The sequence below is a fragment of the Oreochromis aureus genome, linkage group 13, assembly GCF_013358895.1.
Source record: "Oreochromis aureus strain Israel breed Guangdong linkage group 13, ZZ_aureus, whole genome shotgun sequence".
Classification (NCBI taxonomy): Eukaryota; Metazoa; Chordata; class Actinopteri; order Cichliformes; family Cichlidae; genus Oreochromis; species Oreochromis aureus.
In genome coordinates, this window is record NC_052954.1 from 11,563,250 (window position 1) to 11,771,254 (window position 208,005).

The window sequence follows — 208,005 nt, forward strand, 5'->3', positions numbered from 1 at the left end:
CTGGAGATGCCTTCAGGTGCTTCCTTCAAGCTCCTACAAACTGATTTGTGCCAAAAACTGGTTTCCGATTCTTCTGTTTTTATTATGTCTTTTTTCTCATAAATAGACTATAGTCAACAGGAGTCACGAAGGGGTTATATATAAAACGAAGAAACGACTTGTTCTGCAAAAAATCTTTATGACTCCGTCTTATTGCATCAACATCATGATTATAATCCAGTCCCTTTTGGCCAATTAAAATATCTTTATAGAAGTGTGATGTTAGTTCTTGACATTTTAATTTTAACGACACATTTGACTTGCTTAACATCACAAGGTGACAGGGCTCAAAACGATTTGCTATCATTCATGAGTGGTATGTTTAGCAGATTATTAGTCATTTGCAGCAACGTAAATACCTCCAATTGTGTTTTTATTTCCATTATTATTTTTTTTGGCAAATACCAGAAATCACTTTTCGGCACGACAGGTTTTTAGATGCTTCTTTTGCTTAATATAGAATAATTACAACAGCACAGCCACACTCAGGTAGATAAATGCTCATCAGAATCTGGTTTCTTACTTTATGATTTAGGCTATATGATACTATTGCTTCGATAGGAAATGCGCACAAAACGAGTCAGTGATGCTTGAAGCAACACTTGCCGTATGGCTATATCTCTTTTGCTTGTCCTTTCCACAAATCTGTAAGCGGTTTGCGTCAAATTTAAATGACAGCGCTACCTTTAATTTGCCATTACACAGTATTGCAGTGTTACAGTAATGGGGAAAGTAATAAAGAAAGCAACATTGGATTTATAACCTATCATACTGGATTGTGTACTCAAAGTATAAAAGTATGATCATGCATTTATGTCCTTTCAGTCTGTTGGACATTTTGCAAGTCGGATTTTTATTTATACCTATTACTGCATGGTTGGTGGAGCTAATTTTCTGCACTGTTAGAGAACATGAATATATTGCATAATTGAAACAGTTAGGGTAACATATTTACATCACTTTTTACTGACTGACCAGAGGCGCATGCTCCCCCGACAAGACTTGAACATGAACTTCCACGTGTCGCGAGCACGCCACTTTTTCACCGCCAACTGTCTGTCCGACCGCACCTGAAGGCAGCACGAGAGAGGCGGTGCCTTTGTGCTGACGTCAGAGCGGGCCGGTCCTCTGGCAGGGCTGGCTGAGCACACTCTGAGCGGCGCCATCCATTACCCCGGGAAGGAGAGCTAGCTTGCAGAAATGCCTCCCAAAGACCTCGACCCACCCCTAAATGCTGGTCCGTGGGCGCACGTTGTCGTGTTATTCCACTGACACACGAGGCAGAAAAGGACATGAGTGCGATAAAATGGCTGGGTTTTGAGTGTTTGGTTCCTCTGGGTATCAGCGTGGCAGCGGCGGCGGGTCGTTTCCAAAGTTGTCGATTAGCAGGGCGCGTGAAGGATCGGTATTAAAGGAGCAGTACGCCTCCTGTATCCTCAAAACATGGAGAAGCCGCAGAGCGAGCTGGACCGAGACCGACAGTACTGTGAACTTTGCGGGAGGTTTGATAACCTTCTTAAGTGCGGTAGATGCCGCAGCTCCTTCTACTGCAGCAAGGAGCACCAGAAGCAGGACTGGAAGAAACACAAGCTCATTTGTAAGGAGGCGGACAAGCCGCAGCTGCCTGCACAGAAGCCCGAGCAGGCTCCGCAGCCTGGGGACGACGAGACGCCTGAGAAATGTCGAGAAGAGCAAAGCTCCGAGGAAGCGGACAGTGCAAACACAAGTACAAACACAAAAGCACTGAGAATTGAAGTGAGAGCTGGACATAATAGGTCTGACAGCACTGCCACACCTAACGGACAGAGCAGCTTATCCCCGCAGAAACTTGCCTTGGAGTGCATAGTGCCGTGCATGAATAAGCACGGCATCTGTGTGGTGGACGACTTTTTAGGAGCAGAAATCGGGCTGGGCATTCTTGAAAATGTCAAGGCCCTGTACGAAACTGGCAAGTTCACGGACGGTCAACTGGTGAGTCAAAAGAGCGACTCCACTAAAGACATCCGAGGTGATAAAATCACGTGGATCGATGGCAAGGAGCCCCACTGCGAGAGGATCCAATTTCTAATGAATCGCATGGACGACCTGATTAGACATTGTAATGGCAAACTGGGAAACTATACGATAAATGGAAGAACAAAGGTAAGTACGAAGCACACGCGCACACTGCGCATCTACTGCATTCATCCCCCAGGAGCCAGAGGCTTGCTGGTGTGACACCTGCCACACACACACTACAAGGTCAGGAAAGCAGCAGTACTCTGGCTGCGTGGGGATGAAATCAAAAGTACCGCAGATTTCTAACAGGGATGCATCATTCTGCAGAAGCTTTTTTCCTCCCACTTTGTCGTTAAGGTGCTATTAGGTGTAATAGATCAGCCCTGTTTGCTAATTAGATTCGACTTTGTGGGTTAGAGGCTGCCGAGTCCTCTTCTGGCTTTGCTCTGAGTCAGAAAGGTGATTGCTGGTGCTGCTCACATGTTAATGGTTTTGTTTTGGACGCATGAAGAGTGTGCACAGACAGCGCACGTGTTCGGTCGCCATGGCAATAGAAAGACACCCTCAAATCATTGCTTTAAATAAACGCAATACCTCAACCAATAAGAAAGACTAAATTTGGATAGATCACGTGTCTGCAGCATCTTTGAATCAAATGAAATCCAGCTGAAATCTAATGAAAGCAAAGCACGAGGCACATTGTTGTCTCGTGGCTTTTTCTAGCAAGCAGCTGCAAGCATATGCCATGCTGGACTGTTTATTCTAGCCTAAAATGATTTAAAAAAAAAAAAAAAAGTATATTAGATGTGTAAATACTTGAGCTTTCTGATGCCTACAGAATATATTCCTAAATCCATATTATCCATAGATTACTGCTCAAATCCAGTCCTCATTTCTACAGGCTGCACTCAGTTTCTTAGTTATTATGCAAAGTAAATGCACCTAAGACAAAAACTGCTAAAATCTTCCCTCCATTAAGTGTGTATTGTTCATATTTTGGATGTGTTTCGTAGCTGTTTAATTATGTTTGGTGCTCTATTTAAAATAAACGTGATGGGGAAAGAATCAGATATAGAAAGCACAGTCTCCAAATCAGGGATCAGATTTTGCTGAAAGCACCTTAGTAAGCAGTGAATAGCAGAGCTATTATGTTGTGACAGACTGCGTTAGTTTCAGGAAGGTCATTCTGACCAGTGAGATGACTAACACAGCTAACACATGCTGCCACATGCACAAACAGCGAAGACAGTCCAGCTCATCAGAGTGTATATATTGCATTCATATGTTTGTACTTTAGCTTTTGTTTTTGGTAAAATGTGAGTGATGTGAAGAAGCTGCAACCATGTGGCAGAAACCAGCCCGAGGCCCCATTCTACTGGGAATTTACTGCAGCTCACTGTGACCTCTGACATCGCTTTAGTGGTGACAGGTTGTGGTGATAAGTTCAGTGTCACGCACAGACGTATTTGGTTAGGCAGCATTCCCATACTGAGAAGAAAACCTGTGTGTTTCTGGGGGAAGAGGAAGCTGTGGGTAGCTTCTGTTTCACTAAAATGTGTTTTCTAAGAACTTGTTTTTAATTGTCGGATGTTCTCATTTTTTCAGGCTGAGCTGCTAGGGTTCAGAAGCTCTCCTGGCACCTGGTTTGTTTTTTCCTAACTGTTAGTGCTGTCTAGTGGATAAAGATGGTTGCGTGTGACCTGCGACTCTTGACAGATCTGGTCACCATGGCCTTATAGCATGAGACTGCTTCAGGAGAGGACGAGGTGCTTTCCGGCTTTCTCCTCTTTCTCCTCTTCTCCTGAGGGAAATTCTCTGAAAGCTATAGTCACTATTAACTAGAAGTTTAGCAACATCACTTTGAATCTGGCTAGAAGCAAAAAACACTAAAGCAACGGGCCTTTTATTATAATATTAGAGAAATAAACCAACTTTGTAGTCACACAGTTGATGGAGTGGATGGAGCCATCACAAATATCTGCTCTCTTGGTTGAGAATAAATAAAAGCTGCTGGACTGTGAACATTTTTTTAATGATTTTAGTTAATATTATAATCTTGATTGTTTAATATAATTATTTATTAACCTAAACATCAAGCTGTTTGAGATTAAATCAGTTTTTCAGAGCGATTGCTTTAGTTTTTAAATCTAATTCAAAATGAAAAATAAATAAATCAGTGAATAAGAGGTGAGTGGGGTGGGGAATACGTGGCCTAGGTTTATGGCTAAACTGACAGGTATTTTTGACCACAAAGTCTTTTTCACAAGGGTTAGGGTTTTCTGCCTACACCACAGGAAGCTTGCTGCTGCTGGTGGAGGCTGTGCCGGCTGTGGGCTCGTACACTTTAGGAGACCTGCACAGAGGCCGTGAAGTGAATAACAAAGAGCTGAAGCTCACAGCTTTACTTTCTCCAAATGAATCACTAACACTTTGAAACTGGTTCAAAGCATTGCAAACCAGCAGGTATTTTTACTGAGATATTGGAGTAGCACATAAACTTAAAGGTCATTTGGGAAAATGTAGGGGTTTTTTGTATCGTTTTGTCCAAATTGTGTGTAGATTAAACATGATTTAACTTCAGAGTTAACAAACACCATATAGTGAAATCAGCACATTTTTTAGAATAGTTTAAAAATAAGTAAACATTATGACATTTAAAAAGGTCAGATTTCTTGTAGAAGTGTTATTAAAATCTGGTACATTTTTTTAAAAAAGGATTAAAAAAAATTTAAGGTCTTATTAACAGTTATTGCATCTAATGGTCTTTTTCTTTATGCCACTTAAAATAATAATTTTTCCATCCAGTTAAAAAATTAAAAACAAATAAATAAATAAAAAGTTAAAAATTCAGATTATATACATTGTGTGTATATATATATATATATATATATATATATATATATGTATGTATGTATATATATATATATATATATATATATATATATATATATATATATATATATATAAATAAATAAATTTCATCTTAGTAACTTGAAATTTCAGTTTATCATATCAAAAGTTTAAGTTACTAAGTTTAAATTTTGAGATAAGTTTGACTTATACATGGCAAAATACATACAATTTAACAATTAAATGGCAGAAAGCAGCCTTTCGTAGCTCTTTGAGTTTTACCACAATTTCAGTATTTAATATCCTGATCTGTAAACTTATTTTATCTTTTTACTCTTTTGCATATAAAAAACTCCTTTCTGACAAGCTTTAAGCAGTTTTGAGGACTTCTTTGATCTTTGGCCTTGAGATGTGTTTGTCACATCTTTTTAGAGGGAAATAACAGACTATACCAGAACTGGAATTAGCGCTTAAAAATGATACACTAAGAGTAGTCCCTGATCTACTTTTGTTACATCATGTTCTGTTATAACAGCTCTTGACATTTAAAGGATCTAGTGGTGAAACAGCCCACATTCGATTGAAGTCTGTGGCCTTCACTCGCTCCAGGTACTTGTTTTTCTGTGCTGGCACAGCTCTAGTTGCCGTACGCTGTTATTTTTAGGTTGCTTCTCCTGTCCAGTCGGTCCCCCCTCTACTCCCCCCCTCGGCTGTTTCTTAGTAGGCCTAAATGTTTTGGAGAAAGCACATTATTTCAGGTTGTGCTGTTGATCCACGCAGCTGGCCGCTCACTCACACTCTACTGAGAACTTGACTTCCTCGCCTACTGCCCTAGTTGCCTTGGCAAACACACGGCTGGACTGTGACCAGCAAATATCAGCATGACTTGCACAAATGGAAAGGGCGCAAGTATCAATGGCTCAAAGGGATACGACACAATGTAAGCACAATTCGCGTTGGGAGAGACAGAGGAAAAAGATTTTGCCCAAATAGTTATTAAATGCCATTGTTTCCATTTCCCCCGTTCACTTGATAACACTGTGGGAAGTTGCAGGCAGCGGGACATGTTTGTTTCTTTGCAGATCCAGCATGTTGAATGCTCTCTGATACCATTTAAACATTATCCGGAAACCTAAAGAAGCTTGTAGCAGCAACATAATTGTCCTGTTACTGACTTATTCCACGCTACCGTTAGTCTGTCTTACATTATAAACACCCTTCCTGCTACTTTTCAAAGCTGACATTATTAAAGTTATGCCGTTCACATGAAACGTGATAGCTGTGTTAAGCATGCTGAAATATGACTCAGTACTGAATTTAAACACTGTATATACTGTAATGCGGTCCCACAGCGGCTCAAGTTATCAAATATAATGCAGCCCAATACACACGAGGGAGATGTTGCTCCTGATTTGTTTGTTTTTTTGGTCCTTTTTTTTCATGTGATAGTCAGGGCGCTGCAAAGCTACACATATCTGGATTCCAGCTGCATTACTGTCTCAAACATGACTCTTTATTGTGAAAAACAACGGGTCAGCTGTGGAAAAAAACATCCCCCTGTAACATAACTGTAGGCAAGCCCTAGAGACAACAACAAATAAACAGTTTTCTGGGCTTTCTTTCTTTTAGTGCTTCCTTGTGTATGCGATAATTTTAAAAGTTGTTTCAGCAAGGAATACAAACCAGAGACATCCCATAGATATAATTTAATTGTGTGCATTTGCAGGTTTTGTTAGTCTTAGTTGTCTGTAAATGCATTGTAGTTTGGTAATAGACTGTTAGATTAAAGATAAACATTTAGATATGTTGTGTTTGCTTTTTATATTGTCTTTGGGCACTAATTGATTCATCAAGAACACATTTGTAAATTGTCAAGAAAAGGACGACTTTTAAGGAAGTTTAATTGAAAAGCTGTTACTGACGTAGGCTGTGAGCATGTAATACGGTATGCGGTATTGCAATTTTCCGTTGTTTTTTCAAAATCTTTTTCTCATGCTATGAAAGCATCTACTCGGTTCATTCATTTCAAAGCTGTTCAACTTAAACAGGACAGAACTGGACAGACCCCTTCCCTATCAACAGAGTTTGACAACAGTGTTTTGACGTTGTTGGCAGTTATTTGCTTTTGTCATTTGTTCTGTCACAGAGCGACGTGTGGACATGTGCTTTCAGAAGGAAGTTGACCGTTGACCTAAATCTTAAAGCTCTACAGAGCGAGTAGACAAGAGGAAGTCATGTGACAGTGGTCCTCTGAGCGCTGGGGCCAGCTATACGTTATGCTATAGGCTCCATAAGGTGCTCTTTCCGTCGGCCTACAGTACCAGCTTCACTTAAGTGCAGCACCTTTCATGCCTGGTTTTATCCTGCTTATTGTTTAACCATCTCACTGTTGACCAGAAATAGTCCAGGAATTAGTCAGCGCTCAGGCTCACCCATCGTGGTCACGTATCCCCTCTCAAAGCCTGTAATCCATCTGTGGATTTCTTCAAATGCTCATGATACCATTCTTTTAATTAAAACCATAGCGTGGTCTAAGCCACGTAGAGTGATTTCTAAATCAGTGTGACATACCAGAGAGAGGGATGAATGCATCTAATTTAATCCAGCATTCGTTACAGTGTTGTTTTCTTGAATAAGTGCTCATTGGTTAAAATGAGGCTGTTAAAATCTACATTTTATTAAAGCTTTAAGCGCACATCCATCCCTCTGTTTCCTATCACAGCTGTCTAAGAGCAACACCTGGCCGTGATCCAGGTGGAGCCCTGAGAAAGAGCTCTTTGTTTTTTACTACTTGCAACCGTGGGCTTGAAGACAGGAAGGATTTATGGTGGGTGGAGCGTGATAGTAATGGTGGTTTTAAAAAAACAAATTAAAGCATAATTAGAATTTTTTTAAAATAGAAAACACAGCCTCAGGGGATCACAAGCTAATGTATTTCAAGCCCTGATAAACAGGATGGTTGTGTTCAGGAAGGGCATGTGGCATAATGTCAGTGCCATATCAAACATGAACATCCATCCACTGTGGTGACCCACAGTGGAGCAGATGAACATATTTTTGCAAATTAGATACTTTAAAATTATAATTGCCTCTTTGCAACAGTAAATGAAGGCTTCAGCTGTCATTTAAGTCATGTTTAATATAGCTGTAGATTTCACTTTCTGTATTATTACTTTGAAAGCCAATTTGTTAACTCATATCTTGACATGTTCAACTTAACATATCAACATGCTGCATCACCCAGTTTCAGAATGAGTTCACATGGCTCTCACACAGTTGGTGGAGTGGATGGAACCATCAGAGGTCAGATAAAAAATATCTGCTCTGTTGGTTTTCATTGAATATGAGTCGAGGCTCTTGAACTCTGTGAAAAATCATGATTTTAGTCAATATGGTAATTGTGATTATTTAATATAATTATTTATTAACTTAAACATCAAGCTGTTATTGAGATTAAATCTTTTTTCTGCGGGATTTCCTTAATAAGCCGGTCGTGCACCTCTCGATTTTTGTAACGTGTCGCGTTTTGCTGCCCCAGCTGGGTTGAAGACTCAAGTGTTCAATCATGTCAGTTTTTATCACCATTTTAAGGATATTTCGGTACAGAGGATTAGAGGTTCACTGATTGTACGTGTTCCTATATCAGCTCTGATGTGATAGTATTGTCTGAGTGGAAACACCGTTCTTTCAGGAGAAGACAGGAGCAACTGCCTGCGCCTTGACGACAAGCATAAATAGACATGGCTTTAAAAGCCGTTAACAGCGACTTGCACGGCAACCATGGGTGAACAACAAGGCGCTGAAGCTGACAGTTTTTACTTTCTCTAGATAAATCTCGTTGACCGAAGGCTCTCTTTTAGTCCTCGTGGCTGGAGCTGCACTAAACAGTGAGTGAGCTTGAGCTTTAAAAGAAAAGGGTGGCTCGATTTATGACACAAGAAAAAGCGAGAGCTTTATAGCAAAAATGAATAGTAATAAAGAAAAGTTATCCTTTTTTTTTTTCCCCTATTGGTTTTATAACTTAGTTAATTGCACTAATATGAAAAGACAGCCTGACTGATTGCAGGGCAGTTTTGGTCTGTCACTGGATCCCAGACCTGAGTTTACTCCAGGTGAAACTTAAAGCAGCTCACAGAGATCAGCATATGGATTTATCTTTAGTTCGCCAGCGGGAGAGTGTGCTGAGATATACAGCGCTTTCAAGTTTAAACAATTTAAACAATTCCTCTCACAGTATTTGCGTAACAGTACCACAGAGTGCGTTTGTGTTTCCACTGCAACATGTGGAGGTTAAAGGGTAGTGTCGCTGCTGCATACGTCCCTCAATTGTTCACAGCCTGCCATAAAGAAGAAAAGAGTAAACTGGGCCATTACTTTAAACAAGGATTTCCTCCGAGGCAGCACCACTCTCGGACAGATAAAGCAGTGAGCTATCCTGGGCCAAAACCCAAACTGCTGTGGTTCCCACACTCCTCTGTGCTACAAGGTCTCCATCCCAACTGTTTGTACTCATGTTTGGATAAGCATCTCTTATGTGAAGTGAGCGGACTCCTTGCAGCTTTTCCATTTTTCTCCACCCCAGTTCAAGGCTCACATCCTGAGTTATGTGTCGACACAGGGTGAAAGTTCCCTAATGTCATGTGTAGATGCATTTGATTCACAGGTCTGTTTTAAGCAACTGTCCTTTATGTTTAAAGCTGTAACCAGCTTTTAGTTTGAGGACATGTTCTGGTAAATATATGTCATTCTGCTGAATTTATTAGTTATTTCCTTCTTTCTATATAGCAGCACTTTAAATGTTTGCATTAGCATTTCTTTTACCAGACAATGCTTAAGGCACCGTAGCTTACTTAATGTATGAGCTACAAAAAACAACTTGGGTTTATTCTCTCATTTCCCACTGAAATGTAATCATATATATATATACCTGAAAAGCAGAGAGTTGTCGTGGAAAATAAATAATGGGACTGTTTGTCGAGAGCAAACTGAGAGAACAGCTGAAAGGATGTTCAGGGATCAGAAGTGAGGAACAGCAGGGTGAAAGTTTACACGCTGAAACACTCTGAACTTTCCACGAAGCTGTGGGCTTTTTGGAACGTGTCCTGAATCTTTTCAGGCTGGTGAAGATGAAAGTACTAGCATATTCTCGTTTTAAGTAAGCTGTCATACAGTTTATTACAACCTACCTACTCACACCACAAAGTTGTTGTTTTGGGGGGTTTTCTTTTTTAAGTCTTTTTTTAATAACAAGAAAGATCCAGATTTAATTTATTCAGAGGTCAGCACAACACAAAACATGTTTATTTCCCCCACCCAAATCATATTTTCATACTTATTCACTACATTTTTTCCTACCTGGTCATTCATGTCTCACCTTGGAGCCCTCCCCTCAATGTGAGAATCACTCATATAATCCCAAATATTCTCTTATCTCTTCATCTCTTTAGTTCCACATCTAATATCGTCTACTTTCTGTCAGTGTTGGAGCAGATAAAGAGAGATTTACCATCCCTCTAAAACTCTGTTATTTATCCACTACATTGATTTGCAGTAAAACAGTAGTCTCTGTTGTTCACTGTTAAATTTGTCTTAATGCTCTCATAGTATTATTTTTTGTCATCTTCACTGGTCACTAGCAGATGTAAATTTAAAGTAAAAGATAGGCATGTTCCTTAAGACGTAAAGTGCTTGTGCTCTCCTAGATAAGTATTTGTATTTTATTTGATCAGAACAACTTTTTTGTAAAAACAAAAGAAAGAAGAAAAAAAAACAAAGATTGATAACCCAATTCTTTGTTTGAATGCTGTTCAAGGCTGTAATGCTTAATTAATGCTAATCCCCGTGCACATTCAGAAGCCCTTTAAAACTGCACTGTTAGCCATACTACTGCAAACTATAAACTTCCCTTATATGCCAACACAGTAGTCTGTAAAAATTCATAATGTTAGTTTCCAGTCTAAAAGTACCAGATAAGTAACCCTTCAATTATTAGCTTTTATTATGCAACATTTGAAGGCATGTGCTGCAGCAGCCAATCCCCCCCCCCCAGTCTGTGTTTGGGTACCAGGCTTTATTTGTTTATGTCCTTGGCCTTTATCAAAGACCCATTTATTTAATTGACTGCTGTTTTTGTTTTGTTTTTTTAATCAAGGAAGTGCATGGTTTGGTACTAGTTGCAGGTTGTGCGTGTTTGTAATGTCAGTTATTTTCATGCTCTTTTAATATGCATCTGTGAAATGAAGCCTTCCTTTCCTGTGGCCTCAGCGACAGCCTCTGAGCTTTCTTCTGTGACCTCCTCTCGCTCTCTGCCTGTGAATGCCCATCGGCTTCAGAAGCCATGCCTGTGGAATGTAAACAAACAACACCAAGAGTAAGGTCAGCCTCCTAATGAGGGCCGCGGAGGAATGCGGAAGAATAAGTGGCTAAAGGAAGGGAAGCTCAAATAGGTATAGAGGTTAGGGGTGAAGAGAGTGAGGAAACAAGTGTGTTAAAATAGCTTTCATTTGAAAACATTTACTCCTGTCCCGACTATATTAGCAGTAACTCTGTTAGACAAAGCAAATGGTATTGTGGGCTACCTGAGTTTAGTAGTACATGTTTTTTATTGTGGAAAATCTGAATTTTTTTCCTTCCCAACTACTATTATTATTATTATTTATATAGTTGTTATTATTATTTTAATACAGATTCTTACACTCCGAGGATGTCTGTATTTTGCATTTTCATAAATGTTTTAGCTAAAACATCTTATTCTCTGAGGATTTTTGTTTTTGTATAGAACAGCAATCCATATAAGTTTAGCTGTTATGCATGTCATGTTTTTTTTGTAACAAGAATAATCACAAACCGCTCTTGCATTTGTTATATAGCATGTGCTGATGTCAAGCTTTCCTGGATCTGATGAAGCATTAGAACGTTTCTACAGCTGTCTATTTGAGGGAATTGAAAGCTAAAATGCCGCGTCGGGGGTTTTGCAGAACGCCCAGGCTCTCGCACCTCGGCTCAGCAGACGCACAAACACACATATGCTTCCCCTACCCTCACACACACACACACACACACACACACATCTCATTCCACACAAACATGCTTTTCCTAGCAGCCGCTGTTTACCCATCTCCAGCCTTGCAGCACGAGCCCAGCAGTTGAGGGTGGGAGGGGTGACATTGCCGAGGATCAGCCAGCCCTCCTCACGATCTGCACGTAGCACAACCATTAAAATACTGCTCCCTCTGGAGGGAGGCCAAGAGTCAAAGTTTACAGCAGTTCACTCTTGTCTTCTTCTCCAGCCCCACCCCTATGCTTTCTCTGTCTGTGCCCCTCTACCTCTTTCTCTGCCACACACAGACTCACACAAAGAAAAAAAGCTTACTGGATTGCGACTTACTTACAGGAAGCCCTTTGTCAGTTTGTATCCCCAACCCCCACCCCCCTACCCAGCAACTGTTCTTGTCTTGTTAAACCCACCCCGTTTATATATATAAAAAAAGATAAAATTCATGCAGCCAGAGCTACCTCCCCCATCTTTATGTCAGAGTTTTGTTGTTTTTCAGCTTTAAAGGCCCTGATAATGTGCATTCCAGCGGTAACCTGCATCACACAAAACATGTGAACACAATGTGGACTGACGCAAGTACCTGTGATCAGACATGTAGAGTAAGAAGATGCCGACGTGGGTCTGATGTCATTTTATTTTAATGCTCTCACTCTGGCGTTAAAAGGCTTTGCACGCAAAGATTTACAATTTTTCTGTAGTGCAGTGAAATAATCATAAAGTTTGTGCATGTACAGAAGTATATGTACCTGTTCAACTCTCGGATGTTCATTTTGAATCCCAGCACCTTCAGTCTTTTATTTGTTGAAAGGGTAGCTTTAACTTCTAAATGTGCAAGCATAGATGCTCTATAATATTTTACTTGGTAGAAACCCTGAGGAAGAAGTTTAGTCTACACTGAGTGTTTATAATAATGTTGCTATGGTTTATGTTGATGCAAGTTCTTGAAAGAATGTGGATGAACTTGCCTTTGTCTGTCATATCGCTGCTTAGACACTGCTTAACATGAGGGCTTATTCCACCCTGTGTTTGTGCACGTTCACCACTCATCTGAAAAGAAAACACATGCTGTTTGGTGTTCAAGTGTCAGCTGTAAGTTCCAGTGCAAAAGCTCTGAGGTGTCTGCGAAATCTCTGTTGTTTTCTGTATCACAGTCCTCAGGGTGGTGTGCGAATCACTGCTTGTGTGTGTCTTATTCCTGAAGGGCATTCGAGGGAGCGAGCGTGCTCCCTCGATGTTTACACCAAGAAGTTTACAAGAGCTCGTGGAGGTTCACTGCCAACACCCAAGCAGACCATGCAAGTCTTAGTAGAGAAGGAAAAGACGAGGGGAAGTTGCAGCATGATATCTCCGGTTTATTTTCCTTGCCAGTTTAAAGTTTATAACGAGGCAGCTGTGTTTAAGCAGCTTGTGCCTTGTGTCAGTCTTGGTGCAGGTGAGGCAGCACTACAGTCAGACTGTGGCAAGGCTTTCTGCTACTTCCACATCACGAGCCAGCAAATCCAATTCGAGCTCCTTTGCCAGCTCCCGTTCCTCCCTTCTTTCTGTCCTTGCAGTACAGCTTTTGTTTGACACATGAGCTGTAGAGACTGAATGCCTACATTTCTGCTGTTGTCACTGCATATCTGTTTTTACTAATCAGGTTCTTTTTTTTCATGTTCCTCTCTTCAGGCAATGGTGGCATGTTACCCCGGAAACGGGACGGGATATGTGCGCCATGTGGATAACCCTAACGGCGATGGACGGTGTGTCACATGCATATATTACCTTAATAGAGATTGGAATGCCAAGGTATGGTAGTGATGTGTGGAGGACCTTCTTGTTATCACCATTTGATTCAAGACTGATTTGAAATTAGAGCCCTACCGATACCTGGCCGTTATTGGTCTGTCGCAGATCTTTAACGAGTTTGAGCAATACTGGAAGGTTGATTTTAAGAAAGCAACCGCATCGTTTTGAGTTATTTTACGTGATATTTTTGGTTTTAATCTCAATCCTGGACCATCAGACATGACTCCTGTATTGGTCGGGCTCTATTTGAAATTATTTGTAAAATAATCATCAAAACAAAGTCATCTGTCATGTGTTTGTGTGTCAGGTCTTCATAACTTCTGACTTCCTGCCACAAGCATTTGACCAGTCAGTGCAGTTGTTGTGTGTGTGTGGCACTGTTGTCACCCTCCACCCTGCTTTATTCCATACACCACACCCGTACAGAGTTCATGATAGTGGTTACGTGTAGGTAAATGCTGTGTGGCCACTCTCCCTTTTTCATATTTCCCATTAAAATGCAGAGAAGGAAAAACACCCCATACTACCTTCCACGTTTCTTTTTCTTGTTGTTGTTTTTTTTATTACAGGAATTTTCATATAGTGGTCAAATTAATGGAACTTTGTGTGATACTGTACTTAAAATATATCCACTGAAGTCAGTATTATCCTAACTTTATTTTTGGATGTCCTACTAGTAAGTTGAACTGCCTTTCATCTTTACAATTGCCTAATTCTTTGAAGGTGTTGGAAATGTTGTCTTGAGATTTTTGTGCATATCAACAAGATAACGTCATGTACTTACTGCAGATTTGCGGACAGCTCTTTCATGGTTTGATCCTCCTCATCCACCACATATCAAAGCTGCTCTGTTTAATTGCTGACTGTAGAGGCCATTTGGGTACAGGGAATTCAGTGTTATGTACAAGAAACCAGTCTGAGATTATATAATATATATGACATCGACATCAGGAGATGGGTACACTGTGGTCACAGAGTGAAGGGCATGGTCAAAAAAATAGGTAGGTCATGACATTTAAATGAAGCTCAGCTGGTATTAAAGGGGACAAAAGTGTGAGACATGAAACCGTCTCCCACACCATTACACCCCCTCCTTGAATCTGCTGCTGGAGCCCATCTGCTTTAAGGCTGACATGTTGCGCGTTCAGTGTGATGTAACAGATGTGTGATGTAACGGGTGGTTATTTGAGTTACTCGTTCTGTCAGTTCGACCCAGTCTAGCCGTTCTTCTATGACCTTTGCCATCACAAGGCATTTTTTATTCATTTAACTGGATCATTTTTCCTTCCAGACATTTCAGTAAAGCCTAATGTTGTGCATGCAAGTGTAAGTAGATCCTCAGTGGCAATATGCATTTAACTGCAATGTGCTTCAAGAGTTTGACCTATTTGTCATTAGATAAGCAGTTGGGGAACATACCTTCTAGACAGGTTCCAAGTTTCCATAACAGAAGGCAGCAACTGTAAAGTGGATGACTTTCATGTTTCTTTGAGGAGACGGTGACATGACACCAGTGCTGGGGCGGTATGACCTGAATTTGTATCGCAGTGTTTTTAGGATTCTGGAGGTTTGCAGTGATATAATCATCAGCGTTTTTTAGTCTTTTTACAGGAGCAGGCCTTTATATATTTTCACAGTAAGTCATTCTTCTGTCAGGAATGTGCAGAATAAAAAGTGTTTTATTGTCATAATATTGTCAAAAACTACATAAGCATAGAGTTTTGTTTTTTTTAAATGAATAATAAAAAAATAATCTACTCTTGGACTATCTTAAAAAAGTTATGCATTTGAAAAAGGGCTCTAGAGGCAGTTTTCAACATAGACTGTATATAAAAGATGGTCCTATCCACCATACCATAACCTGTTGCATAGTGAAGTCCTGGGTTGAAGCCTCAAACAGAGCATTTTCACTACTTTTTCAAACAGTCAGGAATAAATGGCGGATCTGACAGTGAAATCAAGATAAACCATTCCCTGGTTTATCTTCCATTCTGACTGTAGTGAGGAACATAAGCTACTAATTGAACTGCACTTTGTGGTCACTGTGACCTGAAACTAGCGACTGAGCTCATAAAGTCATGCACAAAGTGTTTATTGAGGTCGAAGAGCAAAGTAATCATTTTTCTACAACTGAAAGTCTTTGTGCAAGGCGCTTGTCGTTGGCTGTACTTGTTCAGACCTGGAAACTGTGTCCAATTTTTATGTATAGTAAATGTTTCAGTTCACTGTATTGCCACATTTTGGCTTACTTTTTAAATGATTGTGATGTTAATTGTTAATCGTGTCAGATAAAACACCTGTTAATAAAATAATCATGTGAATTATTATTTGTTAATCTAATATAGTTTTTTTTTTTATAAAGAAGGTGCAGAGATAATACAGTTCCCCTCCCAATATGCTCTAAAATGCATATAATATAATATGTATAATCTCTGGGGAAAACCATGTTAAGCGTTGTCTCTTCACCGATACAGCGATATTTGAAAAGATCATATTATGCATGAAATTAGGACTGGTATACCGGATGTGCGGCTATATCTGCTAGCATTACAAATCACATGAGTAAACAAGAGGCTGACGTCCACACTTCCTTACATAGTTGACCTCCAGACCTGTATATGAAAATGACATAATTACAGGAAACTCTGTGCTGCTTTGAGATGCAAGTTTGCGGCAGAAAGCAGGTCATGCATGAGTCTGTGTTCTCGCTGTGATTTTTTTCTAAACATCTATCACTGAGCAAGCAGTGAGGTGAGTGGAATGTGAGAGGAGACAAAATACACGGCCGAGTTAACAGTACTTTTACATTTAATTGCAAATACTGATACTGTGATCGACCCTTTTGCTGGTCACTTATGTACTGCTTTCGGCTGCTTCCTTATTCATAAGGGGTCTCCACATACAACCCTCAGACCCTCAAAGGGATTCCTGGTTGTTTTAGCATGTTGCTGTTGTTCATCTGCATTAATGCGGTTTCTGTGATTGTCAGGATGATTTACTTTGACTTGTGATAACAGTAGGTACTTTTTTTCTTTTCTTTTTTTAGTTTATCAGATGTCACTACACCTTATTCAAAGCAGCAGTCTTCTGAATCTGACTTGCAGCATTTATGTTGTATTATCTATTCTCTGAGCACTTCCTCAGCAGAATCGCCTGTTTTCTTATCTAAATAGTAAATCTTTTCCTGTTAATGCGTGTATCAGTCATGAGGTAGGTCGTGCTGCTTTTTTCATGCGCATGCTTTAGTTGTTACAACAAGCCATGTGCTAGATTCCTGTTGGACATGTGAATAATTACAATCTGGCCTCTGATTGGCTATTATTAGGCTTATAGAATGTGGTTGCCTGGATACCGGGGCCTCACTATGAGAGAGTGACATGGCTTTGGAATGTTCAGGTTCAGTTGTTCCAGTTATTTACCCCCCAAATTTATGTTTCTTCAGCCGCCACGCCTTCTGTATAAAATCACTCTGAGACTTTGACATGTAGGTGTCCATCTATCTGCATGGCAGTAAATAAAATGTTGATTTAATATTATACACTCATTTACCAGTTTTGTAGATGTGAATGATTACTTTAACCCATGTTACGGGGGAAAAAAAGAAAGAAGGAAACACCACTACTGGAAAGGAGATAGACACAGGCAAGCAAATGTAAGAGAAAGGAAATGACTCAGCCGCTTCACTGCATATACGAAGTGCAAAGTATGCTTAAATGTTTAACCTACAACCCATATATTTTTCCCTCCTTTTGGAGTCACTTTAAACAGTAAGCTAAAGCACTTTGCAACTGTAGGGAAAGGAAAAGCTGCCTTTCAGAAACCTCAGCATTTTAGTGTCTGCCAAGGTGAGTTGAGAGGAAAGCAAAACAACAAAATATGATCACTGAGAAACAAGGAGCCTTACGAACAATAATAAGGTTAAATTCTTGTGTTGTAAGATTTGTTAAAATGGAAAGTATAAAGCCTAATCTTTAAAATATAGACGAGCTGGGCTGGTTCCCCAGTAGAGGAACGTGATGGCTAAAGGTTCTGCCTCCAGTTTTATTTTTGGAAACTCTCTGAACCACAAGTCTGCACTCTGACAGTTGTGTACTCTATTGGAATAATGTGAAACTGCGAGGCCTTAAAGATGCAGCTTTGTATGCACTGAGAAGAGTTTTAATACAGTTTCTCGATTTAAAGGGAGCTTATGATGGGAAGCTTTTATAAGAAAATGTGATCTTTTTGTTCTAGTTACTCTCAGTTCTCTGTTTTTTCAAAGCAGCCTGAATTAAAGGCTTTTCAGAGAAAGAGGCATGCAAACATCCTAAAAACATGAAAATATAAAAGTTCAGTTAGGAAGTAACAATGCACCAACAATTTTTTTTCACTGTCTTGTGACAGTATGTTCCATTTTGTTGACAGTGTTGCACAGGTAAGAGAACACTGTCGTCGAGACCGTTACGTATGAGACAAAGAACATATTCTTGTCAAAAATGACTCCTGAGATTTTTGGTAGTAGCAATGAAGGCCAAGGTAACATCACTGAATACACATGTTTAGACTGTGTGTCCCTGAGGTTTTTGGCCAATATACTTAGTTGGCTTTAGAAAAAGAAAATTACAGGTCATCCAATTCTTTGTGCCTTAAGATGTTTTTGTAGTTTAACCAACTGATTTGTGTGTTCTGGTTGTGTGTTTGAGTCTCATCTGCATGGAAATAGAGATTTATGCACTGTTTCTTTGTAACATTCCCTAGGGGAGCACGTTTAAGGTAGAAAGTATCTATCCCTAACACAGAACCCTGTGGAACTCCATGGCTACATACAGGAAAGAATCATCTCAGACATAAAAACATGGGGAACTTGAATTATTATGTTAACAACCTGTGCTGTGTCAGTTTATCTAGTAGGACAAGTACAGAGATGAGTACAGTAGTCTGAGATTGTGACAAGATTGTTGGGTGGCTTTTACCATTTCTGTTTCTGTGATAAATCCTGAACTAGAGAGACTTTAATGATACAGCTGTGAGAAAGATGTGATGTTAAAAATGGTCACAGTTTTATTTGTAAAGATGTGAAGTCAAGTGATCATTGGTGGTGTCAGTCTGGCTACAGTGCTGTTTTTTTTTTTTTCTTCAATCAGCAATGAACAATATGGAATTCTGCCATTACTAAAGGCATATTTTTCAGTGTTGTGATACTTTTGGTGAAATTCTTCCACATTAGTAAAACTCCCACCTCCTGTGCAGCTGTATTGCAGCTGTCTGAAGTATTTATATTTTGCAAGACTAGCTACTATTTTTAAAAGTTAATATGCTGTACATTAGTAAGAAGCATGAAGTATCCATACATGCTTTTTCTAGTATAATTATTTTACTCAGGGTTCCAGGGGATTTTATCTTCCTCCAGCCTACAGTGGGTGAGTGGTGAGGACTGGTCCTGCGTGCGTTAACACCCACGCTTGTAGTCGCCACTCCTATCATTCCTGTGAGCATGTTGCAGTAATCACCGCCACCATCACCAGTACTAAAGCTAAAGTTATGAACCCTGATTTACAGTAAATGTTATTTTAAATGATAAACATTCATACTGGTATCAGTGCAAGGTGCTGTCAGGCTTGGTGAGATTTTATTTGTTTGACTTGGACAGGGTGTAAAAACATCACGTCCCTACCACAGTTTCCAGCACCTACTCAAAAAAAAAGTGTTTCATCAGCAATCTCAGTATTAGTAATTTCATAACTCTGTCATTGATGGGAAGCTTCCTTTTATGAAGAAAGTTAACAGACTATTAATACTGAGAAAATTCTGGTAATGTGGTCGCTGTCTTTGAAATAATCTGAAGAAGCTCAGCCGTCCGTTAAAGCAATTTGCACAGTGCACCCCAGTGTGTGACTCAAGCTGCACATGAGTGGGTGTAATGGTGTGTACATATATATATATATATATATATATATATATATATATATATATATATATATATATATATATATTCTCAATGGAAATTCAGGAGGAGGATTTTGATTCGAGAGGGTTTCATTGCAATTTATAGAACTACTGTGCCATGCATTCAGAGAAGACCCAAAACAGGAAGGCAGTTCATTAGTAAATGAGCAGAAAAATTCATTGGCACTTATTTTGCTGATAGATAAATCCTTTCACTTTACTTAACTTTAAGCAAAAATCCAAATCCTGCTTTGGTTTCAAGCTTCTGAGACATCAGTCTTTGCTCCTTTGTCTTCATTAACTGAATTGTATATTTGGAGTTTTAACTGTTGGCCTTAACTATTGAACATAAGGACAATAGTTTGTGGCAATCTGTTGATGTAATTAGCTGTAATCAATAATAGAGAGTTGCACTGGTGATCCAGAGCACAGCTAACTATTGAATATTAATTCCAATCATGTCTTGGGCTGTTTTTCTACTTACATGACTTTACTGACTGGCTGAACTACAGGATGGACTCCAAGCCCTGATTTAATTCTCAGTTGAAGTTCTATATTTGAGGATAGCCTAAGAGTCTAGAGCCATGCTAGCCTTTGTTGCATTCAGCATCAGTTCAGTTCAGCTCCATGTGGGTCAGGAGGTTGTGCCCTTTAGGCAAAGGGTAATCCTGCTTGGGTTAATCCATACAACCTCATCTGCATAATAATGGTCAAGCCAGATGGCTGCCCCTCCCGGAGCCTGGTTCTGAAAGTACTTCCTGTTAAACCGGAGATTTTCCTTCCCACTTTCGCCAATTAGGGTGTCATGGCCGTTGACTGATAGTTGTGGTTTTCTCTCCATTATTGTAGGGTCTTTACCTTAGAATATAAAGTGCGTTGAAGCAACTGTTGCTCTGGTTTGGCGCTGTATAAATAGAATTAAATTAAAATCACATACATGGAGTTAAACTGCCCTTAAAATGAGTGGTCCCTGAGCTCGTTGGCTCAAATTGCAGGGGAAAACCATTTCTCTCATCTTCTTTGTCGCTATTGTGCTTTATTTAGTTTGGTCACACCATTGGCATTCCCCCTCATTCACTGTACATGGGAATAGCATTACATTAGGGTGTGAGCCTTTATACTGTGCCAGTTTGCGTGTGAAGAGAGGGCTATCATATCAGCTGTGTGAGAGTTTAAGCGGCACGCTTGCAGCAATCTGCTTTTTCACTCCCCAGCTCCTTTATCCAGCCACAGCAGTTTTCCTGTGGGTTATTCTTCCTATCCCTCCACAGGAAAGCCGTCCCCCGCTGCTGCTTCCTATCCTGAGCTTTCCTCCTTGCCCTTGGAGTTGGACAGCCCTTTTCCTTCGACACTATCGTTCCATGTTGATAACTTAAAAAGCTTTTAAGTGTCTGTTTTATGAGTAGTACATGTGTTTATTGGGAGGGCCTCCTGTCTCTGAATGGTTACCTGTCAGCGTGGATGAAGATTAAGTCCAGAGATGTGATCACTGCAGAAGCTTCACATATGTTTGCTTCCTACGGTCTCGCTTTACCTTCCTGCTATTGCTTTGTCCTGATTTGTATACATAATGGGGTTGTTTATTCATGTTCTGCTCTTCCAGGAACATGGAGGCCTTCTTCGAATCTTCCCAGAGGGAAAGGCCCAGTTTGCCGACATAGAGCCAAAATTTGACCGTCTGCTTTTGTTCTGGTCGGACAGACGGAACCCTCACGAGGTTCAGCCTGCTTACGCCACAAGGTCAGTGTCTAAGTGTGTCCGTTGCACATGCTCAGACAGTCTCGTTCTCTTTTACGGGAGGCTCACTTCGCCTGTTCCATCTTCACAGGTATGCCATCACCGTGTGGTATTTTGACGCAGACGAGCGAGCCAGAGCTAAAGAAAAGTACTTAACAGGTAGGATTTAACGTATCAACTGCACAGTCTTTGCTTCTGGGTATAAACCCCTTTGTGATGTCTTACGTCATCTCTTGTGTGTTTGTTTCCCTTGCTTGCAGGTGCGGGAGATAAAGGAGTAAAAGTTGATCTCAACAAATCGTCAGATCCCAGCTAGTGGGATGCACGGTTCCCCTGCAAACAGCCATTAAGTGCTCTGTCCTAAGAATGTGGCCTATAGTGAGCGTGCGAGTGTGTGTTTTCTCTGTCATACAGCAGACTTTAGTATGAGTGGGTGGAAGATCCGAGAGAAAAAAAAGACAAATATCTGATGATTTCTGTTCATTTTCAGCCAACCTCTGCGACCCAGCGGACCTTGAATGTCATAACATTGTACTGAAAGGGATAGTATGTTGTTTTTGCTCTATTTTCTTTCACCTCTGGTGAAGTAAGCTTATGTTACAACTGACATTTTCAGCCATTTGCTTTGAACAGGTATTAAGCTCAGAGAAAGTCTTCATCTTTTTTCTCTTTTTTTTTGTTTATTTCTTAAAGGTACAGTGTTCTGCAAATTTGTCATGTGTTATGCTTTTCACAATGAATCAGCTGTTATCATAAGCTACTGTATGTGCTTATGTTTGCAGTCATTTCAGAAATTATCTAAAATTCAGTTTTCTGACAGAACGTCTTAGTTTAAGTTCTTCTGCAGCGCAGTAGATGCGCTTTTAATGGGGGCTTTCGTGATCTTGTTTGGATACATGAACTAGCACCAACTGATCATTTGTATTTTCATCATCACAATGTGAATATGCGCAGAAATGCATCTTAAGGCTACCTGAAACATGATTGCTGAGTCAGTTTATTTATGCATACCAACCAGCCACACTCTGCATGAGCAAATATTTTTAAAGCATGTTTAATTTCTTTTAATTCAGTATGTCTGGACTAATCAGTATTTGAACTCTCTAAGCGAGGTGCCTCTTTAAAAAAAAAAAAAAAAAAAAAAGCATTAACTGTGTTGCTAAAAGCACATTTCAGAATTGGTTTTATTGCAAATCGTCATCTTCCAATGTTGAACAGTCTTATGCAGCTTTTCCTCACATTATTCAGGCTTAACATGAATTATCAGACTCAACATCAAGTTTGCAAGACACATGCTTAGACAGTATCCTTGAAAAGGACTTGGTTTTTATGTGAAGTACTGGTTGCACCATATACAGTACAAAGATCTGTGCTGCTCCCTGCAGGAAACTTGCTGTACTGCATCTTTTTTTTGTTTGTTTGTTTGGAGGTTTTTTGTCCATAGATGCGTTGCTGGCTTCAAATTGAAATGAGCATCTATTTTTGGAAATAAAAATAAAAAATTCTCAGTTTCAACAATTGATATGCTGTCTTTGTGCTCTTTTTGTTTTTTAGTGATTTTACGCCGTTCCGTTCTAGAGAAGAGCTGACGTGTCTGTGCTCAGAAGTGCTCTCCTTTTCATCACAGCTCAATGGGAAAATGTGTCAGGGCTGCAGAAGCTGTTATTAGTCACTGAGCATGATCATTATGTAACAGTCGTCATGGGTTCACCTAAACCTATTTGTATTAGGTAGGGTTTGAAGATTTGCCACGAGTAATATGAGTAAAGGTGACATAGCTAAAATTCTGAAACGTGTGATACTGGAGTTGCAGTTTAAAAGGACAGAAATTAAAATGCTCCATGACATTAAGTACAGATAGATTAGATTTGAATAATAGTAACTGGCTTTTTTTCCATTGTTAAACCCACAAGTGCACACCGCCAAATTTCTGAGGCAGTTAAGCAACCACAAACTGTAACATCTGCGCCATCATCCTGTCATGGGTGAAATGAGGTTATTCTAGCAAGCTCTCTTTGGTTTCCATCAATGTGGTTATCTCAGCTATCCAGTTTTTTCTAGTCATCTGCAGATACTGCGCTGAAATCTCCCTTACTGTAGAATGATTTGACACAATGTTGAGGTTCGTTTAAAATCAATTCTATGGCTTCAGATCTTTAAAGATGACCCTCCACGCTTCTAATAGCAGAGAGGACAAGTCCTTGTTGTCAGGTGTTTAAAGAAAACAGATCACTCCCTAAAGAGAGTTTAATCATCAGTACCCAATCTGGAACCTCTGATTCAAATTTCATAGATTTTTTTCCCCTAAGTGACAACAAACCCTTGTGAGTTCTCCTTTGAGTGTTTCATCATCATTAATAGAAGCTGGAGAGGAAAGCCATCTCTTTCTGTTTTCTAGCAAGACCGTTGAAGTATCTTTACAGTTAGTTTCTTGTGCTTATCTAGCTTAAGGCACTGACATTTATGTACTGAGAATTACTAGAGATTCCTAAAAAGACATCCTCCTCATGTGTTAATGTCATAGACAGAGAATCTGTAGCTGCCAAAGCTGTAAGAGATCCACATAGAAACTATTCTGGTGCGATATTAAAACTAAACTTCATTCGTACAGTATTTTTCCTTTTTGTTTTTTAATATGAAGTAAATGAATATCTTCTCTATATAAACAAATCTGTATGAAAAAAGGAAACTTGTTCATAGATGTTACATAAAACAGAAATACAGTACATATTACAGAGATCAGGAAATATATTAAGTAGTATTCAATATAAACCTTTACGAGCAGATCAGGCTTTGTACAAAGAGTGTGCAAAATCACGTCCCTTTACTGGGTCTGTATATATACTGGCAACAAAAGTCTATTAGTTCTTTAGACAAAATAGAAAATTGGATGTTTGAAGTCTGAAGGGCACTTTGATCCCAGTGTGCCTTGGTCGGTCAGTCAGTGTGCAAAACTTTACAATTTTTAAAAAAACAAAACAAAGCCACAGGTCCGAGGGAGTCATCATGAACTCCTGTCAGTAGTGGCTGAGCTCCTCTGGAGGAGGAGTGAAGTTGTAAGTGTCATCGCCGATGTAGGCGCCGATGCCGCCGCTTTGGCTCCCCCACTCGTAACTGTCAGCGGCGAGACTAGAAAGTCAAAAATCAAAACACTTTAAGCGTCTCATGAACATTTTTTTCCTGTGCAGCAGTTTCTAGGGAACAGGTCATGGCACGCTTACCTGGCTTGGATGTTTTGAGGCATTACGCTCCACGCTAGGTCATCGTCACTGTCGTAACGCCGCGGGTTGTCAAAGAAATAGGCCCTAGAGGAGAAGACGTGACCAGGAAGCCCAGTGCCACTCTGTGGCACAAGCCGAACAGAAAAAATAATCAGAAGACGTCAATGCAAACACTCAAAGGTAACTGTCCTCCTTATAAACCTGTGTTGTAAACCTGTGATCTCAAGGACGGTTCCTGACTGGTTTAAGGTAACTGCTGGCTCACCCTGTCCAGTTTAGGCTGTCGAACTCTGAAGAAGAAAACGACAAGAGATGTGGGGAGCAGCTCCCACACGAACAAGATCACTCCGAAGACGATGTAGCCGGTGTCGCCCAGAGTCGACTGTAGGTCTGCCTGAAAGAAAAAAGAATGATGCATGCATTTTAGAATAACATGAGAGCAAAAAAGGGACACGTGCAAGTCTTACTAATTTCTGACCAGCTAGTCTGAACAGTCAAACACAGCTAACTGGCTTTTAAGAGATAAGAGATAAAATATTTAAAGGAGTTGGAAAACAGACTGATTTCTCTAGAACTCGCACTAAAACCCACTTTTTGTTACATATTTGCAGCAGAGCAAAGAAACAAAAAAGTAAGCTTTAGATGAGCCAGTCTGAGCTAGCATAGCTGCTTCCCCTTGTTTCCACACTTCCTACAGTCTCTTTGTGAGGTATCGATTTACTATAGAGAGCAATCATTCTTCTTATCCAGTTTATCCAGTTAGACAGGAAACCAAATGACATTTTGGGCCAAAGGCACTCAAACTGTTAACATGACCCATCGTGGCCCCCTCCCCCGGTGATTCACCTGGTCTGAAACGTTGTACCAGTCATAGTCAAAGGAGTTAATACTCTTGTTTGAGAGCGCCAGCACCACCAGATTGTAGCAGGCCCTGGATGCGTACAGAAGGATGACGATGGCTCCTATAACTGTCACCTGGCACACTGATGTCCCCTTCAGTTTAAAAACAACAAAACAGAATGACTCATGAATTCATATTAGGCTGAAAATAAGACGTAAACTGGTGAGATGTCAAGAAATGGCTTAAAGAAAGTGATCTAGATCGTCACTAAAAATATTATGTGCTTCCCCTTTCCACGCTTCACCACTCCACTAAGTTTCATAAAACTGTGCTGCTTGGTTTTTTGCATCAGCATGCTCAAAACTTGGAAAACAGACCTCCTTCGTGCACTGGATGAATTTCTGTATCTTTAATTAAGGTGTGATTGGGACAGTTGGGACACACAAGAAGCATGTCCACACTATAACGAACCTTAAGCTTTCGTACGCACCGCAGCACAATTTGTCACGCACAAGAACGATGCCCAGTTGCTAGGGAACGATCTCTACGTGGCAAGCACGAATTATGTGCAGAAGTGACTCTTCACACAAGGGTGCACAATACCTTTTGATGCTAGTGACGCACCGGGTGTCAAATCAGCCGTAAGTGGCAGTGTTCAGGAAGTGTTCAGGAAGTCTACACCGCACCACTCCTGCCTGACTTTGAGTTGCAGGACATCTCACCTTGGACTCCAGGTAAATGTTGGCCAGCGACATCTTGGCGATCTTGTAAAGACACAAGGCCAGCGAGATGGCGCACAGGACGAAGAGCGTGTCGTTGATCGCGACCCTCACTAGCACGATGGTGTGGGCTTCTGCAGAGGACATCCTCACCAGCAGGGCGCACACCAAATTGACAACTAAAAACACCAGGCTGATGAACAGGAAGGTGAGATACAGTGGCAGCCTGGTGGTGAGGAAACAAAAACAGGCAAAGAGTTATTAACCCCAAAAATTGCTATTAAAAAGAAATAAAATAAAGAGTCTTCTTAAGTCCACCAGCTGGTCTTACCTGTACTTCAAAAGCTCCGGTGCATATTTGGACTTTGCCTTAAAAATAACCTGTGAAAAGGAAACAAACACAGTTTCATTCAAATGAGCGATGGCCTTGTGTCAGACTGCTTTCACTTCTCTGTTCTTGCTCTCCGAAATGCACAAGACACTCTGATTAAACAGGAACCTCAAGGCTGTAAAACGATTTAGAGCTGAACTTCGGATATGCAATGGTCACACAGCGCAGGGCCTCAGAAGCTTTGAGCCTCGCTTCTCGTTCGCAACTGTGACTCACATCAAGCGCAAGAGGATTTACGCTAAAAATAGGCTTCAGGCAGAGGCCAGAGGAGCTATTATTTAGTATCTGGATTATGTAAGCAGTTGAAGGAATGATTCACTGCATCCCACTTTTTCACCTGATGTGAATGGGAGTCTGTTGCACTGAGAGCAACAGGTAATATTCAGTGGACGACTTACTTCCTATATAAATCACTGTTACAGTGGCATGTCAAGCCTGGGGTCATGGCCTGTATCCTGACAATGCCACTCTCTAAAATTCAAAATCCTGAAAAATAAAAATAAAATAAATAAATTGAGCCATCCATCCAGCCACAATGGGTGGGTGTATGGCTCTGAGTTCATGTGCATTCAAAGATGCTCTGCAGGCATGACAAATTAAGAAAATTATGACATGAGGTTTATGGACCAACATTATCAAAATGTGTTGAAACTGGCCAACTATTTCAATGCAAATGAATTTTATTTATATAGCACCAAATCACAACAACAGTCTCCTCAAGGTGCTTCAGAGTGTAAGGTAAAGTCCCAACAATAGTGCTATGAAAACCCCAACAATCAGATGACCTCCTGTGAGCAAGCACCTGGCAACAGTGGGAAGGAAAAACTCCCTTTTAACAGGAAGAAACCTCCAACAGAATCAGGCTCACAGAGGGGCAGCGATCTGCCTAGACTGGCTGGGGGTTATACCTAGAGCGACCAGGTGGTCCACCTTTCTCCCCGTCCTCCCATCCATGACAGTAGTATACACAAAACAATCACATACATCAGTGTTTTAAAGCAGCTCTCAGCATTTCCACATTATCCCACTCAAATCTACCCTTTGCCCCACATTTAGTTTGTTTGCTCGTTCATTATCACACTGTAAGTTGGATGTTGGACTAACTGGTTTATAAACCAGCCGGGGTGTGACACTTTTTTTTTTTAGCCCAGACAGAGACTTCCCTCATTAATCAAACACTGTACACACGAAAAAGAAAAATAACGTGACAACATCTGAGCAACTCACCTGCGCAAAGTACAGGTTCATGAGGCAGAGTGTGAAGAACTGCAGGCAAACGGGGAAGCAATAGAGCAGCCAGAAGGGAAAGGGCCCCAGAGTGTTGGCTGTGATAAAGTTCTTGAAGTAGAAGGAGAAGAGCACGGTGCGCAGCGCCGACCACAGCAGGCACAGGAACAGGAACACAGTCTGATAGCTGAAGCGCTTGTGTCGGTACCGCAGGACCAGCCAGAGCTGGATGTAGATGAAGATGAAGAGGAGAGAGTAGAAGACGGTGTAGACCACCGTCAGGCCCAAAGTGACGTAGGGTGGCACGGCCGGGCTCAAAGTAGGCAGGGGCTGCGAGTCGTCCGACGCCCAGAGCCCCTTCTCCTCCGCCAGAGCCTCCATGACCTGCTCTCTGTGTCCGGGGTGAGAAGAGGGGGGGGGGTAATCACCGCCAGCTCCTGCGGCTTCACAGAGCCAGCTTGTCGGCTCTTGTCTCTCTCTCACGCCCGGACGAAGAGAGAGATGGAAGCCAGGGCGAAAACAGGAGAAAGGGGGAGGAGAAAACAAGGCTGTCAAGACGAGCGAGGAGGGAAGAAACGCAGCAAGTCCAACTTCCTGCAGCCGAGCCGGAGAGTGAAGCACATGATCAGCGATGAGAACGAGCCGTTTGTCAGGAGAGAGAGCAGGAAGCCGCTCAGAGTTGCAAGCAGGAGCTCCGAGAGAGGACCAGCCTCCTCCAGCGCCCCCATCCGCTCCGTTCTGCGCACTCGTTTACGCGACGCTACGCATCAGCTGACGCACGTCGCCGTACCTTTAACCCCGTGGAGGGGTTTCCCACCGCAGCGCCGATCCCGGGAGAGTTTACATGTGTTTACCTTCAGTTCATCAAGATGAGTGAAATAAAGAGTATAATTAATCACGCAGGGGGGGCTGCCCTCCCGGTTCACACAGTTTAACGACAAAAGTCAGGATCTTTAATCAGTTTTTATTTTTCTTTCATTTTGACTTTTTGAAATTTATTTATTTATTTTTAACTCCGTTTAGTTTCAGTTCCTTTCCAGAGTGGAAAGTAACTAGTTTTTGATGTCTTATAATTTTTTAGTTTCAGTTTAGTTTTTAGTGTTTAAAAAATGTTTTTACTTCGGTTTTTATTAGTTTCAGCATTAGTTGTTTTCTTTATTGTATTCCTGTTATTGTATGGAGAGAATGTGTCAGGGTTAAGATTCAGGAAAATCTGCAAAGGTATTATACTGAAACAGTGCAATGAACATGTCCGCCAAAGCCTCATCAGGTAAGTTCTGATAATAAATTTAACCAAATTAACAAATCTAAAACTGAAGCTTTGTTTATTTATCTTATTTTATTCACATCTAGTTTTAGTTTTAGTTACTGTAATAACCTCATGTTTTGAACGACAACGTGTAAATGCCAGATCAACATTACGGTTTAACATTTTTATGAAGTTTAAAGATTTATTATACGCTAATTAATGAATTAATTATTCTTAATGAGATACATTTACATACAAAAAAAGAGGAAAATGTTATTTTTATTTAGCGTTTGGTACTTGTCCTCTTTACAAGACAGAGCCTCAGACTTTCGAGGTTATCTCATTTCAAAATACAAAAATGTATTTGTACATTTAATAGATTATTGCAGTCCAAAGGTCCTTACAGATGACTGATAAGCCAATCGTAAGACAGGGCAAAAATTGAAATTACAAAAAGGACACAAGAATTGAATGAGGTCAATAAAGTAATGATTTTTTTCCTCTGATTGGCTGCAACTTGCAAACAGAAGGTTTGAACCGCAGATGCTTTGCTCACAGTCAGAGGTGTTTGCCTCTTTCAGGACGTCGCTATAATGTGTCAGGTCACAGGACTTTCTAACATTAGCTTTGCCTCTTAATTCACACTGAACTTCAAAAAACCTGGATTTAGAAACCTTACTGCCTGTAACTGGAATGAGCTCCAACATATACAGAAATAAATAAACATGGAGCTACATTTTCTGATCTTACCAGAACATTTTAAAATGATCTATTTATGAATCTGAAATCATTATCATGCATATTTTTTCTCAACTATGTATAATGTGTCTTTCTATTTCTATGTACTTTCTTTCTTGAGCTCAGTGGGACAACCTGGGTAAAAAAAAGGGTGTAATACTGATCATGATCTAGATCCCAGAGCAGAAAAGGCTGTCTGAACTGTTGAAACCTGAGGTTTTGACTCTCTGAGAAGGCACTGACGTCATTATTGTAGACTTTTTCGATGTTTCATATGAATATGCAGCACTGTAACAGTATGTTGATGACACAAAATAAGAAAAAAGTACGATAGGTTGACTTTATGGTATAAATACACTGTTTATATAGTTAAATTATCATAAAGAAACAGCCAACTTTGGCGAAATTCAGACTTTTAAATGGTCAACAAATGTTCGAACTAATCCTACAGAGGCGATCGTTTCCTGACTTTTAGTTCCTGTTATGAGTCATGATCCAAAAATACTGAATCCTACAGCTTTGATGAAGCAGATCGGTTCTTCATTTGACCCTTCCTGCCTCGAAAACACCCACATTTTTAGAACTTCACAGATACATTTTGCGATGTAGCTTTTCCATTTAAAAAAGTAAGTCCCATGGCTTTCATGATATCATCAGGATTATTTTCTGCCACATTTTAAGCTACATCCTGAGTTTCAGAAGAACTTATATACTTTTCATACATTGAATAGTCCACCTGGTCACAAATAAAACATTTTTTGTTTATTAAATTAAAATGAAATAAAATGTAACATTTCCCTGTAATTCCAACCACAAGTCACAGAATTCAGTTTATGACCCAATCGGTTATTTATCCAGTGTGCACAGAAATCTAAGGGACATTTGTTTGTTATGGTAAATATCCTAGCAGCAAGGTTTTGGGTTCACAAGACCAGGGCATGTGAACACGAAGAATGTCAAGGATGGAGGTCACTGGGATCCATTAATCTTTTAGCACATGGGGACAGTGCCAGCCAGACACCAAACAGGATGCCATCAGCTACAGTACCTCCCCCTTGGCTGTGAAACCACAGGTTGGTACTCTCCTATATCAGAGATATGTGATTTTGTGTTTGGCCTGTGTAAATGCAAAGATAAATGCATATATTTTTACTTCAAAAATGCATAATTCAACCAGAGGCTTAATTACGGCATGTCTTAATTAGGCCAGGTCAGTGCAGTTTGTACAGAGTGCTGAGGTGCACTGTCCTGCTGTTGGGGGATGCCATTGCTCTGACATGGAGTGGGAGGTGTGGATGGATGTCTTAGTCCATTCCAAAGTTTAGGTGGGTGGTAAGTGTCAAAGTAACATCTACATGAATGCCAGGACTCAAGGCATTTCCCAGCAGAACATTGCAGTAAACCGACCAGTCAGTGGTTTCACTGCTGTGGCTGTGTACTGTCAGTGTATACAGATAGCATAAAACCTCTTTGTACATGGTATATATCGGTTTCTTTGTTCACTCAGAATTACTTCAGCTTGGCTGCAGTCCTTCATATTGCCTGCATCTTTGGTTTCATCTGTAACAGTATTGGAGTGATAATGAAATAGCACTTCAGTCTGATTATCAGGCCACAGCGTCCTGTTATAGACACATCAAACACCAGCCTGCTGGTTCCTAGGCAACTTGGTCAGAGAAAGCAGACTCGCTCAGACAGTAACAAGTCAGAGCTAATGGCATCACCGGCTCTGATGTAAATATCCCAACAAGGGTCTATTGTGTCTCACGATTCAAACGCAGAGAGATCCGTTTTATTTCCTACAAACACTGTACTGTTGTGAATTACATTCTCTTCAGCCCATTTATAACAATATAAATCTGTGTTGAGGAAATACAAGTGCACTCTGTTATTTAAATATGGTGCATGCATATTAATTTTGAAGCCATGTGAATCTGTGAGGTAGGTATTCAGAAACCACAAATGGAAATCCCTCAAAATGACCACGAGGTGGCGCCTTTTAGCTGTAGAGAAACAGAAAGACATCGGAGGATACTGTGTTGCTGATTTTGGAACCACAGCATGTTTGGTGCTGTGAAAAAGTATTTGCTCTCTTCCTGATTTCTTCTTTCTTGCATATTTGACACACTTAAATGTTTCAGATCATCAAACAAATTGTAATATTACCCAAAGATAACCTGAGTAAATACAAAATGCATTTTTAAAACAAAGATTTCATTCATGGGGCTACTGGGGGGGAAGGGGGGGGGCTACTTGGCCCTGTGTGAAAATGTAATTTCCCCCACCTTGACCCTGTCCGTCAGACTGAAGTAGACTAAAAGATCTCAACATCTGAGATCCCTTTGGAAGCATAATTTCTAAGGTTTTGGGACTTCAGTGAAGCATGGTAAGCGCCATTATCTACAAATGGAAAAACCTTGGAACAGTCTTAAACATTCCCAGGAAAGGCCAGCCTATCAAAATTATTCCGATAACCCTTTAATGATTCATTCAGGATGTTACAGGCGATAAGAGGAAGTAACAAAAAGTGTCCAGGTCGGAAAAAGGAGACGAGGAGGCAAAAGGGTTACATTAAAGAGTTTTATTAAAGTTTCTATCAAATACTCGACTAAAAGAGGCGGACAAGCCGCTATCACCATTTAAAGAAACAAAACAAAACTCAAGCGTTGGTCAGTAAACTGAAAAGTAACTAAAAAGGATTAGTTGCCAAACACACTCCTCTCCACCAAGAAGGAGCAGAACACACACACAACTCACTGCAACCACTCACGTGGCACTCTGGCCCAGAGCTCACCTTTCTCTGGGCTTAAATACCTTTAATTGCTGATGTGAATGAGCTGTACAAAAGAAAAAGGTGGCACCTAAGGCAGGAGAGCTGGTAGGACACGCCCACACAGGCAACTGCAGGAGGAGGCCCTGCTAGGGCCGTAACAAGGAGGTTACAAAAGAACCTAGAACAACATCTGAAGAACTGCAGGTCTGTCTCACTTGTGTCAATTAAGCTCAGAGTTCATAAATCAACAAGTCCACCTTTGACTGGATTTTTTTTAAAAGGGGGAGTTTTTTGAGTGGCCTAGTCAAAGTCTGGACTTACATCAGATTGAGATGCTTTGGCGTGACCTTAAACAGGCCGTTCATACTCAAAAACCCTCCATTGTGACTGAATTAAAACAACTCTGTAAAGAAGAGTGGCCCAAAATCTTCCACAGTGACATGAAAGACTCATTGCCAGTTATCAAAAATGCTTGATTTCAGTTTTTGCTGCCAAAAGTGGCCAAATCAGTTGTTAGGTTTAAGGGGCAATTACTTTTTATCATGGGGCCAGGTAGGTTTTTCCCTTAATAAATGAAATAATCATTTTAATCATTTGTATTTCCTTGGGTTGCCTTTGTCTAAATGTTTGATGATCTGAAGCATTTAAGTGTGTCAAATATACAGAGGGGAAAATACTTTGTAAATGATAAATTGTTACTACTTGTTAGGTCAAATTTACAAAGAAAACCTAGCAGCTCAGAGGAACAGAAGAAATATTTCATTGTGCAACGTTAGAGTCATTTACACAGTCTCAGCAGGTTTGAAGAAGAAGTTAATGTTGGGTGTTTTATCACAACATTAGGCAGCTTCATGAATCACTGTCTTGTTTAAAGAAATCTCATCCTGGTGGTATTTATGAGAAAACCGCAGAAACATTGTCTAAACATATCATATACTGTGGAAATCATTCTAGGTCTTGGAGGTAATTTGTCATTGAAGATACTTTAAGTGCTACAGCGGTGGGTGAGTCTGCATTTTGGAATGATGGTAAACATTTGCAAAAAGCCTTTGTGGGGGACCGTGAATACCAACTGTCAGAGCACTGTGGACCAAAGGTTGGACGGTTCACTAAGCATCTCAAAAACAGCTCCAAGTTGAAGCATATTACTGTACCGGCATGCCTCTCATTATCCCAGCTGGAGATGAGTCTGATAGCCTCAGCACATGCCTCAGATGATTAGTGTATGGTACAGTGCTTTGTGATATTGTCCTTTACATAATGTTTCAGTCAAATCGGGCATGGGGCTCTGTTGCCGGTTACTGGTCCATACTCTGATCGCCCGCTGGCCTGTGTCCAAACCTGCAAATACAGCTTCAGTGTTGTCCCTCCGGAGACAGTAGCCCTTCTATTAAAAGCACTTATAATCTGCACACAGCTGTCTGTTTTCTACTGTATTGGCAACACTGCAATAATCTGTTTGAAGAATTTTAAATAAAGGATCTGCAAATGACCTTAGCTCTTCTCAGAGTTTAATTTGACTCAATCAAAGCGCCCCAAAGCATGCCATCATTAAAAAACAACAACAACAACAGCACCATACCATTTGTTTCAGGAACATTAATGAAAGCAAAGCATGGGCTACCTCTCACTGAAACTCCACTGTGACTTAGTGACCGCCCACAACTTCTTCTACAACCACTGAGTTCGATGTATCACTCGCGCCTTTAACGCAGGACTGCTTAGCTCCCTCTGAAAGACGGACCATGGGTTGGAAGGAGCAAGACTGGATCGCTTGTCTGAGTTTTCTCGGATTTGTGGTCTCGGTACAGAGCATAAGTCGAAACGAGCTTTTTCCTTTCGGTCCGAGCGCAAGAGACCAGTTACTGGAGCCTGGGAATGATCAGACGTATCGACTGGATCTGAGCAAACCGATGTTGTTTTATGATGGCACTTTCCGCAGCATCTTTGTAAGTTAACTCTTAACCTTTTTTCCCAAGATGATTATTATTATTAACATTAATACACTTGCGTTGGCTTTACTGGTCACCGACCGTCCGTCGTTCTTGCGCAATTGCGCGTTAGCCAGAAATGGAGTAAGTTTAAACAGTTCCTGGAAGTTGCAAAACGGAGCTCCAGCAGGGTATCACTTTTTCCTTGTCTGTGGAGTATTTGTAAATACTGGATTTCTTATCGCAGATGCGGCTGTATCATGTCGAAAGCATGTGTTCACGCATTTCTTTGTTTCCCTCGAGGTTATCATTTTACTGCTGACACCAAATACCAAACCTTATTTTGCAATCCATCCCAAAAACACCCAGTGAAGAGACAGAGAACTTTACAAAGTGGTCACTGGGAGGTTTATTTCTGGAATAAATCATGTAAAACTGTATGATTTACAGTAGAATATTAGAATATTAACTGTTGGCCTGTAGCGCTTTTAAAAAGAAGCCGCACCATTGTGTGGAACGGACAAACAACCCTTTATTCCCACAGTTCTGGTTTCAAAGAAAAGTGCTACATCTCTGTTTCAGTGCTGCGTGCGTGTGGAAACTGTGCCATGACGCAGTAATTACACTTACAGATGCATTCGTCAAAGCTTTGCTGATGTTTTATGCATAAAGATGTTTCTACCAAGCATTCAAGCTCTTAAAATGAAGGTTTCTTCTTTAGTAAAGCTTGCCATTCATTCCACAGTAGCCTGTCCAGTCTCAACCCAGTGGAGGCTGTCTCTGCACAATCTCCATTTAAGGAGATTGTGCAGAGACAATGATTAACATGATTAACACACGAGCCTGAAGCTTAAATGAAACACATGAATGCAGTGTTCACCAATTAGTCTGCTGACTGCCTCCAGGTTAACCTTCCATTACCCACCACAAACATATTTCTGCGCTGCAGTCAAGATGCCCTCAAGAGTTTTGTTTTCATCTGTGAGACCGTCTGCCCTGAACTGTCTCTGCCCTGGGGTGGGAGGTTGATCCTTCTCACTTCATGAGTATGATCCATATTTTACTGAGCACTTACATGTTAACCACTAACCTTAGAGCTCTTTATCTGCAGCACCTCTGTGAATAGGATCACTGATCATTTTCCCAGATCTACCCTCCATTTTGGCAGGAAGTTTCTGTAATGACATTTAGTGCGCAATCTTTAGGCTCTCTGGGGCTACTCATCGGGGGCAAGGACAGGAAACCTTTTGTTTTTTCCTTTGGTCAGGAAGTGAAGGAGCCCCCATGTCCAGTGTGTGTCTGGGCGTGTTTTCTTGACACGAGCGCTGCTTTCTTTCTTTTTACGAGCCTCACATGTGTTCCCACTGCAAGTGTGTAAAGACTGTGTTAAATGGCATCTTGTTTGTTCATTAGCACAGTAGTGGGACATAGCTGCTGACTCAAATCATTAGTGTAATGAAGATCAAAGTGGGTCAGATTGAACTGGGATTGTATCCCCTGTGAAACAGTTCAAGTTGTGTCAAGAATAAAACTGTGTCAAGAATAGCAGGAATTTCATTTCAGTTTCTGTCTTCTAGATTAATGATTTTCGCTTTTCGTTTCAGATTAATACCAATGGGTTTGTCGCCACAAAAGAGCCAGAAAGCGAGCTGACGTATCTTGGCAAAATGCCCCCAAATTTTGGCATGATTGCAGCTCTGCAAGGAGACCTGCACACGAGCGATGGCGTGGGGAAAGTTTTCTTCCGAGAGGACTCCAGTCCTGATATTCTACGCCGCGCTGCTGAGCACATCAACAGGGCTTTCCCTGAAGACGACGAAATCAATCCCACCCATGCTGTGGTGGTCACCTGGGTTGATGTCACCACCCATGGACTTGAGAGCAGAGGAGATAGCGGCATCAAGAAGGTGAGTGTCACATAGTTATTCAAGTAATCTAGAGTGGATGTGGTCACTGACAGAGTCTATAATGTTTTGTTCCTCAGAGAAACACCTTCCAGCTGGTTATTGCATCTCTGGAGACCACCTCATATGCTATTGTCCTCTATCCAAGGGATGGGATAAAGTTTTCCTCCATGCTTGTGGGAGACACTAATGTAATCATGCATGCTGGTTTCAGTAAGGGTTTGGTCCAGGGTTTCTTCGGTTCCAGCAAGGGACCATACTACCGCACCACCAATGATAACGAGCAGTCCGTGAGGGCTTTAGCAGAGTAAGTCAGACGGTAACAATGACGGTTCTTGAAGACATGTTTTCTGCCCAGAAACTTAAACTTTTCCTCCCACAGGGAGACGAACTCTGGCCTGAGGGGTGTATGGGTGTACGAGATTGGGACTTCTCCCTATTTTTCCAACGTGGCTCCAGGTGAGGTCCCTGAGCTGCCCACTGAGGCTCCACCACAAGAAGACGCTGACGCTTATGAGGAGTCCAGCGCTGCAAGGAGGCCGTTGTACACTGATGGACAGGTGGTAGCCTTCTCTCCTTATCTGCAGGAACAGACTGAAATCCACCCAGTTCAGTTCCAACCACAGAACCGGGAGGTGGTGGAGGTGGATGATCCAATTATAAATGTAGATGGTGAGTTTATGGTGTTTTAATCCAACGAGTGTTTGTTAGTGAGCCGTTCACCCACACTCACTGATGGTAGCAAGCTTGTTTGCAGCTCTGCTTCCTGAGCCATGTCTATCGCACTGTATTTTGAGAGTGAGAGCGTGTCGTATATAAATGTTTATTGTGCTTGTCTTATCAGCTGTTGCAGCCATGGTATTCTTACCGTTCCTACCGTTTCCCATGTTTTCAGTGTTCTCGTACAACCTTGGCAGCTGTGCAAACAACAGAAATAAATGCTCCAAGTTTGGTGAATGCAGGGACTACGCCAACGGATACTGCTGCCATTGCATCTCTGGCTTCTATGGCAACGGGATACAGTGTGTGGCAGAAGGTACACGCAGAAAAGCGTTTAAATATGACATTTTTTTATTAGCTGGTAGATGTGGAAACATAAGAAGAAATCTTAGCTGTCTTGTTGCAGTTTCACATGCAGTTCTTGGATAAAATTCATTTTAAGTGAAGTGGGTTTGCATGTCTCTGTGAGTAACTTCGATGGGGTGGGTGTGTTTTTGTTTTCTTTTGGGGGGGTTTGCAGGAAAGCCACAGAGGGTGAACGGCAAAGTACACGGAAGAGTGTTTGTGGGCAGGTCTCCTTCTCCGGTGGAGTTCGCCGACATCGACCTCCACTCTTACATTGTTGTGAATGAGGGCCGAGCCTACGTCGCCATCAGTGACCTCCCGGAGACCATTGGGCCCTCGCTGGAGCCCCTGGTGTCAGTTAGTGGTGCGATTGGGTGGGCGTTTGCTCTGGAGCACCCGGGCTTCAAGAACGGCTTCAGTATCATCGGTGAGTAAGAACAACGCTGCAATGAAGATATCTCATGATGTGACATTCAGTAGCTTGTCTTGTAGTTTGTACAGGGTTTAAAAAAAAAACCTAGTGGGAAGCATAAATTTCTGTAAACAAATGTCAGCACTGCTGCAAACACAGCTTGCATACAGCTGCAGTCTTCCGCACTGTCTCCCTGAATTCCACTTGCATTACCTCAGCTGTAACAGAAAGCCACGAGACAAAGTTCATCCCAGGCCAAAGTCTTAGAGTTAACATCCTCTTCTCTGGCCTCTGCAGGGGGGGAGTTCACTCGACAGGCTGAGGTGACCTTTATGCCAGGGAATGAAAAGCTGATCATCAGGCAAGAGTTTAAAGGCATCGATGAGCACGACCACCTGATTGTGAGCACCAACCTGGACGGTCAGGTGGCCGAGGTGCCTCTTGGCTCCACCATAAAGCTCGACCCGTATTCTGAGATCTACCAGTACAACAACAACTGTGAGACATATCTGGAACAGAGAATCAATATTTCACCACCTTTTCTGATTTTGAACGAGACATAAAAGAATTGAAAAAAGCTGAGTGTTTGTAACGTGTCCATCTCACCTTTCAGTGATCACCTCGTCGTCCACTCGGGACTACGTAGTGACTCTGCCGGATGGATCCAGGGAAACCAGGAGATATCAGTGGCGTGAGACCATCTCCTTCAACGGCTGCTATCATAGCGAGACTTTGAGAGACATGAAACCTACACAGATGCTAAGCATGGACCACATTTTTGCCATTTACGATCCTGGACAACGACTCATCCGGTTCGCCCTGACCAGCAAGATCGGGGACATCAATGGTGAGAAGACTTTTTCGTTTTCCTGCCTTTGGTTTGAGCTCACTTCCTTCCTCAGGAACAACATGTCCTGACAGAGAGATTATTTTGACCAGACGGGCTTTTTGTTGCTATTGTTAAATGGTAAAAATAGGTATGTTTTGCTTCAAAAAACCAAAACAAAACCTGTTTAGAAATAAAATTCACCTTTCCTTCTCAGGAGGGCAGCCGGAGGAGAACCCATGCTTAACCGGAAGACACGGATGTGACACGAATGCTGTTTGCAAAGTCAGAGAGGGAGCAACGTTCACTTGCCAATGTGCTGCTGGTTTCAGCGGCGATGGACGCACATGTTATGGTAAGAACTGCATATTTAATCATGTAACAAAGAGCAGTTAGAGTTTATTTTCTGCTTTTGGAAAAATCTGTTTCCATATCTTTCAAACTCATCATTAAAATCAACCGATTTTCTAAAGCCTTCCTTCCTGACTAGGGAACTGCACAATCATACAATTAGCAGGGGGAGTCCCATAGGATAAACAAAGCATTTCCGACTCAGAGACCAGGTTAACAGAGCTAGTTCAAGCTCTATACAACCGAATCTTTTGCATTAGAGACCAAACAGGAAGAGGAAGGAAGAATTTCAGACAGATGCTATCATAAAAGTATTAGGAACTCTAATCAGGCTCTTTTCTTTGATCCCAAAACATTTCATAATGAAAAACTTATCTGGCAAAACCAGACTTCTCTAACTCTGACCCAATCCAAGACTTTTTAAATCAAGTCATTTTGTTTATATGACTCAACGTCACATGTAAAGATTCCCAGGATTTTACGTACATAAAAACAGGAAAAACGCACTTGGACAGAAAGGCGATCTGTCCAGGATGTACCCCGCCTCTCATCCTATGACAGCTGGGATACGCTCCAGGCTCTTCTGTGACTCTGAATTAGATAAGCAAAAGACAGTAGACAGATGAAAAAAAAATGTTATGAGTTTAGCATATCATCACTATTTGTTTCTTTATTTCTTATTATCAGACAACGATGAGTGCAGAGAGGATCCTCAGCGCTGCGGCCCTAACGCTATCTGCAACAACCAGCCCGGGACCTTCCGGTGCGAGTGCGAAGAGGGGTATCAGTTCGGTAGTGATCAGAGAACCTGCATTAGTAAGTGGTTTTTGTGTGCTGTAAAGTGCTATTACATATCAGGCAAACCTCACCTCGTTCTAGGGAGGTAGAGGTGCAAACATAACCTGTAATTAAAGCTGCAAGCAGCGATATGAGGGCCCTCGCACCCCGGCACGTCGAGCCAAGCCCAACACCTAAAACCAGCGCTTCCGATCTGATGTCACATTGATGGAATTCATGCATTTAACCACCAGCTAACATTTCATCTCATTCAACCATTGTTATAGTCGTCCCACTAGGTGGCGCTCTAATCATTATTGACAAATGGCATAACAATCATTTCCGAGGTCAAGTCTCATAACGCCTGCGACCTTTGAGAGAGATTGGACATTGTGTTTTTGAGTGACAGCAGATTACTGCTTTTTGGCGAGTGATTGAAACTCCACGTGCCGCCATGACCACCCCGTTTCCCTGAACGTAAAAAGCTTCGCAATTTAACATCACAAAGGTCTTTAGATTCCCCACCCTGGAGATCGGGTCAATCTGAGGAAATCCCTTGGAGGAGTTCGTCAAAGTACGTTGCCTGAAAAGAGGGAAAATGTCGCAGAAATTACACATTAATTTTAAAATGTCTGACTTCCTGTTGGATTTGGGATATTGCTCCAAGAGACTTTTTGTACATCTTGATATCTTCCATAAGCTTACCAGGTTTCAGACTCATAGATAAAACACAGAGCAGGGGCTGTTGTTTTGAATATTTGTAGGGGCGCTGTGGAGCCATTTTGCGCTATTCAATGAAAGTGATCACATAACCAGAAAGCCCTCATCACATTGGAGGTGTGGTCCAAATTTGAAGACTTTTAAAATTTCCAAGCCCCTCAAAAGCCACTTCATTATTCATGGTGAACTGCGTTGCCACCAGGGTGCGCCGTTCAGTTTAAAGTCACAATTTTCTCACTGAAGCATCATGAAGGATGGATGGTGATATTCACCGCTTTTGAGGTGGCCACGATGAACCCGTGAAAATCAGTACAACAAAATGAAAGACACGACATTTCCTGTTGCCACTAGGTGGCGCTCTACGTATTCCTGACAATGGGCACATCAATCTGTTCAGGGCGGGTCTGACATCATCCCTTTAAAGTCTGGTACTGGTCAGACTGGATTTCATTGAGTTATACTAATTTGTTTCTTCATGGCGAGACATCAAAGTTCGCCATGCTGCAGGGGTCACACCCTTTCGCGAAAACTCACAGTTTTCGCTGTAACCCAAGACCAACTCCTTAAGGCTTTCCTGGAGAAATTTGAGGCTGCAAATGTCACGCATCACAATACTATACCCCAAAGTGTAAAACATGACACTTCCTGTTCCCACTAGGTGGCGCTGTCCCTGGTGTCAAATATGGCAGTTGAAATATGTTCAGGGGTGGAGCCTTATCATATGTGTGCTCTTTGGTCCACGTCGGACCATGTATGAGGGAATGAGAGACAATAAGATTTTCATGGCGAGTCATCGAAATTAGCCGTGGCGCCACGGCCTCACCGTATCACGAAAACTCAAAAGCTCCGCAATTTAACATGGCCCAGGTGTGTAGTTGGCACTGTCCAAATATGAAGTTTCTATGACAAAATCCCAAGGAGGAGTTCGAAAAAGTTCGAGGCATGGAAATGGCAAAATTGGAGCCAAAATGTCACCTTCACTTCAAAATGGCGGACTTCCTGTTGGGTCTGCGTCAATGGTCCCATTGACTTTTTTGTTCGTCTTGGCATGATACACATGTGTGCCAAATTTCATACATGTAGCTCAAAAGATGTGTTCGTAGGGCTGCATTTAACAACGCATAGGTGGTGCTACAGAGCCATTTCCCAATGCACATATATAAAACCATTAAAATACAAAATTTTTCACCAGACCTGGCATGTGTGCAAAATTTCATGAGTTTTTGAGCATGTTAAAGCCCTCAAAAAGGCAATTCATTTCAATGAAAAATAATAATAATAATAATAATAATAATAATAATAATAATAATAATAATAAACAGAGCAGATACAATAGGGCCTTCGCACTCGAAGTGCTCGGGCCCTAATAAAATTCATTATAGTATGAAAAAGTCTGTGATGATTATTAAACCGTGTAGCAGCAGCAGCACGGTGGCTGTAAAGCATTTTCTGGCATGCCCCCAAAGATCCAACTTGAATTTCAGTTAAATAAATATTAAACTGTATTCATTCGTCTTAATTTCACGCCATATTTTTCACCCTGTTCCCCAACTTAAGCAGTTCTATCCAAAACCAGTCAACACATTATTTTTCTCACGCTGATAGCATTTCCCAGAACTTGTCCTGCTTCTCCTCAGAGGTTGATCGACCCGTGGACCACTGTGAGGCAGGCACCCATACCTGCTCACCCCACGCTCAGTGCAGCTACACCGGAGGCTCGTCCTATGTCTGCACCTGCCTACAAGGGTTCACGGGAGACGGTAGAAGCTGCCGAGGTACTGCAGACAAACGCACTGCTCTCAGAATGTGTGCAAGAAAAATAGACAAAGTAGGCTTATTTGTAGTTTTTAGACAGTGCAACATAAATAACATTTTTAGCATTTAATATCACAACTTGGCTTAGTTTTTTCATTTGTTTGTTTGTTTGTGGGTTTTCTTTTTTGCATGTTAGTCCACCAACCTGCAAGAAGCAATGTTGCATGTTTTCTATTATTAAATTAGTTTTAAGGTAATTTTACAAACAAAAAAAGACTTAAAGGTTGTTGGCTGCATGTGAGAATTTGCAGTTTTCCCTGTTCCTTACATTTATAAAATAAAATTCAACAATTAAATTAAATAGCAGGAGCTTCTAAAGCAGGGGTGTGAAACATAAGGCCCATGGACCAGAATCAGCCCGGCAAAAACTCCACTCCGGAGTTTTAAAAACACAGTTTTAACTTTTCTTACTTTAACTTCACTTTATTTATATTTATTTAAGTTTTACAGCTTCCCCCCACCCCGCTTCATACTACAGCAAAGTCATCTATAGATACACAATTAAATGATGGAAATTTCCTGTTTTTTTACTATCTACTACAGAAATTTATGGTTTTGTTTTTTTTACAGTGAGTTCACAGAAAAGGGCTTTGTTTTCTGAATGAAACTTTGAATTTTATAACTACAGGACAGTCTGGGCAACGATTTTACACATTTGTCATGTAATTTCACTGGTCCAGCGCACTTAAAATCAAAGCAGCTTTAAGTGTGACCGGTCAAAAAAGAGGGACATGAAGAAAAATCTGCTGAAAGTAAGGACTACGTTCAGTGTGTCCAAAATCACTTGATTCACCAAATGCATCCTTAGGAATTATTTGAATTGTTACACCATCTGCTGAGGACTGTGGGCGGTGAGGTTGGTTGCATAATACACCAACAGAGACCGAAGAGTGAAACATTAAAAACAGATGGGAATTTCATGTGTAGAGGTCCCGAGTCTGGGTGTAGGGTTTTTTGGAGGGGTTTTTCTGGTCTGGGTCCTTCCATTCTTTCCACATGTTTGCTTGATTTTCTGCTATTTGAGGAAAGTTTAAGTCAAAGGTCCACCCAAGATCTGCTGCATGGATCTCCACTCATAAAATGACAGAGAAAGTGTTCATATTTGATTTTTTTCTGCTCTCTCATCCTCCATCCATCCATCTCGCCATCATCTCATCCATCTGCCTGAAGACATAGACGAGTGTCAGCAAAGCAGGTGTCACTCAGACGCCGTGTGTTACAACACTGAGGGATCCTTTACCTGCCAGTGCAGACCGGGTTACAGCGGAGACGGTTTCCAATGCCTTCCTGGTAGGTGAACTCTCTGAATTGCACCGCTTTAAACATAGCGTTATTTGTTAGCTGGCTTGGCTGCACATTCATTCTGGGGGTTGAAAATAAAGCCTGTGTAGTTACATGTTTGTTTTGGAGGTCCTTCACTGGAGCTCAGACAGCCGAGTAATAGTTTTTTGTTTGATGTAGTTTCGCAAAATGGGTCATTTTCATTCACAGCCTTGTAGCCGTTTAGGCCGGAGGGGGTGTTTGGAAAATGAATTCCTCGCCAGAGTATATTGGTGCCAGCTGGAATCTGTTTCTCATTCCCTTCTGGAAAGCGCGAGGAATTTGTCATGCCTTGTGAGGGATGTGAACTTCATGTGTAGCTGAAATTTAAATTAGAAGACTCCAAAAAGATAAAAGAAACAAGTTCGGGGAGTTTGTTGCCGGTTGTATTTGTTAATTTTTGAGTCTTTCTTTTCATATTTTTCTTCAGGGAGGCCAAAAACACGATGTGAGGCTCACAGAGAGAGCGTCCTGGGTGTGTCTGGCCCACGGGGCCCGCGGCCTCCTATTGGCGCTTACATCCCCTCGTGTGATGACAACGGTCAATATGAGCCCATGCAGTGCCATGGAAGCACAGGACATTGCTGGTGCGTGGACCAAAATGGACAGGAGATCTCAGGGACTCGCACCGGACCTGGCAGCAGACCGATGTGTGAGTAAATCACAGAAAGAGGTTACAATGTCACTCACAGCGGCGTTAAACAAAAACTATGCAAGCACAAACACTTCGGGAGTTTTGATGAACTGATTTGTGTGCGTCTCAATTAGGCATCGACCACAATACTGGGCCGTCGCCCATCGGACCCCGGCCACGGCCCGATGTGGATGCCCTGACCCCAGGAACACACCTGCTGTTTACCCAGAGCGGCAGGATAGAGCACGTTCCTCTGGAAGGTTACGACATGAAAAAGAACGATGCCAAGCCCGTCCTCCACCTCCCCGTAAGTTCATCTTTAAGAAAGGAGTTATTTCATTCATTTTTATATGGCTTTTGCAGCAGTTTTATTCTTATTTTTAAGTTAAAGCCACAATTTCCTGTCAGGATTGTTTACTTAATTTAAATAATATACAAGAAAACAGTCACAAATAACTGCGCTCTCCTGTCCTAAAACTTTCTTCAGCTCTGGGATTTTTCCCATCTGCTTCTTGCATCCAAAGCTTGCACTTTATTGCGGACACATGGTGACATTCACGCTAATTGCGAACATCAGTCAGACAACTTTACAGTTGCAGTCTGCTTTTCTTGTTGCACTGATTTCCAAAACAGCTGGCATGAAGTCTGCTTGAGCTCCTCACTGTGTGACTCAGTTTGTTTGGATTTAAAGTCTCGACGATACCATCCAAAAAGCACATCTGCTCCACGTTCTGGACCGTTGTTGTGTGACGAAAGCTGCACTTCAAAGGTTCGTTGTTTGCTCACACCCTCCTTCGCTCCACAGGAGAAGGTCATCATTGGTGTAGCCTACGACTGTGTGGAGAAAATGGTGTACTGGACAGAAATCACGTCTCCCTCCATCAGCAAGGCCAACATCGAGGGGGGAGAGCCCACGTCCGTCATTAGTTCAGGTAGTGTTTTCTTCACGCTACTGGTTCCCCTACATTTTGAAAGAGGAGGTTAAAAAAAACAGAAAAATGCACTCTCTTAACAGGTTTGGAAAGCCCAGAAGGGATTGCGATCGACCACTTGGGTCGAACAGTGTTCTGGACGGATTCCGCTAAGGATCACATCGAGGTGGCGTCTCTGGACGGGTCTAACCGACGTGTCCTCATAAACACCGACCTCGTCAACCCCCGAGCCATCATCGCTGACCCTTCCAACGGGTGCGTTACGATTTAACAGCCTGTTTATTGAACATAGTTTGAGTTAAACAGCACTCTCTGTGAAAATCTACAATGCTCATTTACTTTAAAGAACAGGTAACATTCACAAACAGACTGATATTCAGTGTTGCTGAAAATCACAGCAGACTCACTCTTCACCTGTCCTCCAACAGTAACCTATACTGGGCTGACTGGAACCGTAAAGCCCCCAAGATTGAGACATCTTACATGGATGGATCCAACAGACGGGTGCTGGTTAGAGACAATCTAGGCCTGCCAAACGGCTTGACTTACGACCCTCGCAGCTCACAGCTTTGCTGGGCAGACGCAGGTAGATTTCAGACGGATGACTCATCTGTGAAACGGTGTCTGCTGTGTGCGATCAGTGCTAATTACAGTCTCTCGCCTGCAGGCACGCATAAAATGGAGTGCATGGATCCGGGTCGGGGTAGTCGCAGTACGGTTTTGGAGAGGATCCAGTATCCTTTTGGAATGACAGCTTTCGGGAATAACATCTACTACACCGACTGGCAAAGGTTTGATTATTATTTTAAGAATGTTTTTGCAAGTCTGCCTTTTTAAATGGTGAAAAAAAATAAAAAATAATAATAATTCTTACAGCTGGAGTTTGTTTATAAATGAGACCCACTGGTGTTGTAGCACCCAAGACACAGGGTTTTTACTTTTACCTGTGATTCAATGTGTCAAGGCAGAGGAAAGAGAGGGAAGGTTAAAGGTCAAAAACTGCCCACACTTAACCACGGCCTCTTTACATTCTCTGTGGCAGGGCTCAGACGCTCCCACACTCAAAATTGTGGCGCTTCCTCCACATGTGTCCGGCTCTGTAAGTTATTTATTCCTGAGCAACTGCAGAAAAAAAGGCTTTTTATGTGTATGTGTGTGTGTTAGTGTGCACATGAGGTGAGGAGGAGTCCTAAAAAGTGACAGCTGCTTGCAATTTCTCAGCCCCAGACGTCTGCGAGTGACCTCCACAGGGCCTCCCTCTGATCTCGCCAGGGCCACAGAAAGGTTGAGAGGAGGTGGTGTGGTGTGGGTGGTGCACACTTAAACAGTTTACAACAAACTATGTCATGTTGTGGCTAAGAAACCCACCCTCATCCCCCTCTTTGGCCTTACTCAGTCTCAACAGACTTTATAGAAAACATAAGGAGGCTGGACGGATGATTGCTCAAGCTCAGATAGTCCTGGATTTCTGAACTCCTGCGCTGACTGTGTTTGCAACAGGGATGCTGTGATTGCAGTGGACCGCTATGCCAGCAGGGAGTCAGATGAGTTCCAGCCTCAGAAGCGGACCAGGTTATACGGGATCGCCACAGCCTATGCCCAGTGTCCTGCAGGTAGGAAGTTGTGATGACACATTCCCCTTCAATTCTCCCTCTTCACATGCGTGGCATCTAACCCTGATGTTCAGCTCCACTTTAAAGCCGCACGCAGAAACTGCTTGACCCTTGTATATTTGGGGGGTACCTTTGAGCCCAACATTATGCGCTCCTTTTCCTCTTTGGGACCGGGCTGACCTAGTTGTGACCGTGCAGGCTCTTTAAAGAATCCTTTAGAGCACTTTGCAAACAAAACAAACAAACAAACAAAAAACACAAGTACAGTTCTTAATCTTTAAGCAGCTGGGGGAATTCTTCCAGCTTGTATTTATTATCAAGCAAAGGAATGACTAATGGCACCAGGCAACATCCTCTCTTCTAGATAAGGCTAAAGCCAGGGAATGCAGAGTCAGGGGAGAGGGGCCTCCAACATCTGGAGATTGCTACGTGCTTCCTTTGGATGTTTTTAGTGCATTAATAATAAGCAGTGAAGAGGCTATTTCCCACTGATGCCTGCTGTAAAATGTTTCCTTTGTCCCCTCCGTCTGTCAGGACAAAACTACTGTTCTGGAAACAACGGCGGCTGCTCCCACCTCTGTTTAGCAACACCAAACGGCCGTTCCTGCAAGTGTCCCGACAACGCGGCTCAGGTGGGCTGCGTCGAGAGAGAGTACTGAAAGGAGGCGTCCAGCGCTCCCAGAGTGGACAAGTTTTAAATCTGGAGCCACTCAGCATGACTAAATTCTAACTGCTGCAGAACCAGAACCACCTCTGAAAAGCAGAGGTGAACTTACTGTGCCTTTTTTTTTTTTTTTTTTTTACTGCTCACTGTTATTGTTATCTACATTTTTTTGTGTGTGTTACATTTCCCATTTATAAAATCACAATGAACTGTAAGTAGAAACACTACCATGGTGACCTTTTTCCTGAGTGCACAGAAACTGAGAATGAAGCTCGAGGGAATGCGTAATTCTAATGTGAACTTTATCAGAGCGGTAGATGACGTCATCTCATGCACTACTGCACACTGAACCTGGGCTTTTTCTCAGCCAAGTGTTATTGTGGAGCAGGGTGGGGGGTAAAAAAAAAAAGCTGGTGGGATGAGTCTAGATGCTGGGCGGAAATGAGAGGGAATAAACATTTTTCTGACACCGTGGGCTCCCGAGTTTGTTGCTTTACAGCGACACCTTGTGTTAGGTAAGTGAATTACAAATATTCATATCTGGTGCTGTTGCGGTAGGTGTCGCCATTGTATAACCTCAAAAGGGGGATGCCTTGTGATATACAGTACCTGCCATGGTTGAATAAATAACTTGTCTTGCAGATTTATATGTATGAAAATGTAATAAATGTTTATTCTTAAACAATTTCTGCGCGACTTTTATCGCAGATGACTTATACACAGGTGCCATTATACACCATTTCTTCCAACAGGCTTATTTTTAACAAGCTGTGTGTGTAAAGACCGTCTGGGTGTGTGTGTGTGTGTGTGTGTGTGTTTCTTGTCACATGACTTATTTTTGCGTCTGCTTGGATGATGCGTCTACTTTCTCAAAAAGGATCAAGAAAAGCTGCCACCCACGCAGTCTGTGTGCTGGAGGGGGGAGACACGTACGTCAGTGGTGCATTAAGGGGGCTTTTAATAAACCCGGAATATTTTTATCATAAAGACTTGAAACCTGATTGAAAACCTGCTTCGAGCCAGTAGTCGTTACTGTCGCTCTCCAGTGACTTGTCCCATTCACAACGCCTTAGGGGTATATCATGATATAACTCTGAGACAAATCTTCATTTCGATCTCACAAAACAATGCTATGACCATAACTGGAAAACAAAATAAAATTGTGACATTTTCTATCCAAAATATCAGTGACTGTCATTGTCTAACAATAAAAAAGTCTGGCCATTAGTGCTGTGCAAGACTGCAAAATTTGGTACTGAGTAAATTAAGTAAATTATTAAGTAAATATTGGGACAGTATTTTCAGTATACTGATACTTTAATCTATAAAGACAGCTTATGTTGGGGAGATCGTTGTGTCATGATTTATTAGAGAAATCATCATCACTTTGCATGGATCATGGAATCACTGTGGTCTTTTACTTTCCACAATACTTTAACACAACAAACACACCTCTCAGCTTTTCATGTATTTTGAATCTGAGGTTGTGTGTGTGTGTGTGTGTGTGTGTGTGTGTGTGTGTGTGTGTGTGTGTGTGTGTGTGTGTGTGTGTGCTATTGACTATAAATAAAAAAGACCTGACGATCAAAAAGGTTCAGATGTTTTTCAAAGTGCATGTTTGATAGAAACAAAGTATTGATACAATCTTGCTGGTATTGATCTAATACCAATACCAGCGTTGGTATCGATACTATTGGCTCAGTCCGCCTACCTCTACTGGCCATCTGTCAAGCCACGGATAAGGAACAGCAGGGGAAAATGTGACCATAACGAAGCAGCTAATTCTGTTGTTCATAACTGTGACAGATGTGCTTGTCTTGCTTCACTGATTACCAGCTGTCCATTAAAATGTATGAATAAGGGGGAAAATCATTCAGTGCCCTGAAGCCCACAGTAATGTCACCATAAAATAAATAAAAGCAGCAAATCCTTGTGTTTTTTTTCACTAAACACATCAATCATTCGTCATTACGCAAAACTTATCTTAGTCGATTCGTTTAATTTTATAAGTAGGTCACCTACATTTTCATACTCGTAATAACCCTAATCTGCAAGAAAGATAACCTAACGCTGGGATTTTTAGACAATTCGTCTCACTTTGATATGCACAAACAAGCAAATTACACTTTAGGAAAAAAATGAATTAGCTTGCCAGTCTGTTGTGCCATCTACAGAGCTTCCCCAAACGCACCACCATTCCCTGGGCTAAAAGCTTTGATTGATTGGAAAATGATTTGCGTGTTATCCAATGGGGAGCAGGACAGGAGTCAGTGGGCACTCCACGGACCGTGAGCGCTTAATAACACAGTGGTCATTTGAACCCTCAGACAAGTCTTTGAGGAAAAAAGCCGATCAGTGCATAGAAAACGTGAACTTAAGCTAACTGTTTGGCTTTCAAGGGCTAAACAGTGGATAAGTCAATGACATTTTAGGTTTTGTTCGGTCTACTATTTGTTTGTTGTTGTTTTAAAATATATCCATAGCATTACGCACATATTACGCACATATTAAGTCTTAGATCGCATGAATCACATGAATAGTTTCCAAGCAAATAAATCGTGAAATTAGTGTAGCTGTTTGGGTGTTATTACAAAATATTTGCTATGACTTTTCTTTGGATTCTAGGAGGTTCTTCGCAGCCAACTAAATGGGCTGTATTGTAAAGGGAGTTGTCTTGCAGTCAGAGCTGAGGGCTAAAACGACCCATTATATTCAGTGCTGGATGGATGCTAGCTTTAGCTGGGTTAATTTGGGGGAAAACGAAGGTATGTCATAGAATTAATTCTTCTTAGTAACAGGTAAATATCATACATGTAAGAGATATGTGGCTATACCCATATCACCTGCTTGTTTTGGGTGTTTTTGGAGATGTGTTGGTCGCTCTCTGATACAGTTTTGACAGCTGTCGTACACAGGACGGTGCGATGCAACAACCAGCAGAGCAGAACCGCTAACGTTACGGCTGCTGGCTAAAGAGCCAAGAACTCCGGACTAGCTACTTTATTCGTTAAAAAACGCTCATAAAGTCAGTCGGTACTGCTTATCTGAAGAGAATATGGCATTTATTTGGATATTTTTGTTAAAGTTACCGAAGCTGCTGGGTTGTTTCTTTTTCGGTCAAGCTAGCCACAACTATAAACACGCTAACGGAGACGAACTTTCAAAATATATCTAACTCTTTCGTTCTATGCAAAGTATATGTATTTTAAGTAAAGCCCAGTTCCGAGGAGGGGAATAGCCACATTACAGAGTTACCATTTGCAATTTATATATTTCTTTTATCTCAGTATGAAACCTAGATGTCTCTGCATTTGAATTTTTCCGTAACATACTTGAAACGAAATTTTATATATAAACGTTCAAATTGCATTTCAAATAAACGCATTTGAGAGTAATTAAAGCTTTTAATACTTGCTGAATACAGTAAGCATCAAACTTGAATATGTTATTTTCAGTTTATTTGAGATTGGGGTTATCGATATTCATTTACTGCAATATAAATGTGGGCGCTTTTATTTTGAAAACACAATTTTTCGCCGGAAATGGGATGTGTGTTGCTGCCTAAAGACTTCACGCAAAGACTTCTGTCAGATACCTAGCTAGCTAGCTGTCTGTATGGCTAGTGTCCGTTTTGTTTTGGTAATGCCCCAGCGTGTCAAACTCGCTTGGGCGAAGTTTATGGTTCAGGTGCGGGTTTGTTGTTTTTAACTGTTAGTGTATCTGCGTTTGTTGACAAAAGTGAATGCGGCTTTGCCAGCTAATTCTGCTTTGCTAACCCATCACACTTTGTATTTTTCAGCAGAAGCCCAGTTTAAAAGTGGCAGAGCGGTGCAGTGAATGAGGAATATGCTATGAAAGACTCCGAAGAAGATTTGGGGCTTTGTTCGGGTTATCCTGGGGCACTTCCAGCCACCTGGAGGATTGAGAAGGAACCCCAGAGGAGACCTTTTTGATTCCTACCTTCCTCAACCAGACTTGGTGTTGTACCTGGAAGTGTGGACGACATGGCCAGTCCACAGGAGACGGATCTGTGCTATGCGTGGGAAAAGTACATGGACTGTAGACTGCAAGGAGCCGATCTCCAGGTATGGCGCTGCTGGCAGGAGTCTAACATCAGAGATCATTCTTTGGGTGGTGGTGCTGCTTACTTTTTACAGGAGCAGGTCCTTAAAAAAGATGATGTCATTGTACTTAGGGAAAGGTCTGAAGACAGCCATGTGTCTTGTTTATTCTGATGGAGACAAATTATTTGTTTTTAATCATGATACAGTTGCAAAACCGGTTCTCTCCAGGATTTCATTCAAAGGGCTGAGTCGATACGAAGTTAGTGTGCTTTCTACGCTTGAATAGCAAGAGTTTGTTCTGTGGCAGGTGCTATATGAAAGCTTTTAACCTTGATAAACTCATGAATAAGGTAATCTTATCCAGAAATATTTTGCTTCTCATTTTTACCCTCGCTGTGCCGAGGTCAGTGTTCACCTACACATTTAAGCAAAATGCTCCAGTATGAATTTTGTGCAGAATTATACATGATGCATATGAAAAGGATGTAAGGGGGAGAGTCAGTGACTATCAAAGAAAATGACTTCCCATGAGTTTTTTGCATATACCTTAAACCCTCTGGTTTACCTTGGAGGTCCCCAGATATCACTTAAGTGGCCAGAAATGTGGCTGATGCACACCAGAGGTCTGCGTAGGCCCAGCATTAAGTCACTGCACAGAGGTGGAGGCAGGTGTAAACCACAGATTATTCACTCTTGGCGCTGCATAAAGGTGCTTTGCTTTCTATCTCATTGTATCCTGTGCATATGTGGTAGTGGTTCTGAAATCTGTCAGATCTCTGTAGCTCTTTCATCCCCCTCTTTCTGTCAGGGAATGAACGGCATCCAGATCACGAGACTTGGATTAGGTTCAGACTGTGGCTCTAAGAGTACACACTTGGGCGCACACAGAGGCACACTCACTCATACGGGTAGCCAATTTAGCCATTATGTACCCCATTACTTTTGATTAATCATGTGTGATTTGTCCTTTTAAAGACAGACCTACTATCATTTTTAAAGCTAATTAGTGTTGAGAAAGCCTTGAGGGTTTATTCTCTCTCGGAAATAATGACTTCCTTCCTCCATAGTCATCATGTCTTTGCTGGTGTAGAATGCTTCATTGCTTTGTTAATCACATTGGTCTGCATTATGATATCAGCAGGAGGAATGGTGCTGGCTTTTTCTCAGTTGTTGCAACACTTGGTGTGTGCCAGGCAGGCCCAGTCTTTCTATTACTGGTAACTTTTGTCACTTGTGACGAATCTCATGGGACAACTGTGTGCGCTCCTCCACCTGTCAGCTTCCCAGTGATCAAAGTGCCATGCAAGTCTGTGTGCAGCGAGATGGTTAGGTGAGCACAGTTGTCCTCTCCTGTGTTATGATCCTGTAACTTGCCCTCCTGATCGAGCCTGCAGCACACAGATGCAGCTCATTCCGCCAACCCCGTCAGTGCAAGAGCGTCTACTTGCCATCCTTTTCACCCAAAGTGACATCTTCTGTTCATGGTAGTCAGTCTACAGGTAAACACAACAAAGCGATCATGGGAAATGTCCAACCGTTGACAGAAACAAGGCTCTGTCGTGCAGCTCTGCATCCATTTCTGTGATCACACCTTCTCGAGAAGCGGGGAGGGCAAACACAGCTTCTCCCGCTGCAATCAATAAGAGAGCACAAAAAAGGTGTGAAATATACCGGTGTTGCAGCAGCTCCTTACTTTTATCATCTTTTATTCATGCCTCTCTGGTTTTCTTCTTAAGGTGTTTCAGGACTAATTTCACACCCTGTATTTCCATCATTTGTTCACAGCGCAATCAACGTGGTCATTAACATAAGTGCTGGGTGGGCTAACCCTGACCGTTGTGTTCCTCTTTCTGTTTCCTCTTGTGGCTCAATCGTCACTCTCTTCTGTGAAAGCAGACAATGTGAGTTTGTTTATGCTCCACATAGTCACAGATTTTTATGAAGCTGCAAAGACAAACACATACAATTTCTCTATGATTTATATTTATTTATTTATTTTAAATGCCACAAGGATGACTTTGTCAGACCTTAGATGTGGCCACTGAAATTTGCATGCTCATCACTGGTAACTTGAGTGTTCTTAATGTGGGTGTTAGTTTTTAGTGTCTCAGAGTTATGAAACTCAACAAATGTCTTGCTTCTTTGTAGCCAGAGAGAATTATTTCACTCTCATCTTTAGTTGAAGTTATTTTTGCTGTTGTTGAGTAGTCGTGTGTTCTCTTTTGGAGGTTTTGGGGGCGTTTTTAGCCCCACAATGGGACTGTGACCTGTTCAGGGTGTACCCCATCTCAAACCCTATGACAGCTGAGATAGGCAGTTACTAAAAAAATCAAAACTGGTTAGAGTAAAATGTTTGGATTGATATTGCTGCCTCTTTTTGCCCCTTGTCACTTAGTTTCTCCTAGTTTGCACATTATATTACCCTTTAGATGAGAGCAATATGGCATAACCACAGCCACTTCTTGTGCTGAATTGGTGGTATTTACCAAGGGCGTGCGCATGTATCCTAGCTTCAGTATAACAGGATTACTGACATTAAGCCTTTCTGTGCATTCATTCTTATGAAGCCAAAGCTGCTGAATTAGTGTGATCTGCTACAAAGAGGATATTTCGAAGGATCCGAGAGGATGCTTTTCATTCAGTCCAGTCTCTCTGAATCTTGATGAGCAGAGTCCATTTAGCAGAATGGCTGCCTGGTGAGGAGCCAGGCAAGAAACCAGGTTGCTTGTTGATAGTTAAGTTTCATTATGAGCTAACAGGATGTTTCAAAACACCAAAGTGAGGTGTTTGTAGCACTTCTGTTTTTCTTGCTTTTTGGCACAAAGGAGGTTCAGCTAAGTGATCTCTTTGCTTGCTCTGTATGAATCCTGAACTACTTAAAATTCCATTAACTGAACCAGTTGGTCTTGAATTCATGTTAAGTCCGCTTGGCTTTAGCTTTTTTGCATAAATGTGGATAACCAGTCTTTTCCTGGAGGGTGGATGGACACATCTTGTGAGTTATGGTTTTGGCAGTTTACAAATTATGGGCTGTAATGTTAATTACACTGTCTATGCAGTGTCAATTAATATGTGACAGCAGATAATTTTGTTTAAAGCTGATAAAACGGTATGTTTGTTTTGTTTTAATTGTTTTTATTAATTATTTTTTTTAAATTAGACAGCCACACATTCCACCCACATCACTTGTTTTTACCTCTCTGAGTTCTGTTCTGTGCATCTCATTCATACTGTGGTAAAGCACTGAATCCTTGTCTAAAGAAGATTAAACTTGTCGAGGAAAGCATGAGGCAAAAATGTAGTGAATACTAAAAGGAGAGTAAAGATGGCAGTGCTGCTTCACTTTCATCCCCAGTGTTTATTATTTGGTTTGTCAGGACTGAACAGTGAGGGGAAAAAACTGTGCCATCCTCGTATTTTTAGAATATTTTGGTTAAAGGCTGTGCTGTCAATGTTATTTTTGTGATTGTATTAACTGAGACCTTATGCTGTGCTGTTTGTCTTGCAAACGATTGAGCTCATAGCAGTACAGTGCAGGAAATGTAATTGTAGCAGTAAAAATGGAAAAATAATTAATTATAGTATTTTCTTTTCATTTTAGGGTGAAGTACACTAAATGGTCTATACTAGGCCATTTAACTAGGCCATAACTTATTAAAAGGCATATATCTGCAATGCTATATTTAGTTTAACCCTAGTTTACTCACTAAAGAATATTTGTTTGTAATTTTTGAACTGTGTGTATCTATTCATGCAATGTAAGTTCTTATCGATGTATCTCATTCATCTTCATAGTAGTCAGAAACGAATGTTCAGTTCTTTCTTAACGTAATTTAGATTAGTGATTTTGAAATTCATGTGAGTAACTGAAAAATGACAACCACCAAGTTTATGTTGGAGAGTTCTCGATCTTTATGCTTTCAGTGTTAGTAATTCCTAACCTCATGTGGTGGGGGAGCTTCTCAGAGGTTGTTCTTTCATACCTAATGTGTCAGAATTACGTGGACCAATAAGATGTAATGCATTTAGAGACCACTTCAAGATCTCTTCTTTTTTCTTCTTGTTTTAGACTTATCCCACAAATAAATCAGATCACTGAGGTCCAATGAATGAAATTATTAGGCAGAGGTGGACTTCAGTCAAGATGTAGACGCATCTTCAGCGTCACTGATTGAAGTAGGACACTCCAGAGCTTTTTTGCAAGCTCATCAAAACAGACTGGTAATAGTAATATTACATTTAGAGAAACGCCTAAAAACTTGATTTTACTTTTTCATAGGCCCTTTATTTGTTATGCCTTGTTAATACTGATTTGGACGGCGTTTTACCTTCGGAACTACCTCTTTTTTTGATGGCGTAGATTCAACCACTTGCTGAGATTTAAGTCCATATCAACGTGGTGGCATCACATAGCTGCTGTAGGTTTGCACATGCATGATGCAAATCTCCCATTCCACTATGGAGGCCATTTGACTTCAGAGAACCTATTGTCAAGAAACCAGTTTGAGGTGATTTGAGCTTTGTGACATGGCACCTCAGTTTCCCATTCTTAGCTGACAGGAATGGCAGTGTGGTCTTCTGCTGTTTTAGCCCGTCTGCAACTAGATTTGATGTGATTTGATGTGCTGTGCATTAAGAGATGCTCTTCTGCATACTTCAGTTGTAAGGAATGGTTATTTGAGTAGCTGTTGCCTTTCTGTCAGCTCAAAGCAGTCTGGGAGTTTTCCTCTGACTTCAGGAATCAATGAAGCATTTTTTTGCAAAGAGAATTGCTGCTCACTGGATATTTTCTGTTTTTGTGGTTGTGTGGTAAAATCTCGGTAGCTCAGCAGTTTCTGAAATACTTAAATGGGCATGTCTAGCACAAACACCCATGTAATGATCAAAAACTGAAATCTCCTTTCTTCCCCATTCTGATGCCCAGTTTAATCTTCAGCAGCTCATCTTCAACACGTCTGGATGCCTGAATTCACTGAGCTGATGATGTGATTGGGGGATTTACTTTAATGAGCAGTTGAACAAGTTTATCTAACAAAATGCGTTTTCCAGTGCACCATTTCTGTCCTTCAGTGCTGAATAAACAATAGAAGTTTTAGGGTTACTCATTTCTAACATCTGTCAACACAGTAGATAAATCATTTGATCCTCAGTGATTTGCCGATACATCACTTTTAAGTGATTCACCACTGAATTTTAATTCAAGTGCTACAGATCATGCCGGATCTGATCATGCTGTCTTGTGATCATCACACTTGGACAGGCTGCTGTTGGCATTGTTTATCATCGCAATGTTGCTTTGTTAGGCTTGCTGACTGTCCATACACTTGTTTCACATCTGCTTTCATTGTTCTTCCCTTTAGCTTCAGCCTAACTCCTACTCGCTCTGGTCTCCGGGGCTGTTCCAAACCACTGGCTGAATGGATGAATTATTCATCTCTCTGGTTTGGGGTTGAGTCAGATCCCAGCCATTGCTATGCCTCAGCTTTTTCCACCCGGTGGCTTGTTATTAAGTCAGATTCCTCCTCAAAAAACACAGTCTCTCAGGCCACTGGGGAAGAGAAAGGCCAGAGCAGGTTGCTTGGTTTGTAATTTTGACTTAACACCAGCTTGCGTGCTATCTCCCTGTAATGAAAACAATGAAGCAGAGGGTAACACATTTTCATTTCCTGCACAGTGGCTATGCTCAAACAAAGGTCACTGTTTGTGACAGCAAAGATCTGAGAGTAGCAAAAACACCAACATGCTACCTTTTTTTTGTTTTTGTTTTTTGTTTGTTTTTTTTAAATTGTGGCTTCCTGAGTTTTTGCCTGGGTCTCATTGGACGGGGGGGGGGGCATTTTATTATGTTATTTATGATCTTGTGTGAAAGGATTCTGCTCTCTGACTCAAAGCGGAAATGTGAAACGTTAGGGGCTTCTCATGATGCTCATCACCCAAATGTCAAATTAGATCAGCTGGGATCTCAAACTAAAAAAAAAAAAACAAGATTGCATAACTAACGCTACACATCCTCTCTCATGAGGACAGGATCACATCGCTTTCAGCGCCTCTGCCAAGTTGTAGACTGCCCAATTATCCAAGGAAAGCTTGAGAAGAAAAGTCTGTACAAGCATGGGTGACTCACCCATCACACTCCCATGACTAGGTCTCCCATGATCACCAATTGGATAAAGACACAAGTCACAGCAACTGTATCAAAGCAATTATGGAAAGTCAGTCTCAGCTGGAATCATGTATACCTCCCATGTAATGTAGAGAAGGGAAGTCGGATTTGAATCTGTTATTTTTACTTAAATGTGTGTTACTTTTAGCAAATTAATCTTAAATGTGTGCAGTGGCAGTCCACAAGAGAAGATGAAAGGAAAGGTTGACATAACCAAAGTTACCTGTGGTTAAGTTATGTTAATATATTCTACTGTCGCAAGCTATAAAACAGAAAGTAACACCTTAAATAAGCGATAGTAATGGAAATCTGTAGCGGCAAGTGTCAACCAACCCAGATAGCCTGCCGACGTCTACATGACAAATGAGCGAATAAAGAAGTTGGTGCAGAGGAAAGGTCAGAACTTTCCTTTTGTTTACAGAGATGTGTTCAGTGAGCTTTGTGAACTGCTGATTTCCCTTCTAAGCTGCATTAATCGCTATTGGCAGTCTCTCCATTATCAAATCACGCTGGCTGCTTGGTGCTGAGTGCATTGTAATATTGGATTAGAGCCTCGGAGGAAAAAACAAACCTTTGCTGGGAAATTGCATGTTATCTCGAACCATTCAGTTTCCCTTTCCCATATGAGGAATACAACCAGAACGCAGGTACACAAGATAACACGAGGACAAACCGAGTCATTTCAGATCCTCATTTCGGGAGATTAATTTAATAGACGGCGTGCACAGCTCCAGCATTGCTTCAGGGCTTATTTATCAAACTAATAACAGTTTTGGCGAGCTTGAAGCTTTGATCTCCTGCCAGTCACCCCCTCTGTTTATCTTTGCTCTCATCTGTTGCTGCATTTATTTCTTTCACCTTTACGCTATTGTCCACTCTCATGTTTTTCCCCCCCTTGTCCTTTCCTGTCTCTCTCATGATCCATGCATTTCTTTTTCTTCCCTTTCCCTTCTGCTCTGTATGATGTTGTCCAGCCCCCTGATGTGCAGTGACCCCTCCCCCATCCACCCATCACATCAGTGCTTAGGTGGGTTGTTGCCTCAGCTGTTGAAGTGTCACCCTCTCTGCCCCTCCCTGACCCTGGTGAGTGTGGTCAACTTTGCACCTTCATCATCTGGTACCTCACAGTGTAAGACACCTGCTTTTGACCATATGACACACGTGTAAAATCTGTTTCATACCATACATAAGCTAACAGAGTAAATAACCTCCTTTTGACAGTTATGACACAGGAAGGAAGTTGACTTCTCGCCTAAACGTAGGGTAACAGAGAGGCGATGCCATAAAATAGCCTCAGTCCCTGTGCTAAACGTGATGCTTGGCGTCAAAAGCTGAGGTGTAACAAAACTTCAGGCACCTGAATAACCGATGTGAAACTTTTCTCCCTGTTGTGTTTCTCTCACAGCGCGTGAGAAAATCACACTTTCACTCTAAATGTTGCCAAGTTCGCTTGTTAAAGTGATGCTTTACATCACTTGACTTTATGGTTTTGTCATGTCGTACTGTAAGTTGCGTAATGATAAAAGACTGTTTTGCAATGAATCTGTTCGAGGTGCTTGACATAATCTTTAATACAAAGATAAAGATCTTTTCAGACTATCGTTGTTTTGATGGGGTTGGGGGATTCACGGGCTAATACTGGACTCGTGACAAAAATGACGACAAATCAAAAACAAGTGTTTTCTGCTTTTTCTTTCCAAAATTTGCTTTTTTTCCTTCAGGTCTATGCTGATTCTGTTTCCTTCCACATAAAATCTTAAAATTTAAACTCATGTGTTTATCACATTCTTGTTTTCCTGCCAACAGTTTGTTCAGTGTGTCAATTAAATAACAAGAAGCTTTTGCCAGCAATGTTTACTTTCATGCTTGATCGCATGTGCATGCATCATACAAACAAATATGGACCCACTTTTGAAAACATTGCTGCTGCAGGAGTTGTGGTTCAGACCTCCACAGGGTATATTAACGTGTACTTTAAAAAATTTACTTGAATCAATATATTCCATGCATGTGAATTATCTTTATTTAGAGGATTTAAATGTGGCTTTATACTATTTTTAACGGACCAGTTGTGGGGATTCATTTAATAACCATACCTTCCAAAAAGCAGTGTAGGGGTCACCCTAAGCTTGTAGATCTTGTTGTGTAATGTAATATGTGGTGTCTGTTCTTTGGCTTTGTGACCCAGACACTTGGGGCAGCTGCATCAGTCAGGGATCAGTGTTGCCCGAATGAATCCAGTCAGCGGTATCAGATTAGCGGAGGCGTAAAGCTAGCTCCTGTGTGGCATAGGAGACAGCAGTACGCTGGCTTAGTGGCTCACCCGTCTGTCGGCAAGGTATTAACACACTACCCTGGAAAAGTAATGCAGTTAAAAGTGGTCAGATTACGTGTCTTACCGGTAAGAAAGTTCCTGTTGCCTTCCAGCTCTAATGACAGATTTGTGCTTGGCGGTCAGGCTCTGACTGCTGCACTGTGACAAAACAGATTTCATCATTATATGGTCTTTGTTTCCCCACACTAATAGATGCCTCAGTACTATTAAGGTTACTACTTTTATTGCTAATATTGTTAATTGTGAACTTTCATAGTGCTCTCCAGTAGGGCAGGCTTTTTGTTCAAAGTGTTAATGCTTCACTTTGCTAATAAGTTTATGGAGTTGGGGCAAAGATTATATTAGAATATTAGAAAGATGCTAAAAAAAAGTGGTTATTTTCATCAAAATGGCATTAAAAATATTATATCTACAGGACTTGTAATTTTGGTAACTTATTTTTCTCTTTGAGTGTGTTTTAAATCAGTGCTTTTTCATTCCAGTGCTTTTATAGTAGGAGGTTAGAGAGGAGAGAGAAAATATACTGGCTCCCAGCACTTTATCTGACCTGAAAAATCTATATTGGAGCAATACGCTCACATAATGACATTAGAGGCTTTTACATCACTATTGAATGGACTCTGCTACCATTTCGAATGATTGTAAAACCTAAAAATGTTACAGTAGCTGTCACTTTAAAAGAAAATGCTTTCAGGTCCTCTTTGTTTTAGCACATGTACATAATAACCTGGGTTTGATTTATGTTGCTACTGTTGTGTCTCATTTGTGTGTCTCTGTGTGTTATCAGGTCAGCCTTCAGAGCCTGGAGAATTTCCTTTGTCTCTTCCACTACGTGCAGCACCACTGCAAACACAGCAGCAAAGATGCACTGAAATTCTGGTAAGGTCTCATCACTCTGTCAGTGTCTTAACACCTCATTATAAGACATTTGTGTCACTTTGCCAGGATAAAACCTATGCATGAAATGAGCTTTTGAAAATCTGGTGCAACAGTGGAATCATAAAGACATATTTATTAGCATTATTGTAGGCTAATAACACAATAACTATAGTTGTGTCTCAAACTATGTTGTCAAAATCAAACAATCAAGTTTAAGAAAATAAACAAGGCCACATGCAACTTAATGTATATATTCAATTCAGTTCAGTTTTATTAATATAGCGCCCAATCACAACAGCGGTCACCACAAGGCGCTTTATATTTTAACGTAAAGGCCCTACAATAATACAATGGAACCAGTGTGTCATAGATTGGATGCAGTGCCTGCAAACATGCAGGAACTACAGTTATTTTAGTCCTCTTTTTCTCTGTTTTGGCAAAAGAATGGCAGAAATGACACATTTGTTTATATCCTTTTATGTCCTGCCTCTATAGTAGAGGTTTGAGGAATTATGTAATCATGGTGCATTAGCGTTTGGAGTACCTTACTGCATAGATTTACATACTGATGAGGAAAATTGTGGGACTTTAGGAACCTCGAGTACCTCTTGTTTGTATTCTGTTGAGTGTGAGTAAGTCGGTCTCTCACACACACACGCACACACGCAGTCTGCCTAGAATTAAGTGGATGCATTAGCATTTGCAATCCACATGTTCCTTCAGCTGAAAAATCATTGTTAAAATACCTAAAATAATGTCCTTGTGTAAAGACGAGCTTGAGGCGTTTTGATGTTTTGCTCTGTGAGATCACTTACTGAACACTAATTTGCTTAATTAACAGAGCTTTTTTATGTGAAAATGAAGCAGTTGGCTAACAGATGTTAGAAACAAGACCTCTTGCTACACTGCTTCTTACATTGGACTAGGTTGTAGATTTGCAATTGTGTGATGTTACTGTGGTTTATTTTAAACCGGCAGATGCTTACACTTTTATAAGTAATATTGTTAGAGGAACATGATCACAGAGTAAAGTAATACCTTTACTGCCTACATGCTTACATGTGAGCAAAGAGTTGTGCCAAACCTAAAAAAAGCATGTTTATTTGAAGAGGCAACGTCCAGTATACATATAGTTAAAAAACAAAAAAATATAAAAGGAAAATACTTGGACTGCATTTTGAAATAAACTCCTTTTACTTGAAATTGTTTAAACAAACGTGAGTAGAAGTGTTGTTTCTTTTTTTTTGTTGCAAAACTAGAACTGAGAGAGGAATTGAAAAATTCAACTGTAAGACTTTTACAAAGTTCTGAAATGATACAGGAAGATTAGTGACTGTAGTACCGCTAATCCTCCAATCACAGTGACAATGTCCACGGTCTAAAAGTGAAAAAGAGATGTCACGGGAGTATCGGTGATGGTCTGGATTTCTGTGACTCAGACAGTGCTAAGATTACAGTGTCAGTCTGTATTGATAATGGCCAAGAAGTGAAAAAAAGAAATCCTTATTTGCTCTTTGGTACAAAATTGCAAATTTTACTAAATGAAATAAAAGAAGCTGTAGACCAAGATTAAAAATGTAATTAAAAATTAAAGAGATCTGAGGCAATCTGTTATAATAAAAATTTTTAAATGGCTTTATTCCAGCTGCATGGTTAACCTAAGATATATAGGTGCTCCTTTAGGTCAATAAAAGCATCTTAACTTCTATTAAAACTAATTTACTAAAGAGAGTGCATTGTAGTTCCTTGATTTCTATGCGTATACCCTGCTCAAAAAAATTAAAGGAGCTCTTTGAAAACACATCAGATCTCAAAAAGAAATCATGCTGGATATCTATACTGATATGGACTGGGTAACCACCAAACTGGTCGTGCAGATTAACAGGTAGCATAACGCTCTCCACGGCTTCTCCTGACCCTTTCACATCTGTCACATCTGCTAAGGGTAAACCTGTTCTCATCTATGAAAAGCACAGGGCTCCAGTGGTGGACCTGCCAATTCTGATTTTCTATGACAAATGCTAATCTGCTCCATGGTGACAGGCAGTGAGCACAGAGCCCTCTAGAGGACGTCAGGCCCTCATGAAGTCATTCTGTAGCTCTGGCAGTGCTCATCCTGCTCTTCTTTGAACAAAAGAGCAGATATTGGTCCTGCTGATTGGTTAAGGACCTTTTACAGCCATTTCCAGCTCTCCTTGACTAACTGCCTGTTTCCTGGAATCTTCTCCATGCTGTTGAGACTGTGCTGGGAGAGACAGGAAACCTTCTAGCAATGGCACATATAAATGTGCCATCCAGGAGGAGTTGAACTACCTGTGCAACCTTCTTTAGGGTCCATGTATCTCCTCGTGCTACCAGTAGTGACTCTGACCGTAGCCAAATGCAAAACTAGTGAAAAAACGGTCAGAAAAGATGGGGAGGGAAAAATGTCAGTGTCCTCCACGTGTAAAACCATTCCTGTTTTGGGCCTTGTCTCATTGTTGCTCCTCTAGTGCACCTGCTGTAAATTTGATTAACACCAAAGAAGAAACTGATTAACAACCTTGTCTACTACTGAACTGACCAGATCAATATCCCAGAAGATTAATTGACTTCATGCTGTACTCTGATTAAAATGTGCTGCTCCTCTTTTTTTTTTTCCACGTTAAACTGAATCAGGTTGAATTTCAGGAAACGCTTCAGTACTATTACCAAAAAGTATTTGTTCAGTCAGAAGGAGTCCAGCATGTTTTAGACAGGCTAGCATACTCCTGTTAGTGAAGCACACAGGTGGGAATGCAGTCGCATCATTAAGTGCTGTTGAGACGACACCACGAATGCCTGTGGTGCTGGATGACAAGGTGACTCCCATTCTTCCGAGCACTTGTGAGAAGGGAACACAATGATAACAATGATAAAATCAGAGTTTCTAAACAAGATAAAAAAGGAAGACCTTACTACCTTACCTGATCCAGTAGAATGCCTATGGAGAATACAAACGAGAACGATGACGCAAAACAACCCTCACAAAAAAAACAGTCCTTTAAAGATATCTGTTCAAAAATCTGTGCAATGCTTAGACCCTCCTCACCGAAGAGGATTGAATGTCCCATTAAAAATCCAGAAAACTGCACAATAGAGTAATGAAGTGTGTAATACTACTCTGGATGCACGGACTTCTGTTGATTTCTGTGTAAATCTGTGTCAAACGTATAAGCCCGGAGTCCACTGTCCCGATTGTTGTTGTTTACAAGCAGCCATGAAAACTCACTTAAGTCTTAATTGACAGATTTAAATTCATTACCGTTTTTTTTTTTTTTGCATTAAATTTGCATTAATTATCTAATCTCATATTGTTTGTAGTAGAACCAGAACTACAGATGCAGGAGATAAACGGTGCTGACAGTCTGTTAACAGTGCACGCCACACAGGAATCCTTTCAATGACACTGACGTTTTTACTCATAGATGAGGGGAGCTGTATTTGAATATTATCCAATGCATGACTCAAATGACAAAGCTGAACAAAGCATCCACTGTAACGATAACTGGGTTTGAGTGAAGAACGTCACAGTTTTTGGCCTGGGGATAAACCCAAAATTTGACATCTGCTGTGGGAATCTTTCATGGAAATCGTTTCGAAGTACTGAATTTCTAATTAAGGTCTTGTGGTAGCAGGACAAAGCAGGTGAATTAGATCAGATATTGATGACAAAGAACTTTGAAAAACAAAAACAAAAAACAAAACTGTAGGGTACTTTCTATTAATTTACAAACCTGTACTAAAGTTTTCTAAATTTCACAAAAACACAGGCTGAGCTGTCACTAAACTCTCTTAAACACGGTGGCTGAAAACTGATGGTATATTTGCAGGGCTGTCACATTGATCATAGTGATGATTTTGAGCTATTAGCATTTCTTGATCTCTAATAACATTGGAAAAAAATGGTGCATGCAGATTTTTCAAGAATTTGTTAGACCAACTGTCATAAAAAAAGACAAATATTTTAGCAACCTGACAAACACTTGTTTAAAGCTTCAAATTTACATTGTTTATTAGGCAAATAATAAACCAAATTTTTATATGCAAATTTGAGTCGGCACACTGGATTTCTCAGAAATTAATCAAGCATAAAATTCAGCCACTAAAAGAACATTTTCTGTTCAGAGATGTAATTTGGTGTCTTAATCAAACATCCCGAATTACAGTTTTTTGTTTTTTTCAAACAGTCAATTTGAAAATTCATGGATTAAAAACAGTAAGTAATAGTAATACTTTAGCATTACAAATGTAATTTTGAATCAAGTGCTTGCGCATACTGGTGAAGTCACCACCACCAGAAACATAACAAAATGATATTGTCAGTATTGTTTTGCCAGTACTGTACTGTTAATTTAGGGTAACTGTGGCGTAAACCTTACACTGGGTGGTGGTGTAGTATTTTGAAACACTGTACACGAATTTATCTGCTTCTTTTAAAAATTATTCAGTGCTTTGAACTTTGATCAAATATTCAGTGAAATGAAAAATGCTGTGCACACACTACTAATTACAGTAAGACGTGTTTGAAAAATGTGAGATCCAAAAGTTGTTTGTCAAATTGAGTGGCTTGAATTAGGAATTAGGTAACTGAAGCAATTTTTGGCAAATTCAGCAAATTTAGTCAATGAGCTGATATATTTACTCATGTACCGAAGGTTCAATTTGAGATTTATAAGAATTTAGATTCGTTGCAGCTGCATTATGCAAGCCAAATTACATGCAAATTCATGCAGCCAGTTATGAGATATAAATGCTTCCAGGTTGTGGTGCCACCTATTAGTGAAGCACAGTTTGCTTTATTACATGAGACTACTGGAAAAAGTCCTGAACATCTCTAGAATTTAAGGTTGAAATCCCAACGTGTTTACGAGTTTTTGAAAGCGTTTGAAAATGAAAGGAAATGAAGGGAAAATAAAAGCAGCTCAATGTGGGCAACCTCAAATATTCAGAGTCAAAATGGTAGCGAATGTCATGATTCGGCTGTGTGGCAGGCAGGAAGTGGACCCAAACGCAAGCTCGCGGAGGCAGGAATAAACTCAAAATGCAGCTTTATTGCTGGACAGGAAGACCATACAAACTAAACTGGAAACTAAACATATTGCACGGAGAAACACACGGCCATGAATGAGGGAGAACGCGACACAGAACTGAGGGAGACGCAGACATAAATACACAGAGGGTTAACGAGGGAAGTGGGAATACACGGGGAACACAGGTGACACTGATAATCATAACGAGACAGGGCAGGAGTGAACACAACGTGACGCATACTGACGAGGGACTGCCAAAGTAAAACAGGAAGTGCACAGAGGTTCAGACAGGCAGAGAGAGAGAGGACAGACATAACGGGCTGGGGAAAAACATTGAATGAAACACAAGGAGGGGAAACGAGGGCTCAGAGATACACAGAAGGGCACACAGGGGGTAATCAAATAAGGAACATTTTGGCAGAACCTAGGAACCATGGCATAATGAAAGAACAAAAGTACAAAAACACATGAAAACTCAGAATACTGGGCCAACGTGGCCCAGGACCATGACACCACCCCCCCCTCAAGGGCTGGCTCCTGACAGCCGAAACCCAAGAACCGAAAGACAAGAAAAAACAAAACAACCCACCCAGGGGCGACCGCACAAAAGTTCAGTTCAGCCGTTCTGGGGGCCGGCCACGTGAAAAGTGGCAGTGGCGACAGAACGGATCCGGAGGCCGGCCACGTGAAAAGTGGCAGTGGCGACAGAACGGGTCCGGAGGCCGACCGCGTGGAAGACGGCGGCGGCAGCTGAGCGGGTCAGGAGGCCGACCGCGTGGAAGACGGCGGCTCTCAAGCGTCGGGCGTACTGGTCGAGGCTTGGTGGGCACAGGACCAGACGAGGTGGGACCAGACGACGGAGCTGGACCAGGCGACGGCGTAGGCGAAGCAGAAGCCGAAGCTGGACCAGGCGTGGGCGAAGCAGATGCAGGGGCCGGACCAGGCGTGGGCGAAGCCGATGCAGGGGCCGGACCAGGCGTGGGCGAAGCCGATGCAGGGGCCGGACCAGGCGTGGGCGAAGCCGATGCAGGGGCCGGACCAGGCGTGGGCGAAGCCGATGCAGAGGCTGATGCAGAGGCTGGACCTGGCGACGGTGAATTGGACCCTCCAGCGGAAACGAGGAGCGGCTGGAGAGGTTCGCCTGAACCCCCAGCGGAGACGAGGAGCGGCTGGAGAGGTTCTCCTGAACCCCCAGCGGAGACGAGGAGGTGCTGGCCGGGCTGACCAGAGCCACCAGCGGAGACGAGGAGGTGCTGGCCGGGCTGAGCAGAGCCGCCAGCGGAGACGAGGGACGGCTGGAGAGGTTCTCCTGAACCCCCAGCGGAGACGAGGAGGTGCTGGCCGGGCTGAGCAGAGCCGCCAGCGGAGACGAGGGACGGCTGGAGAGGTTCTCCTGAACCCCCAGCGGAGACGAGGAGGTGCTGGCCGGGCTGACCAGAGCCGCCAGCGGAGACGAGGGACGGCTGGAGAGGTTCTCCTGAACCCCCAGCGAGAAGAGATGCAGAGCCAGCAGGTGCGGAGACCTCTGGCTCAGCGGACGCTAACTGTAGCTGCACAGGGCACGCAGTCGGCTTGGGATGCAACGGCTGGGGCTGTGCAGTGCAAACAGTCTGTCCAAGCTTTGTCAGCACCACGCAGTCCTCAGCTGGCTGAGTGGGCTCACAAGAGCTTCTAGCAGAGGGTGGCAGTGACTGAACAGGTTGCAGAGCTACTAACTGAGCTGGTGACAGAGTTAATGACTGAGCTGATAACTGAACAGGCAATGGAGCAAGAAACTGAGGTGGCAACAGAGCGAATGACTGAACAGGTAATGGAGCTGATAACTGTGCAAGAGACTGAGCTGGTGACAAAACAGGAAACTATGCTAATAACTGAGCTAATGACTGCGCTATGGACAAAAGTGCAAGTTGTAGCGGTGGTTGCAGTGATGGTGGATCAGCAGGTAGTTGAGCTGGTGACTGAGCAGGTGTCTGACTCTTGGCTGCTCTCCTCCGGGGAGCAGGAACGGGTGCAGGGCCTGGCCGAACACCAGCCTTCCCCACCCGAGGAACAGATACGGGTGCAGGGACGGACTGGGCTCTTGCAGCCTTAACCCTGGGGGCCGGCGTAGGTGCAGGAGCTAGCTGGACCTCTGCCGCTCCCACCCGAGGAACTGAGACGGGTGCAGGAGTCGGCAGGGTCACAGCTGACCTCACCCGGGGAACCGGAACAGGTGCAGGCAACAGCTGGGTGTCCATCAACCCCACCCGAGGAGCAGGTACGGGTGCCGGGATGAATGGAGCCTCTGCCAAGCTGGAGACCGATGCAGGGACCAGCCAGACCTCAGCCACCCTCACCCGAGGAACTGATACGGGTGCAAGGGAAAGCTGGGTCCGCGCTGCCCTGGGTACAGGAACTGGAGGTGGCGAGCGGAGCATAGGAGCAGTAACAGTCACTGGGTGAACAAGATTATTGGTGCCGAACTCTGTTTTAGGAGGTCTAGGTTTAAAGCAAGCAGGTCCTAGAAAATCCACTGCTTTTAAACTCTCCAGGATAGAGCTAGCGGTCCTGGAGGAGATTAGCTTAGAGACAGTCACAGAAGGAGTTTCAAAACAGACAACATCACTAACTGTCTCTTGAGGAACGGCGTGCTGTCTAACACAGGTCAGGGACGGGAGAACGCCAGAGACAGTTCTTTTCAGTATCTCGGATGAAATGAAAATCATAGGTTGAGAAACAGAATCAATTTTCAAACAGTCCATAGGTGAAGCGACACGGCTGGCCGACTCAGAACTAACTGGATGGGGAGCCACACAGTCCAGGGACGAAGTAGCACCCACAACAGTTTTCACAACAGCTGGTTCAGAGGAATAGTGAACAGGATCAGGCATGCATTGCCGCGGGTCACAGAACTTGACCTGATCAGCCAACTCTGCAACGCTTAACCCCAGTCTCTTGGCTAGCTTAACAAAGGAAGCGGCCATCTTGTTATCACTCACTCGAAAAACTGAACGATTAATCACTGGTTGTGGAGCTGACTGGGCCACACTGGACAGGTCAAAAGACAAAACTGGTTGGAACATGCAACCGTCACTAGAAGGAGCATCAGCTACAGAACACACAGTCTCAGATGGTTTGAGCTCCTCAGCATGCACTGTTATATCTAGGGCTGATGATGGTGGTGGTGTGTGGCTGAGCTCAGACTGGAAAACCTCAGAGTGTACAGGCTGATTAAAACAGCTCTGCGGGGCTACAATGCTGGTAGTAGTATGTGGGTGAGTCTGGTGTAGGATAGCAGTCTTTGGTTCAGCTAACTCTACAGGTGAAACATTCATACTGGCTAAATCAAAGGAAACACTGTGAGCACTACAAGAATCTGATGGCTCAGGAATGCAAAGATCACTAGTGAGAACAACCTGTGAATAATCTGACACCGAGGTGCCTCGCTGAATAGTGTCTTTAGAGTCCAAACACAAAACGGCAGAATTGTCCGAGTTAGGCTGCACAATAGGCACGGAGGGCCAAACAGTACTACTCACAGTGGGGGATAAGTCATGGAGTCCGGGATCAGAAAGCTTGGGCGGAGTGTGTGAAGCACAGTCACTCTCTCCCACGGGTGCAGCCTGCTTGGCTGTACAGGAGTGACGGCGGCGTGAACGCCGTTTCCGCCGAGAAGGGGGAGGAGACGAGCCAGGCCGCGAATCCTCCAGCGGACCGGGCTGAACGTCCTCCGGCTCTTCATACTGGAGCGGCAGCTCCGGGCGAATGCGTATGGTGGAGACGAGGAAGTCCTGGATGTGGGGATGTAGCGCGTTGAACAGCCATGGGAGTCCGGACACCATCCTCTGTAAACGGATGGCTATGGTCGCCCGATATTCTGCCCCTGGCAGCGCTGCCCACTCCTGACAGTGATACTCCACCGTGTAAATTAAATCCTCGCGGAGTTCAGCGGAGGGATTGTGAGCTGCTGGGTCCATGTCGTGGTCGCGTTCTTCTGTCATGGACCGGCTGTGTGGCAGGCAGGAAGTGGACCCAAACGCAAGCTCGCGGAGGCAGGAATAAACTCAAAATGCAGCTTTATTGCTGGACAGGAAGACCATACAAACTAAACTGGAAACTAAACATATTGCACGGAGAAACACACGGCCATGAATGAGGGAGAACGCGACACAGAACTGAGGGAGACGCAGACATAAATACACAGAGGGTTAACGAGGGAAGTGGGAATACACGGGGAACACAGGTGACACTGATAATCATAACGAGACAGGGCAGGAGTGAACACAACGTGACGCATACTGACGAGGGACTGCCAAAGTAAAACAGGAAGTGCACAGAGGTTCAGACAGGCGGAGAGAGAGAGGACAGACATAACGGGCTGGGGAAAAACATTGAATGAAACACAAGGAGGGGAAACGAGGGCTCAGAGATACACAGAAGGGCACACAGGGGGTAATCAAATAAGGAACATTTTGGCAGAACCTAGGAACCATGGCATAATGAAAGAACAAAAGTACAAAAACACATGAAAACTCAGAATACTGGGCCAACGTGGCCCAGGACCATGACAGCGAAGGCTTTTTGGGAAAGGTTAACTGTCCTCAGAGACAGATAGGCTACGTTCACACTGCAGGCGAAAGCGCATCAAATCCGATTTTTTCGCCCCTATGCGACCCGTATCCGATCTTGGTATGACAGTGTGAACGGCACAAATCCGATATTTTCAAATCCGATCTGGGTCACTTTGGCTACGTTCACACTGCAGGTCTTAATGCTCAATTCCGATTTTTTGATCAAATCCGATTTTTTTTTGTCTGCTTGTTCACACTACACATAAAATGCGACATCAAACGCGCTCTAGTGTGAACGCTCAAAGCGGCCCGCATGCGCAAAAGAAGACGTCACACACAACGCGCTCTGTTTAGACCCAGAGCAAACAGTATTGTTTGACTGATGGCCCTTAATATAAAGACTTCGGACTTTATGTTTCCAGATTTTTGCTTTAAGTTATTTTGTTATTTACATAATAATGCAAATAACCTAATAATTATCCTTTTTGCTGTTTTAGAGGAGCGGTGCTTCAAAGGATAGTTGCAGATTTCTGTCAGAATCTGCAGAAAATACAGTAAAAATAAAATGTTCACATTTCTCCAACGTTGTCTTCCCAACAGTTTCACCGGATGGTAGGAAATCGTTCGCGATGTCCTATGGGGCGCTTCTCCGGGGCTGATAATTGGCGTCTGTCTTGTGTCAGTGACGTAAAAGACGGATTTAATGCGACTTGACCGTTCACACAGCAGTCGCTTTCTAAAACATCGGATACGTATCGGATTCAGTACCACATACGAAAGTGACCCAGATCGGTTTGAAAATATCGGTTTGTGCCGTTCACACTGTCATACCAAGATCGGATACGGGTCGCATAGGGGCGAAAAAATCGGATTCGATGCGCTTTCGCCTGCAGTGTGAACGTAGCCTTAGAAAGCTTCTGTAAGGAGAGGCAGATCTATACAAAGACACAATTTTAGACCTGGCTCACAAAACCAGGTGTTGCAGCTGGATTTTCTAAAATGTGCCGCCCTCTTTTCTCTTTTCTTTAGCCAATTCACTTCATCTACTTTCTTCTTGTGACCTTATCTTTTTCTGAGTCTTGCCGGCAGTGAATATCTACAGCCCACTCCTCTTTCCGACAGTGCTGTTTTTTTGTTTTTTAATATTTATTCATTGTGTAAACCTTATGGCCTTAATTAGAGCCAATATTGAACTTACAATAAATTAAAAAATAAACATGTTTTTTATATTTAATATGTTACGGAAATGGTGTTTACTGATTGGAAAAGTATAATTAGAAATAGTTGGGGAAAAATTTAATTAAAATTTGCATTTCAAATTCATCACCGTGCAAGGTTAATTTGTAAAGATGAAAGCAGCAAAAAGTTTGAGAAATATCTTTTTTTTTTTTTTGTAAAGTTTCCCTTATGGCACCTTCTCTGCGTATCCTCTGCAGGGCTCTGTGTGCATTAAAGAAAACCTCTCAGCTGTTGTAGTGGAGGATACAAACGCAGTTACTATGAATGATGGTTGAGGTCTAGTACGGGGCACTGGAGGCTGATCAGTACACTCAGAGGGCCACTCCCATCGCCATGTGACATCACATGCTTTCATGTGATACGCTGATCTACTGCGAATCTGGAAAGCTTCCATTTGAAATTCCAATTTAATGGAATTTGTGCTGCAGAACAGAAAATTCAGTCAGTAGTCATGTGAGATGGTATGCAGATACAGCCAGCAGAGCTGCAGTCAAGCTTGGAGCACACAAAAGATGACTGGAAGGAAACTATTTGGCCCAGTAACATTTGGTAAGATAAGAAGGACTGTGCATGTTGCAAAGGTTTGTGTCAGAAATGGGTGTTTTTTTTGTTCTTTTAAATTAAGTACATGTTGAAGATTTTATTAACCAAGCCCTCCTGTGTGTAGATTATCGTATTGTAAGCAGGTTTAGATTAGAGGTGAAATGTAAACATCCAAGTGTGAACACTGAGTTATTGGTTCTGTGTGATGGAATTAATCATGTCTTGAATTCACGTTGTGCTGTGTTACAGGAATTGTTCTGAAATGGTGATTGAAGGAGGTGTGTGGCTCACAGCTTATGGTGCACGTGGTTGCGGCAGTCATGCACATACAAGCCTGGAGCCGCTCTAAATGGCTTTCTTAGTAGAATAAGCGCAGTTTCCTGTTTGATTTGTTATCAGTACGAATCAACAATTTTATGTTTGATCGTAATGAGCGTAATTGGAGTGTTGATTTGTTTTGCTCGTTTTTACAATGCCTTGTATAGTCTGGCTGTCTCAGGGGGGTTGGGTTTGGCGGTTTTTCATTCATCGCATGGTTTTATGTCGTAGACCTGACGTCACCAGTGGATTGTAAAGAGAATGCGGTTTTACAAAACAAAGGCTGAACTAATGTGATTACATCTTTGTTTTGTCTCATTGGTTGGAGCTTGTTCATCTGGGAAAAAAAAAACGCTCCATGTCTGAAGCTTTTTAGTTGATCTTACAATTATGATAATTAATACTACAAAGCTACACGGCCATCTCAACATATTATGGCAAAAGGATTATTTGTTTGTTTGTTTTTGGAATGTTTTTTTTCTTTTTTTAGAGGTAAGTGAGCACTGTGGTATATCTGTATTTGCTAAAATCAGATATTCACGTGCTTCCTCATGTGCCATTGCAGTGTAATTGTTTTATTTGATACTAAGGACTGAACTCTTAACCCATTAGTTTTTCTTTAGGTCACTTTCATAGTTGAGAGTTTTCCACTTACATGTGTTTTCTTTTACTTTAGAGTAATTTACTATCGTTCTACTGAGCGAGTTAAGTTACAAACACACCAATAGCAAGGTGTATTTTACTGTTTGTCCACTAATGCTCGTGAAGAAGGAAACCAGAGTTTTTCAGTTTCATAATGCTACAATCCAAAATATTTATGAGTGTTTTGATGTGTTTGTCTTCTGTTATAGCTCAGACATGAGTGGGGCCAGTAACACACTGGCACGGGAGTTCTTGACTGATGTGCATCAGCTCTGCAGTGCGGTAGCCCAGAGAGCAGAGGCACGGGAGGAAGATGAGGAGGAAAGTCACATGGTGGCTCTGGGCGAGTACCTGGTCAGGGGACGGGGCTTCCTGCTGCTCAGTACCCTGGACTCGATCATCGATCAGGTAAGGAGAAGTCAAGTGCACCCATCCTGACTTTGATAATAGAAAAAAAAATCCTTTATGTATTTAATTCCACAAAAAGTTAACCTTTCTGTGCTGTAGTTACAGAGAACCCACAAACATTTATCATTTATGCAGCTTTGCCAACACCAGCGTATCAGATTCAAATTTCTCTTCACTTGCCGCCTTTTGCAGCATCTAATCTCTTGATCAAGGGGAAACTGCAGATAGACTTTGCATGACAGAGATGAAATATAGTTAAAGCACATGACAGAAATGAAAGAATGGAGATATTTAATGATCGCAGTGCACTAAGCCCTCAGGTAAATGTCCATTATGCACTGATAAGACGCGATAACATTTTAAGAGTGAACAAGATGGGATTTAGTTGAGCATGCTGTATATTTTAAAATTTCCTGGAGTTTGATGGTTGTCAGTAACTTTCTCTATGCTTTTTTAAGTGCCTGGAGGTGACTACTGTTGTGATTTGTCGATATATAAATAACGTTGGATTGAATTGACTGCTTTTCTATGCTTCTAGAACCTTTATTCACATTAGGGGACTTCCAGGCTTTATAGCCAATTCTTTTACTGCCACAGAGCCAGCATTTTCTGTTTGTTCAAAGGCAATTTCGGCTCCTACAATACATCTGTTTCTAGTGTTTGCACAACTTACAAGATGGTTTTATCATAAGAGGAAACTGGCGATGCCCACACGCAGTTGATGACATGAATGATTGCAAAGAGACGGTCTTTCTGCTCCTGCTATATGCAAATTATTGAAGTCTTTATAGAATAGATGAGTTGCACTTAAAAATGCATGTGCGCGCGCACAAACACACGCACACACACACGTGCACACACACACACTTGTAATGTGTGTGTGCATTTTTAAAATAAATCATAGAGGACAATTCCTCAGCAATTCTTTGTGATGTGGTCTAAACGATATTAGTACATAGAAATAAATGAAGGCCAAAGTTTCCTACCCACTGTCTATGAGGGTAAGTTGAAGCCTTTATTGTGGTACTCGTGTTAAATAGGATGTGCCTCTTTTAGACACAGTTTTTGTTTCCTCTCTTAACTGGCACCAGGCTCTGACAGAGTGCTGTGTTTTTTCTGCCTACACACTGGTGTACCAGTCTTCAACTTCACCTTGGAGCCCACACTAGAGCGCACTGTGTGTTTTTTATATATTGATTTGGTCTGTGAGTGTTTTTTGTGTGAAGAAAGCGTTTAGGGGATTTTTCATTTGTTTATTTGTTTATTTATTTTTAATCCACAGTGGTTTTTGCAGCTTTCACATGACTGCTGGAGCGCTTCCCCTTAATAGTTGGTTTGAGAAAAAGATTTCGGGGAAAATGACCTGTGGACGTTATGGTGTTGTGAGACATGTTGCAACTGCTGAGTGGACCTTTTAAAATGTGTATATGATAGAAGGTTCATGCGAGACACAAGTGATTAAACAGGCTGCACATCAGCAAAACTCAGAACGCTCTAGAGTTTCATCGCCATTGAAAAAGTCTTATATAAAAACAGTTTTGGTGTGATGCAAGTACCACAAGAAATGCAATCTGGCTTTTTAATATCAAGCAGTTTCTTGAAAAAAAAAAGACCTGTTTGTCAGTGTCCCCACTGCCTCCTGTTATTCATATCTTTTAGCTAATTTAAAGTATATTTTCTATTTTTGTCCAAGCCTTCAGTGTAAAGCATTCATGTGCAGCTGTGTGCATCAGCAGCGTCCCAGGTGGAATAAAGCCTTCAGAGACACATTACGAAGAACTTACGCTTTTCAAGCAAATCAGGTTTTAAATCCTAGATCTAGTGTGTGAGAAAATGTATTTTGAGTAGTGTTTGTTCCACTCGGTTGTCATCTCCTCCCACACTGTGTCACCTTCAGTCGGTTTAGATGATTCAGATCTACTCGGTAAAATCCTCTTTAACAGTAGAAGTGTAATTAGTCGTTACATTAGCAGAACAGGAGTCCTGTAGTCAACCATATTACATCCTATTGATTTGATTTGTTACCATCTCTTTGATTTCACCTTAATAGTTTACCTTTTAAATGCTTACTACATATACTACAGCTAGAAAAAAATGTATTGAAGGTGGTGAATCTACACTGAAGTGCCCAATAAAAGTATTTGTGAAAAATTGCAGAGTAATACTAACAGAATATCTGGTGAAGATACTGCTGGATGAATGACCTGCATTTAATTACTGAATGTCGGTGTGAGTCATTTCTGTCTGCAAACAGTTAAAGTTGACACACCCATCGGAGATGTTCTAAAGAACAGAACCATCAAAGGTTGCGCTGGAGCACCGACATTTTGAGCCAAGGCAAATAGGCACGTTGGCCATATCTCTTACCCTGTATTCACATTTCAATAACAAGTACACTTGAGACAAAAAAAACTGAAAAAGATGGTGCGACTGAACAGTTGTGGCTATAACGTTCACTTACCCCTGGACCAGAAAAAAACACAAGAGAAGCACCAATTAGAAACAGAGAAGGAGTAGGACTTCATCCTCTGCCAAGGATGCTATCATTACTCTCCTTTGGGCATTTCCACAGCAAAGTTGTTTGGTGTTGTGTTCATACTCTTCTATTATGAATCGTTAGGAAAAGAACAGCTTATTTTCTATCTACTATCCAAAATGTACCTTTTGCGATAAATGGAGCTGCATATTTGTAAAAAGAAGTAGCTGAACATAATACTTTGAAATGCTCAAAATGATCCTGAAAATGGAAATGAAATGGATTGCACTTTGTCTTTTTCTTTTTTAATGCAGTCTAAGTCAGCATGCGTTATAAACTAAACATACTGTATGTTTTTGCTAAATCAGGAAGCTGTTTAATTCACACATGAAGGAGTAGGTTTATCATTTTTAATTAACACCTGGAGGAGGAATCCCCTGGATAGACATGAGCTCCCCGAGGTCTCAGAAGTAAGTCTGTCATGTAGCTGCTACATTGCTCCTCGATGCACTTGCATTGAAGATTAAATAACTAATTCAATAAAAGTGCATATAAAAAATAAATGCGTTATTTCCAGCTGAAGGAAGTTTTTAAGTTTGTTACATTTAGATACAAAGCAGATTATTGTGTGTGGCAATAATCTATTCATTCTAACTGTTGAAAGTAGTGCAAACCAAGTGTGGTGGGTGTGTCTTGGTGTGACATTGGAGTGTGACCACAGGGAAAAGCAAAGGGAGACTTTCTAGGTAAACTCAGTGTGCTTTGTTGCCCTCTCAGGAGCTGACCTGTCGCGAGGAACTGCTCACTCTGCTGCTGTCTTTACTCCCATTGGTCTGGAAGATTCCCGTGCAGGAGGAAAAAGCCCCAGGTCAGTACCCACACATGACGTGTAATGTAACATGTACCTAAAAATTTCCCTTTAAATGTTTCCATTTCATAAGTATAAAATTAGCTAACCGTTATAGTTACTCTGTTTCGTGTTCTAGTGTTTACATTATTCTTAAAAAATTATTACTATCAAGCAATCCCAAAAAGTTGATTATGGGAGAAACGAGACTGAAGAAGTCACTTGAATGAATGACGAAACGTTTCTCCCACTGAAAGTGCTACGCTCAGATGAACACAATCAGCTTTCTGGGATTTACTTACCTGGATGATTGAGCATGCATCAAGACTAACAAGAAGTCTTCCAGCATCAGGTTTGGTGGGTTTATCAGTAATATGCAAGAGTCTTTACCCATTGTTCATTTCTTTATATTTTCATTGGAGAATGGGGAAATGAATGCACGTTTCCATAAATCCTTGCAGACACACGTGGAAATAACATATATAAGTGAACATTAAAAGTTAGTGTTTGTTGGGACCACCTTTATTCTTTTGCACAGCTTTAGTTGAGCTTCTTTGTAATTTCTTTAAGTAGCCTTCAGGAATAATTCTCCAGTTTCTTTGGATGTTTGCTGCCTTTTATTCTGTTCTCTGTTAAGACGATCCCACACTGCTTCAATAATGTCGAGGTCCATAACTAATAGTCTTCAACTGTGTTTTTCTATCCATGCTTATGCTTTTACTGCTCTGGGAGTGTGTTTGGGGTCATTTTCAAGCTGAAAAATGAAGCCATTACCATGTTTTTTGCATTGATAATTAAATCTATTTTGAAAAGATCCCTAACACCACTGGCTGAAATACAGCCCACAACCATGATAGAGCCTCCACTGTCTTTTACGTATGGCTGTAGACATCCAGTTTTACCGCTGTCTCAATCTCTTCGGTATATACTGATGACAGTTTGACAGCCATACTTCGACAGAGACCATTTCTGATCAGGCTTTTGCAAAAAGTAAAAGTCTTCAACTGAAGGTCCAGATGCATCTGTTTTTTTTCCTTTCTTATTTCTTAAGGACTTTCAGATACTTTCATATGTTGTGTTTTTAATCGTGCCAATGTTAAATGTCCAAAGAAAACCTTTGAAAGACCTTCATAAACTCTGGAGAACTGCTGGTCAAGACCACTTTAAAAAAATTACAAAACTTTGTCACCTTGGAAACAAAATAGACAGAAATTAGGGGGAAGCTCAAGAGTTTTGCACACTACTGTATGTGAAGACACTGAAATTGGTTTTGACTTTAGATTGTGTCTCTAATGTCCTTATTAAATTACTTATTTTTATTTCAGGGCTGTACTTGCACAACACAAACTCTCTACTGTACTTGTTTCGCAACGGATTAATCAATTTTAACCATTTACGACATTGTGAATGATGTTAGTATTACAAGCACAAGCAGCCACAGAACAGGAGAAGAGCAGTGATTACAGAGTCCTGTGACCTCCAGATGACACTGGCATTTAGTACAGGGCTGCCGATCCTTTCTAACATGCACCCTAGACATTTTTACTTTAATTAATTCTTGCTTACTGAGAGTTTGAGCAAACAAGGTACGGCTGCTGAGATATAGCTGAGCATTACACTTAGGAAGTAATAATTTTGATATTTAAAAAAAGATATTTGTCAGGCTGGTGTCTAACATTAAGTGTCAAATACTAAAATGTGACATTTACAGCTGCTGAGTGTACGTCTACAAGTATACTGGCTAAGGTATGTCTATAGGTAGTCCTATGAAAAGTGTTGCCTTTTTGGTATTTGTACAGATAACATTTTGTACTTTTTGAAGCAATACCAATTAATACAAGTGTTGTGAGTTTGTGGTATAATCACTCCAGTCGGGGTCAGGTTTTAAGAGAAAAAGGTTGGGGATACCTAAGAGTCAGTCAGGGAGGGTGATTTACAAGATTTATTTGAAGTATGTTAGTCAAGGTACACATAACAATGATTGGCTCCAGCAAGTTCAGATCAAGATCACTTGATGCGTAAAAAGAAATGAATAAAAAAAGGCCCAATGAACCCTCCCAGATTTTATCCCAGGATCTGCAGGTAACTCTTTCAACTCTCTGTGACAAAGTGCATGTATTTACAATCAGAAAGCAATAGAAGAATTTTAACTTGCATGGGTGGAGGGCCAGTAAAAGTCTTTTCTATCCAAAAACAACATTAAAGCTGCAGTTTGCCAGTGAACATATGGGCAAAGAGCTTACCTTTTGGAATATTGTTTGGTCACAGTAATGATAGGATGTAGAGCACAGACCAAAGACAGCTTTTCATGAAAATAACCTCATTCAAACTGTGAAGCATGGTGGTGAAAAAAGTAGGCCTTGGGGTTGCTGCTACGCCTCAGGGATCTGGCAGCTTGTTGGCAGGGCTTTAACTTATATTTTTGCCTATCAAAGCTTACTTGATGGTGATGTGAAGCTATTTGTAAATGGTAAATGGACTGGTTCTTATATACCACTTTTCTACTCAATCTGAGCACTCAAAGCGCAGTCTGAGTGCTCAGATTGTAGTCTGAATGTCTAAACAATGTAGGACCATTTAATAGGATAGTGGTTCTAAGGACTCAAAGAAATCAACCAAGGAATGGTACAAAAAGAAAAAAATGAGGTGGTGTTGAATGGCTTGGTCATAAAGAAAAAGATTTTAATCCCATTTGAATTTGTTGGGGGAACCCTGTATAAGATTTTTTTTTTTCTTATACAGGGTGCCATAGTAGTTTGAAAGGTTACTATATGTTATCCACACAAGCGTTTCACATCTATTGATATTTTTGTTGAAAAGGTTTCTTTTGGTCTTGTTTAAGTTTGTTACCTTTATCTGTAGACACCAGGATCAAGTGCTTGTCTAAATACTAAAAAAAAAAACCCCCAATACTCTCACTTCATGGGATTTTCTTACTTTTTAGTGATTGCATGCACCTAGAACAAGTATGATAGATATGTATTCTATGTATTGACAGATTTCACCCTGCCGTCCCTGCTGGAGGTATTCCTGAACCGGGAGGTGAAGGCCATCCCTCTCAGAACAGGACTGAAGGCTGCAACAGATGAGCAGACCTCTGGGAAGAGATCCCGTGTTGGCAGCGGTACCTGGAAGTCACGGAGGTCCCGGCGGACAGCTCAGAGATACTCTGTGAAAGATGCTCGCAAGTCTCAGGTTTCTACCTCAGATTCAGAAGCCAACTCTGAAGACAAAACTGGCCCAGGTAGTGCACGGAGCCGAAGATCACATGGCTCCACCATCCAGGTAAGCTGTCAGCATCATCGATCAGACGCCTCGCAGTTCACGTCCACCGGCACCACCACCACAGAAACCATGAGTGCCCCATACCCACATCCCAGAGCCCCTGGATCCCAGATGGCTGACAGCGAAACCCTAACAGACCCAGCTGCAATATCAATATTCAACCGAATGGAAAACTCGCCTTTTGATCTCTGTCATGTGTTGCTTTCCTTGTTGGAGAAAGTGTGTAAATTTGACATGAGCATCAACCACAACCCTGGCCTGGCTGTCAGCGTTGTACCTACTCTCACAGAGATCCTTACTGAATTTGGAGATTGCTGTGGTCCAGGGGGAGACGGTGGAGGTGGGGCAGGACCAGAGGAGCTCGCTGGAGGCTGGACAGAGGAGCCAATTGCACTAGTTCAGAGAATGCTACTACGAACCATCTTGCACCTGATGTCTGTGGATGTAAGTCAGAATGACAGCCTTCCAGACAGCCTGAGACGTAGTCTAACGGACCTGCTGCGAGCTACTCTCAAAATCCGGAGCTGCTTGGACAGACAGAGTAACCCTTTTGCTCCTCGGCCCAAAAAGACTCTACAGGAGGTACAGGATGACTTCTCATTCTCTCGTTATCGCCACAGAGCGCTACTGCTTCCAGAGCTTTTAGAAGGAGTACTGCAAGTCCTGCTGGGTTGCCTGCAGGCTTCCACACCCAACCCTTTTTTCTTTAGTCAGGCTCTAGAGCTCATCCATGAGTTTGTTCAGCACCGTGGCCTAGAGCTCTTTGAGACTACAGTGCTTCGACTGGAGGGACTTGGCAGAGCCAGAGATTCTAAAGTTGGAGGTGAAGCCTCAGAGAGGCTACGAAGCCTCATTGCAGGGGTCTTCAAGATTGTCAGTGCTGTAAAGAAGGCAAAGTCAGAGCAGCTGCATCAGTCTGTATGTGCCCGACGGCGCCATCGTCGCTGTGAATATTCCCACTTCCTGCATCATCACAGAGACTTATCAGGTTTGCCCGTGTCTGCTTTCAAGCAAGCTGCTAGACGCAACCCCTTTGAAGAGGATGGAGAAGGCGGCGGAGAGATGGAGGGTGAAGCAGTACGTTATCCTGAGCGCTGTTGCTGCTTGGCTGCCTGTGCCCACCAATGCCTGCGACTCCTGCAGCGCCTGTCCCCCAGCGGGCCAGCTGTGTTGCAGGTATTGGCTGGGGTGCAGGCTGTTGGAATCTGCTGTTGTATGGACCCCCGTTCAGTAGTAGGACCCTTACTCCATGCCTTCAAAGCTCCAGGGCTGCGTAGTTACCAGTCTCATGTTCTTAGTGTCCTGGGGAGACTGATCTTAGACCAGCTTGGTGGGGGGCAGCCTTCAGAAAAAGCCAAGCTGGCCTCATGTAACATCTGCACCCTGGATAGCAGCCAGCTGCCAGGCCTGGAGGAGACATTGCAGCACGGGGAACCTTCAGCTATTTCTACCAGCCTGTGTTACCGCTCCCAGGGTATTCTGCCAAGTGGAGGGGGCACTGAGGATATGCTGTGGAAGTGGAATGCTCTGGAGGCCTACCAAGAGCTAGTGTTTGGTGAGGACTGGCAGCTTAGTCAGCAGATAGCTGGCCACGTGTGCCACCTAACTCAGAGGGGCAATGCTATAGTGCAGTGGCAGCTCTACACACACATCTTCAACCCTGTGCTGCAGAGAGGGGTAGAGCTAGCCCACCACGCCCAGCAACTGGGAGTTTCTACTGTCTGTACTCAGGTCTGCAGCTATCACACGCAGTGCCTGCCCGTGGAGGTACTACTTGTTTACCTACAAACGTTACCATCGCTTCTCAAATCAAGGTGAGCTGGTTCACAGGTTTAGTTAGTTTAAAATATATTTCTCAGTTTTCCCTGTGTGTGTGTGTGTGTGTTGTGTGTGTGTGTGTGTGTGTGTGTGTGTGTGTGTGTGTGTGTTTCTATATGTAAAATGTGAATCTAAATCTGTGTTTTAGATTCAGATGTCCATTTAACCTGAAAGAAAGCAGCAAAGTTCTTTGGTTATGGATATTTTTAGAAGCATCAGCAATTTATTTTTATAAATTTCTTCTGAAAGTCAAGTGATATAGATGTTTGTTTTGAAAGATATTGCAAATTTCTTACTTATGAAATGGATTCCTGTCCTTTTGATACAATGACTTAAAGCAAATATAATCTGCCTGTTCAAAGTAGGATACCTAATCTACTTGGAATTTCTTTGTCATTAGATATATCACTCCAGGTCATTGCTAATTAATGCTAATCAATAATTTACCACTGCTTTGTGAACTCAGCGAGAGAGAGAGGATTATTGATAGTTTATGTAACAGTGTCGTGAGTACAGTAGCATAACATAGCAGAAGCAGATAATATTTGCTCATGTGCTTTTTATCAAAATGCTGGCAAATGTGAAGTTGTGTAAAACTGTATTTTTGGTTTTTGGTGTGGATATTCTCAGTTGTCTGTAGAATTCTGAGATGTTGAGACAATCCAGAGACATACAGGTTAAGTAAACTCTGAAACGCCCATAGAATGGGATGTGCAGAGGTTTGTGCCTGTGTGTTAACCCAGGTGACCTGTCTAGATTACATCTCAGCGGCCGCTCTACACATGCTGTGATTGGTTGCATGTTCTTGCGACCCTCAGCAAGATCGGGAGTGTTAAAAAATAGATGGCTGGATGCTTTGAGATGTTTTGTCAGCAGTAGGCTGATAGATTTCCTTATTAAAATTCAGAGAGTTCTCTGCTCTCTGCAGGTTTGACTGACATCTGTGATGGGTTTGTTTTTTTTCTTTTATCCAATCCTCTGAATTACATTTTACAACTCTTTAGAGCATAACAATAAACTATTCAGATCAGTGTTCCCAAATATTTCATTAAAAGGATTGATATATAACAGCTAAAAAGTGGATTTGCAGTGTAGTTACATGTAGAATTCCTACAATGAATGCTTATTTACAGTTTTTGTCTGATAAAATATTTATTGATTAAAAAGTCCATGTGTTTTAACAGAAAAAAACATTAATAGCCTAATAGCTAATCAGTTTAACTCTGCTGCTGTTTTTTGAGACCAAATGCACAACAATTTACTTTCAGATTCAGAAAAGAACGAATCAAAATTCTCAGCTTGTGTTGAGACTTTTAGTTTAATTAATAGACTATAAATGTAGATCTATAAGTTTATATGAACAAGTTTTCACTTATCATCAAAGCCCAAATGAAGGGATATAAAATTTACAATTAAAACTCTCTTTTATGATTTCTGCAGCAACTTTAAGGTTTTTTAAAAAGTGCCAGATTCAGTTGTTTGGTATACGATGGATGTAGTTGTAGATCTAGTTGTATTGGTCTGTTTTATTATAACCTTAGCTCACAGAACATTGGTGTGTGGCTGGCTTACTATGATGTTAAATCTGTACTGCTCTCAAGGATGAAATAGAAGGACCACATTTCCCCATGAAGTCTGCAACATTACTCCAACATTACTCAAAATTAAAAAGTCTTCATTGGTACTGAATTTGCAGTTGCATATGGTCGGACCTCACATCTTTGCACATGGTCACTCTCGCTAGGTTAGACTATACAGCTCCATCTACTGGGCTATATACATATTTGTTCCAAATATAGCTGCAAAGTTAGCTGGCTGCAAAGCGGTGATTAACTTGTGTTGTTTAGGTTGACAGACGGATGAAAATTAGGCGAAATAGTATCCACAGATCGTTTGATTTTCAGCACATTCATGTATGAGTTACACAAATTGGAGCTTCAGAGCCTTCAGTACTGCGGGAAAAGGTTTGAGCGACATGTGTCAGATTTTTCTGTCTTTCGTGGTCTCAAAAACCGAGTGATTGAATTGATGAGGACTGAATTTTAATATTTGTGTGATCATGCTTCACCTGGATGGGCAAAACCAATCCTACTTAAGTGGTTTTTACATCACCTTCTTATGCAGTCTGCTCATGCAGGAAAAGTTATCGAAAGATAACCTGAAAGACGAGCAGCTTTTCTTCAAAGTTGCACATGATCTGATGCGTTGCCCGCCACTGCATCATCTCCTGCTCTCATTTCGGTTTCTGCGTAACAGGAATCATATTTTTCAGAAGTGAGCATTAAATATGCAGACTAATGAATAGCCATCCTGATGGACTTTCAGACCACTAATGAAAGGAGGAAATGTTGTGAAGAAGCAGATTTAATCAACTCTACATTTATTTAGAGGAAGACTGGAGAAAAGGAGTTTAAATTGGAGAAAAGAAATCAACAAGTTAATAATCTGTTAAATTTGTTTCGTGTTTCACGCTCCCATCTCAAAGCTCTAACTGAACATTTGTGTCACTGCACACTGCAGAGAAAACTCCATGCCGAGATTAAAGTGGTTGTTTTGGGGTTTTTTGTGGGATTTCAGTCCGTTTGTAATGTTAGCACTTCTCTCAAGTTGTTTTTCCACACCAAATGTTGATTTCACTCAGAGGTGACGCTTTATTCTTTCACCATAATTTACCTTGTGCTGTGATAGCGTCATTTATTATTCATCATAGCCTCAGTAGTGTGTGTGTGTATCACCAGTAAACAAATTTAAAAGGGTAAGGTGTCAGCTGTGTTTTCCCAGTAAAAATATGATTTGCCTTAAGATAACAAGTCGTGAATTTGTCTTTCATGTTGCTCAATAGAATGAACATGAAGCAGAAAAGACATTGGAGAACAAAGAAAACGCAGTAAATAAAGAATAGCAGGTGTGTCCGTGTGCATTATTGTAGATGATGACTTATTTATGTAAAGGTGTTGTGCTGGAGAGAAAATTATTTCTGCAACCTGATGAGAACAAATGGAGTTGGCGTGTGAAGGCTCCTGCGTGATGAGGTTTTTTTCTGTCACTGGCTGGTTACAGCACTTGTCTGATTGAACTGAGCGGTGCTTTTTATTTTAATAAGGGAGCGCTGCGGTAGGAGGGTTTTGTGTGCACTCTACACATCTACCAGAGTTGTCAGCATGTTGTTTATTTTGCTGGCTAATAAGAAGTACAACCCCAGTTCCAAAAAAAGTTGGGATGCTGTGGAAAATGCAAATGACAGAATGTAATGACGTGCAGATTTCAAAAGCCCATATTACATTTGCAGCAGAAGATAGAAAATGTATGTTTAAACTGAGAAAACATGCAATTTCAAGAAAAAGGTAATTTTTAATTTGATGGCAGCAACACGGCTTAAAAACGTTGGAACAGGATCATGTTCACATGTTCACAATCATGTAGCATCTCCTCTTCTTTTAATAACAGTCCATAAACCTCTGTGAAATGAGAACACTAGCTGCTGGAGAGAAATGTTGTCCCATTCTTATCTGATACAGGATTCTAGCTGCTCAACAGTCCTGGATCTTCTTTGTCACTCTTTCCATTTCATGATACACTAAACGTTTTCAATTGGTGAAATGTCCTCAGGATTCTTCTACTGTGGAGCCATGCTGTTGTAGTAGATGTAGTATGCAGTTTAGACCTTCCCTAAAAAAAGGCATTGTCTGGATGGGAGCATATGTTGCTCTAAAACCTGGATATACATTTCAGCAGTGATGGTGCTTTTCCAGATGTGCAGTACCATAGGCACTTAGGCACCCCCATACCATCAGACATGCAGGCTTTTAAACTGAACGCTGATAGCAAGGCAGATATTCCCTCTCCTATTTAGTCCAGAGGGTGTGATATCTATGGTTTTCAGAAAGACTTGGTACATTTTCTAAGTACAAATATTTTATATGTTTTATGTTTTATATGTTCTGTTGTGATTGATAATAATTCATGGGATTCTGTTTCTATTTACATTTTACATAGCTTCTCATCAGTTTTGGTGTTGGGTTTATATGTATACCCGTTCTTTATGAGGGGGGTAATAAATGACACAGTGCATTTTAATGTGAAAAACAAGTTATTAAAATGTCCTTTTTGTTTAACTTAGTTTCTCATCTTTTGTGTTATAGGGTGATCAGAGACCTTTTTATTAGCTGTAATGGACTCAACCAGGTGACAGAGCTTGTCTACTTGGACCAGACGCGCTCTTTAGCTTTGAAGGTGTTTGAGACTCTGATAATAGGCAGTGGAAAGCAGCAGGCTGAGGTGGTGCTTCAGGAGCTGGAGAGTGCTGATGCTGAAGAAAGGGAGGCTGTCTTAGGCCTGGCTGAGGAACTGGGGCCCAGAGGCATCGGAGAAGGCGCACAGAGTCTCAGCAAGTTCTATGAAGGTCTGAAGGAGGCTTATCCACGACATAAGAGCCGTAGCGGGCAGGCTCGTGGACCGGGGCGCAGCCGAACAGAGATCCACCTCCATGTTATCAATCTTTTTCTATGTGTGGCCTTCCTCTGCGTCAGCAAGGAGGCCGATTCCGACCGGGACTCAGCCAACGACTCCGAAGACACTTCAGGTTATGACAGTACAGCGAGTGAACCTCTGGGTGGACGGCTGCCATATCTGTCCCCAGACAGTGTAGCCCTGCCCTCTAAAGAGCAGCTACGACGCGCCGCTGATGTTTGGTCAGTGTGTCGGTGGATCTACCTGGCCAGCCCTTTGTTCCAGAAACAGTTCTTCAGGCTGGGTGGACTGGATGTCTGCTTGCGCCTCATGGCAATGGTCATTCAGAAGCTCTCATGTAAAACGAAGGATGGAAAAGCAAAGAAGAAGAGAGACGGTAAAGGTAAAGGTAGCCCCGACTCCACAGCCACTTCACTGGGACTGGAGGAGACTTCTCATGATGCATCTGAAACCAGCAGCACCAGTCCAGCTGAAGGAAAGACCAAAGATCCAGCAAAGAAACTTGAGGAAGAATGGCAGCTTCAAAGTATTCGTCTCCTTGAGGCTTTGCTGGCTATTTGCCTACACAGTGCTAACTCAGCCCTGCAGAGGATAGAGCCTGAGCTTTCTTATCAGGTATGTTGAGCAATGTGTTTAATTAACTAACCCCTAAACAGTCCAAATACGCAAAAATTTACTTTGGCTTAACTTAAATTGTTTCCTCTCGATTATAGCTCCATTCAGTGGAGGATACCTTGTTAGAGGTGAGAGACCATCTCTCTCGGTCTGGAGTGGTGAACTCTGACCTTGCCATACCCCTGTTTGACTCTCTCCTGAGAGTGGCCTTGGCCGAGGTGTCATCCTGTCCCGATCCCCCCGAGGAGAAGCCAGAGAGGGTGAGTCCTGCCTTAGGAGAACCTGTGAGACAATAAATATTCTCCACTTTCATGAAACACTCATGTATAAAGAGACATGAGGTGCCGTCATTGTTGATCACATCTAATCACTCTATAAAGCTTTTGGCAAAATGTCTCTCCATTAATCTTTATTTGTTCAGCTGAATTCCATTTACTCATTAAAATTAATCTTTTTTAAATCTCTTTTTAAAACCATTTGTTTTCGCTTGCACAATATGTGCCTGTTTTCACACTACTAAAAAGTCCTCATTTTAGATCAGCAGTCACTCATGAAATAAATATTTCAAATGACTATATTAGGGCACTAAATGAAAGCTGCTGTGGGTTCATTATTTGACCTTTTTTGAGCAGTTAGTATCTAGGTGGCCTTTATTGCCCATATCTGTCCTTTTGACTCTATAATAGTTAATGCTTTTCCAAAAAAAAGGCTTCCTAATCATACTTTACTGCCTGTTTTTAACTTCTCTGTCTTTTATGTTACTGTTTTTCTCACTCTTTTAACAAATTCCAGAGATAATTCCTACTGATTTCAGCAACTTGGCAGAAGTGCAAAACAAAAGGGCAAATGCCTTCAAAGGTTTCAGGCAGGGCTGAGAACTGGAGAGAGAGTTGAGAGCCTGTGTGATCAGAAACAACTGCATTTTCTTGTGTGTGACCCCATGTTATTAACTCTTCATCTCCCACCAGCAACCACTATTAACCAGTCAGACGGACAATAACATACAGTACAAACACGAGTGAAAATTGCATGTTTCATTTTGCTGCCTCTTTTGTCTGCAGAGGGAAGCATCTGTGCATCTACAGCGTGTGTTTGAGCACCGTGGTAAAATATAAAGAGCATTGGTGTTTATTTAAGAGGCAAGCGTACAATGAGAGCAAAACCATTTTCCACCCAAGTGTTATCAAGCATCAGTACTGCCGTGTAAGGCCACTCGCACTATGTTGCTAAGCAGCTGTTATCAGCCTGATGTACAACAACAGAAACAGCGAACGTAAATAATTGTAGCCCTTGTGTGGAGCCAGCAGCGGATGCAGCCTCATTTTAAAACCCAGCATGCTGCTGATGTTTCTTTGTTTTAGTGGATTTTACACTCTGCTGTCAGCTCTTCAGACAGACTTAGTTTAATTAACATATTAAAAACATTTTTTTTTTTTTTAATTCAATCAGTTATCTTCACACGTGTTGACAGTTTCTCATTTGCTCAGTACAGATGGGCCTCTACAAACTCTCACCTCCTTAACAGTGCCACTATCAGTTCAGGCTTTGTTCAGTGTTATTTAAGATTCGCAAGAGACATGACTCTGTTTTTTATTTATTCCGTAAATAAGGCAAACACAAACGAGAAAAAGCCGTCCGCACTTAAATGACTGAAAGTCGCTGTCTCCTGTCTCTCAGCCCTAGATGTGTTTTCTTCGAGTCTTAAAATGCCTGTCTGAATAAGCCTGTTCCAACACAGGAGGATTTGGCTTTTTATATAATAGATTTACCTATTTCCTAAGAGCTTAGTTCTTTCTCAGTGAGCACTGGCAGACTGTGATGTTCGCTTAACCATTACAAGTATGTGCTTGAAGCACCGAGATTAGTCTTCCACCGCAAAGTTTGTCCACTGATTTAGACCATTCTTTTAAAATATTCACTCACAATTAAATATAAAAGCAGCCTCATATTAGTTTCAAAGAAATAGAGGTGTGTGTTGCTAAAAGCCTCTTTGAACCAGGAAATGGTTTAGAGTTTGTCACTTTACGTGTGTGTGTGTTTGCCTACATGCACATATGATGACTGTTCATGTCGAGGAACTGGGGCTGTGTGAGCGCCTTGCAGGTCAGCTGATATTTGTCTTATGACTAAAAATCTTGTACTTTCTTTTCCCCCGTTTTGAGGGCAGTCGATTCGCCGCATCAGGCATGACACTCCATGTCATGCCTTTTACATTTTACCCTAAAAATACTCTCGATCAAGGAATTTTTTTTTTTTAAAAAGCAGCATTGGGTAAGCTCTTACGAAAGCAATCTTATCTTACAAATTGCTTGAAACTTAACCAGCCGTTGAACTTGGAGTGTATGGGATTGAAATTCATGACTTTTTTTTTCTTCTTCTCTTTCCTACCTCCTCCTCTGCCTCACTTGCTCTTTCACTCTCTTCTTGCCAGAAGCTCCAGGTGTTGGCGGAGGGGGCGGCCCCAGCGGGCGATCTGTCTGAGGAGGTGGACGAGGTGCAGAGCTGCGGCGGCAAGCCCCCAGGGGAGGAGGAGGGCTACGACGCTGACAGCGAAAGCAACCCAGAGGACATGGCCAAGCAGGAAGAGGGTAGGTCCACACTTACTGCCACACTACCACACACACGCGCGTGCTTTTATTCTCACTTACTCCTCCTCAAGGATCCATAGCTGCTGCACATACCAAACCACTTCAGATATTGTTACTGACACTGGTTGCAGTTCACACTTATATGAGTCTTATTACTTTTCACTACCTATTCATTTTTCAGTTTATTTTCTGAATGCTATAAATCATTTTTACTTCAGATGTTTGTCTTCTCTGCATCTTGTTTTTATTGGCTATAACAACAACAGACTAACCTCGATGGATTGAGAGGTCATGTGACCGTTATAACCTCTAAACCTGCTTGTTTTTAGTCTTGGGAAATCTTGTTTCTCACGCTGTTAACTGTTTATTCAGTCTTTTACTGAATGATTAGTCCTTTCTGGAGTTCTGTGCATTCACTGAATGCTCTTTTTTCAGTGCAAATGCACATACAGACAGTTACTTTTATAATAAAGAAAAAAACCAACATCCTCCTTTGGTGTGCTGTGGAGGATGTGAAGCAATAAACAGTGGCTAGTTTTTAATTCATGCATATGACACAGCAGAAAATGCGTTTAAACAATTGTGTCAGCTCTGTTTCACCGCTTGCAGGTTAAAGACACGACCCGATTACAATATTTTTACTTTATCCCCTCAGAATAAAGTCATTGTTTTACATTTTACAACTGCAGGCAACTAAATTCTTTTGGCCTCATGAGCTAGATCTTGTGACTTAAAGTCTTCATCAGATGGAAATTTTAGCTTCCCGGAAAACTCTTATGTCATGAGAAACAGAGAATCCTTAACCTTGAGTCATATTGAGCAAACCAACTTCAACTTTACAATGCAGTGCTATTTATTTGGCAATTAGCCTTATCTCGTGTTTCTGTAAAATCAAACCACTTATTTCCACTGAAAATCCTTTTTCAGTGGTACATAGCTCAACTTAAGTAACTGAGCACAAGCACCAATGACTGTTCCTTTTTTCACACTCAATTAAAACTTGATCCTTTTTCCTATATTTCTTTTAAAACATAGCATTACAGCAATTCAAAATTATTTCAAATATTTGATAATAAAAGTGTTTATTCCAGAATTTCTCTCCTCAAGCTGTTCTCGTTTTGTCCAAATTGGCTCCTGTAGCTGCTGCCTCCTCGCATTTCCTGGTCTCTTAGCGGCGTTTACACTGCTCCAGCTCCTTGTGTTTATTAGTTTGAGGTTAATTGAAAGGATAAAAACCATAAACGTAGCGAAAAGTGACGTGAAATGCATACTGTAGACTTCCTGCAATTAAATTTAACCACAGACCAAACACAAGCATCAGCATAATGCACTATCAAGGCAGACTGGGATGACAGTTGGTACGTGGCTTTTAGTTTATTTACTGCTAGCAATATGTGACTGGATGTGTGAGTGGTAGATTGTAACAAAGTGTGTAGCAGTGCACAGTAAGACAACCAAGCTTCTTTAATTAAAAGGAGTTTCTAGGAGCCATGTGAGAGCCTGCTGGACTGCTTTCCTTGAAAACATGAGGCAGCTCTGCGGCTGAGCACAGAACTGAGGCAAATTCATTTTTATGCTCTACCTCCAAGAAACGAAGAGAGGGAATGCCTTTGAATCATGGCGCTGTTCAAGGAGCAGAGGGTGGCATATTGTGCCTGTGCGTTAGCAAGGCAGGCAGTGCGTGCCAGTCTCTTGTTTGTGTCTCTGATCTTCTTCTGTTGGCTTTCTTAGGTTTGAAGGTGGAGCCAGCCGCATTGCATGAGTTTGTAGCGGTGGCAGACGGGCCCGGGCGAGGCGCGCTCCTGTTCCCAGAGATCTGCACGATGGAGCTGCAACTACTTGCCTCTGGCTCCCCAGACCTGGAGGTTCTGAGTCATGTGTTTCACAGCCTGCTCGGTGCAGTACACGCCAATCGCCACAATGCTGCTCTCCTCTATGACCAGGTCCCGCCAACCACAGTTTCCTCTTTGTGCTTCTCTTAACCACCTCCCGTATTTGTCTTACTTTACTACTCAGCTGTGGTCTGAAGAAAATGACTGACTGCTTTGTTCCTGTTTTCACAGGGAGGAGTCAAAACTATCCTGTCTGGCTTTCACAACATTCTCAGTCAAACAAACCACTCGTTCACAGGTTTGTTCTTCATCCTGCTTTATTTTTTTTCTGTCTTATCTGATCTAAACAGATATTTTTCATGTGTGACGTCTCAGGAGGAGGGGAGCCCTCTCAGTTTGCTGTTTTCCTGAGATTTTTTCTGATTCTGACATTTCAGCTGGGTCCCCTGGGCTCAGTGTCATGTTTTATCATAGGTACCTTTAGTAGTTCTTAGGCAGTCTGTACCCGGTGGCCTTCTTTGGAACTTAAGTTGATCTTATTTGACATCATAATATCATGATGTCCACAATCTAAAGGAAAAACAAGATAAGTGTTCGTTCTCTGTGGTGTTGGGGAGGATTTTTTCCTTGGGATATTTTGTCAGCCAGTTTGTAATGGCTAAAACATCAAATACAACATAGATTACATTCACAATTATTGAGAAATCCTAAAAAAAATCATCTGATGCCTGCCAAAATCCGATGATAACTCTTTATGTAATCCGCTCTTCATTGGTCTGCATTCAGATTGCCAGACTGTGCTTGTGGAGCTGCTGGTTGCCATGGTGAGCCAGAGGATCACAGCTGAGGAGCTGGCTCTATTGAGTCGCCTCTTCCTGGAGAAGACCCCACCTACTGTAAATAGCCAACTCCTATCAGTCACTCAACAATGTGCTGTTTGCTTGCTAGTGATGCCTGACATTGATGTCTTCTTGTGCTCACTGCCTGCATGCTCATATTTTATTTTTTTTTTTGCTTGTTTTAAAGCAGGAACAAGAATCTATTTTTAACACACCGCGCTGTCACCCTCTCTTCTCACTTCTTGCCGCTTTAAAATGTATCAACACATAATGTTCCCTTAGGTAGCTTCATTCTGTATACAATTAACACCACAGTGTGCAGAACAGATGTAATACTAGTAGTTATTAACACACGTCTGCATTTAATTGGAATTCAGACGTCTATGAGAACAGACAGGAAGGATTTATTTTTAACCACTTGCAAGTTAATTTTGTCATCTATGAGGATAACACACAACTCTTTGTGCTTAGCTGTATTCATCTGCATTCGTCATGGTTTGATTGCTGGTTCTTTATCAATATTCTGCAGGTTTATTATGGATCACAGTTAAATCAGTTACATTTCTTAGTGTATTAGCTTTTTTTTGGGTGGGGGGGTGTTGGTTTTGTTTTGGTTTTTTTAAAGGGGACACATCTCTTTATTGGGTGTGTCAAAAAATCTGCGCAATCAAATATGTGGAGCTACCCATTGTGGCAATGCCTCGTGAATAAGAGAGCATCTGAAAATAGCTTCAAGTTTAGGGTTACAAAAAAGCCCAGATTTAAGTGTTTTTTGTGTCAAATTTAAAACGGTTCCCCTAACTTCACATTTACTTTGTTACCTCCCAGGAGATTTTACTCAAGGGCATCTTACAAATTGTCGAAGCCAACATGAACATCGAACCTCTACACTTTCTGAGTTTTCCGATAATCCTTGGGGCTTCGACTCCGGGAGGGTTTTCCCCCAGCTCCAGACAGAATTGTGCCGCTGGAGGGAAAAGTGTTGGTTTGCTCTGGAAGAGCAAGCTGTCTCCAGGCCGTAGGGAGGGAGAAGCTGAGTACCAACCGAGCCACCTGCGCACCTCTCCCTGGCACATCGCTCCTCTCCACCTGCCCTTAGTTGGACAGAACTGCTGGCCCCATATGGCCAGCGGCTTCAGTGCCTCTATGTGGCTGAGGGTGGCCGAGCAGGAAGCGAAGGACGGGGACAAAAACAGGGGTGAGGCAGAACTCCTCCACTAAGAATCCTTTGTGCTTGATGCCCATGAACACGAATCGTTTTTGACATTCTCTGCTTATTGTTTTCCAGAAGAAAGTAACCCTCCTGCAGCTGAGTTGCACCATGCATCATCTCAGGCAGGGACAAGATTGTTAGAGGAAGGACTCATTCATATTCTATCCATGGGCTCCAAGGCACTGATGCTTCAAGTGTGGGCAGACTTCTCTACAGGCTCTCTCACTTTTAGGTGAGCTCCAAGGAGTGCAGTCTCAAAGAAGTGTCAGAAGAATGGAGTGCTGTTTCTTAAGTATTCAGATTTTCTTGGACTTTAAGTATTGTAATATATTTCTTTTCCTCAGGATTTGTATAGACCCCAACGATGAGATAAAAGCAGGCCTGTTGGCACAGGCAGACTCAGGTGAGGGCCTGTTCAGTGGGGGCCAGTGGCAACACCTTGCCCTCACTTACAGCCAGCAGCCGGAGGGAAAGAAGAACGTCCATGGCCGCGTGGTCGTCTGGGTGTCTGGCATCTGGTGAGGAAATCTGACCGAAATGTAAGCTGTCGTTTGGCTCGCGTGGTTTGATAAATAATTAAAATTCAGTCCAAACTGCCATTTTCTGTAGGAAGTGTGAAGTTTCTTTGGATTACACCCTACCCAGAAAGTCCAGTTTATCATCTGACAGCAACAAAACCTTCTGCATGTTGGGCCACTGTGTGCCATCCTCAGAGGAGATGGGAACACGCTGGAACATGGGCACTGTGCTACTCTTCAACGGTAGGGCTCCTGTTAAACTGGACTGAAGATAGTGTCTGTAATATCATACTTAGACATGCGTACTGCAGTCCGTTTTAATTGTTTAACTGCCCTCAGTGCTGCTCTCTGGTGGCACATTGATTATCACCTTCACTTTTACAAAGCAGTAGAAACTCTATAAATGCTTTGTGATGCATTTGTATTTTAAAAGCGTATGCAGCTGTAGAAGGCTGCGCGTGGTGTGATGTGTGGCATGCTGTGGATTCTCAGCATTCTCTCGAGAGGCTTACTGAATACTTCTCTGGTTACCTCTAATTGGCTGTGAAAGCCTTGAATCTAGGCGCTCTCGACCTATGAGCCCGACTGATGTGTTTAGACAAGCTTGGCCTCTCCGCTGTGGTTGGAATTCATTGTGTGTAGCAGGTTCTTCTTCGAAAAGCAGGACTGAAAGTATCAAGAAAAAAAAGTTGACCAGGACACCTCGGCAGTCTTTCATTGCATCAGCTCATGTGTTATTAATTTGCAGCGTATTAGTAGAATCATATAAATCATTAACTCTTTGAGTTCATTCAGGCTTTAGTTTGGATTTCTCACAAATCAATTTTACAGCTTGTGGATTGCACAAACACACAAATGTCCAAGATATTCCTTAAGAGAGAGGATATTCCCTTTTCCTAAGTCTAGTAATAATAGATGTTTGCATGCCTCTTTTCAGGGTCTAGAATAGGATCTGAGGAGGCCTTCTACCTGTACACGAGTGGACCAGACCTCACCTCGATCATGCCCTGCAAGTATGGCAAGCCCAGTGTAACATTCTCCAAGTTTGTCACCCAGGAAGGTCTGAAGTGTGAGCACGTGAGAGAGATTTTAATGAAGAGCAAGGATGTAGACACAACAACTTTGGTCGTAAGTCTCTCTTTCTTTCTTTTCTCTTTTTTAACATGAGGCATTAAAACATCAGCCGTGTCACAAAAAGTGTAATTATGAAATGAAGCCAGAAAAAAAATGTTGCCGTGTTTGTTCGTCTCTCACTCAATTCCTGCACGCCCGCCGCCGACCCCTCTACTTATGCAGGGTGATTCAAGTGCTCTGTTAGCGTGGCAAATCCCCCCTATGTCTCATTTATTGTTTCATTTCACGGTGTATGAGTTATGTGCTGTTCCAATTAGCTGTCATTAATGATACTGCATGGTAGGAAGTAATTTGTCCCAAATGGAAAAAAAAAAAAACTATTATAGTTAAGCTGCAGTTATTTTAGTGAGACTGAAAATAGTTTTTCTCCCATTAAGTGGGAATTGCTTTGTTGATAATAGCCATGCTGATTTAAAAAAAGAAAAGCCATGATGATAAGAATAAATGTATGACCATTTTTTTTTTGTAACTTCCTGTTAAATCTAACAACCCTTGCCCTCCTACTTGAGGATACTTTGGCTCCTTATTTAAAGTTTTTTAAAGTACTTTATATCTAATATCCTAAATCATTACAAGTATCAAGATGACAGTTTTTTCCCAAAAAGATCATTGTGTGCGTGTGTTTCTGCACAGGAGAGCCTGGCAGTCGTGTACGCCCCCAGCAGTCCGAGAGTCTACACAATTTATGAGCCTGTAATCAGATTGAAAGGTCAAGCAAAGACTGTGGTTACCCAGCGGCCCTTCAGCTCCAAAGAGGTGCAAAGTGTTTCCCTGGAGTCCAGTGCTTTCAGAGCTCTGCTCCCCACTGAAACCCACGGCCTGCAGAGTGTGCTGCACAAGATCGGAGGAACTGGAACTTTTGTCTTCCTCTTTGCACAGGTGGGATAATTTAACCCTTTATGGCCCGAGTGTCATACAGGCTGCCTGGACTTATTTTGTAATTTTGGCTTTAAAATTGCTAAATAATTCTCAGCTTTCAAGAACCGTTTGAATTTTCTCTCTAGCCCAAAATAGTTGAGGAGTTACAGTAATCTGAGGCACATATGGTAAAATCTAGGACCTGATTTTTCTGTCTGTGAGCACACAGCAGTATCTCATGAATGCTTTGTGCCACCGTTATACACCAAATATCTCCGTAAAGCTCATCTTCTCTTCTTTCCGAAACCAGTGGGGTTTTCTTTCTAACACAAACTGTAACAGAGTTATGATTATTTAAAGAGACCCAAAGTAAGTAAAGAGTTAAATGTAAAGGGCAAAGCCTGTATAATATGTATGCAATTTGATTGCAGTGTGTAGGAGAAAGAATGCTTTTGAATGACTTTGAAGACTTTTTGTATTTGATTAATTATATTGCAGGCTGAGGTGCAGGATGAGGTGCCCATTAGTTCAGTTTCATTCATAAAGAAAGTGTTTAACATTATTTTGTGCTTCTGTGAGATCTCAGTGGCCACAGCAGGCCCTCATGTTCACTCTGTTTTGTATTTTTTCCCCTCTTTGCCCGTCTCATCTGGCACTGTTGTGTCCAGACAGTGGAGCTCAGTGACTGTGAGAAGACCCAGGCTCTGGCCCTGCAAGTGCTGCTGTCGCTGTCCAAATTTAACCAACACCGCATCCACGAAATGGACTGTTACCATGGTTACTCCATGATCCATCAGGTCCTCATCAAACCCAAATGCATCGTAGGATATCACATGCTGAAAGTGAGTCACACCTTGAACTCTTGTCTTCTGTCCCTGCAGCCTCAGCTGATCTGCGCAGTAAAACATATCCTCCATTTATTCTATTTATTTTTTTTGGGCCATGAATCTGATCCGGCCCGACACGCTGGTGCCTCTCTGAGCCGGTGTTGGTGACCCTGCTGTTACTTGACCCTCTGGCTGTGTCTGTAATTGAGCTATGTGATGGCTCTGGCTGAAATGGATTGTGTCTGACTTGATGAAACACTGAGCTCCTGCAGAGTAACACAGCAACTCTGATTGCATTTGTCACTTTAGGCTTTCACATCCTGTATTGTATAGCATAGAACTGCACTGATTAGTGGCATTAAATGCCCATAATCATACCTATATAAAAGGAACACGCTGTGCTGCAGTTGTTAATAGTTTCCATTTGTACTTTTCATTTCATGCTGTAAAATCTGTGAAATCTACCTTTCTTTAACTGAGGTAGTTACATTGTTAATCCGCATTCCAATGTTTTAACTGAGTGCAAGGCTGCAAGCTTCTGTCTTCTAGTAACACAATGTACCAGAGACATAAAGGACTGCAAGATTTATGATCACTGCAGTGAATCTGGTCACAAATGATATTCTTTGATCGATACAGACAGGGCTGCTCGTGGAGTAAATGGAATTAGTTTTGACTGAGTTGACTGAGTGATAAGCACTCCAAAAATTTCATGGAGAATGTATTGATTTTCTTCCTGCTTGAGATTCAGAACTAGAGATTATCAATATGTTGAGGTGTGTTTCTGATGAGAGGGAACGGCGCCCTGTGAGTTATTATCACAGAAACTCTATAGAAGTTGTTGCGTTTCTGACGGCCACATTTTTCCTTCCTAGACTTTACTTGATGGGTGTTGCAGTGGACCCATCCTCATCCTCGGAGAAGACGGTCAGTTCCGTTTGGACGCGGAATCAGTGGCTGTGGTACAGGATTTAAGGCTTCTCTCAGACATTCTGTTGGATTGGAAGATCTGGGCCAAGGCGGAGGTAAAGACTGCATTACAATTAAATGTAACTATGGCACAGCGTCTAATTCAGTTACATCGTTTTGGTCTGACTGATATTCATCAGGTCCAAAAGCAACATCCATGTATTTGCACACGGATATATGTATATATATTTTCTTAAGAACAGTTTTTATCATTTAGCATTTACATCAAAAAGAAACTGTAACATTACATAAAGTTAAAGTTCATCGTTCAGCCCTTCGGGCGAGGATATCTGTAACGTAAATATCCAGAAAGGACACTGTATCTAACAAAGGCAGACAAAACATGACAAACTAAGCAGGCGAAGATGAGCAATCACACATTCATTACTGTGAGGATACTTCAAATGAGCTGAATTTCTAATGCAGTTTGTTCAAGATCTGATCATTCATTTTCTCATCAGACCTGAAGGTACAGTTGTAAAGAAAAGAAGGAAAGTTTTTTTTCTGAATGACTTTTGTGAATCTCAGCGTTTCTGGTTTTCTCAGGGTCTGTTCATTTATTAATATCCACTCCTGATGAGGGGCATAAAGCTTAAAACATTATCAGCTAATGATGAGCTTCTTAGAAATTCATACATTAACTCTGGTGGCCATAGTCACTGATTTTAGTTCACCCACAAAATAATCGCGGCCTCTGAAGCATTTTAAGGTTTTATCTTCTGGTGAATCAAATGTTTTGGGAGGAAGCATCAGTTAGCGGTTATTCCTACAGTTTTTGTGCTGCAGACAACATTTTTTTAAAATCAAAGTGTCCATGATGATTCTTTCCAGAACTGTTTTACTGTCTCAACCATCATATGGTGTCATTTACTGTTTGTGTCAGTGCGGAGTGTGGGAGACGCTACTGGCTGCCTTAGAGATCCTCATCAGGGTTCACCACCCTCATCAGGTCTTTAATATCCGTCAGTTCCTCAAGGCTGAAGTAGTGCATCGCTTCCTGCTCACCTGTCAGGTATTACAGGTAGGTCGCTGCCACAGAGCTGCTTTCACATTCCCTTCCCTCTTCCTTCCTTTTTATCTTAAATATCGTGTTTGTTTTAAGGAACATCGGGATGAGCATCTCACAGCGATCCCGCAGGAGGTGTCTTTGTCATTCATCAAAATCATCCAGGAAGTACTCGGGTCTCCTCCGGACATGGATCTGCTAAAACTGATCTATAACTTCCTGATGGCTGTGCACCCACCTACCAACACCTACGTCTGCCACACTCCATCCACCTTCTACTTCTCACTGCATATAGGTGAGGAAGCGGTTGCAGCTGAGCGCAGCGCCTCCATATCAAAGATCCATTAATCTAATGCGCCGTGTTCCTTTGATGTTTCTCTGTCAGATGGGAAGCTGTACCAGGAGAAGGTGCAGTCCATTATGTACCTAAGACACTCCAACAGCGGAGGAAAGTCTGCCAGCAGCTCTGTGGTGTCGCTCTCCCCGACTGTTTTCGCCGATGCTCCTCATGACGGTACAGCTGCTCCAACTAAACACCAACCTTAATGCACTCCCAGTACCCTAACACAGCAGATAATTAAATACAGACCTCAGGTTGTTGCTTTGAATGATATTATAAAGCGAAAGCTCAGCAGTGCTTTTATGAGAGTATGTGCCTCTAACAAAGGAAATTTGTTTATCGTGTTTAGTGCTGTATCAGCCTGATTATGTTGGGGTTTTTTCCCCCTCACTCTGTGATGAATTGGTCTCAAAAGTTTTATTTTAAGAACTTAATGTAAACATCATTACTTGTGGGAAAAAGCTGATGCTTGAGCATTAGGTCATTATAACTCTCCCTCCCATCCTCCTCTGCTTTTAGCTTTTTAAAAGACTTGAAATAACCGCAGCTTGATGTAAGTCTATTAGAGCCTCTCTTTGTTATACTTTGTGGTATAAATACAACATATCTAATTACCATATCATTTTACCTCTTTTGACTGAGCATTTATTATTCCTGGTTTTACTTTAAGAGCCCCATTTTGCCCTCACGGTGTTTCTTTTTGATTTATATTTTATTTTAGTTAAACGCTTTGATAACTTTAGCAAGCACATGAGTAATTCCTACAATACTTCGTGATCAACTCAGCTATACGGGGATAGATTTAATTTCCTAGTCCTGTTTAAACAAGGTCGCATTATGTTGTTCGCCGCAGCCCGCTGGTCTCTGAGTATTTGTATTTGCACTTTAAGTGTTGTACACTATGCGTGCATACAAATAAGGTCCTCCGCAGCCTTTAATTGAAGCATCTGCAAATACTCAATGAGTCTCTTGTGTTTTCCAGGCCATCTCCATGCTGCTTCCCTTGATCATGGAGGTGATGATCAGTCATTACGTGCCCCTAGTCTGGGGCCGTCTCCATACTCCTCGCCTCTGCTGACGCCTCGTCTCGGACGCAGTAGCTCAAACGAGGCAGCCGAAGGTGACGGGGCATCCCTCGCCACTCATCAGGCTCTCGGGAGCACAGAGACGCTCAAGAAGGGCGGAGGTGATGAGCAGCTCCTCAGCAGCTGTGAGTCTGCCAAGACGATATGTGAGGACAAAGACGCAGGCGAGGGAGCGGCCCCGCGCACACCATCCATCAGTGTGGAGGAGGAGCGGGATGAGGCAGCAGAGGTCGACAGCCTGGCAGACGGGAGCGTTGGGGTGGCAGAATCCGAGGACAGGTTCGAGTGGGTCAGTGACGAGGCGCCACGCCGCCCTGACAGCCTGAAAGGCATCCCGTCCTTCCAGAGAAGCCACAGCAATCTTGCCAGTCTAGGTCTGGCCTTCCCAGCTACAAATGGCTCGCTGACAATCAGCCGGTGGCCCACAGCTGCTGACCGGAGCTCCATGCCTGAAGACTGGGAAAGTTACACCTACTCTCCTGGCTATGAGAGGGCCCACAGCAAGACTGAGTCCAATGACAGGTATGTAGTTCTCTTTAGCATGGCAGCTTGATATGCTGTGAATGAATGAATAAATAAATAACACTCATGATGTTTTAAGTGCTCATTATCATAAGTAATTATGTTTATGCAGCCCATACCAAACTGTGGCCAAGCTGCAGTGAGCAACAGTTTATCTAAATCCACGTGCACGTGGGTTTAGCTCTGAATGTATCACCAGAAAAGTCTCACATCTGATAATGACCAGAGTTGGGATTTGTATAATCTTCATAAAGCATTTGCTCAGAGTAATAATCCCCAGCCAACTATGACAATGATTTGTACTTCCGTGATAGATTCAGCTTATTCCTCCTTGTCAGCTGCTAACTTATATTAGCTTATATTTTTTGTTTTTTTAATTGAAGGTTCTTTGTAATTTTTCTGTCACTGAGTATCAGTGCAGGCACAGCGTGGGTTGCGAGCAATGCTGAAATGCTACTATGATGCTAATTTCGGTTTATGAATGTAACATATATTAAATTCAACACTTTGTGTGTACTTGACTTTCTTAGTGTTATTTGGTTGGTGTAGCCGTTCATGTGCAGTAACATTCGTTTTGGTGTGTTTCTTAGGTCGAGCACAGAGGATTGCCTGGTGCTGATCTGCTGTGGGCTCTATGATCTTCTGAGGGGCATCTTGCTGTTGTTGCCTGACCTCATGCTTGAGGAGGTGATGGACAAACTCATCCAGCCAGAGGCCCTCATCGTCCTGGTCAATCACTCATCACCGCTCATCCAGCAAGGAGTCATGAAGGTTGGTTTCTCCTTAGAGAGTCTGACATACTATAAAGCGGAGGGGGGTCTGATTCTGCACCAGGAGTTCTGCAAAATACTGTTACGAACTGTAGGATGTGTGAGCTCATTGCCATTCCGACAAGCTGTATTTACACATTAGTTTTGTATTTTATGCTTTGCAGCAAGCACTTTTTTTCCCCTAGATACCTCACACTGAGCTTTTAGAAAGCTGGGAACAGCTTGGACAGGCTGAACACTACTTTTTTCCTTAATGCTTACAAATCCCACCAAAACTCCAAATCACAAATGTTTTTTGTCACTGAATAGCCTTTTGTTTTACTTTTGTGTATTTTTTCAAGAATTTTATAAACTAGGTGGTTATTGCAGCTAAAAGGTCTGTGCACTGAAACTTCACTACACATTTTCTTTTGTTAATCATAATTAACTTGTAAATAGTGGCTCTTTGAAAAACCTTGCATTCAGCCCACTATATTTTCCAACAATCAATCCGAAATTTTTTGTGCATATCCCTCCTAAATGCCGACACACATGTGGTTCCAGGGGCAGTGCTACAACCCAATTGTCAGAGGTGAAAGGGTGCAACAGCTGTTAATAAAACAAACAGGAGGATTGTCGTAATTGCTGACAGAGCTTTGACTAGCTGGCATAGACTCAGAACGCTGCTTAGTATTTAAGTATCTACCGCATACAGAAGTGCACATAATAGATGAAAGTACAGACTTGATGTCTAGAGTTAAGTACGCACCTTTATAACTGACAGGGGTCATAGGGCACATTAGTTTTTGCAATCAACCTCTCAGCCACCAAAGGCTGAACGGGTATTATCGTCAGCCAACTTTGTGAGCATGATAACGTGAGAACAAGGCGATGTAGGACTTTCAAATTGATACCACGGATGCCTCTATGAGGCTGAGGGATAACACTGGCACTGTACTCCTCTGTACTGACAGGCGTAATTTATTCTGCTCCTCCCTCCCAGCTGCTGGACGCCTATTTCACCAGAGCTCTTAAGGAGCAGAAGGAGAAGTTTCTGAAGAATCACGGCTTCTCACTGCTGGCCAACCAACTATACATCCACCAAGGCAGCCAGGGGCTCCTTGAATGCTTCTTGGAGATGCTGTTTGGACGGCCGGTGGGCCTGGAGGAAGAGTGAGTTCAGGGACAATACATAACATCCACTGCACCACAGGCGCATGATTGCACATTAATATGTATAGAATTGTCTGCAGTATGAATAATGTTTGATGCAAACATATTCTTCATGTTGTGCCGCATTGTTCTTTCTTGTGTTTCTCTTTAGTCTGGACCTGGAGGAAATGGAAAATCTCTCACCCTTCAGAAAGCGCTGTATCATCCCAGTGTTGGGTCTTATTGAGAACTCTCTGTATGAGAACTCTTTGGTGCACAACATTCTGTGTATGCTCCTGCAGCTCATCAACGCCTGCCCCAAGCTGGCAGACATCCTGCTAGACCATGGACTGCTCTACGTGCTCTTTAACACCCTGTCTACCCTCAATGGCATGGAGAACGGGTACGACTGCCAGAACAGGGGATGATTCATTCAGACACCTCCACGGGTTCATAGCTTTTGTCTTGAACCTTTGAGCCAAGAATTAAATCATTAATCCTCTTATTGTTGGTTGATCTGGCACATGTGAGTGGTAGACTGACTTCCTGTGCTTCATATTTTCTTGTTTTCCTTGTCCTCCCTCTGTAGTATTCCCCTGAATGACTACAAACTCCTGGTGTGTGACATCCAGCAGATGCTTGTAGCTGTGACTATTCACTCCTGCAGCTCCTCTGGGTCCCAGTACTTCCGCATCATCGAAGACCTCATTACCTTACTGGGTTTCATGCAGACCAGCAAGATGCGTCGCACACAAGGTGAGAACCGGATTTCGATACACATGCAAAACACATCGGTCTTGTCACCTCCCATGCTCTGCAATCGTGGATGATATCAAGCTGTCAAGCTTGGCTACAGAAACAAATAGGGCTGTCACTTCATTATCTCCATCTGCAGAGTGGAAACTCATTTGAGAAATATCTCCCATTTTCATCTTCCCACCAAATGGTTTTCTCTCATTTTTCCCTTTATTTGCTCTCTGAAAAATATCTCTCCCTCCTCTTCCCCATTAGCACTTATTTCCTCACTATATTTATGATCTGATATTATCATTCTGTGATCACAGAAGCATTAGAATGGCATTATGAGTGTGTACCTTTTTATTTTTGGTTGTTTTTCATTTCAGATATTATATTCAAATGTTCAGATGTATTATTACCATTATGGGCCCCTGTGCAAAAACATTTTGTATTGTTGTTCTCAACTTCTCTTAATTATTCCAAGTCTTAATTGTACAGCACTTTGCAGTTTGCTTATTTCAACTTAATGACTGTGTCCTTGTTAGTGAGGCGTGTGTTCATCACTAGTGTAATCAACACCGTTAAATGCTGCATGAGGCTACCTGTGCTGCTCTGTTTGCAAGTCCTGTTGCCATTATTTTAGTGTTTTCAGTATCAAAGAGCAGTAATTAATTGTAAAATTGACCAACCTGTCAGTTGACAGACTGACTCAGTTGACTGTAGCATGAAGAGCGTGACCTCGAAGCTCTCGAGTCACTCATCAGAAGCAGGTTGGCTCTAACATGGCAAAAATCTTTCTTTTCCCAGAGATGGCTGTGGCTTTGCAGTTCCGTGTCCTTCAGTCGGCGATTGAGTTCATAAAAACGACCGCCAACCAGGAACCTCAGAAACAGAGCACTTCTGTTAACGCCCCAAGCTCTCCGCATCACGCCATCTATCAGAAACGCAAGAGCATCGCCGGTGAGTGTCTCAAACTGGCTCTGGCACTGTAGAAAGCTGCAGTCTGCTTCTGTGCTGCTTGAGGTAGAAATGTGTCTGTTTATTGATCGTCTCCTCATCCCGATCTGAAGGTTCCATTGCCATCAAAGACTCCATTATCCCCCGCATCCCCAGACAGCACTACTGCTCCTATGGCCAGATCCCCTTGTCCCCGCCATTCAGCTTCCTGTCCCAGGACTCCCCCCTCCCTTCCCCCACTGGAGCTCCATCCTACATGCTCCACTGTGACGCAGGTAGCTGGGACTGCGGTCCACAGCGGAGAACATCCTCCCTGTCAAGGGGCATGTTTCCCTCTCATGCAGTGAACTCACCCTGTCCCCAGGACCTCACCTTGGGGGTTAATTTGCCCAGTACCCCAGTGTGTTACTGGTGCCTCCTCTGTGTGCGTGTGTGAGTGTGTGAGAGATCAAATGCTTAACTACATCAGTGTTAAGCATTCCAGCACAGATGACTATTTGATTAGTGAATCCTAATAATTTTCTCTTTACCAAAAACACGTGTGCTTATTCTTTCTGAAAACCGGCTAATTATCCCAGACTACCAATTTTATAACCACATTCGAGCACTTATCAAAATTGTTCTTGTAGGTCGGCGCCGGTTCTCTCTGGCCCAGACTGACTCTCTGCTGATGCGAATGCGCTCTGTAGCCAGCGACGAGCTCAACCAAATGATGCAGAGGAGGATGAGCCAGGAAAACCCCATCCGTGCCAGTGAGACAGAGTTTGTCCAGCGGCTGCAGAGGCTTGTGGTTCTTGCCGTCAACAGACTCATTTACCACGGTACACAGCCTGGTGTTTCTCTGAATGATCTGATCTAAATCCTTTCTGAACACTGCACGCTAATCCTGCTTCTGTTTTGTTTGTTTGTTTTCCTTATTTCAGATGTGAGTCAAGATTTATTTGATCTGCTGAATATCCCAGAGTGCACAGACCAACAGCTTTTCACACCAGATCCAGCTGATCAACCACACGATGATGGTGGCTCCGCTTCTGTCCCGCACTCTCCAACTCCCTTCACTCTGCCACCTGCGAGCAAGAAGAGCTTCCAGAAGGACATCCTCCAGCTCATGATGGACGGGATCAAAGTCAGCCTGGTACGACAGCAGTCCAGTTGAAGCTTTTTCATGCTTTAGAAACTCTTATTTGTAAACCTCTACTCTGAGCGTTGTAGCGTTTGATGGCTAACCTAGTGCTGCTACTGTGTATCCGTAGGGGAGCACAGGTCGTGGTGGAGCCCCGCATCAGCAGTGGCGAAGGATCCTGTGGTCCTGTCGGGACACTTTTCGGGTCCAAATAGGCCGTTTGCTGGTGCACACACTCAGCCCTGCACTTCCCCTATCAGACAGGAAGGAGGCACTTCAGTTTGTGTTTGATCCCAAACATTTGGATATCCTCAAGGAGAGTCTCAGCCCTGGACTAGAGGTGAATGTGATTTCTCACGTTAACTCCCACTAATTAGACCCTAAAGTAGGATATTTGTGTTCATTTTAATCTATATCATGAGAAAAATTGTGAATTAGTTACAGAAAAATCTGTAGGATTTAAAAAAAAAAAAAAAAAAACCTCTTTAGCTTTAAAAGTTTAAAAATTGGTGTCTTTCCCTGTTCATCCCACTGCCAGACTTTACTGAAAGCTCGATAAAGCTTGGCTCCAATAGCCGGTGTCTGTGACTTACTTCAGGCACAAACTAAAATCTGCACTTTCTTTTCTCTCCCCCGCTCTCAGCACGGACCAAAGTTGTCGCTGTACCTGTACGAGATGCTGCACGATCACAAGGATAACCTCACCAAAGAAGAGCAGACAGCCGTGGGTGTATTCATGACCTCTCTCAAGCTTTGCGGTCATCGCTGCATCCCACCCAACGCGCCACACAAACAAGACTTGCTCAAGGCCATAAAAGAGGTACGTCCTACACGGTCATTGTCAAAGAGTCATTGTTAAAGGAAAGGGCAGCAGCTTCCAGGCTGTTTTAGTCTGACCTAATTCACCTGTTCCCTTCAGCTGTATGAAATATATTAACTTTAGTGCAAGCAGAAAGTCTGTCTTTGATAAATGCTAAGCACAGCCTGTCAGGTTTTCTTATTATTCAGATAAATTTGTTTACCTGCAACAGGAAAAATTCAAGTATGAAGCAGAAGAGAAAACAAGTAAAGTGGCATGGGAAAAGAAAATGGCAAATGCTCAGAGGAAGTGAGTATAATTCTTTTCTTTCTTTTTTTCTATTGTTAACAGTTCTACTGTAAACAGAAAGAATCATATGTTAGTTTGTTTTATTTTGTTCACTCGCTCTTTTTATTTTTCCTCTGCAGTCTTATCCAGAGGCTGGATGGAAAGTCAAAGGATATATCCAAGATTGCAGCCGATATCACTCAGACTGTGTCCCTCCGGCAAGGCATGGAGAGAAAGAAAGTCATCCAGCACATCAGGGGCCTCTACAAGACCGACCTGAGTGCCAGCCGCCACTGGCAGGAGCTGGTGCAGCAGCTCACACACGATCGGTAGGAGTTGTTCATGATCTACATTATTGCTCGTGTCATCCTCGCAGTGGCTGCTTTTTTGTTTTGTTTTGGTTAAAGTGCAAATAAAACAAATCAAATACTTCCCTTTCAGACCTGCAAAATTTTGTTTTGTACTGATGTAAGTGTTTAAGTGTGTTGTTTTAGTTTCTTTTTTTTTTTCTTTTTTTTCCCTCCAGTGCGGTTTGGTACGATCCCACATCCTACCCAACTTCCTGGCAGCTGGACCCCACTGAAGGGCCGAACCGTGAGCGACGGCGGCTACAGAGATGCTACCTCACCATCCCCAACAAATACCTGCTCAAAGACAGACGCAAGCCTGAAGGTGGGGGAAAAAAAACGCTCTTTGGCAAGATTTTATGTCGCACTGGTGCTTCTGTCTCCCAAATCTCATATTTACTTCTTTTTTCTTTTAATAGAAACTGTGAAGCCACCGCTGTCCTTCCTGTTTGAGGATAAGACTCACTCCTCCTTCTCCTCCACTGTTAAAGACAAAGCCACCAGCGAATCCATCAGGTATAACATCCTGCTTCTTTCTTCCTGTAACCCTTTAAGTGAACATGTCATGTCAGGTTGTAAGAAAAACGTCATTCTTTTGTCCATAGGTTCACCAGACGTTGCATCAGCGTTGCCCCTTCCAGAGAAACAGCAGGGGAGCTACTTCTGGGTAAGACACCGGCCGCTGTTTACACGGAGCTCCATAATCTGTTCTCTCTGAGGCACCGCGGAGTATTGCTCCTCCATCACACACAAGCGTTTGCTATTTATCCACTAAAGGAAGCGTTTGTTTGTCTTGCATCAAGAAATCTCACTCTCACCCTGTGCTGTCTCACAGGAAAATGTGGGATGTACTTTGTGGAGGACAACGCTGCCGACGCTCATGACAACCAGGTAAAGCCAGAGCACCGTTCAGGCGTGTTCCCTGCCAGAGGAATGACAATTTATGCAATAATTTCCGCCTGGCTACTCAACACCGAACACGTTTATGTGTCTGAACAGAGCCTGCACGGGGAGACCGAGGCACCTTCTTTCTCCTGGACGTACGAGGAGATCAAGGAGGTGCACAAGCGATGGTGGCAGCTAAGAGACAACGCTGTGGAGATATTCCTCACCAATGGCAGGACGCTGCTGTTGGCCTTTGACAACTCCAAGGTGAGTGGAGTCAGAGGGGCTTTTAAATAAAAGACACCGGATCGTTTGTGGAAGGTTTGGTTAATGCTCATGATTAATAAACAGTAGATTTTGTTTACTTTAGCTGTTTAACATAACTTTTGCAGAGCGCTGACTGGACTAGACTATCCAGCAGATTACAGGAGGAAATATTCCAGTCTGTGTTTCATCTGAGTATAAAAATGTAACCACACAGGATGGACTGTGATTAAAAATGATAAAACAAAGAAGCATAGTGATGGTCAAAGAGAAAGATTGGACAAAATCACACAGTTTCAGAAGAAGAAAAAATAAATGCGTGGGAGTTAATTGTTGAATTGCCTTTTTGGTATTCTGCTCTTGAAACCTCTGGCTCTGTAGTGCTCCGTGCGAGAAATCGATCTTGACAATAAGCCATGATAATAAGATTCAGTACCATTGCACTCTGCTGTGAAAATATATGGTTGTTTTGCAGGGCCTTAAAGTGATACACTGAGAGAAAGTTACAATATGGTCAGACAGATGGCTTATTGCTCATGCTTTTAATTCAGAAAAATCAAAGGGCGTGCAGACCTACTGAGCACACGAAAGCCAAACAGATAATGTGTTGTCTTCCAATTGTTTGCAGACTTCTGAAAACCTTTCTCTGAATAAGGAAGAAAGAAAAGTTTTCCATTTCTCCTTTGTATTTATTTCAAGTTCAGAAGGATATGGAATTTTTAAAGTGTAAATGTTTGCATGCTAAACCTAATGTGATGTCGGTGGATTGGGATTATAATCAGGAGATCATCGTAATTCAATATCATTACGATAATGTAAGCCTCACAGAGCCACTAATGGTTTGAGGCATCCATGTTCAACTAAACTTTATTATATGGCTAATAATTATTGATGGCTGATAGCAGTACTTTTTAAAAAATAAATATATTTAGTTTACATTTAAAATAAGCTTCTTAATAGTCAAATGAATCTTTTTAATTGTAAAGATCGTTATGTTCTGTCATAGTGTTTGCAGAATCTGAGGCTTGGTTTGCTGGAGAAGCTTTAGAATGAATGAAACTAAAAGTAAAGAGTAATTTAATTGTTTTATGTGGATTAGCCATTAATTTTTTTTAAATTAAAGTTCATCTTTCATGTTACATTTGCAAGTTAGCACCATGTTTCACTCAAGTCCCTAAACTACCTCTGGAAATGATCTCGTGCTGTCTCTGCTCTGGCCTCAGTTCCGAGATGACGTCTACCACAACATACTGACATCCGATCTTCCCAACCTGCTGGAGCACGGAAACATCACGGCACTCACGCAGCTTTGGGGCTCGGGTCAGATCTCCAACTTCGAGTACCTCACGCATCTCAACAAGCACGCCGGCCGCTCCTTCAACGACCTCATGCAGTACCCGGTGTTCCCCTTTATCCTGCGAGATTACACCAACGAAACTCTCGACCTGCAGGACCCAAACATCTACAGGTCCGTGCTGGATGACGAATCTTTTCCCGAGTTGACATTGACACAAAAGCTAATTTAAGTTTTATAGGTGCATAGCTCTCCTATAAGCTTAATGTATGCCTCCTGTTTAAAGCTTTTCTGTTAAAGTATTATGAATCCAGACAAACATTGAACTGTTGTTATATTTTTTTGAGAAAAACTGAAAGGCAAATGGCGTCTCTTTGAAGTCAATGCTTCTGTCACTGATGATGTCATCGCTCAATAATTGTTTGCTTTCGTATTTAAATGCAGGAACTTGAGCAAACCCATCGCCGTCCAGTCCAAAGAGAAAGAGGATCGCTACGTGGATAATTACAGGGTAAGTCCTCGTGTCTGTTTCAGCACGTGCTACTCGAGCATTTTGCATATTCCATAAATAAAACACGTTGACGTGTTCCTCGTGCAGTACCTGGAGGAGGAGTACAAGAAGGGCATCCGTGAGGACGACCCCATGCCTCCCGTCCAGCCTTACCACTACGGCTCCCATTACTCCAACAGTGGCACTGTGCTGCACTTCCTGGTTCGCATGCCTCCTTTCACAAAGATGTTTCTCGCCTATCAGGGTGAGTCGCAACATTTAGCCTCCTTCAGAATACAAGAAGAAAATCCTAAGCTCAGACTAACCACGTAAATGTTGAATCCAGCTGTTTTTGAGGGTGTGGGGATGGTTAATTGTTTTGGACCTCTAATAAATGAATGATGCTATACTTACTCTTACACTTTGGTCAGTATATGTTTTTTTTAATTTTTTTATCTGAAGCCTGAATCTGGCACGGTGCTCTCAGATCTAACATAGGATTGCACTATCTGTGTTATTGCTTCATGAAAGCCTGCTTCATCTTTACACTCTTCTCTGATCAGCTCCTCACCCTTCCCCTTCCTCGCTTCTTTCTCTTTCTTTGGTGTTAATTTATTTTGCATTCATCTGATCCTCCGAGGCATCTTTTTATGTGATTTGTAAATGTATTCAGCGAGCGTGGTGTTTAAGGTCATGAAAGGAGATGTTTTCAATCAGTGAGTCGAATCTGTAATTAGACTGTCTCCGGCCTTAATCAGACCAGAGCTTTGATATCCCGGACCGGACGTTTCACTCCATGAACACTACGTGGCGTCTGTCCTCCTACGAGTCCATGACTGACGTCAAAGAGCTCATCCCAGAGTTTTTCTACCTCCCAGAATTCCTGGTTAACAGAGAAGGTAATTAGTTTTCCTTTCCTATTTTTAGCTTTTGTGCGTGCATGTTTCATCTTCTCAGAATTTCCTCTTTTTTTGTTTTTTCTTTGCCTGGATAGGTTTTGATTTCGGGGTTCGTCAGAATGGCGAGAGGGTGAATCATGTGAATTTACCGCCGTGGGCTCGCAACGACCCACGTCTGTTCATCCTCATCCACCGACAAGCACTAGAGTCCGATCAGGTCTCCCAGACGCTGTGTCAGTGGATCGATCTGGTGTTCGGGCTCAAGCAGAAAGGCAAAGCAGCGGTCCAGGCCATCAATGTCTTCCACCCAGCTGTACGTAGCTGCTGACTCTCACATTTGCTCCACGTTAGTGTAAAAAAATAAATAATAAATCTTTGTCGCTCACACATCAGTTTCATGTCACTCTTTACAGACCTATTTTGGCATGGATGTTTCGGCTGTAGAAGACCCTGTCCAGCGACGGGCCCTGGAGACGATGATCAAGACATACGGACAGACGCCCAGGCAGCTCTTTAACACCTCTCACATCAGCAGGACAAGCACCAAACTCATGATGGAGGGGGAGCTGCCAGCAGCCATGGGCCTCCTGGTCCAGCTGGCCTTCAGAGAAAGCAGAGAACCAGCCAAGGAAATAGTCTGCCCGGTAATCAACTCTGTGGTGTTTGTGACTCTGGCAGCCTGCTGTGCGCTGAGCAAGACATGACTTAATTCACCAACCGTGAAATGATCTGCTCCTCACCTAGCAATTTTCTCTTCCTCTCCCCAGAGTCCGCTGCCGTGGATCAAAGGTCTGAAGTGGGGCGAGTATGTGGGCTCACCTTCCGCTCCGGACCCGGTGGTATGTTTCAGTCAGCCGCACGGGGAGAGGTTCGGATCCCTGCTGGCTCTGCCGACGCGAGCCATCTGCGGCCTCTCCAGCAAGTTCTGCCTCATGATGATTTACAGCAAGGAGCAGGGTAGGAAGCCCAAAGACTCATTCCAGGAAGTATTGCACAAGTGCCCCGCTGACTCGCATTAAATTTTTCTTCTCTGCTCTGCAGGTGTGCGGAGCATGCACAGCACAGACATCCAGTGGTCAGCCATCTTAAGCTGGGGCTACGCAGACAACATATTGAGGCTGAAGAGCAAGCAGAGCGAGCCACCTATCAACTTCATTCAGTGTTCACAGCTTCACCAGGTACGCATCAGTTTATGCTTCGGCAAATCCGGACCACCTGTTATATAAGAGTTATCTGGCCTTCGGTCTGCGCTCCTCCATCCAACCGTCCGTCTCCCTCTCCTCCAGGTGACCAGCTGCGCCTGGGTGCCCGATGGCTGCCAGCTATTTACGGGTAGCAAGTGTGGAGTCATCACCGCCTACAGCAACCGCTTCACCAGCACCACGGTGCGTTTCCATGGCGACGTCCCCCTCTAACCTTCCGCCTCCACACGAACACCCAAACCGCCCACCCACCGCCGATTACACCCCCCCCCCCCTCTTCTTTAGGCAGCCTCACTGCGCTCAAACGCTCAGCTTCATTAGTCACATCACAGCTGCCCTTGAAACACATTTCCACCGAGCCCATAAGTGGGATTAGAGGTCTCAGAGTTCAGTCATCAGAGAAGCTTTCAGACCTTGTCAGTCCCCACCAGTAGACATGTGGATTTGCCATTTTTGTCTCTAAAGGGACTTCCAGCAGCTACCGATGGGCAATTTGAGTTTAATTAATGGAGATTTTTAGGAAACATTAAAAGCAAGATGCGATATATACGAGTCACAGATACATTTAGATCTGTATTGCTTCTCTGTGTGGTCTCTAACATGTATTTCCCTACATAGCCATCAGAGATGGAGGTGGAATCTCAGGTTCACCTGTACGGGCACACGGGGGAAGTCACCAGCCTGTTTGTCTGCAAACCCTACAGCATCCTCATCAGTGTGAGCAATGATGGCACCTGCATCCTCTGGGACCTGAACAGGTCAGTGTGTTTGAAAGGTTTTTATGTTTTGTTTTGTTGAAGAAGTAAATGCATTATGCAATGTTTGTGTGGTTGCTGAGCTCTTCTGTGTTTTCCAGACTCTGTTATGTACAGAGTCTCACAGGCCACAAAAGCCCGGTGATGGCTGTGTCTGCCAGCGAGACCACGGGGGACATCGCAACAGTGTGTGACTCAGGTATGAGGGGGCGGGCGTCTTCTTTTATAACCCGAGTGTTTATCGTGTCTCATCTTCTGGTTATTGAAGTGTCTTCTGGTCCTTGGTGTGAGTTATGGCTCTGCTGCTTTTGTTTCCAGAGGGAGGAGGCAGCGACCTTCGCCTGTGGACGGTGAATGGGGACCTGATTGGGCATGTCCACTGCAGAGAGATCATCTGTTCTCTGGCTTTCTCCAACCAGCCGGAGGGCGTGTCTGTCAATGTTATCGCTGGTGGGCTGGAGAATGGCGTCGTCAGGTAGGCAAAACTTTTCTTTTGCCGTTACATTTGTGTCCTGTTCCACTAGACAGCTTTGGAAATTGCGGAGGAGGGAATAACTTTTGGACTTCAGCTTTTCCTTCTCATATAGATCCACTCCATGGTCACTCACCAAACTAATTAATACAGTTAGGTCCATATAAATATGGACACAAACACAAGCTTGTTTTTTTACGTTTACTGAAACATATTTCAAATATAGTCATAGAAGTTATATAGTTATAGGAATGAACATTTTATTTTCAGTTATTTAGTTTGTCCAATTACTTTTGAGCTCCTGAAATGAAGGGATTGTGTTAAAAATACTTTAGTTCTTCACATTTTTATGCAATCTTTTTGTTCAGCCCGCTGGATTAAAGCTGAAAGTCTGCACTTCAACTGCATCTGAGTTGTTTCATTTAAAAATCATTGTGATGATGTTACAAACAAAATTAGAATAAAGTGGTCTCTGTACAAATATTTATGGATCTAACTGTAAATAAGTAAATGTTACATGACAGAAAGTTCCTGTTTTTCACTCTCTGCTATAGAATTTATTTATTTATGTTACAATAGCTCCGAAGTTTTTAAAAAAAGGAGAATAAAATAGGAAATTTTCTGAGTCTGAGCAAAGAGCTACAGGAACATTGTAATTTTACACATTTATTTCTTATGATTTAAGCCCAAAGAGTCGTGCTGGCAGATTTCTTTTACTGCAGCAGAATTTCTGTCATGTAGAAAATCCCAGATGTCCTGTTGAAACTGCACTGCTGGTTTTCTCATATTAAGAGATCCCAGGAATTAAATGTGTAGTTAAATTTCTTTGGATTGACAGGAGTTTCACTTGTCCGGCCCACTGGGCTTGCGTGTGGCCCACGATGTAAAATGAGTTTGACATCCCGCTCCCTGCACGGTTTATTTTTTATTTTTTTAATCTCTGATATGTTTTCAGGTTATGGAGCACCTGGGATTTGAAACCAGTGAGAGAGATCACATTTCCCAAGTCTAGCAAGCCCATCATCAGGTTTGTTTACAGCGCGCTGTTCTCTTTGTACTTTTATGCCACGCCTATATGCTCGTCAGCATTTTAAGTTTAACGGTCTCCTCTCGTGTCTGCTTCAGCCTGACGTACTCGTGTGATGGCCACCACCTCTACACAGCCAACAGCGAGGGCATGGTGATGGCATGGTGTCGACGGGACCAGCAGCGCATGAAGCTGCCCATGTTCTACTCCTTCCTGAGCAGCTATGCTGCAGGATGAGTGTTTGTGTGATGTTTGCTCCTGTCCACTTCTCAGCAAGAGGACCTCCCCTCCTCCTCCTCCTCCTCCTCTTCCTCCTCTTGTCTGCACTGATAGAGAGGAGGACATGTCAGCATGTCCTCAAACTCTCTGAACCCTCCCTGACTTTTAAATAAAGCCATCCCCAGCAGAGCAAACTCTACCGCCACCACTCCCAGCATCAAGAAATTATTCTGAAAATAGTATTATATGTACATAAGTATATATTTATAAATACATTAAAATGGACTCTTGCAGGAATGGTTGAGTATTTGGCTGAGGCTGCATCAGACACTTTATACAGGATGTATTTCTGAGAGTGCGTTTCATTTGTCGAGTCTTTAATTCCTGCTGATGTGTTTTTGTTGGCTGGTGTTGATTTAGCCGTTTCCTGGTAAGCTGCTATGGTCTGGACAAAGCCAGACTCAAAGTGTGAAGACCCTCGTGTCTCACCTCGACATCGCTCACGTCTCCTGCAGCGTGCGGTCTGACAGATCGCCGCCCCAGCTCAGTGAGCGCGTCCTGCTGACGCTGCAGTGGCTGCGAGGGAGGGGAGCCCCCTCCTCGCGTCTGTCGCCAGGAGAGGTCCCGCTCTGCAGGAGTGAGACGTCCCTCCGCCACGCTGTCTGCTCCACTCAGATCTGAACACTAGAGTCACGAACCTGCTTCACTTTGTGTCTGACCTCAGCGGACGGACTGAGGGGACCTTGTGGGTGCCTGTTGTTCTGTCCTGCTTTTGCATGCTAGGATGATGCTGCCCTTGACTGTGTGAATGTGGATGTGACATTTGCTGCAATGATGCTCCTTGTTTTAAGGCCTCCCTTGGTTAAACCAGTCCATTTGCTCTTTAAATACACCATGGAGGCTCATCTCTGTCTTGCCCGTCGCTTAAATGCACAAGAACCACTTTTCACTACTTTACAGGGCTGATTTTTTTTTTTTTTTTTTTGAGAAAGCAATTAACAAACTGTGTTAGATACTTGCGGTCGGAGGAGGAAGAAGGCGGAGGAGAGAGTGATTTCCTGAATGCTCCGTGATCCTCACTGATCTGCCACACTTACTTAGCACCTGTGCAGCATTACTAAAAGGGTGCAGTGGGTGTGGGAGTGTTTAGTAAAGAGCGTTGGGTCGGCTGATATCATATACACTACACGCATCGGTCTGGGAAACAGCCGAGGAGCTGTTTCTTTTTCTTAACTCACTCCAGGATCCATGTAGCTTTTCTTTACATTCCCACTTACGTTACTGCACTTAACGGTTTCTTAAACGAGAATCAGAAGCACTTTTTTTTTTTTTTTTTCCCCCTCAGCTACTTCAGTTTAAGTAGAGCCAATGTTCTGTGGCCTTAACACGAGCTGAGCTTGATTTATTCCACTAATAAATCAAATCCAGAAAGCAATATCAGACACAGACATGCAATAGGTCATGTTTTTGCTACCTTGTTTCATGTGGGAAGAAACCAGGGTTCATTTCGTTTCTTTTTCTAAGACAGCTGTGAAACAATTAGTTTTTTTTCCCTTTTGTGGTGACGACTAACGTCTTACACTTACTTGAGAAAGGGATTATTTCTTGTTAACTCATTCCTTTTCGCTTCATCGACCTGATTTATTTTTCTTCCTGATCCTACGTGGACATGTTACTGTGTTTGTTTACTGATTGTTCCTGTATGAACATTTCCTCTGTGAAATGTATGAAAAAACTTTGTGAACCACAACCTCTCAACCCAAATGTATGTTTGTATGGATGTTTTTTTGTTGTTGTTTTTTAATGTAAAAAAAAAAAAGCAGGTAGAAAATGTGACAGGAGATTTTCTGACGGAAGGAAATATTATTTTTCTGTTAATGACTTAAAGCTATGCATAATTTAAGATCATCGTTTTAGGTTGCTTAAGTTGTATTTTGGCCCCTCCTGCTAGTTTTCTTTCTTTTTTTTTTTCTTTTTCTTTTTGCAGTTTTGGCATCTTGAAGGTTCCTAATGTTTAGTTTTGTTTGTATGTGTGTACGTGTGCGTGTTTGAATGAACCAAGTGATAAGCATATTATAAATATATAAAAATCTATAAATATTTGAAGAAATATTACTCCATCGATTTGATTGTGTCCATTTCTTTGTGTGCGTGTGTGTTGGGGGGGGAGGGGTTGCGTTCAGGGACATAAAGTAAGCAGAAACTCGTGTCGTACTGCATAAATCAGATCGGAAGCACGAACAGGAAAAACAAATTAAAATTTTTAAAAGTTATCAGGATGCAAGCCACGCTTAAGAGCGCGTGCAGTCGTTAAGGGTGAGGCCATCAGGGGGACACGGTGATGTCAACGCTGATAGAAAATAAAATAATAAACGAAACGGGGAAAGCCTGCAGACTTGCGCTGCCTTCTGCAGCAATAAAGCTAATTAGAAACAGCCGCTCCTAATTTGACTAACAGGCAGCGTCGGTGCGTTTACGGCCACTCTGGACAGCTGAAGCTCATCCCGGCTCTCTGCTGCTGCTGCTCCTGGTCCACTGATCGAGTGCTCCCCGCCCCACAGCCTGTATCTGATCGTCATACAGAGGTTTCCCCCCCTGCTGCTGCTGCGTAACATCTCTCCAAGTCCAGCCGTGGTGCTCACCAAGACCTCACCGCTTGGAGCTCATCTTCCTACACGGAATACGCACTGAGCGAGGCGCCGAGGCGACATTTAAACACGCCGAGATTTTTGGCTCCTCGGGTTCCGTCCAGACCGAAGCTAGGCTGGGATTTCCTCTTATCGTTTCATATTTGACAGATCTTTGTGTGTGTGCGCGCGTCTCTGTGTGTGTGTGTCTGTGTGTGTTGGGTGGAGTCAACCCGGAATTCTCCCAAATTGGAAAACCACTGGCACATTTCAGGTAGGTCGGCCGCTGCAGGCTACATTAATGAGCGCGTATCCGACCAATGCAGGGATTTATTTCAAAATGTTTATCATCAGTGCAAAAATCATTGCTGCTCCTTTTTTTTCTCCCCACATGATGTATGGTTTGCTGTTTTCTGCTCTAACCAGGGCCGCAGCTCGCTGTGTGTCCACAGATTAATCTCCTCTTAGAAATAAATAGTCGCCCGCGTTTTCACAGCTCTGCATCAGCAATTAGCAGCATCGTTGCATTTGGATAAAACTGGAAAGGGGCGAATACAGCCGAGCAACCCTCAGGATGGATGCATCCAAAGCAAACCTAAACGGAGAAGGCCCGATGGCTTCCTACGAGGGTGTGATTTAAAAGCTATAAATTGGCCGTCGAGCTGTGGAGGCTGGAGGGATGGCAGATGAATTTGTCGTCTTCGACCGTCTGCTTTAAGATAAACAATTTTTTTTTTGTGATTTTAATAAAGAATCGATGCGCAATAATAATAATGCATATTATCATAGAAAGGGGGATTGATTCAGCAACCCCTCATCTCCAGTGAAATGCTTCATTTCTTAAGGCAAATTATTAGAAAACACATCTGTGGACATATTTCTGCCGTTGCTGCCAAACTGGGACATTTCAGTGGTGACTGGGTGGGTGGGGGTGGCTCAAGGAGGCTAAAATGGGAGTAAGATTTAGTGATTGCGAGGATTGATCTGCAGAGCTGCAGCTGATGTACTCCTGAGGTGAAAGTTGAGAGGAGGAAGGCCAGCAGTGGAAAGATCTGCAGATCCTGGGAGGAATTGGGGAAAAGCTGCAGGTGCTTTGCTTTTCTAGGTGTACCAGCATAAACTCCTGCTGAAGTGCACTTGAGCAAAGCACTAGTTCTGTTTGTGTGTGTGTTTGTGTCTTAATCCCTGCCAGCACTGCACTCCTTGCTAACTTCTCCCCCAGCCAGTTGGTCTAAAGAATAACGTGACAAAGGAAGGAAAAACAATCATGCATGAGTGCTGGCTGAAAAATGACAAACTGCTGTCCAGCTGATGCCCACAGAGCAGCTTCTTCAGATAATAAATGGACAAACAAAATGGGTCCTTCCAAGTTTTACTGTGTAAAAAGGAAGGGGTGAGGTTGTACTAGAGAATTGCTGCTCCATCAGGGTAGAGCTCTCGCCGGGGGTGGCTGCTGATTTAATGTGACGTTCACTGACTCTCTTCCCCCCCTCTCCCCTTGCATCTGTTTGGCGTCACAGGAGCACCATGAAGGACGGCATCGCCAACAACAGCACGGCCAGCATCTCCCAAGCCAGGAAAGCTGTGGAGCAACTGAAGATGGAGGCCTGCATGGATAGGATAAAGGTACAAAGCTTTATTGTTGTTATTGTCTGCGCACGTGAACAAATATTTTCACATCGCTTCTGTTACCAAGTCTGCAATTACTCAAAAACCGTACCTCCACTTATCATGGAATTGAAAGCTTTGTGTGCCTCTAACATCGGCTGGGATTTTGGAGCAGTTCAATAGGCGCGTCTCGATGAGTGACAGTTCTCAGCAAGCATTTCATTTTTGCTCATTTTTGTCTGAATAAACACAAAATTAACTTTGCTGCCTACAATTGGCAACATTATCACGCTTGGCTCTCATGGCTTCATATTTGCACACAGTAGCACTGTTTAAAAGAAGAAATGGCTGAGCTGATGGTGCCGTCGTCCAAAAACTGGGAAAAAGGCATCGATTAGCCACACTGCATGGGCTTTTCCTCGTGTTTAAAATACTCACTCGTGCACTAAATCTGCATCCTTTATTAATGCACTAATTACTCCTGTTTGAATCACCGTTGGTAAACACTACAGTGCCCAGCTGTTTGAATGTTATTTATTTAATTTTTAAATGAATCCTCATTTCCACAGTGGGGTTGAATTGGCTTGCTGTCAGATGTATTGAGGTAGATCAAAATAAACCTGGCACAAAAAGTAAGGAAATTTGTCTTTGGTCAATTTCTTTTTGTTGTAACAAAAAGCCTCTTGGGAATAAATGTTATACCGTTGTAAATCTTGTTTATTTCTCCTTAAATGGTCCCACTTGTAAGGAAAGTGCATTTGTGGGTTGCGCCCATGAAAAACTTGCCAACTTGGCAAGCTAATGGACCCTGCTGCAGCAGTCAGTTGGTGTCCAATCCAAACATGCCACGTTTGACTGATTTAGTGCTTGCGCTGTAGGACAACCTCAAGCTGGTGTTCTGCAGAACCAAGATGCAGCATTATTTGGAGTGAGCTCTAGTACAATATCCAAATTGAAGACAACGTTTCCGATAATGGAGGATGTCAGAGAAAGTCGGTGAAGTTGGCGTCCCAAGAAGACGGTTTCCCTGCCTTGTCAGCACTTAAGAACCGTTAGCAGTCTTCTACAGATTTGCAGGATGACACAACGACGGCTCTCTACCCAGATGATCTAGAACAGACTCCATGCAATCTCCAGTTTTATGGCAGCCTGCCATCCCTGCCCTTCACAGTCAGGCACGTTTGCACTGGTGTCACCAATGTGTGCACTGGAACCTGAACATGTGGAGGAACACTATGTTCAACGATGAGTCGAGATTCTGCTTGTGCTCACCCCTGCAAATCAGTCTCTATCCAGAATTTGGGAGTGGAGTGGATGGTGTGGCATGCCTGCAATAATGACATCAACCCCACTGAATACTTGTTTGATCAACTTGGGCATGCTGTTCGTGTGACCAACACAACTATACTGACTGACTTATGACAAATGCTGGTTGAAGAATGGGACACATCCCCATAGTATCATGCGACCAGCATGAGGTGGTGGTGCCAGTGTGACTGTATTTCCACAAATTTCTTTAGGTATATTTAGAGACCAAGACACCAAGAAACAGTGTATCACTAGTCCGGTTTAAACCTTCATCCTTGATGGTCCACTTTTCTTTCTTTTATTCCAGCCTCTTATGTTTTCTTGATTTAGAAGCACAGAGTAACAACTCTGCACTCATAAAACATTCAAGATAACATCCATGTGTTGAATCTTGTGTGTGCTATTATTGTGCACTCTTTGTCTCAGTCCATTATAAAAGCTTTAACCCATTTATTAGATGGACTGGTCCAGTTGGAGTAAATCACTGCTATTATCTTCCCTCGTCTTTCTTGGATTTCTTTTCTTTAGAGAAGCGCGCCACAGTTTTGAGTATTGCAGTGCCGTCATTTTGCCAGACTCGTGATGGATGCTTGGCACACTTTTCCCCACCTTGCAACTCGACTCGGTGACAGTTCAGTGTAATTACAAACTTCCATATTTGTTATTTTGAGTCCTTGGATTGTGTAAAGTTGAATGAAGAATGTTGGGCACTTCTATAGATGGTATATAAAAGGTAACTGTGGTCACTATGATGTCAGCAGGGCCTCTTGATGTTATGAAGGAGTACCTCTGATGCGAAAATTCATGGACATGGTTGTGGATTGCGAGTGTCAGTTGCATATGTGGGGAGGGGGAAAAAATAAATGACCCTAAACTACCTCTTTATTTTAACCTGTTAAATGCATTTTAAACACCATCTTGGTTATGTAGTGGAAGGGATCAACAACCAATTTATAGGCATTAGGAGGGAGGGAACGTTGGTCAACGCTAGCTAGTAAGCAAGTAATTGACATTTGATGATGTTTGGTGTTTGTGTTAGTGAGGTTTGAGTTTTTGATTTATGGCTCTGACTGCAATCACTCAAATTGGTGACTTTCTACAAGTAACTGCCCTCTGATTTAAAACCACGGACACATTTCCAGCACATCGCAATCACTCTGAGATAGTTTACACTGATGGGCTCAACTCATCTGTGATGACTTCTTGCAGCAGGAGCCTTGACCCAACTGGTTCTATTCTTGTTGCACTTATGTAAAAAGCAAAGTTAGAGAGCAACTTTGTCATTTTGTAGTTAAATTGCAGTCCTGCAGCAACTACGTCACACTATGTGGAAGAATTTAAAACTTATTGTAATTTCACCCCCAGCCGGTCACAGCAGATGGCTGCACCTCCCTGAGCCTGGTCCTGCTCGAGATTTCTTCCTGTTAAAAGGGAGTTTTTCCTTCTCACTGTCGCCAAGTACTTGCTCATTAGGGGTCCTCTGATTGTTGGGATTTCTCTGTATTATTTTAGGGTATCTACTTAAAAGCGCCTTGAAGTGACAGCTGTGATATGGTACTATTTAAATTAGATTGAATAGCCAGCATGATTAAATTAAGCTGTAAACTGATGGCAGATGGACTCTGCCTTATTGGTGTTTCAATGCCAAATCGAGGACCAAAGTTGATCAGAAGACCACAGCTCATCACGTGAGTTCTCAGATCAGGTCTCCATCTTTGAAACGGCCATTTCAAAGGCAAAGAGACTGCAAGTTCATTGCACAATAATTCTGGTTGTGCTGTAGTCTCTGATCACTGCTTTCTGATCCACTAAGTGGGATCACTTCTTTTTAACTCTCACAATCTGCATCCTCAGATTTTTGAGCCTAGTGATATCGCTTGAGTCAACATTATCAGATTTGGCCTAGTTCCCTCTCACATAAACCCTCAAACTACAACCGTTGCATTTCTCACCACTGACTTCCACAGCAGACTGTTACATGCCAATAAAATGCATGTGGGTTTTTTTTGTTTTTTTGTTTTTTTTTAGACTTTAGTCCGATGTCTTCTGACAGGCATTGCACGAAGTCTCGGTTCACCTTATCATCGCCTCTGCTGTGCACAGCTTGGAATTCCAAGCAGACCAGTGTGGTAAATGTGAGGGATGAACCCACAGGAAAGGTGGGCTACGGTGGCTGCTAGCCAGCTCTGACAGTAACTTTCCACCAATTTAGGTCAGTGTGGCTGCAGGATTACTTCTCCACCACACACATTATTGTGAAGCAGTATTGTTTCGTCATTAAACAACACCTGGTTAAATATTGACTTTTGCTCCCTGTGCACTCTTTGTGGTCGATCATCACGAGGCTGTTGCTGCAATTAGACATCAATTTGGTGCTTCCATCCATTCCAGGCGTCATTTTCTCGGTGTGTTTACTTCTTGTTTTCCGTTTGTTTCTGGCATGTTAGGGCGATTCTGAACATTTTCTTTTATAAATGACTTCTTGTGCAACTTAATGTCATCTCATTCAGTAGGCTCCTCGTGTGTTTGGGGAATGATTGCCCCGCAGATCAGAGGCTGTTCACTCAGCAATATAGCTAAGCATGGAAGCTGGCCAGACACCTTCATTCCTACTCAGCACAGCACAAAGGCTGCTTACAAGCAAACCTCATCGTCTTAAAAAGTAAAGTGATCCACCCGAAGTTGCAATCAGTTTTAAGAAGATTAGGTATCAATTTGGGCTTCTTTCAGGTAGCTCATGAAAAGAAGACCTCATGCGTTTTAAAGATATTAAGTGTACCGAACAGCAAAACCATTACTAAATGCCGAATTTTCATTGGAAAATTGCTGAAAATGTTGAATTTTTATTTTCCAACACAAACCAGCAGATTGAGATCAAACCCATTATTAAAGAGCAATTCTTACTCTGGTTTTGAAATCTGTTAATAGCAATAGCTTTATTATATTAATGAATTTGATGCACTTTGGCTACATTTTGTGAGATCATTGTGCAGTCTGTGAAAAATGTATTTTTAACACGACTCCATGCAGTATCCTCGTACTGCTTCCATAGGCACCGAGCCGCTCAGCCAGGTGCTGACAATCAAATGCACTTGATTAACTGATCATCAGCAGGTGTGAGCACCTCTGTGAACGCAGCCGTTTTGGCAGTTTGCGTGTCTGGAGCATTCAGGTGTGTTAACGCAATCTGTCCCGGGAGCAGACGTCCCAGCAGTTTCACCCCCAAGGTCAGACGGTGCAGTGCTCATAGACAGCCAAGAGCTTCATCTCTGCAGGCATCAGTTAGCATGTTAAAGTTCATGAGAGTACATTTAGAAAATGACTGAACAAGTCTGACTTCTTTGGAAGAGTTGTCAGAAGATCATGCAGCACAGCTTAAGTTTGCAAACTTGTAAGAACAATGGCGCTCACTGACTAGTAAGTACGTGGAAATGTTCAAAAAAACAGGGGCATACACAAAATTACCAGATTTATGAAGTGTGCCTAAAAGGGGAAAAAAGCACGGCGTACTTTGCTCTTACCACCGTGTGTCGTTAATTAATGAGAATCATTCAGAACCAATACACCCTCAGTTCTCTATGTAAGGAGATGTCTTTACCTTAGAGTGAAGCAGAGATGATGATAGAAAAACTAACAGACTAGAAGGAAATGAGGAAGGACAAAACGGCACATGATCTGCCATCCTGAGATGGGGAAACTCACTGCAGTGGATGGGAAAATAAAAATCCAAGTTCTCCAGCATCTATAGGATAATGCCAAGAAATCAGAAGTTTTTAATTAAAGTCAAATTTAAAAGAACTTGTTGTTCTTTTGGGAAAATTTAATGATCAAAGGCCAATAAGGAAATAAAAAGGGAATTATTCATTTTGGGAGCTTTAGGTCTTCGGTTTTTCACAACCATGCTCTAAAACCCAAATTTAGAAAGAGTGGTCCAAAATTCCTTCACAAGATGTGAGAGATTGATAGTCCAACTTATTGCTGCCAGAGGTGGTTTTAAAGCTACTGAATCATGAGTGTAGGTAGGTGTGTCCTCTCACATGACTGTGGGTAGCCATCCTGAAGTAGAGCATCAGTGTTCCCGAATTAAAACACGCGGTTTCCTCCCCCGTATGCAACCGCGTAGAAAAACTTTCAGGTTTTGGATGCCAGTCTGATAAGACTGTCTATGCAGAAAAGAAAACCCAGCATCAGAAAAATGGACAGTTTCCTTGTTGTTTTTTGCACATTATGTTCAGGCCTGCAGCCAGTTCTCGAGTGGATTCACAGGATGGTGCCAGAACGACAGCAAGGCAGCTGAAAAAATATTGTTTATGATTCATAAATTATTGTCTTGTGACCCACGTCACTACACGGCTTTCAGCAGCATGGAGTTGTAAGCAGTTTATTGTAGGAATATAAAATGAGTCTGTCTTAAGGTGAGAATTAGAAGTTTTACGGTCAATTTAGGATTTTATAGAAAGAACTGTATGGTTTTAATAACTTTATTCTTTAGCCACTGCAGACTGTTTATAACTGAGCTAACTTTGGTTTTCATGCAGGTGTTGTTACAATGATAAGTATTGAGAATCATCTGCTTTTTTTCCTCTTTATATGAAGTGTTGGCTTAGCTGTAATGGTGTTCAGACAAACCCTATATGAATACATTGAGGGACATTTTGATGCAATATAATATTTTAAGCTTTTTTTTTTTTTTTTAAATTTCCAAATTAAGGGGGGGATCTTGTTGTTCTGCAAAACAGCAGCTTCAGTTGCAGCATGATTCACATCTGTATCATTTTCTCGGCAGTTGCTCGACGACAGCCAGACAGCTGCTAGTATTTAATAACCGCTTAGTGCATCAGATGTGGCGATCCAAATAATACTTCATAAAAGAACTCAGAAAAAAGGAAGAAGCAGCCACCGTACGAGACGAATGTGGACGGATATAAAAGCAGAGGGAAAAAGAGACTTGGCCACGCCTGGCGATCCCTTAAATTTAATTAAGGGATCTGACGAGGGAGAGTGTGACAAGAGCGGTCTCCGTGCTGCTGATTGAGGGATCACCACACTCTCATTAATTGCTCAATCAGCCAAAGGAATGTGATCTGTGCTAATTAGGAGGACTCTCCTTCCATCATGGGGCTGCGGTGTAATTACAATCAGTCTGGGCCTGACGACACACACACTGAGCAGTACCACTCTCTGTCCTGTGAGCCTCCTGTTCAGAGCAGGCGCATTTGGCTGCAGTTGCATAATAATATAATGACTGCATTTACTTTGATTATGAAAATTAAACTGTTTGCTTTGTTAGTCTTCACACTTCATGCAAGCTTGGATTCTGTAATTAGTGCCTGAATTTGGTCTTTTTTTTGTTTTTAGGTAGCCATTTGGGGTACATTGTGTCTTCTGAGCGACTAATTTTTAGTTCAACTAATTAAAGTTCTCTGTTAATCGACGCATTAGTCACATTATTCCAAATATTCAGATCACTGGTGGGTCTGTAAGCGTACAGTCACTGATGACAATTGATCCTCTTCCCTGCGATGTCTCATGAATGCAGTGTTACAATTCTGCAAAGCTAAAGTGTGGTGTTGAGTCTTTTTTTTAGTTTCAGCACTGACACCTCTGTTCTGAAATATCACCGTGTGGTGTATTGAGTATTGGGTGACTTAACAGCTTTTATCAGCAACCGAGGAACTGCAAAAGGGGGATCCATGATGTAGGTGCAGACATAAATAATAGAAACGCATTAGGTGGAAGAAGGTGGCGACAGTACCGTGGTTGGAGCAGAAAGCTGACAGAATGATGCAGAGAGGTAGCCATGCGTGGTAACACTGCTGTGTCAGTATGCTTGGCTTTCCTTTTTTTAAGTTTCATGCATTGCACAGCTTATAACTAAACTAAACTTTGGGTTGGATTTTGCTGAGAGAGGTCCTCGATGGAAATGAAAGCACCGGTGGGGGAAAATGACACCGCTGTGCATTTGTAGTTTGAACAGGATGTTGTACTTTCATGGGGTCGTTTTTAAAAGTAGTTCAAAAGTGGTGAATATGAGATACACACTTCTGTAGTTACACTTTGCTTGTACTGGGTTAGAGCACAGTTTTGCCTTTTGAGTGGCTTCAACAAGGTGCTGGAAACATTCCTCATATTTTTGTCGATGCTGACATGAGTGCAGCACACAGTTGCTACCAATCTCCTGTTCAGTTGCATGCAAAAACTGGTTTGGTGACACTGGAGGCCATTTGAGTACAGTGAAGTCACCGTCATGTTTAAGAAATCAGTCTGAGACAGATTTGAGCTCCTTGTCGTGCAACAATACCGTACTGTAAGCGGTCATCAAGAGATCGGTGCACTGTGGTCATAAAGGGATGGACGTAGTCAGCAAAAATACGATATGATGGGCTCTTTAAATGATATGCAGTTGGTACTAAGTGTGCCAAGAAAATATTCCCTGCATCATTACACTGCCAGCACCCCTGAAGCATTGATACAAGATAGGATTTGTCTATGCTCTCATGTTTAAACCATATTCTGACCCTTCCATGTGAATGTTGGAGCAAAAATTGACTCATGAGACCAAACAACATCCAGTCTTCTGTTGTCCAATTTTGGTGGGCTTGCGTAAATCATAGCCTCAGTTACCTGGTCTTAGCTGCTAAGGTGTGGTCTTCTGCTGCTGTAGCCCATCTGCTCCAAGGTGTGACGGGTTGTGCATTCAGAGATGCTCTTCTGCACAGCTTGGTTGCAACGAGTGGTGATTTGACTTCCTGTTGCCTTCCTATAATCTCAAAGCAAGTCTGGTTATTCCCCTCTGACATCAACAAGGCATTTTCACTCAGAACTGCTGCTCACTCAATATTTTCTTTTTTAGGCCATTCTCTGTAAACCCCAGAGTGGTGACAATCTCAGGAAATCACTGAAATGCTCAACCATGACACATTGAAAATCACTTAAATCACCTTTCTCCCTCACTCTGCTCAGTTTGAGTTTGAGTGTCAAACTACACCGAGCTACCATCATGCAATTGGCTGATTAGAATTTTTTTTTTTTTGCATTAACGAGCGGATGTACCTAATAAAGAGGCCGTGAGTATATCTAAACTGTTTTTAAAACAAATTTTCCTGTGAGAATGAATTATGACTGGAGTCTGGCATTTCTCTCAGCAGTCCAACCATGTGGAACAAAATCAAAGGCTTCACTGCTCCTTTCAGGATGGTTTGTGGGGACATTGGTGATCCCTGACCTTTTAATAATATCACATTTTTAATGTGGCCAATATTTCTTTCATGGATAATATCGCCTGGACTGTTTTGTTTTTGTGGCATTTAGCAAACAGTATAATGCTAATATGATAAAGATGGTTGATATTGTAAACACGATTAAAGCTTCTTAAAGTCGGCTCGCTGACATTAGCGTTTGGCTCAAAACTGAGTTGCTGAGATGGCTACAGACTTTTATTCTTGTTTTCCGATTTACTGGCACAGCATGATGTACCTCAGTGTTTGCCAGACTGTGTGACCTGTGAGCGTATTGTCAAATTGTTGTGGTTGCCTGATGTGAAAGCAAAGCAGGCAGTAAAGGCTGTTTGTGGAGAGAGGGAAGAGAACATGTTTAATAGATTTATTTATACATATGGGTGTCCTTGTGGCTAAGTGCTTGGTAGGGATGTTGAAATTAAGAAACTGAATAACACATCCTGGTTTTCTGCCATTTCTTCTCTTTTTGTGGGATTTTGAGTTGAAACGGCTCCATTTCAGGCTGTAAGATGGTCGAAACGGTAATGTAACAATCCATGCTGAGGACCAAAGCCGTGCTATTCTCTTGTGAGAGCAGCAGTGGGTGAGGTGAAGTGGCAGGCAGGAGATCAGATGGCTCTGTCCTCCACGTAGATCCCTGAGCCCTCGCCAGCCCTCTGATGCAGCTGCTCCTCTGCTCTCCATTTGCCGCCTCCCCTCCCGTAACCTCCCACTCAATTCCCAGTTGAAAACCTGCATTCACATACAGTCTGACTGTACTATAAAATTTATGGTCACTGTTCGACTTTTTTTTTCTGTTTTTTTTCCATTTGCCTTGGAAGATGTCACATGCTTTGTGCTATGCTTGTTGAAGTCCCACCTTAAGACCCGTGAGTTACCTCGACGAGCTTTCTCGCCCTGGTGCCTGAGGCTCGGGTAACGGGCATCGGTGCAGTCGCTGCAGGCGCTGACAAATCGGGAACATCGGCAATATGCAAGTTGAAAGAGCCTTACAGCGTTTGCCCAGGTCTCATCTGGTGTGAGTTTAACTTCAGAAACATCTGCTCTGAGAATGAATAAACGGTGAGCTGCAGAGAAGCGTGAGCTTATTCACCTTGCTCTCAGGCTGGACTGTCAGTCACTATGTGGCGATGTACATGTGTCACTCCAAGGCTTGGTATTTTAACAAAGCTCAAAATTAAACATTTCTTGTGCTTATTTTAGGTCATTTTATACGGTTTGTAAAGTACATAGTGCTTCATGTCGTAATAAGGGGAGATTCTGTTTTGGCATCAGGAAAACCTCCTTGGAAGAAAAGACGTTTGGGCTTCGTCCACTACTGTTTGCACTAAAGTGTTTTTACCCAGCGCAAAAAAAGTTTGTGTGCACCATTACTGTTGGCAACATGAAACGTATGCTATCTGCATACTGCCATAACTTTATTTTCCTATGTAAGGCAACATGTTTATGTGTGGGGGTGATGTCTGCGAGCTACTCAAACCTGTACTTGAGCTGAACTTGAGCACTGATGGTGTCTTCACACTGTGCGCTGACAGCAAGGTGAAATCTGTCTTCTTCAGCTCAGAAGTTGATTTCCAAGATATTTCATAACAGGACTGTTTTTCACTTCATGCCCAGAGAAGGGTTACCCTGCAACTTCTGAACACTGAGCTCCTTCACACTGGATTTCATGTGACTGCATGAATTTCATGAGCTGCATTGACCGTTTGAACCTCTTTAGCTTTTAAGCACCAACTAGGGAAGCTTCTCAGAACCCATCTTTGTCTTATCTCTTAACAAAGATACAAAGAGAGCCAGCATTTCATTGATTCTGGGAAAAACTAATCATCTGGTTTAAATTGTGTAATACGACGTTATTCACTATATCTGGGGGTCCTTTATGCTGCTTTTTAGACAGCTAAAGTGCAGAGATCAGAAATGAGATGCAGCTATGGCCCCAGGATGAGTTTGAACTTTGAAGCCATGACTACTGAACTTAGTAAGAGAACACTGGAAGCAACTTTAACAACTGAAAATCTGAAATGCAGGACGGCGTGTTTGAGGATTCTGGTAGCGCCCCCAAAAAACGGCCTTGAAACATCATCACACAGAGTTTAAAGAATAAATCTGAAATAGCTGATCACAAATTTTCTTCTAAATATTTCAGGTATCCAAAGCCGCCGCAGACCTGATGGCATACTGCGAGGCGCACATACGCGAGGACCCCCTCATCGTGCCCGTGCCCGCCTCCGAGAACCCCTTCCGGGAGAAGAAGTTCTTCTGCACCATCCTCTGATGAGCTGCTGGTAGAGCTGTACAGGTGCAGGCATGGCGTTGCCTGGCTTCTCTGTCTTCACCACACCTGAAGCTACTGGCCATAGGCATTGAGCTGAGTTTTGCCAAGGCGGGGACACTCTGTTGTTGGTCAGCTCTGCCCCTGGTGGCTGAAGGTTTTGGGGGAGTCAGCTACCAAACTGGCAACCCAGTGAGCGTATAATGTCTTGTTAAATAGGTTTGTTATTGCTTTGTTATTAGAGAAACAGCCTTGCTTAGTGCTCAAAGAGATGAGAGATGTTTTGGTTTTTTCTTTTCTTTTTCTGTGCTAGATTTGAACTTGCCTCAGGAAACAACTTTGCCCAGTGTTTGACTTTTTTAAAACATTTATTTCCCCTTTTTCTTTCTGAATAAAAATGCATAGGTCTTTGTATAAACTCAATCATGACTTGTGTTAGTTTTTTTTCTTTTTTAAATGGCTCTCAATGCGCAGATGTAACTATCAGTAGCAACACTTACTCAAAGCACCACTAAAAATTCGACGCCTTCCCTCAGCGGTGGTTTCAGTTTCAGCACCGACAATTAACCCACTCGCTTTAGCACAATCTGATTCAGATTAAAGCACAGAAACGGAAACCATATCTCACATTGAATAATTTCCGCTGCGCTCTCAGTAAGAATGAGGCGGCTGCACGTCGCGTTCTGCTGCAAAGAAATGAGTGGACTGTTTTTTTTGAAAGGTGCAGAGCTAATGTTTCAACAGCCAGATGAGTTCTTCGGGGTTATCGCTGTGCAAACAAACCCTTAAGTCAAGAATTATTTATGAATCTGCCACCTTCTGCCCACTCTAATGCATTCTAACTTTGCTTCTCGGTTTGATTTGCTCTTCATTTTCTTTCCAATCTGAAAAAGCATCAGTTAATCCTGCAGCCCTCTGCAGGAATAGATATATATATAAAATATCATTATTTTTTGCAGGACGTCTTGTTTCCTTCGGCAGTCTCATTTGGTTTCTGGGCATGTTTCCTGAGCCTGATTCTTTTCCTTCTTTTCTTCTTCCTTTTTTGCCTGTCCTAGAGTGAATGGCGAGGCCTTTGACATTAATACCAAACTGGAGGCCTGCATGTTTCTCTGCTCCTTTTTGACAGCCTCCTCTGTTTCCGAGGGACCGTCAGTCTCTTCGAGTGTACAGTATGTTACGGTGCCAACTTCTGTGGGAGCGGTGTGATCTTCACGCTGTGCTTCCCGGAGCCTTTTCTTTTTTCTGTTCTGGGTTTTTTCTCTTTTGGAAGAAAAAAAGCACACTGTCGAAACATTTCCTTTACATGGTAGTTGAATAGCATTTGCTGATTTTTATGATGACTTGTTCTGATCGTTATTAATATTGTTATCAGTAGTATTAACGAATATCTGTTGCACAGCACTGACAGCTACATGACGTGCAGTGCTCCTAAGCCTGTATGATACGTAGAGGAAAAAGAACGTTTATAAATCATGCAATTATTGATACTATCGTGAGTATTTTTTAAAAACAGCGCTGAGGGTCGTTTACATAATAGGGTCCCTTTCTTTTCTTCTTTTATTTGGAGGTTCAGGCTTCTTGCATCCTGGTTTCTATCATAGAGGGGGAGGGGGGACTTCCTTTTTGGTACTTGAATAGCCATTGCATTAGGAATCAGTCTCTGATACTGGACCGTCACAAACGCAGACTCAAATTGTCTTCAGGATAATTATCGTCTTTATTTCCTATCTGAAAACCTGAGCTGACCTCAGGACACTCGCTGACCTCATCTCAAGGATGGTGCCAAAATCTGAAACAAGAAATACGACGGCTAGAGATGAATATTGCATGGATTTATTTCTATTTATAACAGAGAGAACTATTATGATATGAAATATTGCCTGTTCATTGACTTTTCTGGGTGCTACTCTGCACATAATAATCTCCCTGGAGTCCGGATATGTCAACAACGTGCAGCTGTATTCATGAATGGTATTATTGTTTTTGGGGGAAAAAAATAAATAGCATTTACATAGCAGACTTTGTAAAAATCCTTTGACGGATCAAATGAATTAAAAGAAAACGGCAACCCACAGTGTGCTGTGTCTTCAGTATTTCTCTCTCTCTTTCTGGCATCTGTCTGATCACACTGACAACATGCTGCAAATCGTTCTGGGTCTTGCAGAGGAACATCGTGTTTCGGTGTGTATTGGAGACCTCCTGTGGCTGAGCTGAACCATGGGCCATCTGGATGCACTCTTGCGTTTTTAAAAAAAGAAAAGGATTACGATTCAGTTCAGCCTTGGCTAGTTTGCCTTCTATTCTGTAAATCTAAAGCGGGAGGCCAATGCATGTGCTGGGTGACAGCACAGTTTGCACGAAGAACGGCCTCAGTTTTTCTGATTCAAGGTATCAGCGGCTGACATCAGCATTCATGTTGTCTGCTGTTGCTCCTTCATGTCTCCATCCATGCATCCATTTACATCCTCACCAGGGGAATAGGCCAAAATTACAACTTTCCGCCTAATTTGGTTGATAGTGGTTATTTTATTTTTAGCCACTTTTCACTACACTTCATGGTCTGATGATCAGGTCAGAGGCAGAATTGTTCTTTTTGGACAAACAAGGAAATCAACTCTTGCGTGTTGATATTATGAGAGACAGCAGTTATGATTTAATGCACAGCACTGACAGTTTTGATGAATGACACTGAGAAGGTGAATACTGGTATCTCTTATTGATTTTTCTTTTTTTTTTTCTTTACCCAGTTGATCCCAAAGGGCTGGGATGTAATTAAGAAGTAGTCAGTGTTATAGGTTTTCTTTTCTTTCTTTCTTTCCTTTTTTTTTTTTTTTTTTTTTTTTTTTAAGGCTTGGGACCAGCTGTGCTGTGGATTATCTACATTTATTTCACATTTAAGCCCCAGTGAGAGGCAAAGTTTCTCAGTCAGCATCTTACAGTGAATGATGGGCTCCTCCATGAATACGCTTCTGGTTTCTAAAGTTGAAACGCTTTTGTTTTTCCACAATCTGGATAATCTTGGTCTCTGTTAATCTACACCTTAAATCTCTTGGCAATTATATTGCTTAAATTCAGTTGTTGGTCATTTAGCCATGGCTACATCAAAGTTAAGAAAAATCCTTTTGCTTGTGGAAATGATATGCGCTAATAGTGTACCCAAAAAAAACCCCTAAAATTAGGTCCCTGCATCATTGCAGGCACATTGTTCCCATGTGGGACCTGACTGGATAAAAAGAAACCTTTATAGATGTGGAGGAAAAGTACAGTGATTCCTGAGTGGGAAAAGATGAAAAACACAAGTTGGAATAGTATAAATAGAGTATGAATTCAACATATAAATAAAAAGTGAAATGTGAGAGACAAACAGCAGACTCTGATAGACGAGGGCTGGAGAAGCCACAGCATTGCGGGATGTTTGGATGGGTTTCAAGAACCCCTGAACATGCTATGAATAGCCTTTTCCTTTCAAATGAATAATGTGTTGCGGGGAGAGAACTAAATCATCCTAATGAGTAGATCTATGAATACGAGTCCAAAAAGAATTATATAATGCACAGGAAAGTAATTATCCCTGGGGCAGTAGGTTATCTAATATTGGGTATCTGCACTGGAGCAATTTTCCAAATTGAGCAGTGAGGCCCCCAAAGTCTACCAGAATAGTTATAATTCCTGATAAGATTATTCATCTACAGGCACAGCATGGTGTTCTGCAGCAGCTTCTCAATGAATTCTGCTCAGAGCACTGACATGCAGCACATTGCAGTGTTTCCCCGTCACATTATTATTTTTTCACTCCGAGGGGTGGTAAGGTCTCTGAAATGGCATTTGTGAAATGCTGGAATTCCATTAAAATCAATACAAATAAAATGTTTACAAGCACTGTGGAGGGCTTGTTTTTTTTCTTTAGTGGGGTGACCCATTCCTCCTCCTCCTTCTCCTCCTCCGGGAAAACACTGGTGCTCTCCGAGTCAAAAGAAATCCTCCTCAAGCGTTCGTCTCCATGCACAAAAGATTCCATTTAAATGATTTATGTGCAGCACAGGGGAACAGCTTTTGATAAAGTTGTGCTCTTATCTTAACGCTAGAACACATCACCTGGGTTTAGAGAGGATGAAATGATTCGTATGTTAATTTTTGTCTCTGCTTACAGTGTTCTCCTCACTTTACTGTGTGGAGTAAAGGAAAGCAAACCTACCAAAGTAACTTGTCTTTATGTGATAATCAGGACTCCCCCTTAATGTTTTAGCATTTCATTTGTTTTAGGGACATGGGATAAAATATTTAGAGAACGTACTTAAATTAACATACCGTTGACTTTAATATGATTTGAGTGGAAAATAAAACAGCACGAGGCTGCTTTATTTTTAATGGGGACACATTAAATGCTAAAAATTGTTGCCTGCTGTTGTCAGCACATTTATCTTTGTACACAGTTAGACTAGCATGGGAAAAAAAGATGCAAATTTGAGTGACAAATACTGGATATTTAGGGCCAATTTAAAAAAAACAAACAAAAAAAAACAAAAAAAAAAGTTTTTATGTGATACAGTGGTCCAGTTCCCTTTCCTCCATCATACTAAGTAAATGTACTAGATACATGTACTTTATAGTTTTATTTCCCTAGCTAGAGTGTTTAAAAAGTAATGTAATACTTAATACTTTTTAAGTACTATTACTATTACTACTACAAATAATAATATTAGTACATAGTGAAATAAAATCAGTTTATAAAAGAAAGTAATTTTATTAAGCTGAGAAAGGACTAGAACTTAAATTTGTATGATTTATTATTATTATTAACCCAGAGAACTACTATATCAAGTTTAAGGCTCGTTCGATTGGCTACAGGGTTGAACTTCACCTCCCAGAGTGCACCGCGGTAGGGCTCCTCTTCTCCCATTGGTCCCGCTCATCGAGCAGCGGAGGCAGACATGAGGCAGTGGTGAGAGCCCGGCGGAGAGCTGCGGAGCTGAAATGAAGCGCACACACGGAGCAGCTCACACCGCGCAGCACCGTGCGGCTCGAGGAAGGAGGCTCCGCGCCGCTAAAGCTGAAGGCTGCTCCGGCTGAATGAAGGGCTCCGTCCATGCGGAGGCTAGCGCTCATTCTGCTCCCCTGTGCTGTCGCCGTCCTGGTGCACTTGTGGTTGGCACAACGACCCTCCTCCGCCCCGCTGGACAACAACACATACTCGGGTACTTTTTTAGCCACAACCCCGGGCTTTTACCTCCTCAGCTTCGCAACTTTTTTCCTTTCGAGCGGCTGGCTAACTTTGCCTTTACCGCCCCGGTGTGGTAGTTTGCTAGTTAGTGTGGTTGTGTGTGTGGACAGGTAGTTAACGGCAGTGACTGGAATGAGTGTTTTCTGATGTGTGTTTTACGGAGGAAAAGAGGTTAATGTAACATTTGAATAGTGCGGGGCGTTGCTGGGATAGTCTCTCGCCGTGTTACAGTGCAACTACTGTGCTCCGTGGCTGCTTGAAGCGGGTTATCACTCATTATCAGCCCTCACACTGGCTGTGTGAACCGGCTTCACCATCAGATCAGTGTAGACTAACTACCTTTTAATGCACGAAGACATTAATCTTCACGGGGTGCATCGCAGTAAGTCACCGCAAACTGAGTATGAGAGGAAAACGGGTGTGTTTAGATTATTTTTTTTAATCCATATTTTACATCTGCTCTTACATTTTGAGTACTCTGCTATTGTGTGAGGTCATCTTCAGTGAAACGTGTCTGTCTCCAATGCAGATGAGCCATTACCTTTCTATGAAGTTTTGGTGGGGGTGCTGTCAGCAAGACATCATTATGAACTGCGACAGGCGATAAGAGAGACCTGGCTGGGATACCTCAGACACCACCCCCACTTCCAGCACAGGTCAGCAGGCTGGACCTTCAACTTCACTGCTTTTCTGCTTGTTTCAATTTCTCTTGCCTTTCTTTTTCTCACCATGTCAAATTCATATAATAGAGAGAAAGGGAGGGGGGGTGAAGCCAGCAGCAGCTGGCAGCAAATAACTGACAGCCCCATCAAGCCTTTTATCTTTACCTGACCAGCGGCCAATATTGTTCTCTTTCATTCTTCCTCTTTGTCCATTTCCTTCTCATTCAGCGATCCGAGCACAGATAAGGTGTGATGGCCTTTAAGCAACCCCCCGGTAACCATGGCAACGCAGGGCGGATAGATGGACAAGCTTTAGAAATCTTGTAGCCGAATATTGCACAAATGGGGGGGAGGAAGGTGTATGTCACAGTGTTTGTGGTGTTGGTGGTGTTGTTGTTGTTGTTGTTGTTTATTTTTTTGTTTTTTTCCCTCATCCAGAGTGGGGGTGAAGTTTATCGTGGGGGAACATGGGTGTCCTATACCAGAGGATGACCGAGAGGATCCTTACTCCTGCTCCCTCCTGAACTTCAGTGAGCCAGGTAAAAGAGAGGAAAAAAAGAAAAGCAAAAGAGGGGAGAGGCATCTCACTGCAGCTCTAATTCTCTCTGCAATCTGTTGCTTGTGTGCGCGGTCGTCAAAGGGGAGCGGAGGCAGGCTAACAGCAGAAGAGTCGAGAGAATGAGAAGAATGGCTGTTGAGAAAAAGAGTGAAACACCTTTTTATTCATGTGTTCCCACAGCTCAAGGACAACTTTCTCTTCCTTTTGTATATCTAAGGCCAAAGCAGAAATGCTCACTGCTGCTGCAGGGCTGAGGGAAGAGGAGGAGGAGGTGGGGTAACTAGAACTGCTTAACACTTAGAAAAGTAGAGCTGCACAAAGAGCAGACACTATATGAAATAATTTAACTCCCTCGCAGTCAGTTTTGAACGTCGACAGTAATTGTTAACGTCTGTCGCCTTTGCCGAACCCGTCCACTTGAGCCGGCTTTCTCCACTTTTACTGGCGTTAAGCTGCCTTCATGGAAACATAATTACAGCTCATCAGAATGGGCTTTTCACACAGCGGCCTTTAGGGTCATGGCAAATAAATATATATATTTATTTATTTTTTTGTTCCCCAGCCCTTTCTCTTGCCCTCCACTGCGTTAATGGCTGTTGGTTGTTGACGTGATTTGCTTCAGAATGGCAGGCAGGCTTTTGGTGCGTGTGATGCTCCGTGTGATTGGAAGAGAAAGAGACAGTGGCAGCTTTTAAGCACAGTCGGGGTACCTGACGCAGGATTCAGGTCAAAGCGCGCGTTAAGCGGACAATTAATTGTGGCGCTGAAATGTGTTTGTTTGCTCCGTGTTCATCACAGGCATTTTTTGGGGGGGGGGGACTACAATAAGGTGAATGCTAATTAGCTTCTCAGAGCAGTAATCCTGCTGCCGGCAGAAGGTGTGTGTGTGTGTGTGCGCGCTTTGAATCGAGGCGAAATAGTGAGATATTTAATGATGTTTGAAGGTTTTGAGATTTCAGAGCTGATATAAACACTACAGCATGAGATGAATAGACTGATTGACATGTAATTAAAGATTTTTGTCTTTGCCTTTGAATTCTGAACTATTAAAGATACAAGCACTTTAAAGACATCACACTGAGCTCTGTTTTTGTGTGTTATTTATTTATGCACTTATTCTTTTTTTTTTTTTTTTTTGACTGAATGTTCATCCACTAGCCAGTAATAAAATTAATGGTTTGATTTATGATCTATTTAATGAGCCATGCACAATGCAGCCTATAGTTGGTGCTTGATATTGAAATAATCACCCATAAACACCCTAAGCGACGGAAATGTAATGATAAAAATGTATGATATTTTGATAATTACATTTTTGTCAGGTTTCCAGGGAATAAAGCATCAATCAAAAGCATTTACGTCTATTGTCTCTTAGTGGTAGCATAATCCTGCGGCTCAGTCCCATTCAGCCAACATGAGAAGCGTTTGGCGTGATGAAGCGTCTGATCCTCTTCGCCTCCAATTGTCTTTATTTTGGAAGGAGCTGTAGAAGTTGTGTAGAATGCACATAAAGTGAAAGCGGGGCGGGGGGCTTCGCAGCTTCGCTTTAACAGCCTCGATCTTTTCATTGATCTCTCGGGTAATAAACTGCTCTTTTGTAATTAAGAGAGCACGCTCACAAGCAGGGGCTCGCTTTGAAGACAGCCGTCCTGAAGAAGCAGCTCCTCAAAGTGCTGATGGTGTAGCTTTCCCAGGGTCCGCCGCCTTTTCCGAATGCTTTCTCTCTTCTCTTCATCGCTAGGAGAAAAAAAAAAAGGTGTCAGCGTGTTGGGATTGTAATAAATTTCATGTGTGCTTGTGTAGTGACTCGCTGCCCTCTCTGTGTCCCAGCGGCAGGCCGGGACGAGGAGATGGAGATTGTGACAGTGTCTGATCCCTCGCTGCTCGCCCCCTCTGACGTGTCTGCCATCGCCCTGGACTTCAAGGTCCTCCACCCGGTGGTGATAACCCGGCTAGGGGTGTTTCCCAGCGGGACCCGAGCAGAGCTTCAGAGCAACGTGACGGTGAAGCTTCTCCAGCTGGACCAGGAGGTAACGCGGCTTTGACCTGTGAACGTAATGCATCGCGTATGCTGCGTTTCTGTGCAGCTCGGTAGAAACACAGCCCGAGGGCAGCTGGAGGACTCTGTGCTGCTGCTGTTTGTTGAACAAACTTCAGCTCATTTTAGAGTCCTGCTGTTGACAGAGCAGTGTGTGGCTGTGTTCAGTATGGAGGACAGCGTCTTTGTGAATTCTTTATGGATAAAAAGTTTGAGTATTTCTTTTTCTTTTTTTTCTTTTTTTTTTTTGCACTTTCCTCTCCAGGAGGCTGTGGTTACTGCTCGCTTCAGCTCCATCAGCACGGGGACCTTGGTGAACTGGATGTGGTACAAACCAGTGGAGCAGTTCATCCTGCCGAAGGTCAGTTTGTCTCTGATCCTCTGAGCTGTAGCCACGACTAAAGAAAAATGGAGTAAAAGTCCTCCAGTCGGGAATATAAGTCTTCAGAAGCTGTTGAGTCCATTCTGCTTTCTTTTTGAATTAAGCTCTTTTTAGTACTAGAAAGCTACTTTCAGCTGCTCTCATTCACAACAGGTCACTACAGGCAGTGACCTGTTGTGAATAAGAGCAGCTGAAAGTAGCTCTGCATATTTGATTTGACAGATTCTTTTTATTAATTTATTTTTTTTACCTGGATTTTCTTGATGCAGCCACAAAGGGATTTGTCTCTCCTCCTGGAATCAAACCAGGGATCTTTGGCTTGTTTTAATGCAATAATTTAATGCCATATTAGCGTAGCTACTACTGTCCACAATCATTTCCAACATAATATTAATTTTATTTGTACAACACCATTTAAAATGCACAGTTACAACATGATTGACAGTTCAGATAAAATGCACACAAATAACCCACGTAAAGTAGATCCCCACACACGTATGTACATATATGATAAATATAGAAAAACTGTAAAAATGCAAACTATATAAAAATGAAAAGCAATTTAAAATTCTTCCTCACATGAAAGAAATGGACGAATTTCTTGTGGAGAAATTGCTCAAATTTGACTCAACAATGCCTCGAATGTGAGCAGGTCTCTCTTCACCCCTAAGTAATGCCTGTGAGTTACGATGCTGTACGACCACTGAGTCTTTGCAAACATCATGGTCCCCGTCTCGCACGCCCGCGCAGTGCGAGATGATTATCTACATTAGCGGCGTCTCCTCCTTTTCATTGGCTCTGCTCGGGTTGATAACTGGAGGAGACGAAAAAGAGAAAAACACGAGACTTAAGGAAGTTCAGGAGTTTATAAATTAATTAAACAGAAGTGATTTATCATTAATGTGAATGGGTGCCACATGCAGATTTAAAGAGGTTAAACCCCCCGAAATCAGAGGACACATGAGGTCATTCATGTGTATGAGCTCACTCATTGAGGTTGATGTTAAATAGAATAAGTATCCGTTAGGAGAGCCAAATTTTGGAGAGCCTCGCTTCATTTTATCCTGTTATATTTATATAACGGTGACCTCACGCTGAATTTGGTGTTTACCTTTGCATAAGTAAACATCCCCAACCTGAACTGATGCAGAAAAGCAACACATCAGTGCATAAAAAAGTGTTTGATGCTCGCGATGTCCTGGCTTTAACACGCACCGCCAAGCGAAAGCTGTCCCTGTGTCTGCACGTACGCCTGGCGGTGATGTCAGGGGTACAAGAGTACACCGGTGCATCGCTGCAGCAGAGGCTAGGTTCAGGGGATGTTAAATTAATCTTTCATTAACATTGTAGCGAAGCATAATGTAATCCACTCTAAAGTTTCCAAGTCTGCAGTGTCCTTGATGGTAGCTAATAACATCATTCAGATGAGATAGCATTGGACAGCACACCGTGTGCCACCCGTGACATCTGTCTTTATTCCAGGGGTTTGAGGGGACGCTCGTCTGGGAGAGTCTCGACTCTGCCGCACTGACCACAGTCAACTCCTCCTCCGTGCAGCTCAGTGATGGAGGAGGCGTCCTAAAGATCTCTTCTGTATGTGTTCGCACACAGTATCTAGAAGGAAATATATGAATAACGCACTCTCATTCCTCTTTCAAGTTTCCAATAACTTAAAACTTTTTTTTTTTTTTTTGCTCTTTTTCTTGGAATTGCAGATTGCAGAGGGGATATTGCCTCATAGAAGTGCTCTTGGATTTCCCGGTTTGGCTGGAGGCTTCACATTTACTATCTATGGTTAGTCCGGCAGCAGAATAAACTTTGCACTTTTTTTAATATGATAATTGTGTGATCAAAGCCACATTTTTAAAAACAGACCAGATGTAAGAGCTCCAAAAACACCGCTCACCGCGCTGCAGGCTTTTTGTATATGTTCCAAATAGAAAATAGCATTTTGATAGCCTCAACACCCTGCTGTTCCAGTATTGATTTTACCTACATGTGTTTGCATTTTGAATCTTGAGAGGAGATTTGGAGTGAATTTGTGCAAAACAAAATTAAATTCATCATTCAGCATCTCTGAAAAACCGAACTAATGGTCCATTGTGCCAAACATTATCATTTTTTCATATCGTTTTATTCGACGTAATTAAAGTTATTATACCTCAAGCGCCTTAGGTTATTAAAAAATTTGGGCTGAATAAATATAAGTTTTGCACAAAAACTATTACAACTTTTTCCCTGATTACCCCGATTGTTTTCCTCACTCTGCGTCAGATGGAGACGGTCTGTCAGAGCTCCTGCGGGGCCGCCCAGCCAGGATGGAGCGCCATGCCTCCAGGCTGAGGGAGGAGGATGCCACTTTGCAGGAGGAGAGCCTCAGGCATGGCGACATGGTGTTCGTAGATGTGGTAGACACCTACAGGAACGTGCCTTCCAAACTGCTTCAGTTCTATAAATGGTATGCCAAGTGCTAATGACTCGATTCTCTGTCTCCAAATTGCCTGGGCCCTCTGAGGAAATCAGCAACCTGAAATGAAAGTGTGCCGACGCCTGAAAATGTCTCACTGTTAAAATCACGACTGCAGTCGCTCAGTCAAGAAGTAGAGTTCTGAGTCATCAGATAAAGCAAAATACACAGAGTGGTCTTAAGCTGTGATGTGATAAGTGTTATACTTATTTGCAGACCTCCTGCCCTTCATGCTCGCTGGTATTTGAAAGCAAATCCACTCTGGGTTATTGTATAAAATCAGAGGGTGGGCTTTAATTAAGGCTGCATATTCCCTCTCCGGCAGGTCTGTGGGAAACGCTGACTTTAATCTACTGCTGAAGACGGATGATGATTGTTACATCGACGTGGACTCTGTATTAATGAAGATTGACCACAAGGGTCTCAAACGCAGCAATTTCTGGTGGGGGAAGTAAGTACAGTTGGGCGTCCGGTCCTGTTGACAGCATATACTTTGTGTCCACTTGTGCTTACAGTTTAACTTCAGTGCGCTGTCAGCTGAATTTTGGAGCAAAGAAACGGGAACGCTGTGCACGGTTAAAATGCTGATAGGTCACCTGAAATGGAGACTGTATTTGATGATGATGTCTCTGCCATCCTGACCCAGTTTCAGGCAGAGCTGGGCGGTGGATCGCATTGGGAAGTGGCAGGAGCTGGAGTACGCGAGTCCAGCCTACCCGGCATTTGCCTGCGGCTCTGGCTATGTGGTCTCTCGTGACCTGGTCCAGTGGCTTGCCAACAATGCAGAGAAACTGAAGGCTTACCAGGTAGAGTACGAATGCTAAATAAGAGCGGCCGACGTTCATGATCATAACGTGAGCAGTCCATCCTGGATGTCTTGTTGCAGGGAGAGGATGTGAGCATGGGGATATGGATGGCAGCTGTTGGGCCTCAGAAATATCAGGTGAGAAGCTGCTTGAATGGTATGAACTAATGCCAGCATTAGTAAAACATAAATGATTTGCTTTATTATGAGTCTAACACTGGCATAAAATACAACTTAGCCCAGTGCTTTCACGGTACACCAGCCCTTATCAACGTCAGACTGATAAAGGTCAGCGTCTGGCATTAAGAAATGTTAGAAAGATACAGATATGAATGTGTTTAATGTGTACATTTTTCTTACAATATAAATGGCAGCTGTATTCAAGCTGTAAATATAAATGGTACTTAAATTTACAGCATTATTGATAAGGTACGGTGTATTAACACATCGCCTTTTATATGACTTAGAGCAGTTAAACAATGTAAGACAAAGAGAATAACAAATACTGTGAAACAAAAAGAAAACTGCACTCATTTGTACTCACTATTGGTCCTCTGAGCTTCATTAGCCAAACTTTAGCATCTCACTAATAGGCTCTGCAAGCAAAAGACACAACGTGAAATAAAAATGTGAACTGAAATGATAAAACCCCCTCTCACCCTTGAATTTTTTAGTCTGCTAAGCACGTACAATTTGATTTATGTGGAGAAAAAAAGGGGCAGCAAAGAGGCATGAACATTTATGATTGTTTTTCTCTTACTAGTAATTCAATATGCGGTTTGCTTTACAGCTTAACATTTTTATTACGAGCATGCGGCAAAAAATCTTTGCTAGTGGAGTCGCAGTTTAAAGGCGTGATTGTGTTAAATGGTTTAATGTTTGTAACCTGAAGCATATCAAAATAAAATACTGCCAATTTAACCCGAGAGAAACGTGACCCGGCGTCCGCCTCATAATCAAATCAATTTTTCCCCCTTCCTGTTGCCAGGATCCCGGCTGGCTGTGCGAGAAGGAGTGCTACCTGGACATGCTGTCGTCCCCCCAGCACACGGCCAAGGAGCTGCACGTTCTCTGGGATAGGAAAAGAGCCTGTGGAGACCCCTGTGGATGCCCCTGGGACCACTGAATGTGGTTCACGCCACACTCACTACGTGACACTGTGGGTAAAATGCACTCGACACTAGCTGTCAGGTCATTTTCTGTAATATTTTTTTTCTTAAAACACTAAACTGAGCCATTATCAGTTGCTAGAATTATTATTATTATTATTATTTAAAAAAACACTTAGATTTGGAAATGTGGGACACTCTGTAGGGAAAATAATGTCAAACTTTGCAGGTTCGTAATATTAACAACATAAACCATTTGCAGCTTAAAGAAAAAAAGACCTCACCTTTAGCTGTAGCATCCTGCCGGTATTTGTATCATGAAGTCGGTTATTAAATTTGAAAATGTCAAAATGTGGGAAGACTGCAGATGAAAAGATGCTTTATTAATGTAACTGTCAGGGATGGTACAAGAACCATGTGCAATACCAGCGTGTGAAGGTCATCATGTTCAGGGTGATTGCTGTAAGACTTTGAGTACTTTATTCTAATTGTTGGTACTCTGGAGACAGAGCTGAACCTTTTTTTTTTTGGTTTAATGCAGATATTTGATGGCGTTTTAACGAGGATTCCTCTGCATTGCTATGTTTTGTAAATTTATTGTCTGAAGCTTTTCATCTTCTTTACTGTTTGTAGGTTTATGATGGGCTTTCTCACAGACACACACACACAGTTTGTACTGTAATTGTTATTGTGCAGATAGTGATGTGGCCTTACTGTATTTGTTAGGCGTCTGTACGTATGTTAACACTTGTGATATTGACAGATTTTTGGGGGAACTTGACAAAGCAGTCGGAGCGACTGTGGAAAAGACTCACTCGTTTAACACGGTTTTATGAAAGCCTCCTCAAAGGTAATAAAGAACACTTAAGAGAGATTAATGGCTCACTTGTTGTTTATTTTGGGAACGATGAACGCAGTAAACTTGGGGGCGCTGCTGATGCTGCTGTGCTCAGTCGACACTGGATACGGATGACACAGGTCCTTTTTATTCCCAACTTAAAAAGGAACAGGAATCCTATTCTTCTCCTAAGAGAGTAACAGCGCTGGAGTTTTGGAGCAGAGGATGTGTTGGCACCAAACTGATCAGTGTTTTCATGTAATCGATAAGACCGAAGGCTTCTTTGGACACATGCTTCTTTTAGTGGGATCTGTTTGTTTACTAAAGTATAGCCATGTGATTGATGCCGAGTCCCCAGAATTAGATTTCCTCCTTGTATATTTTCTTTTCTTTCTTTTTTAATTAATTTATTTTTTGGGGGTAAATAATGAAAGATGATGCTGAATGTTTTACTAATGGAGGACGGTACGAGTCGTTTGTTTTATTTAGGCCCGTCCCACCTGCCAAAAAATCTGTTCGTGCACTTAACCTGACATTCGAGCAGGCATTCCTCTTCTTCTCCTAACCACCCTCCTCCTCCCTCCCGTCGTATCCTTTCGCCTCCTCTCTTTCACTGAGCAGCATGATAACAAAGTCATATCCGCATCTGTTCCACTCTCCAGCATAGATAAGCGCGGCGTTTTCCGCCCCATCAGCCTTTCTCGCTGATTCGCATCGAAGCCCTTCATTGTGAACTGGGAGAAGCGTGGAAATGACACACTGACGGGAGGGGAAAAAAGGTCACTTCTGCTTTCCGTGCCGATGATTCTTTAGGGGAAGAAGTTATTAAATTTGTCTAAACTTTGATGAGCGCTGCAGGGATACTGATGCAAAATGTTTAAATTATTAGCTCTAGAGATATTCTTCATCTCCTCTGAATCCTTTTATTCGAGTCCCGTTCGCTCACCAGAATCTGTCATCGTGTGAAACAAATTGTACCGTGTTTACTGTCAGATTGCAGTTATGTATTACACTTTAAATCTCCTCAGGCTTTTCTATTATTATAATAATTTAACAGCTCGGCCGTATTTCCTGAGTGTTTTCTTCCCTTACGTTTGCCACTGTTCATTTTCAGAATAACGTGTAATTATGAACTGCCTCATATTTGGAGGGAAGATGAGCTCCTGTTTGGGTTTAAGCAAGAGATAGAAGGTACAAAGTGATGTCGTCTAGGGGAGACGCTACTTAAGAATTCCTTGTTTTCCGAGCGATCAATACTTGTGAACATAGACGCTCCTGAAGCTGGGCGCTTAAAGACTAAAGAAGCCAAAGTGTAAAAGTGCCACAGCAGTAAAACCAGCGGAACGAAAAGATCTCAGCTCATCTAACTGACCCAGAATCTGTGATTCATTCATATGTTTGATATTAATAGACCCCACACGTTCTGAATTGTTCTATGCCCTCAAGCGTGTATGTAATCTTTTCTAAGTGACGACAAGAGTACAATTCCCTGAACTACTGACTTCTTTCACTCTATTAATATTTTGCCATGAAAGTGCAATCATCCGTTTAGACTGTGACAAGCGCTGCTCAGAGAAAATAGAAGGAAGTTGGGCGCTGGAGTTAATTGTATTTATAAAATCCTTTTCATCGTTAGTCTCACCTCTTCCAAAAACTCATCTTCTCGCGGTGCAGAGTGAATACGAGAATGTGTTGACATTACAAATCTGAGTCTCATTTTCGGGATGGGTTTGGCAGACACTTAATTTTTGCTTGAGCATTTTAAAGATTTCTTTTCCCCCCCTCTGAGGTAACCCACACAGGCCAGTCTGAGTTTTATACCTACAATTTCACACAGTTACAGAATTGTTACAATATTTTTCCTTGCAGCCGAAGTTTTTATGTTGCTTTGGGTATATTTGGACTCTTGATACACCACAGGAAGAACTGATGTTTCAGCAGGTCAGAATTTTAATGTTAGTTCATTATTTTTGGCTATTTCAACTCTTGACCTACTACTTTCAGCTATTTCACTGATTACTTTTAGCCAAACTAACTGCTGATTATTTTCCTTTTAATGTATCTGCCCATTTTAATTTATTTCAGCTATATATGTTTCTGTTATCTACAGTCCCCACGCACATCATTGCAGCGTTACGAGTACAAAGCTGCACCCTGTTTTCAGAATTGCTTTAATTCTTCATGGCAGATTCAGCTAGGTTCTGGAAACCTAGTAAATGTTGGTCCATATCGACTTTATAACATCACCCAGTTGCTGCAGATTTGACAGCTTCACCTGTCCTGTTCCACCACATCCCAGAGGTGCTCTATTGGATTGAGATCTGATTACTCTGGAGGCCATCTGAAACCAGTTTGAGATGATTTGTGACGTGGAGTGATCCATGCTGGAAGCTGCCATCAGAAGATGGTTGCACTGGGCTCAAACTGTTGGGCATGGTCAGCAACAGCAGTAGTTGTGGAGTATCACCTGCAAAAGCAGAAATATTTACGTGTAACATTAGCATTTAAATGCTACATTTGGTGACACCATGAGTGCAGTGGGTATCTGGGCTGATCTCGTTATCAGCAAATGTGTTTTAATTTGAGAAAGATTTTACTCAAACTGTGAGGCCAAATTCTTCTGTCTCATTGATCACGATCAAAAGGCAAAAATAACTGGAAATAAAAGATGTTGATATGGAATTTGAAATGGTAAGTAATTAAAATTCATTTCAACATTAATCCTCAGTGACGGTAATAACCCGTGCCTTTTGTTTTTCACACCTTGGCTCATGTGATTACTCACATCACATGATCAGTACTGGGTCTGTTGGTTAAATATTTATGACTCCTCAACATTTGCTATTCGAGTTAAAGGAGCCTGTTGGATAAAACTAAAAGAAGTCCAGTTGTCTCATCTTTTATTTTATTTTTTTAAAGCTCTTTAGACTACCATGACGACTGAGAACCGTACAGTTAATTACATTTTGTCGCATCAAAAATAACAAAATAAACCTTTAAGCAGACTGATTTGGGATCATGTGTAATAGTAGTGTGTCTAATTTTACCTACATTAGGGACTATATTAAAACCTACCTGTTGTTTTAAACTGAACTCGCCTGGATTCAGATGAGGCACAGCTGTCTCAGATCTCAGGAGCTTACAGTGTGCTGAGAGTCATGCATCTGCATACTTATTCAAACATCTCCAGATTCTTAGACTTCCCTCGCAAAGCATTACACATTTCTGTCAATCAGCCGCCTCTTCTCTCCCCCCTCCTCCTCTTCCTCCTCTCTGTGCACTAAAACCAGGAGGAAATCATTTATTCATGACACCCGGCATTCCAAAACCAGCATTTCTGCCCGACTCTGATTCGCAGGAATGAGGAGATATTATTAGATGCACAACTATGTCCTAATGGGGCAACGATTTCATTCCCAATTTGAAACTGCACTCACGTCTCTCTCTGATTTCCATGGCTTCTACAGCGTCTCAGCCTGGCGAGGTTATGGCTGCCCCCCCCCCCCTTTTTTCCTTCTTTTTCCAAACATTTGTAGAGCGCAGCTGTGAGACGTGTGTGACACATCGGGTGGAGGGCGTCGTCCAGCTAATCCATTACATTGATAAAGCCGTGGAAATGCCGAGTGAATCGCGAGTTTCATAAACCCACTTGACCCCTGCTGCAGTAACGCGGCAGATTTACTGTGATAGTGTTTGTGAGAGATAATTAGCAGAGCCATTACTGAACCATTACTGACAGTCATTCTGTCTTAAGAGGATCATGAATTAGCTCACTGGTCTGATGATGATGATGATGAGATTCTTGGAAACCACTCAGTCATTTAATGTAACCTGATGTGACACCATGTGTGCAAGAAATGCCACGATGTCAGCTCGGTGAATAGTTTCTCCCCCTCAGTTCAGCATTAAATGGGCTCTTCTTCTATTTAGGATTGCACTTGATGGATTTCTAAAAGAAACTCTGCGCTTTAGAGGATGACTTTTGCTCCCTGCGAGTCATGTAATGTAGCTCAAAAGCATGTTTTTAGATTTCGCCTACCTCATGAAAGCTACATTTATTTTTAAACCCCACCTTGTAAGACTGGATATCTGTCGTTATGTGTAATCTTCAAATCAAAGCAGAAATGACCCCGGTGTCTCTGTTCCCTTCAGACAGCGCCGTATCTGCACATGGCCATGTCGAGCTCAGAAGACAGATTTATATAAGCTACAGTGATTGCATGCGGAAACAAGTGAGCACTTTGTTGCTCCTCTTTATCCCCGATAAGACATCAAGATGCAGTGAGGATTTTTTTTTTTTTTTTTTTTTTTTTTGCAAGCGACTGAGTGCTGGTAGAATTATGCATGAGAACATGTGTTGTTCTGGGATCGGTGACATGAATATTATAAAATGAAGGAAGCTTTTTTTCTGAATCAAGTGATTTTAAAGACGTCTGCAAAAAAAAGTCCAACTTTACATCCACATCAAAATGATCCTGCTAACAGGAAGTGCTTGTAAATCTAAAACCAAGTGTGGGTTATTCTTCCACTGTTGTCCAAAGGTTATTGCCAAAATATCAGCGTGCCACAGGGGTGACATGTTTTCTTTTTTCTTTTCATTACTATGAAGTCGGGCACTGTGCTTTCTTTTCTGTCAGCCCAGCCTGGAGCTATTGACTGCGCACCAAATCTGCAGTCGATGGTGGTCCCCAACAATTGGCCAGGAGTTTTAATAGTTTCTCAGGCTTTTCAGGGAATGAAAGACCAGTTTTTCAAAGTGTCACTGGACAACTTTTCCCTCCCTGCGCTCGCTTTGCAAAGATTGGATCATTTTCTCTTGTACCAGACTGTTAAGTAAGCAGGTTTGCCCACTTACTGATTAAACCGAATATCTCATTTGGATCCTCCCAAGTCTCAGAGCTCTCTCCAATCATGTGAACGCCTGTCTGAGGTTCACTGCTGTTTAATGTTTGGTTTCTTTTCCATGTTTTTAACCTCCTCTGCCAGGATGGCCCATCTTCTTTTGTTATATTTTTTATTCCATCACAGAGCTTCTAGTAACCACTAGTTCAGGCACCTGAGGAAAGCTACTTGTTGTAGTTGCAGAATCAAGGCTTCATTTTTCTGGGAAGTTTTCTACAAAGTGGCAGACACAGCTGCATGAAAGAGAGGCTTACAGAGAACCAATCTACGGTAAATGCTGATGGTTGATTATTCTGTAGCCACTGCGCCGTGAACATTTATCACACAGTGAGAAGTTAAAGCAAAAACAAAACAAAACCACTGAACACAGTGGTAGTAGTTTCGGGAGGGCGAACGTTGTGGATTTTTGGTCATTTCAGGGGATTTTGAGTGTGATATTTTTTTTCTGTGTTCACCAGGTTGACTGTTAAGTCACAGAAGCCACTGAGCGGTCATGTGGGTGGTTTTCTTCAGAGTCTACTGTGGAAAATTTTAATATCCTGCCAGGTGCTTCAGTGAAGGACTGCAGTGGTTCTGCCAGCTCAGAGGTGCAAATGTGTGCAAGGTGAAACCTCCAGCGATCGCATGAAAACTTACCCACATAGTTGAGCAAATAACAAGAAGAATATAGAAGCTTATGGTATGATTCAATTCAGCAGAAAGGCAGCGAAGGAGTAAACACAGTGCCTGATATTTACATTTTCAGAAACAAGGTTTTCAATTTTTTTTTTTCTCTTGTCACAAGAATATTTATGAAATATCCATCAGAGTGCTACCAAGCAACACAGATGTGTAAAGCACGGCCCAGTGATAAATAATCCAAAGCTTGCAGAGGATGAGGGAGACAGTGAGCGAGCACAAAAGCTATTCTGTTTTGCTCTCAAACAGAATTCAGACACCGTGGGTGAGGAAAATCAATCTAGTCAACCTAGAGAGCGCGAGAGAGAGCGAGGGGGAGAAGAAATGAGAACCGTGAGAGGCTTTGATTATTGTGATGGACTTAAGTCAGCTCCGCGAAAGCCACTTCATACGTTGCCGCTATTTATCAAATCAGAAATGCATTTGCATCACATTTTCCTGCACTTGCGGCTGCTTGGAAGGAAAATTAGCAGAGGTGCCGGTCCCACAGATTTATAAAAAATGGACATTTTGATTAATAGATGCTTTTTTCCCCCCTTTTTTTTAGTGAAGCCACAATTCAATCCAAAGGACACGTAATTAATTGAATTGCAGCTGTCAAGATCCAGGGCTTCACTGAGTCGACAGAGCTGTCGAGGACAGATAGCCGCCCTCCGCAGCTCTGCCTGTCTTTCAGCGGCTCAGGAAAAACTCACAACAGTATTAACAGAAGATAACGCAGGATTTAGATGAGCAGCGCCCAGTTTTGTTTTGTTGTCTTGTTTTTTCAGACCAAGCACCAACCGCATCCAGAGGAGCCAGGCTCTGTGTGCATGTATTCAGTCAAGGTTCCTCAAATCAAAGCAGGCAATTCTGTAATAATCTCAGAGCCCGTACTGTTCAGCATGCAGATGTGAAAGCACCGATAACCTTGAAAAATAAATACACACATCTGCTGTAACAGGAGACGGCTTATGATTACATACACTATGGATAATGATGCCTCTGTGTTCTGTAATGATGGGCCCATGTGTTGTGGTTGTGTGTGTGTGCAGGATAAATGAGAGACACACACTGGTAGGTTTGGATAACTTTTCTCCCTTAATCACCGAAATTACCATTTGAAAGCTGCATTTAGTATTTACTCAGGTTATCTTTGTCTAATATTAACATCTGCTTGATGATCTGAAACATGTGTGACACATAGTGTGATAAATGTAAGGGGTCAAACGCTTTCAGTTTCCTATTCAGACCCCTTAGTACCAACTGAACACTGTTTAAACAGCACAGTCTGAGTATTGTTGATGACTGTCTCCAGGAAGTCACGTCACAAAGCTCAAATTTTATTTATTTCTTTAACCTTTATTTAACCAGGTTACTCCCACCAGGAACCAAGATCCTTTTTCCCCCTTTTTAAACAAAGGAGACAAGGCCAAGAGGGCAGCAACAAACAGATTGAATTAGCAACATTAAACTTTTTCTTCAACGGGAAACATACGTAACCTGATGTGTAGCTCTGGAGAAATGTAGCTACATGTCAGGTTGACCTGTAAAAAGTTGTAATTCATTTCTCATGTTGGACTCCTATATATATGTGAGCAAAACTTTGTCCTTATAAAATTGTTGGAAATTATTAACTGCATCTCCTGACATAATACCCAGCTGTTTCTGAGGGGGGGGTTAAACCACACGCAGAGGACATTAGGTCACACTAAAGGGCAGAAATGTTATTGTATGAAAAGAATCAGAATATCTGAAATATTTAAAACTTTAAGATATGTTGTAAATAAAAAAAAAAAGTATTTTAAAAAGGGTGTGTATTGTGGCAAAAAGCTATTTCAGTTTCAAAAAGAACAGATTCTTTGTGACTCATATTTGATCTCGTGTCTGTAAAGTAACTTTAATAAATTTGAAAATGTTATTGGTATTTCATTTTTAAATTTACATAACATTCATGGATTTTATTTAATCTAAAAACACATTTTTAGAACTTTCCAGTTTCACTTCATCTTTCCATTTATGAAGCTTATTTAAAAAAAAAAAAAGTATAGTAACATCAATGTTATCAATTACCAGTGCAATTCATTAAAATCTAGTCACTTATACATCCAGATTATAACAACCCCTGCAAGTGACTCAATTTAATATAGAGTATATTTTTGCAATTGTAATTTTATTACTAGCACTACTCTAGTGCTGAAGAATCTCCATGAACAGCTTCTTTCATTTGCACATCTGTCCTCAGATTAGTTAGATTCGAAAGATCAAACTGGCACTGATGCCAAAAACTGCTTTCCACAGGTGATCTTTAAAGATTTTTTTATTAAATAAGTACAAACAAGGTGTTACTGCACAGAGTTGTTTCCTAATAAATACCAGTATGACACTAATGAAGTGTTCGAGGTGTAAAGACCTCTGTTGAAACAAAAACAAACAGTATTCATATACTGAGAGCATGAGCAACAGGAGCACTACTTTGCATGTAAAACCAGTGTGTTATGTAACAAGGAGACAGTACAGTGGCAGAGGTCTTTCCTATATGCTTGGCACTCTGGTGGTTGGATGATTAAGGAGCCCCAAACCACATATAAGCCCAAGACATCCACATCCTATTTTAAACATGAGAGAGAGAGGGGGAGAAGAGACTTGCTCTTAGATAAACAATTTACATTTGCTTGCAAGGAGGGGAGAAATACATTTATGCACTGTGGTGCACATCAAAAGGCGTAAAAGCTTATTTGCCATCTTGGTAGTTTTCATTTTTAGAAAAAGGAAAAAAAGCAAACAAACCCTGAAGTTAATTTCAATTCATGTCTTCCACTGATTGAACTTTTACACTTTGATACAAAAGTTAGTTATGTGTACAATAAAGCAACACTTGCAGGATGCCTTCATGAACACAAAACCAAAAGGCAACATTTGGGACTGCTCTGCTATCTGAATTCAGTCATGATGACTCAGTATAGTGTGTGAAGGAGATGTTCTGGTATGTACTGAGGTTTTCAGGAATGTGCGTGTCTGTATCAGTGCATCAGCTAAGGATCTGTGTGCTGGAGTGCATGGGAGTCACGCAGCATTTAAGGTAAAATATGCGGTCAGTGGTTTTGGCTGGAGGGCGGCTCACCGCTAGACTCTGCTGTGGCCTCGGCCTCGTGATGCATCTGGCTAAGATGTTTGACCAGGCTCTCCAGCTGAGGGTTTCCCCCAAACTCCCTAATGAGCCGGTAGGCCTCCATCTCCAGTTCCCGCAGAGTCTGGCGGGTGTAAGCAAATGAGCCCACCTTTTCCAGGTAGTCCACGCAGTATCGTTTGATGTCCATGTTCTCCGTGCGCTGCCTCAGGATGTTCTGCACCTGAGTGCTCTCCGGACGTGACCATATGGCATGAATGGTGGGGAAGGAGAACTTGCCCTCGGTCAGGTCCTCGCAGAAACTCTTGTTCTCGCTGTACTCACGGGAACTCAAGTTGGCGTAGTCGTCACGGATCTGGAAAAAAAGGCCCAGTGTGTCCAAGAGGGGTTTCAGGTCCTGCTTCCAGTCTGAGAAGAGCTGCATCAGGCCTACAGCGAGGCCGAACAGCCCTCCTGTCTTCTGCAGCACCATGTTGCGGTACTCCTGCTCAGTGGGACAGGTGTAGGTGTCTCTCCAGTGGATGTCGAGGCCCTGACCGCGATGCAACTCAAGAAGCTGACGGGTAAACACTCGCACAGCCTCAGGGTGCTCCAGGACCAGCACCTTCTCCAACCCCAGGAAGTAGACGTAGTTGGCCGAGTTGATAACAGAAGGAACGCCATAGATGCTGTGTGCCACAGGGAAGCCTCGACGCAGCTTGGAGCTATCCTCAATGTCATCTATCAGCAGGCTGGCATTGTGTAGCATCTCAGTCACCTCAATGATCACCTGGACATAAGGACAAGTGTGTTTGTGTTAATTCCTATAAAAATGTATCTGGAAGTAAAATATTCTTCTTGTACAGTTGTTAATGTTACATCTTTACAAGAGCTTCCAGTGCAGAGGAAATATTTTTAAAGAAACAAACAGTCTCTCCTCCAGCTCAAAGAGACTCCAACAGGTTGTCAGAGGCTCTGTGTAAATTATGCATTACAACTTGTATACAGCAGAGGGTGCCATGTCTACACTCTTGTCTGCACTGCTCCACAAGTCAAAGTCTTCATCAGTAAACAAAACAGTTGTTGCTGAAACAAGCTAAGCAGTCAGTCAGAGCATGAAGAGCGCAGCAAAGATGCACTCTGGCCCGGAGCAGACTCACATTGTGACGGAGCAGCTGTCAGGAGAGCAACAGAGCTTTGACGAGTTTATAGGAAATGCATGGTTGAGCAATTAGAGGCGTCACTGCTGGGCTTGGTGCACTTTAACCTCCTCCACAGAGACAATGAGGAAGGCTGAATGCTTAACCTTAGTCATTACGATGAGTGTACTGACAAGCTTTTTAATACAATATGACCTACCAGCCTCAACATCCAGAGCACTGCTATGGTGAGTCAAGGGCACTGTGGATATATTCTATCCTGATCTTCACCACTATGTGGCAGCACATATGCACCACATACTTTTTATGCTGTGCTTGACGAACCAATGCCAAATAATAGTATTCATTTATCAGTGGAAAACCGAGCCACACACACACACCAACTGTTAACCCAAAAACAGCCCACGTCAACTCACAACAGTCACAGTGGCCATCAGGTGTCTGCTGTCCTGAGCCGGCCTTACAGCCTGCTCAAGTGCCCTGCTGATTTAAAAGACAAGTGGGGTGACCTGGTAATGAAAGCTGCTTGTATGAGGCCTGAGAGCACAAAGAGTGACTCAGTGGGTCAGGCAGATGGCCAAGGCTAGGCCAGTTGAGCAGTTTATCAGCCAAACACAACCTTTCCTTCGGCAGGGTCCCAAACACTTGCTCACCCTGAAACCTCAGTGAGCCACTTACAAAGCAGGGGACGTGGGTAAAACTACAATAAATGCAAGCATGAACATGAAAATTGATTATTTAGATGGAAAAAACAAAAACAAAAAAAAAACAACACACATTCTGAAGTATTTAAAATGGTTCACTGCAAATTACAATGCACCATCAGGGAAAAAGAAAAAAAAGAAAAGAAACAATGGCTCAATCAACTTGAAATTCAGATAGAGCGCTTCAGATAACAGCAGCAGCCATCAAACCCGAACACAAGCACGAACAATTTTCAGGTTTTGGACTTTTAAGTGTCTCCATTCTCCAAGGAATTTAATCAGTCAGGCTGTCACTGCATAATGCTGTTTGAGTCCTGAGTGCCACTACTCCGCAAGTCTATATTGATTATCACAAGAGGTTAGTGACGCAGAAAGTCAGTTTGCTAAAGCCATAATCAGTGATCTATTAAAAATGCAGAGACACAGTCACAAAAAACAAGCATACCGAGTCTGACATGATGACAGGAGGTAAATGAAAACAACAAGCCAGTTATGTTCTGCCATAAAACCGTCTCACTTGGCGAGATTACAGCAGGTGATCACATTTATACCTGAAGCAGGCTGCAGCACTGGTCACTCACACCATGCCTACTGGATTGTGTCATTCACAAATATAGCTTCATTCATCCATTTTAGTGTTTTAGTGTCCAAATGATTTATGGATTTATAGATATTCTGCCAATGTTGAAAAATCCACAGCTGTTATCTGGGATTCATTTAAAAATAAATAATCACGTTAGTATTTATGCAGAGTTCCCATATTTTGCCTTCACACGCTCTTGTTTTAATAAGAGCAAACAGCAGCAGTTGTTAAGCAGTGCAGTGAAGCCAGAGAAATTTAAACTATGTGGATAAGTGAGCTCTGAACTAATTAAATAACTGACTGTGATAGAAATCCTGTAATACAGGTTTATTACAAATAGTTATCCACATTTCTAACCTGACACCTCTTCCGGGCACAAAGCGATAGTGATGTTAGTCACCGTAGCAATAAATGTGAGGACGAGGTAACAAATAGTGAGCCCATAAATAGTTGCTTAAACCAACGCTGGTTAACTGGTTGGGGTCAATACTTGAAGCGAAGGTGAAGATGGTAGAAATGGTTTGTACTACAACCAGTGTCTCTGGTAATAACTAGATCAGAGTTATGAAGTTAGAAAATGTGAACCCTATACACAGAAAAAAAATTAAGTTTTAATGTTGTATTTTTAGCTATTATGTGGGTCATGTCCTACATCTGTCCCCTGGCACCTCATCCCCCCTTTTGCTGAACATCAATAGTGGTGGCTAGCATGAACACATACACATGAATGACTAGTCCTCAGCTATGGAATCCAAGTCAAAACAAAAAGTCAGAGGTAAACAGGATTTAACCCGTCGAGAACCCACACAAACAAACCCAGTAGCAATGCGAACCACAGCGCCACAGTGCTGCCCGTGTTTTAGGAGTAAAACTTTCCAAATCTCAGACTAGTTTGTCCAAATTTCCATTTAAATGCATAGCAAATTAGTTACTAGACACTCACCTAACGTCTTCCATAGATTATTGCTGAAGAAGCAGTTGACATTTGTTGTCTTGGCTGATTACGTCACATTAATGGACTGAACAGAGAAGCGGTTCAAAGAATTACCATTTTAAGCCATTTTGAGACAGAGTCGTACAAACTAATTCGCCTTTATTAAAGCTAAAATACTCCCATACATGGAAAAGAATTTTTTTCTTCACTATTCTGCACAACTTACTGAGCTCAACATCATTATATCAGCTTTCAAAACAGAGAAGTATCTGTATTTTTAACCTTATTTTACCAAAATGTATGGTTTTGAAAATATCCTGTTATAACGTATGATACTGATGCTGCTGACTATCTAACCTGGTCCAGCTTTTACTGTGATCTGATTGTCTGCATGTCATCCGTTGCATGTAATAATAACCTCGTCAGACATTACAAGTTCAAATACCAGCCCGTGCATCGGAAATACTTTAAGCATGCCTTGATTATTCCAGTAGTTACATTTTTACCCACATTATATTTTATGTGAACCTTACATCTGATTCCTAGTCTTTTTTTCCTCCCCTGTTGTCCCACTCTGTCACAAAAACATAAGAAGCTCTTGGCCTGAGGTTGCGAGCACTCATGAACATGTGTTTGTAAAGTAAAAGAGTGTATATAAAAAAAAATATAGCATCAGTGTCGGAGAAAACAAAAGGAAAGCCATCAGCTAAATGTCGCAAGGAAAATGATGAACACGGGGAATTTCCCCAAGCCTCCACCACCTGTGCTGTGATACGCAGTACAGAAGCACATATGGGGCTTGATAAAAAATGCACTGCCAAGTGAATGACAGAGAGTACCGCTGTCACTGCCTCCATCTATCTGAAGCCATGGTTGTTTCCATGGCGGCGGTGGCGACGACTTCTTGGCAGCAGTACACTAATGATGACGAGGAGAGCGCTCTCAATCTACATTGTGGGTTCAGCAGGAGTTTATGGAGCTTCTACACAGAGACGGAGGGAGACGCGTGGAAGAGACGAGGCTGTTATATCTGAAGTCAGATTTAAACCAAAACCAACTGCTGCACCGTAACAGGGAAGCATCCACTAAAGTGGAATTATCAGGAGAACGCGAGTAGATTTCCAAACAGCTTGCTTATGAATGCACGTCATATACCCCGTCAGCAACATCGCAGACTCAACCAAACTCAAAACTAAGGCTTCATAAAATGTTTTCTCAGCTTTAATAAGTTTGACCTGCATGCGGTGTGAAAATAATCAAACATGTCACTGCAGGCTAAACCGTTTAGGTTATTCTTTTTGCAATCTGAATTTATTCAGATCTGCTGTAAAAGCTGCAGTATGTGATTAAAGTGAGGTAAACAGTGTCTCAGGGGAGCCGCTGACATGACCACACTGATGACAACTTTATTACTTTTCCCACAAACGGTATGCGTGTACTTATTTTTGTTAAATAGATTCCTGAAAATGTTCATCAGAAATAAGATTGGACTCCTCTTTGGAGACTACACAGGAGACAACAGTGTGAGACCTTTGGGCTTTACTGCAGAGCTAAGATTCCTCTATTTGTGAGGGGTTTATAAAACATTCAGGACAAACAGACCTGTTGAACAGCAACTGTAATGAGACCCGACAGGCTCAGCACTTCTGCATTTTCCACCATAAAAAGGCATGCAGATTCAGAAAACGCAGATTAGATAGCTTTGTCAATGCAAACAAGAACAGTATTGAGTCAGTACAATGCTAATGCTATCAGTATAATCGGATCAATAGCCTGATCGCCCTAAGGAGACAAAGGCAAGGGCCCTGCTCAATAAAACCAATAAATCCAGAATGGCTAATCTGAAATTCATTTAACAGAGAAAAAGGGAGGAATTCAAGAAATTTCAATCTGCCTGTGGTCTGTATTTCGATGTGTCTGTAGCACTCTAATCAGGCAGCCAAGAACATGTTACAACAATCTAATGGATGAGTGGAACTGTAGGTTTTAACTCTGGAAGCAGTCCGTGACTTGAATCCACTAATTCCCGTCTCACAAAGGTGATCAGAGCACAAGAAGCTGAAAAAGAAGTAGCCTTTCACAACAGATTAACGCAAGTACAGTACATCTTAAATACATAAACATTCACCAGATGCTGTCTAATACATGCTTTACACTACAATTTACTGCAACATCTGGAATATATTGTATAAAATAATCTATAGCTACTATGGTCTACCCACTTTTATAAAAAACTAAACAAAAAACGTTCAATTAAGCATGACTTTCTTTAAAAGATCATCCAAGTTTTAAATGCTTTTCATCTTGAAATATCCCAATATAAACAGCGGTTGCCACATCATACTGAAACTGCTCTTAATCCACATTTGCTTTCATTTGTCCATCCAGCTTCAGAGAAAATGACACAAAAGATGACAGTTGAGAAGTTCTGCAATCATTATGAAATTTCCCTCCCAGTCTTCTACTGAAAGGGTGATGTGATGCATGCACACAAACTCATAAAAAGGAGTGTAAGCAGTGAAACTTCTGTGAACAAATATACACTGAACTGAATTCAGTGAGTAAATCCACAAACACGTATTGTTGGGAGTAAAACATTTATCGCCACATACATTTTTACAATGTTTAGCATACCTCTAGGCATGGAGTTCTAGTATTTTTCTGTTGTATTGCATTTAATTTCTTTATATAATGTAGCCAATAAAAGGGATTGTTTCACATATTTCATTTGTTCTCCTCTGCATTTCTATGTAGACCATTCTTTAGTGGAGTTTAATGGGAGCTTCTGAGGCATTCAGGGGATGAAAATCAGTGTCATAAAAATAGATTAAAAAAAAAATGTCTACACAACATGCCCTGATCTGACACAGCTTGATACTGTTAGTCACATCAAATTTAGCTTCAAGCCACAAAGCCGGATGATGAATGAACCTTGTGCCTCTAACTGGCTCAATGACCAGTCATCAGAGCAACATGAGCGCTTTTTGAATCAGCCCTCTAAACGTGTAATAATGTGGGCGTCAATTTAGAGATGTACAGATGAGATAAGGAATCATGCCTTGTAGCTGTCACACCTCACACTCCTCTCTTAAAGCAGTCAGCTGGCTACATGTAATGTAAACAAGGTCACTAGCAGTTATAAAATGACAATTCATTAAAAAGATAGTCATTTTGAGGTTATTTTATAAAAAAGAGAATTTACTTCTAAACGTACATTGATTGGTATGCAATTACGTAATGCAACAATTACAGCATCTCCAACACACAGAGATGCATTCCTATCAAGTTAGAATTAATCCATTAAAAAGACAGACGGGCACTGGTTTTTGGAAGCCGCCATGTTGCCCTCCCATCTTGAATACAGTAGCCGACCCAATTCCATCTAAACTGAAGTCAGGGCTCTAACACACAAAAACATGCATAAACAAACTTATTTATTCCCAATATTGTCACAATTACATATCATCAGGAGATTAGACTCCAAACTGCTGACAACAAGCCAGCTAAACAACCACAGCTGATTATAAGCTAACATTATGCCAGTTAATGTTAAGCTTGGCTGCCCTAAAAATCACACTTTCCCTCTCATAAACAGTTTGATTACATTGTTACATTGTATGAAAGTTTATTCACCAAGTGTCTGAGTTCAACAATGTTAGATCAGTCACACTAAAACCACTAACAGAAAGAGAAGTCCTCAAAAACTAATTTCAGTATCACTGTCATCTGACAGATATGAGCTTCACTGACTCATCAATTCATACTGAACTCCTTTCACAAAGTTATAAAGCCTTCTGGAGAATAAACAGATGTGGAGGCATTGACAGCTGAGCTAAACTGACTCACTACAGGTGGCCAGAGTTGTTTGTCTTACAGCAGCCACCATCACTTGAATTGGGAGGGGTAAGAAAACAAAGTTCAGCTGAATGAAATCTGCAATCCACCGACATCCAGCAGTGAGATTTTACACAGTGTACCTTTAACCAGCAGCAGGCTGAAAAAGGAAGCCAACAAGGAAGTGATAAAACTGGAAATTCCTGTGGTGGCCACTTGAGACCAGCTTCAAAAACAGAGCCAATCCCCATAGACACTGGTTAAACATGCCCAACTTCATAGTCTACTAGGCTTTACCTTATTAAACTGGACCTCTTCATTCTGCGTGCATGTTTTAAGCCGATGGACTGTACATGTGTGGTACGGTTCATCGCAGATGTTTGTGCTTCAGTCTTGGGGAGTGCAACTGTAGTTTATTATTAGTTTGTTACTTTGTAATAATTAGCAGATGTGTCACTGTTGAACCATGAATTAATTTTGTTAACCAAACTATCTAGCTTTAGCTGGCAACTTGGCACTACATCCTCTAGTCCAAATAAGGCAACTTCTGGCACCACAAACTAGCACAGCCATGGACAAAACTTACAACGCAGAGTTGAAAACCAGCGTTTGAATCACAATGGCGACATACACAGTATATGCAAGTCACTGTGTTACCCAAGTGTCCATCTCTAATGCTCCAGCAACATGAACAAATATAAAACACCACAGGTAAACACAATGCATTCAATCTTAGGAATTCATTAAAACAACTGGAGAAACAAGGGTTTAAAATGCAGAAAAACTGAACAGTTTTTAAAAGCTTTGCGTCGTTTTTTTCCATCTCATTCCACTTAATCCTCAGCCGCATTAACAACCTCCTTTAATAAATCATGTGCGCTCTAAGCTCTTCTCACAAGCTTTACACTTAGGAACAACTCTGCTGATAAAATGCAAAATGGTCGCATTGCAAAATAAACTACCTGTTCTGAACGAGCACAGTTTCATTTCACCTTCCTAAATCTGTCGGCAACAATTAACACCAGACAGCTCTGGCAGCAAAACGGATGATTTTTCTCACCTGCAGTTTGTCCTCGGGAACATTGAGCCAGTGGTTAAACGCTTGGGCGAGTTTTGTTCTCACTTGTTTTCCTACCGAAAGAGCAGAACAAAAAAAAAAAAAAAGATCAATTGTTTTATCCTAAAAGGATGTGGCATGTACAGTGGTATTACTTCACAGTACAGACTTTACAGACTTCATGTGGACAATTTTGGGGTTGTTTCCCCCCCAAAATGGACCCATTACAGTCATTTAAAACCTTCCTTTTTTCCATTCCTTCACTCTATTACAGTAAATTTCCTTGATTACCAATTTAAAATAATCCTCATTTATCATATGCTGGGCTCTGGTGGAGACCCCAGTAGTCGTAGTAAATGACTACTCCACCAACTAAGAGTTCTGATATGTCATGAAATAATGAAGGAAAACAGATCTGACTGCTTGTATCTGACTTGGCCATTTACTTTTGAACCTCTGTAAATCGGGGACTGTGTATAAAAATGGCTATAATTCCTAAACAGTTAATGCAATACTTTTGTTAGACCCTTTGAATTAAAGCATGAAGTCTGTTCACATCTTAATTGTTGGAGTGAAAAATCCACTGTTGTGCTGTACAGGGGCAAAACTCACAAAAATTTTGTCACTTTACGAAAACGTATGGACCCAAGCGTTAATTATAGAGTTGCAGTTACAGACTGTTCTCAAAGAAATGGCTTTCGCATTTAGTGTGCAATGAAGCTAAATAAACACCAGTCTCACACAGATAAAATACATTTTAACTCCACTTATACAAAACACAGTTGAAGATCTAAGTGAGGGTGAACATTAAACCCATTAGTTGATCAGCTCCTGCTGAGCTGCTACCTGACTAAAAAAAGCTGGAAACACGGGCAGGATTAACAGATATCTTTATCTTCAAAGACAACATTTAAGGCATTTTTTTCCTCCTTCATCCTATTAAACTCTGCTGTAAAGCAGTTTTCACCGAGTGCTCAAAGCCATAGCCTAAAACATTAGGAGTATAATGGTACAGTCTACATCTTACAATTGAGGCACTATGCCTTAAAGAGGCTCGAGTATATTCCAAATGTAGTTCTTTCAATATTAACCAACATCGCCTCAACTTAAAATAGAGACCTGCTGCCATCCTTTGTTCTATTTAAAATGTAATTTGCTGAAACACAGAGCCAGGAAGGAAAAAGGGTGCAACTTCTAGCAGAGAAACAACCCTACTAACAAATACCAGGCACATGTCCCATTTATCCAAATTAACTTCTGGTGTTAGGTCAGGCTTTTCTCTACTGACGAGAACTGACCAATCAAAACTGAAGCAATAATTGAATCTCAAAAACAGCTGCTAGGAATGAGAATCCACGCTAAAGAAAACAGTTAAACATGCACAGAGATGTGCACAGCTTGCTCATTTCAGGGTTTCATTGTCTCATTTCTACAGCTGTTCCATTTTATTAATATTAGAAGTCATTATTCTGTGAATTACAGCCTCATACTCGAATCAAAGAGATTACAAATACAGCAAATTGGTTTATGCTCAAATTATTGTCTAGCCAGTCAGTGGTGAACATTGAAATAAAAACCGTGTAACTTTAGAGCTTAAAAAAAATAATACACTCAACAAAAAGAAAGCAATATACTGCTGCAAAACTACATATTAAAATGTAATAGCAAATGTCAGTCAGTTATCGTGGTTTTATTTCAAAGACATTATAGCGAACGCGCCAAACACCAAAATTACTTGAAATACTTTGTTAAAAGCTGAAATCTGTAAGCTATAACTTATGATTATGCTCAACTGATTATAAGACAATCCCTTTTCCAATGTATTTGAGAACCATAATTCTTTTACACTCATCCTTTTGTCAAAGTTTCCCCTCAGAAACCAATAATTTAAGAAGACTGGAATCCTCAATGAACCTTTTCCCCTCATAAAATATGAAATATGGTAACATCCAAACCCATATCTGAGTATCTCGTCTATTAGTCACAGACTTGCGCACACACTCCCTTATCAGGCTCCCGAAGAAGTCAGAATCATTTGCTCTCACAGTTAGCATTTGAGTGTTTTTGAGCTCATCATCTGTGAAACCCACAGTTCTTGACTGTCTGACAGATGTTTATTCCTGCAGTGAGGACATCAGGAGACACTATGAACTCAATTCCAGTTATCATAAATTAGACAACCCCCACATTTTCAAACCTGATTACCAGAAACAAATACTGCTTGTGTGATGATAATATGACACTTTAGTTTAACACCTAATATGCCAGTACTGCAGCATCATACAGTGTTTATAAAAAGACCAACATCTGCCAATCTTTATTGTGCCGACTGTGTCGGAACTAGAGCCTTTTATCATGTTCAGTATCCAAGATATTGTCCTCATGCTCTGTTCCACAAATACTAAAAGGAAGCAAGCAGCTCAGGTCAGTGTAGCTAAAGTACTCATCAGCTATATGTAAAGCCCCTTTTCCATTAGTACCTACTTGGATCGACTTGCCACGGATCACCACGACTCGACTGATTTTCAATTACAATCCAGTACTACATAATGTGCATGGTTGCCGTCATAGCAACGCGTCCCGCGACGTAATTAATATATGATGCAAATGCTACAAAAAAGGTGGACGTCGACATGAATGTACCTGCTGCTGAGTCTGTGGCTTTTTGTCAGACTCGAGGATCACAGCGTTGATTTTTGTAGTCATTTCTCTCGTTGCTGGGTTTCAAAAACGGCGGTTTAATTTTGCTGAATGAGACGCTCTCATGACTCATCAAGTGACACTACTGACCAGCCAATCGATGGCATTTTAGTACCTGCTCGGATCGCTTTGACCCCGGGGCGAGCAGGTACTAAAAAAAGTACCTAGTACCAGGTACTATGACCTAATGGAAAACCCTGAAAACCATGGAGAACCGTGCCGAGTCGATTTGAGTAGGTACTAACTTAAAACCTTAAGACATTACAGCTGCTTGTTTATCTACATCTCTTTCCTGCCCCTGTGGTCACAGAGACAAAGAGACTCACCTGGCAGTTGCAACAAGTATTTGTATGGTTCCAGCAAGATTCGGTCAGCAGCAGCCTCCGTGCCATGGTCCATTGCTTCAACTTTATACAATATATCTATAATGGAAAATAAAGAATACAAAAAGCAATTTATTAAAAAAAATAAGTAAATGTGGTTTTTGAGCGAATGCATGCACTGTGTCATTTGGCCTCATAACAACTTCACTAGAACAAAGATCAAACCAAAAAAAACAAAAACCACTATGGGTGCAACTTTGTTTTGAACACTGAAGTTCTGATGAATTCAAAACGGCATTTTAACTATTATATACAAAAACATTCCTGTTTGGATTTGTTAATTTTATGGATTGACATGTGGGGGGAAAAAACAGAAGAAGAAAAAAAGCATTTTGGCATTTTTCAAGGGCGTTTGGTATAATGGAAATGACAGTCTTCCCATTTTTTAAGCGTTTAAGATCTCAACATGTGGAATGTGAATTTTGAATTCGTTAATGAACGTTATGCCTTCAAGCCCAGTCATGTCCTAAAAGTGTGAATGTCTGCATCTTCTTTCGGGGTTTTCATTACTTTTAAAGCCTTATTTATTTATTTTTAAGTGCTAGAACCGTTTTGCATTAAACAGAATAGTTCTCACTAAATACGTCTAATGTACAATGACAGACTTGTTATATGCTCTAAATGTCGATTCATTTTCTGCTGCTTCTCCTGGTCCAGGTTACAGGGGCAGCATTCTAGCAGAGACACACAGTGTTTTCCTAAATAAGTCAGAATTTCCAAGTTCCCAGTTGAAATTTGAATCTGGAATGCCCCCTCGACTTGGATTTCCCACTTGGAACATCAGCGCAGCCCCACAATCCCAGATTTAACAATCCAAGATGTCGGCACTGACCATAAACAGTAGTAAAGTCTAAGACATTCATGGCTCCATCCATGAATGTTTTGGAGCAGGTTTTTAAGGGGAAAAAAAATATTATAAGAGTAACGTCACTCCCAAGTTCTGACATCCAAGTTACGAAATATCTGGAATGTGGAATAACTAGCCATCCGCATCAGCCCTTCCAAGGGTACACCAAGACATTATCAAACTAGCAGAGAGATCTCTCCAGTGTATCCTGGTCTACTCCGGGTGTCCTCCTGGTGAAACCTGCCTGAACCGCCTCACCTAAGGTGTGTCAAGGAAGCATCCTAGTCAAGTGCCCAAAACACCGGAATTGCCTGAAAAGCTCATTTAAGCTGTTTGCATCTACAATTTCATTCTTTTGGTCACTATCCACAGCTCATGACCATAGCTGGGGACAGGAACAGAGACTGTCTGGTAAACTGACAGTTTAACTTTAATGCTCAGGTCTCTTGTCACTATGACTAACTGGTACCACAAGCACCACACTGCAGATGATGCTCAAATATGATCTTCTGCTCCTTTCATCCCTCACTACTAGATACTACATCAGGGGTGGGGGAACTCCAGGCCTCAAGGGCAGGTGTCCTCCAGGGTTTAGATGTGTCCTTGATCCAACACAGCTGATTCAAATGGCTAATTTACCTCCTCAACATGTCTTGAAGTTCTCCAGAGGCTTGGTAATGAACTAATCACTAGATTCAGATGTGTTGAGCCAGGGTGATATCTAAAACCTGCAGGACACTGGCCCTTGAGACCTGGAGGTCCCCACCCCTGTATTACATACTTTAACTCCTCCACTTGGGGCAGCAACTCACTCCCGGGGTGATCTGGTAACACTTGCTCCTGCTTTAAAATTTTACTCACCAGAAGAAAATACCAAAAGTTGCTCTTCAGATTTAGTTTTAATTGTAACAAATGCTAAAAAGGAACATTTTGAATGCAGACATTAACTAAAAGCACATTACCTCACATCACAATAGAAAACAGTTAAATTTGATCGATGAATGACCCTAAAGTAATATGGTGGAATTAATGTTGACACTACTGAGCTCTAGAAACAAAGATTTGTCACACCTAACACTAGAGTAAAAAGAAATTAAGTATACTATTAGTGAGGTTACTTTATCTGTCATTTGTCACCACCGAACTTCGACCAAGTTCTTAAATGACAGATTGGGAAACAAGTTTTCTGAAGACAGAATCTTTGTACAGGAAATAGAGTGCTGACATGACAAGAAGAATGTGAGACTCAAGGCCATTTAACTGTAGCTGAAATCAGACACATAGCACATTTTACTCATACGAACAAAGTGTAACTATGGGTTACACTTTGACCTGTTTACGCAGAACTGGGCAACAGAACTATAAATTCCCCTTGTAGTGGTGACAAAACTGTCACACGAGCCACTGGATAACTTAAAACAACTACTTCACCCGTGAGGCACCCAAAACTCCCAAAGATTGGCTTAATTTAAAAAAAAAAAAAAAAGGGGTGCGGCTGTTTCGGATTTGTGACTACTAGATCAGAAAAGTCTGTGATAAAGAGACCAAAAATAATACTATGTAACTATATTTGATCAGATGTTTGATGTATGTACATACTACAAAACTAATGATACGTACATTGTAACTGTATGTATCACTAGTTTTGCAGTATTTTTGTCGTTTTGAACTTATGTACCGAAAGGTTAACTGAATTCATCGCAATTTAGGAAGTTTGACTCGTTTATACCACTTTCACTTCCAGCCACATTTTTAACCAGTGTACAGCTGCATTTTTCTTCACGCTCAGACTGAAAAACTACGAAACACTTCTGCAGTATGTTTTCGCGTCTTGCTGGCTCCCTTTAAATTAAAAACATATACAGTAGTGATTAATTTGAAATGAAACATGCTCAGCAGAGCAGAAAGCCCCACTTTTAAAATACAACGCTACCGTGGCATCTTAACACATACCGAAACTTTAACTCCACCCACCTTGGCAGACTCAGTCCGCTAACTAGCCGGTGCTGAATTCCGGTTAGCCACACTGCTACTGGGCTAGCGTTAGCAGGCTAACACAATGGTGTATCACCATTCAGTATGTCTTTCTTTCTCAAGATAAAACCATCCACTTCCACGCTGGTCGAGTAAGGCACAAAATATAACTGTTACATCCAGACCTTCATATCATTTTAAGCCGGTGTGCTGTCGGCCACTTCATCTGGTGCTATGCTAAGCTAGCGCCGTCACAGTAGAGCACGCTAAAAGCCTTTCACTTCTCCAGCTAGTGTTGATGAGCTACATATATATGTTTCGTCTGCGTTACAGAGCAGGCGCGAAGTAGCTGGGCAATGTCAGATAGGTGCAGCGCATTAATCTCCGTTGCATTTATATCTCTACATTGCCCGGTAGAATATTCCTTACATGTAAGTTACCAAGAAAAACCTTGCTTTCGACTGTCGGGCTACTCTGTCGTACATATCTAACACACCAGTACTCTAAGACTGGGTGTTGTAGTTTTTCAACATTTTTTGTCTTGGTATTCTCCGGTATTGTGTCAACAACCACCCAGTAGGGTACATCGGACACTTTACCAAGGATATTTTTTCTCCACGGTTGACCAATCATGTGTTACTAAGGCGTTTTCTTTGTCGCTGCCATCCAATTGGAGGGGTTTATTTTTGAAAAGGCGGGATTAGTAGACCCGTCAATCATTCTCAGGAGGAGGGGGAAGGATCACAGAAAGAGCTAGGCTAGAGGAGCTACTCAACAAGACAAACAGCAGCTCTGCGAAAACGACTTTTACCCATCCGCATCCAACATCAATCGGTGGCCAACGGACGACGTTTAAATCTGTCATATTTTTCTCATAAATGTTCCTATGGATTACTAATCCACTTTCGTCGAAAACCAGAGGTGTTTTTCAACTTGACAGCATAGGTAAGCCTGCTTTTGTTCGGCAGAGCCTTCGCTATTTAGAACATTTTACTAGCTTGCTTCCCTGCTGCTATCAAGCCAACCTTGACGTTAGCTAACTTGTTAACTAATGCTGTGTTGTGTTTAGGGAGGGTGGTTTAGAGGAATGAATGAATTTGGCGACAGGGCAGTAGAAACCTGCAGATTAAAAAAAAAAAAAAAAGAAAAGAAAAGAAAAAAAACTTGTTCAGTTCGATAACAAAGTTAAGCCGTAGCCAGCCAAATTAGGCGGATGAGCGCAGTGAAAGGTTATGCTACTCCGTGGCTGAATAGTTTCAAGTGTGCTGGACAGGCTCCGGAGTGTTGTGTTGTTGAGCGGAGGAATCCTCGGGGAGGCTGTCGTCGAGTAGCGCCTGTCACGGTGCTCGCGAATAGCCATTTAAACAAAAAAAGTGATATTACCCGAAACAATCGGTGAGTTTTTATTAGCGTGACGAGATCTGTCGAGCAGCGGGCGGACGATGTAGTTAAACGGAGGTAAAATGCATTGTCAGGCTTTCCTTTTGTGCCACCAGTAACGTCTGGCTCCTCACGACTGACTTGTCCAATGTAGGTTGGATCTACCGTGTATCAAGGAACTCGCCCATTTGATCAGTTGTAGGGATAAAAATCAGCTCAAAGGTTATCCATATTTCCCCTCCTACTGCTAGTGATGACTTGTTATTCTCGGTGTTGTGGGTGCTTGACAAGGTATTTTTTTGTGTGTGATTATTATTATGTTACGTATGTTAAGTAACAAACTGCTTGGACGTGAATCACTAGTGGAGAGGTTTAAATGAGCTCGACGCTCTAGATAATCACTGTGGCAGCTTTTAGGACAGGAGAAAAGACGACCGAGACTCGAAGCTTGTACGAGTGTGTTAACGTTGTTGGGGATGGTGCTAGCGGTGGTGGTCAGTCCACTCACTCTCATCGGCTCGGTCTAGCAAATTGTCTGGGGCGGATGACATTGTATCCTCCGTGAACTAAACGAAAGGAGGACTGCGACCTTGGCTTGTGTTACAACAATAAAATTGTGTGTTGGTGGTGGTGATTGTGGGGGGGATTAACGCGATGTTGCTGCGTTGCAAGTCTTCTTCGAGCTTGACCTTGTTGCGAACCGTTTCGTCGACTTGTTTCTTTGTCAGGAGCAAACCTCCACTCATCGCTGCTCCGTGAACGTTCAGCGAAATGCCACAGTAGAGCATTCCGTTCAGAAAGTGACTTCCAATCGGTCTGCACGGCCGAGCTTCACTTTTTTTCTTTTTTCGGGGGGCTCAACTTGACGTGTTTTGTACTACCAGGGCGGTGATATGACATATCGGTAAAGATTTTTGGGGTCTGGCTGCTGTGTTATTATCTCGCTCCTCTTTCTACATTTATATATATATATATATATATATATATATATATATATATATATATATATATATATATATATATATATGTATATATATTTATTTATTGCTGTCGAGCGCACTCTCCGCAGAGAGCAGCGCACCGACACCGAGGGAGAGAGAGAAGCGAAAACGAAAATGGATGGTCTCGGTGCAGTTTTCCTGTAACAAAAAACACAGCGATATCCCGGTGTCCGATGGGAGAAATGGCCGTGACACGGGCAGGTGAATTGCGACCGCGGTTCCCTGGATTTTCCCAGTGTTTGCCTGCTCAACTGTTCTCCTTTTCTAGCTTACTGTCAGCTACAGAAATGGCGTCATCCTCTGCTGTAGCGTTGGTATAGTCAGTGCAGTGCAGACAGCAGGCACACCACGCTGCCGAGTACTCGGAGAAACGAGCGCCGTGCGGCTGTTAACACTGTCCATCACTCCATTAAACAGCTACAATATGATCCATCTGTGCACACAGACAAACACACACACAGATGAAGCCTTTGCTTCGAGTAGCGACTAGTTACTTTGTTTGTGCTCGCCGTTCTTAGTCACAAGCCAAGTCTGGCTGACTAGCGCTGACTGACTTACAACAGTGTGCGCTGGGCATTACATAAACGGCTTTAAAGGCTCTGCGAATGAGCGATCAGCCTGCCACGGTGTACTTTGCAACACATATTATTGGGCTGGAAAGCTCCCGCACACACACACCCTTCTCTGTCTCTTTCTCGAGCAGATGTGTTGCAGGATGTAAAGAAAAGAAAGATGTCTCGTGTGCAGTCGTCGATGTTTTTTTTTCCCAAGCCTTTTAAAGTGAGCATCTACCGCCCAGCTTTTTCTTCATTGCATCCAGCGGTGTAGCAGAAGAAGTGATGTCATCATAACATAATCGTGTCTTGTTGTGGCAGACACAAGTTGGCACTCTCAGAAATTCCTAACAGCTTCTCCTACCTTTTTGTTTTTCCAGCTTGGGATCCGTTAAACTGGTCACCTAGAGGACTCATAGAGAGATGAAGGTATGTTCATTCATTTTTTTTTTATCTTGCATGTGCTCAGCAGCACGGGGAAGCTCCCATTAGCTCTACTACTTCTGCAGCTCAGTTTCATTCAGCTCTTATGTAAACACGACTTAACCAGAGGAATTAAACTGTTGGATCTTCCTATTAAATGTAAATGTAAACACAGTGTCCTGGATAAAGGCTAGACTAATACAGTTGTTTGATGTCCTCGATGTTGAGTTTCTAGTGGCTTCAGCTTGCTTTGCAAATGCAAATTGAGAATTGTAATATTAATGTTGTGCTTTGTTATGTGTTGGCATTGAATTATAAGACAAGAGGGCGTGGATGTGAAGTGATGTATGTGTATGTGGCTCTAAATTTATACCAAAGGTGTGGCTTGTGAACTTCACGATGAGATTTAAGAAAAACTTGGTGATGACATTGTTTTCTTCAGCCTTATTTAGCCTGAAAAAGACACAGCTGTCTCTCTCAGTGATTTGAGCTATTTATTCTCGTGTTATAGCTGCAGTTATGACTGCAGGCAGTGTTTTAACTTATCATTTGTTGCCACGTGAGCCATTATGCTGCCTCGTAACCTGCAGAGCAATTAGTATAACACACATGAGGTTTTTGTTTTTGTTTATTTTTGTTTTTTGGCTCATGTAAGGCAATAGTGATGTGTGAGGAACATAAACCAAGTAGAACAAGAAGTTGCCAGCCTTTGTGATCGGAGAGTTGATAGTGGCCACATTACAAGCAGCCCTGGTCATGATTTGCTACTTTGTTATGCTTATTGTGGTTAATCAGACTAAACCGCCACCCACTAATAAACATGTCACCTTCAGCCAAATTATCCAGTTATTAAAGTGCAAGCAGAAAGAGCAGGGGGATGCAAAGATAGATGCCACTTTGATATGTTTGTCTACATCCAAACTCTTTCTGTTGGTTGTCCTAGTGGTAACGCTGACTTAAGCTACTGGGTGGTCTGCGGTTATATAATGACCTATTTGTGTGGCAGAAAGCGAGAGGAGTTTTGATTGCCGATACTGGAAATGCACTTCAATAAGCCGAGATGCACACTGAGGAAAAATGTGTCTTTAGCAGAAACCGCCTGACTCGCGTGTTAGGCTGGCCTTTTGCTGCTTAATTTCCCCGACGTCTCTTTGAATAAAGCTAAACATATAAAAACTCATGAAACATGGTGCTATTAGTGACCGTGACCATTTTGCAGTTATTGTTGTTTCCACTTGGGTTGCAGTAGGCCTCTAGTAGATGATTATTATGCTTAAATTTTCACATCCACGCGTCAGCTGAAAGCAGTGATGTTCCCACACTGACATTTTCTGTTTAATGTTGTAGCATTTGTTGTTTTCACAGCGCTCTGAGTTTGTGTGGCTCTATTGATGCTAGAGGAGTGCTCACTCATTTTACCGCTGTGTGTATGAGCATCTGCTCAATGCCTAAACTGTAAATTGCTCTGTAAGTAGGACAACTTTTCATTATGTTCACTTAGCGTTATATGTCACTTAGACTCATGGTCTGCAGGCTTTCTTCACCAGCTGCGCGCACACACACACACACACACACACACTGCTGTAATACAGTGTGTAAGATGAAATGCTGTAAACATTAGACCCATTATAAGAAGTTAGAAGCGTTGGATGTTTGTTTAAATCCTTAATAAATTTGTTATAAAAGAAGTGGAATACATTAAGCTTCTGCTTTTATGTAGTAGTATCAATACCAGTGGTCCACTCTAAATTCAACCACAGTCAGTAATATTAAGGACATTCGTTGCTTTTGTTTATAACAACAAAAGGGTTTGATTGAGTGTGTGTGAGTGTAAATGTGTAAGGCTTAAACTTACACAACAGTGAAAACATTGATTTCTTATATATTCTATATGACAAAATAATACAACAGGAAAAGTACTTTTCCGACTTTATTTTCATCACAGTTTGATCTTATAAAGAGGAAGTTTTCCATATTTTTCACAACAACTTTGTCAGTGTTTTTATTACATGGTCATAAAACTGGAAAATCAATAATAAAAAAAAAAGCATGGCTTGCAAACTGGAGGTGCTGGGTGTGTAAGAATGAGGCAGGGGAGGTCTGATGAAAGATGTTTTTGAGTTACACTATAAGAATATCAGGAGAGCTCGGCCTCTGCCGTTTTAAGTTTGACCATCCCCTTTTGAATCTGTCATTTATAAACTTGAACTGCAGTTCTGGTCCAGAGTTGCTCTCTTGTGTCAAAGCAGTGAGTATGTAGACTTTGCTGTTACAGTGAAATTAGTTATTTCTGTGGCCGTAAACTGCATGCAGTGCGGTCATTTGGTTCCTATTTTTGCATTTGAGAAGATGGACTCAGGAGGTCAGATACAGTAGGCTGTCTAATGTGCTTTGAACAGGCAAAAGTACACCTCATGATCACATTTAAAAGCTATGGTTCACTTTTGGTTAGTATTATGTAGATCTGGATCCAAACAATATAATCATTCTTTGTAAAAATGACAGTACTTACATTTTTATGTTTAAAAAATGCATAAAGTAAAAGTAAAGTCAGCCTGTTCATTCATGATTTTTAGCTGTACTTAAATTTCAACGTTATATTTTTAAGTGACATTCTGTTAACTGTTTCTATCACTTCATTTGAGTCCTGGTCTCGGTAGCAACACTTCAAAAAATAATAGCACAAGTAGCTGTGAATGTAACCAATTATACTTATTATACTTTTTTACATTTACACTCACTTAGCTTGATTTGTAACTCAATTTCGGTGTACCTTTCATTCAACATTGCTGGAAGATTTTCAGTTAATACTTTGTTAGGCATACTTTTGCATAGAGCTGTAAAATGTACAGTTTTAGTCGAGAAGAAAAGTTTTCCAGTCTGTTAATCTGATGTTGAATTGTACCTGTTGATCAGTGTTTTATCATCAAGGGTCTGTCCATATGCTTTATTAGAAAAAGGGTGTCTGATAAAGACTTCTTTAAAAAAAAATTTTTAAATATAAACCCCCCCCCCTAAATTCAGAAGCACTGAAATTCTCGAAGTAGATTAAACTGCTGCTGATCGCACAGGAAGCGTGAATATGGTGAATGCCCTAAATGTGGGGGAGTGTGTGCGTAAACAAAAAGTATTAAGATTGCAATTTTTTTTCTAGTTCAGAGCTGCCATGGCATTGCCAAGGCAACTCCTGCTGAAGCACCAGTCACTGGAATTGTGGCGACTCTGGTTTGGACAAAGAGGTGATTCACAGCAGGATTATTGTACGTGTGAGCTAGGCTGGGAGGGAGCTTAATTCTTTCCTGCATGCCTCTTGCATGTTCCTTTGTTTGGCCTGTGAGCACCACAGTACAGTATAATGGGTGTAAAACTATTGTTTATAATATTTCAGATATGCTACAGTCATTAAAGCATTGTAATTCTCTTGGATAAATGTAATAGATTTTTTATGTGCCAGTAATCTTAATAGACTGAGACATTTGTGTTTTATGTCATCTTTTACAGCAGCTCAGTGTAAAACAGCTTATTTTCCCAACATTGCATTGCATTGTGTTGTAACCTAAAATAAATCAAACTAGCATGTGTGTCATTTTACATTTCACACATGCACAGTATTGATTCACAGTACTCTGGGAAATGGCAACAGTTTTTTTTTTATTTTTTATATCTTACAAATACAAAGTGTGTGAGTTTCTGTGATGGTGTGAAGTGGAAAAAAGAGACTCTGAGATCTGAACAGGAAGCGGCTTCCTATTGTTTCAATTTTAAATCTGATCTGGGTTCACATCATCAGAGTTCTGCTAATTAACAGTGGTTTTTAATATTCTGATACTGTATTTCAATGAGAACAGATCGACATAAGTCATGTTTTAAATATATAATATATAAAAGTATGTAAGTAAATTAGAAAGTAGTCACAATATCTTTGCTAGGTTAATCAGTATTAGTGTTTCATAGTTTTGAATTTGTTGTGGATTTGAAGTCTTAAAGCGTCGCCCACACGCACCCACAGCCTGCACAGGTGTTTTCAGTTAAATGGCCTAATTAGAGCTCTTCTTCTTAGAGGACAGTGTGGGCATCTATAAACTGTTTGATTGACAATACACTCCATTATGTTTTTCAAGGCCTTTAAAATGGTCTGAATTGTCTTAAATTCGGTTTGGATGGGACCTAAATGATTTTTAGTCACATCACTGTGAGATTTTCATCACACAGTATCTGCTCTTCTGTTCTCTCAACCACACAGTGTAACTTCATTGTTCAGGCCATGCCTTAAAAAACAACCTGTTATTTTTATATGTATTTAGAATGGTTTCTGGTAACAGTAGGCTGCTACATTAGTTAAGTTAACAGTTGCAGCTCAACCCTAAAAGGGAATAAAAACATATTAAAATGACAAAAGCCCCGATGCTTTGACCTAAAGATGGCGATGATGAGGAGAAGGCCTTGTTAGCTACAGGAAAGACGAGAGACAAATAATGTGACTCTTGGAAATTAAGTCATGTCAGGAAAGTGTACTGTATGTCAATGATTGTTCAGAATGCTCCTTGAGTTAAAGTAGCATTAAAAATATAAATTTAACTCGTATATCTTTTTAAATTAGATTACACATAATAAGATAATGCAATATATTGCATTGTCAATTATAAATTAATCACCCATATATATTTGACTGCAAGTTTAATCAGCTCAAATAATTGCAAATATCTGTGTGTAGGAGTGTTTAATTTGCAACATTTAAAAAAAACATTAAAAAAAACAAAAGTAGCAGATTTTTTTTGTTCTCATCTTTATTTCTTTTGTTGCAATTTGTGGCTAGCTAAATGTTCAAAGACAGTGAGACAAAGAGCTGAAAGACTTTAAAAAGCATTGTTATTTGTCAGTTTTTTTGTTTTTTTTTATTTCTCTGTTGTCTTGGCACAAAAGGGAATTACATAACAAAAACACTGGTATCATCTTTTGGCCAAATTGCTTTTTTAAACATTAATATCAGCCCAGAATTTCACAGTTGGTGATTTTTTTTTTTTTTTTTTTGAAAAGTCTTTTTTTTTTTGGTGCAGAAATAATCTTGTCATGTGAGTTTGTGTGACTGAATTTGTACTCAAGAAGAATAAATGACACGGAGTCACTGGCTTTTGAATTTCACATATGGTGCACCCTTGGTAGATGAATAATATTTTTCTAAACTTAATACTAGCTAACCTTTTATTGTCTGGCAGTATTTGGACATTTTTTTTTTAACAAATAAATCATTCATGGCTTTGTGAGAGCAAGATTAACCATGCTTCTGCTGTTATAGCCTACCTTACGCTCTCCGTGTTGGAAGTGGAAAGTAAACTTCCTGGGTCCTCTTCCTCTTTTTCATCTGCTGCAGTGTCTGCACTGATGAACTAAACGTACCTACACAGGTCTGCTGTTCAGTCTGTGCTGCACAGTATGCACTGTGGTTGGTGCTACACTGACCCACCTTTCCATATCTCTGGGTTGCTTTTCCATGAGAAGAATCAAACTTGGAGTTGTTGTTTGTTTGTTTTTTTGAAGTTCATTAGTTGCCCTGATGTAGATTTTCTGGAAATGCAAGCAATCATGGGCTGTAGAAATCTATGACAGCATATAGAATACAGCTAGATTACAAAGTTTTAAGCACATCTAAGCACATCATTGTTGCTAACTTTTTTTTATTCAGCATAAATGAACTTGTAAATATGACAGAAAGTGGAAGCATATTCTTGAATGGGATGGCTGGACTGGCTTTAATGGTAGAGAATGATATACAGAAGACTGCATGTGTCTCTGGGACAGAAGCAGAGTCTGTGGGCTTTTAAGAAATCCCTGGAGACTTACCAGTGTCCCTATAAAGTGAGGCCCTATGTATGCGTTACCTCCCCACCATACCATCAGTACTGGAGCTTTAACTTTTTGATAGCTGCCAGGATTTTTATTTTATTTTATTTTTTTTACTGAGTTGTAGAATGAAAATGCTATAGTCACTAAGGCTGTCTAAGAAATGCGCCATAAGCAGCAGCTTATTTTCAACCATGGAGCCGGCTGTTAAATTTTTCATGACCCGAGTCTTTATTGAGCAGAAACTGATCTCATTCTGCTGCTGTCAGTGTCACTCCAGTCTGCTTTATTTTTGGTTAAAGCGGCGATGATTTCAAAGCTCTGTCTTTTGTTTTCTGACCAGAACAGCTTAAACATCGAATAGGTTTTTGGATGATCAGTAATCAGTGAAGCACTAGTACTCTATCCAAGACAGAAGTACTTTATGACCAATAACAGTAGTGCACCTTCACCTCTGGTATTTCTTTTAGATGGCTCATTGTGGAGGGAAAAAAAGCTAGTAAGGCATGATTACACATAAGGCTATTATCCTGGGTGTGCATGTTTGACTGATAGCCAAGTAGAGCATACTAATAATTACAACTTGGACATCATTATTTTCCCTCTCGAAGCCAGAGTGCAGCTTTTGGAGGAGTTCGTGCGTATTTCTATGAAAGGTAGCCGCAGGTGCGTTTTGTCACCCCATGCCAACTCACATTCGTATGTGTTTAATCAAGCACATGTGCCTGGAGAGTATTTTCCACATCAGTAGCGCTAGGTGAATAGCCAGAGAGCTGGTCTTGATTGTAGTGCTGCTGCTATCATCATGCTGACTTTCTGCATGTAGTGGCTGAAGTGGCGCTTAAGGCTCATCATAAATACTGTTCAGTCCTTTTTTTTTTCTTTTTTATGACAGAATCTTGGGAGAGAGCCGCTCTCATTAGGTGCATGATGTTGTTACGAGTTGGCGAGAGGATGTTTCACGTCCCAAAGGCATAGGAATTCCACCTCTTTGAGTTTAGTCATCTTGACTGGTTGATCTTCTGAGCGGGGGAAACAACACAAGATCATTCAGCACTGGCAGAAGCAATGAAAATAAAATAAATAAAAGTAGTCAGTGTTTTTTCTCCAGACAGCTGTAGGCCAAATAGCAATCTAATCCGAGGAATGGAGTTTTCTTTTCATAGTTGTGGTTCAGTGCAGGGCGGCAGGGCATTATCGGTGGAAACAACAAACTGTCCTCTGTTTGTGTTGGAATGTGAGCATGACAAATGTAATTCAGGCCTCAGTAGTGTGTTGTTAGCCCTGTCTGGTTAGGTTGTGCATGTTTGGCTAGCGCAGCTGTTGAGATAACCCAAACTGCCCTCTCTGAGTCCCCTAGTATGACTTCTCCTTTTTTTTTAAAAAAAGAAGAAGAAGAAAGGAAGTGGGTTAGTGCGTAGAGGACAAAAGGAGACCTGTAATAGTATGAAAGAGGAGGCTGAACAGTGGTCTGAAGACTGGAGCGGTGCAGCTTTGTGGCACAGCCGTGACTGACAAGAGAGTTGGTGAGACAGTGGAAATGGCTGCTGCATCATGTAAACCCGTAGTTGGCTAGGGCAGCTGGTGCTCAGGCCAGACTGCTACAGACTTATGAGGTGTTTATCGGAGAGGTAGAGAGGCTGGAGGGCGCTGGACTCTGCCCCCGAATCCCATCTGTCAGAATCCCAGAGAGTGTGGAGACGAGGCCGCCTGTTCTGGGTTGACTAAAAAAAGCTTACCAGCATTTAACATAAAAGATGCAAATTTGCTAAGCTGCAAGCTTCAGTTATTTTTGTAAGTTTCCAGGAGAGTGATTATTTCTGATGATTATTTGAAATATCACCTTCTGTTGTTACATATTAGCATACTATTTATATACGGTATACAAGGGATGTCAGACTCGCTTTAGCTAATAGGCCACATATGGCTAAAATGAGCTGCAAGAGTGAAGCAATTGTGTAAAAACCTGTCTTTCTTTTCAAGTAAAGATGTAAACATTCAGAATTAGAATAATTAGAATAAGTGCAGTTTCAACAACACGTCTCTTTAGGACCAATTTATCGGCAGACCGATATTATCAGCTTTATTATTTAGCTATTTGTCGATCGTTCTGCATTTATAGTGGTTCGTAAATCAAAATTTTTAAAAAAGAGACTGAAGAAACACTCTACGATGTTACACATACTGATGTTGCATAGTTTGTCCACTAGAGGGCAGTCTGCAGAGTTCCTGTAGGCAGCACATGAGTTTTGAACGCCACAGACACGACAATCAAGAGTATAAACGGGGAAATCTGTTTAATGTTTTGTGTGTCTGAAAGGAAAAATAAATACATATCATCCACTTGGAATATCAGATTTTTAAATCTCCAAATATCGGTATTGGATTAAAAAAAAAAATCATATCTGTCAGGCTGAAATCAAGAAATAATTTGTAATGTGAGCCTGTGTAGTAAAGTTAAGATATTAAAGATATGACTGTAAATTTTACACTACAAGTGGGCCTGATTAGACCCTGTGGCAGGCCCATACTGGCCTGCGGGCTGCATGTTTGACACCGCTCATATATACTGTTTCTAACCCCTCATAGTAGATTGGGTTGGAGAATTCTGGGGGGCCATATATCCATCCATCTGTATACTGAAGTGAAAATAATCTTTTCAGTGTTTAACTCAGTTTTAGTGGTTTGAAGACAAAGTTAGGCAGGCAAGGTTGAGATGCTTTGGAAATGTGCAGAGGAGGATAGTGGATATTTTGGACAAAAGATGTGGAAGATGGAGCTCCCAGGCAGGAGAAAAAGATGTAGTAGATGTAGATGTAGTGAATGAGGACATGCAGAGGGTTAGTGTGGGATGGGGGCAGATGATCCGCTGTGACGACCCCTAAAGGCAGCAGCCGAAAGAAGAAAAAGGAGGATTTTAACTTTACGGCACAAACTAATTAACACCATGTCCTGAGGACAGCTCTACAGGCAATTCTAATGCAGACCTACATCTAATAGCAATAAAAACCCATTACAGTGCAGGCAGTTACATGTTTGACCACTAATTACTGATCGTTAGAGCAGTATGAGTGTTTTCTGTTTTTATAATGTCTTCACTGTTCTGCCTAGTTTGTGTGAAATGGTACCAGGAAGTTGTCAGTCTGTCACTTGTTTTTGCTTAAACAAATCACGCACTTTTCAAAGGCGATATGCAGCCAACAGCACAAGGCACCGTGCACCTGCAGAACGTTGAAGTAGCAGCTGCTTCTCCCAAAGCCGCTGTGCTCGCTTCTTCTGTGCACTCCATCAATGCGGAAGTCCTCTGAGTTTAGTTTTTTTTTCCCATTTCCATGTCACTCCATGGAAGCAGGTCATTTTAGGCATTTCTGAGCTCGATAGGTTGCAATAAGCTAAGGATCTAATTAGGACTGAGATTTGTAAAGCTCACAAATTACCAAGCATCCTGACAGGATTAGGACTTCGGAGCATATCAGGCCTGAAAAAGTGGTTCGGTCATGACACAAGTATGTGCCATGGTGGACTGCATGCAGCTGGCGTTAGCAATTAGTTCCTCTTCACTGCTTCAAGTACAGCTAACCGCTGGCGTAGTTTTTAGCTGGAATGACAACCTGTGCACTCTTTGCTCTCCTCGTGGGAACAATGAACAACTGTTATGAACAGCCCCCACAAATTATGTGGTTTGAATCTCTTAAAGCGTAGAAAATGAAAATGTCGGGGTAAGAGGGAAAAAAAAGGAGAGGTGTGCATCTCACCAAGTCTTACAAGTTATCATCTTGTCGTGTGAAATTGAACAGGTACAATTTGCAAGGGAAAATGGTTTTATATGGTAATGAGTAATGAGCAGAACCAACTTCCTGCTGTGAATAACTTCATTTGAAATTGATTGTTCTTGTTACTTTTTGAGCATCTCCATTCCATCTGGCACTCATTCACTGATTTCATTCAGACAAGATGAGAGGTCTTCTTCTTTTTCAGTGTACTGCAGAAGTGCTACATGTGTTTGAGCTGCTTTCCTTGCTTTCAGGAGTAGCAGGAAGTGTGGCCCACTTTGGTTCTTATTCTAGAAAGATGTCTAAATATACCACTGTTAGGCTGGGCTTTTTTCCTCCAGTCTAAGTGAAACAACCTCAGTAAATTCATCTTCACACTGTATGAACCACAAACATCATCTGCCCCCATCTATAGACAGAAGGTCTGCTTTCTCTGTGTACTCTACCCTCTGCAAATCTGTTCTTGGAGGAAGCTAGGGAGGGGGGTGTTGAACCAATGATGACACAAGATGGTGCTATGTGTTTCGGATAGCTTCTTCTTTGTAGTCATCAAAGCTGTAGTGAAGTGGCCTTTTTGTTTGCTCCCTCAGAGGCTTGTTTTCCAAAACCCAGAGCAGATGGTATGTGTTTTCCATGGATGAATCACTGAGCCGGGTGGGTTTTGCGTCGTTGCCCTGGACTCTGTTATGCCTGTATGTGTACGTCCTCCTGCTTTAGCTTTGTGAATACACCTGTGTCATTAAGTTGTATTGTATAAAAAGGGTTTGAACTCTGTGTCATTTTTTTATTTCTTCAGACTCTGGAGGAGCCCCCCTACCTGACAGTAGGGACGGATGTGAGCGCCAAGTACCGAGGGGCTTTCTGCGAAGCCAAGATTAAGACTGCCAAGAGGCTAGTCAAGGCCAAGGTAAGTCATATTTCAAAGTGCTTATGATCCAACATTAATATTTAATTATCTGTCTGTGTTGTGTATGAAGTGGATAGCAGCAGGGCCGGGGGGGGTGCTCTTGTCTTTGTGTGAAGCGGCTACAATCAAGATCACACAGCACTGCTTTATTGTGCATCCAGAGCTGTTGGTTTGGACACGGACACGTTGTCCAAAACGTTCCTTCAGAGCCCGGGTTAGCCTGGGATAATTGGATAAAGATCCTTTTATTAGATAATAGAGTCTGCCACAGTCAAACCAGGATTAGTTTCTTATTTCCAGTGTTGCCAGAAATCCAGCTGTGCTGCTCACACGCTGGAGGCCCGCCACCTGGTTTACACCGTCAGTCAGAGGCCGATCAGGAGCCCAGCTGCAACAGATGCGAGATCACCCGGTACCCGTTGCATCCTCGAGCGCACCTCTCACCCAGAGCTTCCCTGCTTTGTCACGGCCACGGGAGCGATTGCCGCCTCCCCATTGGTTTTTTCAGCCCTGCTGATGAAGGCTTTGCATGATACACGTAGTACGATATCTCATTTCCCAGTGGGGCTGGAGCATCTGGATAATACAATAGAGACAGATCGCTTGTCTCTCATTCTGCTGGAGTGTGTGGGAGGAACAAAGACTGGATGCTGGCTTTTTCACTGTGTCAGTGCACTGTAGTTCCCCCCGTAGAGACAAAAGAGCAGAGATGCTCTGCTATTCCAGCACACCAGCTGAACTCATCAAATAACGTCCTCTTTTTGTCTCATAGACGAGGGACAAACACCATGACAAAGTAGACCATGCAATGTTCTTAGTTTAAATGATGCCGGCTGAAATGAATCTAATAGGACAGTCTCAGCTCATAAATTAATTACCATACTAATTAGATGAGAGTAGGGTTTGTTGTTTTTTGTTTTTTCCCGGGTAGCTGCAATGTGAATGTGGAGCTCGGTTACAGAAATGTTGAAACATGGCAATTATTCCGTGGTTGTTGTGAGTCTGAATATTCCGCTGTAATGAATTTCTTCGTAGCTCTTTGGTTCATTAATCTCTGTCTGCTTGTTTAACAAAGTCGATGTTTGCAGCATACAGCGCCGGTGTCTTTTGAGTGATTTTTAAGGCTTAGTGGAGGAAAAAAACAAACACATGGTTAAGATTGAGCTGCGCTAGAGAACACGTAAGACGCCGATTAGCACCATGTTAGTATCAATCACTGCAGAAGATGAAGCACACACGTTCAGTCAGGACTAATGCTGAGTATATATAGATAAGTCTTTGTAGTATTTTTATATGCATGCAAACAAAAGTGTGTCTCAAATGAAGCAATTGTGAAATCTCGTTGTGAGGTTCTTCTGACTCATTTAAAGAGTAAATGGATGAAGCTGCATGTACTAACAGCTTCGAAGTACTTGTGGAGAACAGAAGAACACCAGCTCCTTTCTTAAACACATTTCCCGGTTCTTTGAGCACTTGCAGACCACACTGAGAGAAAGCCCACTCCTCTTTAGGATGGTGCCGTTTCAGAAATGTCACGCTCAAACAAGTGATGACTAACTCAGTCTTGTGAATGCCACTCATGATGTAACCTAACCTTCCTAAAACTGATTAAAATTCCACTTCTGTGCATTTGAGGTGCCTTACCAAGTCTGCAGTTTTATCCTTGTGGTATAATTCACCATTGCTCTTTTATCTATTTATTTCCCCCCTTTTAAATGACGCTATATTTAGGCTTCAGATTAGGTTACTGTAGATTAAATATTTATGTGGGTTTTCCTTATTTAAACAGCCAGGTGTTTGACTTTTTGAGTTAAATATTGATATCATTGTCCTGTTAATCTGTGCTCCTGCTGTGTGGCACGAAGCGATACTTCGAGGCAGTTGTAATGGAGGGAAAGTCGATTAAATAGATGCAAACATGTGAGGTGAAGAAAAGCAGATTTATAAAGGCACAAGTGGCGAAGGTGTGTACTCTCGAAACGTATATCTTTTTCAGCTGAAATAATAAAATAATGTTGAAATAAACACATGTAAAAATCAGAACAGCGGAGGGCTTTATTACTGTGTCACATCCTTTTAGCTGTTTATGGCCACAGAATCCACCTTTGCTTGAATAAAGCAGTCACTTCTCACAGCTCTCGTTTCCTGCTGGGAGAAAACGGAGCATGAAGGACTACTGGCTCCTCATAAATCTGTTCGCAGCATAAAATTGCTGCGCCGAGGCTCTGTTGTATCAGAAATATGGTTTCATATCTTATTCCAATATTTGTTATCAAGCCTAAGTGGCTGCGCCGTGTGTACAGCTCGCAGTTAGGAAGTCGTCAGAGCGCTCTGTCGTTATTGAAGCCGAGGCCTCGGACAGCGGGAGTCACCCTACCTAAAGTCTGGGGGGAGTCGAGCCTCTTGCCTTCCTCAGAGAAGAAAGGGATTCCTTTATTCCCCCAGTCGGGAATGTTATTATCTCCATAACTGATGAAATGCTACCCGAGGAAGCTTTTTATTTCCCCCCCTATTTTATTACCTGACAATCCGGCAGCGTCTTACAGTATGCATTTCTTTCATTCATTGTCTTGATTGTGCATTCACAGCGAGACCTTGATTGCTGCTTCTGCTGTTGTTATATTTGAAACTGACTCGAGCATTGTCTGAATTTGCTACCCGCAGGCTTGTTTTCTGGGATGAGGTGCTTAACTTATTTTTTTATCCCCCCGTTCTCTCCTGTGTACGGCAACTTATTCTAAACTGAATCACAGTCAATAAAAGTATTGCCAGTTTTCCATTATAATTATGTTACTATTTTTTTGTGCATATGCTCTCAACAAATTACTTTAATTTCCCTCTGGAAACAGAAGGAAGCACATGAGCATTTGGATGTACAAAGCAGGGAGGAGGTTTGCGGTAATAAACAGTAACGCTGTGCAATTCTGCAAATTTTGGTATTGATCCAATACCAAGTAAACACAGGGCCAGTATTGCCAATGCCAATATCGATCCTGATACTTCTAACCTATAAAGGCAGCTTATGTTGGGGAGAGCAGTGTGCATTTCATCCATTTTTCCATTTCCAAAAAAAGTGATCTATTTAACACTATTCAGTGTTAAATAGATCACTTTCAAGTATTGATGCTATCACGTTAATATTGATCTGATACCAGTACCAGTGTTGGTATCGATACTGTTGATATTTGGATCAATCTGCTCACCTCTACTAAACAGGTCCTGCACTTCTGGCTGCTTTCAAACTTTTTGCACATGCTCTCTGGAAAAGACGTGGCAGTAGATGGCTCTTAAGTGTGCGTGTGCCTGCTTTGTGGCCTTTTCTGTCTCAGAGTAATGCCAGGTTGCCATGCAGACAAGATTACCACAGCGTGATCAGATTATGATCTGCCGTGGCTCACTTAGGGGGTGGACGTTGCAGATGTAGAGAGCGGGGGATGGTCAGTTGTTCGGCATCAACTGGGGGTTCAGTCATTACATGAAGCTATAAAAGAGCCACGATCTTTAATAATGCATGTACACATACTGCTAGCATGTCATCTCAAAGGTAACTTGTTGCTGCTTGTAATTGTTTTGTGTAAAAGTCCTGCAGTATTAGGAGAGACATGCTGCCTGTGTAAAGAGGATGATTGGTGTGATCCGGTCAGATCTTTAGGTAATTGTTTTGTTTATTCTGTTACTGATTCTACTCTACTGTTGCCTCCCACTTTCCCCAGGTGACCTTTAAAACAGATCTGTCCACAGCTGAGGTTCACGATGAAAACATCAAAGGACCTCTAAAGGTAAGGCAGGAAAGATGGAGACCTATTATTATTCAGTATTAGTAATGAATCCCTCCTGTCTGAATTTAAGACTCCTTATTTTATTTTATTTTATTTTTTAGCTTCACTCCTGTTTGTATCTAAGCTACACTTCACCCTCCCTTTGCTTAAAAGCGCACGGGGCAGCAAAGCATTAGCTTTGCGATTTAATTTCACTCAATTAAGGGTTTATGTAGCAGCAGTATCATCTTCTCATTACTTGAAAAGACATCATTAGATTTATCACCACAATATAATAATAATTAGTGCACTGACTGGCAGAATAACAGCGGTGTATCCGTCCCACAGGTGGGTGCTGTTGTGGAGGTGAAGAATCAGGATGGAGTTTACCAAGAAGCCACAATCAATAAGCTGACCGATGCTAGTATATATACAGTTGGTAAGTCAATAACAAGCTGTCTGCTTTGCCTCCTTCCTCTCACACTCTTCTTTACTCTACCGCTACCTCATAAAAAAACATGTTTGCACTGACTGAAAATCCTGCATTCTGATTTGTGTTTCTTGGACTGCGAAGTTGCTACAACTTTGAGAATTTTAGTCAACATATTAAATAAGGGGAACTTCAACCAGTGGTGCCTCTGCAGTTTTGAATGTGTGCGTGGAAAGATTAACTGTGCTGATACTTTTGGCTGCTCCCGTATTCACCACAGCAGGTAGCTCCACATATTTCATTTGAAAACTGTATTTATTTATTTTACACCTTATGCCCTTCCTGACGCATCCCCAGTGGGATTTGAGTCTCCTGCTGGGATCATTAGGCCAGTGTGTAAACCACTACACTAAGAAACCACAGGACAAATACTGGGCTGGACCTACTTTTGCCTTAATTCAACAAGTTTTTGGAAACATCGCTTAGAGATTTTGGTCCATATTTACATGATGGCATCAGCTGCGCATCCATGATGTGATTCTCCATTTCCCCATCCTTTCATGTTGTTTACACTGGTTTCTGACCCTAACATAGGACCAGGCAACACTTTTCCAGTCTTCTGTTGTCTAATTTGGTGACCCTGTGTGAACTGTAGGCTTAGTTTCCAGTTCTTAGGTGGCAGGAGTGACACCCGGTGTGGTCTTCTGCTGCTGTAGCAAATCTGCTTCAGGGTTTGACGTCTCTTTGTTGCCTTGCTATCAGCTTGAAGCAGTCTGATCATTCTCCTCTGACCTCTGACATCAACAAGACACTTTCCCCCAGAGAACTGTGGCTCCTTGGATCTTTTCTCTTTTTCAGTTCATTCTCTGTAAACCTTAGAGATAGTTATATGGGAAAATCCCAGTCACTTAAATCACCTTTCATCCTTGTTCTGATGCTCAGTTTGAACGGCAGGTCATCTTGACCATGTGGAGCTGCTGCCATGTTATTGCCTGATTAGGTATTAGCATTAATGAGCACTTTAACAGATGATGAAGTGGCCGGTGGGCGTATTTGGCTAAATAGCGGAAACCATAAGTGTCTTTTTAGCAATTAGTATATAGTTAGCTAAAACAATGGATAATTTAGAGTATCCATGTGTGAATGCATGAAGTTTAAACTAATCTTAACACCAGGGATTTCAAATACAGTCAAATGAACACATCTGGATGTGCAGTGGTGCCATGGTGAGAGTATTGGAGCTCAACCAGAAGAACACTGTGGGCCAAAAAGAAGGCAATCGCTGTAATATAACACAAGATAGCAAGTGAGCAATGCTGGCGATGCTACTTGTAGGGGGATGAAGTGTGATATCAATCATTTGCTCTATAAAAAGTTCAAAATAAATATGACAGGGGTGGTGAGAACCTCAAAAATCCCACATTTTAGCTTCTAACTGAACAGATTTGGTGTTGGGGTTTGTTTTTGGTTTTTTGTGCCCACAGTTTGTAATTGCGAGTCTGTCAAGAGTACACAGTTACATTGTTGGATAATCCAGAGTACACAGCATATAGACTTGCTGCAAAGATTTCCAGTCTCTCAGCAGCTGCTCGTCACTTAAGAGCACCCGTGGGGGTTTTCTGCGCCTTGAAAACACTCATCTCGGCACATTTTCATTCTTTTCATTCGCTGGTGGGGAAAACAAAAACATAACTCACTGCTGAAGTTACCTCAAGTGTTCCCCTCATTGTTGTCTACAAGTACGTTTGAACAATGAACAACCCAGAGTTTGTCTTTGCGATCCAAGGGACTGTTTTAAGAGTCCTTGAGGTCATTATTATTAAATTTAATGTTAGATTTAGTGCTGTTTCACATGTCAGCGCATATTACAAATGGCTGCTCATTTATGGATAAAATATCAGAGAGATATGAATTAAATTGAGACGCTTCTCCTCACGTCTTTATTTTGCTGTTTACTCGGCTCTGTGTAGCAGAGGGTCCTTGAAGCTCGAGTAAATCTGTGAGCTGAAAGTAACCGTGGCTGCCTGCTGGAGAACGTATGAGCCTTAAAAGACGAGCATCATTTATTTGCAGCATATCTGAGGCGCGATGGCATTTTGTAACTGAGACAGGAGTCTGTCTGTGCTTGAGTTTGTTTTTGTGTGGGCGCGGGGGTACCGGTGGGCTCGCAGCCTAATAGTTGGTGTTTTATCTCCGCAGTGTTTGATGACGGCGATGAGAAGACCCTGAGGCGTTCCTCCCTCTGCCTGAAAGGAGCGCGTCACTTTGCGGAAAGCGAGGCAAGTATCGCGCTGCCCCTCAGTCCCATAACAGCCTCATCTCTGCTTTCTGGGGAAATGAAGCTCATTTTGTGTATAAATCCATTTATAAGTGTGCGAATAGAGGGTAAACCTTTTTGTCCGGTTGTGTTCTCTCCACCGCAGACACTTGACCGACTCCCTCTCACCAACCCCGAGCACTTCGGCACACCCGTCATCGGCAAGAAGGGGAACCGCGGTCGGCGATCAAACCCGATGTGAGTATCGTCCACGGGTCTCTGTGCTCAGTCCCGCAGCGCTCATATTTAGCTTCATTTTATCAGAGGCCTGTGATGCCAGTGGGAAGGTATTTTCTGTTCCGATCCTCCGCCATCAGTAACAGGCTCGCCCTGCTCTAAGTGTGCTGACAGCATTTGAAATGAAAGATTTACTCTCATCTCCATCCCCTCATAAAGAGCCCCCGAGGCCTGGAAGGAGAGAGAGCCTGCTCGCCTCCTCCGGCTCCTTAATCATAGCGGGCTCCCTGAGTGTGTGTGCATGCATGCTGGAGAGGCAGGATGAGCGTGGCACAGTCCTGCTGAACGTTATCTCTTTATTTATTTATTTATTTAATTTTCCCTGCTTTGACTCTAATGTTGCAGTGAGTGTTTTATGCTCTGATGTCCCTGCTCCTGGGAGACGGCACAGTTTTCATCAGGGGAATAGGAACTGCTGAGGGTCTTTTTTTTTTCTTCTTCTTCTTCTTCTTCTGTTTTTTTGGTGCTGTGTATATTCGTAGCTCCTCTCTGGTATAAAGAAGACACTTGGCTAGATAATCTTATTCTCTTGCTAATGGCGCCCAGAGAAGTCAATATTACTCTAAGCATTGATGCAATATTGACTCGGAGCGGTCCCAGCTGCACATTAGCACCTCGGACCTTTTGTTTCTTTAGTGTGCACTAATAGTGTTTCAGCTTTTGAACTGCAGGGATTGGCTGCTCTGTAAAGATAGCAGCCACAAGGCCTGTTTTTAAGTTGTTGTTTAAAAAAAGGGAGGGGGTGTATAGTTTGACTTTTTGGAAAACATGCTAATTTGCCCTCCTGAGTTAAATGAGAAGAGAAATATGCATTAACATAAACACAGGAAACAGAGAAAATAAGTTTATGTAGCTGTGAGTTTGCCAGACGACAGAGAAGGAGTCACTGACCATGCCAAGAAATAGACGAGCTGTTAATTAATGATATTTTTAGGTTGTTTTAAGGCTTATTTTACTTTGTTTTTTAAGGAGCATAAGGAGAGCTGTTACCTGTGTTGTTTGGTGGTAAGAGTGCCATCAATCCTCCTCCTCCAACAGGAAAAAGCGAGTGTATCTCAGAATGTGTTTATTTAAATTGCTGCCTTTAAAAGCAACAACAACTGTAAAGCAATCCCTGCAACATCAGTCTTTACAAGTGGAGAAAACTTTTGTTTTTTCCCCCTAAATGAATAATAGTCTGTGCCTCATTGAAGAGCTAGTGTTTTCTTTGTGACTTTGATTCACAGCTTAGTTGTTGTTGTTGTTGTAATAGTAGCAGCCTGGCTGATTTACTGCTCTTGAGTCGTGCCAAATGCTGCGTGTGTGTATATGTACATAGAGCTGTGCTCAGAGCTGGCCCCGTGAGCCATAAAAAGAGAAAAGCAGGGTCTGTTTGCCTCTCAGTGCTGCCTGCATGATCACTCCGAGACGAGGCTATCTGTCAGGGCTCTGCCCGAGCATCAGGAAGACTGTCAGACGGCACACAGCGAGCCGGCTCCTTCTTACCCAACGATCCTAATGAGTGAGCTCATCAGTAGAGGCAACCTTATGTCTCACTGTGCTAGATGATGATAAGACAATGATGGATTGTTAGGTGGAGACTGGTGGAGGTGTTGTTTTTAATCTGAGGAGCAGTTAAATGATGACTTGTTTATGAGAAATCATCTGCCTCCCCTGATTTTTCCTTTTTTTTTTATTGAGACATGCAGTTTTCTGTAACTGCAATATAAATGGAATACGACCATTCATGCCGCCTCTTTATTATATTATATTGCATAACACAGAGAAATGCAGCAAATACTCAGAATCAGATTCTTTACTTAGGAATGTTTGGCATTTTTGCTAAGTGGCTTTTAAAATCAACAGCAGCTCTCACGTGATATTACTTGAATTCGTGTAATGAAGGTAAAACGGTGTAAATGGTGTAATATGTGAATGCTCGCTGTGCCGTTCTGTAGCGAAGTCCATTGAGCAAAGTCTCTCTTCCTCCCACAGTCAAGAGGAGGAGTTGTCCTCATCCTCCAGTGAAGAGGAGGAGAGCGATCAGCGGCAGAATGAAGACCTGTTCGGCAAGGTGGTCTGCGTGGAAGGGGTTCCCACCGGGGACAAAAAGAAGACTACGTGGTATCCTGCTCTGGTGAGCTGATAAGCTTTCCTTCCTTTGCTGCTCTCTGCAGCATCGCTGTGGAGGAACGGGGGCTGCTGCTGCTGCCGGGCTTCCAGTGAAGTCACGGCATTATGCCGTTTCATCAAAACGCCTGCTTATGTAACCTCAGCACTCAGCAGGATTATGTTATTGTGCTAGAATTCGCCTTCCATCAAATGCTGTAATATGCATGTAATAACATTTCATAGCCAGACAGACTTCATGTTCCGACATGAAGAACGAAAAAGAGCTTGAGTCTTATTTTGCAGAAAAGCCCCTGACTTGTTTTCCATGATGTGTGCGAAATGTCAGACAGACATCAGTTTGATGTCTTCAGTCTTTGCCTATCCATTTCCATCCACCCAGCTGTAACTCTCAGTCACCGTTAGCGCACAATGAAATAGTGACAGGCCTTGTTTGTTTGTGTAAGTGTTACAAGTAGAACTAGGAGAATAGGAGAGGGTGGGGAAAGCTGTCCCTTTTACTGTGTAGTCAGCAGGGGCCCCGCCTCCAGGATTTGTTGTTCTTGGCTTGCTACTGACTGAGCTCCATGCTGCCTCCTTGTGACAGTTGAGAGAAGTGCACTGCACAGTAGCCTGTCATTGTTTACACTGCAACCGTATGGCAGAGGGGTGGAGTAGGTACACTGGCAGCTGTCTCGTGCAACAGATGATGCACGGCTGTGACAGACAGGGGCTCTTTTGAGTGGCCTTGTTATGTAAAAGTTATAAGACACGAGCGTGCACGTGTGAGCGTATGTGACAGAGCTCGAAATCACACAGCAGACGTGAGTCATGGACCTGAAGTGAAAGCATCCAACCCCGTGAGCCCGAGTGTACACACGCAGGCCTGCTGGAAATGCGCTGCCTGCTTTGGGTTAGACCCCGGCAGGAGTAGCAGCCCTCACTTTAGTCCTCCTCCTCCTCCTCAGCTCCAGCTGCTAATGATGCTGGCGGGTGCCCACCCCTCGTCATCTCTCGCTCTTCATCTTCCCTGCTAGTTTGATTTTGTATCATAGGCAGCACGTTTTGTAATCAATCAGTGTGGCCTTTTGCTGAAACCACTTTAGTCATTAAGTCATTCTCTGATACACCCCCACCCCTCCCCTATTCTTCTTCTCTTTATTGCCTCAGCACCGCCTCATGTGACCTTTTTCTGACTTTCTCTTGTTTCTGTGCAACAAGGTCATCTCCCCCGACTGCCACGAAGACATGACCGTAAAGAAGGACAACATCTTTGTGCGCTCGTTCAAGGATGGAAAATTGTGAGTCATTAATAATTCGCCCAAAGCCACATTTACATTCTGTTGTGTTAAGCTGCTTCTGCACTAATCATTATTAGTAGCTTATCCAGCATAATTTATGATGCAATCAATGAAAATTGAGACAGAGGGAACTTGGACCGCTTGTTGGCCACAAAACTAAGATGTAGTAAAGCTGTGGCATGCAGATGCTTTGCGCTGGCCCTTGATCGTTTATATAAGTTGTTCTTGATTCATTTTTGTTTGTAAGTCAATTTGCACACTAACCATTTAATACTAATGTAAAGTACGGCCATTGTGGATCTGTCAGATAACATTTGTATTTCTTGACTAATTAATTGTGCGTGTGTTTAGTGAATGAATTCAAATCTCCATTGATTGAGGAATATAGGCTCATATAGGCCTCAAGCGCACAGCCTTCCTCAGCAGCATCGCCTATCGTTATTTTATTTGTCCTGAGGCTGTGAGCTACTGGTGAGGAGAGGTAGTGTAGCTTCCCTGCAGCCTGCCCTCGGCGTGGAACCACACAGCCAGATTGTTTTGTCTGTGGTAAAGAAAGAAATAAGTCCTGTCAAGAGTGTGCGCTCAGCTGGCGGTTGTGTTACTGCAGCCTTTCTTCATGTGGGTAGAAACATAGCCCACACTCAGCATAAATTAATCTGGCGCTTGTTCGCCCGCTCCAAAGACTACTCTCCTGTCTGTTTGAATTCCCGCAATGACTAAATACACTTGCTTCAAAAGGAATCCTGAGCGAGTCGCCGGCGTGACCTCCTTAATCTGCGGCTGAAGACAAATTTGCAGCACAGGAAGTCTTATCTCTTGGTTAAGGGTAGAGCTGATGAAAGGGATAAGATAAAGAATGATAAATCGGAGACGAGCTGGAAGTTGTACGGCTGTGAAGTATTTCCTCTCTGACCGAGGGCACCCTGTGAAAAACCTGTGTGGTGTTTTTTTGTTTGCAAGTGGAATCGCATTGGAGTACTTTTTCTTTCTGCTCTGCAGCTATTTGATTTAAGTCGCTGAAAGCGCTACTGTGCATCCAGGTGAGATTGCAAGAAACAGCAAATGAAAGGAGGAGGAAAATCTATATGATTGTAATGAGATTTTTCAGTTTGTTTCCGCCTCCAATCGGTTTGCTCTCATATGCATGAAGCAAAATTTCCAACATGTGGATCATTATTGTTACGCATAGCATTTTTAGGGCGTAGTAGCGAGACATAAGAAAACACATTTTAAGCACATTTGATTGCTGAGTGTGCATCCTCTCTGTCGCTGCAGTGCTGCGTGATTTCCTTTAGCCCTTCTATTGCTTTCAAGTGCCTTTCCATTCTTCTGCATACACTTGTCACTGTTTATTATTCCACTTTTTATCTTTTCTGACGACCTCTTCTCAGCTATTATCAGACTGGTGTGGTTTGTTTTTTGAACAAGGGGTTTACATCCATAGGTCACGTGACCTCTCCCGCACAGCGCCCGGAGTCAGTGTGTTCGCTTTCCTCAGGAGAGTTGTGTATTGTTACTAATAACCATTGAACATGGCTTTCAAAAAAAACAAAAAACAATGGCTTGGAAAACATATTTTGAGGGAAAGGAAGGTCATATCCAGGGGTGAGGCGGGAGTTGTCAGGAAGTGGTTTTACTGTTTCCACTGTTACTACAGCAACCAGATCTGACAAGTCTTTTCTGTTTCCACTTTTTTTCCTCGCCAGCTTGCAAACTTGTTTTTCAAACCGCAACAGAAAAAGACAGCGTAATGAGCGTGAGCGGGTTTTAAACCTCAGCTAAACAAACCTGCACGTGGCTCCTCCAAGTTACAGACAGGTGTCGTTGTCAGTGTTTGTAGTGATTATCTAAGGAAATGCCAGGAAACTGAGCTGTTCTCTCAGTGTGAGGTCGTTTAGCTTTTATACACTTGTTTCTTTAAAATTTCACTCCATGACAAATCTAGTCATTGGATCTGCTCAGCTGCCTACAGATACCACAGCAAATCGCCTCACATTGCTCACCAGCCAAACCTCTGACTGCTTTCAGCTTACAAGCTCCACTGATCCGTGTGTCTGCCAAATCGCCAGCAGCTGACTGTGCCCAGCTGCTTTAGGGATGCTGTAAGAAAGTAGTCTGTGACCGCTCAGGTTTGTGGAGGCTTTGATTGGCGCACAGCTGTAAGGTTGTTTTAATGAATAAGACTATAGAGCTCGGAGCTGTTTGGACTTTGTTGTTTTAAGAAAACCTTTTTTTCTTTTCTTTTTTTTTTCTTTTTTTTTTTTTTGCAGCATTTCTACTCCACACTTTCTGTGCACCTTCTAATCAGAGTTGCTGTATATTTATTTATTTTTTGCAGTTACATGGTGCTACAGAAGGACGTCCGTGAGTTCGACAGCAGCTGCCCTCCGAAAGCTGACGCGAGCCTCAAACCCGGTGAGTTTGAAGTCGGTGCTACAGAAGTGGTGCGCAGCAGAGCATACCTTTTATCAGCCGTCTGCGGGCCGCTCTGTACGCTGACACACTTGGCAGAAAACGCTCGCAGAGTGGAAGACCAGAGAAGTTTTGTTTTTGTTCTGGAGAGAACGCAGCGGTGGAGAGCTCCTGTCACTCTGCAGTCTATTTTTAAAGTCCTCATTAGACTTGTTATAAAAGTGCCACGTTATTTTTCATTTTATTTCAATTTTTTTCCACCGCTGAGCTCGTACTCGCGTAATTGCACTTAGCAAACAGCTTTGTATTATCCCCGTCTTGATATTCACAGGTGGTTGACTCACAACTGTGATATTTTCCGCGTTACAAAAGCGTAAAACAAGCATCTGCCGAGGTGGTTAGATACTGCTTAAACCCACCTGTGACACTGTGGCTGGATGCTTCAGTGCATCACTGTGCAAACACTGACAGGTTTTCATGCTTTCAGAGTTCCTGCTCTTTTCTTTTACTGTAACTTTTATGTAGGCGTATTATTGTTATTGTTGGATATAGTGCAGAACACATTTTTAAAGTTATAAGTGTGTCTTTTGAGTGATGCACGCACAGCTCCAAGCAGTGTTTACGAGGTTCAATTAATCCACTCTTTCTGCGTGTTTGACAGCGCTGGACGCAGCCCTGGAGTTCCAGAGGCAGCTGGTCGTGCCCAGCATCTGGAAGACAGAAGTGAAAGAGGAAAGTTCCAGCAGCGAAGAGGATGATGACGATGAAGAGGAGGAGCAGGAGGAGGACGCGAGTGGTGAAGAGGAGGAGGTACAGACAGCAGAGCGCACTTATCTTCTTATCCTACAACCTCCCAGATTTAAAAAAAAGAAAAAGAAAAAAAAGAGCGAGAGAGATGCCAAACTGTCTTGTTTCCTGTCTGCAGGAGGAGGTGGAGCCGTTCCCCGAGGAGAGGGAGAACTTTCTGCAGCAACTCTACAAGTTCATGGAAGACAGAGGTGAGAGCAGGGCAGGGACCAGCGTGATGTTTGAGGTTTCTTTTCATTTGTGAGACGAGTTGTGAATTTTGTCTTTTTTTTTTTTCTGTTAAAAAAAAAATCATAATTTTCTCCAGCAGACAAACATGTTGTGCTGCTTTTCTTACCACATCCACCTGTGCCTTCTGTTTCTCCTCTTCAGGAACTCCCATTAACAAGCGGCCGGTTCTGGGCTACAGGAATCTCAACCTGTTCAAGCTCTACAGGCTGGTGCACAAACTGGGAGGCTTTGACAATGTGAGTGCTACTGCCCGCCCCCGAGAGCAGTTTGATGTCGCTCTCGTTTCGTTTGGTGTCGACTCTCTCTGAATTTTGTCTCTCTCATTGAGCAGATTGAGAGCGGTTCTGTTTGGAAGCAAGTCTATCAGGATTTGGGAATCCCCGTGCTCAACTCAGCTGCTGGCTACAACGTCAAATGTGCTTACCGCAAGTACGTACAGACGCTGCCTCCGCAGCTCAAAAGCTTTCAAAATTCAAAATCCTCCAATCGACTTGCTTTTCATCTTTGTGTGATTAACTCTGAGCGGCGCAGGTGTGTCGGCGTGCGCACGCTTCTGAGCAGTAAGATTAAACTTTGGAAAATCTTATTGGACGTGTTGAATGTCTCATCACGCAGGTACTTGTACGGATTTGAGGAATACTGCACCTCCACTGCCATCACATTCAAAATGGACCTCCCTTTGAAGCAGGGGACCAAGGGGGAGGCGAAACCCGAGGGGGAGGCAGGGAAAACGGCTCCTGCGTCATCAGTCTCCGAAGAGCAGAAAGCCCAAGTGGACGAAGAACCTTGCAGCACACAGCCCGTCATCTGCAAGGTGCATTATCCCGAGTGCTGTCTGTTATTTTAGATGAATTTCTGCACACCTCCCATGTTTCTCATAATAAAGCGTCCTTCTCTCACAGGACGAGAAACCTGATTCGACCCCGAGTAAAACGGAATCCGAAATATCAAAAACCGAGGGGAAAGAGGGCGGAAACGATGGCGATGACGAAGAAGAGGACGGTCCGCACAAAGCCGACGCCGACGAGGGCTCGTCGACGGCTCGCCTCGGAGCCGACGACGTGAAGGAGGAGCACGATGAGGAGCAGGACAGCAAGGACAACTCTGGGTAGGTTCGCTGAAGGGATGCTCCCTCCTCCACAGTTGCTTTAAAAACAAAACGTATGGTCAGGGCACAAACATGAGCTCCTGCATGGAACTATTCCATGTGAAAACAAAATAAGAATGCAAAAGGACTCAAGGTATTTGCTTTCCTTGGTGGCAGCACGATGCTAGAACACCATTAGCAGATGAGGAGCAGTGATCCTTCTGACCTTAAAAGTACTAATACGCCGTATACTCTTACCTGCTAACCAGAGAGAGGAGCGCTCTCCTCTCTCTCTCCTCTAACTAAGCTCTTATCCACTGCCCTTTGTGCTATTATTATTCCTTGTTGCTTAGTCGACATCGGCTGGCAGAGACATCTTAGAGCACCAAAGCCTGACTGCTACCTTTCACCTGGCATGTCATGCTGTGCTTTCTCTCTCCCTCTCTGTCTCTCGCTGTCTCTCGCTCGCTGGGATTGTTTGACCATGCCGAGCCTCTCTCACTCAGTGCACAACATGGCTGTGCTCTTCTTGATTCCTGCCCTTTCCTGATCTCTCTCTCTCTGCCACCCTCTTCCTGTCTTTTCTCTCATCTTTTTGGCTTTCAGTGTTCAGCTTTATTTAAATGTTCCATGTGTGTGAATGTTGTCACAGATGCATTAACCCTCCAGTTGTGAGATATGTATATATCTTTATGTATACAGTGCTTGAGATGCTTTTAGAGGAAAACTCTGAGTGTTGGTAAATGGATTGTTGTACAGTTTGGCCTCAGCAGTCGCATTTTCCCTGTTGCTTCCTGTGATTAGCGCCGTCTGTCCAGCTCAGACCTGTTTGTTCAACCTCCACAGTGACAGATGTACAGTTGTGTTGTTTGGACTGCTGAAAGCTAGAAAACAGGTTCTTGGTTTACTGAGTCTCTGTGTCTAACTGAAGGACTGCAAAATTCCTGCACGTTATGAGGAGGTTATCTGTAGTTTATACCAACCGTGGCCACAGGTACCTGCTGATAGAAGACCACTTGTGACCTCTATGACAGTCAGAAGTCTCCTTGATCCTTCGGCTTTGTCGGGATCAGCGTCCTTGCAGATTACGAGTTTACAGATCCACTCGGTGGACAAGCCACAGACTGATCTGATCTGAGCTTTTCTGATCATATCAAACCTGTTTGATGTTTACAGGCCGTAATCTGGAACAGACCGGTGTTGTGTGAGGGTCACGTTTTCATTCCAGCGTCAGCACAGACGGTGTGTAGCCACTGAAACTAGCTTACTGTGAGCTTAAACGAGAAGGCGATGCATTAGTAGGAGACATCGATGAGTTATTGTTGAGTTCTTGCTGGACAGGTGCTTATCTTTATGATGAAGCCTTCTCAGCGGCTTTGCTGAAAAGTTCACTTGGACTGTTGACCTTTTGGCTTTTATTCATAATGATGAGCACTGCAGTTGAATTGTGCTCATTTTGAGCAAGCTGAGTCTTAATCTATGCGATATGTTTGGATAAAAATGCTCATCATGACTTGCTAGAGACTTCCATTATGTCAACACAGTTCACAGAGCAAAAATATTGAATTTATTATATGTGAAATCGGGAAAACACATTTTGCATCCCAGGACCAATAACTGTCATTTTTAAGGAATATTAATTCCATGGCTGCAGAAGATTTTCTGTCAGTTGGCTACTTGTTGGAGTGCAATTGTTTTTTTGTTTGTTATTTATTTTTCAATCAGGGGTGGAAAAGTTTTTAAAAATCAGTCGGCTCCTGGAAATTAGCCCGTCGGCACGCTCTGAGGAGCTAACTTTGGGAGGGACTGTGAGGCGTGCTGTGCTGTAGATGTCGTGTGTCGCAGCGGGCTGACTAGGACCTCGCAGCCGTGCTTCCTCTCAGTGCTGTAGCCTCGCTTTAAGTTGCTGCGCTGCCTGTCCCGTTGCGCTTTGCCGTGCTTACCCCGCCCCACGAGGCCCCCTGGCGCCTAAAACACTTACTGACACCCCTGCACCACCCCTATATCTCCTGATTGTTTCCCTCTAGCTCCTTCTTGTGGCTGCTTTGTTTCTTTACAGCGTGCGTACCAGGGTGAATGAGAATCCCCTGTGTGTGTGTGTGTGTGGGGTTAGACAGCATAACAGTAGTGTGATTTCTTATCATCATTAATTTTTACTATGAAAGAATAAAGAATGATGTGTTTTGTTTTGTTATTTTGCTGAAACACTTCATGTACTGTTCTTTGACTGGCTTTTCTATTAATGATGCAGCTGGACTAGAGCTAAGGCAGCTTATGTTTCTGTGCAGGTGAAGGTGTAGTGTTGTAATGGGACAGGGAAAGGCAAGGGTGGAGCAAATAGACTAGAAAACAGGCTTGTTATAGCAGCAGGCAGCGAGTTGGGGGTGGATGGGTGAGGGTGGTGGTTTTTGTGGTGTTATAGCCTAGGGCCAGGAAGTGCTGAACTGTTTTTCTTGCAGGGATGACAGCAGTCAGGAGGGGGAGGAAGGGGAGGAGTTTGAGTGTTACCCCCCGGGGATGAAGGTGCAGGTGAGGTATGGGCGAGGCCGCAATCTGAAGACGTACGAGGCCACTGTGAAAGAGGCAGACGTGGAGGGGGGAGAGGTGCTCTACCTGGTGCACTACTGTGGCTGGAACGTCAGGTAAGACAGGACCTGGGGAGAAATCACCTAAACGTCTATTTTCACCCTAATTCAAAAGAAAACAGACCAAAAAAATAAATTTTTAAATCCATCTCTTAACTCATGGGATCACCGCCTACGTGGGTGTCCCCGCAGCAGTAACCCTTCCTCACAATTCTGCTTCGTGTGAACCAGTGCCATGGTCAGTGCTCTGATTATGGAGAACACTGGGCCATCTAGTGGCAGAAACACAACTGAGTATCGGGTTGATGCGGATTCACTCCTCAGCTTCCTCTCTCTCAGTTTTGACCAAAATCCCCTGTCTGTCTGTCCCCCAGCTGTCTGTCTCTCAAACAGATCTACAGACAGCCTGATTTTTTTCTTTATTTTTTTAACCAATTTGAACTCTTTTAACAATCAAACAAAAACTTCCAATCCTTCAATGTGATAATTGAATGTGAGCTAACACTGAATGGCCAACCTAAGTGCTGCTACACTCACCTCTACCTCTCAACCCTCTCCCCCCTCCCCAGCGGGTCAGGGTTAAACGCAGTGTTGAGTAGAGTGTTAGGGTACCATGACACAGAGGTTAACTAGTGCAATCGGCATTTCATCGTCTCAATGTTGTTGTGTGGTCCTCTAGCACTCTATAAAAGACAGTGGGATGTTCTCTGCATTGTGTCTGTTGTGTGTGATGTTGTGAAACTTTTTTCTTCCATCCCCCCCTCCCCTCCTCCTCATACGACCCACTTCCTCGGTATTGTGTGAATTCTACTGAATATGATTTGTGTGGTGGTCGGTGTTCTATCTTGTTTCTTTCTTCATCGTAAAAAGGTTGTGTCTTTTTTTCCACATAACACCATGGGATTTCTTCTCTTGCTGTTGAGGCTTACTGTGTCACAGCAATATGTCGGGGTCAGACAGTAGAAGCGTCTGTGTGGTGGTGGGTGGTGTGAGAGAATATTTCACAGCTCCTTTTTCAAAGTCCTAAATGATGAAACTCTTTCTCGTCTTTGTACTTGATTTTTTTTCCTTTTTTTTTCTTCTTTCTTTCTTTTTCTTTTTTTTTTTTTTTTTATAGATATGATGAGTGGATCAAAGCAGACAAGATTGTGCGACCCGCCAATAAGAATGTACCAAAAATAAAGCACCGTAAAAAAATAAAGGTATGACTTTGGACAGCCGGTGACTTTTATTAAGTCTTAAAATCCCGGTTTGGTGTGGTGAAGTGAAAGGCTGACTGACTTATGTTGACTTCTGGCAGAAAATGCAAGACAATTTGGAGCGGCTCGATGACAGGGAGGTCCTCGGCCCTTCGTCCAACGCTAACCGCGTCCCGCGCTCCAAGTGTGGCCTGAGCCAGGACGTCTTTTCCAAGATGGACGAGGGTGAGGACAAAGGGCCTCAGCAGTCTCCAGTCAAGGCTATAGAAATTACTTCTATCCTCAATGGCCTGCAAGGTAGCAACACTCATTAGCCTGTAGTGGTCATGCACACTTGCAGCAGATTAGGACCGCGTCACTCTGATGTGTGTTGTTTTGTCTGTTTAACGACCTAATGTAGCTTTGTTCTGTTTACTTCAGCCTCCGAGGTGTCCACAGATGAAAGTGAGCATGAAGCTGAGGAGGGAGAGCATAACGAAGAGGATCAGCCAGGGGGCCGTCTCAGAAAAGGCCAACCAGAGCCACCGCAAATACCAGAGCGCTGGGAGGGCGGAGCCCCGTCCGAAGGGTCCAAACCCTGTCCTGTCACGGGAAAGACCCAGGACACTGTCAGTGTGGAGAGCCCAGACGCCGGAAAGCGCAGAAGCCAACCGGAGTTGGAGGGAGAGGCGAGCACGAGGAAGAGGAAAGCTGACAGCGCAGCAGAGAGGACTCCAAAAGGTCAATCCAAAGCTAAGACCAGGAACACCAGGAGTGCTGAATGGCTATCTGCGGGCTCTCCGAGGAGAGTGGAGGAGAGAGCAGCCGCTCCTGGAGAGGAGAGGGGGGCCTCGTCTAGCAGCAGTTCAGATGATGAGGGCGCAGCTGTGGCTGAGGCCCAGCCCGAGGAAAGTGAGCGAAGCCGCCCCAAAACCAAGGGGTCACCGACCAAGAAGTACAACGGAATGAAGGAGAAAAGCAAAACCAGCAGACAAGGAGGCTTCTGGGAGATTCCCGAAAAGAGAGCCAAAGTTTCTGGGAATGTAGAGGAAAGGCCCGCCGTTCGCCCTAAAGGACAAAAAGACGTGTGGTCCAGCATCCAGGCCCAGTGGCCAAAGAAGACTCTCAAGGAGTTATTCTCTGACTCGGACACGGAGGCCGCAAACTCTCCTCCCCCACCGGTGTCCTCATGTATGGAAGAGCCGAGCGTCGAGCAGGACGCGAGAGCCGAGGATGACACCTCGCAGGAGCAGATGGAGACTGAGAAGCTCCGGGAGTTCCCGAGCAGCGGGAGCAACTCTGTACTCAACACGCCACCGACGACGCCAGAGTCCCCCTCGGGAGGAGGAGGCAGCGCCGTGGAAGAGTCTGGTCAAGCGCAGCCTTCCTCCCCGCCTCCATCCATACCCGCTGACTTGCCTTCAGAGCCAGTTTCGGACACTCTTCCCACAGGGCCCGTACAGGAGGAAGTGACGGGCGGGCGCAGCGAGACAGACAGCAGCACAGTGGAGGTGGAGAGTCTAGGAGGAGAGCTGCAGGATGAAGGGGCGAGTTCCCCCTCGAAGGTGTTCGACGTCAGCCTCTCGTGCAACAGCAGCAGCAGCAGCAGCCTCGAGCTGAGCAACAGCAGCCAGCAGGAGAGCGAGCAGAAGTCCAAAGGTACGAGCGGCAGCAAAAATCTATTTTAACAGGTTTATTTTTCAGTGACACAACTCATTATTTTTCTTCAGGATGGAATACTGAGAAACAGAGGCTGACTACTCATTTCACAGTCCGCCTATTCCCTCACCGTCTTCTCGCTGTTTTCTTTTGTAGCGTCTGCGAGTCAGAAGCGGCAGAAAGAATCACAGACTGGCGGCGCCTCAAAGAAACACAAGCCAAACCGCAAGAGCCTCGGTGTGCCTCCCAAAAAGAATAGGAAAACAGGTAAGAAGAGCTGTGGGTGGAACTGGTGACACCCACTAACGTTCTCATTTTCAGCGCCAGCACTGCTTTCATGTGTCTCCGTTTCATTTATTAACCCGTTTGCTGGCATCATGTAACAGATTCCAGGTAGGAGAGGAAATGAGGCGTTTCCTGTTCACTGCATTTTCTTTCTTTTTCCTCTTTTTCTTCAGCCAACAGCAGTGACAGCGAGGACCAGTCTGTTGTTGAGGGCACTGCCAAATCAACTGCCTCTAAAAACAACCCATCAGAGCTGAAGGCTGCCACTTCGCCCAAATGTCACGGGCGATCTCCCCCTTCGAGCCATAAATACCACAAGCAGGGTGACGCAGACCACGCACAGCACCGGGATAACCACGGAAGATCGCCGCGGGTGTACAAGTGGAGTTTCCAGATGTGTGAGTATCCAACCCATTTAGTTTATGCTTGTCAGCTCTTTAGTGCTTCCTGTGAACTTATCCTTTCATTTTGGGTCCTCTCAGCTGATCTGGAGAAGATGAACAGCCTGGAGAGGATCTCGTTTCTTCAGGAGAAACTTCAGGACATCAGGAATCACTACCTCTCCCTCAAGTCTGAGGTCGCCTCTATCGACAGACGACGAAAACGCATGAAGAAGAAGGAACGGGAAAGTGAGTCAGCTCTTTATCGCCTTTAGCTTTAATGGTTCACCATTAAAGCGAGAGGAGTAAAACAAGAAGTCACTGTGGCATTTTTAAATTTTTTTTTTTTTTAATCAGCTTAACCAATCACTGCTTCTGCTCCGCAGGCACAGTGGCCGCTTCCTCCTCATCATCATCCTCCTCCTCACCGTCCTCCAGCTCGCTCACAGCGGCAGTCATGCTGACGCTGGCAGACCCTCCGGTATCGTCCTCATCGTCCTCATCTCAGAACTCCGGGGTTTCAGTGGAGTGCAGGTGACAGGACGACCCAGCAAAGAGCCACACCGCACGAAGCACTTAACCAGCACCCTGGGGTCAGCGCCCCGATTCCCTTTCAACAGGATGAAAAAGTCGACCCACATACTGTAACTACGGGGCACAAAAACCAGACCAGAGACAAAAAAAACACGAAAAAACAAAACAAAACAGAAGAAACAAGCACTATTTTTTACTGACAACTGTTTTCTCGGCAAGCTAATGGCACTTAAGTGCACTTTTATGACGATTGTGTAGGGGTGGGGCGGGTGAAATTTGTCCAAAAAAACCAAACCCAACATATATACAGATTTGACTTTTGTGCTTTACTTAATTGAACATTTAAAAGAATTGTTTTTGCAAGCAATAATTGTTTCCATTTGATAAAGTTGTATTGCAAAGGGATGATTTCCAGTGAAGACCATCTGTCATCTGTCCTCGTAGCCCAACATGGCACTCGCCATGTTATTTCTGGAAATCTGGAAGAGAAACGCTGCCACATTGGCATTAAGAGCATAGGAAAGGTAACTTTGCTATGTTTCTCTCTGTCTCATTTAAAAAAAACAAAGAAAAATAAAAAGGAACTTCATGTGGATGGGGTTGCCCTCCCCATGTACAGGCAATCGCTCCTGTACATGGTCTGAATCAAGTAGGTGGTGATGGATGAGGTTTCAGAACCATCGTATGTCCGCTGATGGCCTCAGTGGATCATAAGGAATGATACTGTAGTGCCTTTTTTTTTTTTCTTGTTGTTGTTGTTCTCCGCGGGGGCACTTTGAGAAAAGGACAGCACTTTCTTTTCCTGATCCTCTTCTCAGATCAGAGCGTTAGCTGGAACAACGTGTCCCATATAAAAGACTGCAGAACGCTGTGAATGAGCGAGTGAGCGGGCGGTGAAGGGCTTGGCAGGTAATGACGGGATGTTATCAGTGTATTAGGATTATTACGGTAATTGTAAAAGCAGAGCTCCTGTGTTGGATCACCTGCAAATCTACTACTGAATACTCATCCACAGATTACTGTTGAGGTAACAGTATAAAATGTGCAATGATGGAGGTTGGCGAATGCAATGGATGCATTAAATCAGTTCATCAGCCTTTTTAAAAGCCCATCTGCTTTTTTTCATTATGTTTCCATCCTCCCATTTTTTTTTTTCAATCCCCCCCCACCTCAGTTGCATCAGCTTCACTGATGTTGATGTTGCATATCTGCAACTGGATCAAGTCAAAGGGGGGCCACAGGTGATATTTACGGCACATGCTCAGAACACACACAATCAAAGCCGAACCCCACGTTTTCAGTGTTTCCACCTACATGAAGTTATTTAATTAAGTACATTTTTTCTTCATTGAAATGATGCACACTTTATTGGCATGACATGCCTGCTTCTCACACTCATCCCTACCAAAAGAAAAGAAAAAAGAAAAAAAAAGTTTGGCTCTGTTTCTTGTACTATGACCAGAATAAAGGTAGAGATATTGTAAATGTGCATTTATATGATAAGGTGACGTACATGTATACATTTCTGATGACATCTCCAGTGTTTCCTTTGTATAGACCCCCCTACTGTATGATAACCGGAAGTTACATTTTGTTCGGCACTTGTATGTAACTGTATGCTTTTGTTATAATTTGTATATTGAGAAGTGTTTTGAGTCGAGCTATTTAATATCTTGCACTGTTAATAACATGTACTTTTCTGTACAGACAGTTTTATGGTTTTAACTGTAGTTTGAGTGTAAATATCTGAGGGTTGCAGCATGTTTCGTTTTTGTTTGTTTTTTTTGTCCTCTTTCTTGTCCTCTCAGTTTATTTGAGCTCATTTAATGTTGTTTTGTTCTCCCTTTCTCATCAGTTTTGAGTCTTTATCTAATTTCATGTTTGCTTTAGTTTTTATCCAGTTTTTCTTTGTGTCTTTTGTTTTTCTATAGCTTGTGCTTGTGAGAGAAGAATGGTGGTTTTCGGATGTGGCTGAACTATTTTCCAACCTGTACATGGCCTAAAGCTAAAGCTGTATGAACTTGTATACAGGAAAAAGTCTGTGTCATAGATCAACAGAAAGTAACGGAGCTTATTGAAAAATGCTCAATAGTATTTATTAGGCTCATCTGAGGATGGTCATTGTGTAATTTATTGTAAAAATGTAAGCAAAGCAGAAGCCTCTGTTTGAAATAAATGCCATAGTTTGTGAAGTACTTGGTGTGTCTCTTGCATCAGTGGTGGAAAGTAACTTTACTCAGACATGTCTCTGTTATTATATAATTCACTGATGACCAACTGTTATCACTTCTATCAAAGCAGAGGTTTTGGCAGTATCCCAGTCTGCAGCATTCAGCAGTATGTTAGCATAACAGCAACAAGGAAAGACATCATCATCAGCAATCATCTTAGGGAACCTGCCCATTGATTTGGGAAGCCTTATAAGGCAGTGTCCAAACAATATGAAGTCAATCGCTCTGCAGCTAGAAAGATAAAAACTACTAGAGTGGGTATCCCAGGAAATTTACCCCAAGTTTATGACAGCACAATTAGAAAAACACTGGACAAGTATCATGTGTTTTGTTGCCAGAGAAAGCCTTTCCTCCTCAAAAAGAACATGGCAGCACAGTGTTGGTTTAAAAATGTGCATCTGAACAAACCAGAAGACTTCTGGAACAATGCCCTCAGAGCAGACAAGACCAAAGTAGAGACATCAGGCCATAATACCCAGCACCATGTTTGTTATAAACCAAACTACACATCAGCACAAACTCCCTCATACTGATTGTCAAGCATGGTGGCTGGAGGGGTGATGATTTGGGCTTGTTTTGCAGCTACAGGACGTGGGCATGTTGCAGTTAGTCGACCACCAACACCTCTGTATACCAAAGTACTCTAGAGCCAAATGTGAGGCCATCTGTCCGACAGCTAAAGCTTGGCCAAAATTTGTTCATGCAACAGGACAATGATCCCAAATACAGAAGCAAATCTACAACAGAATAGCTTAAAAAAACAAAATGATGAATGCAGTGGAATGCTGCGGTGAGACGATAAGAGTTCTGTGCATAAATCAATGCCGGCAAACCTCAACCATCTGAAGCAACTTTATAAAAGAGAGTTATAAAGAGTTATAAAGAGTTATAAAAGTGAAAATTCCCCCACAAAGATGTGAGAAACTGATAAAGTCACACAGAGGTGGTTCTATTATAGGGGTGTGCTTAGTTTTTCCTCTTGGCCTAATTTTTGTTAAATAAATAAGAAATAAAAACTTTAAAAAAAAAAAATATCTGAGACGTAAAACCTTAGAACTTAAAGACTACATTTTTTTAACCATAAATATAAATACTTGTTTTTGTTACAGTTTGTATATAATTAGTTTTTTTAAATGCAGCATTTCAACTTTTTATCAATTTATATTAATATTATTATTATATTATGTATTTATAATATTTATATGTTAAATATTATTCTTCATCATTTTGATTTTCATTTAAAGCATGGCTGGGTAAAAGTGCTAAGGGGCGAAATGTGGGAAAACACATTATTCAACAGATTATAGCTTGCCATCACCAGTGTGTGAATGTGTGTGTGAATGGGTGGATGACTGGATATGTAAAGCGCTTTGGGGTCCTTAGGGACCAGTAAAGCGCTATATAAATACAGGCCATTTACCATTTTTTACCATTATTATTGGTAATTTAACTAGATTATACATTAATTTTGGTAAAGTACAGATTATTAACCAGATTAATGATGGTATTATTAAAGTTAATTAATTAAAAGCAACTAACCTTTGTGCGTTATTTATATTTGTCTTTGTTAATCAGCACAGGCAGTATATAAAATATTATACAGTCTATGGTTATTAGTGGATGTTTTATTTCCTTAGTTTGGGCTTGTTTGTTGCTAACTCAGCTGTTTTGAGGTAATTTTGGTCACATTTCCCGCCTTCATCTACGTCATCACTTACGTACTTCCTGGCACACTTCCGCAGCAGCGTGCTAGCTGCTAGTCAGCGGCGAGCGTGGCTGTTCATAAGTAGTTTGAGAAATGTTGAGCGGCAGGACGAGCGCGCTGGTCGCCGGGGTGTGTGGTGCCCTTTTCATCGCATACTGTGTTTACTTTGACAGGAAGCGGCGGAGTGACCCCCGTTTCAAGGAAAAGCTACGTGAGCGTAAGTGTGCAGGTCAACGGCGTAAACTTAGCATCGGTAGCACGTTAGCCTCCACGTGACCGCGAGGACGTTAAAAAAAAAAAACCCTCAAAGCTTCTGGAAACTAATCAAGACTGCGTATTTTCTCTAGTCTTTTAAGCTTAGAGTGTGGTAACATTTACTCTAATATTATGTCCCCCAGCTGCAGAAGAAGCAAAAGCATGCTACAAGTAACAGCTAGCAAACTTATTGCCTCGTGTTTTCCGTGTTGCACAACAGCAAACTAAACATGCAGTATGGTCTTAAAACCCACTTCTCTCTCTCACAGGTCGACGAAAGCAAAAGGTTTCCAGTGAGAAGACTGGGCTTACAAAGGTAGGACATGTAGAAAATAATCGATTCTTGTCTCATTTTGTTTTTAGTTGGAGCCTAAATTTGGTTTTTGTTTATTAAATTGACTTTGAAGCTGCCGAACTTGAAGGACGAAGAAGCTGTCCAGAAATTCTTCTTGGAGGAAATCCAGCTGGCAGAGGAGCTCCTTGCACAAGGTCAGCCACATGTTCATTCACAGAAAACACATGGAAGCTTGCCGCATGCGCAAGACGCACGCCACTCATATCACTGTAACTGTGGCTACACTGGTGCAGTGTGTCTGTACAAGGTTTTAAGCACTGATAAATTTTTAATATGCTTGTTTTGTTTTTTTATGTGGTCTGTTAACCTGCTTCTTCCCTAACTCAGGTGAATTTGACAAAGGTGTAGAACACCTGACCAATGCCATTGCAGTATGTGGTCAACCTCAGCAGCTACTTCAGGTGCTTCAGCAAACGCTGCCTGCTCCAGTCTTCCAAATGTTGCTCACCAGACTACCCAGCATCAGCCAGGTGAGAGTTACCTGCATCTCCTTGTTTTTGTTTTTTGTTTGTTTTGGGCTTTTTTTTGTTGTTGTTGTTGTTGTTGTTGTTGTTTAGCATCCTTGAAAACCCCCCAGCTGCCATTTGTGATTTCTGGGACAAGAAAGGGTGCAAGAATAAACCTTAGAATCATCCAAAGCTGAGAGCTGTGTGTCAGTAGCTCTCGGTTATTTCACCTCTAAGACAAAAATACTTAACGCCCCGTGTAACTGATTTGCCTTTCTGTAATGGGTAATCCCTGAAAGATATTTTCTTCCTCTCTTTCAGCGACTCATCGGCACTCAATCTTTAGCAGAAGATGACGTCGAATGAACGCATGTGTGTGAATGAGTTTGAGATGGAAATCAATGAGGGGAGGTTTTAGACACTGTCACTGCTGCACGGTTCAGTTGCTTGCGAATTCTGAGCTTCACTGGCCATCGGTTGAGATGAATTTCCCTCCATCAGAGCACTTTGAGGTGGACAAACGTCTGCCAGGTTACATTTATCGAAATGCATTCCTCCTTTCCAACATATCGGTTATTATGTAGCCATTTGTTTGTATTTAAAGCGCAACCCAACTGTGTAAACAGGAATGTAGACGGTTTGTTCTATTTGTGACTTGGACTGAAGTGAGTCTGTCTACTCTAAGCAGAACACTTGCTTGTGGTATAATGTTTATATAAATGATTTTGCTGGTTAATTAAAATGTACTTTTTAAAAAAAAAAAAAACATTCCAGTCTTTCACCTGGGTTTTTGTGTCTGTGTAATACTACAATAAAACATTATAATGTGTGTTGACTTTTTGATTGTCCACTTGCCAGTAGATGGCAGTAGCAATGCACAGGAAAACCTGAAGCATTTAGTTCTGAAATATGGAATAAGGGCACTTTCACTTTGGAAAGCTCGAGTGTTTTTGTTTTTTTCTCCCTCAAATAAAGGATGTGCAGGAATTGGGGACGAGTATGTTTGTATCAATAAATATTAATGAACATGGAGGGGAGTGAGCCAATGTATTGTAGTTATCCCACCCATATAGGTGCAAAACAAAAGATCTGTGAGTTACAGATATTAGTAATAAAACACAGATGCTGCTGAAATGAGGTTAAATTGCCATCAGAGTATTTGTTTCCAGCCAAAATGCTGAAACCTGATCTTGTGCGAGTCCAATGAGCCACAATGTCTTTATTGTGAATGGCTTTATTGTGTGTGCAGGAGT

At 42.2% G+C, this 208,005-nt stretch overlaps 9 protein-coding genes and 1 non-coding gene across 14 annotated transcripts; 8 read left to right on the forward strand and 2 right to left on the reverse strand.

The window, feature by feature from the left end:
- Positions 1-1,167: 1,167 nt before the first annotated feature.
- Positions 1,168-22,916, forward strand: egln1a (egl-9 family hypoxia-inducible factor 1a). 2 transcript variants are annotated; one of them, XM_031737612.2, is made up of 5 exons: positions 1,168-2,181; positions 13,613-13,732; positions 21,261-21,397; positions 21,486-21,553; positions 21,655-22,916. In XM_031737612.2, exons 1-5 carry the CDS (start codon positions 1,483-1,485, stop codon positions 21,708-21,710), a joined length of 1,080 nt encoding a protein of 359 aa, XP_031593472.1. In that variant the 5' UTR covers positions 1,168-1,482; the 3' UTR covers positions 21,711-22,916. The 2 variants fall into 2 exon arrangements, with proteins under 2 accessions (XP_031593472.1, XP_031593473.1); XM_031737613.2 differs by lacking the exon at positions 13,613-13,732.
- Positions 22,561-28,542, reverse strand: gpr137ba (G protein-coupled receptor 137Ba). Its single transcript, XM_031737685.2, has 7 exons — positions 27,794-28,542; positions 26,507-26,556; positions 26,179-26,401; positions 25,462-25,608; positions 24,881-25,009; positions 24,616-24,737; positions 22,561-24,523 (listed from the first exon to the last, which is right to left on the reverse strand). Exons 1-7 carry the CDS (start codon positions 28,172-28,174, stop codon positions 24,412-24,414), a joined length of 1,164 nt encoding a protein of 387 aa, XP_031593545.1. The 5' UTR covers positions 28,175-28,542; the 3' UTR covers positions 22,561-24,411.
- A 5,685-nt stretch (positions 28,543-34,227) lies between these two features.
- On the forward strand, positions 34,228-48,202 carry nid1a (nidogen 1a). Its single transcript, XM_031737564.2, has 20 exons — positions 34,228-34,502; positions 36,089-36,391; positions 36,469-36,695; positions 36,771-37,060; positions 37,284-37,424; positions 37,629-37,880; positions 38,163-38,363; positions 38,479-38,712; positions 38,909-39,046; positions 39,730-39,858; positions 42,177-42,314; positions 43,525-43,644; positions 44,105-44,326; positions 44,443-44,615; positions 45,114-45,240; positions 45,324-45,495; positions 45,669-45,826; positions 45,908-46,031; positions 46,741-46,853; positions 47,388-48,202. Exons 1-20 carry the CDS (start codon positions 34,299-34,301, stop codon positions 47,510-47,512), a joined length of 3,591 nt encoding a protein of 1,196 aa, XP_031593424.1. The 5' UTR covers positions 34,228-34,298; the 3' UTR covers positions 47,513-48,202.
- Positions 48,203-51,080: 2,878 nt separating this feature from the next.
- lyst (lysosomal trafficking regulator) lies at positions 51,081-114,629 on the forward strand. Of its 2 annotated transcripts, none has more exons than XM_039621630.1 (55): positions 51,081-51,204; positions 51,320-51,602; positions 58,719-58,827; positions 60,867-60,958; positions 73,511-73,709; positions 76,963-77,053; positions 80,031-82,131; positions 86,278-87,220; positions 87,319-87,480; positions 89,652-89,808; positions 91,540-91,751; positions 91,872-91,938; positions 92,427-92,536; positions 93,308-93,677; positions 93,768-93,924; positions 94,037-94,210; positions 94,302-94,453; positions 95,148-95,338; positions 95,978-96,223; positions 96,871-97,044; positions 97,905-98,054; positions 98,882-99,019; positions 99,101-99,299; positions 99,390-99,518; positions 100,327-100,951; positions 101,542-101,722; positions 102,704-102,873; positions 103,025-103,255; positions 103,442-103,608; positions 104,398-104,550; positions 105,177-105,368; positions 105,471-105,682; positions 105,801-106,010; positions 106,314-106,490; positions 106,702-106,778; positions 106,898-107,086; positions 107,284-107,429; positions 107,524-107,620; positions 107,710-107,771; positions 107,940-107,995; positions 108,104-108,256; positions 109,477-109,721; positions 109,992-110,058; positions 110,146-110,302; positions 110,796-110,936; positions 111,032-111,249; positions 111,350-111,580; positions 111,704-111,893; positions 111,978-112,114; positions 112,223-112,321; positions 112,757-112,896; positions 112,995-113,092; positions 113,212-113,368; positions 114,321-114,392; positions 114,491-114,629. In XM_039621630.1, the coding sequence occupies exons 2-55, from the start codon at positions 51,553-51,555 to the stop codon at positions 114,627-114,629; spliced, it is 11,562 nt and encodes a 3,853-aa protein (XP_039477564.1). In that variant the 5' UTR covers positions 51,081-51,204; positions 51,320-51,552. The 2 variants fall into 2 exon arrangements, with proteins under 2 accessions (XP_039477564.1, XP_039477565.1); XM_039621631.1 differs by having other exon boundaries at positions 93,771-93,924.
- A 2,192-nt stretch (positions 114,630-116,821) lies between these two features.
- On the forward strand, positions 116,822-130,087 carry LOC116318512 (guanine nucleotide-binding protein G(I)/G(S)/G(O) subunit gamma-4). Its single transcript, XM_031737525.2, has 3 exons — positions 116,822-117,512; positions 118,759-118,864; positions 129,539-130,087. The coding sequence occupies exons 2-3, from the start codon at positions 118,766-118,768 to the stop codon at positions 129,665-129,667; spliced, it is 228 nt and encodes a 75-aa protein (XP_031593385.1). The 5' UTR covers positions 116,822-117,512; positions 118,759-118,765; the 3' UTR covers positions 129,668-130,087.
- A 4,470-nt stretch (positions 130,088-134,557) lies between these two features.
- On the forward strand, positions 134,558-143,784 carry b3galnt2 (beta-1,3-N-acetylgalactosaminyltransferase 2). The gene is made up of 12 exons (XM_031737524.2): positions 134,558-134,862; positions 135,418-135,544; positions 135,989-136,089; positions 137,940-138,139; positions 138,413-138,508; positions 140,012-140,122; positions 140,245-140,323; positions 140,804-140,987; positions 141,322-141,447; positions 141,643-141,802; positions 141,883-141,939; positions 142,790-143,784. The coding sequence occupies exons 1-12, from the start codon at positions 134,754-134,756 to the stop codon at positions 142,925-142,927; spliced, it is 1,488 nt and encodes a 495-aa protein (XP_031593384.1). The 5' UTR covers positions 134,558-134,753; the 3' UTR covers positions 142,928-143,784.
- Positions 143,785-151,609: 7,825 nt separating this feature from the next.
- On the reverse strand, positions 151,610-167,070 carry ggps1 (geranylgeranyl diphosphate synthase 1). Of its 2 annotated transcripts, XM_031737678.2 has the most exons (4): positions 166,593-167,068; positions 163,715-163,810; positions 160,692-160,762; positions 151,610-153,206 (listed from the first exon to the last, which is right to left on the reverse strand). In XM_031737678.2, exons 2-4 carry the CDS (start codon positions 163,785-163,787, stop codon positions 152,403-152,405), a joined length of 948 nt encoding a protein of 315 aa, XP_031593538.1. In that variant the 5' UTR covers positions 163,788-163,810; positions 166,593-167,068; the 3' UTR covers positions 151,610-152,402. The 2 variants fall into 2 exon arrangements, with proteins under 2 accessions (XP_031593538.1, XP_031593539.1); XM_031737679.2 differs by lacking the exon at positions 160,692-160,762 and having other exon boundaries at positions 166,593-167,070.
- Positions 167,071-167,326: 256 nt separating this feature from the next.
- On the forward strand, positions 167,327-203,955 carry arid4b (AT-rich interaction domain 4B). 2 transcript variants are annotated; one of them, XM_031737546.2, is made up of 24 exons: positions 167,327-167,537; positions 169,908-169,956; positions 180,361-180,471; positions 184,185-184,250; positions 184,578-184,668; positions 186,859-186,938; positions 187,083-187,174; positions 189,188-189,329; positions 190,523-190,602; positions 192,941-193,017; positions 193,676-193,824; positions 193,940-194,012; positions 194,194-194,288; positions 194,384-194,481; positions 194,668-194,866; positions 194,955-195,160; positions 197,599-197,781; positions 198,842-198,926; positions 199,025-199,220; positions 199,344-200,561; positions 200,718-200,828; positions 201,020-201,244; positions 201,329-201,475; positions 201,613-203,955. In XM_031737546.2, exons 2-24 carry the CDS (start codon positions 169,951-169,953, stop codon positions 201,762-201,764), a joined length of 3,882 nt encoding a protein of 1,293 aa, XP_031593406.1. In that variant the 5' UTR covers positions 167,327-167,537; positions 169,908-169,950; the 3' UTR covers positions 201,765-203,955. The 2 variants fall into 2 exon arrangements, with proteins under 2 accessions (XP_031593406.1, XP_031593407.1); XM_031737547.2 differs by lacking the exon at positions 197,599-197,781 and having other exon boundaries at positions 167,328-167,537.
- A 1,750-nt stretch (positions 203,956-205,705) lies between these two features.
- tomm20a (translocase of outer mitochondrial membrane 20) lies at positions 205,706-207,581 on the forward strand. Its single transcript, XM_031737582.2, has 5 exons — positions 205,706-205,913; positions 206,221-206,267; positions 206,359-206,440; positions 206,634-206,776; positions 207,074-207,581. The coding sequence occupies exons 1-5, from the start codon at positions 205,790-205,792 to the stop codon at positions 207,116-207,118; spliced, it is 441 nt and encodes a 146-aa protein (XP_031593442.1). The 5' UTR covers positions 205,706-205,789; the 3' UTR covers positions 207,119-207,581.
- On the forward strand, positions 206,861-206,997 carry LOC116318615. Its single transcript, XR_004199331.1, has one exon. It is a non-coding gene; the product is annotated as a small nucleolar RNA SNORA14 (small nucleolar RNA).
- Positions 207,582-208,005: the final 424 nt, after the last annotated feature.

Excerpts from the sequence above, each read along its gene's own strand:
- egln1a (XM_031737612.2), top strand. The coding sequence starts at position 1,483 with ATGGAGAAGCCGCAGAGCGAGCTGGACCGAGACCGACAGTACTGTGAA. Across the intron at positions 21,398-21,485 it reads CAGCCTGCTTACGCCACAAG|GTATGCCATCACCGTGTGGT; the intron begins GTCAGTGTCTAA and ends CCATCTTCACAG. Across the intron at positions 21,554-21,654 it reads TAAAGAAAAGTACTTAACAG|GTGCGGGAGATAAAGGAGTA; the intron begins GTAGGATTTAAC and ends CCTTGCTTGCAG.
- gpr137ba (XM_031737685.2), bottom strand. The coding sequence starts at position 28,174 with ATGGAGGCTCTGGCGGAGGAGAAGGGGCTCTGGGCGTCGGACGACTCG. Across the intron at positions 25,609-26,178 it reads ACATTTACCTGGAGTCCAAG|GGGACATCAGTGTGCCAGGT; the intron begins GTGAGATGTCCT and ends TTTAAACTGAAG. Across the intron at positions 25,010-25,461 it reads GGTACAACGTTTCAGACCAG|GCAGACCTACAGTCGACTCT; the intron begins GTGAATCACCGG and ends TTTTTCTTTCAG.
- nid1a (XM_031737564.2), top strand. The coding sequence starts at position 34,299 with ATGGGTTGGAAGGAGCAAGACTGGATCGCTTGTCTGAGTTTTCTCGGA. Across the intron at positions 45,496-45,668 it reads ATCGCTGACCCTTCCAACGG|TAACCTATACTGGGCTGACT; the intron begins GTGCGTTACGAT and ends GTCCTCCAACAG. Across the intron at positions 45,827-45,907 it reads GCTTTGCTGGGCAGACGCAG|GCACGCATAAAATGGAGTGC; the intron begins GTAGATTTCAGA and ends TCTCGCCTGCAG.
- lyst (XM_039621630.1), top strand. The coding sequence starts at position 51,553 with ATGCGTGGGAAAAGTACATGGACTGTAGACTGCAAGGAGCCGATCTCC. Across the intron at positions 93,678-93,767 it reads GGACGGGGACAAAAACAGGG|AAGAAAGTAACCCTCCTGCA; the intron begins GTGAGGCAGAAC and ends ATTGTTTTCCAG. Across the intron at positions 94,454-95,147 it reads CACTGTGCTACTCTTCAACG|GGTCTAGAATAGGATCTGAG; the intron begins GTAGGGCTCCTG and ends GCCTCTTTTCAG.
- LOC116318512 (XM_031737525.2), top strand. The coding sequence starts at position 118,766 with ATGAAGGACGGCATCGCCAACAACAGCACGGCCAGCATCTCCCAAGCC. Across the intron at positions 118,865-129,538 it reads CCTGCATGGATAGGATAAAG|GTATCCAAAGCCGCCGCAGA; the intron begins GTACAAAGCTTT and ends TAAATATTTCAG.
- b3galnt2 (XM_031737524.2), top strand. The coding sequence starts at position 134,754 with ATGCGGAGGCTAGCGCTCATTCTGCTCCCCTGTGCTGTCGCCGTCCTG. Across the intron at positions 136,090-137,939 it reads CCTGAACTTCAGTGAGCCAG|CGGCAGGCCGGGACGAGGAG; the intron begins GTAAAAGAGAGG and ends TCTGTGTCCCAG. Across the intron at positions 141,448-141,642 it reads AGCAATTTCTGGTGGGGGAA|TTTCAGGCAGAGCTGGGCGG; the intron begins GTAAGTACAGTT and ends ATCCTGACCCAG.
- ggps1 (XM_031737678.2), bottom strand. The coding sequence starts at position 163,787 with ATGGACCATGGCACGGAGGCTGCTGCTGACCGAATCTTGCTGGAACCA. Across the intron at positions 160,763-163,714 it reads ATACTTGTTGCAACTGCCAG|GAAAACAAGTGAGAACAAAA; the intron begins GTGAGTCTCTTT and ends CTCTTTCGGTAG. Across the intron at positions 153,207-160,691 it reads TTCCCGAGGACAAACTGCAG|GTGATCATTGAGGTGACTGA; the intron begins GTGAGAAAAATC and ends CCTTATGTCCAG.
- arid4b (XM_031737546.2), top strand. Across the intron at positions 193,825-193,939 it reads CGAGTGGTGAAGAGGAGGAG|GAGGAGGTGGAGCCGTTCCC; the intron begins GTACAGACAGCA and ends TCCTGTCTGCAG. Across the intron at positions 197,782-198,841 it reads TACTGTGGCTGGAACGTCAG|ATATGATGAGTGGATCAAAG; the intron begins GTAAGACAGGAC and ends TTTTTTTTATAG.
- tomm20a (XM_031737582.2), top strand. The coding sequence starts at position 205,790 with ATGTTGAGCGGCAGGACGAGCGCGCTGGTCGCCGGGGTGTGTGGTGCC. Across the intron at positions 205,914-206,220 it reads CAAGGAAAAGCTACGTGAGC|GTCGACGAAAGCAAAAGGTT; the intron begins GTAAGTGTGCAG and ends TCTCTCTCACAG. Across the intron at positions 206,777-207,073 it reads GACTACCCAGCATCAGCCAG|CGACTCATCGGCACTCAATC; the intron begins GTGAGAGTTACC and ends CCTCTCTTTCAG.